General features: G+C 39.4%; 2 protein-coding genes across 10 annotated transcripts; one reads left to right on the top strand and one right to left on the bottom strand.

The window, feature by feature from the left end:
* Nucleotides 1-136519: 136519 nt before the first annotated feature.
* SATB1 (SATB homeobox 1) lies at nt 136520-237031 on the bottom strand. 9 transcript variants are annotated; one of them, XM_086674213.1, is made up of 13 exons: nt 236824-237031; nt 236311-236537; nt 212632-212866; nt 208756-208932; nt 207853-207979; nt 206963-207086; nt 187917-188028; nt 185176-185630; nt 177243-177455; nt 168553-168708; nt 140645-140848; nt 139955-140050; nt 136520-138264 (listed from the first exon to the last, which is right to left on the bottom strand). In XM_086674213.1, exons 3-13 carry the CDS (start codon nt 212840-212842, stop codon nt 137761-137763), a joined length of 2379 nt encoding a protein of 792 aa, XP_086530339.1. In that variant the 5' UTR covers nt 212843-212866; nt 236311-236537; nt 236824-237031; the 3' UTR covers nt 136520-137760. The 9 variants fall into 9 exon arrangements, with proteins under 9 accessions (XP_086530339.1, XP_086530336.1, XP_086530337.1 ...); XM_086674210.1 differs by lacking the exons at nt 236311-236537; nt 236824-237031 and adding exons at nt 215570-215669; nt 216335-216558; XM_086674211.1 differs by lacking the exon at nt 236311-236537.
* A 75-nt stretch (nt 237032-237106) lies between these two features.
* Nucleotides 237107-262307, top strand: LOC112850366 (uncharacterized). Its single transcript, XM_086676330.1, has 5 exons — nt 237107-237643; nt 255753-255815; nt 256736-256840; nt 256991-257064; nt 261645-262307. The coding sequence occupies exons 1-3, from the start codon at nt 237107-237109 to the stop codon at nt 256757-256759; spliced, it is 624 nt and encodes a 207-aa protein (XP_086532456.1). The 3' UTR covers nt 256760-256840; nt 256991-257064; nt 261645-262307.
* Nucleotides 262308-288358: the final 26051 nt, after the last annotated feature.

Here is a 288358-nt window from a genome sequence, read left to right as displayed (position 1 = left end):
TGTTATGTTGAATAAGCGTGTTGTGTTGGGTATAATCATTAAAGGTACTTTACCTTCTATCTACTGTTCCTTTAAATGTACTCTGTAGGGCCAGCTCTTGCCTCGCCCTTACGTGAAATCTAGGGCAAGTCCCATGACTCTTCTAGTCATCTTAGATAATCAAATGTCCTCTGGTCTCTCCAAGTCACAAAATACAGACTCAGGCTTGTAATTAATATCTCTGGTTCAGTATAACAATAATACTAATTTTAAAAACCAGGGTTGGAGGCAGAGGTGAGGGCTAAGAAGAAAGCAGCAGCCAATTTCTACCTTGACAAATACTGTTGTGATAATATAGTTTCTACATTCTTTGAGTTTGTCAAATTTAAAGCTGGATTCTTTTTTGATTGATGTTTTTTCGGGTTCTTTGGAGATGCCTTATTTTTCAGACACCTCTTGTGCCTTACCTCTTCTTGACTCAAGTCCTTTGTGTTTCGGTCACTGCTGTGGCAAGCTTGAAGTGCAGGGTTACCTGGCATCATCTCACCTCTGGCACATCATGCATCTCTTACTTTCTGCGCTGCAGATTTTCTGATGCTTCTGTGTAGGACACTTTGGGGAACCCACCTGAAATTCACACGCAAGTCTGAGGGAGTTTATCCCCAATGGATAAATGTTCTCTTTTCTGTGGACAATACTGAGGTACCTTCTAGCCCAGGAGGTCATGGTGGGCTTGTGTCCCAGTTGCTCACAGTCAAGCTCAATTATACACTTGCATAGGCTTTCCTCTTTAATCATTCTTTCTCATCCATTCCCAGTCCTTGTTTTCATTTGCTTGCCAAACTTAGCTACCTATATGCAAATCCTTCTCTCAGGCTCTGTTACTTGGGGTAAGCCATACAAAGCCACCTTATCACCAGGGAACTCCTATCCACAGTTCCCTTGACATGAGTAAATGCATACTCCACCTGATCTCTAACTACCTCCTAGGCTTCTTGGCATCCCATGGTATACTTTCAACCTGTTTCTGCTAAAATCTTTTTGCCCCTGTTGCAGAGTCTTCTTGGACAGTATCTAACATTACTCCTGTTTTATCTCTCTGTCTTAGCAAAAGAGCCCATTTCTGGTTCATAGAAAACTCACAAATTGTAAGTGACAAAAATCTAGACATGCAGGCTGATTCCAACACACTTGACCTTTTCATTCTACCACTAACAGGCCTTTCATCTATCAGACTTTTCAGGAGTGAGGAAGACACAAAGCTACTGTGATATCTAGGCTCAAAAGACACATATTTAGCTCTCCAAGTACTAAGTACTAAGTACCAAGTACTAAGACCCATCCCCTGCCCCCTCATGGCTTCCATTTTGAGGAGAGGGTGAAGTTCATAGTACACCAAGAGCTCTTTCCAAAATATTATTCTTTTCATCCAATCATTTTTTCCTAATATTCTCCACCCTTCTCAGGAAATAAAAGTGGTTAGTCGGCTAAGAATTAAAAAATTGGGGATCAAACACTACCTTTGCATGGATCTTACATGGATGTCTCACACTTTGATTTGGAATGTGATCTCTATTGCTTTGGGACTTTAGCTGAAAGTAGTTCCAGTTTAATATTATTAAGTATCCAAAGGATAGAAACTTTATGAGTGCTCTGGGTCTCCAAAATCTGATCACCGGATACAGAATTGTTTGACTGGAATTAACTTTGTGGTATATTTTGAGGAAGTATCGAGATGGACAGTTCCTCAGGTTTAAGATGTGTCAAGGAGATGACAAAACCTTAAAAGACCTCTCTCAATTTTAGGAAACAATTGATTGGCAAAAAGATACTGAATTAGTGATGTGTGGTGGCTCTCCTACCACTCAAGTCTTTGTCTAGTTCTTTGTTGACGATTAAAAATATAATCATTCCCACATGTAAGGCTGTTTTCACAAACTTGCTGTAACTCTTTCTGTATTTGGGGGCCTCAAAAGAGGGGGAAAATGATCAAACTGATGAAGAGAGAATGGGGAAATAAATGGAGTAATTATGAGCTTGGGTAACAAATACTACTTAGGCATATACCAATTATTTCTGCAAAATTCACAATTTATGGAAAGAAATCTCAGTGTTTACATATTGATCAGCTTTTATTCATACCAGAAGAGAATACTTTGTAATAAAGATTTCTCAGTGATTTGGAGGAAAGTGTATCCCACTAAAGTGTTAGATTACTGCTTCATCTCATCATCTCTTATTTTTACTATCACAACAAAAACAGCTTATGTGAGGAAAATATCGTACTGTGTAAATCTCTTCATGAATGAATGAGCCTAAAGAGGAGAGAGTTGTCCAGGTTCTGTTTACTATCTGGCTATTCATGTTAATGCATTGTCTGAAATGAAAGTATATTTGGGTAACTCTTGCATCAGAGCTTCTGACAAAAATTTATATGGTTTCACCACAATGAGTAGACTTCTCTTTGAATAATTATGCCCCAGGGGGTGGGGGCGGGAAGCATTTTTTACCTTATCAATGGTTTATGGAAGATTATCTTTGGCTCGCAGAATTAGGGAAGTGGGAAATCAACTTAGAGATCACCTCATTTATTCTCTTCTTATTGTGAATGAGAAAATCGAGGCCAGAAGGATTCAATGTGATGCATTGGGCCAATGGCAAAGGACCGTCTAGAAAGCAGGTCTTCTAATTGCAAGTCTAGCAACCTTTCCATTGCGTCTTTAGCATACTAACTAGTTCTTTCTACAAGCCTAAAACGGCATTACAACATTATTCTCTGAAATAGACTCATGCTGGTTAAAATACAGTGGAGTGTTCAAGTTACAAGTGAAATACAGGACTTTTTATTTCCAAAATGAAAAGGAGGTCAGCTTTCAGTTTTTATTTGATATTTGACTGAGAATTCTTTCCTTCATATTGTTAATTGCACCCAGATCAGGGCAGTGACGAACACAACCTGTGATGCTTATGAACAAGCCTTTGCCCTTTCTAGTTGTCCACGAGTATCACCACAAACTGGTGCTCGGGAATGTCCATGTAAACACCTGGGGTACTACTCTAGAAGAGAGTTCATTAATCTAACAACAGTGTAACTGAAAGAGCAATCTTTCGTCCTCACACCCTAGTTTCCAATTCTGGAGAAAATGAAAAAATGTATTTATTCTTATCGCTTTCCACTTAGGGTTATGTGGCCATCCTACCTAAAACTATGATTTTTACAATGTGCAGAAGAAATATCACTTCAGTGTTTGTATGTAGCTAAGAGGGGCCAAATAGCTTTGTTGTTTGTAAAGACCCTTAAACACGAGCAAGCCTATAGCCACGGTCTGGAAGTCAGAGAATGAATAAAGGGAAACCAATGATGTGACACACCACACAGGGAACCACTATTTCTGCTTGGACAAGAGGAAGATTGCATTGTATGTGGGAGAATTTTTCCTCTTGTGTAATTTAGGTGTAGACTGCACTGTTTCTGAGAATTACAGTTTTCTTTCAGGTGGTATATGTGTAAGGTGAGGAGGATTATTACCCTCCTGAATATTACAGGAGATGAATAAACATTGTCACCACACATGGACGAAGAGATCTTGAAGAGGGTTATTTTAAACTAAATAATTCAGAGTTTGGGGAAGTATAATTTGTGTGTTATAATATCCGCCACTCTTTCTTATGAGGAGAAGAATGCATACCACCTTCCCATGATATAACCAAGCCCAGTGGAAAAGATATGAAGTATTCCAGAAAGGGGGTAAAGAATTGCAACAGAAAGACATTAGAAGGTCTCTCTCTCTCTCTCTCTGTCTCTGTCTCTGTCTCTCTTTGAGATGAAGCAAATCTAGGAATTAAGGACTACCCTCAAGAAACCCCATGAGGGGTTTAAGCTTTTGTTATTTACCCTTAGGCCAGTGGTTCTTAACCAGGAGTGATTTTGCCCTTTAAGGACACTTAGCAACGTTTGGAGGCATTTTTTTTTTTTTTTAATTGTCACAACCTGGGGCGTGGTGCTGCTGGCATCTAGTGGGTAGAGACCAGGGATGTTTTAAGCATCCCTACAACGCTCAGGACAGTCCCTTACAACAAAGGATTGCCCAGCCCCAAATGTTAATAATGCCAAGAACGAGAAACCCTATCTTAGATTAACAATCGCCACATTATGCATCCTAATTTAAGTTCTTTTCCTTATGGTTTAATTCTCAGCCCATCTGTAGAGTGTGTTATGCACATATTGTCTTGTGTTTATAGTGCTATGGAAGATGGTCAGGAAGGGGTAGCATAGGGATATGTGGTCCTCTTTGTATCACACTCCTTGAGGCCTATGCACTGGTAAAAGTATCACATCTAGGAGGAAAATGTCCCCAGTTCCAAAGTCATCAGCTGCAGAGAGCTCAGCAGCCCATGGTGTTGTTTATTTCCCTGTTGTCTCTGAGCCCCCAAACTCCCCTTTTCTCTGTATTCTACTAGGAGTCTGTAAACTACATTTCCCAGACTCCCTTGCGAGTTAGATTTCTACGAGGTTTCTTCTGTTAACGAGAGGCACTGGCAGGAGATTGGGAGGATGGGGGAAGGACCTCCTGTTTCCAGCTCATGACACATTGCTCCAGCAGAGGACAGAAATTTCTCTGGTCTCTAGCTTTTTAAAACGCTCCTAGGCCAAGCCTGTGGCACTCCCTTGCGATAAGAACACCAGTTGTACCTCACCTTCCTCAGAGACCGGATTGTACTAGTCACGTGGTATCCCTTTACCTGAGGACTCCCAACATGGAGCGCTTCCTCTCAACTCCCAGCTTCTGGTGAGCACAAGTCTCCCCTTTGGTCTCCTCAACCCTAGGAATAGTAGCTGCTTTTGATAGTTACCATTCTTTTCAAGACTTCTTTTTGCTCTTTTAATCTTCAACACCTGTGTGACCAATCACTTGTATTAAATCCCCTCTGTTTCAATATGCTGCATGGCATCTACCTTCTGAATAAATCCTGACAGATATCCCTATGGTAGGGCTGAGAGTAGTGGGCAGAAGTTGACAGAGTAGAACAGAAGCCACCATGAGGTAGCATTCTTTTTGTCCAAACACACATCTGGTAACACCGGAATGTGGGGAGGCTAACACTAACATTGCATTAATGAAACACAGCAGTGTTTGTTCCCAATCTCTGTGGCACAGTGGAGGAACTCTGAGGTTAGTTGCCCTCTTGCATGGAATGATATCTATCTTACACTGAGATAATGGTGAGCAGGACAGTTCTCATTTTCTCAGCTCCCATCTGCTCTGGACTGGTAGCCATTCTAGCCCATGGCAAAGAAGCTTCCTAGTAAGAGGTAAAAGAAACAGAGAGCTCAGATTACTCTGGGAAGGTACACAGTGGAGACAACTGGCCCGGTGATCACTCCAGTGGGGGCTACCACAAATACTCCTCTCTGGATCCAGGGGCTTCAATTACTCATTCAGGCCACCAGGGTAACAAGCAAGTTTGCAACAGACAAGGGCAACAAAGTCATGAATGGTTCTAGCCAACCAATGACTATCAGATGTTAGTAACTGTATGACACATTCCAATTTCAGAGATGTTAAAATGTGAACAAATGTTTGTCATAGAAATGATTAAATATTGAAATCCGGAAACCAGAAAGATAAATGGTAACCAAGGAGGCTAATACAAATAGAGTGGATGTAAACAGAAAGGCAAATACACAACAACAAGGACAAATGCCTTGAAAATGGAGACAGCTTTCCATCGCAGAATTAGAATTTGATGAAAACTCAGTCCCACAGCAAGTTCCCCATGGAAGTCTCCAGATTCAATCAAATGTCAATACCTTGTCGGCCTGAGGTAAACTTATTTTTTAAACACGTTTGGACAGCATTCCTTTATGGGTTGTGTTTGGCCCACACTCCTACCATGGACAGAAGAAAAAAGAAAAATCAATGATTTATGTCCTAGAAAGTGCTTCTATTAGAGTACTTTGGTTTCCAACGATATCATATATTCTCCTTATATTCTGTCTGATGCTTAATATGTGTGTCTATAGTTTTGAGAACTAAGAAGTCATCCCTTTTACAGCTCAGTGGTTGAGTAGCACATGATATCAGGATTTCTCTTCTGTTCAAGAGTTGGCTGTGACATTAATTGGACACAGACATAGAGCATCATGAGTTATTATGGCACCACTGGATAGAGGAAGAAGTTAGAATATGGCTCAAGATCTGCATGACAAGGCAGGATAGTTAATATGTGACCCAGCTGCAGTGATGGACCTTGGAGAGTCAGGTGGGTCATTAAAGTCAGGTGTCCTTGGGTGTCAGTTGAGCGTCTCACACTTGATTTTGGCCCAGGTCATGATCCCAGGATTGCGGGATCAAGCCCTGCATTGGGCTCCACACTGGGTGTGGAGCCTGCTTAAGATTCTCTCTCTCTCTCTCTCTCTCTCTCTCTCTCTCTCTCTCCTGCCCCTCTCCCCTGCTCATGTGCTCTCTCTCCCCCTCTCTTCCTCTCTCTCTAAAAGGCAAACAAGAAAACAAAACAAAAACTTGTGTCCTGGACTTCAAAGAGCTTACCATCTCAGATGGGAGACTGAGAAGTGAACAAATCTGCTTTAAGCCATATGCTCACTGTTGGCCAGGAGTGTGCACACCAGGTTCCACGGGAGCATAGAAAAATGATATATTAAATGTTTCTGGAAAGCACGGTAAAAATTCAAAATGGATGTAATGCTTGGGTTGAGTCTTGAATGACTGTGGATTTCCCAAAAAAGACAAGGTCACGAAGGAGGGAGACTAAATTCTAAGAACAAAGCATGGCATGTGCAAAGACAGGGTAAGAGATAATGTGTGGGCATTCTGGACATTTCAGGAAGTTCAATGTGAATCTTAAGGAATAGCAATTTTATTCTGAAGATGATAGGATCTTAAGTAGGGAGTGATGTGATCAAATTTACATTTCAGCATAAACACTTTTAAAATTATGGACAAGGTGGAAACCCCAGTGAGAGGTTATACAACTAATTTAAGCAAGAAAAATGAAGGCCTGCACTAAACAAGGACGGAGGAAAGTTATTAACTCAAAAATAACAGGGGTGCCTGGGTGGCTCAGTCGGTTAAGCAACCAATTCTTGATTTCAGCTCAGGTCATGATCTCATGGTTCAAGGGATCCGGCTCTGCATTGAGCTCCGCACTCACAGCACGGACCCTGCTTGGGATTTTTCTCTCTCCCTTTCTGCCCCTGCCCCACTCATGCTTTTTCTCTCTCTCAAAATAAACATTTTTTAAAATGACAAAATATTAGAAAATGCAGGACTTGGTAACTGGCTAGAGGCAAGGCTTGGGGGAGTGGAGGGGGATTTTGTGGATGGCATTACTCGTACCTCCAATCAGAAATACAAGAGGATGGAGAAGAAATAAAATCATTGAAGTGCCTGTGGAAGACTTTCAACTAGCTGTTCTCTCTCAGCTAGAAGTATGGCTTTAGAGTGTAAGAGAAGGGCCAGGCTCTGAACATAGATTTGGGAGCAATCAGCATTCAGGTGTTAGTTGCAGCTTTGGGCATGGACGAGATTGTTTTACGATTAAAAAAAGAAGAGAAAAGGAAAAAGAGAGGCTTGTGAATGGAATGCTGGAGCATTTTGCCCTACCATTGGTGCAAAAGGAAAAAGAGAAAAATGGAAAACAGTTGGAAAAATAAAGGTCAAGGAGGCAGGGGGAGGACAGAAGAGAGGGGAGTCATAGAAACAAGATAGAAGAAAATTTTACAAAGGAAGTGGCCAACATTGCCACATATAGCAGAAAGTGAGGATGGGAGAACAAAGTGTGTTTATGTGATCTCACAATTGGGAGGCCATAGATCACCTTGGCATGGGTATTTTACTGAAGTTGTTATGGGTGAAAGTTGAGTAGGTTAAGAAACAAAAAGAAAATAGGAAAAGCTAGTGCAAACTAGTTCCATGACTGTGGAAGCAACAGTTTGACAGTGAAGGAAAAGAAAAATAAAGAGTAGTGGTTAGAGGTCAATGTGATATTGAGAAGAGACAGGAGAGACTTGAACATGCTTATATGTTGAGATGACAGAGCAAGTCAAGAGGGAGAATAATGGGCAGACAGTCTCTCCTTTGCTGTCCTGCCGGCCTCTCCCTTGCGGTGTATTCAATAGACTTTTATCTCCTTTAAAAGATGAAGAAGAAGAAGAAGGAGAAGGAGAAGGAGAAGGAGAAGGAGAAGAAGGAGAAGAATAATGGAGGGAGAAGGAAGGGGATGGAATGTCAGGCACACAGGGAGGTAGCTGTTGTTTTATTCTGACAGAAAGATGTTTTTTCTTCTGAAATAAGGGAAGAATAAGTTTGATAAATATGTATTCAACCAATAGACTATTGGTCCAAAAGGAGAAGGTATGACATGATGGCAGGGAATCCAAATGGCTGCCAACATTCATGATTATGGTGGGAAGTCTATAATTTTTTTTGAAAAAAATCTCTAACTAGGGCAGGCTTTTGAAATACTGGTTAAAAACAGTGGTTTTGGAGGGTGACAGACCAGTGAGTACAGATTCCGATACTTACTAGCTGAGTGACCTCAAATTATTTGAATCCTTTTCTAGACTTCAATTCCTTCATGGGTAAATCTGTGGTTATAATAGTATAAATGTTACACCATTTTGTGAAGAGTGAATGAAAAAAATGTTTGTAAACAGTCTGGCACTTCATAGGCATGCATATATAATTGGTCTCAAAAAAAAAAAAAAGTAAGAGCCAAGGTAGAAGTTCAGATATATGTATGGACGAGGCCAACTTGGAAACAGGAAAAAGAATCCATGGAATTTAGCAATAACCCAGGAGACCAGCTGGGATTGGCAGCAAATCGCTTCTGAGAGCCACGTGGGAGTCCATCAGTTGTCGCTGGCCCTCTGGATAACAGATCTGCACTGGCACCCAAAATCTAAGCCCCAACAGACTGCCGCAGCCTCTGTGACACACTCTGCAGATTTAGATGTTCCTGCCTTACTTCTGGGTAAAGAGGGCCTCTTAGGCACTAGAGCCTTCCAAATTCCAATTAAAGTGTCAAAGGGAACAAAGAACTGGGGAATCTTGCGTGAGTGTTGGACCCTCCATGCGGAAAAGACAAGTAAGTTTGGCAAATGGAATCCCATTTATGAGAGACACGACTCCTCATTTATTGAGAAAGTGAAATGGCCTTGAGGGGGAAAAAAGTGAAGATCCTGAAGGCATTTTAATAACACCTGAAAATATAGGTCTGTGGCGGGAAGACATGGCGGATCGTGGGGGCTAACAAGGAAATTTCCCTTGCAGGTCCTACAGAACCTGAGGGCTGTCACGGCTTGAGGCCAGGCACTTGTGACTCTACCCTGTGGCTAGCAGTTGGGTTATGGAGTGAGGGAGTCTCCATAAAGTCAGAAGGGTCTTTTTCAACCTGTTTTGGGATAACAAAAAGAACGAGGCTAGGTCATTCCAGATCAGGTCCCTGGGACAGCAGCTTTGCCAAACACAGAGAAAGCTATGACCTCACCTCAGGTAAAGTCAGGATAAATTCCTCGTCAGGATGTTTCATCGTTGAATGGGTAAATGCCATATACCATAAGATCTAAGAGAAGATTAGAACAAAAAACCAAGTAAAGTATAATGGGATCCTAAAGAAATCTATTCCCTCTGTTTTGCAGAGAAATAACAGGCCAGATAAAATAGTCATCATTCAAGGATGAATAAACAGGCAAAATAAAACCTCATTATGAAGCATATGAAAAATTCTGTAACTTTAAGAAATGAAAATACAGCACTCAAGAGGCAGAGGAAGAGCATACTTTTGAAAAAGATTTACTACAGGAAATGGGAATAAATTTTAAACAGCATATGCTTTGTAATCTAAATAACATTCAAGGACCCCATGAAGCAGAATATGAAAAATGAGAACAAAAACATATTGAGGTGTGTAGAAAACTGGGTAAGAAACTAGAATAGAGGGAAGGCAAGATGAAAGAAGAAAAAAATGTTGTAAAACTGAGTATGAAATATGAAAATTGAAAATACATTAGAAGCAATAAAGTACTTAATTGACTATGCTTATAATTAATCAGTAATATAAAGGACAAATTTGAAACGCTCTTCCAGAATTAAAAGAAAATGAAAATGAGATAAAAACACTGAGAAAGGAGATGAAAAATTCAGAGGGCAGTGAGTAGAAATCCACATGAAGAGAACTAGTATCCGCAAAGAGGGTGTTCGAACAAACAGACAAAAATCTCAATGATTCTAGAGTTTATAGAAAGTAACTCGTGAATTTAAGAAGTAAGTGTTCAGATTAAATGGACTCGATGAGGACTAGACAAAGTTTATATAAAGAGACCAATTCCTATGGAAATTTGGAATTCTAATTTTTCAAAAGAAAATCCTGGAAGATATGGGGGGAAAAAAAAACAAATAAAAGAAACAAATACAATAAACAAGTTAGCTACAAGGAGGAAAAAAATCAAGACCAGAAGTTAATGGCTCTTCAGAGCCCAATTCAGGGAGAAGACTAAGATCTAAGAATGCTAAATCTAGACATGTTATCATTCACATTTGAAGTTCAAAAATCTTTCTCTGATACCAAATGTCAAAAACTAAATCAATCAGGTTCTCTTCGTGGGGGAAAAAAAATCGCTTTCCAGACAAGCATGAAATGAGCTCAGTTTAAAAAAACCTCATGTACATGGAAGATGTACTTTATTAAAAAGATTGACAGCGAGTCCTGAAATATTTTAGTGAGGAATCAAGTATAAATTGGTACAAATACACTATAGCTACAACAGAGATCGCAAACTTCAATAACCCTTGAAAAACAAGATATAGTGTGTAAGTAGTCCCTCCTTATCTGCGGGGGGATACATTCCAAGATGCCTGAATGTCTGAAACGGCAGATAGTACCAAACCCTGTATGTTTTTTTTCCTATACATACACATCTATGATAAGTTTAATTTCTAAGTCGGGCACAGTAGGAGAGTAACAATAACTAATAATAAAATAGAATAATTATAACAATAGACTATAATGAAAGTTCTGTGACTGTGGTCTTTCTGTCTCTCTCAAAATATCTTATTCTCTTATACTTACCTTCTTTTTGCGATGATGTGAACTGATAAAATGTCTACACGATGAGATGAAATGAGGTGAATGGAGTAGGTATTTTGACATAGCATTAGGCTACTACTGACGTTCTGACGATTCATCAGAAAGAGGATTATCCCCTTCCAGACAATGGGTAACTGAAACCACAGGAAGTGAAACTACCAATGAGGGAGGACTATTGCAATACCATTTAGCAAATAAGAAGTTGGGTCTAAGTTTGCAGGCAGCGGAGGAGATGTAGAAAAAGGAAGAGTATGCTAGCATCTCTATTGTGCATAAGGGGAAAGTGGTAGACACTGATTTATTCCCCTTTGACATGTACAGAGAAATAGAGTTATTTTTAAAGGACAATCTTTAGCAAAGTTGAAAGTAGGATGGATGCTTTTACATTAGAAGAGAGAAAAGGGAAAAGAAAACATGTATGAGAGAGTCAAAGATAAATATCAAAGAAAGTAGCAAAGACACCAAAACAGTAAAATGTGTTGATTTGAGTAAGCACAGACATGTAATTTATGGCAAATATAAATTTAATATAGTAAATGGCAAAGATTAGGTCATGATCATCAAGAGTTGCCTACCAAGGGTACCTTAGAAAAACAACTCAGGAAAACTCCAAATGTAAGATTGTATTAAAATAATAAGAGGGGCGCCTGGGTGTCTCAGTTTGTTAAGTGTCCGACTTCGGCTCATGTCATGCTCCCACAGTTCATGGGTTCAAGCCCCACATCAGGCTCTGAGCTGTCAGCACAGCCTGCTTTGGATTCTGTGTCTCCTCTCTCTGCCTCTTCCTTCACTCATGCTCTGTCTCTGTCTCTCTCAAAAATAAACGTTAAAAAATTTTAAGGGCGCCTGGGTGGCACAGTCGATTAAGTGTCCAACTTCATCTCAGGTTATGATCTTGCGGTTCGTGAGTTCAAGCCCCACATCAGTCTCTGTGCTCACAGCTTGGAGCTTGGAGCCTGCTTTGGATTCTGTGTCTCCCTCTCTCTCTGCCCCTCCCATGCTCACTCTCTGTCTCCCAAAAATAAATAAAACATTAAAAAAAAATTTTTAAATAGTAAAATAAAATAATAAGAACTATTATCTCCACCAAATAATTAGAATTACCATCATATAATATGGAATAGATTTTTCAAGGAAAAAAATTGTTTCATAGACAATCTTTTTTTATTGTTGGTGAGATGATCCCAAATGAAATATATAAGAATTCAACGCTCATGTGCCAAAGAACAGAGTATGTAACAGGCATGAAGCAAACACTAGAACTAGCTAGAACTAGAAAGAGAAATTGACTAAAGTGGATGCATAGTAAGAAAACTAAGCTTTGTTAAAGCAGGCGATAAACAAGGAAATAGAGGATCTGATAATAAAGTCAATTAAGTTGATTTAAAAATACACATAAAAACTTAATAACTTCAAACCAATGGTATTCTCTTTTTTAAATATTTGAGAAACACTTAAAATTTCATATATACTGGGTCACAAAAAAAGCATCAGAATTTTCTAAAAAGAAGACTTATACGTGCATACTCTGGTCAAAATACAAAAAAAATGGTTGAACAACAATAATTTTTAAAAAGATTTGTCAAGCTTTAGATTGTGGCAAAACAAAGCAATATTCTTCTATGTAACTCTGGATCCAATAGGAGATTAAAAGTGTAATTACAAAATACTTAGAAAATCACAATTATAAGAATACTACATATTCAAACCAATGGTATTTAGTCAAAACCATAATTGGGCAAATTCACAAAACATACCTTTATTATTTTTAAATGATAAGAAAAAAACAAATGAATTGAACCATTAATTTGAGAAGCTAAGAGCAAAACAAAGCAAGCCTAAAGAAAAAAGGAGAATAAATTATTACAGATGAAGCCAGAAATTAAAATTTAGTAAACAAAAGGGAATAGAATAGATAAATAAATCTTAGAGTGGTTCTTCAGGAAAAAAGCAAGCAATAAATAGAACAAAAAGCATAAAATATACAAACCTCTCTTTATCCTAATCAAGGAAAAAGCAAGTGATGAGGAAAATTAAGGATAAGAAAAGAGGTGTCATCTTAGATACAAAAACATTTAAAAATCTTGATATAATGAATCATTCCCATTCACATCAAATATGAATATGAACTGTGAAAGATGCAGGAAACATTCTTAAGAAGGAATTAAAAAACAAATGTAAACATTTACCTGTTAGAAGATTTAAAGAAAAATTGTTTCAAAATTTTTCTCACTTTGTTCACTCTTTAAGCATACTAAAATATGTGGGAAAATATCCCAACTCATATATTGGCAAAACTCTAACACTAAAAACTTTCCAAACTAACACAAAAGAGAAAACAAAGTAATCTCACAAATATTTAGATTTAGATGCAAATCTAAAATGAGATACTAAATTTATCTACATGCTTGTGAAATAATGAAAAGAAACCACTAGTAGATTTTCTTTCAAGAATGCAAAGATAATTCAATATTATAAATTCATTAATATAATTTTTCACATTGATATGTCATAGAAGAAAAATGAAGTGATTATCCCCAAGTATGCCAAAAAGTAATTTGAAAAAATGCAACATCCATTTTTAGTAAAAGCACCTGATAACTAGGACCAGAATAGAAATGAAGTCTTCTTTTTTCAAGTCGGTACAGATTATTCATCTCAATACATGATGCCTAATAATAACCCCTAGGAACATTCACTTTAAAAGGAGAAAAAAATACAAAGATATTTTTGTATTAGAAATATTATTCATCACTGTTCTGCAATATCTAACCCATAAAATAAGATCAAGCGGAGGAAAAAAAAAAGTTTAGTTATTGAAGAGAAAGAGGAAAAATATTATTTACTGATGTTAAGATTGTCTTTCCAGAGGTATCAAAAACAGGAAGGAAACAGTTGAAAAATGAGTATCCTCCTTAAGCTGCTTTGTCTAAATGACCAGTCTCCAACCAAATATACAAAAATCAATTGGTTTTATACATACAAGTAATAATTAATTAGAAGATTTCATTTAAACATCCCACTCATAATAAAATGAATAAATTAGCTAGGAATATATTTAATAGGAAATGTTTAAGACGTACAGGAAGAAAACTACCAAGTTTATTACAAATGTAAAAGAAGAGTTGAATAAATGGGAAGAAACACTGTATTTTGCTCTAGTTTGTGTACTGGGAACTTGTAAAGCTGTCAGTTTTGAATGGGGCTCAGAGCAACATAATCTAGTTCCACTCATGGATGTAGATGCAAAAATCCTAAGCAGAACAGTATCAGATGAAGTCTAGCAGCATATTAAAAGAGTAACACTCTTCCAGAACAAATAAGGTTTATTCAAAGAATATAAAGATTGATCAATTTTAGGACAGAAAATTTGTCTATCTTGTTGTCATTTATATTCCTGGCATTCATCATAGTTCTTGGCATATAATAGGTGCTCAATAAATACGTTTTGATTGAGTGAATGAACATTAAGTAATTTTTTAATTTTGTTACATTAACAAATTAAAGGAGAAAATCCACATAATATCTTAATAGATGCCACCCAAATCTTGATAAAATTCAATACCCACTTTTCGTCCAACTCTGAGATAGAGTGAGCCCTTTTATCTTGGTAAAGTTTTCTACCAGAAACACACAGCAAGTGTTATACTTGGTAATGAAAGTCTAGATTCAGGAGCAAGAAAACTGTGCTTACTCTCACACTGATATGTCAAAACCTTACTGGAAGTCATAGTTAATGAATCAATGAAGAGAAAATTAAAAAAAAAAAAAAAACCTATGAATTTGGGCAAGCAAAGAGACAAAACGGTCATTATCTGCAGATAATGCAGATACCATCTTATGTGCGGAAACTAAAAGAGGGTTAAGTGACAACTGATAAGGGATTGATTCCAAGATCAACATACAGTCATCTGTGTCTTTTTCATGTCCCAGCAATAACCAAATAAAACTTTAATAATCGTCCCCATCACAATTGTAACAAATAATTAAATCTTTTTTTCAAAAAAATTTTTTTTAATGTTTATTTATTTTTGAGAGAGACAGAGCACAAGCAGGGAAAGGACACAGAGAGGGAGACACAGAATCCACAGCAAGATCCAGGCTCTGAGCTGTTATCACAGAGCCTGACTTGGGGCTCAAATTCATGAACCGTGAGATTGTGACCTGAGCCAAAGTCGGTTGCTCAATGGACTGAGCCACCCAGGTGCACCAGGAAACAATTAAATTCTTAGTAGTAAAACCAAGAGAAATATGCCAAGACCTAGATGAAAAAATATTTTAAAACTTATGGAAAACCTTAATAAATGAAAAGAAAACCATGTTCCTGGATTGTGAAGATATCACTTCTCTGTAATTTCTCTATAAATTCAATTAAGGCTTATTCAAAATTCCCATATGAATTTTTCTTGAAAGGAACTCAACAAGCCACTTCTAAACTTGGGAAGAAAAAATAAAAGCCAAGATATTTTAAAAAAGAGAGACAATCGGGGCACCTGGGTGGCTCAGTCAGTTAAGCGTGCAACTTTGGCTCAGGTCATGATCTCACAGTTCGTGAATTCGAACCCCACATCAGCCTCTGTGCTGACAGCTCAGAGCCTGGAGCCTGCTTTGAATTCTATGTTTCCTTCTCTCTCTGCCTCTCCCCTGCTCGTGCTCTGTGTCTCTCTCTCTCTCTGAAAAAAAAAATAAACATTTAAAAAAAAAAAAAAGAGGGACAATGAGGAGCATTGTCAGGAGCCCAATCAATCAATAGATCAAAAAAGAAAGGAAATCTATGTGCCCACCTCACCCCATTCACTAAGAGAACTTTCCATATGCATTAAAAAACTGTCGAGTTTTTTAAAAATTTAAAAATATAGAGGACAAAGATAATATTTTTATAACTTTGGCATGGAGGCCTTCGTAAGTAAGATATAAAATCCAAAAGACATGAAGTAACAGATGGACAGATTTGCCCACATCAAAATCAGCATTTTTTTGTCTGACAAAAAACAATATGAAGCTCTAAAGCAAGTTTAGACTCAAACTGTTTTTTCGCACCATATTTAATAGAGGATTCGTAATCTGACAAAAACAGGAGCACCTTTAAATAGTAAAGGAAAAGAAGCAAACAATTTTTTAAATGGGCAAAAGATAAGAGTAAAGAATTTACTGAAAAATAATTATAATCAGCCTTAAAGATGTTTAACTTCGTTATTAACTGGGGGCATGTGAATTAAAATGAGAGTTTTGCTCCTAGAACATTGACTCAAGTTGTCGGTGAGGATTAGGGAACAGGTGCTTTCACTTGATGTGTTGCTGGTGGGGGCATAAATCAGTGAAGACAGTTAAGCAGTATCAGAATTAAACATGAGATTCCCCCCAATTATACCTTTGGGCTTTCCATTAAAAGAAAATACATGCATACACTTATATATTGTTAATAATAGCCAAACAGTAGAAACATCATATGTATCGGACAACATGAATCATCTCTAGTACTGTATAATGTATGCGGGCAGAAGAAAGGAATACTATGTGGGCAGAAAAAAGGAATTATATTGACCTGTACATATGGACATATAAAGCAAGACATTGTTACATAAACATAAGCGCCATGAGCTTGAGGACTTTATTTTGTTCACCCTGTATCCTTATCACTTTAAACGATGCTTGGAATGTGGAAGGTTACCCGTTAAAAATCTCTTGAGTAAGTAAGTGTGAAAAAAAAGCAAATGCGTGAACATTTTACATATAGTGGTCCTATTGATGTTTAAAATTGAATATGTACTTATGTTTAAAAATATAGAAACGGGGCTTGAAATGAAGCAGCAAACTTATCTCTAGTGCTGGTTTGTAGGAATAGAGTACAGAAGTTGTTGGTGAAGGTGGGTATCTCATTTACCCTTTGCTGTGTAACGAACTGCTCCAATTCAAGGACATGAAACAGCCACCATTTTATTATTTTCTCTGATTCTGTGGATCATGAATTTAGACAGAGGACAACAGAGATAGCTTGTGTCTGAGCTAAGGTAGCTGAATCCTCAGCTGGGCAGACTCAGAGGGCTGAGGAGATTTCCGAAGGCTGGGGGTTGGATCATCTGGAGACTTCTTACTCATATATCATTGCCCAGGTTAGGATGGCTCAAAGCCTATTCAGCTGGGACTGTCAGCTGGAGCAGCCACATGTGACTTCTCCATGTGGTTAGATAGGGCTTCTTTGTCACATGGTGCCTTCGGGGTAGTTGGAGGCATTATGGTGGCTTAGAGCTCCAAGAGCAACTATTCCAACGAACAAAGTAGAAGGTGTACGACCCATTATGACTTAACCTTGGCAGGAACACAGCATTGCTTCCACTGTACTCTATTGGTTGCAGACTTCACAAGCCCACACAATTTCAAGGGGAGGGGATATAGACCCCACCTCTCAGTGGGAGGAATGGTAAAGAAATTGTGACTGCCCTTTAAAACCACCAGAGAAGGGAAATGCTTATTTCTTATTAATCTTTTTTAAAAATTCAGTCTTTTGAATTTGAGGATTATTCATGGCAGGAAAAGAGTCGTTAAAAACACAGACTCAGGAACCAGAAGACCCTAGTTAAAATCCTGGCTTTTCCATTTAATAGCTGATTGACCTTGGGCAAACATTTAGCCTCTCTGTGCCTATGTTATTTTACATGTAAAATTAGAGGTGATAACATCTATCTCACAGGACTATAGTGAAGATTTCATGCATTAAAATATTTAAAAGCCCATAGAACAAAGTCTGGCATGTAAGTATTAGTTGTAACACTTGCTTATATATAAAAATGAAAAAAAAAAAGAGAGCATGCATAAGAATTTGTCTTTTAAAAATAATAATAATAGGAGATAAGGCTTCATTTTAATTGAACCCTTAACCCTCAGGTGAACTTAAAATCTTTTATTATAGTTGCATAAGAAATCACTCGAAAACTAGTCTGAGTTTCCTCACAACATGGCCACCTTACCCTTCTTATACAAGAAGTCGGTGGTCCAAAGATGAGTGTCTCAAATGAATGAGGCGAATGCTGAATGCCTTCTCCTACGGCCTAACCTCTGAGGCCAACAGAGGCCCTTCTGCCATACACTACTGGTCCACAACTCCCTGAGCTTAGTTCAGATTCAAGGAGAACACTTATAGATCACCTGTTCGAGAAGAATACTTACAGGGGCACCTGGGTGGTTCAGTCGGTTAAGCGTCGGTCTCCCACTCGGGTCATGATTTTGCATTTCTTCAGTTCAAGCCCCGCATTGGGCTCTGTGCTGACAGCTCAGAGCCTGGAGCCTGCTTCAGATTCTCTCTCCCTCTCTCTCTGCCCCTCCCCCACTTGTGTTTTCTCTCTCTCTCTCTCTCTCTCTCTCTCAAAAATAAATAAATGAACTTTAAAAAAAGAAGAATACTTAACACATCACCTCTCATTAGGAGGAATGGCAAAAAGTGTGAAAATGTGTTTTAAAATCTCTGTACTCTCTCAGGATGGCATATTGGAATAGAAACAGGTTATTTATTCACTTGCTGTTTATGTTTGTTCACTTTAATAAATTAACACATGTGAGATGCATGGGATGTACCATATCGAATGTTGAGTGAGTTAACTTCATTGCTTTAGCTAGAAATAAAGGCATTCATTTATTAACAAAGGACTTGTTTATTAATAAAGGATTTTTTAAATTTTTTTTTCAACGTTTATTTATTTTTGGGACAGAGAGAGACAGAGCATGAACAGGGGAGGGGCAGAGAGAGAGGGAGACACAGAATCGGAAACAGGCTCCAGACTCTGAGCCATCAGCCCAGAGCCCGACGCGGGGCTCAAACTCACGGACCGCGAGATCGTGACCTGGCTGAAGTCGGACGCTTAACCGACTGCGCCACCCAGGCGCCCCAATAAAGGATTTTTTAGAATAATCATAGTGTTACCCTTTTCTATGGACATAATGGATAAATCTTGGGATGCTGTGCTATAGGTCAGGAAATTTCAAAGAATCAACCATAGGTCAATTTGTATGATGTATGAATATAGAGTGGTAATAAAATTCCTTGGTGTCCTTCACCTTCTTAGAAACTATAAAAAATGCATCTTTGCCCAAAGAATTTTCCATACTGTATATTCCCCACTGGGTAAATGTCTAGTTTCCTACTTTTTAGGGTGGTCTAGTTTCAAGCAAATAAAAATCTCTGCCAGATTTGAATATACACTTCCCCTTTCTCTTTCCAGTCACCTTGGCATTGTAGCACACTTCTAGAAAACTTAAGACTCCTATAGAAACCCTTCTCGGGATTCACCATACAGTTAGTTCTCTTTTCTCAAGCCTAGATGGTGAGCAAGGGCTCATAAAATGCATATCATATCCTTATATTATGTTTAAACATTTTTATTTCTCCAGAGAATTTAAAATACACAAACATGTGACTCTGTGAGGAAATGATCCAAAAAAGATTATAAATACAGCCATAAATGTCAAAGTTCCTAAAACATTTCACTGGCTCTATCTTCAGAAGAAAGTGTTTACACAGAGAGCACACGCCGGCATGTTTTATTATTGTTATTGTGGGCATTAAATGTTACAAATGCAATCTGTTTGACATACACATAAACGATGGTCTCCACAAACCTTTAAGAATCACCTCTAACACTGTGGAGCCCGTGAGCAGGAACAATTCCATAAAGCACGGGCAACAGGCTCTCCAGAGCAAGCAGGACATTGCCATCGCTAGGAGACAATTAGGAATTCCTCTTCAGCTTTTATCTTACTAAATGCTGAATTTAGAACCTTGTGTTGGGGCGCCTGGGTGGCGCAGTCGGTTAAGCGTCCGACTTCAGCCAGGTCACGATCTCGCGGTCCGTGAGTTCCAGCCCCGCGTCAGGCTCTGGGCTGATGGCTCGGAGCCTGGAGCCTGTTTCCGATTCTGTGTCTCCCTCTCTCTCTGCCCCTCCCCCGTTCATGCTCTGTCTCTCTCTGTCCCAAATAAATAAATAAACGTTGAAAAAAAAATTAAAAAAAAAAATAATACCTTGTGTGTTTCACTTGTAGAATTTCTGGTAAGTATTATATAGTAAGTGCTTAATCATCACTTGCTTTTCTGTTGGACACTTTCAAGATAATCAAGATTTTTTTTCCCTTTTCTTAAAAATAAAAAAAGAGGGACAGAAGAAGGAAGGAAGGAGGGGGGAGGGGAGGGGAAGACAGAGTAAGAAGGGAGGGAGGAAAGCAGAGAAAGGAAAGGAAGGAAAGCAGGTGGAAGAAAGAAGCAGATGCTTTCCAGTCCAGATTGGTGGGAGGTAGCTAGAGGGTGTCTTTCCTTGTGGGTTTCTCTTGCTCTTCAGTGGGTCAGCAGTAGGCTTTATGCGTTTTATCCGTCTGGCCTATGCTACTTTCTTTCCAAAGGGAACTGCCCCACTCAGCTCCTACTGCCTTCCTGTTTTGTACAACGAGAATCCCTCCCCTAACCTACACCCCAGCATCTCTAGAGCTGTGCTGTCCCATAGAAATAGATATATAATTTATTTTATTTTATTTTATTTTTTTGAGAGAGAGAGTGCTAGCAAGTGAGGGGCAGAGAGAGAGAGAGGGAGAGAGAGAATCCCAAGCAGGCTCCTCACTGTCGTCGAAAAGCCCAACACAGGGCTTAGTCTCATGGTTCCTGAGATCATGACCTGAACCAAAATCAGGAGTTGGACACTTAACTGTTTGCACCACCATGGCGCTCAAGCCATGTATATAATTTTAAGTTTTCTAGTAGCCACATTATGAAAAGTTAGAAGAAATAGGTGAAATTAATTTCAATAATATATTTTATTTAAAACAATATGTCCAAAATATTATTATATCAATAACAGATATTTCAATATATATTTCATCAACATAACATTTTTTTACCTTCTTTTTTTTTTAACACTGACTTTTTGAAACCCAATGTGTATTTTGCACTTAGAGCACATCCCAGTTAGAACCAGCCGCATTTCCATTATATCCAGTCCTCCATATTGCCCCCTAGTCATCCTTAAAATAAATCTCTCTTCACTTGAACCAGCTCGAGTTGGGCTCTGCTTCTTAAAACAAGCAAAGCTGAATACAACGGTAAGTAGAGGGTTTGGTCACAGTGTCTTATTTACTTATTCCCGTCTTATAAAGAATTATTGGTGTAGCACCAGACTCCTTTTATTCAGCTATGTGCCGTTGGAGGTGTTTGGGATTATTTGTGCTTTATGGGATGATAGGGCTTAACTTTACTTTTTATTTTTCCTATCATGTACCTCTTTCAATTTGATGTTACATTTTGTTTGCAAAAATACTGGTACAATGCAATTTTTCATCAGGCAATTCAGAGAGTTCCTCTTAACAATGCCCTTTGAGACTATTATGAAAGTTGTTAACATTAAATCGCCCTAGCGAGGTGCTGTCTTTGATACTGTATAATTTCATTAACTGAAATCCAAGTAAAGATCAAATTTTCCAATTCATCTAAGCCATTTATTAGCCCTAGCTTTCTTGGTGATTAACTTTGATGACAATAGCATCTCACACAATGTTCAAACATAAAACTCGGTTTCTTACATTACTGTGGGGTTATGTTTTGGTAAGCATTTTACTCGGATGCAATTTAAAACAACCACAAATTTATGAGTTAATGATCCAAGCCTCAGTTTACCTATTAATTAAAAGGAACTTGGTGTGTTTTTTTGTTGTTTGTTTTTTTAGAGAGAGACAGAGAGAGACAGAGAGAGAGAGAGAGAGAGAGTGTGTGTGTGTGTGTGTGCATGTACTAGTGGGTTGGGGTAGAAAGGGGGTTCATGAACTGAGCCAAAATCCAGAGTCCAATGCTTAACCTAATAAGCCACCCAGGTGCCCCTAAAAGGAAGTTTTTTGACTGTAAGATGTACTGGGAACAACAGATCTCAGTGATGCTTATACATGGTGCGTGAATGCGCTAGGATACAAATATTGTAATTGCTTTATAGAGTATTTATATGGGGCACCTGAGTGGCTCAGTCAGTTAAGCATCCAACTTCGGCTCAGGTCATGATCTTGTGGTTCATGAATTCAAGCCCCACATTGGGCTCTCTGCTGTCAGTGTGGAGCCTGCTTTGGATTCTCTGTCTGCCTCTCTCTCTGCCACTGCCCCACTCATTCTCTCTCTCTCTCTCTCTCTCTCTCTCTCTCTCTCTCTCTCAAAAGTAAAGAGACATTATGGGGCGCCTGGGTGGCGCAGTAGGTTAAGCATCCGACTTCAGCCAGGTCACGATCTCGCGGTCCGTGAGTTCGAGCCCTGCGTCGGGCTCTGGGCTGATGGCTCAGAGCCTGGAGCCTGTTTCCGATTCTGTGTCTCCCTCTCTCTCTCTGCCCCTCCCCTGTTCATGCTCTGTCTCTCTCTGTCCCAAAAATAAATAAACGTTGAAAAAAAAAATAAAAAAAAAAAAAAAAGTAAAGAGACATTAAAAAATTTTTAATAAAAAACTAAAAAGTATTCTAATGCCATTCATAACATTGAAGAGTAAAATAATTGCTTGGGAAGAATGAACACTTTGGTTATTTGTAAAATTTATTTTAATTGTAATTATTTCCTCACCTCTGACCTTTTATGTTCAGCAAGGTTGGAACTAGGACCTTTGGTGCACAATTTAAGGGATGCCCTGACACTCAGTAATCAAGATAAAAATATTTTAATGCAAAATTTTAAAAAATAAAAATTAATGCCAAAAATGTGTGATGAAAAGTCAGAATTTTAGATAAAGACAGGCTCAGAGATTGCACTGAGTAGAGAAACCTGCTCCCAGACCATTAGAGGATTTTGCTATCAAACCACATTGTTGTAATTTGCATAAAATTTCAGAGGCTTCCACCATACATAGAGCTCAATCAATTTTAAGCTCTCAAGCAATCTAATATCTTTTCTTACCTACTGTTGTTCTCCTCTCAATTTTCACACTTTGGGGTTCTCCCCAAATATTATATTAGGAAATTCAAATGTATTTCGCTCTTCAGATCAAAATTAAAGAAGTTCTCTGTTGGTGCTGCATGATTCTAAATAACTGTGAAACCTACTTTTAGGCAGAGTATAAATAACATGGTTGAGAATAGAAATCTATGAATAGTGCTTTGAGTGAAAGATCGGTGTAGCCAATTTCACTCCATTGAGGTAACACTAGACAAGATGAGCTTGTTTTATTTCATACAAAGGAATGACCAAATTAAGCACAAGAAAAAGTGAGATTTTCAATCATGATTTCTTTTTTCCAGTTTGAATTTTTACTCTTCTGTGCTGCTAGAAATAGAATTCTCAAGAGCCACCCTTTCTTTCTTTCATGGGTTATGGAAATACCAGTCTGTTCTAGACTTTATCATTGGCCTCCTGATGCCTTGGGGCTTTCATCACTGTTTTCGATGTTAAGGGCAAATGGGAAGAAGTAGTCTAGGGTCTAAAAGCTAAGTCAGGAGCACTTGTGTGGCTCAGTCGGCTAAGCGTCCAACTATTGATTTTGGCTCAGGTCGTGATCTCCCAGCTTGGCTCCTGATTTCGAGCCCTGAGTTAGGCTCTGTGCTGATAGCACAGAGTCTGCTCGGGATTCTCTCTCTCCCTCTTTCTCTCTCTCTGCCCTACCCCCACACATTCTCTCTCTTCCTCTCTCTCTCTCTCTCTCTCTCAAAATAAATAATAAACACTTTTTAAAGCAGATTCTGGAAAGGGCCCTGAAAATTCTGTATTTCTGACAAGTTCCCAGGGGATGTCAAAGTTGCCATTTCACGCACCAGACTTTGAGTAACAAGGATCTATGCTAATTGTGAATTTCTATTGTTTTTGAGACTGAGTGATTAAGAAATTACTGTACTTGGGAAAATAAATTCAGTTGCCTCTCTAGAATATAAGGTAGAAATTCTGTCTTGTTTGTTCTTATATCCCTAGTGCTTAGAACGTTATAGGGCATATTGAAGGTACTCAAATGTTGGTTGTGTCAAATGAGTGAATCAATGAAATTTGGGGTTAATTTTAGAACAGGGGTTCTTAAGGTTTTTTGGTGCCATGTTTCCTATCCCTTTGGCAATCTGGTAAGGACTATGGACCCCTTCTCAGGTTAATATTTTTATTAAAAATTTTTTTTAAACGTTTATTTTTGAGACAGAGAGAGACAGAGCATGAACGGGGGAGGGCCAGAGAGAGAGAGGGAGACACAGAATCGGAAACAGGCTCCAGGCTCTGAGCTGTCAGCACAGAGCCCAACGCGGGGCTTGAACTCACAAACCGCGAGATCATGACCTGAGCCGAAGTCGGATGCTTAACTGACTGAGCCACCCAGGTGCCCCTCAGGTTAATATTTTTAAATGCATAAAATAAAATGCACACAGATTACAAAGGAAACTAATTATATGGAATTATAGTTATCAAAATATATAAAAGTCATATGTGTGATGTAATAATATGTACTTTTAAAAGACAAAATCTAGCAGTAGATCTAATAATTACTATAATTTTGAAGAAGTGATGAGTATAAACAATGTTTTTAGATATCTGCAACAACTGTAATTTGATAGGAAAATATCTGTGACTTTGGGGTGTATGAAAAGACAGGTATTGCTAATATTACTGTAGGTTATTGCCTACATACATGATTTGAAGATATGCTCAATTCAATTGGAGGTAAGTAAAAATAATGTAATCGTTTTCACATTCAAGTTCACAGACATTCTGAATTCTATTCATGAACCTGTGAGGGTCTGTGAAACCCAGTTTAAGAATCTGTTTTTGGATAGTTCACAGGTTTATCTATTGACCTTTTCCAATGTTGGCTAAAAATTGCTTCATGAAGAGAAAAAAATAAACTGTGATACTTACGATCATTTCATTTTATCCAACAAAGTGTCTAGTGCCGGGTGTATTATTTCATTTTCTTAACACAGTAGTTCAACTTGCAGAAATCTGAAATAGCTTTTCCCAGTGATAATTTTCCTCCCTTTCATTCATGTCTACAGCAGTGACAAAAATATAATGGATACCTACATTCACTGAATAAACAACTCACAAATGCAACTTTGTAAAGTGCATTCCCATGAAACAGATCCATAAACCTGGTAAGCACACCAAGACCCTGTCAGGAATGTTTGAACTAAATCTTAATTTGTTATTCACGAACACTTCACATGGCCTTCTAAATGAATTATTTGCTGCCTCATTGACAAGAAATGTAACAGACTACACATTCGAGAGACAGAACAGGACTTGTGGGATTGTTTTATTGAACAATTTCACAGGTGTTAACAATAGAGGTGGGCTGAAAAGTTGCAATCGAAAGAAGGTAACTCTGAGCCTGGAGTTATTCAAACACCTGTTGGCAAGTCTTCCTCTTTCTCTACCTCCCTTCTTTTGTAATAATTTTTTAGGGCCACCTTGCTGGTCTTTTCCTTCTGAAATCAGACAGTGAAGAGAGGGGAGAGAAGGAAGAGAGAAAAGGCAGAAGGAGGGACAGAACGAATCTAGCACAGTGCTGACGACAGCCTAACTCCTAGAGCAGGGGTCTGCATCCAGAGCTGGATACAGGAGCACATGGGTGCTGTTTGACTCCTACGCCACGCATTAAAATTGAATTCGAATGGTCTTACACAGTAACGCGCAGGTAAATGGTTAATAACCAGCTCTCTGCGGGTGGGGGAGGGACGGAGGCCCTGATGGGTAGTGTTTGCCATCTCTGAGGGATAAATGGTTGAGTTCAAGTTACCAAGGCGAGGACACTGAAAGGGGATTTAGCAAGAGATGTACGTGTACCACCATACATCTGTCTGGGGTCCCTGCGGCCAACCAGCTCCAGTACAGCCCTTCCAGCAGGGCATGCCCTCTCCTGGGCTCCCATCATTTCATGGTGTCTTCACCTTGCTCACCTTCCCTTTTCCCACCTCCTCGGTCCCACCAGGCCCTGGAATCCATGACTTCTGACGGGAGCTTTTCCGGGCTCCTGACATTGGCCAGAAAGCCAGAGTGAGAAATGCGCTGGCTATTTTGAGGCGTGATCAGAGACTTGCGTTCATTGTGAAGCAAGCAGGGAATTTGGCAGAAAACAACCAGGAAGGAGCCTGGATGCAGCTGCTCTAGGAAGTGTGACTTGGGTGTCAGTTGATTGGCGGCTACCTGTCTCTGTCGTTCCATCTGTCAGAAACAGCTGGGAGGTCACAACTGAATGAAACATGGAAAATAATTTGAAAAAGTCACGGGGCCACACAGAAAAAAAAAAAGTAGTACTATTATTTCTTTCCCTTCAGCTTCCCCACTCTACTAAATGAGAGATTCTGCAAGGATTGGATACTATTTCTGTCTTTTCACACTTTTTCTCTTGCTAATTTTCAGTGGGCTTCTGAGATCTGATATAAACGTGCAGGCAATGTGGAAACTGATCAAGAGGCAGAGATTTCTATTAAAAATGATATGCATCTCTTTTACCACCCATGTTAATGTTGCGATTTTGGTGATGATCCATTTGCTGAAAAGGAAATAAAGACTTCAAGAACACATTACTTACAAAATCATATCATGTGTCTTTTGGCCTCACATGTAAATCGGAATATAAAACCTAGATCTACTGGTGGTAATGCTCAGAACAGAAGTAAAAGATTTTATTCAGAGTTCCGAAACCAGTAGATCATGATCCATCAGGAGATTGCAAAGCCCTATTGAGTTCCAAGCCAGTTCCCAAAGAACACCCCCACTTCCCTTCTCTGTTCGTGCCCAACATACACTTCCCTCCCCTTTATCAGAGGTGCTCTGCTGGGGAGGGAATAATGAAGCCAGCTGCTGTGCTTTTCTACAGCCGGGGAGAGTAACAGAGTGCTCCTAGCGGAAATTTGGGGACCCTCGCTTCATTCCGTGGCTGTCTCTAACTTCTTCACTGGGTCTTCATTCTACCTTCAGTAGTCACCCCTTGCCCTCCCTGCCACTGGAGGGATGATAGAAGTAAAGTAGCAAGCAGCAGGATTTGAATATTCATTGAAAGAGCACTTTTGCGGTACCTCAGGAAGATAAACAGTAAACCAGGTTTAAATACAGGAGCACCTCTAATCCTTGGGGGAAATGTTCCAAGACCCCCAGTGGATGCCTGAGACCATGGATAGTACCAAACGCTAGATATACTCTGTTTTTTCCTTTACACGCATACCCATACTACAGTGTAATTGATAAATCAAACACAGCAAGAGATTAACAACAACTAATAATAACATAAAATAATTACAATGTACATAACAAAAGTTAGATGAATGTGGTCTCTCTCTCTCTCTCTCTCTCTCTCTCTCTGTCTCAAAATATCTTACTGTATTGTACTCACCCTTCTTGTGATGATGTGAGATGATAAGATGCCTGCATGATGAGGTAACGTGAGGGGAATGATGTAGGCATTGTGACGTCAGAAGAGGATGTCAATCCACGGTTGACCGTGGGTAACTGAAATCGTGGAAAGCAAACCCATGGATGGGGAAACTACTGCAATGATAATAAGAATTCTAGAAGCTGTCTCCTACTACTTTGTGGCAGGTACATTATTTCATTTAATGCTTCCCTCAGATGTCCATGGCCTGCCTGTGGTCAAAAGGACAAGTCAGTCTGAAGAGGAGGGAAAGACACACTCATGAGCACTTGAATTAAAGAGCTACAGTGCTAACTGTAGTTACTGTCTTACTCTTTCCAGACATGGAACTAACTTCCATGCCTTGGATGCCCAGCCTGGCTAATTTCTACTCATCTTGTAAGACTCATCACAGACACTATATCTTTCAGGAAACTTCCCTGTTAGCTTCCCCACTGGCATTCCTATAGGTGGACTCCTCTGATCATTGCACTTGCCACGATATACTGTCTGTCTGTCCAACTGGACTAAATGCGTCTTGAGAAAAGAGCATGCAACTTGTTCTTCTCTGTGCCCCCAATCTTTTTTTTTTTTTTTTTTTGCCTTGTAAACAGTAAGCACTCAAAAGTGTTTTGTGAATGAATGAATGCTGAAGTGATAGTAATAATAAATGAAAAGAAACTGCAAGGAGGTTATAGCAGAGAGGAGTTTTGAGCAGAATTTCAAAGAAGGGAGTGTTGAGGGTAGGCAGATATGTTTCCACAAGGAAATAAGAAGTAAACAAGATAGATGTAGAGGGAAGTTTATCATTTTGTTTACCTAACATCTGAACTTCAGATAAACAGGAAATAAGGGAGGGCAACGGGTGGCAGTTAGTTTGAAGCCACTATGCAGAAGAATTTGGCCATGACAAGGACCCGTTTATGCTACAGCGAATGTGCATACGCCGGGCATCTTGAATGCTCAAATGCATGCAAGGTTGTCTTGCAAAGTCAAAACCTTCAAGAGCGTTATACGCACTCTGGAAAGGAACAGAGAAAACCTTGGCTTTGTCCGGGGCTGCCTCATTGGGTTGTACTTTTGACGGCAAAAATGAATGCGCTCGGGAAGTCCACATTACCCCTTTCAGCCCCTGGAAAATAAAATTCAGCGGCACATATTCACTGAATTATTAATGGCACCAGAAAATGTTCCCATTTTCAGTTTTTGTGATTAAACTTCATCTTTCATGAAAATCATATGTAGTTTCTTCATCAGCTGGTAGGCAGAACAGCTTGATACCTGAGAAAATCCCTTATGTCTTAGATTCTTTGTTCTCTCATTAAACACTTTTGAGAAGGATTACTCCATTTTCTCCTATGTGTGTGTGCGCACACACACACACGCACACGCACACACGCGTGCCCGCCCTCATGTCATTAATGGTGGATGTTTATCTTCTACAGTGAGCCTGCCGTGTATTTTTTAAAATCGTCACTTCATAGCTGTTGTTGCCAGGTTGATGAAGACACAGAACCATTTCTGGCATTGGGAACAGTTTACCAAAAACCTGTGCTGCTCTTTCAACCCTCTTCTCCCACTAAGAACGCCTGCCCCTTTCTAATTTATTATCTTAAGAAACTTGCTATTTTTCCCCCAAGGGGAGGGACAAAAACTCACGCTTCAAGATGTTACTTTGTTTACTCCAGTGAATTATTTAAGAGGATTCTTTAAGCCCTCACTACTCAACCTTTACAATTCCACACAGAAACAAAGATAATTTAGAAGGCTGAGAATCTTTATGCAAATCGAGATTTTCTGAGCTGGAAAGGGCACATCGCAGCCTCAGCCTGGTGAGGGTTGGACACCAGGGCACAATGGTGTTTGGTAGCTCATGATGAGGGGGATTTGGGCCACAAACGTGGAGCCATTTGTTGAACATGTAAGCAAATATTAATAATACAGCATTAATTTATTGCTTCTGCAGATTATTTCTAATACAGACTTGCTGACTTGTACATGTATAATACATAAACACATCCATAAAAGTTTAATGCCTGCAGAGTAGTACATTCACCCACAACACTGCCTGTTGACACGTTTTCACTCTTCTTAACACTGCTTCCGGGAGGAGTCAGCACAATGTCAAGGTGGCAGACTTAAGACTGACACCAGAGGAAGGGTCAGCAAATTAACTTTTCAAAACTTTGGGGTCAATGAGACATTTAGCAAAGAGTGCGGTGACCACGAATGTGGCTTCAGTTTATTTTGGAAGCTGGATCTTGAATTACCAACAGGAGCAGAGGAACCCGTCTACATCCCAAGGGCAAGTTGCACAGAGTTCAAAAAGCTACTAGGAAGGGTGCCCTAGATGTTTTGGCTGAAGACATTTTGCACCATTTGATAGAGTCTCATCAATCTTAAAACACTTCAGCCCAGGCATTCCTTTCAAAATTAACACTTAGAAACAAAGAATAGAAGAGAGGAATAGTGATAATTTGTTGCAAGACCTGAGTCCTAAAGTTTTGGGCACACATGACTCCTTTCCTCTCTCTCTGTCAGGGCAGCTGAGGCAACAGGCCTCCCTTCTTGGGAACTCAGATTTCCAAGTGTAAGTCCTCCAACCCTTATAGGAAAGATAGGACACAACAGAAAAGCATTGCAAACCATTTCTTCTTCACCCTTTACCGATTGGAAACTAGGCTCACCCATAGCTTGGATTATTTCTGAAGGCATTCAAATATACATTCTGCTTTTTCAGCTTCTGCATGTCTGGCACAGAAATGGAAATTGGGACCAGCCGGCTCCATCCGTCGTCCACCCCCAAACAGTGTCTGACATTTCTGTTCCTCTCTGGATAGTGGATGTTCAGTCATTTTGCAGCACTCAGCTCGAGTCGAATAACAACTCCATTATGGCCCTGTGGCCTTTTTCATAACATTTATTTTCAGGTCTGCCATGTGTTGGGCATCCATAACAGCCGGGCTGACTATCACTCTGTGGCTCCAAAGGCGTCGACAGTGAGAGTGGATCTGGACTCCTGCAAAGTGTGATGGAATTGGCTGGATTTCATGTGACGAGCTCAGATTATGGTCCTTTGTCCAGAGCAGGCACGAAAGGAACAGAAAGGCTTGATACGGGGCCTGCTTCCCAAGAACATAAAGGACCATTTATGGTGACGCTTTTAGATTAAAGCTCAACTTTTTTCTCAATCCTAGAGCTCTGTTAACTCGGGAGGCAGGTTGCTTTACTGGGAATTTTCTTGCAATTACCGTTTGTGAAGGAAGTTATTGCTCAAGTGAAGCTGGTTCCAGCTTGTGGCTGAAACTAACATTTGGATAGCACCTTAGCAGTTTATCTCTTTGAATCAGTTATAACCACATTCCCTTAGAATCAGGGCCTGGTATCTCTTCATGGAGATTGCAGAATCACCTACTTAGAGGTAGGTATGCATATATTACCTGCATCTATCAGTGATTGGCAAAGTAATAGATATTGCTTCTTCCCTTTTTGCTTTGTACTGTTTCCTTAATCACTGCACTTATAAAAAGCTTTTATCATATTGAAAGGCTATGTGAAAAACCCAAAAACATTGGCCCTGGCAAAAAAATTATTATAATTTGTCACTGTCCGAAACTACTTGTTTCAGTAGTTGAATAGCTAACAAGGAGAGCAGCCATCTTTAAATAAGCATGCTGTTAGATTGAGTCTATTGAGAGCAGTTGTCAGTCAGTATACAAACTTGCTGATCACTGATGGAGAGCTGATGTCCAGAAAGCTGTTGCATGATTTAAACTCACAGAAATACTTTGAGTTGGGCAGTTCTCCAGGATAACCAATCACCTACGTGACATCTCCATTTGGATGTCTAATAGGTCTCTCAAACGAGTCATGTCCACAGAGAATTCTTGATTTCCCTCAGCCCTCCAAAACTTATCCAGCCTTAGGCTTCTCCATATTTTCAATGGCACCATTTGGGTTGAGATGCTTAGGTTAAAAACTTGGGTATCATCCTTGATTCTCTTTTTATCACATACCCTATTAAAGAGAAAAGCGTAAGGTAATATCACCTCTCCCTTCAAAACTTCTCAACATATGGATTTATTTTGAGGAGTTTGTTCATGCAGTTGTAGGGGTTGACAAGTTTGAAATGTGTAGGGCAGGGCAGCAGGCTGTAAAGTGAGGCAGGATTTCTGTCACAGTCTTGAGGATGGATTTCTTTTTCTCAGGGTAACCTGAATATTCGCTCTTAAAGGCCTTCAGATGATTGAATGAATCTCACCTGCATTATCAAATTTAATCTCCTTTACTGAAAAGCAACAGGTTTTGAGGGTTAAAATTTAAAATACAAAATATCAATCTTCATATCAACATCTAGGCTGGTATTTGACCGAACAACTGGGCAACCATAGCATTTAACCATCATGGCACCCATCACTTTGTGGCATCATACAGACAGTGATCTACTTGTTTATAATAAATGTTCTTCCCTAAACTGCAAGGGCCATGACAATGAGGACCCTGTCTGTTTGTATTGACACCATCCTCCAGAGGCTAGAATAGCAACCGACATACGATAAATGCTAGATAAATTAATTGGGCTTCTTTCTCATCTTCCATGAAACCCAGAGAGTCACAGACAGTATTTTGACAGCACAACCATTCACCAAACAGGTATCAGATACTGAGAAGTAATTGAAGAAAGCTCTTCTGGAGTGCTAACATGTCCTCGCTCAGGTTGGAGGTAAGCAGGAGACTGGATCATTGACAGGAAAAGCTGACAACTGATGAGAAAGGGCTAGCCAATTTCAATCAACCAGTGTGTAATTTCAGCATCAGTTATTTAATTTGAATATGTGAGAAGAAAACTCATCATGGACAGTCTACATTATATATTTTAAAATAGTAAGTAAGTCCTATATTAAATTATCATTCAGAATAAAAATACAGCACCTCAAGATACTCACCCATCTAAATTATAAATTTATTTTAACTTTGAGTTTCGGGGGACTACATGGCTAGTTTTATAGTTTTGAGGAGACCTTTTAAGAATTTTATATATATCTTCATTAAAGGATTCTTCTTCTTAGTTAAGTTGATACAGTGGGAGGAGATAAAAGTGATAAACATCAAGGGGCTCTGGAGTTTAAGGCCAAGCACCTGGAAGAAAGTAGGACATAGAATGCTCTGGGGAAGGAGTCTGGTGGAGTTGAGCCAACACATTATTCAAGTTGCAATGTGTGTTTGCCAAAGCAAGATTAAGAAAGTCAGGCTTTCCAGACAGCAGAAAGACTTCAGCTTATTTGATCTTGGTAGTTATTAAAATATTTTGAAAAACTGGACCTTACAGCCCTTCCAGACTTTGGAATCTTAAAATGTGACTGATATGCTGGACCTGGGAAATACTGTGAATATTTTTTTTAAGTTAGTCATGTGAGATATATGGACTTCAATATCCCACCATATTTAACTTTACAGTCTTCAACCCTAACTGTTTAAAAAGATCTTTTTCACATTTCTCGTCTTGTGACAACTCTGCGAGGAAAGCGAGGTAACGTTATCATCCTTATTTCGCTGGAGTGGAAACTGAGGCTTTGGACATCTAATTTCTCGGTAGAGATCACACAGTTAGGAAGTGTGTCTTAGGGGGTGCCTGGGTGGCTCAGTCGGTTAAGTGTCTGACTTTGGCTCAGGTCATGATCTCGTAGTTTGTGAGTTCGAGCCCCGTGTATGGCTCTGGGCTGACAGCTCAGATTCTGTGTCTCCCTCTCTCTCTGCCTTCCCCTGCTCATGCTCTGTCCCTCTCTCAAAAATAAATAAACATTAGAAAAAGAAAGAAAGAAAAAATAAAAGAAAGTATTAAAAAAAAGAAGTGTGTCTTAGGAACATTTTAAACCCCATTATTCTGTCTCCTTCTTAGTGAAGGCTGAGATTATCAAGGTATAAACCTTTTGGTTCTTTAGAACTAAATGATTGATGAGATGCTCATTCTATTAACTGGGCTGCTTTTTTTTTTCTTTTCCAATGATGAATCCAAGAATTTTGTCGAGACACATGAGAGTCTCTTTGCCTCAGCCTTGTAACAATTTGGGAAATGTTTTATTCTAGCAGAATGTGTGGACTAGTCCTTGCCCTGTATTGAAGGACAACCGCTATTAACAATTAATTATCTTATGTAGTGTGACTGCCTTTCTGTTTCACATAGAATCATAAGGAAATATTTTTCCCCAAGAGGAGTAATTTCTCCAGTGATCAACATATTCTTTTCTGGTTTCTGGTTTGGATTTTAGTGTGTGCATTTTTTTTTTAATCAGGATTTTTGTTTTGTTTTATTTTTGGCCTATTCCTTACTTCAATTTTGTACAAGCCCTAGCACATTATTTTTACATCCACTGCTTCAAGAAATAAATTTACTCCATATCCATAACAGTTTTGCTGACTCTGTGAGGTTGCTTTTATCTTTTCCTGAGCTGTTTTTCTTGCTATGAAGAATACACTAAAAAAAGTAATATAGTATAAATTTGGACAAAATATTTGGTACAAGTTTTATTCAATACAAATTAAAACAACATCTGATTTGGTAAAAATTGAAACATATAATAATATGAAGCACTGGTGAAAGTGGAAGAAACAGGAAAATTCTATCCTGGTAGTGGACTATGCATGAGCCCAATGTTTTTGGAAAGAGTTTGGTAGCACTGATACCAAAGAATTTTTAAAACTTGCAAACTCTTTGACATTCCACTTCTATATTTAGGAATTTGTCCAAAATATTAAAGGATTTGTGTGAAAGCTTATTTCCGTGGCTTTCAATGAACATTGTTTTGAAGAGTAAAATTTGGAATAGCTTAGGTAGCCAATATTGAGATTGGTTAAATACGTTAAGTACATCTCAACTCCAAATTATTGTGCATCCATTTAGGAGAGCGGTTGAAAAAACAATATGCATGACATTGTAGAAAGACGTTCAAGATATATTTGAAAATCAAAAATCCAATTAAGGGGCGTCTGGGTGGCTTAGTCGACTTAATGTCCAATTTGGCTCAGGTCATGATCTCATGGTTCATGAGTTTGAGCCCCACATCGGGCTCTGTGATGACAGCTTAGATCCTGGAGCCTGTTTTGGATTCTGTGTCTCCCTCTCTCTCTGACCCCACACCTGCTCATGCTCTCTCTATCAAAAATAAATAAACATTAAAAAATAATAAATAAATAGGGGCGCCTGGGTGGCTCAGTCAGTTGAGCGTCCAACTTCGGTTCAGGTCATGATCTCACAGTTTGTGGGTTCGAGCCCTGCGTCAGGCTCTGTCCTGACAGCTCAGAGCCTGGAGCCTGCTTTGCATTCTGTGTCTCCCTCTCTCTCTGCTTCTCTCCTGCTCACGCTCTTTCTCTCAAAAATGAATAAAGATTTTAAATTTTTAATTAATTAATTAATTAATATCCAATTAAAAACAGTAGGATCTCACTTTTTAAAAAAGCATGTTTAGGGAAAAAAAGACTGGAAAATCACACACAAAAATGTTCATAGTTGTTGTCCTTGGGATATAAGTTTATGAATGATTTCTTTTTCTTATCTGTAGTTTCTACACTTTTTAAACTAAGTTTGTATTACTTTTATGAAGAGAAGAAGGCAGACATTATTAAAAATCACAAACACTTGATTTAGTAGGTCCCGATTGGCTATAAGTGATTGGTTCTGCATGATTTGATGTATTTTTTAAGGGGTCACTTTATCTTCCAGGACATCTCACAGAATGACTTAAAGGTAAAATTTTTTAAAACCATTAGATTTTTTTAAATGACATTTCATTTTGTTTAGTTGTTTTATTTAAACATAATTGACACATTACATTCTATTAGTTTCAGGTGTATAATATAAAGATTCAATATTTATATATATTATGAAATGATCACCTCACAAGGTCTAGGTAACATCCATCATCATAAATAACATTTTATAAAGCCCTAATGAACCACTTTCAAACACCTTATTTAAAATGTACCAGACTCGGGGCGCCTGGGTGGCGCAGTCGGTTAAGCGTCCGACTTCAGCCAGGTCACGATCTTGTGGTCCGTGAGTTCGAGCCCCGCGTCAGGCTCTGGGCTGATGGCTCAGAGCCTGGAGCCTGTTTCCGATTCTGTGTCTCCCTCTCTCTCTGCCCCTCCCCCGTTCATGCTCTGTCTCTCTCTGTCCCAAAAATAAAAAAAACATTGAAAAAAAAATAAAAAAATAAAAAAATAAAATAAAATGTACCAGACTCATTCTTTGCAGATAGCTGGAGAAGTGATCATCCTGTAAAAAAAAAAAAAAAAGACAACTGATTTTTTTTTTTCTATGTCTATTATAATAATAGCCTTGGTGCAGCAAATCCTACACCTAGCAAAGAAGAAACCTTTCTAGAGGCACTTGTCTGTAATCGTGAACTACTTAAGCCCAAATGGAGTACAATAGATTTGAACACATGTAATCAAGTAACTGCTTTAATCTTGTTGAATTTGAGGTGCCAAAGATACATGGTACAATCTTAGAATTATAAAAATCTGGGAATTTAGTATTGGGTAACACTGGTGGCACCTTTGCTCTCATTTTACAGATCAGAGAACAATGGCCCAGTAAGGCTAAGTGATGCATTCACAACTCAGACCCAATTAATGTCAAAACCAGGATGAGATTTCTATTCCTCTAGCTTTTAGCCCAATCCCTTTTCCAGAATCAGGGTCCAAGTACCATGACTGTGCCATAAAATACATGATGTTGAGCAAGTTATTTAACTTCCATAAGCCTGGATATTCTCATCTGTAAGGAGTGTACAATATTATCTACATGCAGAGTTGTGGAGGGAATAAAATAAGACAATTTAAACAAAAATTTAGTACCACGTCCAGAATACAGGAGGGGCTGATTACATTGTAGCCGTTATTAAGGCTAGTATCATTCCTCTAAGATCCACTTGAAAGTTGGATTTGGGGGTGCCTGGCTTGCTCAGTCGCTTAAGCATAAGCGTCGGACTTCAGCTCAGATCATGATCTTGAGGTTTGTGCGTTTAAGCCCCACGTCAGGCTCTGTACTGTCAGCACAGATCCTGCTTCAGATCCTATGTCTCCATCTCTGTGTCCCTCCCATGCTCATGTGTGTACTTTCTCTGTCTGTCTGTCTCTCTGTCTCTCAAAAATAAATAGGGATGTCTGGGTGGCTCAGTCAGTTAAGCATCCGACTCATGGTTTCCGCTCAGGTCATGATCTCACGGTTCCTGCGTTTGAGCCCCACATCAGACTCTGTGTTCACAGTTATGGAGCCTGCTTGGGATTTTCTCTCTTGCTGTTTCTATCTCTGCCCCTCCCCTGTGTGCTCTCTCTCTCTCAAAATAAATAAACAAAAAGAAAAGAAAAGAAAGAAACAAACAAACAATTTTTAAAAGTTGGATTTGTAAGGTGGGACTTGGAAGACAGATTAGAGCTTATTTGGAGAATTCTCTGCATAGTGATGACATCTGGAACCAGGAAAGTAGGTAAGATTGTTGACAGCATGGAGAGAAAAGGGAGAAGAAGTGAGGGTAGAACCCTGAGTCAAACCACCTTGAAAGTTTAGAAAATAGAAGAGGAACCCGTTAAAAAGACAGAAAAAGCAAGATGGTACAGCATCCTTGAAGCCATGTGAGCAGCAGCCATCGGGTTTATCATTTTCATAGGTAATGTTTGGGCAGATCATTTTTGTTGGCAGAGAAATAGAATCCAGATGCAAAAGAGAGAGTAGGTTATGTGTTGAGATGTCTCAAAGGACCAGAGAAAGTTGGTTATTTAAGACAGTGATAGGGTCAAGGAAAGAGTTTCTTTTTTAAAAAAAAAATATTTTTTAACGTTTATTTATTTTTGAGAGACAGAGCATGAGCGGGGGGAGGGGCAGAGAGAGGGGGAGACACAGAATCCGAAGCGGGCTCCAGGCTCCGAGCCTGACACGGGGCTCGAACCCACGAACCATGAGATCATGACCTGAGCCGAAGTCGGGCGCTCAACCAACTGGTGGACGCTCACCAAGCTGGATGCTCACCACCCAGGTGCCCCAAGATTTTCCTTTTTAAATGTATGGAAGATCCAAGCATGCATAGGAAGTAGCAAGAGTTCGGCCTAGCAGAAAGAGACATGGGAGATGAGATAAGTAATAGCTGAATAGGATCCAGTCATAGGTTAAAGTTGAATGAGTCTTGGCAGAAAAAGGAAATCTCTCTTCCTCTGAAATAAGGGCAAAGGGAAGCTGAGGGTAGAGTGACTTTGAGGTGAGGAGGAGAGAGACTATGCATTCTTATATTGTCTGCTCTCAGGTCTTCGGGGTGGACTAAGTCGTCAGGTGACCAAGGGGCTGGAGTGGGAGTACGAGAGAGACAGAAGGTTTGGAACAAAGCCCTGTGGGGAGTTGGCAGGGTCGATTCAAGAGAGATACGAACATGTTGGTGTAGGCTAACGGCCCACCTGCGGTCAAACAGCATGACCGTGTCAGCCCGGGACCAATATCTGGACCTCCTCAGCTGGGACAGATGGCAAGCGCTTCCAGGAAGAGGGTTTCGGAGCTAACGAGGGAGCAAGAAAGTCCAGGCCGAGGGGAGAGGTTCTGTCAGAACCATGGTGAGGGAGTGGGAGAATAAGAGCAAAAGCCTCGTGCTGGCAGGAGCTGGGGAGAAGGTGAGGTGTAGCCAGTGGGGCCGTTTCAAGCGGGGCCGTTTCAGGCCTGTGGCTCGGGTGAAGTGAGGCACAGACTGGAGTGGTTGGAACAGAGAGGTTAAGAAACTGAAAGCGGGTTTCATCTCCGTCCACCCCAGGTGAGGGAGGAGGATGGTGAGCGAGGGCACCCCTCTGCTCGAGGTAGGAATGGTGTGGAAGCAACTGGCTCAGGGCGTCCCATCCGCAACTTCGGCTCAGAGGCCCGCATGTCTGCCCCCTTCCCTGCTCGCACAGAGACTTTCGGGTGTCTCCTCCCAGGATTCTTGACAAGCTGGTCTTTTGAATTCTGGTCGTCCGATTCATCTCAAGAGACCCTGGGCCTCCGGGTCTCCCTGCAGGGGGAGAATGTGCCTACCTACATTTTCCCCGAAGTGCCTGTTTGTTCGCTACCCAGATTCCCAGTATCGTCAACCTCCCCCGTGGTGCCAGCCTGCGCTCTCATTTAGAGCGGAGTGTGATGCCGCTATCCATTTTGCAGTCTTTGTACACATCAAAACAAACAAACAGAGCCCCAAACACACCCCAGCAGGCTTATTGTCAGAGAATTAGCTCCCATGCTGGCACAGCCAGACGAATTCAGATAAGAATAGCTTAAAATAAATCCTCCCAGGCAAACTGGTCACAGGCCAGAGCTATGGGATCACTTCTGGCTACAACCACGTCGGGTACACATGTTCTGTTATCCTAAAAGATTTGATTTTATATTTTTCGAAGGAGCCAGAGATAACAGAGCAGCGAATTAAAATTGCCTTCTCCTCCCTGGAACCTGAGGTAGTTGAGGAGGTATTTGGTTGAGAAGTCAGACAGCATGATTGAACATTCAAGAGCACCTGTTTATGATTACTTTTCGCCTCCAGGTAAATAGGAATTTGATCTTCTGCTGCTGGAGGCTTCTCCTCCCCACAAACATTAACCACATGCATCAGTTGGAAGGCGCTCCACTCCTAGGTCAAGCCTGTGGTTCCCTCCTCTCTAACCTTGAGAGCCACCTATGAACACTCTTTGACACTTGGTACCACTTTAACAGAATAAACATCTTTGGGGACTACCTCACTAATTACGGACAGAAAAATAATTTTCATCTTCTAGTTAACTCGGGTGGATTTGAAGCGGGTGCCTAGATTATCCTTACCTACCTCTTCCTTCAGGGAAACCGGAGTCAAACATTGTAACCTTGCATATGCCAGTTTCAAATTATTATAACTATTATTAACACGTTCCCATGTCTGGCTGTGTGGATAGACGATGACCCAGCAAGGGAACAAGGTGTAGAGCCTGGAGTCAGATGAATGCTTTTCAGCTGGTGATGCAGAAAATATGCATGAACCTCGCTCGTGGCTGTTCTGTTTTCTTTCTGAGTGAATTTTTACAAGCTGCAAATCACCCTGATTGCCTAAAAAGTGAACGGGTTTATCATGGCAACAAGCTTTAATTTGTTGCATGGACGGATAAGCGAAACCATTTTTCTAAACCTACAGTTCTAAATCAAAAACTTTTGCTCTCGGGGCACCTGGGTGGCTCAGTCGGTTAAGTGTCTGACTCTTGATTTCAGCTCGGGTCACGATCTCACAGTTCGTGCACTGGGCTCTGCACTGCCCTGCCCCTCCCCTGCTCATGTTCGCTGTCTAAATAAATACATCAATAAACTTAAAAAACAACAACAACAACTTTTACTCTCCTCTGAGCACTTGCACTCCCCAATCTGGGAGGGCTCGCTCCATTCTGAAGTGAGCTATGAAGTTGAGTAGGAATTTGGCGTCATATAAAGGGGAGGTGTTAATCAAGGGCAAATGGATCTATGTTTATATCTCAGCGCAATCACCAAGTGGTCTTGAGCAAGTGACTTAGCCTCTAATGCTATAGTTTCCTCATTTATACGATTATCCTAACATTTTCCACTCTGCAGGGTTACTGTGAGTATTACATGACATAATGCATATAAAACAGTTAGTGCTACGGATGTTTGTTAGCAGGAAGAGGAATTAGTAACAGTCAACTCTGGGTCTGAGGCACGGTGCTAGATTGTTTGTACAAAGTAAGTCACTTCGTCCTCACAGCAAACCTGTGACATAGGACTATCATGAAGATCCACGTTATCCCATAGAAATACAAAGAGGTCAAAGAATAGAGGTATAAGAAGAAACCACCTGTACGGGAATAAAAAGTGTGTTGGGGGTGGTGATGGTTGCGGAAGCGAGCATTCGTTGAACGCTTAGTAAGTACCAGGTCTTCTGCCAGTTATTAAAATACGCATCACCTTGTTCATGCCTGACAATCACTGTAAGAGATAAGGTACAATCTTCAGCCCATTTTGTACTGGAGACAACAGAAGGGCAGAGGAGATTGAACACTCGCCCAAGGTCACATAACGGGTCCATGGCAGGCTGGGACTGAATTTAGCCCCCTGTGACTTCATAAACTGCTTTTAACTATTAGTCCAGTGATTCCCAGAGTTTGGTCCCCAGACGCAGCATCAGCATCACCTGAGAATTTACAACAAAGGCAAATTCTCAGGCACACCCAAGACCTACTGAATTAGAAACTCTAGGGGCAGAATCCAGTGGTGTATATTTTAGTATCTCCTAGGTGATTCTAACACAAGATCGAGTTTGAAAACCCTGCCCTAGACTGTATTGCCTATTTTTATGGAGACACTTTAGGCTTGTACTCTATAGAATGTATTTGATCTTTTCAGTTTGGCTTAGCCTTTGCATCTGGCTATCTCCAGAGCAAGAGCTCATCATTAAATTTCTTTTACCTTCCATTACCCCCTGCCCATGCTCCACCATCGCTATGCAGTGCCAGGGACAAAAAAAAAAAACCTTTTGGAATAATATGTGATCATGTGCATCGTAGAGCTGTTACTGTGTATGTTGTTGCATTGGAGGTGACCGGCAAGATGATACCTCACACCTTATTAGTTGTGTGTGGGCAACCAAGTTGACTTCTCTCTGCCTCCGTTTCTTCAGCTGTGCATTAGAGATGACCACTTCACCTATTTCAAGTGGATGAACTGAAGATTAAGTATGACAATCCATGTGTCAAGTATGAGCTCTGAGCTTAGCATCTTTACTCAATAAGCATTAGCCATTATTATCAGAAAAAAAAATCTTGCCTGAAAAGAATCAGGCATCATCCTGAAAGAATATATAGGGCAAATAAAAATTTATATCCTAATGTCTAGAGATAAGCTTATGGGAGAGGCAGTCAGTGTCAAAAGTACCTTGTCTCCCAGGTTCTGTCCATTTCAGGAAGTAACTAACTGATCTGAAGATAGTGATTTTTCTACTCTATGCTTTCAATAAAGGCCACGGACTCTGCTTAAAGAGGCTGTGAATTGTGGACTTTGCTCCTAGTCACTAATGAGTGAAATGGATACAAATCAAATATATTTTTTTCTTTAAATTTCACTGGGGCAAACTGCCTCTAAACAGCCCATTAGTTAAAACACTTGAATAGAAACAGATACGCAAGGATAATGGGGTTTGTTTCATCAGCCGTTCTCTGTACCCAACTGCTTCCCACTTCTATCTAAGGGCACGGAAAGCTGAATGTGCTCCTCCGTGGGAGCACTGCAAGAGTGCTAACTGCTGCAAGCCTTTGGAGGCATCACTTGACCTGGTGAAAAGGGAAGAACTTGCAGAAGGTGCTGATGGAAGGACCATGACAGCCTGAGAGGGAGGTGGCATCTTGTGCCCTCTTTATTCCCCCTAATTTTTTTTTTATTAGCCAGAAGATACACCCAAGGGTGTCTTTTCTAGGGCAATGCATACCCTACTCACAAACTGGGTGACGGATCCAACAGAATTTTATCATTTAACCGTTCTGGAAGCTAGAGGTCCGAGACGGAGGTGTTGGTGGGGGTCAGTTCCTTCCGGGACTGTGAGGGAGAATCTGTTCTAGGCCCCTCTCCCAGATTCTGGTGCTTTGCTGGCAATCGGTGGTGTCCCTTGGCTTCTGTAGCATCACCCTGATCTCTGCTTTCAGCCTCACATGGTGCTCTCCTGTGTGAGTCTGCGTCCAAAAGCCCCCTTTTATAAGGACTCCACTCACATTGGATAAGGGGCTCATCTTGCTCCAGTAGGACCTCGTCGTAACTAATTCTATCTGAAACAATCCTATTTCCAAATAAGGTCACATTCTGATATAGTGGGGGTTAAGACTTCAACATGCTAATTCTGAGGGGCCACAATTCAACTCATAACAGATGGTAAATGAAACTCTATCCACCAAACTGACAGTTCTGGCCCGTTGAAACAGGCTTAGAGCAGTGTTTAAACTGTAATGTGCACATGAATCACCTGGGAATCTTACTAAAATGCAGACTCTGATTTCACAGGTCTGGGGTAGGGGCCAAAATTCTGCGTTTCCAGCCCGCTCCTACTGATGCTGCTGCTGCTGCTACTTTGAGTAACAAGGTCCCAGAAGAAGCTTATGGTGGTGTATTCTCATTCCCAATCTCTCCCATCTATTATACCAGAGCTTACAGTCCTTCATCCCAAGGGCTCTCAGGTCACCACCTCCTTACCCGGAGTCATCTTATAGTTCAGGGCATAAAAGTGATTTGAACGACAAAATTCAGACGCGCTTAGCACCACTTAGGTCTGAACCAGTGGTGGCTAAATGTTGTCTGGTATACACATTCTTTTCTGAACTGTGACCACAGCACCTGGCTTGCCCATGTCGTCCTTAAACCTGTACTAGAACTGCATTCTAAACATGGCCAGTGTGGCTTCTGCGTGGTTTAATTTTCCTGGGATCCCACTAGATTATAGGACTCGTTGAGGGTGGGTTAAAGTTTCCTTGGAGTACTTTAATAAATGAATGCCTGGATGGGGGGTGGGAGAAACATATTTGCAGCATATAACAAGCCAAGTATTAGCGTGCAGAACTTATAAAGAAGCTCTACAAACCAAATAACTCAATACAAAAATGGCCAAAGATTACAGGGAGGGAATTCACCTCGGAGGAAACCTCAATAACCCATAAACCTATGAAAAAAATGCTTTATTTCCATTAGTCATTTCAGAAATTCAAATTAAAACATACTGGAATTAAAATTAAAAACTTAAAATTAAAAACAGACATTAAAACCAAATTATTTAGTGTTCTTTAGTGGGATGAATATTTAAAACACTAATTGACAGCAAGAGTGTGGAGAAATTGGTACTCTTGTTCATGGACAGAATTATAAATTGGAGGCAAATTTGGCATTACCGCTGCATCTTACACGTGTAATCCCTAAGTCTGTGGAGTTCTGCTTTTTGTATCTCTAAAGAAACACATGGATACGTAAGGAAGCATATTCAGGGGCAGTCATCGAAGTACTTATTCATTATTGACAGTAGCAAAATTTATTGACAATCTAAATGTACATGGGTAGGGAAACAACTGTAGTGTAGACATAATGCACAGCCATTAAATGAATAACAACAGACAACATTTCTTGGCTACATTACAGGTACCAGACTCTGTCCTTGGTGCTTTGCATGTATGAACTTTTTAATATGACGTAGGTACTATCTTGGTTCCATTTTAGTGATGCAGAAACTGAAGCACAGAAAAAGCTAATAATTTTTTCAAGGTGATTCAGCTGGGACAGAGATGAAATTTGAGTGCATGTAGTCTAGCTGCAGGGGATACGTTCTTAGCCAATTCAGGGGACCACAGGTAGAGCAATAGAATGGAGTGTTCTCTGTACCCTGACGTGGAAAGATTGTTAAGAAATATTATTATATAATATAAAATAAATGTGAATTTATAAATAATATAAGTAGTAAATGAATGAAAAGCGAGGTGCAAAATGAGTCCTCTGGTGTATGTAAAAAAAAAAAAAAAAAAAAAGTCAAACACTTTTATACTTGGAGCGCCTTGGGTGGCTCAGTTGGTTAAGTGTCCGACTTCGGCTCAGGTCATGATCTTGCCGTTCAAGCCCCGCATCAGGCTCTGTGCTGAGAGCTCAGAGCCTGGAGCCTGCTTCTGATTTGGTGTCTCCCTCTTTCTCTGCCCCTGCCCTGCTCACACTCTGTCTCTGTCTCTCTCTCAAAAATAAATAAACACTAAAAAAAACGTACATACTTTATGGGAACTTGTGTACGCATGTAAATGCAGTGAAAGTTCTGAAAGGTATCACAACAAACAATTATCTCTGAAAAGAGGGAAGGGGTGACTCTGGAAGTTACGGAGATGGTACAAAGGACATTTTTACTTTTATTGGCAATAATGTTTCTTTGAAGGATTACATATTAATTATCTTGCAATTAAAATTACTTAATTAAAACATTAATTGACGGGATCCGTTCTTAGTCCTGCGCTGACTTGGTTCCACCCTCCAAGCAGCGCAGAGATATCGCCACATTCCCTTTTGACCCAGATGGGCAAAGCCTTCTGTTTCTGTTCTGTCGGCACAGAGCCGGCCTCCAAGCACATTACCTCTCCTCTGCCGTCCTCCTCCTCATCACTATTTCTTTATCTTTCATTAAGATGTTATTTATTAGCCCTGTGGTGGTTGTTTATGGGTGTTGCTGTTATAATTGGGAAGGATATGAAAACTCTAGTTTGAGAGAGGCTGGAAATCTAATGGCTACAGCATGGTTTATACTGGTTGATGTCTGGGGAAAGGGGAGTATTTTGGTAGAGCTCTATGTTCTCAAAATTGTCTGTTCTTCACTAGGTCTGACACAAAATCCTCAATTTCCCTGATCAAAATAACTTTGTCTCCTCAGTATAGTTTATCGTAGTTTTTTTTTAATGTTTATTTATTTTGAGAGACAGAGAGCAAGCAAGTGGGAGAGGGGCAGAGAGTGAGGGAGAGAGAGAATCCTAAGCAGGCTCTGTGCTGTCAGCGGGGAGCCCAACACAGGGCTCAGTCTCACAACCCTGAGATCATAACCTGAGCCAAAATCAAGAGTCAGGTGCTTAACCAACTGAGCCACCCAGGAGCCCTAGTTTACCCTAGGTTATCACCTGGTCCTCCTATGCCTCCAGACCAAGCCACCCCTGTGATCAAACGAACATAGCCTTGCGAGAAGAAATGGAATTTATCATTGATTTTTATTTATTGACCAAGCAGATATTCTAGGTGATGCCTAGTGCATATAGATAGTGCATTTCAATTGCCAATTTTCATTTTTAGGCTGAAACCAGATGGCCAGTTCTACTGGTCACTGCGTCTAGCACATTCTGAGCCACTGGCCTGGAAACCAATACACTTGCAGCATAGTCCGGCTGTGTCCTCGCCTCGTCTGCACTTACATCCAAGGCACATGAAGAAACCACTCTCCCCACCAAAAACATACTCACCTTCCACAACTCAAATTTTAGAGATTCTTTTATGCTTGACCCCCCAAAATACATTGACAAGATATAGATTCTGTGTAACTCCCATACATAAAGGTGCGCTTCTTTATTCTGTACGTAACTGTAGTAAAATTTTAAAAAATGCACCTGCAAAAAAGTGTATTTAAACCCTTCTCCCACAAACATGGGACTGAGGTACAAAAGTGAAACAATAAAACTTCTAGAATAAAATATAGAAAATCTTTATGATCTTAGATTGGGCAAAGAATCCTTATCTACTATATAAAAGAATGATCCTTAAAAGGAAAAACTGGTAAGGTGGACTTTATCAAACTTAGAAACTTTTGTGCTTCAGAATATATCACCAATTTTTTTTTTTTTTTTTAAATAAGGAGGTATCACTAAGACAATGAAAAGACAAGCTATAGACTGGGAGACAATATTTGTACATCATATATTTAATAAAGAACTTTATTCAGAATATATAAAGAATTATGACAATTTAATAAGAAGAAGACAAACAACTCAATTAAAAAACAGGTAAAAGATTTGATAGACGTTTCACCAAAGAAGAAATTTGAATGGCAAATAAGCATATAAGTAAATATATGCTTATGATCATTACTCATTAGAGAAATGCAAATTAAAAACACAACGTGTAGAATGGCCCTATTATTAAAGAAGGCCAACTGGGGGCGCCTGGGTGGCGCAGTCGGTTAAGCGTCCGACTTCAGCCAGGTCACGATCTCGCGGTCCGTGAGTTCAAGCCCCGCGTCGGGCTCTGGGCTGATGGCTCAGAGCCTGGAGCCTGTTTCCGATTCTGTGTCTCCCTCTCTCTCTGCCCCTCCCCCGTTCATGCTCTGTCTCTCTCTGTCCCAAAAATAAATAAATGTTAAAAAAAAAAAAATTTAAAGAAGGCCAACTGTTGGGAAAGATATGTGTGGAGAAACTTCAAACTTCATGCATTGCTGGCGGATATGTAAACTGGTACAGCTATTCTCGAAGCAGTTTGACAGTTTCTGAAAAACTTAAACAATCTTTCCATACCTCTTGGCAATTATATTAAGAATCTACACAAGAGAAATGAAAACGTATGTCCACACAAAGATATGTGTGCAAATGTTTATAGTAGCATTATTCATAATAGCCAAAAACTGGAAACAACCTAAAAGTCCAACAACTGGTGACTTGATAACCAAATATGGGGTGTGTGATGTGTATGTATACACACACACACACACACACACATACAGTGGAATGTTATTTAGCAACAAAAAGAAATGAATTACCGATGTTTTCTGTAACATGGAAGGGCCTCAGAAAACACGCTAAGTGGAAGAAGCCAGATGTGAAATTCCATTTACATGAAATGTCTAGAAGAGGCCAATTGATACAGACAGAAAACAGACCAATGGTTGCCGAGGGCTGGGGGTGAGCACAAGGATTAACTGGAAACGGTCATGAGGAAACTTTTGGGGAGGATAGAAATGTTAAAAACCTAGAATGTGGGGGCGCTTGGCTGGCTCAGTCAGAAAAGCATGTGACTCCTGATCTTGGAGTCGTGAGTTCAAGACCCACAGTGGGCATAGAGATTACTTAAGAAAATTTTTTTTAAAACAACCACCTGGAATGTGGTGATGGTTGCAAAACTATAAATTTACTAAAAATCAATGAGTTGTATTCTTACAACTGGTGGATTTTCTGGCATGTAAATTACACTTCGATAAAGCTATTTAAAAATACAAAACTTAATAGCATATCCCTATGGGCCTGACCTAGACAGGGTCATTTGATCTATCACTCCAATACTAGCTTAGTTATTTGCCAGCCACATTAACCAGGACCTTTTGTCCCCAGAGGAGTTCATTACTCACATTAGGGATTGACCAGTACTCTGTATCATTTTAAAGACAGAGCACCAAAACAGTAAAGGGCAGAGCAGATAACAAAGCTGCCTACTCCATCATATGGTGTTTACAATTCCGAGAAAATTCAACTTGCAGGAAAAGTTGCTGCCAACGCATAGTTACTTAACGAGGTCTCGATAAGAGCTGCTGGCATTTTTGTAGACAAATACTCCCTTCTCACCCATGGCTGAAACTCTTCTTTCAGATTAACGTGGCCATTTTATATCCTCCAATCACTGAGGACAGAGGCCCAGCAAGCACACACGGAAAAGTCAGTGTGGAATTGAGATGGAGTCAGAAGTCACAGATTCAAACCCCAACTCCTACAACTCAATGAGGTAATACGTAACAGTGTTTGCGAATTTACAAAGCACTCTAGGCATACTGGCTAGTGTTATTATAATTCAATAACTTTACAGTGTTTAAAAGAATTTTTTAAATGATGGCTTATCTTAAAATCAGGAAGTCTTGGGGCGCCTGGGTGGCGCAGTCGGTTAAGCGTCCGACTTCAGCCAGGTCACGATCTCGCGGTCCGTGAGTTCGAGCCCCGCGTCAGGCTCTGGGCTGATGGCTCGGAGCCTGGAGCCTGTTTCCGATTCTGTGTCTCCCTCTCTCTCTGCCCCTCCCCCGTTCATGCTCTGTCTCTCTCTGTCCCAAAAAGAAATAAACGTTGAAAAAAAAAATTTTTTAAAAAAAATCAGGAAGTCTATGTTGAATTATTATCAACACAAATCCATATTTATATCATCTTGATTTGAACTCATCTCCTCTCCCAAACTTTTAACTTGCTCATTTGTTTAAGGACTTTTCTTGAGTCCCTAACGCTAAAATTCATCCCCAGATTTTGCCTATTCACCTTTTGATAGATTCCCCCCATTTCTCTCCATTTCAGTGGTAACTACTCCAGTGAAGGTCATCAGCTTCTGAGCTTGTGACAGAAACCTTTTGCTTTGTTTCTCCCTCCCTTTCAAGCTATCCACATGGCTGTCCGGAACCCATCACTTTTCCCATCTAAAACATGCAGTGGCTCCCTAGCTCTTCCAGTCTTATTATCTATCTGTTGATTCATTAGCTAGGCCACGAGTTTCATCTCAATCATCAGATCCCAATCTCACTTCTCCCAACATGAATCCCCTTCTGCAATCAAACCAGCCCCTTTCCTATCCAGTCAATCTTGCCCATCATGGTTTATGTCAGGAAGGCCCTCTTTTTACTCTTGAATATTTCCTCCAAGAGTCATCTGAAGACTCACTTTGTAAATCGTAAAGTAGAAAGGTGGCTCTCGGTCCCCATATGCTCCTCAATCTGTCCATTCTCTCAGATACCCCAATACCTCATGACTCTGAGTTTCTCACTGAGGCTTCCTCCAGGTAGGCTTCGAAGTTATTCCCTCTCTTGACCTGTCCGTCTACTGTTCCATTTCCTTGATGTTCAGATTTCAGGAGCTTTTTGGAGCTCAAATGACCCAATAAACTAATTCTTATTATAGAATAACTATATATACACTTTTGTACCCTGTCAGAAATGAATATCTCATTTGAAAAAGGGATAGTCTATGACACAATGCAATAGCCCAAGAATCACTGGTGACAGAGAATGTCATGCAAGTGGCAGGGAAACATGGCGGAAGGTGGGAAGGGTACACATGAACATCATCCCAATGCCCTTGACATCACTCTTCCTATTCTGCCTCTTAAAACACGGCCTGTCCCCACTGTGAGGTATGTCCCAACTTCTTCTTGGTATAGTGTTTCTGGAGACACACAGGTTTAGGAGTCGGAAAGACCTGGATCTGACCCCTCGCTCTGCTACTGACTAGCTGTGCAACTTTGGGCTAGTCATTTAACTGCTCTGGGCCTCAGTTTTCTCATCTGTCTATTAGGGACCATAACAACTAGCTTATGGAGTGGCTGTGAGGGTCAGGTGAAATAAGATATGCAAAATGCTTAGCAACAGTAAGTATAGTAAGAGGTGAACACAGAGGTAATATATCACCTCACAAAGTCTTGTTCTCAAATAATTCTATGAATTCCTATTGCATCTCTTCAGACCGTGCTCAAAGATAAGGATTTTGTCTTATTTTTCCTTCCTTTTTAAATTTTTTTTCAGAATTACGGTGGTTCCTTTAGGTATGTGTGTGTATTCATATATATTTATTATATATGTAAATATATAAATATAAAAAATATAAATATGAATATAAATATAAATATATATTTATTCTCATATCATTCCCTAAGGTTTTCCATGCGGCTTTTGTTATTTCTAAAATAAAGCACTAAAAAGAAATAACCTCAAGTTTACATTTAGTTGTAAAGTTGCACAAACCTATAGGAAGGCAAAGCTGAAGAAGTCATTTTGTCCACCCAATAGGTGTCATTGCCTTGCTTTTTGTTTTGTTTTGTTTTGTTTTTCAATCCCGGATACCTCTAGTAACATAATACATCAACATGCAGATTTTTTGATGAGGTCACAGGCTTCTCAATGCATTCTTTTTAATTAACTAATTAATTAATTAATTAAAAAAATTTTTTGAGAGAGAGAGAGAGAGAGAATGTGCCAACAGGGGAGGGGCAAGGGAGAGGGAGGTAGAGAATCTTAAGTGGGCTCCACACCCAGCTCAGCACAGAGCCTGATGCGGAGCTCGATCTAACCACCATGCGATCATGACCTGAGCCAAGATCAGGAGTCAGTCGCTTAACCACCTGAGCCACCCAGGCATCCTGCTTCTCAATGCATTCTTGTTTCAACCCAAATACTTTTTTTTTCTTTTCTTTTGAGGAAAAGTATTCAATGTTTTCAAATACCTGAATAATTTAGCTCCCAGTATTTCTTTGTCACAGATGCTGAATAGGTCTCATTTTCTAACCAATATATGATACAAGACTTAGGAATTAAAAAACAAATAACTGTTGGGGTGCTTGGATGGCTCAGTCGTTAAGCCTCTGACTTCGGCTCAGGTCATGATCTCATGGTTTGTGAGTTCAAGCCCTGCGTTGGATTCCGTGCTGACAGCTCAGAGCCTGAAGCCTGCTTTGGACCTGTGTCTCCTCTCTCTCTGCCCCTCTCCTGCTCTCTCTCTGTCTCTCTCTCTCTCATTCTCAAAAACAAATAAACAAAAAACATTCAAAAAACAAAACAAACAAAAAAACCCCACACATAATTATTTGCTAAGCAGCATATTCTATTTGCAGAGTAGTGTGGTAATTAAGAGCATCGTTTTAGTTTGGGCTTGAATCCCAGTTCTTACCCGCCTGGAAAGCTTTCTCCATTCTCAGCCTCAGTTTCCTCATCAGAAGAATGGACTGGAAACTGCAACCTAACCCGTACAGATAGAATGACGATAAGTAACAAATAGAGCGTGTTTGTACAATGTTTGGCACATAGGAAGCTCGCAGTTATTGCTCTATTTATGAAGCCATCGTTTCACCAGTCAGATATTACACGGGTATACCTCGTTCCACCGTGCTTCCCTTTACTGTGCTGCACAGACACCGCGTGATTTTACTAGTCAAAGGTCGGTCGCCACCCTGCACGGAGCGAATCTGTCAGCGCCATTTTTCCAACAACATTTGCTCACTTTGTGTCCCTGTGTCGCACTTTGGTAATGCTCTCAAATTTTCAAACTTGATCTTTCTTGTTAGATTTATCATGGTGACCTGTGATCAGTGATTAGGACTCACTGAGAGCTCAGACGATGGTTAGAATTTCACAGCATTGAAGTATTTTTTTTAATGAAGGTATGTACATTGCCTTAAAAGAAACTTTTTTAAGTTCACTTATTTCTTTTGAGAGAGACAGAGCGAGCTGGGCAGGGGCAAAGAGAGGGAGAGAAAGAACCGGAAGCAGGCTCCACACCGTCAGTGCAGAGCCCCATAAGGGGCTCGAACTCATGAACCGTGAGATCATGACCGAGCCAAAACTAAGAGTCAGACACTATTTAAAAAATTTTTTCTTGAAAATGAAAACCCGAGAGAGGGAAGATGGCGGCGTAGGAGGACGCTGGGCTCACCGCGCGTCCTGCTGATCACTTAGATTCCACCTACACCTGCCTAAATAACCCAGAAAACCACCAGAGGATTAGCAGAACGGAGTCGCCGGAGCCAAGCGCAGACGAGAGGCCCACGGAAGAGGGTAGGAAGGGCGGGGAGGCGGTGCGTGCTCCACGGACTGGCGGGAGGGAGCCGGGGCGGAGGGGCGGCTCGCCGGCCAAACAGAGCCCCCGAGTCTGGCTTGCAAAAAGCGGAGGGGCCTGACGGACTGTGTTCCGACAGCAAGCACGACTTAGCGTCTGGGAGGTCATAAGTGAACAGCTCTGCTCAGAAAGCGGGAAGGCTGGAGGACAAAGGGAAGGAGAGCTGCTGAGCCCCCGGACGACAGAGCTCAGTTTGGTGGGGAACAAAGGCGCTCGCCAGCGCCATCTCCCCCGCCCATCCCCCAGCCAAAATCCCAAAGAGAACCAGTTCCTGCCAGGGAACTTGCTCACTCCGCGCAAACACCCAACTCTGCGCTTCTGCGGAGCCAAACCTCCGGCAGCGGATCTGACTCCCTCCTGCTGCCACAGGGCCCCTCCTGAAGTGGATCACCTAAGGAGAAGCGAGCTAAGCCTGCCCCTCCTGCCCCTGTGCACCTTGCCTACCCACCCCGGCTAAGACCCCAGATCCCCAGCATCACAAGCCTGGCAGTGTGCAAGCGCCCAGACGGGCCACCCCACCCCACAGTGAATCCCGCCCCTAGGAGAGGGGAAGAGAAGGCACGCACCAGTCTGACTGTGGCCCCAGTGGTGGGCTGGGGGCAGACATCAGGTCTGACTGCGGCTCCGCCCACCAACTCCAGTTATACACCACAGCACAGGGGAAGTGCCCTGCAGGTCCTCACCACGCCAGGGACTATCCAAAATGACCAAGGGGAAGAATTCCCCTCAGAAGAATCTCCAGGAAATAACAACAGCTAATGAGCTGATCAAAAAGGATTTAAATAATATAACAGAAAGTGAATTTAGAATAATAGTCATAAAATTAATCGCTGGCTTGAAAACAGTATAGCTGACAGCAGAGAATCTCTTGCTACAGAGATCAAGGGACTAAGGAACAGTCACAAGGAGCTGAAAAACGCTTTAAACGAAATGCATAACAAAATGGAAACCACCACGGCTCGGATTGAAGAGGCAGAGGAGAGAATAGGTGAACTAGAAGATAAAGTTATGGAAAAAGAGGAAGCTGAGAAAAAGAGAGATAAAAAAATCCAGGAGTATGAGGGGAAAATTAGAGAACTAAGTGATACACTAAAAAGAAATAATCTACGCATAATTGGTATCCCAGAGGAGGAAGAGAGAGGGAAAGGTGCTGAAGGGGTACTTGAAGAAATAATAGCTGAGAACTTCCCTGAAGTGGGGAAGGAAAAAGGCATTGAAATCCAAGAGGCACAGAGAACTCCCTTCAGACGTAACTTGAATCGATCTTCTGCACGACATATCATAGTGAAACTGGCAAAATACAAGGATAAAGAGAAAATTCTGAAAGCAGCAAGGGGTAAACGTGCCCTCACATATAAAGGGAGACCTATAAGACTCGTGACTGATCTCTCTTTTGAAACTTGGCAGGCCAGAAAGATTTGGCACGAGATCTTCAGTGTGCTAGACAGAAAAAATATGCAGCCGAGAATCCTTTATCCAGCAAGTCTGTCATTTAGAATAGAAGGAGAGATAAAGGTCTTCCCAAACAAACAAAAACTGAAGGAATTTGTCACCACTAAACCAGCCCTACAAGAGATCCTAAGGGGGACCCTGTGAGACAAAGTACCAGAGACATCACTACAAGCATAAAACATACAGACATCACAATGACTCTAAACCCATATCTTTCTATAATAACACTGAATGTAAATGGATTAAATGCGCCAACCAAAAGACATAGGGTATCAGAATGGATAAAAAAACAAGACCCATCTATTTGCTGTCTACAAGAGACTCATTTTAGACCTGAGGACACCTTTAGATTGAGAGTGAGGGGATGGAGAACTATTTATCATGCTACTGGAAGCCAAAAGAAAGCTGGAGTAGCCATACTTATATCAGACAAACTGGACTTTAAATTAAAGGCTGTAACAAGAGATGAAGAAGGACATTATATAATAGTGACAGGGTCTATCCATCAGGAAGAGCTAACAATTATAAATGTCTATGCGCCGAATACTGGAGCGCCCAAATATATAAAACAATTACTCATAAACACAAGCAACCTTATTGATAAGAATGTGGTAATTGCAGGGGACTTTAACACCCCACTTACAGAAATGGATAGATCATCTAGACACACGGTCAATAAAGAAACAAGGGCCCTGAATGAGACATTGGATCAGATGGACTTGACAGATATATTTAGAACTCTGCATCCCAAAGCAACAGAATATACTTTCTTCTCGAGTGCACATGGAACATTCTCCAAGATAGATCATATACTGGGTCACAAAACAGCCCTTCATAAGTTTACAAGAATTGAAATCATACCATGCATACTTTCAGACCACAATGCTATGAAGCTTGAAATCAACCACAGAAAAAAGTCTGGAAAACCTCCAAAAGCATGGAGGTTAAAGAACACCCTACTAACGAATGAGTGGGTCAACCAGGCAATTAGAGAAGAAATTAAAAAATATATGGAAACAAACGAAAATGAAAATACAACAATCCAAACGCTTTGGGATGCAGCGAAGGCAGTCCTGAGAGGAAAATACATTGCAATCCAGGCCTATCTCAAGAAACAAGAAAAATCCCAAATACAAAATCTAACAGCACACCTAAAGGAAATAGAAGCAGAACAGCAAAGGCAGCCTAAACCCAGCAGAAGAAGAGAAATAATAAAGATCAGAGCAGAAATAAACAATATAGAATCTAAAAAAACTGTAGAGCAGATCAACGAAACCAAGAGTTGGTTTTTTGAAAAAATAAACAAAATTGACAAACCTCTAGCCAGGCTTCTCAAAAAGAAAAGGGAGATGACCCAAATAGATAAAATCATGAATGAAAATGGAATCATTACAACCAATCCCTCAGAGATACAAACAATTATCAGGGAATACTATGAAAAATTATATGCCAACAAATTGGACAACCTGGAAGAAATGGACAAATTCCTGAACACCCACACTCTTCCAAAACTCAATCAGGAGGAAATAGAAAGCTTGAACAGACCCATAACCAGCGAAGAAATTGAATCGGTTATCAAAAATCTCCCAACAAATAAGAGTCCAGGACCAGATGGCTTCCCAGGGGAGTTCTACCAGACGTTTAAAGCAGAGATAATACCTATCCTTCTCAAGCTATTCCAAGAAATAGAAAGGGAAGGAAAACTTCCAGACTCATTCTATGAAGCCAGTATTACTTTGATTCCTAAACCAGACAGAGACCCAGTAAAAAAAAAGAACTACAGGCCAATATCCCTGATGAATATGGATGCAAAAATTCTCAATAAGATACTAGCAAATCGAATTCAATGGCATATAAAAAGAATTATTCACCATGATCAAGTGGGATTCATTCCTGGGCTGCAGGGCTGGTTCAACATTCGCAAATCAATCAACGTGATACATCACATTAACAAAAAAAAAGAGAAAAACCATATGATCCTGTCAATCGATGCAGAAAAGGCCTTTGACAAAATCCAGCACCCTTTCTTAATAAAAACCCTTGAGAAAGTTGGGATAGAAGGAACATACTTAAAGATCATAAAAGCCATTTATGAAAAGCCCACAGCTAACATCATCCTCAATGGGGAAAAACTGAGAGCTTTTTCCCTGAGATCAGGAACACGACAGGGATGCCCACTCTCACCACTGTTGTTTAACATAGTGCTGGAAGTTCTAGCATCAGCAATCAGACAACAAAAGGAAATCAAAGGCATCAAAATTGGCAAAGATGAAGTCAAGCTTTCGCTTTTTGCAGATGACATGATATTATACATGGAAAATCCGATAGACTCCACCAAAAGTCTGCTAGAACTGATACCTGAATTCAGCAAAGTTGCAGGATACAAAATCAATGTACAGAAATCAGTTGCATTCTTATACACTAACAATGAAGCAACAGAAAGACAAATAAAGAAACTGATCCCATTCACAATTGCACCAAGAAGCATAAAATACCTAGGAATAAATCTAACCAAAGATGTAAAGGATCTGTATGCTGAAAACGATAGAAAGCTTATGAAGGTAATTGAAGAAGATTTAAAGAAATGGAAAGACATTCCCTGCTCATGGATTGGAAGAATAAATATTGTCAAAATGTCAATACTACCCGAAGCTATCTACACATTCAATGCAATCCCAATCAAAATTGCAGCAGCATTCTTCTCGAAACTAGAACAAGCAATCCTAAAATTCATATGGAACCACAAAAGGCCCCGAATAGCCAAAGTAATTTTGAAGAAGAAGACCAAAGCAGGAGGCATCACAATCCCAGACTTTAGCCTCTACTACAAAGCTGTCATCATCAAGACAGCATGGTATTGGCACCAAAACAGACACATAGACCAATGGAATAGAATAGAAACCCCAGAACTAGACCCACAAACGTATGGCCAACTCATCTTTGACAAAGCAGGAAAGAACATCCAATGGAAAAAAGACAGTCTCTTTAACAAATGGTGCTGGGAGAACTGGACAGCAACATGCAGAAGGTTGAAACTAGACCACTTTCTCACACCATTCACAAAAATAAACTCAAAATGGATAAAGGACCTGAATGTGAGACAGGAAACCATCAAAACCTTAGAGGAGAAAGCAGGAAAAGACCTCTCTGACCTCAGCTGTAGCAATCTCTTACTCGACACATCCCCAAAGGCAAGGGAATTAAAAGCAAAAGTGAATTACTGGGACCTTTGAAGATAAAAAGCTTCTGCACAGCAAAGGAAACAACCAACAAAACTAAAAGGCAACCAATGGAATGGGAAAAGATATTTGCAAATGACATATCGGACAAAGGGCTAGTATCCAAAATCTATAAAGAGCTCACCAAACTCCACACCCGAAAAGCAAATAACCCAGTGAAGAAATGGGCAGAAAACATGAATAGACACTTCTCTAAAGAAGACATCCGGATGGCCAACAGGCACATGAAAAGATGTTCAGCGTCGCTCCTTATCAGGGAAATACAAATCAAAACCACACTCAGGTATCACCTCACGCCAGTCAGAGTGGCCAAAATGAACAAATCAGGAGACTATAGATGCTGGAGAGGATGTGGAGAAACGGGAACCCTCTTGCACTGTTGGTGGGAATGCAAATTGGTGCAGCCGCTCTGGAAAGCAGTGTGGAGGTTCCTCAGAAAATTAAAAATAGACCTACCCTATGACCCAGCAATAGCACTGCTAGGAATTTATCCAAGGGACACAGGAGTACTGATGCATAGGGGCACTTGTACCCCAATGTTCATAGCAGCACTCTCAACAATAGCCAAATTATGGAAAGAGCCTAAATGTCCATCAACTGATGAATGGATAAAGAAATTGTGGTTTACATACACAATGGAATACTACGTGGCAATGAGAAAAAATGAAATATGGCCTTTTGTAGCAACGTGGATGGAACTGGAGAGTGTGATGCTAAGTGAAATAAGCCATACAGAGAAAGACAGATACCATATGGTTTCACTCTTATGTGGATCCTGAGAAACTTAACAGGAACCCATGGGGGAGGGGAAGGGAAAAAAAAAAAAAAAGAGGTTAGAGTGGGAGAGAGCCAAAGCATAAGAGACTGTTGAGAACTGAGAACAAACTAAGGGTTGATGGGGGGTGGGAGGGAGGAGAGGGTGGGTGATGGGTATTGAGGAGGGCACCTTTTGGGATGAGCACTGGGTGTTGTATGGAAACCAATTTGACAATAATTTTCATATAAATAAAAAAAAAAAGAAACATATACTGAAAAAAAATTTTTTTTTCTTAATGTTTATTTATTTTTGAGAGAGAGAGAGAGAGAGAGAGACAAAGCATGGGTGGGGGAGGGGCAGAGAGAGAGGGAGACACAGAATTCAAAGCAGGCTCCAGGCTTCCAGCTGCCAGCACAGAGTCCAATGTGGGGGCTCAAACCCAGGAACCGTGAGCTCATGACCTGAGCTGAAATAGGATGCTTAACCGACTGAGCCACCCAGGCGCCCCTAAGAGTCGGGCACTTAATCAACTGAGCCACCCAAGGTACATATGTTGTGTTTTAGACATAGTGCTATTGCATTCTCTATGGACTACAGTACGTGTAAACATTACTTCTATATGCACTGGGAAACCAAAAGTGGTTTGACTCACTTTATGGAAATGCTCACTTCATGTTCTAGTCTGGAACCAAACCCGCAGCATCTCCGAGGTATGCCTACACCAGATGCTTTCACACACATCCTCCTATGGACCTGGGACTTCTCAGATCCCAGAAGTCTGGGGCAAAGGACAGCTCACTACAACAGCCAGCATTTCTCTGGTTCCTCTTCCACTCATTCTGAGAAACTTTTCTTTTCCTATCACTATTCTTTGACATCGTGGTAAAGCACACATAACATTAAATTTATCATCTTAACCATTTTTAAGGGGATAGCTCAGTAATGTTAAGTACATTCACATTGTTGGACAACCAATCTCCAGAACGCTTTTCATCTTGCAAAACTGAAACTCGGTACTTGTCAAACATTTCCCCATTCTCCACCCCCTAGCCCCTGATAACCACTCTTCCACTTTCTGTCCCTAGGAATTCAACCATTCTAGGAACCTCATGTTAGTGGAACATACAGTAATTGTCTTTTTATGACTGGCTTCTTTCACTCAGCACAGTATCTTCAAGTTTCATCTATGTTGTAGCAAGTGTCAGAATTTCTTTGCTTTTCATAGTCGAATAATATTCCACTGTGTGTATATACCACATTTATTTACATTCATCCACTGATGAACACTTAGTGGTTTCTGTCTTTTGACTACTGTGATGCTATGAACAGAGGTGTACAAATATCTTTTCCAGATCCTGCTTCCTAGTCCTTGGGTATATACCCAAAAGTGTAATTGCGGGATAATTTTTTTCACTTGACTGGGGAACTGCCATACTGGTTTCCACAGTGTGAGCCACCGTTTTATGGCTTTCTCTCAAGTTCCAAGAATCTTCAGAGGCTGTGACACATGACTTTACAGCTGCCTCATTCTTTCCTGTCTTTTTCTGCCCACATAGCAGTATCGATTCGCCTCTAATAGTGGCCAAAGTTCCTCTGTCTCGCTGTTGATCTTGACATCTGCTGCAAGTGATATTCTGTGTTGTCAGTGCCTTGGTAATGTCTCTCGTTACGCCTAAAGCTGCCTTTAACAGTCAAGGTTTATTGAGGAACCACCATATGGCAGAGGCTGGGCTAAGCACTTTGCTGCATTATCTCATTTAACTCCCACAACAACCTTCTGGAATGGGCTTGAATGCTGGCCCCTTAGACCAATGTGGTTCTCAAACATGGCTGCACATTAGACTTGGCGAGGAGGGGCGGGGGCAGGGCACATGTTTAAAATACCCCAATGTCTGGGCCAGATCCAAGGCTAATTAAATCAGAACCTTCAGAGAATTTTTTTTGAGATTTTATTTATATTTTTAAGTAATCTCTACACTCAACATGAGACTCAAACTCACAACCCTGAGATCAAGTGTTGCATGCAACATCGACTGAGCCAGCCAGGTGCCCCACCTTTGGGAAGTCTATATAAAGCTCTCCAGCTCATTCCAACACGCAACCAACTTTGAAAACCAGAGACTTTAGACCCTAGCTGTTCAAAGTGTGGTCCAGCAGCATTGAACTCACTGGGAACTTGTCAGAAATGCAGACTCTTGGGGCGCCTGGGTGGCGCAGTCGGTTAAGCGTCCGACTTCAGCCAGGTCACGATCTCGCGGTCCGTGAGTTCGAGCCCCGCGTCGGGCTCTGGGCTGATGGCTCAGAGCCTGGAGCCTGTTTCCGATTCTGTGTCTCCCTCTCTCTCTGCCCCTCCCCCGTTCATGCTCTGTCTCTCTCTGTCCCAAAAAAAATAAACGTTGGAAAAAAATTAAAAAAAAAAAAGAAATGCAGACTCTTAAGCCACACCCCAAACCTGCTGAATCAGAACCCCCATTTTAATGAGAACCCCCTGGGATCTGCATGCACATTAAAGTTCGAGAAGCACTGCCTTAGCACACAGAACATTTAGACAAATAAATCCAATAGAGCAATAAAGTTTCCACCTGAGGTCTGTAAGTGCTTCCTGGTCATTAACTAATTTATCTTCCTAATGGGACACTAGACCTATTTTAGAGATGCATAAAGAAAGGCATATTTGCAATTTTTAATTATTTGATTATTTCTCATTGTTGAGCATTCTAATTGCCATGTTGAGGCATTATGACTCCTTAAATCAATCCCTCCCTTATAATCCTTACACTTGTTTCTAAAGTAAAAATCAAATGCAGTGAGCAACCAAATGAAGGCCTATCTCTATGCAGGAAAAAAATGCCTTTTTACCCTCAGAACGGGTTCTTGCCTATGTTTCTCGTTGCCTGTTCTGTGTCCCTGATAAACCCAGAAATGCTTCCATTCAGATTTTCTGCAAGCTTCTGCTTCCAGTACGACTTACAAGAGCCCCAGCTTCTCCCAAGAATTTAGCACATTGTGTGCACTTAGGTCCTATTTTCTTAGCGCTCTCCTAACCTTCCCAGCTTTATACTAAAACAACAAATTAGCACTCACCTTCGCCAAGCCCACAAATATTTGTACAATTAAGCAGCCAGCTTTGTAGTTAGTAAGGGAAGAGTGTTCTCTTGTATTTTGTGGCTCCAAGCAGCCGTTTTTCTTTTCTGGTTCAGCTAGATTAAGTCAGATTAGCAATATCAGATAAATAGGGCAACTGTCAAGGCACTCAGCAATAAATTGAAACATTCTATTTCAGGAATGTATAATTCAACAGCTTTGATATGTGGAAGTTCTCAAAAGCTCCTAGGGAGGAGGCCTGTAGAGAAATTCATCAGTATTCACCAGAACAAGAGATTTTACTGGATTTTAGAAAATTAACAATCAAGGAATATGCCTGGGACAAAACCCAAAGCCCTAGAGGGTAACTAAGGTGAATGCCTTCTGACCCCAAGCCCTATTAGAGCTCTTTATTTCCAGGGGTATTGTGAGCTAATCTTCTGTAAATGATCTATGCTGCACTCAGCTTTTGGTTTCTGGTTCCCGTGGCCAGAGTCACAATGCAAAAACAGGCCAGAGTTCAATGGAAGCCAGATCCCAGGCCTGGAGCAGATATGGCGCTTCAGCTTCCTATTCTTATTCTAAGAGTAACTGTTCCTTGGCCTCATTCTTTTTGGAGGGGTGGAGTGTATTAGCCTTAAGATAAATGTCTCTATCTTAAAACTGGGCTTTGTGAACAAAACCTCACCTCTTTTGAACAAAGAGTAAAAAGGGAAAGTGTGGGACAGAATAGAAATTTGAGTGGAGGGGGAAAGGAGCATATCACCGCACCCTTAGAGGTAAGACTATTTGAAACACAGGCCCCAAACCAAATGGCACACATAACTGTCTTCAGAGGATTCTGGTATCATCCTGGACTTGGGTGAGAGGCAATGATGCCCATGTAAGAAAACACGGACCAGAACAGAGGAAAATATTCCACCAAAGGTTGTGTGTGTTTGCTTTACTTGATTTTTAAAACCATTTTGTTAAGGAATGTTTGATATGTGGAAAGCTGAACATCTTTAACATATACAACCCAATGAGTTTGGGGATAAGTATACACCCGTGGAACCATCACCACCATCAAGGCCATAAGCATATTCATTCCCTCCCAACCTTTCCTCCCACCTCCATGATGATGATGATGACTGCAAATTTTTTGAACATATGGTAAGAGCACTTAAGATCTACCCTCTTAGCAAATTCTAAGTATATATTGTAGTATTGTTAACTGGGCACTATGCCGCAGAGTAGGTCTGCAGAACTTACTTCTCTTGTATAACTTAGGGTTGCTATGTTTTGATTAGAATTTGGAAATATGAATGCAGGTCAGCCAGGCCAGTCACCCTGAAAAGTCATTAGGCCTGCAAGCTTCGGAGCAAGGGGCTTATTCAATCAACTTAGACCACCCAGGATGAACCCAAGCAATGGTATTTTCTTTTAGTCCTCACCAACCTCCCAGACTCTCCCCACTCCCCCACCCCCACCAAAAAAAAAAAAAAAAAAGGAATGGAGGTTTCCTGCCCACAGTAAAAACATCCAGATTCCTCTAAGGACAGATGTTAGGAATCTGACTGGCATTCCCCAGGTCTCCTTTGCTTAGTGAAATCAGTCATAATTCATTAGCACCCTCTCTTCCTGGAGGAAAGGAGAATCATTACATTGGGAATTCCCAATTTCTTGAGAATTCCCAACAGTCTAGCAGAGGTTTCCATGCAAACAGTGCTTTTGGGTTTTGCTCAAAGCCACTAAATCTTTGCAGGATTTAAAAACAAGGGGAGTGGGGAGAGCAGAACAGGTCCCCCTGATGTATTTGGAATCAACCCTCCCTTCACCTCCAACAACTTGGCAACTGTTGATCAGCCATGCTGTGTATGTGATCGCTCTCCCCATAGTGAGCTCGTGTCTCAGGTGGTTGTTTGCCAATCTTCCAGGAAGCTCATCTATCTTTCGATACAAAAGAGCTTGGGAGTCCACACCACACATGACTCACTCAGAATGTCTAGCCTTTTCTGATCTCTAGCAGTGAACAGGACCTAAATGCCAGCTGGGACATCTCAGTGTGTATCCAATGTAGAGACCACAAAACCCAATGGCCCAGGCCACAGGTATGAATCCCCACCTGACCACAAACACTGCATCAGGAGTTCTCCAGGGCAGAGGATAATAGTATTAGCAAAAGAATGATAGCCAACATAGGAGTCCTTAGCATATGCCAGAATTATTACAAGTGCACTGCATTTATGAATTGCAAGCGCATTGTATGTTTAATACTCACAGCAATTAAGTGTTTATTATTATTTTCTTTTTAATATGGGGACTGGGGAAACTGAGGAACAAAGAAGTTAAACAACTAGCTCAAGTTCTCACAGACCAGGATTTAAAATTTTTTTTTTTTTTTTTTTTTTTTTCAACGTTTATTTATTTTTGGGACAGAGAGAGACAGAGCATGAACGGGGGAGGGGCAGAGAGAGAGGGAGACACAGAATCAGAAACAGGCTCCAGGCTCCGAGCCATCAGCCCAGAGCCCGACGCGGGGCTCAAACTCACGGACCGCGAGATCGTGACCTGGCTGAAGTCGGACGCTTAACCGACTGCGCCACCCAGGCGCCCCTCACAGACCAGGATTTAAACCCATGTAGTTTAGAACCAAACTCTGCCCTTTTAACCATTATGCAATTCTAAAGAGACCCAAACACCTATTATTTCATTTCATATGACGGAAGCAGTTAGCTCTAAGGCCACTGACTCTAAAAATGGAAATTCCCCACCTCTTCTAAGACCTTCAGCGAGTTCCTGGGAATGGGACAAAGCAGTAGTCTTTGAGTAGTCTCTCAGCTTGGATTCCTAATGAGTTGTTACAGTAGCCACCATATTGGATGTGTGTGCTAGAAGCCAAGTTCAATGCTTTAAAATCACAGATATATACTTTCAGAAGGGAATACGCCCCTCCGTAAGGGTCCTTACCCTTTATGAAAATTCTCTCTTATGTCATCAAAAGGGGATAGGAAAGTAGTTGATATCCCACTACCACGTGTTTTTTTTTTTTTTAATTTTTTTTAACGTTTACTTATTTTTGAGACAGAGAGAGACAGAGCATGAACAGGGGAGGGGCAGAGAGAGGGAGACACAGAATCTGATACAGGCTCCAGGCTCTGAGTGGTCAGCACAGAGCCCGACGCGGGGCTCAAACTCACAGACCATGAGATCATGACCTGAGCCGAAGTAGGACGCTTAACTGACCAAGCCACCCAGGCGCCCCCTACCGCGTGTTTTATATCACTAGAAAGGCCAATTTCAATGTAAAATAGTAGTTCTCTTCTAGTGGCATACTCTGGAGCTACTTGGCTGCTTCCTGCTTCCCACAACTCATAATAAAATTCCACAGTGGGGTTAAAGAATAGGAAAGATCAATATAACTGATAGACCTGAGAACAAAAAAGGTCACATTCCTTTTGTTTGTTTTAAATAAATCAAATTAAGTCCAGATCTAGCCACCACTCAACAAGATTGATGAGAAATCCAACATTGGTCAATTTTCAACTTCAAAGGCTCTTTTCTCCTACCTTCAATCACATAAAATCTTAGGGATTTACATAATCCAGAGTCATGGAGGAGAACCTAAGTTCTCAGGCCCCTGTGTCATTTTTTTGCTCTGGCCTGCATGGATTATTTGAAATGCCAGCCTTGGTGTCATTCCACTCTGTCCATACCAAGCTCAATGTCTGGAGCCTTTAAAGCCATGATGCCTGAAAGCCTAGTCTACACCAGCACCACACAGCCCAACCTCCCGTGTGAGTTCACATGGCCTGGACTGTTTGCAACACAATTCAACTCAATTCTGACACTAATTACCTGAAATCAGAGCAACCTCCTACAAGTTAAGGGCTTAGTCCCACAAGACTTTCCTCATTTCAGAAACCAGTTGCAAGTCCCAGGTTGTCACCTGTACTTTTTTTTTTACAGCTTATTTATTTATTTTTGACAGAAAAAGATCGAGCAAGCAGGGGAGGGGCAGAGAGAGGGAAAGAACGAGAATCCAAGCAGGCTCTGCACTTTCAGCACAGAACCCAATGTGGGGCTCAAACTCACAAACCGTGAGATCATGAAATGAGCTGCAGTCAAGAGTCAGATGCTTGGGGCGCCTGGGTGGCGCAGTCGGTTAAGCGTCCGACTTCAGCCAGGTCACGATCTCACGGTCCGTGAGTTCGAGCCCCGCGTCGGGCTCTGGGCTGATGGCTCAGAGCCTGGAGCCTGTTTCTGATTCTGTGTCTCCCTCTCTCTCTGCCCCTCCCCCATTCGTGCTCTGTCTCTCTCTGTCCCAAAAAATAAATAAAAAAACGTTGAAAAAAAAAAAAATTAAAAAAAAAAAAAAAAGAGTCAGATGCTTAACTGACTGAGCCACCCCATCACCAGCACTTCTTAAAATTTTTTTTTTAACGTTTATTTATTTTTGAGAGAGAGAGAGACAGAGCATGAACGGGGGAGGGTCAGAGAGAGGGAGACACAGAATCTGAAACAGGCTCCAGGTTCTGAGCTGTCAGCACAGAGCCCCACGCGGGGCTCGAACTCACGGACCGCGAGATCATGACCTGAGCTGAAGTCGGCCGCTTAACCGACTGAGCCACCCAGGCGCCCCGTCCAGCACTTCTAAACAACTGGCTATAAATTGGAGGTTCCCACGACCCCATCTTCAGGTTCTACGTTTTGCTAGAACAGTTCATAGAACCCAGGAAAATCACCTTACTTACCCTTACCGTTTTATTGTAAAACACAACTCAGGAACAACCAAATGGAAGGGATGCATAGGGCAGAGCATGGGGTAAGGGTGTGTGGGGAGCTTCCATGCTCTCTCTAGGTGTACCACCCTCCCAGTACCTCGATGTGTTCACCAACTCAGAAGTTTTCCAACCTCCGTTACTTAGGGGATTTTATGGAGGCTTCATTATGCAGGAATGATTGATTAAATCATTTTGCTGCTGGTAGTTAAGTCAACTTCAGCCACTGTCCTCCCCTCAAAGATCAGGGCTGGAGCTTAAAGCTCTAATCCCCCAATCGTGCCTTGGTCTTTCTGGTGACCAACTTCATCTTCAGCTAGCAATCATCTCATTAGCATAGAAAAGACTCTTATCACCCCAGAGATCCCAAGGGTTTTAGTGGCTGTGTGCCAGGAACTCAGGACAAAGACCAAATATACATCTTATTATATCACACATGGTAATCTGGTCTCTGTGCCTTTTAGTGCTCATCATTTTCTGTCTCCCACTCCCATTCTTCAGAATCATCGGCAATCAGGCTAATGTTCCTTCTGGAAGTGCACAGTTTCATCCCCCCTAACCCCCCCCCCCTTATGACAATATGGTGGACTACCTTTGTAGAGCTTCTCTTTATGTTATTGAGCAAACACTACATAGCACTTACTGTGGGTCTAACCTGTTCTAAGCATTCTCCATGTTTTAGCTCATTTAATCCCCCACAACAATCCAATGAAGAAAGTACTATAATTTTCTCCATTTGACAAATGAAAAAGATGGAATCACAGTGAGATTCAGTAACTTGCACCATGACAAAGAGTAGTGGAGCCAAGATTCAAATTCTCCACTTGCTTTGAAATATAAAACACTGTGATCGACTCCCTGCATCACCACCCACCTCAGCAAGAAGTCAGTCCTTTAGAAACATAGAGCTGTTGACTCTTGACTGATAGAAAGAAGAGAGATGCTGCATTTCTTCTCTGAAGAGTCTACAGCAGGTCAAAAAAAAAAAAAAAAAACTACTGCCATAAAATATAGAATTTTCAGAAAATCAATGGTTAGAGAAGCAAATATCCCTAAGGCTCAGAGTCAAGCAAGATCTCTGAGATAAATCACCAAGAGGATAAGGAAGAGCCAAAGCTGAGTTCAGTGGTTCAAGAAGAACAGTCCCACCAGCCTCCATTTTCTAGGCATGCCTAGGGCAGGCTTATACCTTGAGGAAAGAGCAACATGAATGACCACAGAGCACCAGGGGCCCTGCCAAATATTACCACACCTGAACATCGTCCTCCCTCACGTCCTAAAAGCAACATGGAGGTTTGAATAGCAATTCACACCGAGGGCAGCTATAACAACTATGGCAGGAAGCCGAAGCTCATTACGACGGGCCACACCATGGACTCCAGCACCTGTGATAGGAGACACAAAGGTAGAATCTGTTGGGGTTTCCTTTAACACCAGGCCACCAGCAGTAATGGTAGCTCATTACAGAGCTACCATTTTCCAGGAGTACTGTAGTCCTCCACCCTCAGGAGGGCATACCTCCCGAGTAGTAACTCCACTGCTGAGGTGGCGCAAACAGGACAGTTATTGACTGTTGTACACTTGGAGCGCCTGTTGTCACCCTTAGAGCTTCCTGAGCGTATCAATAATATGGTGCGTAGAGAGAGACTCAGCGATTAGAGAGCTCTGTAAGAGAGAGCAAAACTTTGAAATCCAGCAAGCTTGGGTTCAAATGCTGACTCTGCTATTCCTTTCAACTTCCTCTTGGGAAATTACGATACTTTTTTACTTCCATGTCTGATTTGTAACATGGGATCATGTGATCTATCCCTGTGACTGTTGCTTGTATTTAGTGAGATAATGTTTTCTAATTCAGTAATTCAATGTTTCATGCGTTAATACCTGACAAATGACAGACATATTAGGATTGGTATTTCTTAAATCTGCCTGACCTTCATTTCCTTATCCAAAAAATGGTGTTGCCTCACAAGGCTGTTGGGGAGAATAATTAATACAATTAATAATTCAAAGTGCCTTGGAGTGAAGGCACCCACGCTGTATAGATTCCTAAAAGCAAAACAAGCACAGCTCCTGCGCGTACCTGTCCTCCTCAAGTGCCCCATAGATTTTCTTCATGAGGTCTTGCTGTAGAATGATTCAATTTTCTCGTCTGGGTGGAACTTTTTGAAAGGAGAAATACAATGAAACCTTGTTATATTGCTTGTCTATTCCCACATTCAACATTTCCCTGCCTGTAATGTTCCCGGTTCCTTGAAAAATGGAAACAACATGGTTTTCTATGTGTCTTTCAGTCTTCAGAGAACTCTCCTGCCTGCCCCCGGCAGCGGAGGCCTCGGACATGTCTCTTTATGCCGTTGTTTAGTGACGTTTTGCGTGCTTTTTAACAGCATCAGCCTCTCCACCCGCATGGGTTCAGCTATCTTGGCAATGGCGGGGGTGTTTTTCATTGTTCTTGTGGAAGGCAGACATTTGGCTGCTTCCACTGCAGCTGCTCAACTTCAGCAAAGATAGAAATGTGAGGGTCTGAGACATCCTTTGAGCAGACTTCCTTCTTGTTACATTGAGGTTGGATCTTTGAGGATCGAGCATTATAATCACATTGTGGCTTTAATGTGATCATAAAGCAGTAATTCTGTTGTTGTTGTTGTTGTTGTTGTTGATGATGTTTAAACTGTATGTGTTTCTATGCGATTGTAATACTGCTGATTATTTATTTGACTGATGCCACTCAAATTTGACCTCTTAGAGTCTGCACCAATAAAGAGTTCAAACTGAAAGCAGAGGAACATTTAATTAGTCTTCACTTATAACAATCTGATGAGTTGGGTTAGCTTTAAAACAAAAAGGTTCAGTTGCCAACAAAGGATGCTAATTTTATACATTACATGTGGAGAAGGTCCAGAAATAACCTTCTTACAACATGTTACTTGGAAGCCAAGCATTTCAAGTCCACTAAATTAAAAGGTATAAGCATTCATGGTCAAATTTAGAAAGGTACTAAAACCTCATGAGCCTTTTTTGAAAGCCTATTTTGGAGCCAACTCTCCACTTGGTTTTTCCTTAAGTCCAAATACATAGGTTAAAAATTGTATTGTATCCAGTTTACATAAGCTTACTAAAGTTGGCCTGTCCTTCTTAGCTGTTTATGGGGATAATACTTTCCTTAAGGTTATCGTTTTTTGCTGCTCACTCATTCCATGGCATGTTATATTCCAAACTATTATGAGAACATACAGGATGGTGCTCCCTAGGGACCACTTGCCACTTGACTAAGATAGCCTTCACACTCTGAATCCTATACATAAAGGCCCTAACAGGCTGATTAATTTGAGGATATAATTTAGTGAGACAAGACCGAATATGATATGAACACAGAAACATAGAAACACACACATATTCTTAAGAAGAAAGAAATTGTATCAGCAAAGGAAGTTATGATACAAAAAAGAAAATCAAGGGGCGCCTGGGTGACTCAGTCGGTTGAGTGTCCGACTTCGGCTCAGGTCATGATCTCACGGTTCATGGGTTCAAGCCCCGCGTCGGGCTGTGTGCCGACAGCTAGAGCCTGGAGCCTGCTTTGGATTCTGTGTCTTCCTCTCTCTCTACCCCTCCCCCACTCATGCTCTGTTTCTGTCTCTCAAAAATAAACACTGAAAAAAAAATTTTTAAATCAATACTGAATAAAAATAATGATTTTATTGAGTTCTAAGCATTTAGCTAAGTGATATGCATATATCTTATTTCTTCCTCATAAAACTACCAATAAGCGACATTTTATTAACCCCATTTTATACATGAGCAAAGCAAAGCCCAAAGAGAATAAGCAACTTGACCAGCAGCACATAACAAGCAAGAATTCTGAAATCTGAACCCTGTTGCATAAAATGACACCAGCATGGATAGAGCACAGGTGGAAAGAATAGGATGACATGAGATATGGTGAAGTTTGAAGGCAAAGAATCACTGGGAAACTTCTCGCTTTGGTTAAACTTTTACCAAATTTAAACAATATAGGAGAGGCACCTGGGTGGGTGGCTCAGTTGGTTGAGCGTCCGACTTCGGCTCAGGTCATGATCTCACAGTTTGTGAGTTCAGGCCCCACGTTGGGCTCTGTGCTGACAGCTCGGAGCCTGCAGCCTGCTTTGAGTTCTGTGTCTCCCTCTCTCTCTGCCCCTCCCCTGCTCATACTCTGCCTCTCTCTGTCTCTCAAAAATAAATAAATGTTAAAAACAATTAAACAATATAGGAAAAATTTCATTCTTACACAAGAATGGCATGCAAATTGATGATAAATCCCATATTTTTATTAAATATGCATAGTAAAATTTCCAGAACAACCACTAAAAGAATAGAATTAGAGTGTTTAACTTCCAAACCAATAAAGAAGGAAATATTTAATAAGAAACAAAATAAAAAGCAAATGTTAAATCATCATTTCTTTAAAGGAAAGAAAGAACAAATAAGAATTTAAAAAGCACAGAAAAGAGGACGGTAGATACAAATTTAAACACATTAGTAATTACAATAAATGTATTTGGATAAAATTCTTCAGTTAAAAGAAAAAGATTTTCAGTTTGGAATTTAAAAATTCAGTATATGTTGCTTACAAAATAACACTCAAAATATAAGAATATGGAAAGGCTGAAAATAAAGAGATGGGAAAGCATATACCCAGAATATCAGCAAAAGGTGTAACTATAACAATAACAAACAAAACAGATGCTAAGACAAAAAACATTCCTAAGGGTACAGAGAGTGTATTCATTTTCTATTGCTATGCAACACATTGCCACAAACTCAGGCTTAAAAAAACACCAATTTATTATCTCATAGTTTCAGTGGGTCAGAAGTCTGGCACAGCATTGGTAGGCTCTGTGTTTAGGGTTTCATAAAGTTGATATCAAGGTATTAGCAAGTTGCATCTCCATCTACAGTCTTGACTAGGGAGAAAGTTCCTGCAGGCATCTTCTGATTGTTGGCAGAATTTATTTCCTTGTTTATTTCCTTGTTATTGAGATTTCTGTTGTTTTGCTGGCTGTTAAGCAGGGACCATTTTCAGCTCTTAGAGGTTGCTTTCAGGTCCTTGCCCTGGGGCCCCTTCTATCTCAGCAACAGAGAACTTCCCAACATCAAATCTCTCTCATGCTTTAAATCTCTCCAGCTTCTCCTTCAGCTCCCAGCCAGAGAAACTTCTGCTTTGAAAGATTAGGTTAGACCCACCCAGATTATCTCTCATGTCCCTTTCTTTTCTTTTTTTTTTTTTTTTTATTTATTTTTTTGGGACAGAGAGAGACAGAGCATGAATGGGGGAGGGGCAGAGAGAGAGGGAGACACAGAATCGGAAACAGGCTCCAGGCTCCGAGCCATCAGCCCAGAGCCCGACGCGGGGCCCGAACCCACGGACCGCGAGATCGTGACCTGGCTGAAGTCGGACGCGACTGCGCCACCCAGGCGCCCCTCATGTCCCTTTCTTAAAGTCAACTGTGTCATAACATAATCATGGGGTAACAGCCATCAAGTTCTCAGTCTTAGGAATTGTGCAGGGTGTGTACAACAAGGGGGCAGGACATCTTGGGGACATTTTAGAAATCTGCCTACCAAAAAGCCACTAGATGAGGGCTATGCCAGGGAAGTCCTACTCTTGGACTAAAGGTTCACTTTTCCAGGAAGATAAAAAAAAGTATAAATGTCTATGCATCACTAAATATCTCAAAATAATATTTGATAGAAATCAGGAAGGAAATTACATATCCATGATCATAGTGGTATGTTTCAATATACCTTTCCCAAATGGCCAAAAAATCAGTAAATCTAGACTATTTGAAAAACAACTAAGAAATATGTGATTCTAGACTTTTTAGAATATTGCAATCAAAGAAAATACATTCTTTTCAAGCAAACATAGAATCACTACATACTAGCAATAAATTTAAACCTTAGATAAAATGAGAGCATTTCTAGAAAAATGTAACTTACTCAACTTCCTCAAGACTTAGAAAGCCTGGATAACCCAATAACCTCTAAAGAAATTAATCAGTAGTTAAAATGTTTCTACAAGAAAATACCAGTCCCAGGTGGTTTTTAAGTGCATGTACAAACTTTCAAAAACAGTAATTCTGAATTTACCCCAAATTTTCCAAAATATAGGAGAAAAAGTGAATATTTTCCAATCTGACACATGGGTCTAGTAAAGATTTAATATCAGAGGTAGACAAAGGAGAACATGTCATTTTTATATGTGAACATAGATAAAAATTTTTAAACAATATATGGTCAAAATGATTCAAGAAACATATAAAAAGATAAGGGAGCACGTAGGTGGCTCAGTCAGTTAAGCCTCCAACTCCTGGTTTTGGCTCAGATCATGATCTTGCAGTTTATGAGATTGAGCCCCACATCTGCTGTCAGCACAGAACCTACTTGGGATTCTCTCTCTTTCTCTCTCTGCTCCTCTCCTGCTTGCTCTCTATTTCTCAAAATAAATAAATAAACACTCTTTTTTTACAAAAAGAAGCATATATAAAGATAAAACATCACAATCAGATTGAATTTATCACACCTCTATAAGGAGAGTGTAACATTAGAAAAATGTGTAAATATAAATTATGCCATTAAAAGCTTTATTTAAATGTATATATATGGTCTTCTTGATATATTCAAAACAGGCATCTGAAATTTCCACATTCAGAAATATTTAAATGTTCCCTTAGCAAAAAGGAATACAATTGTGCTTTAGTCTGATAAACACTGTCACTGAAAAGGTTAAGAAAATATATCTCCAATATATCTCTTGGTGAGAATGTGTCTCTAAAATGAGGAACAAGATAAGAATGCCTACAAACCACCAACTTTATTCAAGACTGAATTTGAATTCTTAGCCAGTGGAATAAAACATGAAAAAGGATTAAAAGATGTAAAGGCTGCTGAGAAAGAAACAAAATTCTCATTTGCAAAAAAGATGTGATTTTGGGGGTGCCTGAGTGGCTCAGTTGGTTAAGCATCCAATTCTTGATTTTTGGCTCAGGTCATGACCTCACAGTTCATGAGTTTGAGCCCTTCATCGGCTCTGCACTTACAGTGAGGAGCCTGCTTGGTATTCTCCATCTCCCTCTCTCTCTGCCTCTCCCCTACTGTGCTCACACATTCTCTAAATAAATAAATATATAAACATTAAAAAAATTTTTTAAAACACTACCAAAAGGAGGCACATGAAAACATTTACAATGTTTGTGCTAGGTGATAGTATTGGGTAGTTTTCTTTTAATATATTTACTCTCCTATATTTTCTAACGTTTCTGCAATGAATATATCTTTCATAGTGAGAAAGAAGAAAAATAGATGGTAACTGAAAAAACTCACTGAGAGAGCAGTGGGAACTGGCCTTGAGAAATCCTTCTAAGAATAGGGCATAAGTAAATAGAGATAAAGAGATGGGTACGGGGAGGCCGATTACACAGAGTCCAACTTGCCAAGGAAAAATCTGCTTGAAGTAGTCACTGTTTTCTCAGACATCTTACATTGTACCTGTGCCCACGTGTGGTGGTTTCCCAAGTACAGGCTCTTTATGTCTGCACTGTGTGGATTGAAAGTTTCCATGGAAATAGTCCTCTCTTTGTAAACAAAGTTTCTAAGGTAAATATATAGAGTTCTAGCCTTGGAATTATTAAGAGTGGAAAGAGAAATTTGAGGAACTTTAGAAACACAGAGAAGATAATCTCTGTAACTGAGTGTATACTGAAGCAGACAAAATTTAGAGCAGTCATGTGGGAGAACTTCCAGAAAATGAAAATTGTTAAACATTGGAACAGAGTAGTATTTGTATTTGGTGGGGAAAGGAAAACAAAGAACAAACTATTAAAAGAGTTTACAGGATCTCATTTCCAAGATATCCTTACAGCGTCGAATAAGTAATCAATATTTTGAAGGCATGGATGGAAGCTAAGTTTAGAGGATAAGACATGTCTGGTGATCTCTAGTCTTGGGATGGTTCTTGCTTATTTGTAGATTAAAAGAAGTAAGAAATAGCTTTATATATTACTATCAGGAGATCTTCAAGTTGTACTTGATGTAAAAAAAGCAAAGAGGATAAAGATATGTATATTAACCTACTGTTTATCTAAAGAGGGTAATACAGGTATATAAATATATATATGAGTATATAAGGGCAGCACATGCCTGGGAGATTTTATTTATTTAATAAACTTACATTTAACTAACATCTAATAAACATGCAACTAAAGGGTTAAACTGTGAACTTATGTAAGAAAATTTTTTTAAGTTTATTTATTTTGAGAGAGACAGGGAGAGAGGGAGAGAGAGTGTGAGCTGGGGAGGAGCAGAGAGAGAGGGAGAGAGAGAATCTCAAGCATGCTCTGCATTGTCAGCACAGAGCCCAACTCAGGCTCAAACTCACGAACCATGAGATCATGACCTGAGCTGAAGTCCAGAGTCAGACACTTAACCTATTGAGCCACCCAGGTACCCCTGGAATTTTATTTTTTAAGAAAATCTCTAACAACCTGTGGGAGTAGTAATTTTTATAAAGACCATTACCTATGGTTTACAGAAGGAAGGAAGGGATAGGGGACAGAGATAGATGCTAAACTTTATTGAATTTGCCCTATTTGTAGATTTGACTTTGGAACTGTGTAAATATTTTACATAATAATAAAATAAAAATAAATTTTATAAAGTATTTTTGTTTAAAAAAATGAGACAAAGAGACCTAATGTATAACCAGTTGCTAGCATAGCAGCAAAGTGAAACAATTCCAAGTGATCTACTAAAACACTGTAATTTGACAACTCTAAAAGGATATATTCTGTGTACAAAAAGAATTTAAAACAATTATCTATTTTTGGTAATCATATTATTGTTGGTAGTATAAGCACTGCTATTCTGATCTTGCTGTAAAATACTGTGGGATAAAGCAACTGAATAATTATGAAATATTCCAATTCCATCATTTCTGGCATTGTTGAGACCCAGGATTCTTAAATCAGATACATATTTGAGACTGAAGAGTTTAAGAAAAATTCTGTGGTCCCGAACTTGAATTGGAAGCATCTCTATGAACTAATGGCATGTGTATATCACCCAGTCCACTGAAAATATCTAGAAATGTTTCCCAACTCATTGTTACTGAGTTGGGAAATGTCCAGATTGTGGTATCCAAATGCCATTTCCCACCAAAGGAGCCTGGGAACCTTAAGAAACGGCTGATTTCAGCTCTGAATCAAAATAAGCCTAGCATGCCTTGTAGCAGATAACAACAACAAAAAACAAAAACAAAAACAAACTTATCAAAGATTACTAGCAACAACTCAAAAGTCTCCTATTCAGGAAAAATCTTCAAAATATATAAAATTTCAAATGTATAAAACATTTCAAATCTGTTTAAATCCATTTTACAATGATACTTTAAAAATAACATGGGCTGTGCTAGAAAACTAAAAACTGATAGATAAGAAGGGAAAATCAAATATTTTATCCTGCCTTTCCTATACAAACTGTACTACTGAGTAATCACTAATAAACCAGGGAAATCTTTCTCTTTGTCAACTCATCACAGCTAATACGTGAGGAAACTGTGAAAGTGCTAGAATCGCACTATTTTTCAAGGACCGAACTACTGAATCTTGATATTGATCATTAATGACTGTTGACATGACATAAACAGAAGCAACCAGACACTGCATGCCTCCTGCTAGAAGCAATACTGTCAATGAGACTGTCTTAGCAAAGAAATCAGACCCGAATTGGATTAAGTCTCTAATATACAAAGTATACATACATATATACATTAATATGCAAAAACAACAACAACAAAAACAACCCGCAGAGGACATAAGAACATGTTAAAAGACACCACAGGGATGCAATCTGCAAAATCCAGGCTGCAGGGATCTCTATACGACAAATAACCATGCAGGGAAGAAATGGAAAGAAAATAGCGATGTATGGATCATGTTTGAATTCTGACTCAAATAAATAACCTTTAACAAACCATCAGACCGTTGGAAACGTTAACAACTGACTGGATATTGAAAGATATTAAGAAACCATTGCAATATTTTTAAGAGAGATAATGATATTGTGATTATGTTTCAAAAAAATGTAACCTAATTCTCTATGAGGGGCAGTTAGATTTGAGCTGAGGAATGAAAGGATTTATGGAAAGTGCAAAGGAAAGATATGCTAAAGGAACCTTTTTTTTTTTTTTTTTAGGTTTGCAGGAAGATATCTATAGAATAACAACAGATGTCCTAGAAAGCATGCAAAGCCTCTTTCTGAAGAATCTAGGGCTATTCATAAACTGTTCAACTATTTTGTGTCATTAGCAGAGTCCCTCCAGTGAATTACAGCCTTCTATCCACTTTGGGACCATCCATTACAAGATGCAACCAGCAGCCAAGATACCGTTGGCTCATTTCACTAAGTGTTTTCATAAACAGATTTATAATGAGAGGGAAATGCATTTTTATCAATACTAAGCAGGGCTGCAGAGAACTTCCCCCAATTATTAGGGGGCTCCTATTAATCCAGGAGCGATTTGCAGAGCCTTGCAGATAGTTAAACAGCCCCCAACCCTGCTAGCTTTTTAAAATCTACTAAACAATGTGAAGCCACAGTTTCATTTTTTCTTTCTGGCTGGAGATGGTGGAAATGTTCATCACCCAGTGTGAAGTAATATGTGAAACAGGTGTTTTATTCCCTAGCAGGTAAAATGGGTTTGATTCCTGTGAGATGTAGACATTTCAAGGCTACCAGCAAGAGGTCCAGATGGTGTGTATTTTCATATCTAATATTATATAAAAGATTTCAAATGTATCCTGACTCTTAACAAAACCATAAATTTACAGCTTATTGCCATGCTGAACAGCTCTGGTAGCTACTAATTAGTATTACTGTTTTTGCTTTACTCTTCCAGGGATCACTAGCATATCTGAGCCTTTCATTTTTAGCTTCCGGTAAAAAAACAAAAAATTCCAGGGTAGGGGCCCATCTCACTTCAGGGCCAGCTGCACATAGAACAGTAGAACCTTAGGGGGTACGCAAATGTTTACAAAGCCACAGGGGAAATGAGGGTCAACCTTTTAAGGAAAAGCCCTTCCAACCTTGAGGGCAGAGGTCTTTGCCTAGTTGTTCCCAATTTGAACATGTAACTGTTTCAGAAATACTATTGAACATATTTTAAGAATAATGACACCAATAGCGAGCATCATTGCAAGTTTATTATGAGCCAGGTATTTTTTCGGATTATGCTACATGCACTCCTGTTCAATATTCTTAATCGCCCTTGGAGATAGCAGTCGTAGCTCTGTGTTACACAGGAGGCAACTGAGGCTCCGACAACTTTAGCAACTTGCTCAAGAGCCAACTCAGGTCTAACCAGTAGCTGAGCCCTCCCTCTTTTTTTTTTTTTTTAATGTTTATTTATTTTTGAGAAAGAAAGAGAGATACAGAGCGTGATGGGGGTGGAGGGGCAAAGGGAGAGGGAGACGCAGAATCCGAAGCAGGCTCCAGGCTCTGAGCTGTCAGCACAGAGCCCAACGCGGCACTCTAACCCACGAACCGTGAGATCATGACCTGAGCTGAAGTCAGACGCTCAACCGACTGAGCCACCCAGGTGTCCCGAGCCATCACTCTTAATAAGAACAGAATGCTTCCTCTTATCTATGTAGCATGGCAGTCCAGAAGGTACAGTGTCCATGGTGCACATAAAGAGACCCTTGGTGAGAGTTCTGTGGGATTTGTAGATAACACTATTATGAAGAAGGGAAGTCGAGTCAGCAAAGTAGTGGGTCAGGGTTGTTCCCATTCTAGAAGGCAATGATCTGGGTTGAGATGAAGGGTAATGGGGCAACCCATGGTTCCCAACAGCCATGGGCAACGTTTAACCTCCTGATCTAGCGCTCTCGCCTCTCATGCTGGTGTGCTAATCAGTGTATCACTCACAGCTCTGTGAAAGGAACACTTGGCTTCTTCTTAATATTTAATATGCTATACAGAGTGGGGAGCTAATAAGGGAAACTGTATAATCTCACATTGTTCATTTTATGAACAAGCTCTTGCTTTCTGTTGAAAAGAGTCAACAGGACTGATTTCTTCAATCCTGATGCCCCACGATTTAAGCTTCGCTGATACCAGCCAACACAAATATCCCAATCCTGCTTCATCCCCAAGAACATGAAGAGAAGAAAGTAATGTAGAAAGAATTCAGGCTGATATTCAGCTGCTTGGCTTGGCCATAAAATTGCTTCTGTGAGTTTAGTCTGTCCCTTCACCTCCGTGGGGCTCTGTGGGGCTCCGTGGGGCTCCGTGGACTCATCTCCAGAAGGCTTTTTGTGAAACAGGTCTAAGGATTCATGTGACTTTGAAAAATCAATAACTTAATGCCCATGCCTGTAGCTTCAAAGTGTGGGCTCATGAGAATAATAATACCATGATTGATGGGATAGAAACACTTTAAAACAGGGATTTTAAAATCCTTCTTGTGAAAATAAAAGCCCGGGTACGGTTTGCCCTAATCTTACCTACAAGGCCGACTCTGAAATGGAAAGTTAACATAAGAGAATGCTAAACAAATCTGACCACATTTCTGGGTGAGTTTTGTGGGATGAAGTGCACTATTTTAACTTCACGCTATTTAAACGTTAGAGGTAACAGAGACATTGGCATCTTAAATTTCTAGAAGAGCCAAGGGGCCATTGCATAAATAATTAAAGCCCCTCATTTTTAGCCTCTGCAGTAACTCTTGCAGACAAATATAACTTGGCTTTTACTTATCTTTTCAGTCTGGTAATTGTTTTTACAAGTGAGAAGGATCTTGACCAACAAGGGTCTAAATACATTTTCCACCTCCATGCTTCACTGAATTCTGAAGGAAAACGCATGTTCCCTTTCTGTCCAGATGTGCAGAAGTTACCTGTGAAAGGCAGGGATAAAAGTGAGTTGCCCTCCGTGAGAAGCAAGTGATCTCCCCAGATCTAATCCCAGCGTATGGCTCCAGATTCTGTTTCCATTTCTCAGTGATTATGAGTTTTGTGCCATATCTTCTCCCCCTTTATTCCTGCAATATTTGCATTTCATGTTCTTATTCTCTTAATGCCTGAGCAATTTGAAACTCTCATATATAGGCAATTCCCAGATCTCGTTCCTAAAGCATTGTGATTCCCTTTCAGCTTTTCAGAGGCACGTGTGCTGGGAAGGAACCGAGCCCTCCCTGTCAATCCAATTTGTGATAAGGATTTCCCCAGGTGCACCCATTCCATGGTTCCCGTGTTGCTTTGTGCCTGGTTGGCATCCTTTTGGGGAGCATTTGTATTGCTTTTTCATCTCCGAAAAGATACTCTAGTCACAAACCAGTCATCTGCCTGTTAAGCTGTATTTAGAACAAATCACTCTGAAGCAAAACAATGACAATGACAACAAAAGAGCTACACTTATTTTTTTCTAGACTTTTAACAAAATGTTTGATGTTGTGGAGATTTCCAAACAATTAATGTGAAATTGGGGACTGTTGTTCACATGATTTATTTACCATATATAGAGAACTCAGCTGGAACGCTGTTGCCATGCACAGTCCCAAAGAAATTTTCACGGAGAGTTGGAAAATCAGGGAACTCTCTCCTAGGAAGCTGTACATTTTTCAAAGGATATAAGTAAACAGGAATCACAGGGCTCGAGAGCCATGAGGTCCAGGGAAGTCCACCTCACCCACCAAAGGGGACATACTGCTTTGAGCATGTGATTTCATACTCAAAACTGATTGGTTGTTTCCAACACTCTCTCTTGCAGGCTGAGAACTAGCCTTTCGTGTCACAGATCAGGGGCCTTGTGCACGTGTGTGCACATACACAAAGCAAGGGAATGAGAGAATGTTGAGTAGTAAGCACATTTTATGAAAGTAAGACCCAGACCTCGAAAATCTCAAACTTTACTAACCCCAAATGAAATACTCACAAAGAATCCAACCGATTTCTCATGAGTAGTTTTTCAGACTCTCAGTACAGGCCGCGTGAGGTGGCCCAGGTTTCCATTCCACAGGGTAGTGCAAAACTTGGCCAGGAATAAAAAAAGAGCAGTGGTACCACCCAAAATAGTAAAAATGAAATAGAGAATGTGTGAAGTTAGATGCTTGATTTATGTGTGGAAACCAGCACCAAGAATATTGTTATGGGCCCGGCTCCTTGAGGCAAGGTTTGTTAGCAAAAACTGTCTCTAAATATTTATGCTCAGCTAAATAATTGCTAAATAATTCCAGTTCTCCGCTGGAAATCTGGGATCAGGATTAGCCTACATTGGTAGATCTGTGAGATTGTATACTGGTATTTCATCCAGCAGTACTCTTGCTCGGTGATACCTTTAACTTTCAGCATATAATTAATATCTTTTTATAAAAGGCTTTTTCATGGCCCCACATAGGAAGGCTTCCTTTGGAAATATTTCCCTAAAATAAACAAAGCGCTTAAAGTAGTCCGTCCCATAGCATTTGTTTTAGGGCTATTAAAGACATACAGAGTTTTGGATTCTTTCACTGTGTGCCTACAAGGATTCTTTCATTTGCTGAGCCTTGCATATGGAGCGGTGCATTGAAAGTGGGGAGGGCAATGGTTTCCTTCTTCATCTACCTTCCTGAGAATCAGCATATGTTTCTAACATTCTTTGGATGGCCCTGACTGGTGCTTAGTGAACCCGAGATTAAAAGCAGGACTCCAGTCTGCAGGGACTCTAGAAGAAAACATTTTGTATGGGCCAAGAGACAAAGAGGAAGCTGCAACCTTGTTGCAGGGTTTTGACCCAAGATAGAAATGGTCTGCATTTACAAAGAATTCGTTGAAATGAAATCCTATACTTACATGTCTCTCTCTGGACACCATAAACATGATTTAAAAAAAAAATACAAAGGAGGCCTACAGTCTAAAGAGGACTGTACCCTAAACAATTTCTGTGACCGGTTATTTCTCCTGTTTCTTGTTTTTGAGCTCCAGTCTCCTCATCTGTGCATGGGACATTGGAAAGACTAAGTCTTTCTTTCTGCTTAGTTCTGCCCTTCAGTAATTCATCTCTGACTTGAAAAATCATGCTGCAGAAACAAAGAAGAAGAAGAGAGGAAAAAGCTGATGAAAGCAACAATCTCATTTGGAGACTGGGAGGGGTTGATGTAAATCTTTTCTTGTTATGACGAATAGAAGAGAAACTTTGACCTTGGCCTTTGAGTTAACTATCCATCCCTTGAGAGGCCACATCATGAAATTTTGGTAAAGGGCAAGGGGACCGGGAGCCTCCCCGCTGACTTCATAACCCATCTCACCTGCTCGCTGTCTGGGTCAGTTACTCAACATCTCTGTGCCTCAGTTTCCTCATCTGTAGAAATGGAGATAATAAATAATGGAATCTGCCTCAGAGCTTCCTTTGAGGATTAAACAAAGTAACATAATGGAGCACAGTGCATGGGACTGAGTAAAAAACCCAATTAGTGTTATCTGTTGTTATTGTTCCCTGACTACAGCACTCTGAGCTACAGGGGGAAAAAATGTATTGATGTTACCAAAAGGCATTTTGAGGAAACGATAAAGAAAAATATTTAGCTAGAGCAAACGCATGTATATGGTTTCCTGTGCTGTTTTATTTTTTTTAAGAGACGAAGAAATAGAGAGGTTTTTCTCTTCCTACCAGACAAGAGATACAGAGATGAAGCTCTGCAATCTAAAACAGATCTATTTTGTCCACTAATGCAGAAATAACATCATGTGCATGTCGAAGGCTCTGGATCTGTTTAAATCAATTAAGATAAAGTTAATGTATTTTAATATCTGAGCTCTTTCCTTATCAAGATAACTCTGCGATGTTTTCTTCTCGGAGCCCAAGGTGATGAAAAATAGACTCATTTATTCTATTACGTCTTGTAACTGTGGCTTCATGAATTTTTTTGTGCGTTGTTTTGTTTTCATTGTAAAGCTACAGGAAGACTTTACGTGGCTCTAAAACTGCTGTCGGTTTTCATACCACAATACTCCAGGGCATTTGTCTCCTTCAGGCTGCTATTGTTTCCAATGTGGAGATAAATGTGCACTTGATAAAACTATTTTAGTGATGCTAATGTTAATACTTTGGCAGAATACTTTATCTGCTAGTAATAGCTTTAAAGAGTTTGTTGGGATTTTGTCCTCTCATACATTTTAATAGAATATTAAGTTTGTAATTAGCAAGAAAAATACAGTAGATTCACCTTCACTTCCCTCACATTCACATAACGATTACCAGTGGAATATTTGCTGCTTTGTACCCTTTGTAGGCCAATCAATATTTTGGTGAATGGAGAAGTCTGAAGCACGGAATCGTAGTGTAAACAAATGAGAAACATTAAAAGTATGCTAAATATGATAGCCAGTTGATTATGTAAATTTAAACAGTGTAGGGCAAAGGAATTGCGTATTAAATGAGTCTGTTTTTAGTTCACTCTGGCATTGTTTATTATACACCATAGCTGGATATTTCATAAATAGACTCCTTTTACAACCTGGAGGTTTGGGGAATTGCAGCTGATCACTGAAGTAATATACGGGCTTGGAGGCCATGATGGACAAAACTTGTCCTATGACCATTTTTATTATACATGGAACAGACCTGGGCTTCTGTGGGGACCAAGATGCTCTGATAGACAGCTCGTTCCAATAGAAGCACCTGTTACATCCGTCTGGGAAGTGGCTGGCTCTTAGCTACATCCTGTTAGTGGTCTTCGTAGAATCCACAACCTAAGATTTTTTCTGCTAAGAATTAAATGAATTTATTCCACACACAGTAGACTTAATTTGTCGACTATAGAAATATCTACAAGTTTACGACTCAAGAGAAATCTCTATAGAAGTGACAGAGTGGCCTGCGAAACATCTTACACCGACCCGTCAGATACTCAGTTGCCATCTTGGAAGAAGAGATCTGACCTCTCAAACGGGGTACAGTTTGAGAATTTGTATTAGAATCAGGATGACCAAAGAACAATAAATTGGCATTCCTATTTCTCAGAAGTCAAGAAGGATGACCTCCATCATCATCCGTTGGGAAAATCGATCTTCCAGGCTGATAAATCCTAATATGGAAGACTTCTCATTCTACCAATTCTGATGCTATTAGACCTGCATGTTCCACTTCTCAATTTTTCAGATTTCCTAATAACTCTGATTTGCATTTGGCATTCACTCCTCTGCTTCTTCACTACTTAGAGGTCATACCAAGGTCATCTGTTCATCTCAAGTTCTAGCTCCATGTAGCCCCTGTTCACATGAACACTCTTCCTTGCATCTTCTGTCCCTTCCCATCTGCCCCCCCCCCCCCAGCCTTCATCGATAAAAGGGCCTTCTCTTGTTCCAATGCTGCTCCTGTACACTTGCGTCTGTTTTCCCCTGCGTAACCACCGTGATCTTGAAAAAGTACTTCACAGTATCTACCTTTGTTTCCTCAGCCCACACGTTCTGATTTTGGTGTCAATCATTTCATGGAACCTGTAAAGGTGAAAGTCACCGGTGACATTTTCATGAGCAAATCCAGTGCCTTCTCTCAGCCTGGCTCTCCGTCTTTCTGTACCATGTTGCCTATGTCCCACTTCTCAGTGTGGGAATTCCTTCCTTGACATTCATGCTATTGTGTCCCTCTTGTTCTCCAATCCCTGATTTTAATCTCTGATTGCTGCTTTTGCATTTCCTTTGCTTGTCTTTTCAAAGGTACTACTCATGTCTATATGCTTTATATATACTATCCAGAAATTTAATGGGCTAAGGATGTGGTAATTGCCATTTTACACATGAAGAAGTGGAGGCTCAGGAATTTAAATAACTTGCTCAAAGTCACATTTCTCCTCACTGAGAGAGTGAGGTTTTGATGTCAGGTCTAACTTCATAAAAACTTCAGAGGACTCTGAAATGTTTTTTTTTTCTCAGAGCCCAAGGTGAGACAAAAGAGGCTTATTTATTCGATTGCATCTTATCACTGTGGCTTCAAGAAATTTTTTAACTAGTGAGGCTGTGAAGCCTCTAACAATATTACTGGAGCTCTTTCACCTTCCTAGCCAGCCATGTAACCTACAAATCCACCTGCCTCTGGTTCCACAGTCTCCGCTTTCCCTCCAAGTACAATACAAGAGGGGTTCCTTCCATTTATTCTCTGCATCCCTCTTATGTTGCTTTCGTAAGGTCTTCCCTCCTCTTTCCCATTTCCGTCACTGTTTCTCTGGCTGTTGCATCAGTGTGATAAGTGTGCAAATCTCCTCTGCTCCCTCCTATTCCTTGCAGCCTCTGAGAAGATTCTCAAGACTCAACTGTCTCCATTTCTTCACTTGTCATTTATGTTTCAACCTATTGTGTTCTGGCCTATGTCCCCACTACTCAATCGAAACTACTCTTGACAAGGTTTCCAAAGACCTCATGTGGATGGCTTCAGTGAGACCATCCTGTCCCCGTCCTACTCTCCAGCTCCTCAGTTTTCCAGCTGCTTGATCTGCTTCCATGCTGCCACACAGTCCTGGTTTTCCTTCCACCTCCGTAGCTGCTCCTTCTCGAGCCCCTCTGCTGGCTCCTCTGCCTCTGCCCCACTAGGAAATGTTGGAATGTTCCAGGGCGTGGTCCGTGGTCCTCTTTTATTTCCTCTCTATCTCCATTCATCATTGATGATTTCATCCAACCTTGTGGATTTAAATACCACTGATTTGATGATAATTTCAAGTTAACACATCTGACCTTAATTTTTCTACAGGCTCCAGGTTTATCTATCCGGTTACCTATTGTTCAACATTCTGATTCAGATCGTACTTGGCATTTTAAGTTTACCATAGCCAAATGTGAAATCAAGTTAATTTACCTCAAACTCCCAGTCTCAGTAATGGTACTCGCATCCCCTTTAGCTGCTCAGTGCAGAAGTTCAGGGGTCATCTTTGGCCCTTCCCTTTTCCTCATGTGCAACATCTAATCCATCAGCATTCTGCTCATTTCAAATTATGTTTTGCATCCATCCTAATTCCCAACTGCACGCCGCATTTCTAGTTCCACTTACCTTCATATCTTACCTTTGAACAGACACCTCACTCTTGCCCCATCCAGTCCGTTCTTCACGCAGAAGCCTGTATGTTAAAACATTAATCAAAACATGCCATTTCCTTTCAATCCTTTTAGTGATTTCCCATGAAACTTAGCATGAAACCCTACTTTTTCTCCAGGCTCCCTTCCCTCCTCTGTCCCAGGCCCCTTCCTCCGTCTCTCACGTCCTCCAGCCGTATTCGCCTCCTTTCTTTTCCTCATACACATCTCCTTCTTTCATGCCTCAGAGCCTTTGCACATGCTGATTCCTCTGCTTTGACAGCTTTTTGCAGAGTTGAATTCTTTAGGTTTTAGTTAAAATGCATTCTTGTCAGAGATGTCTATCCCGATCACCTTATAAAAAGTGGCCATCCCACTCTCCAAATGGTCTCTATCACATCCTCCTGTTTATTTCCTTGAGAGTTTTTTTATCACAGTCTAAAAATGTCTTCTTCATTTAATTATTTATTGTTCGTTCTCGGTCTCCATCCTCCAGAATGGCACTGTCTGAGAGAACTTTCTGCACTGTTGAAAATGTTCTCCCGTGCTATCCCATACAGCAGCTACTAGCCACATTTGATTATTGGTCACTTGAAATTTGACTAGTGGGACCGAGGAACTGAATTTTTTATTTTAATTAGTTTAAATTTAAATGTAAATAGCCACATGTGGCTACTGGCTACCATAATGAACAGCTCTCAAATGTATGTTCCACAAAAGCAGGGATCTTTGTTTAATTTGTTCATTGCTATACCCCACTGTTTACAAACGTGCCTGAAACACACGTGATGCTCGGTTTATGATAAATGAGTGAACGAGTGATTTCTAGTGGGGATGAAATTCTGGGAGAAAAAAGGATTGTTTCTAATTGTGGCATGCTTTGCAAGTAATACAATCCTCCTTCCAGAAATGTGTTTGGACTATATATACCTTTCCTGAGATCTTTAATTAGGATTCTAAGAGAAGAACCCAATATTGTAAATTAAATTTTTGACCATGTTCAAAACATGCTTGATTCTTTTGCTGTGTTTTGTTAACCAGTGATACAATTATGCTATCTATGGAGTTATCATACGTAATTAATGAATTAATCAATTTACTTAATTCACAGGCAGAAAGATATTCTGTTTTCTAGTGTTGTCTACTAATTATGCAGTAAATCAAGGCTTTGAAGAGTTTCAACAACCATTCATTTTTTATGAATTAATCTTTCTTTGGCTTTCTTCTCTAGGGGTGAACAAATAATGCAAACATAGACCGAAGGATACATGAAGTCTGAATGCTAAGAGCATGCAGAGATGTAGCTGAATATATAAAAAAAATATGGAATTAATTTTCAAGTGTTGTACTAATGTCACCGGGCACAGACAGGGTCAGTCTGTGCCAAGAGCAGGCAAGACCCCATGGTGCAAAGACAGACAAGTATTAAGGACTCGCTTTCTTAGAGGAAGATGCTAAATTAAACATATAATCAGTAAAAAAAAAATGAAGAAGAATGTACAAGCAATAAATATAATAAAAAACAGAATTCATGGCTAAAGTACAACTTGGCCAGCTTTAATATTAATATCTAGCTATGAATAGCTACCATAATTACTGCTGCTGCTATGCTACCATTTTTTGAGAGCCTACTGTGTGCAGGAACTATGCTAAATACTTCACATACACAGTTTTGTTTAACACCCTGATCAATTCTATACGGTGGACATTAATTTCTCCATTTTGTAGGGGAGAAAACAAATTCAATTTAGACCCATAGTTCATGAGTAGTGGAGCTACAATCTGTCCCCAGATAAATCTCATTAAAAAGCTTGAGCTTTTAAAAAGAAAAAAAAAATTCAAAATCTGGTATTCTCTATGGCATTCAAATACAGACACATGGGAGTTTCTAGGTGTGTGGAATATGATCCAGTTTGGGATATAACATTTTTATGGTGTTGTTTCTATTTTTCTGATCCAATTAACTGTTAACATTCAAGGCCTAAAGCAAAAGGAAAGCAGGTCATATAAATTAATAAAGCAAAGTTATGTGTGAGGCAATTTGAAGTGGTGGGACCTACAGCAAAACAAAAAACACATACCCACCCAGTGGCATTTTAAAAAAAAATTTAATGTTTATTTATTTTGAGAGATAGAGCATGAGCGGGGGTGGGGCAGAGAGGGAGACACAGAATGCGAAGCAGGCTCCAGGCTCCAAGCTGTCAGCACAGAGCCCGACGCGGGGCTCAAACTCACAGACTGTGAGATCATGACCTGAGCAGAAGTCAGACCTTAACTGACTGAGCCACCCAGGCACCCCCCATCCAGTGGCATTAAAGCTCATTTTAAGATGCTGTTATGGATTGAAATGTATCTCTCTAAAAAATGTATCTTGAAGTCCTAACTCCTAGTGCCTCAGAATGTGACTTTGTTCAGATTTAGGGACAGTGCATGTGTAATTAGTTAAGATGAGGTTAATGAGGGGAGAGAGAGTAGAGCAGGTCCCTAATTGAATATGGCTGGTGTACTTAGAAGAAACAGAGATAGGGACATAGGGAGAATGCCACGTGAAGATGGAAAATTGCATATATGCATCTACGAGAAACATCGAATATTACCAGCAAACCACCAGAAGCTAGAAAGAGGCAAGGATAGATTCCCTGCAAGTTTCAGCGTGAGTATGTCGGGGCTGACACCTTGATTTTGAACTTCTAGCCTCCAGAACTATGAGAAAACAAATCTTACCTCCCGTCAGCCAGTCTGTGGTGTTTTGTCACAGTAGCCCTAGGAAACTAATCCAGATGCACTGAAAGGGCCATCATCCATTGTTTAGATGAGCATATCAAATATAGTTGATTTGAAACAACTTAAACCCTTGACACAATGATCTACAGGGTAAATAGAGCCATTGATGATGAATAAATAACAGCAAACTAAGGCCTAACTCTGAATTTCTCTGATTTTATACAACTTACAGAGCACTGGGTATGTGCTATATAGTGCACTGAGTGCTTTGTAAGCACTAACTCATTTATTCCTCATAATAATCCTACTTATTAGGAACCATTACTACCATCTCCATGCGATTCAGGGGGAAATTTAGACACATAAGGTTAAGTGACACCCACGGTCACACAGTCAGTAAGTGGCAGAGAGGGGCCAAACCTAAGCCATCTGGTGCTGGAGTCCATGCCCTTGACCACTGTCCCATGCCAGGACACCTGAGCAGGGACATCATTCGTCATCAGTGCTCTGACTCCACCTTTAGTTTTAGTGACTGGTGCATGAATGTGACGCTTCCCCTCCATCCATCAAGTCTATCGCAGAGGCTCTGATTGCCATGCTCCCTTCGAGGATACTCAGTACCTTTTGATCTGCTTCTTTGATACGGAGAGGGAACAGCATTAGTTCAACTGGTCCCTTTCTGTAATAGCCCTGGCTTACTCAAAGATTGAAGGAAGGAATTCTAATGATTGCTAGCAACATCTATTCCAATCATATGTTAAAAATGTGGGGGATTAACTCTCAGATGTATTCGAGAGCTTATTGGATCTATCATGAGGCAGAGTGGAGCCAAACTCCCTCTAAATTTTCCCTTCTCCCAATACACATTTACCTTGATACATGTGTACAGAGATACCTTGTCTTCTGGGGATTCTGTCTTTCTTCCATGCTTGGGACCCTGAGTCTATAGCTAACTCAGGTCTGGGATCTGGTGAGGAGCTATGGGTCTCTAGGGAGATGGCTCAAGTCAAGCTTCTAGTCACCAGACCTAAAGTGATTTTGATTGTTTATTAAATAAATCAAGAAAGACGGGTGGTTGCTTATTAATTTTAATCCTTACAAGCCCACGTTTAATTAGGCACATCTGGGGATATCTGTGGGTCAGAGAAGCCTCAAAAATTCTGATTGCCTCACCAGCTTTGACGTCTGCATGCAGTCAGCGCCTGGTCTCCCCTGCTCACTAAAGTTAGAGGGAGTTTCTACCGTACTCCTTTTCATGAGTGTTGTCATTCTAGAGAGCAGAGCCAAGAAAGCTCTTTGTGCTCATGGCCTTGCTGAATTAGAGGATCCTCTGAACCCTCTAGAAAGGGGGGTGAGTGGACAAAAAGTACCTGGTAAAAACAAACCAGCATTTCAACCTCTCTGTCTTCAAATTCATTCCCCCACATTTGTGGTTCTCAAACTTGAACATGATTCAGAATCTCCTGGAAGACTTATTAAAGCACAGTTAGCTACGTTCCTCCCCTAGAGTTTTTGAAGCCCGAGACTCTGCATTTCTGACAAGTTTCCAAATGATGCTGATGGTCCAAGAACCACACTTTGAGAACCGCTGTTCTATATTAAGTCATAGGCTTTCTAGCCTTTCAATATAATTTACTGGGGAAAGTATTCGATCTACATTTGCATTAACCAACCTTGAGAGTTTTTAGAACCACGGCCAGCTGTCTGTGCTAACACATTGAAGGCAACATTCTGAAGGCACATTCATAGCAAAGAATTCAGACCAATCCATGTTTTTTGATCAAGTACCTTCAAATCCATCCCCATAAATCACACAAAGACTTTAATGGTCCATAATAGCAAGCTGTGCAACTCTTTTCTTTGCTCTGCCTCTGTATTTTTCACCCCAGTTCAGACTGAGATCAGATTCTGAATACTGGCCTGAAATAATTGTGGGAGTGGGTTGGGGGTAGAGTGGGGGCAGCTATTATTAGTTTCCTCTTTGCTTCAGCAAAAGAGGAAGTAAAGAAAATTTCGTGGGAGTTTTTCAGAGGGTGTTGGTGGGTTCAGAGTATTGCAAACACTCTGAATTCTCTGCAGGTATCACCATTCCTATTGTGGGGAGTCAGGCTACTACTTAACCTTCACATAAAAGCTTTATGTGACTGTGAATTCAACTGTCACAATCCAGCAACCTTGTGAATTTTACTCTGGTCTTTTTTTTTTTTTTTTTTTTTTTTTTTTTTTGGCAGCCTTAGCCCTTACTTAAAACAGGCAAGAGGGGTGCCTGGGTGGCTCACTTGGTTAAGCGACTGACTTCAGCTCAGGTCATGATCTCATGGTCTGTGGGTTCAAGCCCTGCATCAGGCTCTGTCTGACAGCTCAGAGCCTGGAGTCTGCTTCAGATTCTGTGTCTTCTCTCTCTGCTTATTCCCCACTCATGCTCTGTCTCTTTCTCAAAAATAAATAAACATTAAAAAAAAGAGGCAAGAGAATCTTTCATCATGGTCAGGACAATCTCTGAATTTCATCTGGGGCCTCAAGGCCAGAATATAAGTATTTCCATTTGCCATCCTCTTACCTTAAAGATAGCCACAGACAACTTCACTCCAGTCCCAGCATTCTTCATGCCTTTTAAGTTGTTCTATGGAATCGAAACACTTACCCTTGGTTTTTATTGTTAATGGGCATCCAGTGCCCAGTATTCAGAGGCTACTATGTAGTTACTTTGCCCTATTGTGTCTCAGTGTTTTTTGCCAAATTACGAATTCCAAACATTACACTTTTTCCTGATGGTGTTAGCTGTCCCCTACTCTGTGTTTCAAGTGTTGTATCAGAGTTCTTTGGTTGCAAACAAAAGATCCTAAGTAAGAAGAATGTATGGTCTAACTAAATGGATTTCAGGTAGCCCTTAGAACAGAAGGAAAAGCTCAAACTCAAGCTTAGAAAGTACTGGAACCAGAACAGCCCTGGAAAAGTAAGTAATAAAAATTTAACAGGCAGTCTCATTAGGGGTACATGGCCCAAACGAATAAGCTGCAACTAGTTTTGGTCTTTGAGGAATTGTTTTTGAGAGATTCAATATTCACATTCCAGGAGGAAGGAAACTCATGTCCCCTTAACTATGTGCCCACCCATTTTCCAGGAGATGTCATTTCACCTTGATGAACAGTCTCACCAATATTGTGTTCAGTTATGGAGGAAGCATTTGCCAAGGCAAATTTAGGATGTTTGTTCCCAGAAGAAAGAGGAAAAAATGCTGAGCAAGTAGCATGAAGTGTCCACCCCAATCACTGGTTGTATTAAATACCTCGCTCCTATACGTGAATGGGCTGTGTAAGTTGTAACAGTTGTACATGTATTCGGGGTCTTTATTTTACCCAAATGCTTGGCTTTTGGAGAGTCTAGTTTCTGCACTGTCTTTGTTCTATTCTGGCTACTGTGAGTGCAGAGTTATAGGTACTTTCTTAATAAATCACAGCATATTTTAGGGACAGCAAAATAAAGACGGACACAAGTGGGTTTTAATATCCAAGAGTGTAATAGTGTAAATCTCCCTTTAAACTTAAACCATATGGGTTTACAGAGCAGTTGAAAATAAGCCTGAAAAGCATTAATAGCCCTGACTAAATAGAAACAGACATCAACCTAAGCACACAAACAGTCAGAAAACCAATGGGATGATAGAGATGTACAACAAATACAATCAAAAAGACGCAATCAAATGTGGAATACAGCACAAAGGTAAAACCTTTACCTATTATTAATTATGACAGTAATTTCTATCTCATAACATCTCACATAGCAACTGTAACCAAGAACATCTGCATTTTAAACTGAAGGTGCCTCATACGCTACAGGGAGGCAGGATATAAGCACATCTAGGAGCTGAGGAAAATGGTTGCGCAACATCCAAGCTTTCATGCAAACCACCTCTTGCCTTAATGTGATGATGAACAGCATCTTCTCTATATACACAATGGTATGCAATTCCAAATAGATTCTGGACTAGAAGGGAAGGGTGATGTAAAGGTCCTAAGTTTCTTTAGTTACATATTCCATGTGTTCTATTTCAACAAATGCCATTTAAAAAATGATACCCTCTTTTCATAAGTACCATTCAACCAAAGTATAAACAACCATAAACACCTTTGTCTCGAAATAAGCAAAGACAGTCACAAAAGGCCAAGAATTCTTTGGTAAGCAGGATTTTATTGACAACCAAATCTCTCGTGATTTCTTTGATGTCTGTTCAATCAAATTTCTGCTTCCCAGGATTCCCTCATGTCCATTTACACAAAAAATCTGCAGGATCCCTGTACCTGCTTCTCAAGTGCTTAGCCCCATATCTAGGCTTGTGGTCTCCGTGTTCACTGGATAAGACATGGTTCTTGATCTTTGAAAAGCAAATATTGGGTTAGTCATATGAGAGCTCCTAGTGGTCGAGCTAATTTTCCCTGACAAACCATTAGTTGGTACTTAGCGTATCTGGGTCATAGCCAGCTTCTTGTAACAACTATTAATAAAATTCATCCTTTTTTTTAGGGTGTACTGTGGGCTCAACGCCTACTAACCATTTTATGTGTGTCACCTTGAGCTTCCCTTGCTCCAGTTCTATCTGGAAATACTAGCAGTGGACATATTTTGTTTTGATAATTCTTTGTATGAACCCCACCTTCCCGAAGTGTAAACAAACATCAGCTTCCTATAGATTCCTTGCACCTGGGGTAGAGATATGTCATAAATTCATCCTAACTGATCTATCCATGCAAGACTGCATTCAGAATTGAGTAATCTGAGGTCACAGGCTCGACATGGGGGGTGGGGGGAGCATTCATGTTACTGCCATGGTAGAAGCATGGGTGGTCGTGGTGAATTCAAGAGAGTCCCTGTCAACTTGGACTCAGGAAGCGTCTGTAGTGGTTGTGTCCCCTTTCATCCAGCATGTCCTCTTGGCTTTGGGCATTGTTTATTGTGCCCAAAACGTTATTTACTTCCTAAGTGAGCCGGTTAGTTCCTGAAACTATAGAGTTGAGTCTGTTACTCCATCATTCCCACGGATTATATGAGCTGCTTGATATCCTTTATTTTTTTTTTAATTTTTTTTTTCAATGTTTATTTATTTTTGGGACAGAGAGAGACAGAGCATGAACAGGGGAGGGGCAGAGAGAGAGGGAGACACAGAATTGGAAACAGGCTCCAGGCTCTGAGCCATCAGCCCAGAGCCCGACGCGGGGCTCGAACTCACGGACCGCGAGATCGTGACCTGGCTGAAGTCGGACGCTTAACCGACTGTGCCACCCAGGCGCCCCCTTGATATCCTTTAAAAAACCAGACTTCAAGTCATGACCTCATGGTTTGTGAGTTCGAGCCCCACATTGGGCTCACTGCTGTCAGCGCAGAGCCTCCTTCAGATCCTCCGTCTCTCTGCCCCTCCCCACTCTCTCTCCCTCTCAAAAATAAATAAAACACTTAAAAAATCCAATGTCACTTTAAAATATGAAACTAAGACCCATGAGCAATACAATACTGTTACTATTCTCTTTCTTTTAAGCAGGGAATAAATTGAAGCACATGGAAGTTAAGTAATTTGTCTAATACCACACAAAGAATAAGTGTGGGAGCTAGAATTGAAATTAGTGCCTTGATAGTATTTCATACCTTTAACTCTCTCCACGGATAGGCTATATTTTGAATTGTTAGTGATCATAGAGTTCGCGGGACATATTTGTGCCTGACCCTTTTCAGTGACAAGTTTTTAGACCATAAGAACATGGTATGCCGTGAAGGGAGAAAAGAAAAAAAAATGTCTTCGTGGTCCCAAGAGTTACACTGCAGATGCCAGGGAAGGAAGGGAAAACCCAAAATAGTCTGAGGATAGAAGAAGGAGAGTAGATTTGCAAAATCAAGTTTTACAGGTTACGCTCTTTTTATAGAGATTTCCATTTGAGGTGTATTCATTCTGGTCATGTTTTTTGCAAAGCATGGCCTGAAAATCAGGGAATACCATTGTAGGTGACAGCAACACTCCTTAAGTTATCGTATCTTCATCAAAGAGAAACAGGTCTATGTCCTCAGGTATTTGGCTCAGATATTAAAATTTTCAAAGTGTGCATTGTCTACTTTGTTTCCAACTTGCTAATGATATTGTCCCCCTCCACCACCATCACCACTATGGTGGCTTGTGTCCACGATTGGAGCACACAGCCCTATTTTCCAGGGTCGTGAGGGACTCTTCTGGCTTGCGTCATTAGTGAAGGCTTCTGAATCCCTTCTCGCTTGTCTTCCCCACATATTGTTTGGAATTGAAGTTCTATAACTCCCTAGAAATGTTTTGTTTAGTTAGAGTGGGAGAGAGCCAAAGCATAAGAGACTGTTAAAAACTGAGAACAAACTGAGGGTTGATGGGGGGTGGGAGGGAGGGGAGGGTGGGTGATGGGTATTGAGGAGGGCACCTTTTGGGATGAGCACTGGGTGTTGTATGGAAACCAATTTGACAATAAATTTCATATATTAAAAAAAAATGTTTTGTTTAATGTTACTTGATTTTGAATGTGGCTTGTTCTCAAGGATCAGTAGAATGAGTTTTGAGATGTCCATGTCCTATGAATAGGCAAACACTCTTGGTTTCTAAAAATTAGCAACTTTTGTTTGTGCTCTCAGTGAATCGCTTTGTGTTGAGAACCTTTTATTGCCTTTCCTTGTTCCTTTATTAATTAGATATTTAAATGGGTCTTTTAAAATGAAAAGTTCCCCTTATTACATTTAAATCATACTTTTATCATTATTATGTATGAATTATCCATCATTTTTAAACGTCAATTACTTTTTTCAGTGGAGACTCAGCACTGCATAAAGTGCCTGCAAAGAATATAGTCCAAGTTGGTAGACTTGGTCGACCTTTCTTAAGGCCTCTCTAAAGACCATAGGTTCAGAAACTTGAAAAATTCCCCAACTGATGACGACTAGGCTATGGTAACAATCAGGATATACTCAGAACAAGAGAACTCACTCCAGATCTTTCCATGAAGGGAAGTTTTATAATTAGAAAGACATGGTAAGAACAAAAAGGGAAAAAGGAGAAGGTGAGGAACCCCGATATTAACAATAGCAGAAAGTTGCTCTCATCCACAGCACTGGAAGACCAGACATAAGAGATGGTGTAACTAGAGCCCAGGTGCCCGGGCTTCCCTCCAGAGAGCTGGACCAGAGGGGACACGCAGCCATTGCTGGACACACAGCTCAAAGTAGGGAAATAAGAAGAAACCCGCTGGGTTTTCCCCTTCTTTCGTGTCCATTTTCCTGCCAGGACCTCCCAACTGATGGAGTCTAACTGAAAGCCAGTTGGCAAAGGAAACTGGGAAATACACATTTTGGCCCTTTGTGACACACAGCCTACAGGGATGGGTGGGAAACCCTCCGAAGAGCAAACAGCAACCTAAGGAAAAGTTCGGAACTAGAGCAGGATTACGTCTGAAACTGCTTCCACTTATTCTTCTTCTGCCTGTACGTTATTTAATGGAGCTTTCTAGAGGCAACAGTTCTGTGAGGGCTCTCATTGTACAAAAAGCTGTTCTGATAATACACACAAAACATTATGTCATCAGATTATAGTTATTTTTTAAATATTAGTTTATTTGCCTTGCCTTATGATGAGCTATTTATTTTTCTTTCTTCTATATATAGAACCCAAGATAGTATCAGTGCTAATGAAGTCTTATAATAACAATTATTATTAGCATGCTCTTATTCCATAAACTGGCAAGTTTCCGGTACGCCTCCAACTCCATTCCCATTATTATAATCATGTAATGTCTAGCAATAACATCACATTAAAATTTCAAAGAATTTTTCTCTGTTCCCTGACAAAATAAAACCTTTACTTGTTTTACAGATTATAATTCCTATTTTTAGTCATAAAAAGGGGCAGATATAAGGAATTTTCTGGTTGATAATGCAGGAGGGAGTAAAAAGAAAGTGTTGTGAAGGCTATTTCATGAAAGTGCTGAGTGATCATCAGTGACCAAGTTGTGCCAAAGGCAAATGGAAGACAGCGGTGGAGACCTAGTAGCGAAGGGCAGCAGGTGACAGGGAGCTTGCGGTGAAGACGAGGCAGAGGGCAATTAAGTTATTCCACATATATTTTAAAAGAACCCACCGCATGCCAACCACTATCTCAGCTGCTGGCCATAGAGAGAAAAACAAGAGAGAGACCTGCTATTTTTCTGTGGATCTTCTATTCTCATGAGGAAGAAGAAAAAAACAAAGCGAGTTTAAAATCTGGAATAATTTTAGGTAGTGGTGTTATAAAGAGACGATATTTGCCAAACGGGCACCTTTGAAGAGGATGGCCAGGAAATTCCTCCCCGAGATGGCTTTGCCACTGAGACCTGAGTGAGGACCTCAGGACAAAGCATCCCAGACAGGACATAATCCTAGAAACCGCAACAAACTTGGCATTTTTGGAGGAATCCAAAGGCGGCCACGTGGCTAGAACACAGTGAGGGAGGGAGAGAGGAAATGGGTTGGCTGCTGCAGCAGCTGCGTTTTATTAAACCCACAAATTAGGGTGGAACCATTATTCCAGGATGACTGTTAAACAGATAACACTGGGATTGTAAGGAAGGAATTCCGTTAATGCATGCCATGGTATTAGGTGCTTAAAGGACACCAAGATGAATATGGCACAGTTCCTACCTCTCAGGACACGCAGCTCAAGAGGGAGATGCCAGAATTAAAAAAAAAAAAAAAAAAAAAAAGACTCAGGACAAGAAACACACATACATAGTGCAATGGTTGTGTGGAAGGAAACCATTCAAACAAGGCAGTAAACTATTAAAGAAGACATTATTTTCGTAAAGAAGTTTAAGATAGATTGTGATGCTTCAAATGTAAAACAAAATAATTCAACTTTGAGCGCATGTGACGAGGGACCGTTTCATGTCTTCTGGTATCAAACCAGAATGTGGGTCATAAGGTTTCGGAGCTCGAAGGGATATTAGTTATCGCTAAGTTCAAACCCATCACTTTTCTAATGAGGAGTTACAAGAGGTGAAACTACTAGCTCAAGGTCAGTAAGCTGACACCTGCCCATGAATCTTTCTAAACATGTCTTGCTTCTGTTTTGCATATAATAATAACATGGTCATAGGTGTCAGCTTTAACCAATATGCCACTACACATTCTGAGACACAATTTAAAGGTATGGTTCGCCTCATGTCATTCATTCATTCATTCATTCACTTACTCATCAACAGATATTTATAGAAAATACGCCTTTCATATGCCATCGAACACCTACTTTATATGCGCCACTGAACATTTTATGGTAATCACTGCACTCTTACACAGTGAATCAAAAAGCCAAGTTTAAAACATACAGTTGTTATTTCTCCCTTAGCAGAATGTAATGGAAAGTACGAAGTCATTATAAGTAGAACCATAATTTTCCCAAAGCATGACAGTAATTCTGGGCTTCCTGTCTAAAAATAGGTTGGTCCACGCTAAATGGACCCCACTGCACTTCTTTAAATCACAATTACTAAGTAACCATCCACAAACAGCTGATGTTAGAATTACATGATCTAGATGAGCAAACTTCATACTAGGGCATTTAAAGATATGTCTGTGGGATGACTAATAGACTATATGGAGAGTGAAATGCTCAGCTGCTCAGAATTCTTAGCAGGTCTCTGAATTCTGTCTAAAAATATTGGCAGCAACATCTGCCCTCATTGTCAACGCATGCTGAGAAGGCTTTAATATTCACCCAGAACAGGTAGGCTCTTGGCTTTCAGGGTGGTTGAATAAAGATCCTCTACCCAGCAATCTGTGTAGACTGCATTTAAACATCCTTGGAGATACTGAAAACTGCTGGGAACTTAAATTTTAGTTTCAGGAGGATTGGTATTTGTTAAAGAAATCATTCATTTGGAGTCAACAGACAGGTTCTAACATCACCTGTGCAATGAACAAGTCCATGGCTTTGAATGTTCTCTTCTCCATCCCTGTATAACTCTTTACTATGCTCTCAGGGCAACGCATGGGTCGTTTATGGATGGTCTTCTGATCCCTGAACATATGATATATTGTCTAACCCCAGTGCCTTTGCTCAGGAATCCAACAGATTCCTCTGTTTGGCATCTCTATTTCTGTGCCTAAAACAAAGCAAAATAACACAAACTTCTGCTTATCCTGTAAGGCCTGACTTTCATCAGGAAAAATGACCACATCTTACCCAGTATTCTATAACTTTATTATGCACAAAGGCCTACTTTGTGCCATGTCCTTTATATGCATTTACCTAATTTAATTCGCACAACATTTTTCCTCATTTCTAAAGATGGGAAATGAGAACCAGTGTCAAGTTGCTAGCAGCTAGTACAGCTGAGATTCAAACCTATGAACATTTAGCTTATTTTCTAGCTATCTAGCCTCTACCTGCCAAGCATATCAGAACTAGTTTTATAAATCTCTACTTATTCTGCAGAATGTGACTCTTTGAATGGAAAGACCAAGAAAGTGGAGCTGGAGCTTGGGGAAAAAGATCAGTTCATCCTACAAACGTAAGGTGGTATTCCACCATGTTTGTGGCAAGACTGAAATCTGTTATAATAAAATCGTAATTGGGGCGCCTGGGTGGCTCAGTCGATTAAGCGCCCGACTTTGGCTCAGGTCATGATCTTGCTCTTTGTGAGTTTGAGCCCCGCATTGGGCTCTGCGCTGACAGCTCAGAGCCTGGGGCCTGCTTCGGATTCTGTGTCTCCTTCTCCCTCTGTCCTTCCCTGACTCGTGCTCTGTTTCTGTCTCTTAAAAATAAACATTAAAAAAATGTTTTTAATCATAATTGGGCAGGTTTGGAACTAGAAAGCACAATTTGTCATAGGCACACAAATTTTGATACTTCTCTTCCTTAGTTTTTCTATCTCCAGTCCCTAAGACACATGGTATTCCGCCTCTTTTTGCAACAGGTCTGTGAATGAGCCTCTCCAATTTTTCTAGAATGACTCATTTATCCAATTAATGCTTACTGAGCATCTATTGTGCTCAAGGCATTATAAAGAGTTCATAGAGGTATAAGGTTGAATCCGTGCCCTCAGTTCCACTCATAAGTGAGATAAGACATGTACACATGTAACTATAATTGAATTTTGTGTAACTATTCAATTTTAGGGGAAACACCACTTATCTTTTATTAATTCAGATTCACACTTTTAAGCCATCATCAGTTTGCGGTTCGTTTCCACTGTCACACCTGAGAGGAAGTCAATTGAAAGTGGAAGGAAGGGAGAGGTACAGACAAAGCACAGAAGGGATGCTAATGTATACGAACAAAAACAGAAGACATCGTGGTAGTTCTGAGTAATATCTCAAAAACTCATTTTCCCTTTTACTGCAAATGGCAAGTTCTAAGTCAGAATAGTTGTAGTCAAATGGTGCACCATCCAAAACATCGCCCCAAACGGTAACATTATAAATACATAATGCTCCCTCCTCCCACATACACAGATAACTATTTGAGGTCACCAGTATCTCACCAGTCTGGGAGATTTTTCTGTTCCTATAGCTCTTGGTCTCATTCCTTTAGGCAAATTAGCAGAGCTCCATCAAAATGCATCCTTAATTCATAAGCAGATAATACTTTGAGCTGGCAAGTCTCATAGCTGAATACAGCGCTGGCATCCGTTCCTTATCCAACACACCAGCAACTGCTCCATAGCCAAATCCCCTGTTAAGTCCTTCACCACACTGTTTATGTCTCCTGTAGGGCCCCCGGAATATATTTTGTGTATCGTCTTTGTCGGTCCAGAACTAGAAGCCCAACAGTACTGGTTAGGACAAATGTTAGTTTGCTAATGGGTTATTTCTTCTCATATTCTATATACTTATTTATCCCTTTCACCACATGTCCTACTATTACCATCTAGAGACATTTGGGAGTTAGTCTTCCTGTGTCACTTCTGCACCAATGATTACAGAGCACTAAGCTGAAAATTATACCTTTGTCCTTCTTAAAAACCAGAATTTGGAGGTAAAGAATTGGAATTTCATGAAGGCTGCTTTATGTTTCATCTTTTGGTTGTAAATGACATCATAGATTTGAAACCCTGAATTCATATGAAAATGATCCGCAGGACCATGAGGCCCTTGGGAGCAGAAACTGTGTTTATTCCCTGCACCCCACACAAAGTTTCCAAATGGGTGCTCAGTGCATTTGTGTTGAATCCAACTGAATAAAAAATTGTGGTTCATTTTGTTTATGCTGCAGATGGAAATCTGCTGGTAATGTCACCCAAGTTTAAAGGAAAGTCCTTGGGTTTTAAAGAACCTAGGTAGCAAGACAAACAGTATGTGGAATGGTCGGAAGAGTTTTGCTTTAAGTTCCGAAATCCGTGGGGGACTCCTTTAACCAACCTGTTCTGTTTTGCATCTATCTTTCCGCAGTGCTATGGGTTTTACCCAGTGCAAACATTTACCTGTCAAGTTGATGCTTGGATGAAAAGACAAGCGAACGTGCCCATATGTATGTATATTAAAAAAAAAAAAAAGCAGAAAAGGGTGCAACCTCTTTCACTCTTTTTAATTGTTTTAATTTTGAATTATTTTAGTCATCTTTACACCCAACGTGGGACTCAAACTACAACCTAGAGATCACAGGGTCACATGTTCTTTCGACTGAGCCAGCCAGGCACCCCTCTTTCACTCTTTATAATAGCAGAACATTTGACTTTTGCACCCTCTTTTCCATAGTCTCATGATTTAAATGCATCCTTAAAGCTAACCTGTCTTGTCAAGCATGTAATAACTGCAGGAAGGTACAGCGATTGTGGAGAGTGGAGAAGGGGTGATGTCCTGCTGTTCCTTGTTGTAGTCACTTTATCAGCCAGAGGAGTCAGTTTTCCCCGGTGGCTCCCTTCAGCTTGGTTGTCATTTTTCAGTGGTGAAAGCTACATCAACAGACAGCAGCCTCTTCAACGGAAGAAAGAGGATCTGCCACTTTAAATTTTCAGCAGGCAACTGGCATTTTATTATTTACGTATTTCATGTCATTATGTTGGATAATATAACAAATGATGCAATCAGATCCACGGGAAATTTAAAGTGGTGTGCACCTGTTCTCACCTGGGAGAGGAGCATAGCTCATGCACAACTTCCCCAGCTGAAACCCAGCAGTACACAAAGCCTTTGCACACAGCCGCGCTCCCAGACTGACAAATAGGCCAAGTTGGAGAACGCGAAACACATTCCTTTAGCCTTCTTTGATGGGCTTGACTTGGTTTGTTAAGAAAATGGCCTTTCCTCATATTGAAAAAAAAAATTCTTGCTGTTGTTGGCAAAGTCGGTTCCCCAAACTGCCACTGAGGCAAGACTATAAAAGCCAAGTAGAAGTCACAAGTGCTTTTCTGAGGTCATTGGCTGAATATGCCTGCCAGTCTTAGAAATGGACCCATTTATCAGTAATGCTGCTACTCCTATTTGAATTTGTATGCAGAGGACACATAATTGCATTTTCTGCCGCAAACAAGCCAGGAAAATACGTTTCTCAAAAGAAGAGAATCATGGGTCACGCGAAAGGACCAAGCTCCGCCCCTCACCCCTTTTTAACATCCTTGAGAAACTTGGAAATTATTCAAAGAAAAAAATGACTAAAATAAATAGTCAGTCTGGTGGATAACTGCCCTTTGAGTCGTGAGTCGTAGTGGGATAGTGTCAGGAGGGGTGGGGTACGGAAAAATGCTGAACACCCCAATTCATGGCCAGTCACTTGTCACCAGACCAGGTTCCTGAAAGAGGATAAACATTCAAGCAATACCTTTTTTTTTTTCTTGTAAGGCTTTTGTCTGAAATCCCAGTGGAGTCTCCTAGCTAGCTAAATATCTAATAGGGCTACTAGATAATATATAGGAACCCCAGTCAAATTTGAATTTCAGATAAACACGTAATCTTTTCGCATAAGTATGTCCCAAATATTGGACGCTGGAAATACAAACAACAAGAACATCCAATCTAGTGAGATCAGACATATAGACATATGATGATATATTAATCATATTAAGACAACATGCTATACAGCACACATTTAAAGTGTTTTGTTCATTCTATACTAAAATAACATATATAATATATTTATACTATACAGCAAGTCCCAAATATGGCATTAGACATATTTATACTGAAAAGTTATTTGTTGTATACGTGAAATTCAAGTTTAGCTGGGAATTGGGGTTTTATGTTTGGCTTATTAGTTTGGTTTGGTTTTTGCTAAATCTGTCAACCCTACCAAGAAGAAAAGGACACCCAGTGGCTGGACTACCTATAAGCCTAAGACAAGTGCCCTGCTTGGCCCCTGTCACCTGGATCCACACCCACATCCGTCACATACATCATTACTAGCCCACCTGTCAGCAAAAAACACCATAAGGAAGAAAGTCGAAGGAAGACGTGTCAACTCCTCTCAACCCAAGCTTCCCCAGGAAAATGCCTCTTCCCAAATGGGAGGCAGCCCAGATCCCTCCATTGCGTCAACCATGTATAAGAAGGACACTAGGAAGAGACAACATGCTTCAGGGTCTCTGAGTTTCAGTACCTTCAGTCTTTACCTCACAATCTCCACCACCAAGCACTGTGGTCCAACCAATGACCTTAGACATCTTGTGGACAGTTACCTACCTGAGCATCAGAGATGCTTCTGCCTCTCAGACTGTTTGTTTCTTCATGACCATATCTATAAAAATCTTCTTTCTTTTGATAACGCCTACTGTAAAGGACATTAGTGTTCATAGCTGTGACTTTCAACTTTTCCTATGTCAGAGTCATCTGGCGGGCTTGCTAAAACAAGGGTTGAATTTCTAATTCTGTAGATCTGGGGTGAAGCTTGAGGGTTTGCATTTGTAATATGAACCCACATCATGGTGATGCTGCTGGTCCAGGGTCTACCCTTTGAGAACAATTAGGCCACAGATTAGTCTTCCTTGTCATGGCCAGACGTTGTCTTCTCATGGTTATAAGATACTAGTATCCTATTAAAGTGGCCATTAGACACCTTTAAATCAATTCTAGAAGACACACACATGCGTGTGTGTGTGTGTACATGCACACGTTATAATATTTATACATCAATTACTTTGAAAGTCAATAAATACATATACAGTTAATGTTATATTAATTATAGAACACTGCATTACTTACATATCTGCTTTTAGTGAGACACAGAAATTTCTCTATATATCTGAGAATACATTTCCCTTCCCACCCACCCACCCACCAAACTACTATGTATATAATATTTATACTTAGAGAAGATAGTACTTTTGCAAATAAATCAACTCGAAGTTATAAACTGCTCATTTAAAAATGGTTTTTCTTGGGGCGCCTGGGTGGCGCAGTCGGTTAAGCGTCCGACTTCAGCCAGGTCACGATCTTGCGGTCTGTGAGTTCGAGCCCCGCGTCAGGCTCTGGGCTGATGGCTCGGAGCCTGGAGCCTGTTTCCGATTCTGTGTCTCCCTCTCTCTCTGCCCCTCCCCCGTTCATGCTCTGTCTCTCTCTGTCCCAAAAATTAAAAAAAAAAAAAAAAAGTTGAAAAAAAATGGTTTTTCTTATTTTAATAAGTAATATATATTTTAACAGAAAATTTAAAAATAAAGAAAACATCTTCAAAATAAAACATAGAAGTTACCTCTAATCCCACTACCTAGAAAACCTCCATGAACGTTGTGTATCTTTCCTGTAGTTTTTGTTTTCCTTTTTTTGCTGCATTATGAAATCAGGACCACATTGAACATACTGTTTTGTAATTTTTTTCACCAAATGATAAATTGTGGGCATTTCCCTATGCCACTAATATGCTTCGACGATATGATTTCTGATGACTACAAAGTGTTCTTTCCCGAAGATATGCCATCATTTGTTTTGTTTATCCCCTATTGTTGGGCATTTTATTTGCTAATAGAAATAATGCCAGAGGTGCCTGGGTGACTCAGTAGGTTAAGCATCTGACTCTTGATTTCAGCTCAGGTTATGATCTCACGGTTCATGGGTTCAGGCCCTGCATCAGCCTCTGCACTGACAGTATGGAACCTGCTTGGGATTCTCTCTCTCTCTCTCTCTCTCTCTCTGCCCCTCCTCCCACTCAAAATAAATAAATAGACTTTTTAAAAATTTTAATATAAAATGCCAAGAGAAATTTCCAGGTTAAAATGCTATCCTAGCTGGTCACTACAATCAAACTTCATCTCATTTTTTAACTAAAGTATCAGTGAAGACCAGAAAACAATTAAAACTCACAGTAAATCCTAACGCTTTGATTTATGAACAATTTAATGCTAGAATCTGGACGGACTGTTAACTAGAAGACAGAGAGAACTAAGCGAAAAATAAAGCTAGTTAAGTTTTATCTTATGAAATCCCTCTCCTTTACCCCTGTGAAACAGAAACCACGTGGTGGCAGGGAAAATGGGATACTATAGGATGTCCTATTGTCTATCCTCTGCTCAGAATTCAAGATCATCACCTAACAGATTAGAAGCTGTCCTTTGCACGACAGCTGGTATTTCTTAAGGATGGACTCTCTTCTTTCCAGTACCTCATATTCCACACTTCTACGAAACACCTCTACCCAGAATGCAACTGATTCCACAAATGGTGCACTGGTGGTAATGACCCCCATCTGAGGAAGTGGAGCCCCATGAAAACAAACAAACAAACAAACAAACAAACAAACAAACACCTTCTGTCAGTTAGGAACACAGGGTTAAACAGACTGCTAGGAAATGTGTATCAAAGAGTATCGTGTTCCAAGTATTCTGCCTGTTTACAGCCTCATAAAGCCAGACAGTAGCCATAGAAGATGCTATCTCAATAAAGCAGAACTGTAATAGATGAAAGCCTTCCAGAAGTAGGGATTGAACTCACCAACTTTCCTTCTAGTTGTCTTAATAAGTAAGGAATTATACCATGATACAGGTGGACAAAACCAACAGAAAGCAGCATATATTGTGTTTGTTGACATATGCCAAGCTCATAACAAAAGTGAATAGAAAGCACCAGGAAGCCCATGAGAAAATAATAAAAATATGAAAGATTCAGATAAGAAGTGTAACTATAAAAATTATCAACTGCCAATTCAGGGGAAAAAATGTCGTGAAACTTTTTGACATCTTCAATTGATACAAGGGAAAATTACTTTGATGAAAAGGAGCTGAACTGTGTACAATGAGAATAACCCAGGAAGAGAGCCAACAAGTTGTCGTGAAGGCAACAGTATGAGATAAAAATAGATGTAGATGAGATGTGGAAGGATTGCAGATAAACTAAAAACATAATATCAGAATTTAAAATGCCATTGGAGGTCAAAAAGAACATAATTGATGTAGAGCACAAACTTGGGATCCTTTACCAGATTGCAGGGGAAAAAAAACACAGCTATGAAAGTTACAAGAGAGCTGTAAGTACAGACAATAGAAAGCTGTAATATATACTATAGAATAATTGGATTCCTGAAGAAAAGCTAAAGCAATTACAACAGAAGAAAGTACCAAATATAGTTTTTTAAAAAAATTTACAAACTAAATAAAAATCAGCTAATAATTTGTAGGGGGGGAAATCAGTGAAATACTACCTATAACTGGAGTTACTCTGTGTAGATTTATTTTTTTATTTATGCCCTTAAATTTTTTTATAATCCTCCTTTGAGAGGTGGAGGCTCATTCCCATTCTCTTGAGTGTGGTCCAGATGTGGGGCCTTGCTTCTAACAAATAGAATAAAGTGGAAATGATAGTGTGTGACTTAGGGACTAAGACAGGCACTACAGTGTCCTGCTTGTCTTTCTCTCTGTATTTGCCTCCTTGTCTCTGTCTCTCTCTGTCTCTTTCTGTCTCTCTCTTTCTCCCATCACTTGCTTTGGGGAAAGTCAAATGCCATGCTGAACAGTGTGTGGAGGGATTCATGTGGTCAGGGACTGAGACTTCCTGGTGGCAACCAGGAAGGAACTGAAGTTTTCAGTCAATAGATGACAGCCATGACAGCTGTCATCGTGGCATTACATCCTTCAGCCCCAAGCAAGCCTTCAGATGACTATAGCCCCAGCTAACTCTGGACTTCGACCTCATCCGAGACCCTAAGCCAGAATTACCAGCTAAATCTCTACTGGATTCTGACTCTTAGAAATGATAACAAATGTTTGTTGTTTCAAGCCACAAAATTCTGAGGTAATTTTTTACCCATCTGTAAATAACTAATACATCCTGGCAGCGTTTTTAATTTTCAATTTTTTGTATGTTAATGCAAAGACTATTAAGTATAAATTATTTGAAAAATAGTTATGTGCTGATAATAAGCAATCACCTCTACCAAAAAATTACTTAAGAGAACAAAAATAGAAACAGCCTTCGACTTCTCTTCTACAATACCAAATGCTAGATATTAGTAAAGGAATCTCTATTGAATTTGGAGAAAATATTTTGACTCCATGATTGTTTATAGAGCTAAGACATTCTCAGATATTAGAGTTCTTAAAATATACCACCAAATGTTCTTGGGGGAAAAATGGCAATATTTTCCAAATAAGTTAGTAAAAAACCAAAAAGTTTAATAAAAGGAGAAAATGGCTACAAAAAGCAGTTAAGCACTGCTAATTAACTATTGATGAGTGTAAAACATTGCAATATTGTTGAAAACTAGTTATTAAATGATTATAATTATCAATTTCTTCAAAATTAAAGATACATAATTAAAAACCAAAAGTTGCTCTAATGATATAATATAATATAACATAATAAAATATAAATATGCATTTAAAACCCAGATTATATTAGAAAGATTGAGACATGAGGGATAAGGGAGAGAGTGCCCTGAACTCTTTTACTTCTAGGAGTGGGGGAAAACTTAAAAATTGTTTCACTAAGGTTGTTGAAAATTAGAGAAATACAGAGTAAAGATTTATTTTGAAGTTGTTAAATATAACCAATGACAGAATTAAAATCAGGACCTATCTTCACATACCTGAGAGATAATGAAATATGAAAACATAGTTTATATAACAAAAGTAAGAAAAAAGTGAAAAAATGTGAAAGCATAATGATTGTACAAAATACGTATTTTGTAGATATAAAAGTGAATGTTTAAGTTATCGCAAAAATATAATTAAGTGAAAATCCCACATTATAAACCAAGATATATACTAGGTCAAAAACAAAATCTGTTTACTGACAATGACATAACATCAAAAAAATGACACAAAATTATATGAGTAAACATTAAAGTAAAAATAGATTTAACAAATTTCAAAAGAAACAATATTGCAGGATTAACATTAGACAAAGTGGAATTCAGTGTAACAGACAAAGGAATTACCTGTCTTAAGGGGTCATTTCATATTAATAAAAGTATACTTGACAAACAAAGTATAAAAATCATAAACCTTCCTGTACCAATGAAAATTAGAACTACATATATAAAGCAGAAATTCTTATAAATAAGATGGAATTGTAGGCATGTTAAATATAAGTTTTTAAAGCTTTTTCCCTAAAGTTGATCAAAAAGAAGGGGAAAAAGAGTAAGAGAAAATACAGCATAATTTGAGATATCAAAATCATAAATCTCCCCAAAAGAATTAGCAGTTTTAGCTATTTTTTAAAAGTTAAACTTTTATATGAAAAAATAATAAAAAAATAAATTTACCAATTGGAAAGAAGTTTGGAACATATTTGACAAAAGGATAATATTCTACACTTAAAATTTTTTTAAAAAATGTAAATTGACAAGAATAGAAAAATAGGAAAAATCATGTACTGGTAATGACAAGCCCTCTTGGTGGGAATGCAGACTGGTGCAGCCACTCTGGAAAACAGTATGGAGGTTCCTCAAAATTTTATATATATATATATATATATATAGGTGTATATATATAGATATATAGATATATATATATATACACACACACACACATACATATATACATATATAGTATGTTATATATTATAATATGTAATATAAAATATTATATATATAGTCCAATATATAATATATATAATGGAATATTACTCAGCCATTAAAAAGAATGAAATTTTGTCATTTGCAATGATGTGAATGGAGCTAGAGTGTATGATGCTAAGTGAAATAAGTCAGAGAAAGACACGTTATGATTTCACTCATTGTGGATTTTAAGAAACAAAACAGACAAACATATGGGAAGGTGGAAAAAGAGAGAGAGAGAAACAAACCATAAGAGACTCTTAATGATAGGGAACAAACTTGAGGGTTGATGGAGGGAGGTGAATGGGGGATAGGCTAGATGGGTGATTGGTATTAAGGGGGGCACTGGTGATGAGCACTGGGTGTTGTTTATAAGTGATGAATCGCTGAATTCTACTCCTGAAACCAATATTGCACTGATGTTAACTAACTAGAACTTAAGTAAAAATTTAAAAAGGAAAAAAAGAAATTAAAATTATCAAGAAGTTCCCAAAAACACCTTTGTTAAAGAAAACAAAAGACTGTAAGTTCAGAGATTGAGCACGGAGAGGAGAAATTTCACTGCAAAATGTGAAATCCAGTTACAGAGTCTAGGCCCTGAGGAACATGGTCCAAGGTAGAAAAAATGAGATAGGTCTTCTAAAGCTAGAACAATGCACATGTCTGTGTCCCATATTAAGAAGCAAAGCCTCTGAATGTTGTTGATTAGCTGGTGATGAACTGGATTTATTGGTTAAATAAGCACAGGCTGGCTGGAGATGGTCTGCTGCACATGTGGGGGCCCAGCTTTGGGCTATGGCATCCAGCTGCCTCTGTGTCATACATGAGGTGACCAAATGGAAATTCTTACTTCCCAGCAGGTGAGGCGACTAGATCAGGGTTTGTCAATTTCATATTGCTTAATTTTTCTTTTTACAATAAGCATGAATTACTTTTATGATCAGGAAAGAGAATAATATATTTCCAATTTGAAAACGAAATGTAAATTTTGAATCAAATCGAAAGTTTAAATCATGAAGCAACTCACAATGCCCTTCAAGAAAGCACCATAACGTGAGAAAATACATTTTAAAAATTCTAAAATCATCACTCATATTTTCTAAATTGAGGGACAGGATTTAGGACTGAGAGTCATTTAAGGAAGAGACTGCAGTGCCTCATAGGAGCCCCTTTTTCATTACAGGTAGAATATTCCAAAGCTATTACAATAAAGCAAGAAGATCCATCGTATTTTGATAATTTCATTTTCTTCTGACAGGATGGACAGGTGCATTGATGAGGATTAAATTCCTGGGAGCTACTGACCTAGTTGAGACCTAATAGCCCCAAGTCAACATAACTGTGCAGGCGTACCAAAGAATAAGCTGATTCATCTAAAGAGCTTCTTTCTAAGGTACTTGTGAACTCATTAAAAAGCCAAAAACTTAGACCCTGAAACACATGTTCTAAAGGAATCCAGTATGGCCCCAAGCCAGCGAAACTGGTGCTCCATGAAAAATTTCAACAAATATAAAAGTATGTGTTGTACATTACATTATTGTATCAAGTCTGTTCTGCTTCCTTCACCCCTACCTCCTACCTCGGGAAGATTACACTCAGACCCTCATGTCTCTGGGGCCAAAAATCAGGTCAAGAGAGCTGCTCAGCACCCAAGGAGGACTTGTTCTGCCAGGTGTTTATAAGTGAGCAAGAAGGAAGATGGGAAGAAAGGATCTCTTAGAGGTCAAACCAAGAGTCGTGTAGAATAAGGGACTGGACAACTACTGCACAGGCAGAACCAGGACCTATTCAAGGAATGTTTTCCAATGTCATGGCCAGAGTCCTGGCTATGTGTGCCAGAGGGCTTTCAGCGTTGTTATGGGTCAGTGGCTTCGGTGGACTTCTGACTCATTCCCTTTCCAAAAGGGAGTGTAGGTTGTGGTTGTTCTGTCAGTGTTGCCTATATATAGTTCATACATCTCCAGATCAAAAGGACCCACATGTAGAACTGGTATGGAGCTTATCACAAGAATTCTGGTACTTTGCGCCTAGTGCTATAATTGGGGAACACTTTGTATTATCTCTTTTAGGGAGGGATGGAGTGTATTTTCAATGCAGAAGGGAAGGAGAAAATACTTGTGACAGAGACGCAGGACAGAGGTAAGATTATATTATTGTACAAAATATTTGCTATCCTTCCCTGTGGTTGAATCACACACTCATACTCCATGGAAGTCAGTTTTTGTCATGATATGTGAGCAGAGGACACGTGAATCTCTACTGAGCAGAACTTCTAGAATGGTTGGATGGTTCTGCCATGCTCTCATTTCTCCATACCACGAGCCATTGTCCTAAGTCTATTCCATCATCCCAGAGATGAGAGTGAGGAAACAGACCGGCAGGTAATTCATGATGAGCAATAAAACAATTTAAAAATAAATCTTTATCACTGTAAGGCATTAAGATTTTTGAGTCACTTGTTACCCCAACATATCAATCTAGGATGGCCGATACAGGATACTTATTAAGTGATTAAAGTGAATATTATTTGATGAAAGCTATTTCGGACCTCAGCAAATTCCCCTCTCTCCTGGGTTAAACATCTGCTTTGTCTTTTAAAATTCTTTCTTATTTAAAAGTTTCATATTTTAAATTCTTTCTTATTTCCCTTTCATTTTTAAATTTAAATTAATTTTTTAGGTGAAAAGGAAAAAGAAAAAGAAAAATTAATTTTTCTGAGTATACATTTGACCTCAATGCACAATTACAAATATATACTGTTGTCATCACCGTTTTCTAAATCTTTTTGTGATTGTATTTTTATTTCCCCTCTGGCACAAAAGTTGACTTCTTCAATTTTTTTGAGCTGCTGGGTCTTTGAATTTTAACTCGAAGTACTAATTTCTGTTCTCTCTGCATCGAAATTCAGAGCCCACATAAATTTAGCATTTTAATGTAGTGAAGACTTTTTTTGATACATAAATTTTATACATGTTCCATAGCTGTCTAAAACAGATGTGTTATCAGAAAGGTCTAAGGATTAATGCATATATATTACCTTTATTTAATTATGGAAACTATATTACTTAGATCCTATATATCATTATTTACTTTTTACTCATTTCCTTTGTTTAAGACTGGGTTAAGTAATTTGGTAAAATAGTGCTTTGTATATTATTTCTTGTATTTCCAAAAGTTTTATGCTACGTTTTGTTTTTCAATAATAACACTTCACACTAGTGATACCTCATATTTCATATTTATTGAGCACTGACAAAATACTAGACATCTTCGTTTTTTGCTTTCTGTTATTTTCTTTTGGATGTCTTTGTTTTCTGTGTTTTTCTATATGAGATAGATTTTCTTCTCTCTCTCTCTTTCTACTCTTTTAAGAAACTACTCATCCTGATTCTAATTCAAATGCTTTTTTCTTCTAAAATTTTTAAACAAAAATTTAATATTCATATTCAAAAACTTCTATGAACTCACCAGCGTCAAGAAAATCCAAGAAGAAACATGAGAGAGGGGACTCACAGCTATCAAGCTTTGTTATATTGAAATTATCATTTAGACACAGTAATAATGTTGACAAACAATAGCAGCACGCACAATTTACTGAGCACCTGTTAATATGCTAAGCACTTTACATAATTACATATTCTAATTATCACATTAATCCTATAGTGCAAATGCCATTATCTCCAGTTTCGGATGAGGAAACTGAAGCTCAAAAAAGTTAGGTAATGTTCTCCAATTCATACGCTCTCAAGTGGTCGAGTTAGGATTGTGCCCGTGTCTGTCTGATTCTTAGACAAGTGAGTTTAAGGCACTGAGCATCTATACAGAACACACTGAATGACCTTATTGGAGGAAAAGTTAAATAGCTTTGTCACTATTTGAGGTAGTGCATGATTGGTTTTTCTATCCAAGAAGCTTTTAGAAGAAATACAGGATTATAATTCATCTTTGTATACCTGGGTGTTTCATAAGAATTACAGACATTTGTGAATTAGAATGAGTAACATTTATAGTGCTCTCCTTCGTTTGCTAAATACAAACCTTAAACATTCTTTCCTGAATTCTTTATCCAGCATTTTACCACCTGGTGGAACCACCAGCTCCTGAGTGAATATTCCTAGTTTTCACACGTGTAAGAATACGTTAGAATGTTTGTGCCGTATTCTTGTTGCTCATCCCCCGCCCCACCTGCACACACTTATCTTCCAGAAATAAATCTGAATAAAAAAAGAGGGTTATTTCTTCCCTTTATTTATCTGGTAAGCTGTTTTAGTACAAAGGTCTCACTTCAAACACAATACCCAAAATAGAGTTCCTCCCAGCTTCCCCATCCACTAAACTGTGGCATTATATGTATGTGTGGTCTCTATCAACTTGACCTTCCTAGCAGGATAAACTAAATGTCATTCTTAAATTTGGGCTCTAAGGATATTAAATGTGAGTCTCGGCCTATCCAACATTTCAGAAGGAAAGAACATAAATCTTTCATGTTTTTTTCGTAACGCATGAGAAGAGGAAGGGAAATAAGTTTCGGTGTGGTTATATCAGGTGCAATTAGTTTGACTTTTCTAACAGAAACACCCCAAAGAACAGTGGCTTCAGTGGTATAGAAATTTACTTTTTTTAAACATATAATAGACAGAGCTCCCATAGCAGCTCTGCCTCATAAAATTGTCAGGGTTGTCTTCCAACCCTGGTTGAGAGGTCGTTCGGCCTTCCTCCCTAGGTATTGTCTTCATCAGCATGGCCCACGACCCACATTTATTTCAAGGGGGAAAGAGGAAAAAGAACGACATGTGTATTCCTCTCAAGTCTACAAGCTGAAGGCTGCCCAAGTCAGATCCGCTCACATCCCATTGGCCAGATTTAGCTGCAAGGAAGGCTGGGACTGTAGATTTTTATGAAAGCCATGTACCTCCAATGGTACGATGAAAAGTGCCTTAGCCTAAGATGAAAGGATTTCTGGAGACTGGTTGCACAGCAACATGAATGTACTTAACACCACTGAATGGTACATTTAACACTTAAAATGGTAAATTTTGTGTTATGTATATTTTGCCTCAATACTTTTTTTTTTATATAACAAAAGAAGAAATGCCTTAGCCTAGACGTTAAGAGAAATGAATTCTGGTTCCATCTATGCCATAATTAATTTTGTAATCTTGGGTGATTTTAGTTTTAGTGAACGTGACTTTACTCATCTATCTATGCAATGAAACCATTATAGGTTACCCTTTTGAGGTATAACTCACTTGACTCTACATTAGCTATTTATGTTAAGTAAAAGTGGATTTATTGGACATAAGTAGGAAACTGGAAAAATAAATAAGTAGGACATAAATAGGAAACTGAAAATCAGAGGGACTAGTAAACTGAGGAAAAGGACTACCACTAGGTCCATCCACCAGGCCCAGTCTTGTCTACACTGCCCTTGTGATGAGTTAACCCCAACTGCTCCCTGCCTTCTTGCTGTTTACATTAAAAATTGTTGAGTCATTGAAGACAGTGTCCCCACAGGCCCAGCCTAGATCTGCGCCTGCCCCAGGGCGGATAGAAGATGAACCTGAACCCTTTGGTTTCATTATGGAAAATAGATAAAACCTGGCATTAACACTACTCACAACAAAGGGCAGACACAAAGAGAATGGGACGCCTGAAAGTCCAGACAACAATACCCACCTTTTCCCTTTTCCTCGAAACTCTCTTCTTGGTCAACTTGCATCACAACACTTTCTCCTACTTTTCCTCCTGTTTCTGTAACATTCTTCATTCTCTCGGCTTTGCTTTCTCTCTGATTCTGAAATCTTACAGTTCTTCAAGAATGTTCTACAAGGGCCCCTCATCTTTTCTTTAGCAGTACACTCCGACACCCTTGCTCAACATTTCAGCTCCTGATTCTGCTGACGGTCCCCAGATGGCCGTCACAAGCCTGGGTTCTCTTGCAGTCCGGAAGCATGTATATAACCGTCTAGTAGATCTGTGACCTCTCAAACTTATGATGCCCAGAACCACATTCCTCAGATTTTCCTGAAATTATGCTTCTTTTTTGCTTACCTTTTTTACCTTGGCCAATGGCATTACGATCCACGTTGCCTGCAAGGTGAAAAGAAACCAAGCAAACGCACCAAACAGGAATTGCCTTGAACTTATCTATCTATCCACATCCATCCAACCACCATGTCTCTGAGATATTGTGCCTCTGAGATATTTCCTGAACCCTCACTTGGTCTTTATCCACATTGACAAAGCCCTTGTTTTTATAAAGGCTATTGGAGTTGGTACCTAAATCAAACCCAAGAAACTGACCACTATTGCAGCTTATAAAACAATATGCTTTGGAGATGCCATCACATATCAGTTTATATTCCTAATGAAAAGTAAAATTATTTATCATAACACACAGCCATGTTTTAACTTTTTGTGTATTTATTCTAGCATGGTAACTTCAAAAAAAACCAGAACGAAAGTCGTATTAGATGTCACTATTATGTTGATACATTGATTTAATATGTGAAATCAGTTTTGGATTATTACCATTTTTTAATCTTGGAAATACTCCAACTCGATGAATTTGGACTTCAGAACTTATTTGAAGGACTGCGTCATATGCGATTGTTTAACGGAACTTTTTGAAATAGAATTTGACCATCACCATTAAAGTATTCAGCTGACCACGGCTGCTCAAACATCAGTGTTTCCATTCTTTTATCGAATCCATGCTTCCAAACTGAAACCATCAAAGGTCAGATTTGCACCGAAGCCCCAAATCTGAAGGTATAGGTCTATAACTTGAATTCCGGCCACTTGGGACAAAATTTAAAGATACTGATGCATTTTTTTTTTTCTATACAAAATTAAGGAAGAAGTCATTTCTCAGTAGACATAGAGGAATCTATGTTGTCAACGGGAGATGCTTTCAACAAATATCCAAGAAACAGCTATTTCAATATAAATGCTCCAGATGGCTTCATCCCAGCCCTCCCACCCCTCCACACTCTCCTTCGTTACTTACGCAAGTCTTTTTATATATACTAATGTGCACATGTCTCCCTACAAGGGCTGATGCTTTTTAATAAGTGTAAAGGGGTATTTTTCTAACTTGACTTGGCAACTGATGAGAATAGCACGCACTCCCAACTGCCACCAGTATCAGGTGGCATTCACTGAGATTCATGGGGACTTTCATTTTGTGACTGGTTGAGAAGGGAAGATTTGGTTGAGATCAGAGTCCAGAAAATGCAGATAAACGAAGAGCACGAAGAGCCCTCTGGAAGAGGTAAGGAAGCGGCTATGACTTACCCAGTTCAGGGGCTCGGATTGGGTCTCTCTGGGGAAAGCCTGCAGGCTGCAACTTGACAGAAATAGTGTCATTAGGGACTTTGTGAAGCCCTGGGCAGAAGAAAGTCTGCTTCAGGTTCTGGGTGACAAAGTATGGCAATGGAGTGGGGGCAAGAGCCATTCTCCCTTTCTTTGCACAGGCTGCCATGACACAGCGAAGGCTGGTGTGTCCCCACCGAAGCCTGGGAACACAGAAGGCAGATTTTTCACAGTGAGCTCCACGGCCTGTGGCAGGAGTGAAACTTGCGAATGAATTTTTGAGACACACAGCTCCCTGCATGAAGCAGGTAGGAAGAGCAGAGGGCAGTCTTTGTCCATGGCACGTAGCTTGATTTTCAGCACATACATGGGTATCAAATTTAACAACCTGAGAGCAGCTGAAGCCAGCCGTAAATCACTGGTATCTGCCAGCTAAAGATCAGCCCCCTGGGGGTTCCAGAAATGCTCAGAGGACATTTTGAAAGTGCAAACGGGTTCCAGTCAGGGCAGACAAGGCAAGAACGAAAACTTTGGGTACTTGAAAATTCACTTGCCTATAAAACTGATGAGGTCTTCGTTGCATTAGCATTACCTAGAGATCAAGTTTAAGTGGAAAAAAAATATATACAGATTTACCTTGGGAATATCAACTGCCACCTGGAGGATGAGGAAAAGGGTGTTTTTGTTTTATTTGTTTCGTTTTTTTTTTTTTACAAGTAGAAATAACCCTAACCAATATCAGTTAGGAAGCCATGTTTTGAACTAAGACATTACTAATAGTGTAGCTCTTAGATAACATTAGTATGTGAGCTATAGTAGAAAGTTTGACACAGAGGGGTACCTGAGTGGCTCAGTTGGTTAAGCATCTGACTCTTGATTTTGGCTCAGGTCATGGTCTCACAGTTTGTGAGTTCGAGCCCCGTGTCAGCGCTCTGCTGGCAGCGTGGAGCCTGCTGAGGGTCCTCTCCCTCTCTCTCTCTGCCCCTCCCCCATGCATGCATGCATGCTCTCTCTCTCTCAAAAATAAGTAAACAGTTAAAAAAAAAGAAAGTTTAACAAAGAATTATATGTGATGCCTTTTATAATAGAGTGGGATTTAATCAACCAATTCTGGCAACCAGACCAGATATTTCATAGTTTCAGAATCAAAATTTTAAAGCACTATAGGACAAAGAAAAATTCATTCTTTCACTTAATAAGGTTCTTTTCCTGGAGAGTTATGGTTTATTGCAGAAAGTTTTAGTAGTTTTATTTTTAGGGCATTTAGAAGTAACCGCAAAAAAATGGAACATTTTCCTCAAAATTTTCCTAGTATACTTTCTCAATAATATTCTATTGTTTTCCCAGTGTACAGAGCTTATTAACAATTTGCACGAATGTACATTTATTTAGGTGCTGATTTTGCTAATATCCTCATCAGGGTTCCAAATCTCCAGGCATCACTCTTTCAATATGTATCTCAAATTCTGTCACGCAATCTTCTACACCTCATCTTTCTCGAAGATAAAAAGGAGAACTTCCATTTGCATCATTGATTCCACAGAAGGATCTCATGATATAGAATATATTCATGGAATTGTCAATTGCTGAGAATTTTTGGTGGCAGTGTGAGAATATTTCCAAAAGGATAAAGGAAATTTTGCTAGAAGTTCTGTGTCTGGAAACTTGGTTTATAAATTCTGTCACAAACTGTGTGATGATGAGTCTTAATGTCTCTGGGCCTCAGTTTTCTAAGAGAGAAATTGATATGAATAATGTTTTGTAAAGAGCAAATTACATGAAATACAAATCTTACGAGATTCTCCTTTTGAAAAGGGGCCTGCAGTCAAATAGGCCGTGTCAATGCCCGTTCCTCAAGTCTATATGAACATTATCACAAATCAACCCACTTATTTAATCATGGGATCCTTTCTTCAGGTTAATACCCAATAAAATCCAGATAAAACACTTTACCAAAGGCTAGATTAAACGATCCATATGTCTGTTTCCAACTAAAAAAAAAAATTCCTCAAGAATAATAGCTTTAGACCTTAGCAAAATTGCTGACAAATGACAAAATCATAAAACAAAATTAAAAGCAAGTGAAAACTTCAATAACGTAAGTGCATTTTTATTGTTTCGGACCAATAGTAAAAGAAAGGATGATGATGTTAGGCTTTTATTTTTCAAAGTAACTTTTTTGGGGGCACCTGGGTGACTCAGTAGGTTAAGCATCTGACTTCTGCTCAGGTCATGATCTCATGGTTTGTGGGTTCGAGACCCACATCGGGCTCTGCACTGACAGCTCAGAGCCTGGAGCCTATTTCAGACTCTGCGTCTCCCTCTCTATCTCTCTCTCTGCCCGCCCCCCTCCCCCACTTGTGTGTGCACAAACACTCTCTCTCTCTCTCTCCTCTCTCAAAAGTAAACAAATAAACTTAAGAAAACCTTTTTTTGTCCGGTATTATTTATACAATTAAAAACTTTTTGCACAGAAATGACGGTTTTCCCTCTGTGTCTAGCAAATATTGTCATTCTAGCAAATAATGTCATTCTGTTAATTTTTAGGCTGTTCTTTGACTACCGAACCTTTGGCTAGTCTTCAGTAGGGTGCAGCAAATGTAGGTAAATGGACATTTCAAACTTTCAGTGACTATTTCTTCAAGACAAAGCCATTAGCCTGTAGGAGCAGGAAGTCACCACACACACATATACTTATATATATCTTTTGCACTTGTACCAACTTCCTCGGGATGTTTGGCCAAACCATTCAACCACTATGTGGCTTTGTCCACTGAACTAGAAAAGAACACTGTTTGATCTCATCGTCATGACCCATAGTCATAATCTGTCCTGTCTGCCATGGCCAAACTGATGTATGCACCTACATGGATGTGCTGATGTAATCTTACTGGTTGCTCTCTGTTTAGTGAACTTTAGACTGAGAGGTAGGTTTTAGAGTGTGCCTTTAAATATAATTTGTTGAACAATGAGAAAAGCTTTGTTTTAGTTTAATTTCTATTTTCAGTATTGTTAAGAAATTGCTTCGATTTCAGTTTTGGCTGTTTAATGGGTTGTCTTTTGGAGGAGCCCTGATCTCTATGCTTAAGAAAAAGAATTTTTTTTTAAAGAGTTGGGGGAGGGTGCCTGGATGCCTCAGTCGGTTAAGCATCCAGCTTCTTGATTTCAGCTGAAGTCATGATCTCATGGTTGTGAGATCGAGCCCTGCATCAGGCTCTATGGACCTTGCTTAAGATTCTCTCTCTCTCTCTCTCTCTCTCTCTCTCTCTCTCTCTTTCTCACACACACACAGTTTGTGAGTTCAAGTCCCACAACAGGTGAGCACAAGTAAAACACGAGCCCTCCTTCTCCCTCCCTCTCTCTGCCCTTCACTCACTTGCACCCTCTGTCTTCCTCCCTCCCTCCCTCCCTCTCTCTCTCTCTCTCTCTATCTCTCTCTCTCTCTCACACACACACACACACACACACAAACACACACACATACTCTTCCCCTCCCCCTGCTTGTGCTCACTCTCTCTTTCTCTTTTTAGAGAAAATAAAGAAAAAAAATAGAGGAAGACTACTCTCCTTCTCTCTGAAGGAATAATTCATCCTTGGTCCAAATAAACCTCATGTTAAGATAGAAATTAGGTTTCAAACATTAGAATCATATAAAGCAAGAGCTAAAAAATCATACTTGTAGCCACAGTATCCGAGAAGAGAAATCCCGCCCCCCCCCCCCTCATTTTCTTCATCCTGGTGGTAAGCCCAGATCTGCTGTTACGAGGAAGTACTATCTTTCTTTTGTCTATTCTGTTAGAAAGGTACAAGCAGCATCGTCACAACCAGCAACACGTACCTTTACGTCTAAAACACTTGTCTTCCCCTACAGTCTCTGGACACGGAGCCTTGCCTTCTGCCAGCACGCCACTGCAGGGAGTCTGTCCACCACTCTTTATACTGAGATTGAGCTTGTTTCAGAAACGTGTACATTTCTGATGTATGCCTTCAGCCACTTGACTGCATGTTTTCATTACACGTGACTCCAGGTAGTTCCAGCATGCTATCAGATCATTTTTCATATTCTAGGATGCTGACCGGAGGATATTGATTTCCTTATTATCCCAAGATTAGTGGAACCACTTTTGGCTTGAGAAGTATTTGAGTTAGAAAAGAGGAGAGGAGAGGAGAGGAGAGGAGAGGAGAGGAGAGGGGAGGGGAGGGAAGAGAAAGGGGAAGGGGAAGGGGAAGGGGAAGGGAGAAGGAAGGATGATTCTAAGCCAGATGGCAGAAGATAATGAAGAAAAGTGTGGTAATGAGATATAATTTACATAAATTAAAATGCACCTATTTTAAGTGGAACAATTTCAATGAGTTTTGAAAAATGTATCAGTGTATCTACCACCACAATTGACAGAACACTTCCATCACCCCAAAAGATTCCTTTCTGCCCCATTATACTTCATTACTCCCAACCTGCTGTCTCAAGTAATCATTAATCTGCTTTCTGTCACTGTAGGTTGATTTTGCCTGTTGTCGAATTACGTATAAATGGAATCATTCAGTTTATAGTCTTTTATATCTGGCTTCTTGTCTTCAGTATGATGTTTTTGCAATTCATCCACACTGTAGTTATATACCCATAATTCATTTCTTTTTACTGCTGAGTAGTATTCCATAGCATGGATGTGCCACAATTCATTTTTCCATTCACCAGCTAATGGCCATTGAGGTTGTTTAAAGCTCAGGGCTACTATGAATAAAGCCATTATGACCATCTGTGTAAAGGCTTTGTGTGGACATACACTTTCATTTCTTAAATAATCTTTTTTTTTTTTTTTAGTTGCCAATTTTACGTTGCTTATTTATAGAGATCTAATTGATTTTTTTTTTGTTCATCTTGATTCCTGTGACCTTGCTAAACTCACTGTTTCTTGAAGTTTTTTATTAGATTCCTTAGAATTACATTTAAAAATATATATTATTAAAGCTATTATCTGCGAGTAGGGACAGTTTAATCTCTTTCTTCCAATTTTATGCCTTTTAAATTTCTTTTTCTTACCCTATTGCAAAGAATAGGTGTGATGAGAGTGGACCTCCTTGCCTTTTTCCTAATAATAAAGCATTCTGCCTTTCGACACTAAGTATGATGTTAGCTATAGATATTTTGTAGATGCCTTTTGCCAGGTTAAAGAATTACTTTCTGTTCCTAGTTTGCCAAGAATAGGATTTTTTAAAATGTTTTTCTGCACCCATATGATCACGTGGTTTGCCCCTTCAGACTGCTAATGGGGTGAATTGCACTGATTGATTGCCAAACATTGAAATAATTTGGCAATCTCTGGATAAACTCCACTTGTTTGTGATATATTGTTCTTTTGGCATATTTCTGGATTCAATTTGCTACTTTTTTTTGAGGATTTTTGTGTCTGTGTTCTTGGGAGATACTGGTCCGTAGCTTTAATATACCTTTGGTTTTGCATGAGCATAATGCTAGTCTCATAAATTGAGCTGAGAAGTATCTTCTTCTCTTCTATTTTGTGGAAGAGATTGTGTACATTTGGTAAGGTTAATTCTTTCTTAAATGTCTGGTATAATTAAACAGTGAAATCACCTGGGCCTGGAGATTTAAATTTAGAATTTTTTTTTAACTCTGATTTCAGCTTTTTAAAAAATAATTATAGGGCTTTTTAGGTTGTCTGTTTCATCTTGGGTGAGTTTTAGCTGTTTGTGAATTTTAAGGAATTTGTACATTTTATCATAGTTGTCGAATTTATGTGCACAGAGTTGTTTGTAGCTTTCCCTCATGATCTTTTTGCCTTCTGCTGTGTTTGTGGTGATATCATCACTTTCATTCCTAATATGAGTGATATGTGTCTCTTTCTTTCTTTGTCATTCTTGCTAGACTTATGGATATTTTTAAGGAATCAGCTTTTGGTTTTATTTATTTTCTCTTTTTGTTTGTTTGTTTACTTTCACTTGTTTGATTTTTGCTTCCTACCACTTTCTTCCTTCTGCTCAGTTGGGTTCATCTGATTCTTCTTTGTCTAGTTTCTATAGGTGGTAACTTAGGCTATTTCTCTGAGACCTTTATTTTCTAATATAAGCACTTACTGCTGTAAATTTCCCTCTAAGTACTGCTTCAGCTGCTCCTACAAATTTTAACATGCTGTACTTGTTCACTTCAAAGTAGTTTTTAATGTTTTTTGAGACTTCTTCATTGACCATGGATTATTTCAGAGTGTGTTGTTTAATTTGTAACTGTTTGGAAATTTTCCCATTATCTTTCTGTTACCAGTTTCTAGCTTAATTCCATTATCTCTGAAGATATACTTTGTATAACTTTGATTCTCTCCAGTTTAGTCCTCCTTAATTTTTGACTTGTCGTCTAATCAGCAATTTCCATTCCAGTGAAACAAATATTCTAAATGTGGATATGTATACTGGAATAGATTAAAATCAAGTTGCTATGAGGCCTAAGCACCATGGGTAAAGATGCTTTTCCAGCATGTTTGCAATAAAAGTAAACTTTTTTTTAAATTTATCTTCGATTGAAAAATTTGCAAGAGACATTTTAAATATTGGAAACCTATGTTGTTTGGAGAGTCATGTGGATGATGTACTTTTGTTTGTACATAGAATTCCCATCCGTCCCACCTCTACCCTACCCATTGTTGCCAGGAGGATAGGGAGTTTCGTGACAAGATCAGATTGTTAAAAAGAATTAAGCAACCCTGAAACTTTCTCTGGAATTTGAGTTTGAAGTGGGTGTCCTGGGAGAAATTTCACTCTATCTTATGGTAGTATTTTCCTCATTACAAGCTTTTCTACTCATGATTTATTTTTCATGAGTTGTAAGATGTGTTAGTACATTCACCATACTGTTCCAAAATCCCATGGTCTTTTGGAGGTGGTAATAGAACAGAATGAAAGATACAATGACATCTATGGGTGGGCTTTAATCTGCAAATCAGTAGACTATAGTATGGAGTTTTTAAGAGTGAAAACAACTGGGGCGCCTGGGTGGCTCAGTCTATCATCTGACTCTGATTTCCACTCGGGTCATGATCCCAGGGTCGTGGGATTGAGCCCCATCTCAGTGGAGTGTGGAGTAGCTTGGGATTCTCTCTGTCTCTCTCTGCCTCTCTCTCTCTCTCCTCTGCTTGCACACTCTCTCTCTGAAGTAAAATGATAATAATAATAATTTTAAAATGAATGAAAAGATCTTTATACCATGTGCCACACTTTCCCTGTTAACAGAATCTTACTTTAGACACTGGGGCATTCCAATCTTTAGTTCTTAAATTTCAATATGAATGCATCTCCTGATGTGTTGTTGATGTAAGAGTCTCCTTCAGAGATTTAGGAATTTGCATTTCTAAAAAGCACCCGTAGCCTTCCTCTCTGGACCACTCTATGAAAGCCATGGCTTTAATCAGTATGTGTGTCATTAATGCTCACAAGTAAGTAGTTATGTGAAATTTCTCCCATTGGCCGGTTCCACCCCACCCTTCACCCCCCACCCCCATCACATTTCTAGTAGTCCTGGGTTTTTCTGCTGTATTTGAAATTTTGCCAATAAAGGGACACTAAGAACAAGTACCACAGTGATGGAGATTTAACAAACCCAAGGCCAACTTGACACCAATGAGAGGTGGGAATCAGTGGATAAATACCTCAGTCTTTCCACCCCGAGGGGGGCAATTCTGAGCTTCATTCTTCCTGGTTCCTCTGAGTCTCTAATACATTACTGGCACCCAAATCTATGTCCTAGGGTTTGCTTTCATGGGAATCCAAAAGAAAAGAGGAGGAATTCAATACATATTTGTTGGGTAACTTTTTAAATGTAGTTGTATAAAAAGAACACACAGCAAATAGAACATTAAATAGAAAAAATGCACTAAGACACTGAAAACTTCTGGATAAACACCTTCCACATCATTTTCCACCTCTCTCGCACCTCTGATATTTAGACTCCTTTTCCTGGGTCAGTAAGCAAGACTGTCCATCTTGAGCCATGAAGCCATTTGTTAAAAAAGAAACCCCTGTGCAAAGAAACAGAGCATCTTCCTGGTCTCCTTCAGCAATATTTCATGGCTTCTCTCATCAGATAATTTGTTTTTAAATGTGTTGGCTGTGTTTTTAATGACTTTTCTTTTGTTCTGACCTCATTCAAGACAGGATTCAGGGTCACAGTTCTTTGAATGAGATTGCCCATTGGTTTTCTCTTCCTCCTGACTAAATAACTGTTTCTTCACACGTTTCCTTTTATTCAATTAGTAAGATGTAGTCTTCAATTAGTCAGCCATTATCACCACAATGTATAATAAACCACTCAAAAACTCAGTGGCATTTAACAATAAATATTTATTCTTATGGTCATGAGTCTGTAGTTTCACTGTGAAATCAGCTAATCTAGGGTTGGCTAGCTGGGCTCTGCTTCAGTCTGAGTGTTTGTCTGAGCTTGGTTCCTCATGGTGAGGTGGACCCAGATATGATCATGTTTGTTTATACTGGGCTTCCAGCCGAAGGGAAGTAGTTACTCAAGACGTGGAAGGCTTCTGCTTGCCTCAAGACAACTAACACATTGACCAAAGCAGGTCCATGGTCAAGCCCAAAATCAAGGGGTGGGAGAATGTACTTGGCCACAGCAAGGGTGTAAGATGCAAGTCGTATCCCATAAGAATCAGGAATTGTAACCAATAACTCAATCTCCCACAGAGTTCTGGCTGATTGGGATGATGAATGGTCTTGTTTGGTGGTTCTCAAATTGTGATCTAGAAACCTGTGTGAGTTCCTGAGATCCTTTAAGCAGTCTGCAAGGTTGAAACTATGTTCATAATAATAATAATAATGTGATATTATCTGACTAATTTACTCTTCTTTTCTCATGAATGTGTAGTGTAGTTTTTCAGAGTGTATGAGATATAATAACATGGCAACAGACTGACTGCAGAAGTAAATAATCCAGCTGTCTTCTGAGGAGGTAGATATTTTTTAATGTTTATTTTTGAGAGAGAGAGAGAGAGAGAGAGAGAGAGGGCACGAGTTGGGGAGAGGCAGAGAGAAAGGGAGACACAGAATCCAAAGCAGGCTCCAGGCTCTGAGCTGTCAGCACAGAGCCTGACTCAGGGCTCGAACTCACAAACCGCGAGATCATGACCTGAGCTGAAGTCAGACACTTAACCGACTGAGCCACCCCGGGCTGCCCTTATGAGGTAAATACTAAAGACATGTGCAAAATGTAAAACAATGCTACTATTTTCAATAATTACTTTCAAATATATGGTAATTTTAAAGAAAAAGATATCATTTACATTAACACGTAATGACTTTATAATTGACATTTTAATGAATTTATAAATAAATATGTTTAAATGTCTCAGCTATTTATTTAGTTAGTTTATTTTTAAAATATTCTTTAGAATTTTTTTAAAGTTTATTTATTTATTTTTGAGAGAGAGGGAAAGATTGAGAGAGCGCAGTGGGGTAGGGGCAGAGAAGAGGGAGAGAGCAAGCTGACAGCCCAAGCTGACAGCACAGAGCTCAATGCGGGGCTCAAACTCATGAACCATGAGATCATGACCTGAGCTGAAATCAAGAGTCGGATCCCGAACCAACGGAGCCACCCCGGGGCCCCTAAATGTCTCAGTTTTAATGCCAAATATAGTTAAATAGTAATAGATACAATCTATACAAACGAAAGCTGTATAGTGTATTTTCATTCTTTCCCCGCTTTTTTTATTGTGGTGAAAAACACGTCACCTAAAATTTACCATCTTAACCATTTTCAGTGTGAAGTCAGTAGTATATTTGCAATGTTGTGAAAAAGGTCTCCCAAACCCTTCACGTTGCAAGTCTCAAACTCTGTACCCGTTAAAAAACAACGCTCCTTTCCCCCTCTCCCCCAGCCCCTGGTAACCATCATTCTGTTTGATGTTTCTGTGAATTTGACTACTTTAAACACATCTTTTAAGTGGAATTACGCAGTGTTTTTCTTTTTATGACTGGTTTATTTCACCTAGCATAATGTTGTAACATCACATTACAGGATTTCCTTCTTTTTTAAAGACTGAATAATATTCCAGTGGTGTGTGTGTGTGTGTGTATCTATATATCTATATCACCTATATCATCTGTGTCATTTATATCATCTATATCTATATATCTGTATCTATACCTATATTATGTGAGATATATATATATATATATATATATATATATATATATATATATCCATTCATCCACCAATGGACATTTGCATTGCTTCCACCTCTTGGCTATTGTGAATAGTGTTGCTGTAAAGAGAGGTATGCAAACATCCTTTGACCCTGCTTTCAATTCTTTGGGATTTATACCCAGAAGCGGAACTGCTAGATTTTATGGTAGTGTGTTTTTTTTTTTTTTTAATTTATTTATTTATTTTGGGAGAGAGAGAGAGAGGGAGCGTGTGTACACAGGCGGGGGAGGGGCAAAGAGAAAGGAGAGGGAGAATCCCAAACAGTCTCTGTGCTGACAGTGGAGCTCAGTGTCATGAACCTGTGAAATCGTGACCTGAGCCAAAAACAAGAGTCAGACGCGTAGCCAACTGAGACTCGCAGGAAGCCCTAAATTGCATAGTGGTTCTATTTTTAACTCAATAATGTATTTTTAACTAAGTCGTTTTATTTTGAGATCATTGTAGATTCATATGCAGTGATAAGAAATAATACAGGGAGATCTATGCACTCTTTACCCAGTTTTCCCGATGGTAAAGTTATAGCACAATATCTCAGAGATGACATTGACGTTGATACAATGAAGGTACAGATCATTTCCATCAACACAAGGAGCCCTCATGATGCCCTTTTATAGTTACACTCACTTCCTTTCCATCTCCTCATTAACCTTTGCATTGACTGTTCTTTCTGTACTTGAAAAATATTGTGCCATTTTCTTTTGGTCTCCGTGGTTTCTGATGAGATATCTTCTGTTTTTCAAAATGTTTCCCCCTGTATGTCAGGCGTTATTTCTGTCTTGCTGTTTCTTTTTTTTTTTTTTTTTTTTTTAATTTTTTTTTTTCAACATTTATTTATTTTTGGACAGAGAGAGACAGAGCATGAACGGGGGAGGGGCAGAGAGAGAGGGAGACACAGAATCGGAAACAGGCTCCAGGCTCCGAGCCATCAGCCCAGAGCCTGACGCGGGGCTCGAACTCCCGGACCGCGAGATCGTGACCTGGCTGAAGTCGGACGCTTAACCGACTGCGCCACCCAGGCGCCCCCTGTCTTGCTGTTTCAAGATAATTTCTTTGATTTTAGTTTTCAGAAGTCTGATCACAGTGCGTCTTGGATTTCTTTGTGTCTCTCATATTTGGTGTTTGCTCAGCATATTGAATCTGTAGTTTATGTCTTTTGGAAGTATTTGGTCATTATTTCAATTACTTTTTCCTCCTTGCCTTCTTTCTCCTTCATTCAGTTTTTCTATTTCAGTTATTGTGCATCTCAGTTCTAACATTTCCACTTGGTTCTTCTTGATATCTTCTATACCTTTGGTGAAACTTTCTACTTCTTAAATTTGTTTCAAATATGTTTGTAATTGCTCACTAAAGCATTTTTATGACTGCTTTAAAATCTTTGTTGGATAATTCTTATATCTCTGTAGGCTTAGTGTTTGTATCTATCTATTGATTGTCCTTTTTATATCCTGTTTGAGATTTTTCTGGGTTTGGTATGATTAGTTTTTTTAACTGAAGTCTGGATAGTTTGCCGAATTTCTGGATCTTATTTAAATCCTCTGTGTTAGCTAACTTTTTTTTGGCGCTGATTTGGCAAGGGAAAAGGGGCTACCTCCTTACTATAATCAGGTTGAGGGTAGAAGTCCAGCTTCCCCACTGCCTTTCACTGAAATCTGGTGGGGTTCTCTTCATTATTGCTGGATGGGGACGGGGGTTCCAGTTCCCCACCAAAATTCCAGTGATATCTGCCTGGCTGGGAGAAGTAACAGTCCCTCACATAGCCTCCATTGATGCCATTTTTGGCATGGAGGGATGCTTTGTCACCCCTGGGCATTGACTATCCACTAGACTCCCTCTGACATCACCCCAGCAGTGAGGCTGGGGCACCTGGTTACAGTCTCTTGAGAGTGGAAGTCTAGACCCTCCACTCAACTTTGCCAGCCTGAGAGGGGTAGGGTACGGTAGGGTACAGTTTTTTGTTTTTGTTTTTTTTTTTTTTTTTTTATGTGGTGGAGTAGGACAGTTATTATCTAAAACTTTTCTGTTTACCAGGTTGTCCCCTTTCTTTTCCTTTGGCCAGAGAGAACAGGCTATCAGAGACTTCTTTTTAGCGTGTGTATTGGCATTTCTGGATTCCTGCCCTCTTCAGCTCCAAGACTGGGATATATGAGGCAAAAAGGGAACCCAGGGCATGTACCACTATGTTGTTCTTTGTGTCCTGAGATCCCTAGGTGGTCTGCCTTCTTGCCACCTTTTGGAGTCTTTTAGTGTTTGTTTTATGTATAACATCAGAGTTTTTATTGTACTCAGCAAGAGGAATAAGGAAAAGTATGCCTACCCAATATCCCGGAAGTGGAGAACTCAATAATTTTTACAAGGATAAAAAGTCCTGAGACCAAAAGGTTGGGCAACTGCTGATTACATTTAACAGTTCTCAGGTTTTGGATTTCGTGGATCTATAAAACAAAATAAAAAAGATTTTAAAAGGTAATCTTGATAAGGTTGCTTTCTATTCATTGTACCACACAAAATGGTAAAAAACAAATGGTCTTCTCATAATTTATCACCACCTTTTCACAAAAGAACTGCATTACCACCAAAAAGTAAGAAACCAAAAATCTCAGAAGTTGCAATCCTTCAAAACGTACAAATAGCACTTTACAAAAAATTTTACCTTCACAGTCTTTTTTATGTACCTCAACTCCCTCAAGTCCACTGGAAACTCAATTTTACATAAGCACCAATGGAGAGACAAGCATGTTGGAGCTCCTTCTCTGGTTTACCTCTCTGACAGTGGTGGTTTTAAACTCAAACTAGGTGGCCTATTGTAAGGAAACTATACAAATTGATTAAATGAAATTCTCTCTAGATTCATTTTGTGGGTTTGCAGAGAAAAGTACCTTTTTACGCTTGAACTAGAAAATCAAGCTGCTTGCTTCATGTAGGAAATTGCCACATATACCCATATATACCCAGATTCGGGGATAATTGTCCAAAATGGTACTGCAAATAGGTCCATGAGAAGGACTGTAATGGCCGAAGCTTCTTGTTATTTTGGGATAGATGTTTATTACAAGCTCTTGTTTCTTATGTTTTTCCTCATGTTTTTACCTAGCGGCTGTTGTAATAGGCGTAGTTTTAATAGCAAATAAATAAATAAAGTATTGGGTCCAATCCAGATAGAATTGGGCTCTGCAGTTGTTCTCTCCTACACACACTCACAGCATTACTCAGTTTCTGCAGGCTTCATGAGCCCAAGAATTAAGAGAGATTTGGACAAGGCCCTTTGCTCCTCCTGGGTTCTCCAGCGGTCAGTGGAATGTTCCTCCAGGACGTGGCACTCAACCATTGGGTCTACAGAAATAGGCTTTCTGAAATAGTGGAGGTTCTGTATATAAGAAGACATTATTTAAGTCCTTGTGGTCTTGGTTTGCTTTAACAGAACTCTCTTTAGATTGAATCATTCCCCAAAGGGCCATCAAGCCAAGTGTCAATTTAATCTCAAATCCTCAAAGGAAAAGCTTACAGTTGTCAATGGTGTGTCCTTCTCAAGTTGGAAATAAGACAGATCTAGCTTTCTGCTAGGCCAGGAAGCATTGATTGCAGGAGAGAGCAAATGCTCATACAGTCTAATCAATCTCACAGAGCAGATGGATGTGGCAATTAGTGCAAAGACAATTTTGCCAAGAATATTAACACTTCTTAAGTTTATCAAGAAAGGGTGAAGTTTCTAGTCAATAATTTTCTAAATTTATATAAGAGTTACTGGTGAACAACAGGGTGTGGGATGTCTAGTCTTATGCTTTTGCACAGGCCAACGAGGTAACTAGTAGAAACGAAAGAATTAGGTTCTTTGTACACATCCAGTGAGACTGTGGAGTTGAGAACAAATGAGTTCTATTTAATATATGCTCTAACTCTTGTAAAAAATACTGAAATGATTATTTTGTTTTGATACAAATTATTCAGAAAACTGCTTTAATTCTTTACCTTTCCAAATCTTGGCGCAGTTCAGTGATCTATAACAGAGGTTGACAAACATTTTCTATAAAGGGCCAGAGAGTAAATATTTTAGGCTTGATGGCCATATGGCCTCTTTCATAGCCATGCTAATTCTCCTGTTGTAGCACAAAAACAGCCACAGAGAATATAAATCAATGGGCATGGCTATGTTCCAATAAAACTTTATTTATAAAACAAGTGGCAATACAGATTTGGACCATGGACCATAGACTGCAGAAGTCTGATCCAGGGCTTTGATATGATCATTTGATGTCCTCTAATATTATAGATAGAATACTTTCTTTTTTCCAAAATCAGGGCACTTATTAGAAGCAGCAAACTTTAAAAAGGAGTGCTTCTAGAATCATTGAAAGAGGTCAGTTTCCATGTGGTTTCCAGAATTTCCTTTTTACTCATAATAGGGAAATATTCATGAGGTATGCTTCCCCTTTGAGTGATCTCACTTGCCATCCGAAGACTTCTTATATCCTCCCTAACATCTTTGTCCTTTTTTCCCTGAGTCCCTCTTCCTTCTTTTAGCTCTCTTCTCTTTTTTCCTTAGTTTCTTTTGCACAACCCTCCCCCTACTCCCTTTCCACATTTCAACTTCGTTTTAGTCAAATAGGATTTTGTAGCATTGCCTAACAACCTAACCAAGAATTGAGTGTTAAAACTATCAACGCTTAGTAAGGATAAAGCAGTGAGTGCCAAGGCAAAAACGATAGCTACTTTTTGAGAGGTGAAAGAGCTTTTGAGAGATATATTCACTAGGGCCAGTTACATAAATTCTCTGTGTTTCAGTTTAATTATCAATAATCTATTGATAATAATGTATCTACCTTATATGGTTGTTATACAGATTAAGTGAATTTGTATTGTAAAGGGTTTAGAACACTGCTAGCCTTTAAGTTCAGGAACAAGGCAAAGGTATCTTCTCTCCCCATTTTTATTCAACATTGTACTGGATGTTCTAGAAAAAGAGAAGAGAAGAGGAGAAGAGAACAGAATAGAAGAGAAGAGAAGAGAGTAGGTATTTAGATTGCAAAGAAGAAATAAAGCCATTTTTATTTTTAGATGACATGATAATCTGTGTAGAAAACATGATGGAATCTACGAAAAAGCTCCTAGAACTATTAAGTGAATGTAGGCTAGGTTGCAGGATAAAAGATCAGTATACAAAAAAAAATCAATTCTGTATCCATATTCTAGGAACAAACAATTAGAAATCAAAAATTCTAAAAATATATGTGATGGAATAAAAAATACGAAATGGTTTAGGGGTAAATCTGAAAAGATACGCTAGAACTGTATATTGCAAACCCTAAAACATTGCTGAGAGAAAGTAAAGAAGACCTAAATAAATGAAGACGTATATAGTGCTCAAGGATCTGAAGATTCAATATTGTTAAAAGGCTCTTTTGCAAAATTGTCTATGGAGTTAAAGCAATCTCAGTCAAAATTCAGCAGATGTGTTTTTTTCTTGTAGAAATTGACAAGCTGAATCTAGAATTCACAGGGAGATGAAAAGACCCAGAATCACCAAGACAATTTTTAAGAATAATAAAATTTGAAGACTCTAGATTACCTAGATCACTTGAATTTAAGACACGTAGAGCTAATTAGAACAGCATGGTCTTGGTGGAAAGGTTGATAAAAGTGAGAAAATAAATTTTTAAAAAGTCCAGAAGTGACACACACATGTATGGTCAATAGACTTTGGACAAAAGTGCAAGTGTAATTAGGTGGAAAAAGAATAAGCTTTTAAACAAATGGTACTGGAATAATTGGAAATGCTTATGGAAAAAAGAAAGAAAGAACAAATTTTGATCCACACCTTGATACCTTATACCGTATATAAAAATTAACTCAAAATAGATCATACTTAAAACTATGAATCTTCGAAAAGAAAAGAAAAAACTTTTGTGACCTTGGATTCCACAAATATAACACTAAAAGCAAGACTTTTAAAGGCAAAAACAAAATTGTTAAATTGGACTTCACCTAAAATCTTTCTGGTTTCAAAGGACACTATTAAGAGAATGAGAACATAAGCCATAGACTGAAATACTATTTGCAAATCACATATCTGACAAAGGACTTGTAACCAAAATATATAAAGGACTCTCAAAAGTCATTAATAAGAAAACAAACAACCAATAAAAAAAATTGGTAAAAGAACAAACCCTTCATAAAGAAGATACATGGATAGCAAATCACATGAAAAGATATTCAGTGGGAAATGCAATTTATTACAGAAATGCAAATTAAAATTGTGAGGTATCACTGCACACCTATTGGAATGTTTAAAATTAAAAAGTCTGACCATATCAAGTGTTGGGATCTTAATCGATGAAACAAATCGCACTATATCTCAATAATATACTCACTATATACTCAAAAATAAACAAACTGAACGTGGATCAATCTTAAAATAATTATGCTTAGCGAAAGAAGGTGGACAAAAGTGAGTGCCTTCTAAATTCTATGTATATAAAATCCTAGAATATGCAAACTAATTTATAATGACAGAAAGCGGATCCGTGCTTTCATGGGCATGGTGATTAATGAGGATGGGAAGGTGGGAGGGAGGAATTATTACAAAAAGGCACAAGGAAACTGCTGGGATAATGGACATGTTCGTTGTATTCCCAGTCGTGTGGGTGTATAAATATACACACATATCTGTATGTGTGTGCATATGTGTGTGTGAAAACTTACCAGTCTGTGTACTTTAAGTGTATGCAGTTTATTGTATGTCAAGTGTACCTCAAGAAAGCTGTTGCCTACTCTAATAAATTGTGTAGGATCTCATGATATGCATTTCTGTGTGTCAAATATTCTTGTCAATTTGTGTTATTTTCTATCCAAATTTTTATATGTTTTGTTTTATTTTTTCTTTTTTGTCCCATGATATTGCAGTACATATAGAAGGCTTGCTAATTCTTTTTGTAATAAGATGGGGTACAGAAAGACACACAAATACGAAAATGTCATATTTCAGCAGGACCATGAGATGCTATAGGCTAACAAAAGTCTCTTTACATGTGTCCTTTTATTTTTTTTCCTTCTTTTTTTTTTAAATGTTTATTTATTTTTGAGACAGAGAGAGACAGAGCATGAACGGGGGAGGAGCAGAGAGAGAGAGGGAGACACAGAATCCGAAGCAGGCCCCAGGCTCTGAGCTGTCAGCACAGAGCCCGACGCGGGGCTCAAATTCCCGGACCATGAGATCGTGACCTGAGCCAAAGTCGGACGCTTAACCGACTGAGCCACCCAGGGGCCCCTACATGTGTCCATTTAAAAAGCCCCACTAAAAGGATTGTCCATGGGATATGGGTCTCATTCCTTATTATGTGTCCAATATTTCTTCCAAATTATCTGATCTCATTCATTCACAAACCAAACATAGATTTCCATGTTAGGATTGGAGTCATACAAACACAGGATAGTGAATTTACTTGCTATCATACAGTTGATTATAACTATAGTTTAAACATTAGTTTAAACTATAGTTTAAACATATGAAAAACTGTAGCTAGATAGAAAGTTCTACTGATGTTCGATGTGGTGTTTCCTCTCTATATTACTATTTTTTTCTTAAGTGTTCAATAGAATAGCTTATTTTCAGAATCATCCTAACGCAGTCTGACATTTGAGGGGTTTGATTTTATTTGATGCATTTCTCTTTTTAAAAAATAGGATAGATGCCAGATGCCTCTATGAACTTACGTTTATAGCATAAGTCTACTGGACTCTACCAATTGGAATTAATTGTGAATTAATTTAATGTAGTTTGAGATGCAGGAATGATCGACTGCAATTAACTTTTTATTATGTTATTTCTGGTTCTTGAAACGGTAGCCCCCAATTTAGAGATTTTTTTTTCTCCCCAGGCTTAGATTTCTGTCCTTTTTAGTGTAGCCTTCATGGGCACCTTGCAAATAGGTTACCTCACTATTTTTCAGGTCTACTGTGGTAGCCACTTCTTCATTTCTCTGCTTCTCACCTGTGTCTGTCTATTTATTTGTGTATAAGATGTCAAAGGAAAATGAAAAGTAACACCTCAAAATACCACCTTGAAAAAGAAGATGCCAACAAATTCTTTTCTGCACCTGAAGCTTTTAATTCTTTAATCCACTATGGAATGTTGCTTAATTACATATTTTATTATGCATAACTGAAAATTATGTACTTTAGTTTCAACAATGATATGAAAGCACGTATTGTTTATAAATAAAGAGAGGCTGGTTTGTCCCTTTTTTTCTTATGTTACAAATATTTGTGGAATTCTCACAGGCTCTCTTTCTAAAATTGGCTTTTTGAGAATTCCCAGAGAGTTCCGAGGAAAACTTCATTTTTTTTTCTCCAGAAATCAGAAAATTCATTACTTTGTAAAAAGTGAGATGATGCCAGAACATCATAATGGGAAAAAGCCATTGAACAGTTTGAATATTTTTATCAAAATTTCATCTCTAATTTTAATGAGTTTCACAATGTCCTTATTGGGAAAATGTTACAGTGGTTGACCTGGGGATGAATCGTCAGGGGTCCATTACATTATTCTATTTTTTCGTGTATATTTTACATTCCTATAAGATGTATGTTTTTTTAGAAAAAAATATTTTCTGTATATGGCTCTTACACCAGGACAGCAGAGTTTGGAGGTTAACGTCTCACACATTTGATTTCAAATACTTAGTGATAGACTTTCTCATATTAACAAAATACATGCTACATTATATTTCTGAAATTTTTGAATTGCAACTAATGTTTCTACAGTTTCTGCGTTTGGAGAAGCTTTTATAAAGGAGAAAATAGAGATAGAAATGGCAAGGCTTGGGTTTGAAACCAACGTGGCCACTTAGGTGGACAAATGAGTTACCCTAGTTGAGTTTCCTCTCCCTGGTTTTTGAAGTGGGACTTTTCAGAGCCTGCCGGAAGTGTCTCAGAGTGGGATGGAGGTATGTTTGCGGCAGTACCTTATATAATGAAGCATTTTACAAATGTTGCTATTTTCATCTTAAGCATATCTGCGTGTGCGGTCAGTGAGGGGCCCTGGGAACACAGAAAGGCTTTGAAAGAGACCTGGTAACATTTGGAAAGTAAAATTGGAAACAAAGGCAGAGTAGGTGACACCTGTCTGGGCAGTGAGACGCTATCGGACAGCTTTGTGCTCTGGACAAATGCTCATTTTGCATCACACTGCCACAGACTCGATGAGTTAGCAGACATTAAATATTCGGACCTTCTCAACATCCTCATTTATAACAGGCACGGTTTGTTCTTTTGTGAGTGGAAAATCAGAGCAGCACACGGGACGTCGTTTCTTTTGGGGGCGTAAAGACACGAATTAGATCCTGTCACTGTAATGAAGACTTAACTACCATAGAGAGCAAATAATACCAGTGCAAGAAATTCAACTAATAGTACAGAAATAATGTTCAAGATTTAATTTAGTGCAAAATAGGTCACTTCAGAGTTTAGGTTTACTTTGCAAGGCAACAAGTATAAGGTACTCTTTTACTGTATTCCCTCATCAACCATTGCCAGAGACCGGGGGCCCAGGTCACGTGCTTTTGATCACAATAAGGCTATTAGCAGTTGAAAATAGTTGACAGAAGGTGACTTAATACACAACCTCGGTGTAAGGCAAGAAGCCATAATGGAATTTTAGTGGAATTATCTTGATAAAATTAAATTTGGAGATACATGATTCATATAAGTAGGGTAATGTAAGAAAGGCTTAATTAAAAATGTTGCTCGTCTTTTAAACATTAATTCCAAACTACTTTTATTTAACATTTGGTATTGTTAAACAGGTAATAGTATTCTGGACATACACCTTTCACCACATCTCTTTATTAAGGGTACTTTATATTTTATCAAAAATGTGCAGGTTAATAGATTGTAATTTAACCTCTGTTGCAAGACATGCAAGTATTTAGTATTTACATTGAAAGGATTGCCTTGGAAGAAACAGTGAATCCGTAATATGCCCCCTTTAAAAGTCCCAAATATTTACTTGCAAGATAAGCTCCAGTATCAGTATCTTCTGATATTTTAAATGTGATAAATGTTTCTGGACCTTCGTTGGTTTCCACGCTATCATGCAGATTTTTGGCTTGCTTTGGCAAGACAGTCCTATCTGGGGGGCTATATAATAGGGTATACACATTTTGCTCCTTTTGAAAATATCACCAGGCAGTTCAGAATACCTCATTTATTGATAATATTGTGACAATCAAGGACCTTAATATTAGCTGATGGTAACAATAGGGAAAAGGGCAGAATTTAATAGTGGGATGTATGGGATTGTCAGTTTTACTCAATGTTGAATCATTTTGAAAATGTTTTCTACTCAAGCTATATATTTTAGATAAGCACAGTTAGATATAGATATCACTACTTGGAAAAAAAAAAGAACACTTCTTTTAAGCTCAGAATTCCTTAGGACTAAATGTTAATCAAAACACATTTTATACATAATATGTACAGACTTTTTAACCAAGTGCCATACAACTAGGGCACAGATATTAGTTACCTTGGTTTTCAAAGGTTATGTGTCAACTCTGCATATTACGTGCCAAGGAGATACTGTCAACATTATTTTTTGCATAATGTGCAAGTATTATATGGCCACAGAGTGTAATACAAATTAGTGGCAAAGTGCTGAGGGAAGGAATCCATGACAGATTCAGATGCACAAGGTTGAATATTACCTGCAAACTACCTGACTCTGCTAAGGTCTTAACAGCACAAAGCGCTATGTCATGCCCAGCTTTTAAAAGTTTCTGAAATACTTGGACACAATGAAGCTTGTTCAAGGAGTTTTTACCATAGCCACCTGTAGTAAGAGGACTGGTATTAACAATAAAAAACATCAGGGGAGCAATGTGGAAGATCACCCAAACGAATCATTGTCAAATTGTGCCATCTTCCCTGGAAACAATTTTGCTCACTCCATCATGACCATCACTCTCTTTTAATATGTGCTTTTATTTTAATTTTTGGCTTAAAATATCATATTAGTACGATTATGCTGCTTAAGTTAAAGGGTCTGAGACTTTCATTAGTATTGTATTGATTTCTTACACACACTCATCAATTCTTTCAAAATGTGATTTCAAAAGAAATGAGGTTACTGTGAATGGCGAAATCGTATTTGCAACCCAATTTTTCGTTCTAAAGAAATTAAATTTCTGGCACCTTATATTCTGTTGGGCTGGTTAAAAAAATAAAAGTCTACTCTTTGCTCTACCTTTCTCCCCTAAACTCAGAGGAGAAAAAGCAGGAGAAAGGAATTTGTAAAAAACTTTATGGCACGCTCGTTTCTATGTATTCCTTTTTTAAATACATGAAATCTAGCTTCTATTTTATTAATTCAAATGTCGTTTGCTCAAGTGATTTTCTGAACTCTACGCAAGAAATGTTTAAAAGTTGTCTTCTCATTTAATAAAAAGAACTGAAAACTTTTTCAGTGCAATTTTAAGTTACAGCAAACCAGCTGCCTTCGTAGTTCAGCTGTGCTTCAAAAGTAAATAGTACTTTTACGGCTGAATTGGGAGTCTTCAATGATGCCATTTTAGTTCCTTAAGTAAAAGTTCAACATTAAAGCAGCCCAGTTGCGTACCACTGAGCTCATCAGGGCCTGGAAAAACGTTAGGCATGAAGAGATTGGACAATTTCAGAACCAACCATCAAGGAACCCAGACAGATACCCCTATTAACATCTAGGAAACCTTAAAAAGCAGCAGAAGATAAAGTGAATACAAACAAAATACTAACAACCAAAAACTGCAACGCTGGCCTCAATCCCTTCCACGACCGTGATTAGCACATCTCATTCTAGATCGTGGAGTTTACAGAGCTTTATGTTGCGAGAGTTCAGAAGACTGTGTTTAAGATCCAGGTGTGTTATTCTTATTTTCTTCATTTAGTTCCTATAGTTATGACATACACAACCAAATGAGCTCCGAGTTAACTCATATTCCACTTAGAACTTAAAAAAATACATTGCTTACTATGAGGTTTTTATACAGAAGGTCCATTTTTCCCCTACTTACTTTATGTTACTGGTAAAGGCCTTTAAAATATTTATACATTAGCTTAAAAAAAAGCGTTGCCATAATCAAATATTGTGAAATAAATGCAGATGAATTCATTCTAAGTGCATAACTCCTAGAGACTAGATTTATGTTTTCGTTGGCAGGTCTTTTGACCATCCTGCTCTGTTTGTTAGGCAAAATGTTAAGCAAAAACAGGCTATGGTCTTTGTTGTTAAACTTAAAAAAATGACCACGTTTGTGACTGAAATTTACAGTGTTTCAAGTGACTTTTCAGTTGCTCTTTATAAAATCGGTAAAATATCCTCAAGAAAGTATTAACATGCACCTAACTGAGAGGGCCATCTTTGACTCCTTCAAGTTACTTCACATAAGCAGACAAACCCTACCATGTCATACCATACAAACAATTTTAATTGTGTAGTTACAGTCAATAACCACTCCTAATCAGAACATTTCTGCATAAAGAAAATTGTGATACACTTATAAAAACAGCCAGCTGTAACAAAATAGCTGGTGTTTTCATAGCCATAAACTCATAAAAAAGAAATACACCTTTATACAGAAATTTTATACAGATGTAGCTTTAAAATTGATTGTAAACCAAAGGAAGACACATTGCAAACATCCATTATTTTCACATTAATTGCATAATTTTCTAAGGTGATCTATTAGTTTTATTTACCTAAGCTTATTTGCATGATAGTAAAAATTGCATACAACAATAAGAGTGAAGCTTATAGTATGAATTGCTTGGATAACATAGAGCACTTTTTATAGGCAACTGTGTAAAGCACATTTTCTCTATTTAAAACTTTTAAGACACTTTGTTTTACTGCCCATCAAAATACATTTATAAATAGAAAAGAATCAGTATGGTAACAAGAGAAGCAATATTACATTTAACGGAAACTTCCAAAAAATTAATTACAACATGATGCTGCAGGATCTACAAATAAATAATGAGGACTAAATTGTGTTTCACATTTTCTTTTCATTTTTTAAAAAATCATGTAACAATGAGAATGAAAAAAATTACAGTGAACTTTTATTTCCAAAATAAAAACAAATTTGAATTACGGCAGTGCCATATAATACAAGGCATTTGTTGGCATATGTCATCTTTAAACTGCATTCCACAGTCTATAGTTCTTTTGTAACATACAATAGAGTAACAAACTCTTTTTTTTTTCTTTTTTTAAAATAAGGGGCGAGTTTCCAAAGATCAGTGTGGAGTGTTACAGAAATAATTAAAGGAAGGAAATAATAATCACAGAAGTTATAATGCTTGTTTGAGGCTCCAGAATAATAATTTTTTTTTTTTTTAAAAAAAAAGATATCACTGGTATCATGCTTACGGGTATGCACCTCGATGCGTCCCGTGAACACAAATTTTAATTTTAAATACCAAACAATCCTCGATGCTTCACCTGGGGCTGCCAAGCAGTTTGTAAAACAGAGTAAAACATTTAGTGCAGTCTGTATTATCCTTTCTCAACTTTCCTGTTTGTGCAAGTTTCTGAAGATTCATTGGCCAAACCATGAACAACAAAGGTTTTCTGAGAGAATACAAGGTGGACTTCTCATGTCGTTAGTAAATACCAGTGGCACTGTTGAATGAAAATAATACTTTGATCTCAGTCTTTCAAGTCAGTGTTAATGTCTGTGTTTCCTTCCACCGACAGCTCTTCTTCTAGCTTCACCGAGAAAAGGGTGTTAGCATTTTTGTCTTGGGCACTCTCTTCCAAATCCTTAAGCAACTCCTCTTCCTTGTATTCGGCCACATCCACCTCTAAGCCGGAGTTGTCCTTCAGTTTGCCGTGGTGCTTGAGATAATACCGCTGGTTCTGAAAGAACTTGATGATGGTGTACTTGGGAAGGTCAAGTTGCGCGGACAGAGTCTGGATGGCCTCTTCGTCCGGGTACAGGCCCACGTCTTGGATGAAACTCTGGAGGATGCCCAGGGCTTCCACGGAAATTTTCGTCCGCGGCCGGGTCTTCTGCCGGTTCTCGTCCTCGGCCTCTGCGGGCGAGGCCACCGTGGGCTGCCGCGGGGGGAGCCGGGGCCCGGCCGGCTGCTGCGCCTGCGCCTGCGGGGGTGGCGGCGCCGGCTGCTGCTGCGCCTGCGCCTGGGGCTGCTGCTGCAAAGGAACAAGCGGACAGTCAGAGCTCTGCCTTCTCCCCAGGCGGGCGCGCGAAGCCATCTGGGAGGAAGCAGGTGGCTCGGAATCCCACCAGTAGCTTCTCCGAGGGGAACAAGATTCAGGACAAAATGGGAGGCCAGCTAGATGGCCCACGCCATCAGGGGAAGAAGTCAAAATGATAAAAACCGGGAGGGGAGGCATTACTAGGATTTTGGAGGCAGCCGCTGGGCTGCATTATCGGAGGTCAGTGGAGCCTCCCTGCCCTTCATTTTCTGTCTGGCTCACGGAAGTGAAAAGTCAGCGCGCTGAAAATATGAGCCATGAACTTCAGCAGAAGGATACGCATCAAAGACGAAGACAGCAAAGCAGATTATGATGTAAATAATGAACAAAGATTTAAAACGAAGATTGAGGAGTAAGGATTTCAAAGGCATTTTAGAAAGGAGAGCTACAGAGCCCTGGGGAAAGAAATGTGTGTTTTGCCTCATTTCATCCATGGCTAAAACATGGAGCAAGAACGGAAAGTCTTATTTAAATTCCAAATAAAATAGATAAACGTCTGCTCTTTTTCAGCTCTATCCCCTAAGACTCCGAGGATTTTTGAGATTCTCACTTTTGTGAGTTTCCTACCAGTCAGTTCCGATTTAATACACGCACAATTACTTACCAAATTGCACTAGGCTGACACTGCAAGTTTTTTTTTTTTTTTCCTATGGAAAAATAAAGGTTTGATCCACCATACAACGGCTAGCAAATTGTTTTGTCTATAGTAAACTGAGATGTGATTAGGATTTAAATTTAGTGTATACAGACACTTTTTCGTAATTAGTGTCTGTATATGTGCTGTAATTTCCATACACAATTATACATAACAAATGTGTGACACATGCACATACTGTATACTCTATATCCATAATTCTTATCATCAAAGCAAATCAACCTGAGTAAGCCGCGAAATATTAGAACGTTTATACCGTGCCTAAGCATTTCCTTTTATCCCCCTAAGAAACAATTTTATTAAAAACAATTTACATTTTCAAACAAGTACTATTTTTATTACTTAACATACACCTTTCTTTTTTTTTTTTGTTTGTTTTTGCTAAACAGTAAGTTTTTCAGGCTTTCATGATTATTTTAGTGCTTGATATCCTAAGGGATTCTCTTTTCCAATTTATCTTTAATACACACTCAAGGATTTTTTTTTCCTAGTGGATGGATAGCCCTATTATTGTTTTCGTTTGTGTGTGTGTGTGTGTGTGTGTGTGTGTGTCTGTGTGTGTACACACACACACATTTTCCACAGCAATACCAAGAAATAATGCAGGTGATTCAACAAAGACAGAATTTTAGGACTCTGCAAAGCAATGGCATTTTCTCTTATATGGGAAAGCTAAAAATATCCCCTTAGATTTAACAGAAATACATCATACAAATCAAGGCCATAAGGCACCAACAAACTACATGATCGTAGAGCCTCCCAATCTAAACTCACAGGGGCGTTCCCTCAGTGGATGAATGGAGACCAGTCCCATGACCAGCTCAGCACACGGCTGAATCTGGGGCACAGTGGTCTTTGGCTACCACCATGGTTAGTATGTCCTTTGCAAGTCTGAAAATCCAGACCAAGGGAGAGCAGGTCTTCACGCCACCCCCTCTCGCTGGCAGAGGTTAACTTGTGCCCGCTCACCTGAGGAGCAGCACCGAGCCATGGTGCAGGGGTCAGCAGGCCTGGTAAGAAAACGCCTCTAGACTCTCCTTTCCCAAGGGTGGTGGGAGAGGGGCTCTAAAGGAAAGACAAACAGACGTGACTCACCCCTAACCTGTGTTCTGTGAGGGTGTGGGGAGACAGCTACAAGGTGAAGGAAGGGCCAAGGAGTCAGAAGCAAGATTCCAATTGGGTTTCCCTCCCCTCCTCGTCCTGGACAGCACCCAAGGAGGTATAACATTGTGATTGCGCAGACCTCCTCTACAGAAACGACAGGAATCCCTTTCCTAAAGGGCAGTGTTGGTAGTCATTAGAAAAATAGTTTTTTGTTTTTTTTTTTTTAGATTCTGATTTTCAAAACACAAAAACAAAATTTGAGCTCTCACACACAAAACCACCCAATTCGAACACAAACACACTTGCCAAACAAGTGTTAAAAAGGGGGTTCCTGCCACTTTGTGGGTGGGGAGATGAGGGAAGAGGAACACAATACACATGTTGGAAAAAGTGTGTTAATTTCCCTTTACTCCCCTGAGCAAGATGGCAGCGTATTGTTATCTCTTGCTAAAGCCTCTGTTTAGACTGGCGGGAAGAAGAGAAACGCTAATTTCCCTGCTAAGTGTAAAGCTCTATTTACTTAGTGCTATATTGAATTGGCCAAGGTAAACGAACCTGAATCTGCTCTGCTGGAACATGGATAATGTGGGGCGGCCTGTCGCCATGGTGATGCACCGCGTTGCTCTCCTGTTCATAAATGGCATCACGTTCTGGCTGAGGAAGACTGAGGAACCTTCGGATCATGGAGAGGTTCTCCCACAGAGTCCTGTTTTCTGGAGAGGGATCTTCTTTCCAGCGTAACAGCTCACACAACCACCCCTTGGAGACAAGGGCATAATAGGTCAGTTCATGCCTGTGGGGGGGCTGGTATGTTCCATTAAGAGCTAAAAAGAAAAGACCCTGTGAAGTTAACTTTTTTCATAAGCTCAAAACACTCCAACCTGCTTAAAAACATTTTTTTTTTTAACCTGTTAAGAAAGAATAGCTGTAGGTGTCAGGGAGGCAGGCTCTGTTTCTAATAAATGTTCAGATTTGCATCTCAAAGGAGGGTCATATTTTTTAGATTCCAAGGGCAAGACACATTTACCACGGACTTTGCAATATGTGAAACATGAGAAGAGCCAAGTTGAGTGTGCTTCTAGTCGTGCCCAACTTTCTTGTCTGATGAGTGGCCGTCTGAGATCCTGAAGGTATTTAAGAGATAGGGCAGATTTTTGGAATAGTTTTTTTCTAAAAGGATTCCTCAAGTTTATACTTCTTGTATTAGGAAGGAAACTACGTGTAAATATTTGTGTGTGTGTGTGTGTGTGAGAGAGAGAGAGAGAGAGAGAGAGAGAGAGAGACAGAGACAGAGAGAGACAGAGAGAGAGAGAGAACAGACATGTGCAGTAGTGTGAGTGAGGACGTTGTCTAGTGTAAGCGTAATGCTCAGAATGGGCATTAGAAGAATTCTCCCAGAAACAACTTTCCAGAAAAACATCTTAGGGCCTGTTTTTTTCTGCCCACTGCAGTGTGCAACATATGATTCATCAGGCAAGAATTTTAACAGATTTCCTAGGCTGAGAGAAGGAAATGTCCAATGAATGCCCAAACCTGAACCTCTCTGATGCCTCCCCTAGGGTCCCATTTTTGATCCTCAGATTATCTGTCAAAAACCGAGTGGTCCAACAGAGGACCCTGTCTAACATCTTCTAATCACCATTCCAAACATTCTTCATTTTGGCTGCCATGATGCACACTAAGCAACGGGGTGGCGAGAGGGAGCATGTGTCCCACCCAAACCCCTTCACCAGCAAGGCAACCACCTGCAGCTGCCGTGCTGCCTGCTAACAGCTCAGAGCCACATCCTTCTCTGGGGCGATGTCTGGAGTCATCTCGCCTGGAGATGCCTGGACAGTTCCTCCACGTCCTCACTGACCCCCTCACCCTGGGGTGGCCAGTGACTGGCTGACCCAGTGGTACAACGTTCCTGTCCTCTTCCCCTCAAGGGACCACTCACTCAACCCTTCAATTTACTCAACAGAGATGGCCCTCCCCATTCTTCTTACTCCCTTCCCCCATCAATACAGACCACCTGAGACCATACCTCTTACCGGACCCCCACCTCTTCCCTATCCTCCCTCACTCCTTCCAGGTCTCTCATAAAAGCCTAGACACTTGATTCCTGTCTTAGGCTCTGCTTTAGGGACTTGACCGAAGATGAAGGGATTTCTTGGAAATGCCAACTAAATTAGTTCGATGGGAGTGGAAAAAGCACAATTTCTTTACCATCTGCATTTTAGAACCGGCCAACGAGAGGTTTTTTTTGGTGTACTGCTGCTGCTGTTGTACGGGGTGAGACCAGGGAATGGTATGACTTTTCTCCATTCGTCCCATACTGAACTACCGGAGAAAATTCCCCTTCCCCTTCTAACTGCAACATACAGCGAAAAGAAACAGGGCCCATTCTGCCCCAAATGGCCTGTTTGAGAGAATTTAAAAGAAAAGATGGAGAGCTGCTAACATTAGCTTCCCAAGACCCACCTACTAACCAGCCAAGGGTGAGTGACTGTTGCTAAACCTCATGAGATCTATTTTTTTCTAAGACATTTGTTTCTCTACTCAACAGGTCTCTTAATTAAACAAATATGTACAAGGAGATGGTCACACAATCATGCACTCATTCAGTGCCACTGAATGCATAATTCAAAGCTGAGAGAGCAGGCAGTAAACTGAAGGTTTACCGGCAAGAATATTAGTGAAAAAAAGTAATAATTGTGATGAGCATGTCACTGAATGTGCTTCTTTCCTAACCATGGCAATTCTATGTTTATTTCCAGAAAAATATGATGATGTGTCATATTTTCGCTCTATAGGAGTATAACATTAACTCTCAAACTGTATTTGAGTATTTGAGGTATTTGAGACCCACTTGCACATGTGCCCTGGAGATGTTTATTTAGCTCTTATTGGCAAATATTTGCTATCTGGATTGAGCCATGAAAATATTTTATATTTTCCTACATCTCAGCTATTTCTTTATACTTTACCTCTAAGTTGGATGCTGTGCAGGTTTCAGATATATATCTTCCCGTAGGCTTGAATATTAACTATGGTTAAGATGGCTTTCCTCCTCCATTCTTCAGCTATGGCAATTGACAGGCCCCCATGCCTACACGGAGCAAACTACTGCAGTTCTATTTATCTTTCAAGATGTTAGAGGGCTCATTAAAAACAGAACAGAAAAGTTGGTATTTTGGGGGTTTTGTACTTAGCTAGTATTGTATACTGGCCCACTAAGTGCTAAACATTGAGTAGCTAAGGTTTTGTTTTTTTTTTTAAGAAATAAATGCCTGTAACTAAAAATTGCTGAAAGTTAAATTAAGAATAATTCACGTAAGAAAAGCTTCTTGGAGAGAGCTGAAAAACTCCAATAATTTTTCCAATCCTTTAGAAAAACTTTTTAAAGTAACACAGAGATCAGTTAGCACTCGGATATATGAGAAAAAACATGTGGATCACAGATGTTCTTTGGAAAAGAAAATCATTAGTTCTTTTAAAATGGCTAATAATGATAGCTAATTCCTAAACAATCACACTCATGCTGGTTTAACAAATATTTCAGAAAAAGAGCCGTGACTCATTCAACAAATATTTTGCTCATATTGTCACTTCTGTGTCTCTATACTGATGAAATGGATCCTTATTTTTATTAATTGCCCATGACTACCATAACATTTCCAGTAGTTTGCTATTAACCTCTGCCCTTAAATAATACTTCTAATTCCTTATCTAAAAATAATTTGATGAATTATAAGTTTGAAGCTTGTCTCTGCTAGCCTTTCAAGAGACATGATGATTTTAAGAGACTGAAATCAGATGCTTCTTAGAAAAATATTTAACGGTGCAGCTGGGAACTGTTAGTTCTACAAGGGTATTCCAAAAAGAAAAAAAAAATTAAAAAGGGGGAGTGCTTTTCTTGACGTGTGTATCTCTTGAAAAATAACGGAAAACAGACATTTTGATATGCTAGTTCTTTGTCAGCAGAGACATTGGCTCATTCCCAATTTACACTGGCAAAAATACGATTAATTTATTCTAATACTATTTAAATACCTTGGAATATTCTGACTACCTCAAATCCTATCGACTGAGACTCTATTAATGATGACAATAATCTGATCTAGGTTTTTGCACAAAGTGACTAAAAAAGCCAAATGCTTCTAATTCCCCAATACCTTTTTCTAGGTCATTTTTCCATAAGTGATACTATTAGAGCCAACAAACTTGGTAAGACAAGCAACATGTCAGAATATTACAATATCTGACAAATAATGATGATTCCCCTAAGCACTGTATGGGTTTTTAAGTGATAAATGTACAGATCTGCTTGGTAGAGGAGAGGTAAGGAATGAAATGCAGGACTTTGCTGCAAAATGTGAACATAATTACATTTTTAAGAGAGGTCTCTGGTACTTGAAATATTCTAAGACCATAGGCAGGAGTAGTGAGCTACTCCCCAAATCAAATTAGATCACAACTGTTCCGTACAGTAGGAAAGACAGGAGCGTAACAGCCTTAAAATAATAAGACCAATCCACGCTCAGAAAACTAAAATGGTACAAGGAACAACCTAAACTTTAAGTGTAGTCAATTTGCCAAGCAACATTACACTGCATATAAAGAGGGCAAAATATAAACAGTAGCCACATGTAAATAAATTAGTAATACTTTCAGGATGTTACTACTTTTCAAACTGACGAAGTTTAATTTGACACCTTCTGTTCTAAACCCTTTGTTTCTATTCAAAATCACGCCTTGAGCTGTTGCTATCAATCACAGCGCTCCCCCATTACTTAAAAAAACTGGCTTGAACCCTGAATAAGCTGAAAATGCCATGCAGATGAATTCTGAGATAATATGTTCAAACCTGTTATATACAACACAAATCCTGTAAAGTTATGTATTGTAAACCTACATTTATTGAGAACTAAAAGTCTTAAATCCATCTGCCACAAAGGAAATACTGTTATGTACTTTATAGTAACCAAGAACCATCTGCAAATGTCTTGCTACCGTAAGCAAGAAAACGGTGCAGAAGATGCTAAACCTAAGACCGCATGAAATAAATAACATTCTTCGGACTAGTTTTGGTGAGGGATCTATTAAAAAAAAAAAAAAAAAAAAAAGTAAGATGGGGGGAGGGGCGGGGAAGGAAAAGAGAAAATGCAGAATGACTGCCAAACCAGTACTGAAAAAAAGCAAAACAAACTCAATGACAACACAATGGCAATTTATTATGGTCCATGAAACACATGACTGTATGCTCATTTTAAAGGAAAAATTAGCAGTTCTAAACTCAATATTCTAATGATGTGCTTTACTGACAGAATCTTGTTGTACCACATTTAAATAAAAATCCTGGCACCCTCATCTCTCAGCTGCTAATTTCCAACCAAACTCGATCCCTGATTTCCACTCCACTCTTTTTAGAACAATTAATTCAAGTCAATTCACTTCGAACATCTGAACGGAGAAGGGTACACAATGATTTTAATTGAGTCAGAAAAGTAACCTCCTTTCCTGAATGAATTTATTGTACCTATACAGTCTCACAAACATAAAAAGAGAACCCTTACAGGGCCTGTTCTGTGACAGAGCTTCAGTATTCTCTGAGGAAAAAAAAATCATTTAATACAATATAGAGATACGTATATGTTATTGTTATACGCATATACATTTTAAATCCTAGAGCTACAAGAAAAAAGAAGAAAGAAAAATGACAATTCTTGCTGCAACTAAGAAGGAAAAATACATTTTAAAAAACGGAATGGTAATGTGAGTTCTAAAAAGCGAAACATTTTATAGTCTGTGTTTATTCCCCCTCACCCTCATCTTTTATGTGTTATTTGCAGGAGTATTTTGTTCCAATCTCTGGGGCATATAGTATAATAATATATGATATTAAAAGAAATCAATCTAAATAGGGACGTATTTGATACAAACATTTTAGTGGAAAGCATGAATTACATTTTAGCAAGTGGTAGGAACAAGGATTAAGTACATAATCCATTAAATAGTACTTCCAACACAAAAAATTCAGTATTGTAGACTAAACTACACCAGGCATTTTGAATGAGTACATTTTCAACAACTAACTATAAAGCTAGCAATTTATCATTCAGCAAATAATTTTCTACTTTTAAAAGAATCCGTAAGTGTTACTTATGCTAATGAAGACAGTTTTTAATATGCCCACAAACATGCTAATAGAGGGCAATTTTTTTTTTTATTTACAAAGCTGTCGGCACTCAAGGGTAATTTCATATCAATGTTCTATAAGCTTGGGGGAAAATGGGTTCTAATTGTCAGAGTTGCACAATCTTTCACCTTTAGCACGAAGGTTTACAGATACCACAAAGACGCAACGCGACTGATGGCGGCGAAGCCATGCCTTTAACGTTCCAGAAGGGTTCCGTTTTCATACTTTTTATGCCTTTTACCACACTCTGCCTCAAATACAGTATTAACACATTATTACCTCTTTGGGGGCCCTACTGCAGACACAGGACCCAATGGAGGTAAAACCCCACTTCCAGATTGGAGGCCCGGATGCTTCACATACCAACTTCTACCCTTTTTCTTTCCCTCAGGAACAGTCGTAACACTTCAAACAGCGGGAAACAGAACAGTAGCAAAACAATATTGAAAGCATTTTAAATTATTTACTAGGTTAAGAGGGTGAAATGATACTTTAAATACATCAAATTTCATCGTCTAGGCCATTTTTTGGTGGCAAAGTGGTATTGATCTTTCCAAATGCTTAAAATTAACTGGTTTCCAGAAGGTCATTATTTGATTAAAGGCATTAAAGTTGAGGGCAAGAAGCAGGGTACTTTTTCTTCTTCCCCATTCAAATCATCATGTAATTTAATAAAAACCATCCCATCATGTCCTGTAATAAAAACACTTATCTTAAGATACTGTTCTTTACCTAACATATTAACCTTTAAATGTTATGAAGTTCTTTAGAAGAAAAACCTTTGCTAAAGCAGATAATTCTATAACATAATGAGAGGCCCCCACCATTAACATTAATAAAGATACATGTTCTCCTCTATGGAATTAGTAGGAAATACATTAATCTTTCTCCCCAGTTTAATAACATCTACTTTGTGTTCTGTGAAGAAAATCTCAGCAGGCGCTGAGTAACTTTTCCTGCTACGTTAACATTGGTCTTATTAAAGAAAACACGGGAAATAAGTTTGAACACAGACGTACCAATAAATTTTCATGCTAAAAGTAGCACATTACATCCACTGTATTTAAAGAGGGCTTTTAAAAAGAAACATATTTTAAATAGAATACCCGTGTGTATGTATTCCCCACATATATTTACTTTCAAGGTATGGATTCTGATACCTGTATTTGCTGAAAAGAAAAAAAAAATCATGATATTTTAAAACTATTACTAGTTTTATACTTCTAAACTGGCACTGTTGTAAACCCTCTCCAGGTTATTTAAGGGACTCAGTATCTCAGCCAAAAATCTGTGGGTTTCCGTACTGTGGAAACAGGACATACAGTGGCTACTGGTCAATTTCTCCTGAGTAAATTTTTGCCACTTTATCTTTAAAAGGTTAAACACATCCAAGCAGAGTTTCTGGAGATTTCTGAGTAGCAAAAAGAAATGCTCATACAATCTGAGGGAAAGCTCCCACTAAAATTTAGTGAATTTTGAATAATCAGAATCATTGGTAAATAATCTTCAGCATGCAATTTTGCTTAAAATTTAAGTTAAAAAATGAAAATAGCTTTTATGTTCCCCTCTTTTCTACCTTGTCAAAGCCACTGGCTTTATGGTACACGTAAATATAGTGTTTTTTTTTTTCTTTTGCTACAGATTGTTTGATCTGTAGTAAGATTACCAGATGACAGTTTGGCCAGAAGTAGATAAAAATGGTTCCCACTTTAAAAGGTTGTTAGACAAGGAGCTCTTACAGTTTAAAGAATATTTTCAGGAAGGAGAATCTGAGTAGGGAAAAAGGAGGGATGAGAGAAAAGCATGAAATTGTAGATAACATATTAAACTAGCTAGCAAGAAAATAATCTTGTATTTTGATTGAAACAGAGAACTTCCAAAGAAAGGCTGAATTTTCCTTTAAAAACATTAGATTTGGAACATATCTAACTTAAAGGTTTAATTTTTCTTATACTTCATGTACTAACCTGCTTTGAAGATCGTTTCTTCAAAGCTTAAGTGAAGCAAACAAAAATGTGGCTTACAACCCTGATTCCTGAATATGGACTCAAAAAGAATTTTTTTTGTTTTCTCTCCTCAATCTAAGATGTATTTTCGACACTACATAAATGTCAGTGATATGATTTGGCTCCTGTTTAACATTTATACACACTGTGCCTTAATATCGTACTTAAGTTTTTATTCTCCTCTCACTCTCCATAAATAGTGCCGTTAAAAAACAGAAAAGTCAGTACTCCCAAGGTCCATCAATGTCAGCCTTTCTTCTATCGTGCAGAATCCACGACTCCTTTCCACCTGTCGTCCACCACTGACTTGTCAGCCTGGGAGTCGTCTCCCTTGAAGTATGCTCTTAGGTACCAAGCATTCTTTTTAATTACTCCAAATGGACAATTATTTTGATTTCTGAACAAAAAAGCATTTAACTAATCATGCCTTTTCTTAACTCAGGGGAAACAGTGCACCGATGAGGACTAGAGCTATCATACGAAGTTGTGACACCTAAAGGAGCAAATAAATGTGATGTCTAGCTTAGCCTATGGAACTTCCTGCCAGATAAATACACAGGTTTAACTAAGCTCTCTTGAATCCCCTTAGCAATCTCTGAGATGCTCTTAGAAAAGAGATGCTGGGATGAAAATCATTGCTCTGGTCTTTCAAACTGCCCAAAGTTATCTTACTGCTCAAAATGCCCTTCAAAGGCTTCCCATCACAGAGAAAATGCTCACACTCCATGGGGCTGCCCTGAAGGCTACTCCCAATCCCATTCATGTCCTAATTCACTGGATTATTTATGAGCTGTTGCCCAGCACTTCCCCACTTTCTATTCTCCATCCTTTATACTGAAGGAAAGCCCTTTCTCCTTTTTTCTGCCCATCCAAACACTAACTCTCCTTCTAGTAATGCTCAAACACCTCAGTATATTGATAAAGGGTTATATCCCATGTAGGCATTTATGTATGTGAACTCGAGCAAATTACCTTTTTGAGCCTCAGCTCCTCCTCTACAAAGTGCAGACAATAGGAGTATTAATCTCACAGGACTGTGACTGGTACATATGAAATAGAACAGATTCAGCCCAGTGCCTGGTCCATGATAACTACAAAAAGGTCTGATGAACTTAAATTGAAAGCACTTGCCTTAAAAAGGCTCACAGTGTATTTGGGAAGCATTCAAAAATAACTGCCAGTACAAGGCAGTGAGTGATCAAGGTCAATGATGGACAGACATCAAGGGAGATCCAAGTGACAAGGAAGAAGAGACGCTCTGTGTGGTCCAGAAACTCTACACTGATGAAAAGTGATATTGGCTTGGCCTTGAAAAATAGATAAAATGGTGAGGATAATGAAAAAAAAGGAGGAAAATGAATTATCAATGCGCTGGGAAAAATAGGTAGAGATCAGTTGCTTGTATGTACCATTCTTTCGCTATAGCTCTTTCCCATACTGGACTTTCTTGAGAATACTCAAGTACTGTGACCTCACCTCCTTTACATGCTGTACTTCTAAGACCCATTTATTAAGAATGCCTGGGGTTTGGGGTGCCTGGGTGGCTCAGTCGGTTAAGTGTCTGACTCTTGATTTCGGCCCAGATCATGATCTCATGATTCATGAGATCAAGGCCCACGTTGGGCTCTGTGCTGACAGTGCGGAGCCTGCCTGGGATTCTTTCTCTCTCTTTCTCTCTGCCCCTCCCCTGCTTGCTCTTTCTCTATCTCTCAAAATAAATTGAAACAAAATTTTTAAAAATCATTAAAAAAAAAAAAAAGCAACAAAGTTAAAAAAAAAAAAGCAAGCCTGGGTTTGAATATGCATTCCTATTCTACTATTTACCAGCCCTGTATCTTTGGTCAAGTTATTCAACTTCTTTAGGCCTCAATTTTCTCCTCTGCAAATGGGGGTAATTTTACCACTACTCATAGGGTTGTGTGAGTTAAAAGAGACAATCCGTGCAAGGGGTTCGGCACACAGAAGCAGTATGATGAATGTCAGCTCTCACTATTTTTATTATTGTTGCCACTATCACAAAGATAATCCAAAGGAATTTGAGTATCTGGGGAGTTAATGAAAACAGCTCAGTTATCACATCCCAAACTGAACCCAATATCTTCCTCTTATAGACTACGTTCTCCTCATAGGTAGTTTAACTCAATAGCATCAACACCCACCTAGTCACCTGGGCTGAAAGGCTGTTATTTGAAGTATAAACTGGTATAATCTTGCTGATGGGCAACGTGGAAATGTTGAATGTAGAAATGTCTAGTAATCACCTTTAAAACACAAAAGCCTTTTTTTAATCCAATAATTCTACTTTTAAGAATTGGTTCTAAATAAATGATAAAGAGGGGTGCCTGGGTGGCTCAGTCAGTGAAGCGTCCGACTTTGGCTCAGGTCATGATCTCACGGTTTGTGGGTTCGAGCCCCATGTTGGGCTCCGTGCTCATAGCTCAGAACCTGGATCCTGCTTCAAATTCTGGGTCTCCTTCTCTCTCTACCTCTCCCCTGCTTGTGCTCTCTCTTTCTCAAAAATAAATAAACATTAAAAAAGTTTTTTTAATAAATAAATGATAAAGAGGTATACAAATATTTAACTATAATAACGTTCATGTTAGCATTATTTGTGATAGGAAACGTAGAATATAACTTAAATCTATCTTAGTAGGAAAGTAAAAGATATGTATAGCATATGAATAAAGATAAGACATATATATACATGTGCACATATACATGTATACGTATACATATGTGTGTATAAAGAACATAAATCAGGCTATCTTTAGTTAATTTGGGATTCTGAGTATTTCCTTACGTTCTTCTTTATGCTTGCATTTTTTTTTATAGTAGCTGTATGTTTTCAATAAAAAAACTTAGCAAACAGCTTCAATTAAAAATCTGATATTTCTTGTCTGCTTGCTTTATAAAGAGAACAATCATGATGAATTCCTGCCAATCCTACTCCTTCAGAACATTTCTTGAATTGGTTCCTTATTTTCCATTCCTACTGCTCTGGTTGAGGCCAGAGCATTTCTTCCACGAACTAACGCTGATGGGTTTCTTTAATTCAGCTCCCTGCCCCACCCCCCATCTCAGCTGAATTACATTTATCATAAACAAACGTCCACACAAATAGCCCTTTGAGTGACATAGTCTTCATTTTCCTTCATCCAAGGGGCCTGGACATGCCCTGGGGCTCACGCTTGAATGAGTGAGTGTAAAAATGCAGCAAAGGATTCCCTGTAACACTGCAGTGGCAGTAAGTTCGAGGGAGAGAGAGAGAGAGAGAGCTGTAAAAATTGCACAATCTGGACCATTTAGTTAGTGGCAAGAAACCGTATACCTCTCTGTAATTCCTGAGGGTATCATGTATTGTAGCAAAGTCCCAAAACTTGCATTCATCATGATGCTGCAGTTCAAAAAAACTAAGATGCAAACTGAGCTCATCTTACTAGCTTTAAGGAGGCAGGGTAGCACGATTAAAGGCTTCTGTCAAAAGCAAATACAACATCGGATTGTTTCAAGAAGCTGAATGGGAAACTTCACTTTTCCCCAAACCCCTCAACTCAAATAAATATGGACTCGTACACAGCAATGTTATGAAGCAAATGTCTCATCATGTGGTACCCTAAAGTCACCATTAAAGTTTTACAGGATGTATTTGTCTTTTCAAAACTATGAAGATCATGAAGAAAAGAATGTTGCTGAATATCCATATATGCTACGTGCAAAAAAAAGAAACCAAACCTGTAAAAAGTTGAGCTTATAAAACAAATAATTTTTCGGTGATGATCTACTTGATACAGGGATTTATCTGCTTACAAAAATAATTTGCTACAGGTTATTTTAAACAAATATTTCCTCCAATGCATTTTTAGTTGGTTTATATAAAACTTCTCAACACTGCAGACATCTCCTAGAATGAGCTATATGTCCCATTATGCATATTTAGGGGCTAGGAATTAAAAATTTAAATCTTCCCTCTATGATATCCTAGGAAAGATAACAAAGAATTTTTAAAACCAGAGGAAGGCAATTCGGGATTGTAAAAGTTATGGGACTCATATCCTAAGAGGAACAATCAAGCGGGCAGGGTCATTATGAGCTCCTGTTGCTTATGATTTTGCTGATAAAGTAACACCCATTTTGTGGCCAAAACCCACATCATTTTATCCATTATGCAAACCTACTAATCAGAGGTTGGCTTAATTGAGGGATTCAAATCTTGTGATTCCCAAGGACACATCAAAAAAAGAAGGCATAAATATTTCTAGAAGCATCACGTGGATCCCAGTGACAATGGCCGGGTTATAATTTTACCAATAAAAGGAGACAGGGGAGGCTGAGCTCTCTGCACAGGTCAACTGAGTCACTCCTCAGGACCACTGAAACTGTCTTATACCTGGGGAAGGCAGGCTCCGAGAGGGCCCAGGGGAGGGGGACAGGAGTGTGACCCTACTCTGTCTTTCGGAGCACAGAATCTCCCTCCTCCCACCAGAGCTCCTTTAGGAATGTGCTGGGTTTTGTGAGGGCAAAATTGAGAACGGATGAAATGTGCTTCTGAATCATTTTATTCTTCTACAAATAATCATTAAGTGCCATCTATGTGCCACCTACTGTGCAGGCTAAGAGGAGATGTGGGGACAGATATAATAGGGAGTCATTTCCGCCAGCACTTAGAGTCCAGTGAGGAAAGAACAGCTTACACTTCAGATGGAAGTTGATATTAAAGGTGAAGCCCCCTGGACGCAGTCTCCAGTCGAAGGGCAAAGGCCCTTTCTCACAAAGTCATCTGTATGTGGCATCAGCATGTTGGAGAAAAGGCTGCCAATAGGTTTCTGTTTTTGCTGTTGTTGTTTTAAATGTTATGGCAATGAATCTAACCCCTGCTTACATGCTCTGAAGTGAAGGACCCTTGAAAAATAAGCATAGTATAAAGTCATAAATAACAAAGGTTTCCCCTGCAAATTCAAGAATTCTTCAGCTAATGTACTAAAAAAATATGTAATTTTCCCCCTACATATAATTTATCTAATCATTGATCTCATTTCTTTTGTGCCATTGACCCTTCTGGCAAGCTGGTAAAGCCCACAGATGATGCCTTTCCAGAACAATGTTTTTATGTGCCTGAAATAAAATGCATAAGATTATGAAGAAAACCAATTATGCTGAAATACGGTTATCAAAAATTTGTGATACAGTGATATAAATGCTTCTTTATTAACACACTCAATAACAGTACCTAACAACAGATCTGATAACTACTGTGATTTTATAGTGGTGAGCAAAGATAATATTTTGAGATATCTGCAGCAACTTAATGTGATATGAAAATATTTGTGATTTTTACTGGTGACAAATTCATAGGTATTGTTAATACTACTATGATTTGTCGCCTATATTGATAATTGAATAAAATGTCAAACTTCAGTAAAATGTTAGTGAAAATAAAGATTTCTTTTTCTACCCAAGTTCATGGACCCCTGGGGGGAAGGTGGGCTACAGTTAAGAAGAACTCCCATCACCCCACGTGCGTGTGTGTGTATACACACATTTATACTCCAATACACACACACACACACACACACACTTCAAATATTTTTCTACAGCTATCTTCTATAAGCTCCTAGTAGTTTAGAAAATTTTGGTTATTTATGGATTCATGGAATAGATTTTATTTTATTTTATTTTTGCCACTAAAGGACCAAGCCTGTTAGAGACGGTTGGAGGAAAAGAGTTAATCACTAGTTCAGCACAATGGTTCCCAGACTATGTCCTCAGGAGCCCCAGGTTTCGATCAGGGCATCTCAACAGTGCCATGATCGATGAGAAGGCCCACCTCTGTCCAGTCCTCAAGTCAATCAAAATGGGGGAAGGCTTTTGATTTATTTATGTCAGGGCTGGATGAGATTTCATTCATAAAACAGTAGTTTTTCCAGTTTAAAAATCTCTGATTCACAATTACACTAGCACATATATACCTCACTCTTTCTTCCTGGTCCCGTTACAAACTTACAAAACGGTTCACAACCTCTGAACAAAGCAACCGTATTCTAATTTAGTTAACTTCCTACCAGCCGAGTAACTGCAAAGGTGGACAAGATGAGCAGAGTATCCTTTGAGAAATGTCCATCTGCCAAAAGAGGAACACTAATGGGGTTTTCTGAAGACACCTGGGTTTCCCAAACAGAAGGGGATAAGGCAGCAGGGCAGAGAGAGGATGGAGGCAGGGAAAGGAACAGAACGGTGACATGGGCGTCCTATGGGGCGCGGGGACCTATGAAAGGCTAGGAAACCAGGGAAATCAAAGCGCCAGGCAAGCAGCCCTTGCTCTCATCACCACTTTTCAAAGAGCAAACGGTTATAAAGTATTTGCCTTTGAGATCTGAGGAGAGGGCAAGAAGGAAGCTAGTCAAATAGAGGATTAAAGCAAGGAAAAAAGTGAATGGGAAAGACGGTAGGTGGGGGTGGGCTGGGGGTGGGACAGGGAGAAAATACCCGAGCACACATCCGTCTCCTCACTATATATGTAGCACAATGCTCAATGTATCCAGAAATACAACGCAACTTTCTGTCTAGAAATTAAGCTTGATGGATAAGGCTTTAGTCCTTATGGTTATCCAGGGTCCAAGTTATTTAGTCTCTTTAATCAAAATACTAAAATAAAATCATTACCCATTAGGCTATTACCCTTCCCCCAATCTCCAAACACACAAGCAAAAATTAATTGCAAGCCAGGAAGAAAGAAGGCAATTTAGACAGTAACAGCTTGGCATGGACTGAGCTGGATTTCCTAATAGCATTTGTCTGTTTGTGAATGTATATTTTATTTACAGCTTTCACTTCCTTGACCTTATTGAAAGTAATTTATTTTTAGCTAATCTACATTTCATTTAAACCACCAAATACTCCATCAATGAACCAGCCAAGTAGCACCCATAACAAGTAGCACTCGTGCTGGCACCATTAGTAAATGGGTAAACATTTAAAGGAGACATGTGGGAATGGGCACTCCTCAGCAGCTATTAAATGCTACAGGTACCAATTTATGAACTTGCAAATACGGGCTTCAAGCTATTCCTTCAACTGAGCTGTCATTCCCTGCCTCCTTTTTCTGGTGTACTTTCTCTTTCACTCATCTCTTCCAAACCTGGGATTTCTCATGGACCAAGAATAGTTTTTCCTCTTTAATGTGTTATCCTTCCCATGACTTGCACCAGTCCCCAAACAGTGAGATGTTAAAGGCAGAATTTCAGGCATCAGTTAAAAAAAAACCAAGCAAACAAACAAACAAAAAATGTGTTTAAGGAGGACACTCTTTAGCAACCTTCCAGTCACAGTGTTTTGGCAAACCACTGCCCTGCCACATGTTAAGCCAAGCTCGTTCCCCAACTGAACTGAGCTCATCTCATGTCCATATTGTACTGGTTCCTCTAGGTCCTTGATAATGAGACAGAGGTCTTTCAGGTAGGTAATAACCAGTCTCAGATGACTTTACGAGAGCCTCAGGTCATCTATTATCAACATGAAGTTTTCACACTGGATCTCAAACAATCAATCCCCCCCACTCTATCCCACCTATGAATGCTTTCTGGCTACAGGCCCCAAAATAGCACTTTGTCTGTCCCCCCACCAAACTAAGCCCTGTCAGTATTCAAAACCTTACCTCCTCTGTGACTCATTCCTAGACTAACACACCTGTCGGCAGTACCTTCAATCAAAATAGCATCCTCTTTCATACTTGTGCACCTGTTTCAGCAACAAACACACGGAAGTCGGAACTGCAAGGGACATTGGGTCAGACATAATCTGACCCAACCAATTTTACCTTCCTAAAGGGGAAGTTCAGAGCCTGAGAGGTTAAATGACTTGCCTGGGGCCACATGGCATGATAGCAGTGGGACTGCGATCACCACTCTTTGCAATCCTCAATGCTTTCTCTGAAAGATGAAGTTTACGTCCAAGTTGTTATATAAACCATCTGTGAGCTTGTAAATTAGTTACCATCGCCCTATCTCTATCTGCCATAGATATTCAGAAACATGCCCTCCCATTCCTGTCAGCTTGGAATAAAAAGATGAGCTTCACTGTAAATGATATCAGTGATTTCAACAATGAAAAATGCAAATAGAGGGTCCGAAAGAAAACAGCATATAGCCAATTCTACTTTCCTGTACGTTTTCAGGAGGATCCAACAGCAATGCAAAAGAACAGCTGCTCGGTGGCTGGGGAAAGTGGCCTGAGTTGGGCAAGATAAAGTTTTGTGAACTACTTTCTACTGAATCTTCAACCATGACTTGTTAACAGATACATGAAAACCGTTCTTTTATTAGAGAGGGTCGTGGGGCAGGGTCCACAAAGAAAACTGTAATCTTTTTTTGAACAACGGGATTTTTGTAATCTAATTAAATTGAATGAAAAGACATGCTCTTCTCTCATACTCAAAATACTCAACATTTTCAAACTCCATACATAAAACAGCATCCCTAAACAGTAACTCTTTTTTGTTCCCCCCTCTGCTTCCTGAGCCCTTTTGTATCAACAGGTGTGCTGGGAACAAAGAAATTCTAATACACAAAAACAAAAGTTTGCAAACATGGAAAACTAGTGGATGATTTTTCAGAATGTTAATGAAATCTTTCATTCGCTGTGGAACAAATCAAGTTTCCTTTACCTAGTGAGCGCTACTAATGACTGCAAAATGTGATTCAATTTGCATGCTGGCTTATCCCTAACATATCTTGAAGCAGCTGTGCAAAAACTTCAGAGCTATTAAAACCAGGGCAGTAGCAATGAAGTTATAAGGTGCAGGATTTTTTTTCTTACCTCCACTTCTCGTATTTCTTGGACTCATCCCCATACATCCTATGTTTAGTATTCTTGGGAACCCTGAAATACAAGTGACTGAAGCAGTGGTGGGTTGACTTTACTATTTAGTGACCAGCACCTTCAACTTTGTGTTCAGAAGGATTTTTGAGGTGATATCTGTATTCAACAGGACATACTGTTGTGACAGATTGCTTAGGTGAGGACCGAATCAAATCTTCGATATCTGCATCTTGCAAAATGACTACAAAGGCAGATGAAGACTGTGAAAAGAAACTGACCTAATAATTTGGTACCGACCATGTGAACTGCTGAGCATCTGAGATGGGAGATGGGTTCTAACTAAAAGGCAAATACTTTTTGTTTTCCCTTGGAGGTGATATTCAAGCCAGAATAAAGTATGAAGAGGCAGAAAATGTTAAAATTTCCAGTTGGAAGAGATCACGGAGCAAACCCAAAACACACAGAAAATAGCCAGAGTAAAAGGAAAGAAAGTTCTGGTCAAAAACTGCGAAGTTTTTTGTTTTGTTTTTTTTTTAATGTGAGAAAGTAACAAAGGAAGAGGGAAAATGAATAAAGTAAGGGAACAAGAATAAAAAGCCCACAGGTCTATGGGAAATGGCACTTCTTATCAGATAATAGGAATCACCACAGAATCCTAGGAAGCTTCCAAAAGTGAGGTTCATAACTGAAGTAGTAAAAGTAAAGATAAAAGAAAAGGAGTGTATTTTATTTGGCATTAAAAGACCTTTAACTAGGCTGTATCTATGGTTTTAAATGTTCTCTAAAGTGGATTGTGGTGAACCTTCTCCAGAGGTACGATTCTAAATCACTACTGATCCTATTTCTTTCTCCTCTCTTAATTTTAGTTTTCTCCTGGCTTATTTGCTTTCTTATGGCTCCAATACTTTAATTTTTTTATGGCTGGATTCTTCTGAGACTGGTGATAACTCTGGCCTTATATGGTTACCTACTGAGTCTGTACTTTATGCCAGGTTATCTCCAATTTTTCTACAGAAACAGAAATCACTGGTTTTCAACTCTACCTTTCGGACTGATTCTGCAGATCAACAGACATCTCTAAGAAATAAATTTTCTGACTGGCCCCATTTTGTGTTTGCATTGCCTGGGACATGACCATAAAGCCTAAACTAGCAACTTTTCATTTAAAAAAAAAAATAGGGAAACCGTCCTTTAAAAAGCTATATATATGCCCAACAGTAAATATGCTTTCAGAACTTATGTTCAAATAACAGGTTTAACCCTGAAAAAAAAAACCAAAACCAAAACCAAAACCAAAAACAAGGGAATAGACCAAAGGGATAATATCTCTTCCATCCAAAATAAACATTAGAGAAAATAATGGAAAGGCCAATGGAGAATCTTTTTCTCATTTCAGTTTTGGTGAAAGTGGAAAAACGGGATTTGAGGAAGACTGTGATAAAATAACCTGGAAAAAAACAGGCAACTTCTCCATTTTTATAGACACTTAACTTCTTTTCATTGCATTTTATTTTTATTTAAGCACATCTTCAACACGCACACATACATACCCCAACTCTTAAGAAAAAAAGGGACTGAAATTTTAGTTACACCACATGTGGTTTTCATTTGTGAAAAATGAACAAGCTGTTTGTGGTTAAACTGTCTAATCGCCTGTTATCAATCTAGCGCTGCATTCAAGATTTACAGGATACATCAGCTTCTGTGCCACATTAGCTGTAAGGGGGGGGGGGGGTGGGAGGAAGAAGGAGGAGGAGAGAGTTTATCCTGAGGAATAATATTTCCAATGCAGCCACACTCGCACTACATCTGGTTGTGCTGGTAGCGGCAGTTAAATTGAAATATTTCACAGCGTGTGTCAGAAACATGCAGAATGGTAATTATGACAGATCTGATTAAGCTGGAGTGCCACAAGCTCCCTGGCCAGTGCCGGTTGTGCAGGTGTGACCTTGTGCGTGCCTGCGTGTGTAAATAAAATTAATTACAAGCGAGAGGGTGAAGGCTTCAGTGACATCACAAAGCGGAGAAACTCCCAAGGGGGAGACCTAATGGAATATTTTCCCTCAGTCTAATAATACAGTTCATATTGACTTGAGGTAATTAGTGGGATCATTAAAGCAGTTTTCCCGGCGTATTTGGCTGCCTGATCAGATTAGTGAAAATGTTCTTCAGAACAAGCCCTGTGTGGTCTGCCAGAGAGGAGGAAATAAAAAGCAACAAAGCATATTTTGGAATGATAAGCAGTGCTGGACTTTTAGTCTAGCAAAAAATCTCTACTTCTCTCTGGAGCCTCCAGATCTAAGTGTCCTGTCCATTTTAATTCTTCTATTCGACTTGGGTATTCCTATACACATTCGGAACTATTTCTTTTCCTTCCCCTTTCTCTCCGTCAAATCAGACTGCTTTGTCACAAAGAGCCATCCCAACTCCCAACAAATCTCTTTTAAACAAGGCAATTTTAAAATTGGGAAAAGTATCTTAAATGACTGCTTTCCTGTTAACTGACAATATGGGGCAATCAGGAGAGTCAAAAATCCCGGGAAGCAATGCCACTTCAAATTCACCTGCTAAACAAAAGATGCCTCTCTTATGTCACACGGAACAGAGATTTACATGTTCATTCACATTTGGATCTCAAAATGGGTGTCGCGTAGGCCAAAGTTGGGGCAAACGCTCTTCCAGTTGAGCAGAATACAGAGCCCTCGTCAAGAAAAGGGCCATTTGTTTGAAAATACTCTATTGAGCATGCTCTACCTTGCCACTGGAATGTGCCAAGCGCTGTCACAGATGGCAGGCTCTGACAGTTCCCATCCGTAGCGCCGATACTCGACAGTTCAGCACAAGATCAGTGACATTCTGTCTCATTAGAACCACGCTAATTATCACAGCTAGTTTCAGGGGAAACCATGTGTTGCAATGGTCAATTTGAAGGAGTCTGTGCATCAACAAACTGGTAATAAGGATCAGACACCTTATTATATGACAGCATGCTGCCTATGATCTGATTTACGGAATCAGAGGCACTGAGGCGGCCGAGGAGGCTGGCAGTTTATGAAACAGTGTGTTTAAACCCAATTCCTGAAGCATACTGGTTGAAAAGGGAACTGTTAAAAAAAATACACAAAGGCAACTGGAGTTGTTGAAGCAAGCGATCAAAGGAGAATAGATTCTCTATTAACATACAACGGACGTAAATTAAGACTTAGAAAAAAGACCACTTCATCAATTTAACAACATGGCAACTCCCAAAGAGGATGGAACTTCTATTTTTACAAGGTATTTCGTGACAAACTACAACAGAATGGCTGTATTTCTACTAATGTCTAAAATATATACATTTATTTTTACATGAGTTGTCTATGACATTGTTGTGTTTTGTCATGCAAAAGAATTGCATGTGTAAAAGCTTAACAACTATACGTCTAAAAATGAATAATCTTAAAGGTTACTTTTTAAGGTACTGAAGTTATTATTCTGGCAGAACAGAAAAAAAAATCCATATTAGATTCGTATTACCAACCTATGTTCTTCAATCCTTCTCTTAGCACCTTTCATTGATGTGAAATTTTAATGGTGCAGTTTCTTCCAGAGCTATTTTTCTATTGTCATTTTGCATAAATGCATTTTCATAGTTCATTCATTTCACAGGGCCTTTATTTTCATTTCTCATATGAGGAAAAAAAGAAGATAAAGCTAAAATAAAACCTACCTTTACTACCCAAAACATAAAAGACAACTGTTGAGACTTCTGAGGAAACGCTTTGTCTTTCAACTTGGTAGTCTGTGAAAGGATTGTATCAGTGTTACAGTTATGTGCTAAGTGTCAGAGAATTACATGCAGCCTGAGGATTAAATGCTTTTAAGAGTTAAACCCCACTGGTTTGCTCTCTTCTCTGCTCCCGTTTTGTGGCTACCTGAGCTTGTCCTGAAGAACTCACTCTTGAAGGGTCAAAACCGAACGTATAATACAAGAGCTTCCAGAAAAAGGATCTTCCCCAGATACTCAGTCCACGCTTTTCAACTTACACTAACATTTAAGGACAAAAGGTGGCCTCAATTAAAACAGATTCTATAAATACATAATTGGTATACCTGTGCTTTAGAACGTGTATGCTGAACTACTTTAAAGTGACCCACTCTTGTGGTAACCTTCCTTGGACTTCCTCATATGGTGATCCTCTTTAAAGAGCTGGCCCGGTCTCTACAAATGGATTCCTTTCCAATATTGTCTACAATTTTCTTGCGACATTTTCGAAAGATGGAGAAAATAGGTTTAATGACTTATGACTATATTTATAACGGTTAACTTATTAAATGGGTCAATGAGGAAAATGTATTTACATGATTATAGTTAATTAATTTTAAATTTAAGGGAAAAGAGTCAACATTTTATTTATTTATCTATCTTAATTTATTCAGAGTGCATATGGGGGGGGGGGAGAAGAAAGAGAGAGAGAGACATCGAGAATATCTTAAGCAGGCCCCACACCCAGCACAGAGTCCAACGTGGGGCTCAATCGCACAACCCTAAGATCATGACTTAAGCCACAATCAAGAGTCAGACCCTTAACTGACTGATGCTCAACTTCACCCAGGCATCCCCAAAATGAACATTTTAAATGATTTGAAAGCGGCAGGAAGACAACTGAAAATCTGTCCAAGTTGTTTAAAATAGATAGCATCAAGTGTCTAGAAGGAAAAATACCCCTTTACATGATTTTGTAGCCAAAAATATATTGAGCAAGTGTTCTACTTAATTCTGGGTTTCCTCGATCGAATCCTAGATTTATAAAACCTAGATTTATAAAACATATGCTTGTCTTTATACTGTAGGGAGGCTGATATTCAGATCCACAAATTTAACTAGCTCTTAAAACACTGTGGGACAGGGGTGCCTGGGTGGCTCAGTCAGTTGAGCGTCCGACTTTAGCTCAGGTCATGATCTCGTGGCTCCGTGAGTTCGAGCCCCGCGACGGGCTCTGTGCTGACAGCTCGGAGCCTGGAGCCTGCTTCGGATTCTGTGTCTCCCTCTCACTCGCTCCTCACCCACTCACATTCTGTCTCTGTCTCTCTCAAAAATAAATAAACATTTAAAAAAATTAAAACAAAGGAAACAAAAAGCATCGTGAAACATACAATCATGTACCCTTTAAACTGTTGGAGCATGTCACTATTTGTGTATTTCAAACCGTTGATTTCTTGCAGTACCCAGTGGTCATATGCTTTGACCACTGGGTACTACAAGAAAAAACTGTGTGCACTGAAGAGCCTGATGGGAGATGGCCACCAGAACCAGAAAGAGAAAGCCTTTCTTTCTTTCTAAAGCTTACCATTGTACCATCTGGCAAAAGAGAACTATTTATAGGATTCAGTTCCATTATCATATAGCAGGCAATGAAATGTAGATATGGAACTGAGAGTCAATAAGCTGATAACTGGTACACTTGGAAAATACATATATGTGGAATGACTGAATCACATGTTACTACTGTATGTTTAACTGTATAAGAAACTGCTAGCTTTTCCAGAGTGGTTGTACCATTTACATTCCCATGGTCAGCAATGTATGAGTTTCTCAGATGTTCCACACCATCACTAACACTTGGTCTTTTCACTTTTAGTTATTGTAGTGAATTTGATATGGTGTATATTTTTGGCTTTAATTAACATTTTTCTGATGGCGAATGATGTGATAGCCTTTTTATTTTCCTTTTGGCCACTCGAATATCTTTTGTTGATAAGTGTCGAAATATTTTGCTCATTAAAACAAATTAGATTGTCTTTTTATAACTAAGTTAAAAAAATAAAAACAAAAACGTTGATTTCAATAGTCCTGTTTAGCAACCAACTAGAAATATAACAGGCCTACATTTTAGAAAACTAAATCCAATATGGATTCCCGGTATTTAGACATGAGAGGTTTTTAGGTGGTTATCAACACAGAACACCTTAAATGGGAGACAGATGGAACACCACATCCTTGTCATTCAAGAATGCAGTACGGGGGCCTCCCGCATGGGTGTTAATGGGCACATGGGCAGGTTGCTGAAGTGGCTACACTCAGGGTGGTCTTGCTTCTCTCCTTGCTCTCCCCTCAAAGTACTTCTCTGACCCTTTCTCTACCAGGGATGCTGATTCAGGGAAATTTGAGCCCTATCTCCCAGGATCACCTCTACCCAGTAAAAAATAATAAAAAAAAAAAAAATTAAAAAATAAAATAAAATAGAAAGCACTAGATGGAGAGTGTGTAAAGAGGCAGTTCTCTCCTCAGACCTTGGCTGAAGAAAACCTGATTTGCCTGAGAGGAGGGGCTATGAGGACAATATGTAAAGATCATCCCACAGACTCCCAGAAAAGGATGTGGCACCAGAAATAACAGAAACCGTGACTCTCAGATCTGCAGGGGCCTCCTTTGTGTCTTAAATAAGAGGCTACACAGGTGAAATCGTGTTGCAGCAAAGTCTGTTGCATGAACATTCCAAAAGAATGAATCAGCACTGAGCTTCAAAGTATAGTTTCCGTGAAGTATAATTTAATTCTGACAAAATAAAAGATGCCTTCACTAACATGCTGGAATACAGTATGCAATCATGGTTCTGTGGTTTTTTTCCCCCCGGATTTTGTCACTATGCATTCCTATCCCTGGCAATGAAAATTACATTTTTTTGCCCCATTTCTAGCCCCACTGATCCGTGGTATGTCTTCGTACTTGTATCTAAGACATTCTAATCACCATCTAAGAATTTCAAACCCAAAGGCCACAAAGATGCACGAAAGCTTCCTTCTTTCTTCCACTCCCCCCTCCCTTCGCTCCCCTCACTAAAGGCTTTGAACCTCGGTGACAAAAGTGTCGGAAAAGTGAATGGAAGAAAGCAAAAGGCTTTAAATTATTTGGTCTCTTCCACTGGTCGTGCTGTCTTTTGCAGAAGCAAAGAACCACTTTTTTTCTTTTTTTCTTCTTTGAGCACTAAAACCATACCTATCAACTAGCTGTTATCAGTAGCAGGCAAAGAGTCCTGTAACTGTACGGGACTGGTGGGTAGGGAGTGCCAAAAATTATACTCAGTCATGTTCAGTCAGATAGAATTTTCATCATCCCGTCGCTCTACCTAAAAGAAATACCCTGTTCAATAAAGCACCGGAGAGAAATCATTTTCTAAACAAAAGTGGCGATGCAGCACCGGCCCATAAAAGCCCTGTACTCCTGTATTACTGTATCTGGAAGCCCCACCTCTGCAGACACGAAAATCAATGTAACAATTCGATGTACAAGGCAAGGCCTATGGTGCCGCTAATGTCCCCTTGCTGGACATACACCTTAAGTCTCAGAGCTCTCAGGGGGTTTGCTGTGGAATAAAATTAGATTCCAACATCTGCCACCATTAAGGAAAAAATTCCATTTCCATCTCCCATATGAAAACACTATAACCAATGAACAGTAACTGAACCTTGCTACCGTAATGGTTATTACCCAAATCAACTATTTTTTTTTAAACAGTAAAATTAGCAAATTCTGCTCTCATAATTATTTGAATGTTATCAGACTAAATGTTTGATAAAATTCCAATATGATTCACTTGGAAAAACTGCTGCTTATTTGAATACCCAGAATATAAAGTGTATTCATTTGGAGCTATTCACATTATGTTTAAAGCATATCATCTTTTTAAAGTTTGCATTAGCCTGCTTTCCTACCCAAGCACAGAAAGTAGCCTACCTTCAGTTTTTACTTGCATATTTTATTCAGACATTTCTATTAGAGTTAAAAACAATCCCATTTCTATTACTCATCGAAAAGAAGAGATCATGTAATACATGTGAAATGGTGGAATCCACAGAGTTGGTTTCTTTTACTGAAAATACTTTGTGCATTAGTCAGTACATAGCCCAACTGTGATACGTGTGGTTTCGTAACATTCTGGGACCGTGGAAACTTTCAAATAATTACACTGCCTCCCAGCTACCTAAAGCTTTACCTTTTAGTTTAAAATGGAAAGTATTTCAGATACATACACAGATAATAAGAAGTCACTCTGTGTAGAGGTCTGAGCCCCTTGGGTAGCACATTATAAGACATTATCCATTTGTGCAGAGTGCTGTATAATTTAGAAGCTCTTCTGCATCTATTGTAGCGTGTGACCTTCTCCCATGTTAAAAGAATCTTGGGCTCAAAAAGGTTAAATAATTTTTCAATATTATAACACCAGTGATACAGACAGGACCATAGCCTACTTTGGGGATCCCCCCCATGGATCTCCCCCTAGCACAATGGGACATGAAAAAGCCTGGATTCCAAGGACCCTATTCTGGTAAGAACCCGTATTCCATGGAAACGTCAATGAAGAAAGGAAAGTTCTCACCGTTCCCTCGATCAAATTAGTCCAACACCCCTAATTCCTCTTTCCTGGAGCAGGGTATCACTTCAGGACTGAGGCTACCTAGAACCCCAAGGAAATTCTAAAATAGGAGGCCAGATGCAGAGAATCAAGAAATTAGGATTGGCTCTACTATTTATGAGTCCGGTGACTCTCGCGTATAAAATGAGGAAAACAAGCCCAGCTCAAAAGGTTACTCTGAGAATTAAATGTAGGTCATTCGTAACGCACAGTGGAGTCTAAGTACAAAGACGGTGCTGGAAGGTAAGCTAGCCCAGAGAACCAGAAGCAGATGGAGTGAGACGGGCTGAGATAAAAGACTTCTGTTCTTCCCTTTTTACACACACGTCATTTTCAGGGACCTCTGCCACACTCTGACAAGCCTTGACACATACATCCAAGAAGTAAATCGCTCTTTTAGAGGTTAAAATTTTGACCACGAGAAGGTCAATCTAGTTTGAAGATTTCAGCGGGGGGGGCGGGGTTATTTGCTGGTTTTTCCATTTCCTTCACAAAAATCATGGCAGAACAGAACTTAAATAGTGACTACTTCCCTTGTTAAGTCACACTTTTCCAAGTGGTATATATACACAGTTTTTGGACTGCTTATTTTTAAGGAATCGCAAATCTTTCTACATAGTTTCATAATGAGGGCAGTGCTAACACCTAAACTGACCAACAAAGAGAAAACTACAAAAATCCTCTGTTGGGAAGTTAGAGGAGAGTAGAAGTTAGGAAGAATAACTATCCGAGAGATTGAAAGTTAACACTATGCTGGACCCCACAGCCAACAACCGCCTCCCTGGATTCTTCCTTCTTCAGTAATGAGGGGATCAGGTTAAGGGGTTCTGGGAAACACACCGTCCTGGCAGAGGCCCAGAAGCTGTCAATCGACACTTGCTGAAAGAGACTCACGAGGAGCTTCTTAGGACAGGGGCAGAGAGCTGGGATGTTTAAAACACTCGCCAGAACAGCACTCACACGACGTTACCAACCAACTGCCGCCCCTGTCTAAAGAGTTCCCACATCAGTAACTCAGCCCAGTTGGGCAGATGTGGAGACATCATTTAAGAGAAAGAAAGGATGAAGGTAGCAAAGGGACTGCCAACCCCAAAGGAGCTCTGCGTTTCGGAAAGGAAATGGGAAGGGAGGAAATGCCACTGAATTCAAGGACAGATGACAAGCAAGGAAACGACAGTTATCAAAAAGTTCTAGTATTTTGTATGTTTTAAGGCTGACCCCATATATTACAATAATACACACCTAGTTTCGCTGTTTATCTATTTTGGGGAGTGGAGAAAGGGGCTCTATAGGGATCCAGTCTGTTGTTCTTGCTAATTTAATTGGACAGGTCAGAAAAGATGTAGGATCAGAAAGAAAGGCAAGATAATATACGTCTGAATACGAGACCCTCATCATAATTAGACTAAATAGCCCAAACAAGAACGTGCAGGGTGGGTGGGTAAGGGGTAAAGGGAGAACAGGACATTTCTCCTTAATGCATAGTCTTGGCATGTAAATGAAGACATCTGAAGAAGCACACAGGTTTGAAGCGGCTCTAACATTCTATCATAATTAGAAACATTTCAAGAGCCCTGTAATTTCCAATCAAAATTACAGTAATTTCCGATATACAAGCCATGATTCATGACAGAATTTTACATTCCATGAGAGATTACGGTGGCCTGATGTATGACACGCTGAGTACAGCACTAACATAAACAATTCAGTTTAATGTTTAAACAGCACTTGATGTTTAGAATCTCACAATAAAAGAAACATATTATTGTAGAAATTATCACTTTGACAGTGATTGAAGGGTAGGCAGGCATGTGGCCTATAAAGCTATAATTTTTACAGTCCACAGCTTGAGTTTAATCATTTTTATATAACATTTCCAAGATATCCCTTAAGTATTTCAACCAGTCTATAACTTAAATAAGAACAACCTTTTCTAAAGCAAAACTCCTATCAAGTACCACGATTAATGCTGATAGAGAAAAATTTTAGGAAGAGCTAAAAAAAAAAAAAAAAAAAAAAAAGCATGGTATAGTCAATCCAGTGCAAGTACTCTCAGAATTGTATATTTTTCATCAGAAGTTGACAGCAGCAAAGAAGGCCGTTTTACAAAGGAGAGTTCACTAATGATAGGGAAAACGTGTCTGTCTAAAATTGCAAGTTGTTAAAATCTCACCTGAGCCCTTGACTGCTTCTAAATCCCCACCTTGATCTTGTTACCAAATATTTTGTAAAGGAGAAGACAGTTCAGTATTCTTTTGGTCCTTTAAAAAGTATTTGTGGCTTTGAACAAAGGTTTAGAAGTAATTATAAGTTTGTTCCTATGGATGACCCTGCTTTTGATGGGCACAAATTATCAATATATGAAAATTATACTGATAAAGGACTGCCTTTTCTGTCCTTTGTTACGTATTCATCTTGTTTAGTGGGGACTTGTAACTTTTCCAATTCATTTCTATTCATTTCTAATTTACCAGACTTGGACAGTGTTTCTAGTTGCAATTCAGTCTGTACGTCTTACATATCATGTATCTATGGAAAAATGAGGGTCATTAATGTGCAAAGTTTTGTTTGGTGGGCGAGCTAGTTTGTTTTAGTGAGTGCACCTAATAGATGCAGATGGCTGAGTTGGAACAGAAGAAACTATTATGTTTGCAGTATCTTAGGATGGAGATCAAGGTCATCTAAGTAATAACGAAACAATAGTAATTCAAGTTACTTGCACCAGTACAATAGACCACATTGAGAAATTGCCTCTACATTACAATATCCTTCTGAAAACAACTATTAACTGACCCCAGAAAGTTACCGAGAAATCCTTGGTCTGGAGAGTAGGTGTTGGGAGGAAACAGAACCACTTATCTACTGCCTGAGTCTGAACAACATATTTTTTTCATCACAGAGCTCTGTCAATAATCCTGGAGACTCTGACCTCTCACGGATGCAATAGGGTCAGTACTGCGATAGGGTCAATTCAGTAGGGTCAATACTGAAAACAGACACCTCTCTGAAAGAAATTTTCACAGGCATCGCGGATCAACATTCTCAGTGCCTAACAGAGGCTCTTACCTGGCTTTTGGTTGCGGCAACCTTTGCAAACAGTGCTTGGGACACTTTAGCGCGCTTCATTTCCTGCTGAATCTCATCATAAATGGAAGCATTAATGTTCATGGTATTGTTCTCTGGTTTCCCATTCCTCTCAGTGGCAATCGTAGCTGTTTTCACCTACAAAACATTTTCAACATGACTGTCATTTTTCATTGGCCAAATTGTTTTGAAGCTTTTCAGGCTCGGCATCCAAACTGGACACTGTTGTTCCTTTTACGATCAAGGTGATCAACAGTGCAGTCATTCAACATTAGTTATTACCCCGAGATCAGATTGCTTAAGTTAAGAAAGTCACATTGTCACAGGTGATTGCATCGGTAATAAGACAGCAATTGCCAGCTGACAAACAGGAATTAGAGCATCATAAAGTAAGTTTTCTGGAAAACAGAATAGTTTCAAAGACTTGAAAACCCTAAACTAATTGTTTCCCAATTACTGTCCATTGCAATTCTAACAAAGGAAATTCACAGTTAAAATCATAATGCCCAGTGCTGTACCTTCACTGGGTGCCCGGTGCCTAATAGACAATTGCATCACTAATAGCTATCACATACTATGGCCTTTTTAATTTTAGACTCTTTTTTTTCAATGCCCGTTCCTCTTATGTTTCGTTTTTAAAATCTTCCATAACAAAGCCATTTGCAAAGCTGCATATTTAAATCTTCTATCCATCCATGAAACAGGTAGAGTGCCTTGTTTAATTATCATAAAGGCTGGTTGCATTTTACACGTGCGTGTCCGAGCTGTTCTGCATAATTATTTCATCCTTCTCCTGGCACCCCAGTATGTAACTATTTCCTTTTGACTTGTGGAACCAGACAATAAGAAAATGTTTCACAATATTTAACAGAACATTACTACAAGTTACACATATTATAGAATTGGTGACTTTATAAATACATTCAAAATAAATAATCTTGAGTGAAAAATTAGCATCAATGCCTTTGGTAATAACAATAAGCAGGTATCAGCAGGAAAATGACACAAAATTTGGGGGTAAAAATAAAATCTCAACCTCAAAATTTATTGATAACTATTATTAATTTTTAAAACTCCTAATTTAATTTTTATTATGCCGTCATGTGAATCAGCCTGGAAATTTTTACATATAAACGATGTCGTTGCTTTTTTACCAGGAAATGTAAATGTAAATGAAGTCACCACAGATGCAGGACCCTGCTTCTCCCAGCAAAATGACTCACTAAGGGCCACATTTCTTAGGATCCCTTCCAGAGCCCAGGTTTCCGTTATCATCTTGGACAATTCCTCACATATACAATGAGCAACAGAAAATGAAGTCCATTCCAGAATGAATGATTTTTTTTTTTTTTTTTTGGTCACGAAATGATACATCCTTTTAATCACGCTGCAAATCTTTCAGAATCGCCGTTAATATTTGGTTATCAAAAGATATGCAGAGGTTATCCTAAAGCAATTCAATCCTCTGCACTTGAGAGGAAATAGAAGTCTTTAAAACATGCCTCCTAACTTCTAGCCAGTTAGCAAAATAACACCCTTAACTTGCTTAACTTGAGGAGGCAGCGAGATTCTTCCACTTGGACACTACCCTTCTAGGCACTGAAAGGATGATGCTGTGAAATGGGTGGGCCACAGGCCCAAGTGAGGACACAGAGAGTAAGGCAGGGTAAGTCACCAACTGGTTAGACCTCATTTGCCACGACTAACCTATAAGCTGGAGATGGGAATGGCGAGCGTGGAAGCGTGATTTCCAGAATGCCCCTTCCAGCTCTATGGCTCCAGAATGCAAGGGCACTCTCGGAGGTATATTAACGACTGGAGGCCACTAAGAACATACACGGGGCTTTGAAGCAATAATCTGCTAAATACCACTTTAGGAGCCAGAAGAGTTAAAGCATTACCATAAATTGCCTACAAAGTTGCTTTGGTGAGATTCGCAACTTTGCTCTGGGGTGGTCTTGCTTTGAGGCAGAAGGATAGATTTGATCACCCCATGGGGTCTCTTTTAATACCTATTTTTCTCACTGCTTAAATGAAAGAGAAAAGAAAAGCCATTTCAATCGCTTTGAAAATTGAATGTTATGGAAATGGGGGCATGAAGTCCAGTACATTGGAAGAAAGTTCCTTGGTAGCAATCTGCTTAGCAATAGTTAAGGAAGCAGGCTTTGGAAACTTGTTTCAGTTTGTTTTTAAAATAATTGTCATTCTTTTGTAAAAACTATGTTTAAGAATTTATCTTTGAGGTGGGCTATAATCATTTGTTTCAACCCTGTGATCTGGTTTCTAAAAATTTCTTCTGTTTAATTTTTTTTAATAAAGCAATTTCAACTGGAACCAAAAAGCAAGAATTTCAAATCATTAAAAAAAAAAATCAAGTAACTGCTTCCTAGCAGGCAACACAATCAAAAGTGGAAAAGGCGTACAGACGAAACCCTTAAAACTGAAAAAAAAAAATTAGAGCAACAATTTTTTTTTAAATATAAAGAAACTCTATCACTCATTTAAAAAAATATTTAGAAAAGCTTTTCTTTATCATCTTGTTGGCTCAGATATGTATCTTATCATAGATAAGCTATTAGAATTCTGGAATCACATTTTTTCCTAAGCACAAGCTATTGCTTAAGGGGAACGGACTTGGACAGCTTTTCAAAAATATGAAAGCTGAATTTTTCCCCAGGTAAAAATGGAAACGAAAATCTTTTCTACCTCACTCTACTAAGTACTATTTTAGCTTAGTACAAAAAAAATCTTCGTTAATCCTGGTTTAGCTTTTAATATTATATCACACATTAAAATTCATAAAGTAGTTCATTCCAGGCAAAACAAACTACTCTTCAGCTCTTCTCCGCAAATAGCACAGGAGGTAAAATAAATGCAGTTGCTTTCCGAATAGCTTTTATCAAGGTAGGGTGTGCTATTCCCTCATTACCGCGGCGCCGGGGAAGCAGTTGAGAATCGGAGCTTCTACGATTATACCCTCCCAAGTGAGCTCAGGGTGCAAGCACGGGGGTCTGCTTTATATTTCACTAAAATCTGTGCAGGAGAACGCAAGTTTTCCAGGAAAACTCTATTTTGTTTCTCCATGGATCGCTGAATGCATCGAATCCTGCGGGCAAACGAACTCTGGGTACTATATACATGCCACCTACCTCATACATACTACTCAAAACGAACTCTACTGTGGTCCTGATCAGTGTATGTACGATTCGTTGATGGAGGAGGGACTGCCTGCAAGCACCTAGTGCACACGTGTGCGCGCGCGCACACACACACACACACACACACACAATTAAAGTTGGTCGTAGTTTTAACAGTAACTATGGTAATAACAAAGGCTGGCAGTTATTAGTTGTTTCTAATATGCTAGGCATCACGTTCAGGTACATTAGCTCTAACCTGCACAACAGGCCCGAGTACGTACTATTATTGCCCCAGTTGAAAATTGAGAAAACTCTCCTAAAACAAAGAAGTGATTTATTCATAAGGCAACATGAGCTCTAAACTCAAGTCTGTCTAATGCTAATGCTTATTTTAGAAACCACTGCACTATACTGAGGTCATGATGTTATACAAGAGTTCTTTATTTGGAAAAACTCTTACTTTTTAAAGATATGCTGGACCTGCTTTTTGGTGGCCTTTTGCTGAGTCAGGCTCATTAATGTCTAATTTTTAGCTAACGGCTTTATCTGCTTTAGTTATTACCCGGAGTAATCCAACCTGAATTTATTTGTCAAGGTATATAAACTACAGATGTTTTCCTGGAATTGTTATATAAGGAAAGTGCTGTTTTGAAGTACTTTTACCAGTGACAGAAAATGGTCCCCATTCTTAAATGTTTATATATTAACACCGTCTTGAATATCATGGTCCTATCTTTTCATGCTACTTTTCTTTCTGTTCTTTTTAGGAACAATATTAATTATTTTCCTAATCCGGACGTTATAAAGTCCTCTAGTTATTTTAAAAGATGACTGTTAATGGGAAGCATCTTATAAGCATATAAGATCTTAAAATCATGCTGCCCACGTGATTCATAACAAAACTTTTATCCAATGTTAACTGAGTGCCCATGGCTGAAGCCATGTTTCATTACATAATAGAAGACTTTGCTGTAAAGAGACGGAAGGGTGTAGCCACTATGTAAATTATACATTGCTAATAGGAACTTACGACATTTTCTAATGCCGTTATAAAATATCCCATCTTTCTTCAGGAGAAACTAAAGAATTACATAAAGAGATGTAAAAATATAAGAAAAATAATCGTGTAATTCATGTATAAGTTATAACTTGGTAATTAGAGGCTTTCAAATAGTCCTTATGGAAACAGAAACTGCTAACTCTAAAAGCCACACATATTGAAACACACAAATAAAATCAAATAAGCACACACCTAAACAGAAATCATCAACTTAAAACTGATCTGTTCCATGGAACAGACAAGTCCCAGAAAATAATCACTAATTATTATTAATCAAAGTCCTCTTACAAACTCATTTGTTAAATTTGCTAACCATAATCAGAAAAGAAACTTTAAGACCAGGGAGCTTTGGAGGGTTTGGGTTCCCCCAGACATTTTCATACGAACAAAGTTTGGAAAGGGCTACTCTCTCCAAAATTTCAGAAATGCCTAACTGTCTGAACTCTTCAAAAGCAGAGCATTTGCCAAACATTTAACATATTGTATCAGGAGAATGTTCTCACATGTGTTCCTCTTCCTAATCTAAAAATAAAACTTCCCATCCTCTATGACAAACAGAAAAAGTCCCCACATTTCATTTTCCCCTTCCTAAAATGTTTGCGTTTTGAAGAGGTGGCCTGAGGTGTGGAGAAAGAGCAAGAGACTTAATAGGGGTCGTGAAAATTGACAAAGTCTTAACTTTGTTTTTTTTTCCTCTTTCTCCTACCAAAAGGTTGGAATGAGGATTCAATGAACTAACGTGCATCAGGGTGCTAGAGAACTATGAAACCATTATCAAGTACAAAGTACTCTTATTTAATTGGAAAACGTAAGTTATGAAAATAGGCTTTCAGCAAGTAGGTTGGGCCCAGAGCCAACTGCCGCCGACAGAGGACAGAGCCCATGGCACAGTTGCCCCTACTGAGGCACAAGGGACAGGTCTGCACCAGGGGCATCTCACCTAGGCAGCAGCCAGCCAAGAGCTCTGGTGATATCTGAGGTTGGCCTAGATTTTCCCAGGGAAGTACTCCTTGGAATAAAACTTGGGGCCTGACTAAAACCAGGGAAGAGCCTTCTTAAAGATAATTTAGAATCCAAGTTACTCAATAGTTTAGGTCCTTAGTCTGGTATGACCTTGGGAAGATATCTCAATCATCCTCTGTATGGGGGCACCATGGTGGCTTAGTCAGTTAAGTGTCCGACTTTGGCTTAGGTCATGATCTCACGGTTCATGGGTTTGAGCCCCGTGTCTGGCTCTGGGCTGATAGCTCAGAGCCTTGGAGCTTGCTTCAGATTCTGTATCTCCCTCTCTCTCTTCCCCTCCCCTACTTGCGTGCTCTCTCTCTCTCTCTCTTAAAAATATAACCTCAATCATCTTCTGTATGACCTCAACTCTACAGGGAAGGAGCTGGAAGAGAATCCAGCTCTCTCAGGACTAAAGGTAGTCTGGTCTCCTGTGAGCCATAAGAGACCTCTGCCTTTGAAAAGCAGTACTTTAGAAAGAAATCAGGGTTCGGCTCCAAACCAAGCCAAAGACTTGTCTCAAAATATGTTTTGAATCTCTTCCTGTACGGTGAAATGAAATGGGATGATAGACTCCTCTTTGTCAAAAATATAAAATTAAAAAAGATAAAATTCTGCAGTTTGTTTCTGTATCTGTGGTTTTGTCCTTTTTTCCCCTTCCATTTCAATCACTTGTAATAAACATATTAAAACCTTAAGTATGGTGTATTGGTTCCATTTCAACTGTTGCAAAACTATACTAACTCCGCCGCTGGAGAACACATTTTTCCAAACCTTAAGTACTCATTTCACATTGATAATACTTTTAATACATTTAAGAGTTCTTAAAATTTAATTCAGAAAGTCATCGTTAAAGGGTAAAAGGTGGACAAAGTGGTTATGAGCTCTATTAAAATAATATTAAGTCATGCAAAGGGATTCTTAGGCAAGTTAAGATACTTGAAGATGTATATTATAGCAGTGAACTAAAATTACACACATCTGATAATCATTTCGGAATTTGGTTAGAGGGCTAGTAATTCTGCATTAACAGAAACTGTTTTCCTTTGAAAGAGTTTCACTAAGAGTCTGTGGTATCTACATACTTTACATACACGTTCATCGTTGGCTGGGTATCCCCGCTATGGGCTTGGTCTCAACCCCTTTTGAGAACAAACAAATAAAGCTAAGGGTGGCTCAACTAGTTAATCAATAATGCAGGCCAAAATAAATTATATTTTCTTCCCAACTTACCAGCAGACATAGTCTTTAGACGTATATATAAGAAAGCTACCCAAGAGTATCTTAATGGTATATGAAAAGAAATACCACTTAAGAATTAATGTGAATGTGGCTAAAGGAAAAACTTGATGAATAAGGATAGCAGAATCACATTAGAAAAAACAAAAGCATTAAAATCACAGATTTATTAGAAAACAAAACTGTCTTAAGGAACTACTAAGTCAAATATTTAGATTAAAAAAAAAAGAAAAAAGAAACAGCTTAATGCTGAAGTTCATACTGATCTTCAGTAAGCAATTCTTTTGTTAGTATTGCAGATTAAGTGATAAGTAAAATAACTCTTTGCCCAGAGGCCTTCTGTGACGATTATAGAAGCAAAGTTAACTAACGATGGTGCATTAACTCTAAACACCACAAACTAAGTGTTAAACCAAGTCCAAAGTACATTATTTTTTTGTTTAATCACTCTCTAAAAACCACACACACATATATATATACACACACATATACATATATATGTATGTATACACATATATACATATATATGTATGTATACACATATATACATAAAGAATTCTGCATTTTTTTTCTTAAAAATATTTTAAGGAAGGCTTTACAGATCAAATTCAGTAACTGTATGTGTAGACAGGTAGATATGTATACATGCAGATAAATATCATTATTCTCTGCTAGAGACCCATGACTTTCTTATTCACAATTACAGCAATGACTTCCTTACACTCTGTGCCTATAGACATCAAGACCGAATGATTTTTATTACATAAAATGGAGAAAACGAACTCTGGATGTTTCCACAAAAGATTCATTTCAGAACATTACAACCTACAGCTTAAGGACCTCAACAAGTGGCTGAATATTATGTCTATTCTTTACTGATGAAGTTATTATCTGTGGCAATTTCATTTTTAGTGTTGAATGAGCTTTTTCTATATTTCCATACTTGGAAAGGTGGGAATTTTTTTTTTTTACTATTGATGGAAAGAAATTAACATCAAAATACAATTTCATGATGACCTTATATGAATATTTTATGTTCCATATTCAGTTTTTAAAAATTTTTTTTTAATGTTTATTTATTCTTGAGAGACAGACAGAGACAGAGTGTGAGGGGGGAGGGTCAGAGAGAGAGGGAGACACAGAATCCGAAGCAGGCTCCAGGCTCTGAGCTGTCAGCACAGGGCTCGACGCGGGGCTCGAACTCACAAACTGTGAGATTGTGACCTGAGCTGAAGTCGGACGCTTAACCGACTGAGCCACCCAGGTGCCTCCCATATTCAGTTTTGATCCAGCTTTAGCTGACCTTATTTTTAAGAGTTGCACATGCTATAAATTAAATGTGTAAAAAATATACTTGCCTATTGATTTGAAGTCTAATCCATTTCAAACTTTTATCTACGAGTTTGTATTGCAAATCAACTTAACTTTAATTCTCATAATAATTACAAGGTTATCTTTAAAACTCTATTTAAAAACTATAAATATAGATACATGTACACAAAGTCAGGTCCCTATACAGGTCCCTACTTCCAACTGCATGGTGACTTTTGTCTTTTCTAAAAGTGAAAAAATTTAGAAAAACAGAGAATGTGCCCATTTCTGGGAATATGGATGGCGTTCCTTATCAGCACCATTTAAAGCTGCCTTCAAGGATTGTATTAAACTTAATTATGAAAGATTACGAACAAGATGATGTGTAATTGGTACCAGCTGCAGTTCGTATTGGAAAGCATAAATACAAATGGAATTATTTATTTATTTTTATTTATTCACTATTCAAACGGCAGTTCTAAAACTCAGAGGGATAAAATGGACTATTACTTTTTCTCGTATTGAGCTTAAAATATTTCTTTACTTAATAATAGTAGTAGAGACAAACATCCCATTTAAAGACTACTTTTCACCCCCAAAGAACCCCCAAAAGGAAGCAACAGAAAGCAATTTTCTTTCCTCTAATTAGTAGCTTATTGTTTTTATATCAGAATCACTGATTTGGGACCAAATTCTCCTCAAGCAACTCTATGAATTATTTAGAAAAATTGGTATCTATTCATCTATCTTTCCAATTTCTTGTTGAGATTCTTCCTCAGACATTAAAAAGAAGAGGAAAAAGAGAAGGAGGAGGAGGAAGGAGGAGGAAGGAGGAAGGAGGAAGGAGGAGGAGGAGGAGGAGGAGGAGGAGGAGAAGGAAGAAGAAAAAGAAGAAGGGCAAAGAGCACAGGAGACTTCACCTGGGGAGGGCGGCTGGGCGGTGTGCTTATCAGGGGGGCTGGACCCATAGCCGAGGCAGCATTCAAGCTCCTTTCCCTTTCATCCTGGTAAATTCGATCTCTTTCAGCTTCTGGTAACTGCAAGAAATTCTGCATAGCCCGAAGGTTTACCAGCAAAGACTGGGATGCAGTCTTGGGGTCCTCTTCCTTTCGGAGGATTTCTGAAAGCAAGCCCTGCAGGGAATGAAAGGCACAGGGTGAGCTTGCTCCTGAGCTCTGCCCAGCCAGCGGTGATCCTTCCCTCTCCTTCTCCACTCTGTTTAGAAAATGAACAGTCAGAAGCATCAATTCTACATAGAAATGTATTAGTTACATTTGAAGTGGTAAAGAGGAGAGAGCCTCAATTGTATTCTTAATTTTATTAAGCATCTGCTTTACGTGTAACACAAACTGAAGCTGCCTAATTGGTCTCCTTCCTTTGAGTAGCTTAACTTGCCATGAAATCTTTCACAGAGAGACGATCGAGCGAAGTTAAGAATAAATGAAATGCTCATAATACAACAGCATTGAACTGTATAGTTCTCAAGCTGCCTAGACAAAGGCAGTGGAAGGCTGACAGCCCAATACATAAAGATACAAAGCTACTACTAGAGAAGTAGAACTTTCAAAGAGAGTATCAGAAGATGAATTGTTAGAAAAAGAGTATTACTAAAGCATCATCTAAGATTTATGCTACGTTTTCACAGGCAGTACTTTAAGTTATCCCTTAATCTTCAATTAAGAGTCAATGACAAGTGATTCTTTGTATTTACCATTCAAGGAAAGTATACAGACTCTCTCGAAAAATTCTAAATACTGTCATGCTCTGGGTAACAGGTTGAAATTCTGACCTTCAGAAAACATTGATTAAATCTGAAACACGTAACCCCATATTTACATTGCAAAAATCCATCATAACATGCCCAGGAAAAGAACACTATCAAATTCTGTAGTTACTGAATTTCTTAAGGAATAGAAGTCTTTATTAGTAATAGAAGAAATTTACAAACCATTGTAAACTCCTTTAAGGTGTCCCTCTCCCTAAATACTAGAGCATGAATTGTCAACCAATTTTTTTTTTAATTTTTAGGAGAAGCTTTTCAACAATGAATGAGTTTCCTCATTTTTGTTTAAAGAATTATATGAAATAGAATGATTACAAAAATTTTCTGTCCATTTGATAAGGACTGAGCAGCCTTTAACCTGTTCTATCTTGTGCATGAAATAATGCCTGGAATACCAGGACACAGTTTGCCTTCAACGTTTAGCCAGAGTATCAGTTTATCACAGTACAGTTTGAAATAAAATGTTGCCAAGATCTCCATATAATCTGTAAATTTCACTTTCCAGCAGCCCTGCAGAAATGGTAAAAGAGTACATTCGGGAAAGGGGAGGCAAAGTTTCATATCAAAACGAGTGAGCCCAAAGACGATAACATTTGGGTGTTTTCATGGCTTCCTACAAATGCAAACCTAATTTTGTTCCTAATTCTTCGGGGATAAGGTACCACATTGTCCAAATAGAACACTTGGATGCAGAGAGTATAAAACCATGGTCCACTTTAAAAATGATTTGAACAGGCTGCTATTAAAAAGAGCCTCCAATAGGCTCGGGGGCTTACTGCTAAATTTTAGTCTCTCACTTGGTCTGGAAAGGGGAACCAAACTTTGTTTTACCGTAAGAAATGTGACTGAAGAATGAAGGGTGCATGTCCCTTCATTCATAATACTGACAAGTAATGCTGCAACTGTGTTTATACAGGAATAAAACATCCAGTCAATTTAACTAAAATTTAGTCAAACAGGCAGTCAATCATCCAGCTATTTAATTTGCACAAGGCCAACTAATTAGATTGACTGTTTTGGATGTGTCACACTGAAACCAAAAAATACAGGTCTCAAAAAATGCTTGAAAATAGGTGTGAAAAATAGTCCTGGGTCTCTACTTTTCCCCACCAACTGTTACGTATTAAAACAATGTGCCTGGCAAAGCAATATATGTGAACCACACAGAAATCAAGAGATAGAAAGGTACATTATAGACAAATACAGTGCTCTCACTTCCTTGAGCATAATAACCTAATATTCCTATTTGTCATCCCAGCACAATGCCTATCACATGAGTGTTTAATAAACATTTACTAAGTGGATTAATTACGTGTATTCAGACCACAAAAGGAAAAAATTGTAAATGAGTGATAGAAACTCAAGAACAAGATATGCTACTCATGGGCAAATTTTAGTGGCAATTACTAATTTAATCAAAGTAAGCCTTCAATGAAAAGTTACATGGCGCTACGTAAGATGTTCATCTACACTAACTGTTCAATAATTTAAAAAAACCAGATTAGGTCAAAAGGATCCTACAGATATTTAGGATGTTACTGTATTTGGGAACCTTGAAATTAGACATTTATAAATCTCAAGTAACAAAATATTGTATCATCTCTATTAAAAATGTTTTCTGAGATAGCAGACAACTATAGTGAGAAAAGCAAACACATGAAAAAATACATTAATATTCTCTATCAAGTCATGTTAACATGAAACTAAGTCAATCCTGCGTGCTTAAAGTAGAAGACAACATATCACTTGGGAGAGAATTTAAAATTTCCTCTTCCCATATTTTGATATTGGCATGACTTCCCAGTTGAACATATAAAGTATTTTAGGGGCAGAGCATTTATTTCCACTTAATTATTCCACTGCAGCAAGTACAGTTTTTCTGCTTGCACTATGCTAAGGTCTAAAGCAATATTTTGAATCTTGGAACACTCAAAGAGCTCTAAAGCAGTGAGTGTAGACACTGTCAGGTGTTGTAGAAACCTTTGGATTTTTTTTTTTTTTTTTTTTTTTTTTTGGCCCAGGCTTTCAATGAGGGGAGTGCCCCCTGGTGGAAATGCTTGAAAATATTGTTAGAAAATATTTTGATTAGAATGTGTTAATTACCAAAAAAAAAAAAAAAAAAAAAAAAAAATCATGTCACTTGAGAATAATTCTGTATGCAAAATGACTTTAGAATCTGAATATGAGAATGCATGTTCTGGTCCCGTTCAAGTTGTTATGTGAGTGGTTGCATTTACAGACTCAAGATGTACATGGCCCCTGTTTCCCATATCCCGTAGTCAAAAATATAGTCCAGACTTAGATCAAGGTCATTTGTAGCAATCCCCCATGGGGCAGAGTACGAGGGATCTATTACCAAAATTTTTTCTTCATGCTAAAAAAATAATATGTCAAGCTCTTCATGTACATTACCTGCTATCTTAGAGACTATACTAAAACACCAGGACTAAAACATGTACTGTGGATCATAGGTGCTCAATGAACTTACTGAACAAAGTCAAACAAAATCATCAGTCATTCTTGCCTCCGAAAAGAACTTGAGAATTTGTATGTTATGTAGTAAGTTACCAACAACTAATGAATATTAATTTTATTATATTAAATGAGAAGCTGCTTTTCATTGGGACTTTACATCATCAAATAATGCACTATGTGCTCTGTACATAAAAACAGAAAATTATTCTGCATTGTCATTGCACAGGGGTTAAGGGAGAATTCCAATTTTCTTCACTTAGTGAACTTAGTGATGAATTCCTAAACCCTTTTTACATTCCAAAAAGAGTTTACTAGTTATTACAAGTAAAATTCATTAGTAATTGTAAAAGAAAGAAAAAAACCTTCAATAAATATTATCAGTACTTCCAAAAGCTAATTATGAATTCTTTAAAACAGCAGATAAGCGAAAGAGACTGCCAATCTGAACAAAAGGCCTGTCTGGCCTCCCGTTTGTCTCCTCTTTGAACATAATCACTGATTCAAATAGATTTTATCAGCTTCATGGAACTTCAAAGCCCTCAGAAGGAAAACAGGATTTTATGAAACCTCCCTCCCTAAAAAGAAAATAAGTAGAATATTCTTCAAGACTACCTACCTCTGTTGTTTTGTGAATTTTTAATCACATGTCCAGGTGAAAGACTATTTTCAACTCCACCTACTACCTTGGACGCCTGCCAAGTAAGTTATAAGCAGACGCATTTATCTCTGTCGCTTGGGAGGCTAAACGAGAGCTGTCACGTTGGGGTAATAGCACCTTTTTACCTTTTATTCAATAGTGATATGGATAGTGGACTTTCCTTAAATTACACTGTGAAGAATTATAGGAACACAGTAGCAATTTCTGTTATACTTAAGCAGGCAAATTTCTCTCCACCACATAATTTACAGAACTCAAATTCAATAAAACATTACATGATGGTCCATTACTGTTATCAGTTTTGAATAATCCATCTTCATTCTTTATTTTACTGGAAAATAAAGTGTGCCAAAGGGGTGTGGGGAGAAAAAAGGAAAAAAAAAAAAAAAAAGCCACAGAATGGGATCAGAGTTAGATTCTGGATTTTTTTTTTTTTTTAATTTTTTAAAGGCACTAACGAACAAATATATTTGCTTCTATCACAATCCCTAAATAGCAATAATATAGGGAAGTGAACTGAAAAGTATAAATCTAGAATCTTCGACAATTATTTTTAGCCATAGGTTTCCACTAAGAAGACATCAAGTAGGTATAACTGAATGAATGACATATGCTAAAAGCTGGTACCTTTGGTAGCAATTAAAGCACATATACCCATCAATTTAGAAGGGGAAAAAGTCCTTAGAACAATTATATAAATTTCACCATAAATTTTCAGAAAAGGTAAACTTTTTTTTTTTAATAGTCACGTGTGAAAGTCTTAAGAGAGGGGTTTTAGGAGACCCAATTAGGATGACGAGAAAATTCTCCAGTGAAGAGTTAAAACATGAAATCCAGGATTTTAAAGTTGCACAGAACTGTCAATGACTAAAATACTCTCAACTCATAACAGCATTATCTATTATATTAATGTTTTAAAATACTCTTTATAGGGTACCAATTTCTTTATTCGATCATATCATATAACTTTGCCTTTGCATGTACATATTTTACGTTAATTTTTTAAAACTCGGAGTTGGAATTGCACATTGTAGTAAGTGCACGCAAATGTGTGATGTGCGATTTAACTCTGCAGAGCTCCTTGCCTATACATATGCATTAGCATGTGTATTTTCGTACGCCACACTCACACCATACACTCTCACTCTGCACCTGCTTTTATTGAAATGCATACACTTCGAAATAAACACACTACATGCATTCATATGAATGTATAATCATTAAAATAAATGCAGCTGTGTGTGTGTGCGTGCGCGCGTGTGTGGTTTTTAAGTATGACCACCAAAAACACACGCATGCTTGCATGTTCAAAAGCTCGTTCCCAAAAAGTGAACACTTAAATATACATAGAAAATTACTCTTATTGAAGTAAAACAGCTTCAAATATGGCCAATATCCACTTAGACTCAGGCGTACCAATTACCAATATACAGGTTTAAAACCAAATCTCTCTATCACCCGGGGCTCCAAATAATTTTTTATGGTAGTAACTTTTTCTAAATTAGCTATTATTACTAAAGAGAGCTTGGTACTGAGGCTGTCACTGTTTTCATTCCCCTACCAGCCTCAGAAAAATTAAGTCACTGTTTTTGGTGTTTTAACCACAGAGATAACTGTCTTTTTAAAGAGATTACTATGGTATAAAGAGAGAATTCTGCCTTCTTTCCAGCAACAAATCCTAGAGATATCCATGGAATTAGCCAATGTGGGAACCAAAGGCAGGACAAATGGTCAACCCTTCAGAGTAACGGCATGACATCATAACCCAAGAGAAGAAAAACCGTACAGATGGATAGTGACTTCACACATCCCTCAGCTAAACTCTCTTGTCACTTTTCACCATGTAAAATACTTTCCTTAGTGCTTTAAGACCTTGTCATTCTTCACCATATAAAATACATTCTTATTTCATTTCCTTGTTTCTTAAAGCAGATTCCTTAGTGCTTTAAGAAATAACAATTTGCTCAGTTTTTAAAACACTTCTTAGCAAATCTGTATTTCATTTGCGTTTATGTCAATGTTGTCTTTGTGGGCTTTCAATTAAATTGACAAACATTTTACTGATCATTTATGAAGACACCTATTTTTTGCCCAGTACTGAGAAATACTAGCAGTTACTGCTATTTACAAAAATAAAGAATGCTGCCAGACACAGGATAACTAGAAGACTGACTTTTGATTCATTCACTCATTTAATTTTTTAAATAATAACTTCCCAACTGATATAAATGTCATGAAATTTACCAGCCACTAATTAACATTTTTAAGTGGTAAAAATATAAAATTAGTTAAAATCATACTAACCTGAGAAATTACCCTCTGCAAGTACCCTTTAAAAAAGACAAATGATACACACACACACACACACACACACACACACACACACACACCAAAAAAACCCCCAAAACAAAAAAAAAAACAGATAAAGAAAATGAAAACAAACACTGAGTTAAAGGCTTTGTCAGGTCTCCTAACTTTCAATCCAGTTAAGGCAAGCCAAAAATAAGTCACTGCTGGGATTCTCCTAGGTAGGGAAACTCTGCCAGCAAGTAATTAATACTAGATTATTTTTATACCAGAATCTTATTCTTATAATCACGTAATAAACAAAATAACTTAAATATGAAAGGAAAGTATGAGTCAGTCCAAAAAAAAACCTGACAAAAGAAAAGAACCCTGGTAAAACAACGAAGTTGAAAGGACGTAATGTCCTCATTTCTAATCAAAGTTACATGTTCTTTTGTCTTTTTTTAGTGTGCCTGGGCCAAAAATAAACACCATATATACCATACTAATTTCCAAAAAAAAGAAAATTTTAAAAAACCCTCTCATTTACAATTTAATAGAATTGGTTTAGGACTTTTCATCTTCGGCCTTCTCATATCATACATCACTCTTTCTCCAGGTCCCTCTAAACATCCTCTGTGCTGATAATATCCTCACAGGTATTTGCCCAGGAGGACAAAGGTGTGAACACAGGGGTATATGCAGGTCTCAGTGAAAAGACAGCAAACTAAGGCCTTCAGGCCAAACCTCCCAGGGGGCCTGTTTTATAGGCAGTTTTACTGAAACACCACCACACCCGCATCCATTCACCTATTGTCCCTGGCTGTGACCATGCTACCCACACCCTGACAGGGCCCTGATGGCCCTCAAAGCCTGAAATATTTGCTTTCTGGACAATTACAGAAAGGTTTGCTGATCTCTGATCTAAAGAATGAAGTTTGAAGGAATACTAACAATAATGTAAAGAGGGAAGAGGACAAAGCTCAGAAACATTTTATGTTAATAAGCCACACACACACACACACACACACACACACACACACACACACACACACACACACACACACACACACACACACACACACCCCATATATTTTTCCCCCAAATGGCTGTTCAAATTAAATGGCAGAAATTGCTATGGAGTCTCACAATATGTTTTGTCTTGTTTTTTCTCCAGAAAGTTGTAGAGGAACTTAAACAGGGCATGTTTATATACTGATGCTTGATATGGGGATAACAGGGGGAAGATAGTAGGCTAGAAGCCTGGAGTCTTACCAATGGCCTTGACCAAGTCATGAAACTTTTCTCAACCTGCTACTACTAACAGTCTATGACCTCATTAGGTAAAAACATAGGTAATGCCAGTTTGAAATATATTCAGTATTGAATTTATTCTTTCAAAGCCCCTGAGTCAAGATCAATCTGTACGTAGCTCTTGGTAGAGGAGGTTTATGATAGGGAAAGGAGTGATAAGACTTAGGCACCATCAAGAACAGACAATATGATCACACAACAAGAACAATTGAAAAGAGTAAGCGTAGAGTAAAAAAATAAGAGCACAGAGCAAAAGAATAAGCATTAGCAAAAAATTGGGACCAAAGAAAGAAGAGAGAAAGAGAGAGAGAAGCATTCCAAAAAGAACAAAACTGACCTGAGTTCTGTTAAAAGCCACACGTGCAAATACTGCCTGGGAGATTCCTGCTCGTTTCAGTTCATCACGTACCCACTGGTAGATTTCGGAAGACACCTCTGTGTTGGTTGAAACCTGTTGCTCCAAAGGCTTATTCATAGATCTACTGACAGGGGGAGGGTGGTTCAAGTATTGTTGGTTTAAGGACTGCTGGGCTAAAAGTCTATTCACTGCATACTGCTGGTTCAGCAGCTGAGCCATCACCAGCTGCTGGTTGACCAATTGAGGACTGATGGGCGTTGACACAAGCCCAGGGTGCAGGTTCGGTAGAGGGGTCCGGACAGAGGGCTGGTTGCCATGGGAGAGCTGCGCGGGGGACGGAGGCTGCTCAGCTGTGTTCCCTGGGACAGGCTGCTGGCCAAAGTTGACGTGATTGGCACCTTGCTGGGATAGTTCAGAAAGACTATCCATTTCGACTAAAGTAGACAAAAGTAAAGCCATGTTAAGCCAATAGTAATGGGTATTGATAAGCATTTCTGATCATTTCTTAAATAGAGGCACAGGGCACGCTGAAAATCCAATTGAACTAAAGAAAATTTTAAGATGGAACCCAATGGCTATGGATTTACTTTCCGCTTCCGCACAATTCCACAAACTTTGAAAGGGGGACAATACAATACTTCAGATCTAATTTTATAATGTGGTTTAGATTTAAGGCATAAAATCAATTATTTTCAAATTCCAGGTGACTAGTTTTGGGGTCAAACTATTTTTCACTCTCACTTATTACCCCCAAGAAGGCTTATAAGGAATTTTTTTTTTTAAAACAGCTTCTAGAAGAACACCATGTGCTTAAGAGCAACTAGAAAGAGTTGGGCTAAGAAAATATATGCACTAAAGAAAAAAGAAATATCCAGGTATTTTCTCATGATAGATATTGACTGTTATTACTCGAAGCAAAAGTTTTGAAAGGAAAAAGAGGACATAAATGTTATCTGCATTCAATTTTTACCTAGCCATGGATTGTAAAGAAGGAATCAATATAATAAAGTGAGCACACTAATAATAACTGAGTGCATACTGAACACTGTGTTGAGTATCCTATATGGTTTGTTTCATTTAATCCTAACTATCACCGGTGGCAAGTATATCCACCGGAGAATGAAGCGACTGGTTTACTGTACTACAAGCCCGTATACCCAGTTTTGCTAAGAGCCAAATGTTTCTTGAAGAAGCTATGGCTATCAGCAATCTTTCACGAAGGGTCAGAGAATCATCCTGGTGCAACGGTGATACTGTCACGATTTTGCAATTTATTACCACCTATCAGGATGAATGCTTCTCCCTTGGCTAGGTCCCTAATGCGGACTGGCCGAGAGTCAGCTGTCAGTGTGTCCAATGCTTTGCTGTAGCAAGGAATAGACCGGTTTGATGCTCCTGACTGGAAAGGCTGAGCACGGCTGTTATATGTAAATAGGTGAGTCTTTTCCAAATAGCACACCATACCTCCCATGTATAGACTCTGGCTTGATTTCCATCGTCATTTCTCTTTTTATTAAATATTCAGGCTTTATATTTAGAGGAACTTATCATATTGCTACAATCACTGATATATGCAAAATATCACTAAGAATTGGGAAAGAAACCTTCCATTTCTACCAGTGATATCAGCCCAAGTGGGCCATTCACAGGGAATAGTAATTCAAGCAATTATTCCAAAAATGATGCATTGTCTTCATTACAGCTCTAAGCTATAAAAGGCAAAGAATCTGTTTTGGTAGATGGATGGCTTTGCTTCAAATATTAAAAGCTAAAACACACTCAAAATTCAGGTTCTCTTGTTTCTTAAAATCTTTAGGAAAAGTCATTATTGTTGTTGTTATTAAACGAACACAATGGAAGGAAAGAGACACAAGTTTAAAACAGGACATAATGCTATGCATATTAAACATCCTGTTCCTATATTATTTTAAAATGCATTATTTGGAAGGTACAAGTATGTGAAAGAAAACATTAATAGAAATTAAAACATGAACCTTAATCACAGTGTTTGCTTTGGCAACATTAGCAAACTCAAAAGGGAGAAACATCACCGTCTAAATGCTCAGGTACAGCACACAACTTGTATGTGTCGTCTCACACTGCCGATAATTTTTAATGCATTTCCTGCACAACACATATTGACCTGGAGTTGCACGCTAAGATGGGATGCTACACTGGAATTAAAAGTTGAGAAATGGTACAATGATGTGTCTGCTATCAGGGCGGTGAAGCTCACCGAAGTGCCCATCTAGAAGGGCTGGGGATCAGAGCTATAAAATTCACTTGATCTCAACTGTGGAAACTATAAATACAATTTAATTTCCTTAAAAATTGGGTGTAAAAATAGGCGCTTTCTCTTCCTCTCAAACAAAAACAAAACACATAAAAGCATGATTTATCTCTGAGCGAAATCACAGCTAATATTAGTTATTCAAGGCCTGGTTAGGTCTTCACTGAGATGTTAAGAAATGACAGCTTCCCTCCTCCCGCCTCGATTTCCTGCATGTCTGACAACCAAGTCAGTTTGGCTGATTTAAACACAAACATTTATTGAATTTAATTATCTCATTATACTCATACCCACTCCCCACCCTCAAAGAAACATTCTAAATTGATCTCTAATTGGGCAATCACAAGACCTGGCTTTAGATGTGACTTTGATAAACCCCCAAATGACACATAATGGCATGTAGTCACCACTGCAACAGTTTTTTGCTTACCCATCATATCTTTTGTCTTCTTGAAATGTTTGTACCACCTTCCAAATTCTTGACATTTTGCTGCTGAGACATTTGCATAGTAAGTGCTGTTCACAATGGAAGAAATCATACTCTGCATGAAGAGGGGGGAAAACATTTGTAATACATATCGGCACAAGATGGAACACAAAAATCATTTCAATTGTGTAAACGGCATTTTTTTTTAAATCAACTGAGTACCAATACATTTTTGTTTCATGCTTTGGCCTAAAGCCTCAACTTCTTAAAATTCATTAAGTAGCACATCGAACGCTTATTTAAGTAGAAAGCAACAGCCCCCTGAGACCAGTATAAAGCCATCAAACCAACAGACTTTGCTCTAGTACTCATGGAACCTCCATCACTGCCATCTATTCTTAGGCTGACAAACTTACACTCATCTCCATAAATCCCAATACGTGAAGATGACTTTATGACTGCAATTCGTAAGTAAACACTACTTTGAGGTTAAGTGACTACACATCGTTGCTGCTCAAAGTGTGGCCCAGGGACCAGCAATATTAGCATCACCTGGAAGTCTATTAGAAATGCATAATCTTGGGCCCTACCCCAGACACAGCCAATGAGCACTTGCAGTTTACCAAGATCCCCAAGGGATTTGAGTGTGCATAAAGTTTGGGAAATACTACTTGTACTTTCTACCATTATTTGGGTTTTAGCTGGAGGTGCATGAACTACGCTAACGTTCTTCAGAGGTGAACGGACCACACTGAGGGGAAAAAAATACACTATTCACGGGGCCCCTCTATTTAGAGAAAGAAACGTTCTACAATCTCATCGCTAGCTTCATCTACAGTAAAGCTGAATTTTGAATTCCAAACTAACCGTAAAATTTTAAAAGATACACATTTCATGCCTACTCAATTTCTCAAGGATACCACAGAAAAGAAAATGACCTATTTTGTCACTTGTCTTCACTCTGCTTTTAACAAAAACCCTGAAGACGGAATCAATGGTTTAACATGATAAAAATAAAGAGAGGAATGACCATGATTTTGAAGTTTTGGGTGTTCTTTTTTTTTTTTTTTTTTTAATTCATCTCCAAGAAACAAACGTGTTTTCTTCCCAGCAAATTTCGGTTATGGTAATTTCAGTACCTTAATTTGTTGTTCTTTTTAACCCTAATGCCCTTATTACCTAGTAGCAGCTCAATTAATTTCCAGCTGCATTTTAGGAATAATTAGACTTGTACCACCAATCCTTCCTCTACTCCTATGTGTAGAAACATGAGAACTTACATTTCAGACTTCAGTTGGTCTATGGTGAAATAGTTTACAGAAGGCAGCATTGTTTGGGAGGCAGGCAACAACCAGAAAAGCCAGTTTGGGGACAAAATATTTTTATATCATTATCTTCTTTAAGCTACTTCTAATTTAAAGTTTTTTTGGTGACTCTTGATTCTCCTGACATCCATACAGTGTTAATTTTGTAACATGCACAAGTTCCTGCAATATCTAACTCTTGGGGCTCTTTAAAGAACTTCCAGTGAAAAATAAGCCAGAGTTGTATTATTTGTGTAAAACACGGCTTTCGTAAGAGGCACCGTGATAGCTTTTTTTTTTTTTTTTTTGGACACTTTCTACTTTATAGTCATTTTTACATTTTATTTCTCTAAAAAGACATTCTTAATGTGCTCGTGATTCTCTGCCATTAATCCAGTAGCTTGCAATTCTACTAAGAGCCTCCCTCAGTCCAGAGTACAAAAAGATACTTAGCAAGGTTGCCAAAACCAGAGCCAGAAGATTACCTGATCCAGTTAACAATCCGTCAGCTTCAATCACACTTACTCTATTGTAATAATGGATCAATAAAGTCAGACACTAATAAAACTATTCAGATCGCTGATGGATAATGGTGATTCTGCAAATGGATGACAGTTGATGCTCTTCAACTTTGGTCCAATTTTTAAAAAATTATTACTCTTGTTCCTAGACATTCTGGCAGTTTCTTAAATGTCAATGTAATAGTACATACAAGTTGTAGATGTAGTTTATGCCTTAGTTTTCAGAAACGTATGGGAATATCTCAATTTCGCTGAGGTTTCTGACACTCAGTCTATTTCAGTTTGCCGACAGTTCTATACATGAAATTTGTTCTTTGCCGCACACCTACTATGTGTCTAGCTGATACTAGAGACACAAAGGCAGATAAGACACAGCCTCTGCCTAGAAGTTTACCATCTGTTAGGAAGACAGATACATAAACAGATTACTTTAATTTAATGTGATTTAGCAGACCAACAGTGGAAAGTATATGGGGGGACAAAAGGAAGAATACACGGTACGTGGTAAGACAACCCATCTGAAATATTTTTATAAAATTAGAGCCCATGTGTAATAGTGCTATGTAGTTCATTATTATCCATATGTGGAAAATAATATCCATATGTGCATGATCATCAAAGCTTCTTCCTGCCCTTGTTTAACCCCATTCGGTAGGCTCTGTCCTTAAGTGACTTTCTGGATGTTTTCTACTCTGTCAAGTGATGTGTGCTTAAAAAACTCTGATTAATGTAAATATTAGCCTAAGCAAGATGTAAATGAAAAGGCTAATCCACAGGTTATGACACATGTCAAAGCCACTTTTTAAATTCTTTCTGTGCTTTCAGGGGGCTGGGGAATATTCCATAATTCAGGTAACTTGAGGTGACCTCTATTTTTATTAGAACAATATGTAGTAATCTGTACAACTAAATTGCTCAAGTACCACTGCGTCAGGATTTTTTTTTTTTTCCATGTGGTAAAATCCCTATTGGGAGACTTAGCTGTGGCATCAGACCATGAATTTTGAGGGCAAGAAAGAGATTTCAGAATCTTGTGGGTCACATGGCATTTGAAAGATCATATTTAGGGGCACCTGGGTGGCTATCAGTTGGGCCATGTCATGATCTCAGCTCAGGTCATGATCTCACAGTTTGTGAATTTGAACCCTGCATCGGGCTCTGTGCTGACAGCTCAGAGCCTGGAACCTGCTTCAGATTCTGTGTCTCCTTCTCTCTCTCTCTGCCCCTTCCCTGCTCGCGCTCTGTCTCTCTCTCTCTCAAAAATAAGCATTAAAAAAAAAAGAAAGATTATATTCAGTACTGGTTCTTAAATTTAGAAAATCATAAAGAAACACCAATTATTTGGAGAACACATATAACAAAGCCAAGGTTGGTACTATCTGCCTAGGGGATGGGGATATGCAGGGGGTAGGCAGATCAAGATCCACATTTTGAAAGAGGCTTGGGATTCTTATGTTGATAAAAAAAAAAAAAAAGCCTTTGGTTTAAAAAGATTATACTAAGTTGTACTTTACGCAGCTCTGGGGCTCTATATTATTGTCCAGCCCCAAATGTCTGGCATATACTAAATACACACTAAATATTCATTTGATGAAAGAGAATAGCTAAATCTGCATTCAAGTCCAAAATGTGTCGCACAGAGGCAGTGTGACCTTGGTCACATTAACTGGCCACTCATTCTATCATAATCCCCCTTACTAGATGGGAATCACAGCAACACTCACTTCACAGGCTTGTTCTGAGAATCCATTCATTCAGGCATTTTTTTCCCATTCATTCAGCATGTTATCTACTGAACTCCTACTAGGTGCCAAGCACTAGGCAAGTTCCTAGAAAAATAATGACCCGAAGAGACATACTATCCACACTTACACAGACAATAAATAAGATAAATATGGTTCTCTTAGCACAGAGCCGGGAACAGACCAAGTATGGACTTCAAGATACGTTAATTACTATGACAACCCTCTGCCTCCTCCTCACTGGCTTTTATTATATGATCACATTTCAGATCAGTCCAAAGACTATGCTTTAAATAACAGAAGAGCATCAGATAAAATTTTCAAATGTTGTTATTTTATGTCAAATTTTCTTCCGAAGAACAGAGTAGACTAATTAAATTTATTAACTCGGGTCAAGGGATAACAAGAGAACACACCCCGGGAAAAAAAAGTATTTCCACCATTTGTTTCAATATTCCAATCTGGCAGTATCTTTGTGAAGCTGGCCTGTACCCAGAAGCAGGTATCAGGAAGACATCTACCGCTTCTCTGACTTGGATTTTCGAGCTGTGCCCTCTCTCCTCTCTAGCTAACAGCAGCTCATTCTTCAGGACACAGTTCAGGCACCCTTGCTTCTGCAAAGCCTTTCCTGACTTGGTGTAGATCCAGCACATGGCACCTTCCCACCATTCTTCCTGCTGCTGTCAGTCTTGGGGTTGCATGTCTGAAAGGCCTGGACTCACAACGGGGCTGGGCATATATTAGCTGATCAATCAAAGGATCAAAGATCACTGAATTAGCCGTTACTGGAAGCTACCAGAAACAATTTTTTTTTTTTTTTTTTGCTCCTAAGGGTCAAAGGTAATGGCAGCTTGTCCCATGAATCTTTTCAGATGCATCATTTTTAGCTGTCATGATAGGACTCATAGTTTAAAGAAACTTTGTTCATTAATTTGCAAGAGATCCCTTCCCAGGTTTTTCAAAATACATCCACACAGATGTCTCGGAAGTCGCAGTGCTTGGTGGTTATGTTATTCCAGTTCTCTCTCTCGGTGTCTATTTATACAAGCTCTCCAAAGCACTTTGAAAAAGGCACAAGTTGTATCGCAAGTTTTCCTACTCAGCGGCCGGTCTGTGTAGACCACCGATGGTCAGGGAATAAAACAATCAAGCGGACCAAACTCAGGCAGCTCAAATCTCAAGTTCAAATGCTACACAGTACACCAGCCAAGGAATAGGCCACAGCTTCCAGTGTTGGGAAACGCAATTTGAAAGTTGGCAGAAATTGGCTGTGGGTCTCATAACCCCAGTGTGACACAATATTCTCATCCTAGGAGCCAAGTTGTAAGCTTTTCTAAGATCCATAAAGCACATGTCTGCTCCCTATGAAGAGCTTCGGTTCTTTCTGAGAGTCTGCTGAAGTTCCGATCTGAAAGAATGCCATCTTCACAGAAACCCCAGTACTCTAGAATGATACCATCTGCCACAGGCTGAGCTTCCTTTTCAGCCAAATACATTATTTATAACCTTTCTAATTGTGAAAAGGTAAGGGTGGAATTTTTCTAAAGCCTGACTTAGATATAGTTAGAACATTCTAAACCTTTGCTCTCAAATACTGCAGGTATTTGTTTGAAAAACAAAAACAACAACAAAAAACCCCATAAGGAATTGCTTGAGGTCAAATCATTTTTCAACATATTATATATTCTTTCAACCCCCCCGCTAGAATATAACATACGCTGTAGGTATATATTTAGAACACATTTAGAAACTGAAAGAAGATGTTTTTATTTTTCTACTTGGTCATCCTGGTAGCCAATAAAGAGGTTTAGGGAGAGGTGAGGACTTCTGAAAAAAAAAAAAAAAGGTTTATCAACTGGGGAAAGGCAGTGATCTGATTACCCTTAAAATTGCTTTGTTGTGCCTTTAACAACAACAAAAAAACCCACCCCAAAACAATGCTAATCAGGTTATTCAATCATTTAAACCAAAACTGTTCATGCTTTTCTGCCAAATCAACCAACCACAGCAAAATCTGTTATCTCTGATTGCTCAGCTTCCAGTCAAAAAACAGTTAACCCCCACTATACCAAAAGTTTTCCAAAATACCCTCCAAGCTCCGAATACTCGTGAAGAATGAAGAGAAAGCCACGACATCTTTAAAGGGTAATTGAAGTGCTGTACCATATTTGCATATGACGATATACTCTAATAAACTAAACAGCCTGTCCCGGAAGCCAGAAGCTCCCTAGCATTTCATCTGATCTCCATACTGACTTTTTGTGCACTATTTTTTTTTTTTTTTTAAACAGGACTGTGATATCCTGATCAAAACTTACTAAAGACTTGCTGATGGTTTCACTGCGGTGGGAGGAGGTAGCAGGAGCATCTACAAAATGGTGGTTCACCCATGTTTAAAGCTTTCAGGCTCCATCAGCAGAGAGGGCAAAGGCTACAACATCTTATTTACACAATTATCTAAATACGATTAAACAGCTGATGGACAAATATTAAACTGGAAAATGTATAGTCATTTCAGCTTAATGTAATCCTCTTTCTGTAAACACCCAGGATGATTTTTTTCAACCAGAACAGTCCTGACATCTCATAAGCCTAAGGGTGAATAGCAAGAGATTGTTTTTGATAGTTATAAATATTCAAAAGACATGCAGACCATCTGCTTTCATAATACAGGTAAAGCAAGACTGAAATGGTGACTGCTGTATAAAAATGATTCTTTTAACAAAGTCTTCCTCTCCTCGAAAACTATAAAGACAGATGTCAAAAACTGTTTACACAGAGCAATCAGGAGCGTGCAAAATGTAATATTCCTTTTACACACAGTGCTTGCTAAAGAGATTTTTTTTTCTTTTTCTTCCCATCTGTGTGTTGCAACACATTTCTACAAGTTAAAAACATTTTTTTCAAACAGAGATCTCATGAATACCCAAAAACATGCTATCTGGTTTCTGAATGCTAATTAATTTCAACTAAGGAATCTGAATATCTTTTTCTGTAGGAAGGAATGTATGTTTTGAATTGGAATACTCTAGAGACAGCAAGGGAAATAATCTCACCCCAGTTTAATTCTGTAAGGCGATTTTCATGGTTCTACCTTGTCTGTAATATATATCTGCTATGTCCATGTTTTAAATGAAAGCACATTACTGCTAATGTCTTTGGCATAAAGTCTAAAATAATTGTTTTCTGAAATAAATGCCCGCGCATGTGAAATGTATATACAGAAACCTTTAACTTCTCAGTCGATGCAGAGTGATGCATAAAACCCTATAGTTAATTTTCAGGACTGGAACACTAATCTTGACAGTAACCTTTTTATGTATTGTATTAATGGCACAGAGGCATTAAGCACCTTTTTATAATTTTCAATAAAATGAGCATTTACTGAACAATCTGTCAAACTGCTGGCTCCCTATTCTTTTACATTTTTATTTTTTGAGAAGTGTAACTTCATACACTCTGACGCCCCTCCTCTTTCTCTGTGTCCTGTCTGCCTGTGGCCTGAATTTCACAGCAGTTTTTCATATGCATGTGAAAAACCCAAAGGTCAAACTTTAATTTTGGATCAAATGGAATCAACTCCATGTTCAAACACAATTTTAATGGAGATTCTCAGCAAATGGAATTTTCTTTTAATCCCAAAGGATATCAAATACTACAAACAAGCTCTAAAAGGCATCATATGAGATGGTGACATGGAACGAATTTGTTGAAAATTAACAGGTAGTCCCCCATCTGGTATTTGGGGGTGGGAAGGAAGGGAAATGGGCTTGAATTTATGAGAAGCAAATGGCAGGATTTCTAAGTGTAATACTCTGTTTGTGCATGTTAGCTTATGTTCCCCAAATCTTTCCCTCTGGATCCTCTATTGCTTTCTAAGCCATTCTCTTGGGAGATACAACTGGGGCATATTCGGAATCTCAATTTGTTGAGAGGAGACTAATCACTTATAAATTTTACTTAAACTCCAGTTGTCAGTTATGGCTCTTGCCATCGTGATCAATTCCAGTGCCTGAAAACGGCATCTTCACAGAAAGTTACCCTTGTGTCATGCTAAAAATGGAATCTCAGTACCAACCTCCAATACAAAAGGAAGCACAAAGAGAACACATCTAAATCTTTTTGAATTTTCTGGCGGTTCCTAAGGATGAAAACGTGACCATTCCAAAGCACAGAAATCATATTTAATTATTTAAATACCCAATTCATAATTTTTAAAGAAAATGTTGGCTCACAGTTCACATGGTTTTTCCACATAAAGTAATTTTACCTAAGGCCCGGATAATACCTTTGACCAGATTCTCTACTCTGTTGTTTTGTAGAAGTACCTATTCTAGAAATGTTTACCATCCTGAAACCTTCTTATTCAAACTAATTGAATATATTAGTAAAGAGCTTAAATTAGAAAATATTTGTTAAAGGTGTATTATGACTAAGGGTATGTAATATTTCAAATTAATTGCACAGCGGCTTACTTTGTTCATCTGCAACATGAAGGGGATTGAATTAGATAATCTCCAGGGTCCCTTCTAATGGCTTTCAGAGTCTATGAAATCTACATGTATTCCCAAACAGAGGTCCTGTAGGGTCTTCTTCAATGACTTAAGAAGATTTACCTGTAATACACATCAGCCATTCACAGGCATTCACTGCAAATGCCCCAACTACAGTGTTATTTTTAGGAAGGTTAAAGTCCCCTGGTTTCTTATTTATAATGTGATTATTAAAAATACACCCATCATTATACATTAAACATTATCCTACTCCAAAAAGAATTTTCACGAGCTTTTCATTAGATTAATCTAAATCCAATGACTTATTTTACAGCAAAAATCGTTTCCTAAGATTCTAAATTTTAAGCAGTCTGCACCAACTTGGCAATTTGAGGAATGCTTGCTTATTCTTTCTCTGATGGTCCTTGCATAGTTAAATCTCTCATCCTCTATGGAGATTACAACTTCTAGTATCTGTACTTAGACACAGCACAAGAAAAAGTAACACATTTGTGTTAAATGCCAGGGGTCCTAAATAAAGCATTCTGAAAAACTTTAAGCCACGGAGTAAAAGGACTGAAGTAGTTAGAATCCATTTTTTCAAAAGTAAATACAGTTGACCCTTGAACAACATAGGTTTGAACTGCATGGGTCCACTTATATGCAGACTTTTTTACAGTACAGTAATGCATTTTCTTTTCTTCATGATTTTCTTAACATTTTCTTTCCTCTAGCTTATTTTATTGTAAGAATATAGTAAATAATACATGTAACATACAAATATGTGTTAGTCAACTTATATGTTATCTGTAGGGCTTCTGGTCAACAGTAGGCTGTTAATAGTTAAGTTTCTAAGAAGTCAAAAGTTATACGTGGATTTTTGACTATGCAGGGGGTCAGTGTCCCCAACCCTGTGTTGTTCAAAGGTCAACTGTACTAGAATTAGGCTCTGTAACTCTTTACAGATTTTATATTCCTTCTCTGCATTCTTTCTTCATATGAACACTATTAAGATTTTTAAGCCAGACTGCCTAAAAACTTGGGGAGAAAAGACAGCCCAGAATTTAGCTTTTTTATGGAATGACAAAACTCTCTTTGGGAATCTCATGAAACCTGTGGAAGGTCTCTCCACATACACTCCCAAAAGTAACTTATAATTTCTGGGTCTGCACAAATCCTCAGAAGCCTATCACAGCGTTGATGGATCCCCTCATATCTGATCCAAGATTTCACAGGAGACTAAGAGCTAAATCATGTCCTTGATTTCTGTGTTTTTAAGTTACTGTTAGTTGTTAACCAAGACTTTCTATGTCTACTCAATAAAGATAAACCAATGTCACCTCTGGAATAGGTCACAGAGGAAAATAAAATTAATCTGGCTCGTCTTTATCAATATTATGAAAATGCTTCACAGTTTTGGAAACTGCCATATTCTGGTAATCACCTCTTTAGGAGTTATAGTGAAACAGTAAAAATGTTGCACAGGTTGGACATCGAGAGATAATGTGCCCCGTCCATCACTGGAGGTATGTGCTCCAGGCTGAGCTGGTGCTCATGCAGAAGGGTGGACAAGCCGGGTCCCTGGGGCCCATTCTGGAATGGCTGAACAGTTATCTACACTTGCAGCTCTCCCTAAATTCAGGTGATTCTGGGCCTTTATACAGTGGACTTTTACACATTATGTGTTTATAGCCCTATACAGAGTCTCCAATGCCAAACGTGGACTTTAGAACATCAACTGAGGAATGGACATTGTAAGCCCATATGGGGTGGTACTGACTGTTAGCATTTTTATGTTGGCAGCATCAGCATCTCTGAATATAAATCAATGGACTGTGCTATCGAAATTTTCCTTCTTTACATTATTTTGAAACACGAGAAATGGACAAATGGAACTAACAGTAAAAGAGCATGGATCTCAAATATAACACAATTGACCCAAAATGAAAAGTATTAGCCATGCTGAAATATATGTTTGATAGGGAAGAAAAATTTCAGACATGCATATAAATATATCGTTAAAAGGCTGTGCTTAACAGTGACATATAATTAGATCTTTTGCAGCATATTTTACATCTCTGGGTCCCTTGTATCTCCAAGGTCACTGTTCTGCTTACAAACATGTAAATTTGCACATATATTCAAGAACATTGTAACATAAGCAAAAATACAAGACAGCTTGGAGTATCAGTAGATTTCCTTACAGAAAAATTCAGAATTTGCTCTCAGTTAGATAAACTAAAAATTGAGAAGTGTAATAGGAGAAATATTTTGTACAGTAGGATATTATAGATCAGAGTATCTATAAACTACTACTAATAAAACTACTGACATAGTTTATTGGTTCATGAAATTAACACGGCAAAAAGCCTATGAGGCATCAGCTTCATAAATACTCCTGAGATCCTACTGTGTGCCAGGATTTACAACTGTGATGATGAATCAAACTTAGTCCCTTTGTGACAGTTAATCACAAGGTAAGGCGAGCCTAGTTAGTCTGCACATAATCTCAGAACAGCATGGAAAGTACTATGATGGGTGTGCAAAGGCAGGATGGAGCCCTGAGCGCAGGGAGTGGGAGTGAGGGGAGTTCACAAAAGGACACGAGACAGGCTCCCACCCACAGGACAGTCCCCTGAGGCATCTTTATGCTTTTTGGACACTGTCTAATCTAAGGTACCTTATTTGCTTAACTTGCAAATGGACTTATTTAAAGTGCAAGGTTTGAGCCTTTCCCCACTTCCATTTAAAAATACATGGGAAATTTATAATGATTCAAAGGATGATGCTAAAAGTGCCCCTCACAGGTGAGAATGGACTGTAACACAGTCCTCTGTTTTTTCCACATGTGAAAAGTTCTTGGTTGTTTCCATAAAAAGTCTGCATCAAAATCTTCTTTGGAGCAGCAGTTTCTTAGATGACTATACAGCATCCCCATGTGTAATTGCAACCTCTCAATCATCATGTTGTAGAAAAACAGCCAAAGTTATTGTACACTTTAGAACTGAGCAATGTTCCAAATGTTTAACAAGTAGTATTTCACGTAATTCTCATAACAATCCTGAAAAATTGGTGCTATTATCTTCCTACTTTATAGATGAGGAAATTGAGGCATGGAGAGTCACTTCCCAGAGCTGACAGAGCTAGTAATGACAGAGCTCACATTCTTGACTCCTAGGTAATGAATGGTACAAGCTCACTAATTAAAGTGATGGCAAAGAGCAATGACACACAAAGACTCCCATAAAAAGTGACAGAATGAAGTTGCTAAAGAAATATATCACACCAAGAAATAGTTCCATTAAGAAACAAAAAGAAAACGAAATGAGGCTCTGTCCTATGTTATCACAACCCAGGAGTTTCAACACATCTGGAAATTCTATTGTGTCGTTTCATAAAGTTAATACTTGGTTCAGGTAGCTCCACATTTTTTAACTGCCTGGGAATAAAGGCTGGATTGACAGTAGAAAGGGACAAGCCTAGGACAATCAGTGGTACCCAAGGATGAAGTGAAAATGTGATCTCAAAGGGTGCTAACAAAGCGTTAATCTTTTCTTAACTTTCAACCTATCATGTGGTTTGCACCTTTAACCCCTCTGAGGAAACTAAATTAGATTAGCATTTTTATGGGAAAATACTGCAATAAAGATAATATTTTTTTTAAAGAAGTAAAGAAAACGATGATGGCTAAAGAGGATAAAGTTTTAGAGTAAAAATAAAAGAAAAAAAAAAGACTACTGAAGGATGTCTGAAAGATGTCAGCTACCTTCAATGAAGAATTCTGCAACCTTATGAATTGTCCGTGATGAAACTCCAGCACCCCATAATAATACTGCATATTAGAACACAATACAATCTTACATTTCTGAAGCGCCCTTCATGCAAGCATCCCAGGGTGCTTTACAATCATTATGAGTTAAAATTAAAACTGAAGCACATACAATTCCTAATAGAATCGTTTTAAAAATGCTAAACAGAACAAATAACTTTTAAGTCTAGATTTAAAAGTCCCAACAGCCAGAGCGTTCCTTACTTCAATTGGCAATGAGCTGCAGAGCCGGGCTGAGGCTCTCTCCTGTTATGTTAAAGGCTCTCTTATGTTTTTTATACTCCGAACACGTTATGATCGAGCAGTTTCCAATGAAACAGGAAAAAAAAAAAAAATTGGGTGCGTGTATCTATTTGTTTTGATTATCCCGAATTTAAGGTCTTTTGTTTATTTGTTTACGAGTCTGGCCAAATCTGACACGAAATAAAGCAGGTTTAAAAAGCAAGTCCAGACAGAGCCCAACTTGAAATTTAAGTAGTAGTTGCAAAAAAAAGACACTCAAAAGCACTCGAAAACTAGCTCTGTTTTAGCAAGAAAATCAGATTTATTAGCATGATTCGGTTAACTTGAAAAAAAATTAGAAAATAGCATTTAATAGGCTTTTTCCAGGCCAGGTCTATACTCCTCAGCCTTGGCAGTATTTATTATTCTGCAAGTCAGAGAAAAAAAAAAATAGGGGAAATGCTCTCATGATATGGTAATTTTCCTTGCATTAGTGATTTTGAGGTCAAAGGAAACCTGTTCAGATCTAAAACAAAGCACAGGTAAAAATCTATTAAGTGAAAATGAAGTACTTACACATTGTTAAGCACTCTCTAAATTGGCATGGCTTAAACTCTTATGTTTTACTATTGTGAAAAGATAGCAGCTATAAAATATTTGAGATCAATCCATTTTAAGTTAGATGCTTTATTAAGTTTGGCTTTTTTGATTAATATATCTGAAAGGTTACAGAGAGCTAACATCAAGCTACAGTAAAATCCTTATGTATCTAAATCAGCTAAAAATGAGCCTGCTATATGAGACTTAGGAAAACTTGCAATTTGGAGCGCATTTTTATTCTTCTATTGTAAATTCTATACATTATAATATTAACACAGAGCAGATGACTAAGTTCAAAGAGAATGAAGAATAACTAGTTCCAATAGGAAGGCAGAAAAAAATAAGTAGCAATTCACACTACTACCCATATAAGACTGGTTTACCATTTCCTTTATGAATCTCATTGCTGAAAATGGTAGTAAAATCCAATCAGTATCAAGTACTTCAGTGCCTGGCAAAGCAGATGTTCATAACCTTGGATACCCACGGTCAGTAGGGTAAGGACTGGGAAAAGTCCTAGAATTTAAAAAAGTTTATGTATCCAATAATATTTATGTATTATATCAGGAACGGGCAAGTACAAAAACCTACAAGCACATCTCAAACAGGAAACGCTCTATTTTTAAATGGAGTTGGGCAGTTATATCCTCATCTATCATATCAGGCCAGTGGCTGAGGAAGGTCTGTACTTGCAAATAGACTCAAGAAATTAAAGTGCCCACTATTTCCAATGCAAATTCCTAACATTGTCTTGGGGTTCAAAATGAAGGCCTATTAGCTCAATTATACCTATTGATCCAGATGGATGTGACAGGATGGGGGGAGGAAGTGACTGCCATAGAGCTAGTAAACTCAAGCCTTTTGGAACCTCCAAAACACCCGTATCCCAGAAGTTAGTCCCTGTGCTCTAAACTACCCTCTCACTTCTAAACTAGGGGCATGAAACACTAATACTTTCAAAGCAAGTCAACGTGCATACAACAAAATCAAAACACATCTGCTAAACCAAAATTTCAGCAACGAGAATAAATGCGATTGGAAAACTGTAAGTAGTTACCAGTACTTCAGGGAAATGGAAGTATTTTACAAAACGCATCAAATTAATTTGAGAAAGCCTTAAAAAAAATCCTTCATCTATATATGACCAAGAAGGATATTTGGTTAAGCTCACAGGCTCTGGGTGTGAATTCTCTCTCCTCTGCTTTAGCAGCTATGTAACCATGAGACTCATTTAAACGCTGCCTCGGGTTCCTCCACTGTGAGTACAACACAAACTATACTCCACTCAGGGTGATGGACTTGCCCATCCTACATCAAAAGCACTAAATAAAAATTATTATTTCACTTATGAAGGTGTATCATCCTTATTACCACATAGAAAACAGGAAGCCTGTCACACAGCAGACTGCCAATACATAGTTTTGAATGAGTTAAGTATGTGAACGTGTGAATAAATTTCATAGGGTTAGACTCTCAGATGAAATACAATATATGAATATTGATGTTGGGTGCTGTCTAGAGAGTGATTTTTTTAAACTTTTTAAAGTGTTGGGGCGCCTGGGTGGTGCAGTCGGTTAAGCGTCCGACTTCAGCCAGGTCACGATCTCGCGGTCCGTGAGTTCGAGCCCCGCGTCGGGCTCTGGGCTGATGGCTCAGAGCCTGGAGCCTGTTTCCGATTCTGTGTCTCCCTCTCTCTCTGCCCCTCCCCCATTCATGCTCTGTCTCTCTCTGTCCCAAAAATAAATAAACGTTGAAAAAAAAAAATTAAAAAAAAAAAAACTTTTTAAAGTGTTTATTATTTTTGAGAGACAGAGAGAGAGAGAGACAGAGCGTGAGTGGAGGAGGGGGAGAGAAAGACACACACACAGAATCCGAAGCAGGATCCAGGCTGTCAGCACAGAGCCCGACACAGGACTCGAACTCACTGACCAGGAGACCATGACCTGAGCCGAAGTCAGACGCTTAACTGACTAAGCCACCCAGGTGCTCCCTCTATAGAGTGATTATTAATGCTTATTTACAAATTTTCAAAAGTGTCATTTCAGTCTAAAAATTATGAAACAATAATGTAAAGTGCAATTTAAAAAACACGTATTTATAGTATAACTGATACGGATTTTTAAGTTGTTGCTCTGGTGCTATGCATCATATAGACTGAAAATCAACGCAGCACAGAGGTCTATTAGATGCTTATGGCAGCGACTGTCAAATTTCATAGAATCAGCATGATCAAATGGTAAGCTTCAGAAGGGCAGGTTTACCTGTCCTACCAATACCTAACAGAAAGTCTGACATATATTAGATCTTAGATGCTCTCAGGAAAAGGAAAGATGATTTTATTCAATACAACTTCTAAATGAAACATTCTTAGGAGGGAGGGGAGGGTGGGTGATGGGTATTGAGGAGGGCACCTGTTGGAATGAGCGCTGGGTGTTGTCTGGAAACCAATTTGACAATAAATTTCATATAAAAAATAAATAAATGAAACATTCAAACTTAAATACATTTTATATATATTTTGCTACTTGAAAATAAAAATGATGCTTTTCACTTACTTCATGTAGGACTAGGGCCTGGAGCTACTGATCTCTAGGCGAGAAAGGAAATAGTAATCCAATCCCTTAACAATGTGAAAGTCGTGATGGGTTAGTGTGTGTGTGTGTGTGTGTGTGTGTGTGTGCGCGCGCGCGAGTGTGTGTGGTGGGGTAGGGGTGGTAAAAATGCACGTATCAGATTATAATTTCTCAGGAATATCTGATCTAAACATTTTTAGAAGAAAGACATCAGTTAGGCTGGGAGAAGTAATCATTGACCTTTTAACAAAATGAATGTATCCTTACACTGAATGTATATATGTTTATCCAGTGCTTAAGTTCAATTTCTAAAACTTCAGGGAAAACTAAAATGAAAATGAAATGTTTTATTGTAAATCAAATGTTTACTTCTTTTTAAGTTCCCATTTACCTCCCGAATCCATACACTCAACGTTCTTATGACCACAGGCTTTCTTGTCCCCAAGCCAGATTGATTCTCTCCTTCTTACTTGCAGTTCAGAATACAACGCCCACCTTAGCCAACCACATCCACTGAAAAAAGTAAAAGTAACAAGAAAGCGACCAAGAAAGCGATCGACTTCAGCTCCATAAGGAGCTTAGTGTTTGCATCTTAGCATGTTTTTACAAAAATAAACACGTGGTACCAAAACGTAATAGATGGATGTCAATCTATTTGGGCAGATTCATGATTTAGGAAAGCAGTCATAGAAATAAAGGCATAGTTATAAATCAAACCACATGCACCCTTATGGAATTTCTGCAGCTGGAGAAAACCTTGCAAATATTATCACACATTATTGCACAAAAACATTAAGTGTGCATTTTAAAATCAACACACTCTAAAATTTATCATTGGGAAGGATTTTTGGGTCAGACACTAACCAGTGTTTTGACTAACCTCTAGGCTCACTGGCTTCTTCATCTGTCCAAGGAAGAGTCTGGGTACAATAAAAACCTAGTTTGAATATTCCAAGGACATCTGTCTAGCAAGTGTGGGGCAATCCTCCTAAGAGCACTGGAGGCAAGGCTTCTCAGGCACCCCAAGCACATTCCTGCTGGATTCCCATTGGTTTTCCCTCCTGGACTCTACTCTGTAAAGGGAGTCAACCTAGGGTCGTCCATAGGCTGGACATTCTGCTAAGCATAATATTAAGGGGCCCTGTAGCTATACTTGCTATTGAGGTATTTTATCATAGTAAACAAAACTCTCAATGTACAGCAAAATGTGCATATTAGACTTTTATACTCAAAATTCTCAAGCAAGTAGATCAAAACTCCACAGGCGGGGGAGGGGGATAAACACCTCTTAACATGAGTGTTTCTTCACGTCAGGTTCCATTTTGTGTAAAACTGAGGCAATATTTACTTGCAAGGCATTTTTCACAATGCCATCTTCATCGCTGTATCTCAACCACAGGGGAGAGAAAGAGTTGTTTCGCCAAGCTCAGCATATATTTTGGGCTAAGGCCTTACAGAGCCTGGTTTTCTCTTCTTTAATAACTTATGACAGAAAAGAAAATAAAGAAGCAAAGGGAAACCAGTTCATTATTACAACGTTCCAAATTAAGTATTACGATCCATGGACTCATTCTAGAGAGAGAAATAACCCCCTCATTTAAAGAACAGGTCGCATTTTTTTCATATTAAGCATTAAATTGATCTCAAATATCTGTTGCCACTGGTAAACCACATGTAGTCTTTTCGAAAGATATTTTTAAAGAAAGGACAACTGTAATTACAACTGATGTTGAAGTTACAGCCTGGTTTCACCACTTCACGATTACAGCAGGGGCTCCTGCTTACACACAGCCACATGTTCTCCTAAACGTGTCTCCACAGAAGTTCACCAACGGAGGACTCCAAAACCAAGCCCCGAATTTCATTTGGTCATTCTGTTTAATGTTATAATTGTCTGTATTCAATTCATTTCCCATGATAACATTAAGTACGTTCACAATTATATTTACAGGCTATAGTGAGGTAGAGTTTACTGGCTGAATGTTGATGTCACTGAACAATCAGTTCTCACTGCTTATATCAATAAATACTGGTACTAGCATTCTCTTCTCCAGTTCACAGTAAATGCCTGAAATCGTTGCCTGAATTTCCTTCCAAAATCAATGGAACATTTAGCAACATACTGGGGCTATGTAGGTCTTAACTTTGATTTCTAAAAAAGTTTATTTCTAGGCCATTTCAAATTTTCAAATGCTAGTAACCAAGTGACATTATCTGGAGTTGTCTGCGAAACCCAAAGTCCCAGATGTAAGAGTCACCTGCTTCATTATATCATCCTATTGATTTAACTGTGTTTAATTAATTTAAATTACTTTTATTCAATGGTTATAAATTCACATCCTCCCTACTCCAAGGGTGAGCACATCCTCTCTACTCCAAGGGTGAGAGAGGGAAGATAGAAGGAAATAAGCTAAATGACAAAAAGAATTTGCCCTGAATTCCAAGAAACTGACACCTGCAATATGAAAATTTTTTTCACCTATGGCTACAGCTTACCTTATAATATAGGAAGCCATAATTAACTATAAATTTAATTCACTTGCTTCACTCCTATAATCGTTAACAAATATCAAAGTAAAGCCGATGGACTGTAATGCAGCAACCTGCATTACAGGGATACATGGGAGTTTCCATAAGACAGTAGCACAAAAGCCCGCAAGCTTCCTTCTGAAGGTACCAGTACCTTCACAAGCATCACACTGGAAGTATATTTTGAGAAAATCTCAAGAGCAGAAATGTTTATAGCAGAGTCATACGGTTCACATTCAAGTGACTGACAGACTAACACTCAGGATTACATTCTGAACCTGACATAAAAGAAAAACTTCAAAACGGGGTAAAAATCTCGTCGGATCGTACTTGAATCATACTAGATCACGGGATGACCTCACATCGGGTTTGACACCGGGGGATGGCATCTTGACACAATTAGGTAGCGACTACACAAGCAGCCCATGAAGAGCAGGTTCACAGCACCCTTTCTTACGTGAAATCAGCTAAGCGTGATCAAAAATGTTTGGTTTGAAATTTAGAAAAAGGGGCAGTCTCCATCTAGAGTTTTAGTTACGCTTCACCAAAATTCATTCTAAAATATCAAATACAATAATAAATCTTTGTCTCATTTCAAGAGTCTCTGATAACATGACAGGAATCTCAGAGGAAAAAAATAAAATTCCACCAAAGAACAAAGCAAAACAAGTAAACCAATGCCACAGAACTGGTGACAAAACCCCGAGCACCACTCAACCTTTAGTTACAGGGAAGAAACTTCTTATTTCTATGATTGTTTATACGAAGTGCTTTTTTTCCTCCTTTTTTTGTAACGGATAAAATATCTAGAAACTGTACTCTTTTTTTTTTTTATTGAGGTAGCATGGCGAAGTTTTCCATTAACACTTACACTGCCACTCGCGCTTACCAAAGGTTCCTGGAGGTTATACAACCTTTACTCTCTCTTACATAAGGACACTCAGGAGAATGCAGCTTCCATGCTCCGAGAACTCAGAAGAGGAATCTAAAAACAAGCTAAGGCAGTCTTCTGCTGAGCTGTTTCTCCTTTGCTCTTTTCCCCAAGGGAGGAAAAGCGTAACGGTGCTGTCCAGAATAAATCAGGCATATTGTTACAAGTCACCAGTGGTCAAGTCACCTTGCAATTTTGACAGACCTGCTTCAGATACCAGTTGCTTTCGACTATGGAGCCCCATCAAACCTGAAATCAGGGCTGCCCATGATGGCTTATTATTTATTACATGCTATGCTAAGTACCTGTGAAAGGGGGCACTCCTTGGCCAACGAACTCTGATTCATATCTTTCAGTAAGTCCTTCAGAGCATTCCTTACTGTGGTGTGCGACCATTGTTCGGGAGGCAAGTCTTCTAGTTTGGGGCAACTATTTGAGACATAGATTAGAAAGGGGATTATTACAAGATTGCATCCCGCTGCAGAACATTCCTTTAAGACAGACAGATTTCATTTTGCGCATCAAACAGATGCATCTGGAGATTGCTCTCGGTCTCCTGATTGTTCCGATTAGTTAATTACTTTATACAACACATCTGCTGTATCGATGCATGAATTATACATCAGCTGCCTGTGGTGGCTATTTTTTCACGTTACTTCTACCTTCCTGCTCTGATGCGCTTGGGAAGACAATTTAAGGTGTACTGCTTTCTCGCGAGCCATCGTGAAAAGCATTAACGTATTAACCGTTTTCCTTTCGTGACTCCGTTCATACGAATTAAAATGGTAAAAAAAAATATATAAATAAATGAGATCGCGGCAATAGTGAATAAGGCATTCTTTCACAAAATGTACACAGATGGCACTGTTCATGATATGCAAAAATATTTTTCTCTTAAGTAAACTTTATGTAAAATGCCTTCTTGTAATGCATCATTTAATTGACTAAATATAAAAAGTCTTGTCTTTTGATATCCTGCATAAAACCTACAAATTTGGGGGTGGGGGGGGGAGCGGGTTTTCAATATCCACTGAAGTTAGGAAAATAAAGCAGAAGGGGCAAAACAATGAAATCAATTTGGATTTACCTTTCTGAAACACCCAGTAAATGCACATCAAAGGCTGACCAGACACGCTTTATTTCCAAAGAGCAGGCACGGAAAACGTTCTGCCCTAGAACTGCTGTCCTGACTCACCTGTGTAACTGAATTTTCAATGTGACCACATGATACACGTCTTGAAGCATATCTGCTACCGTAGCATCAGGGGCGTCTGTCACATAAGATAGTGGCACTGGATTCCACTTTCCGACCTGGATTAGCCCTATTCCAGATAAAGAGAATACATCACTAAATATTGTACCCTTCAGATAATATTTCCAGCAGGAGGTTGTCGTTGTCCTTGTTTTTTACGCTGCCCCCACCACAAGCAATACTGTGATTTCTGTTTGAATGATTCCCTTCCCTCTAAGAGGCAGGTCAATGAAAATATTCACAGCTTAGCTTTCCAAATTGTAAAATTATGTAAATGACTGAAGGGTTGTTTATTATTTGGGAAATAAAAGCCCATCAATAAAACCTATGCACAGGCCACATTTTCCTAACTTACAGGAAGTTCTAATAAGACATAGCTGAACCAGTTCTAAATGGCTTTACGATTTAGATAAGATTCTCTATTGCAATGGGAATCAGCATTGAAAAATACTTTACAGCCCATAAAACCATCAGAAACAGAATAAAAGAAACAGAACTAGATATTCAGTCATAAATGCAAATTGACTCTCAACAGTCCATCTGCTCAAATACGCTCCTCACTTCCTTGTGGGTCCTCAGTGGAGCAGATTATTAAGGTCAATAAGCATACTAATGATTCAGCTGAAGTAATTTAAAAAAAAAAAATCTACCTCGACATTCCACACGCGCAAAATGTGTGTTAACTAAACCAAACTGAATTAAGCCAATTTTTTAAACCCACAGTCTATAAGGCACGAGTGCAACACACAGGCTACAGTTCTTTGGATAAAAATATTCAGTGCTTTCCCTGCAAAGTAAACAAAGGATGCCAAGCAATTTTTCCAACCCCACGGATGCATTATTTACCTTTGGCCTGGGCAGCAGAGCTATGCGAATAACCCAGAGACAGCAATGCCATTTCTATCAGCTGGTTGAAGAGCATATCCTTTCTCACCAACACAAATTCCGCATGCTCCTCCTTGCAGTCATATTCAATGGCATTTTCATAATGTTCCACCACGCAGAAAACTGGCAGCATGGTTCCTGTCAAAGAGACAGAGAAAGAGAGACGCAAACCGACAGCCTTCAGATACACAATCCGGGGGGAGGAAAAACTAAGCCATGAAAATAAATCTTCCCAACAGCGAGAGAAGGGGACACTGTGTTTCCCAGGCACACAGGGCACAGAAGTACAAGCACGCACACACAAACATGTACGTTCTTTCAGGTTTTAAAGTTGTAAGAGAAATATTTAACTAGAATGTGAACTTGGTCCTAAGGTAACCTGGGCTCTGTTTTCATCTCAACAGTGTATTTTCCAAAGTCAATTAACGCAGAATTACCTTTTTGATCAACTAATAATGCTGACGAGAGAGAAGTATCTTGTCTGATCTCCCAGAAGTGGTATACAGTGTGCAAATGTAACTCACTACACTGGTCTTCAAAGGAACCCACCTTCCCGCTTCCTACATGCTTTTGTTGATATTGAACTTGTCCTGCTTGTGCCCAGAGGATCTTTGCCTATAAAATTATTAGCATTTTTCTTCCTTTTTAAAGATCGTTACTTAACAGTTCCATATGAGAAACACAAAACTTAACCAAACTGATGTTCAAAATATGTGATTTCAATATGTGCATAATGCAAATAATTAAGATTTATCTTTATGGCTACTCATTTAATCTACCTTACTAAAAAGACATCACAGTGACCACCTGCCCTTAAAATAAACAATCTTTGTGACAGGTTAGGAGACAGAGAAAAGGAAACTGGCCTCGTAATAACAGATTCGGATAAAGGAATCTGCACAGATCTGATGTGTTCTCTATTTACTTTAATCCATGTAATAACTCAGTAGCCAGACTATTATTAATAAGCACAGGCCACACCACTGTTGGGAAAGAGGCTTCTAGAAACTGAAATCACGGAATGCTGTAGTCCTCAAGGTGTTTATGCAGCGCACTGTCAGACTTCCAGTGATATACGGAAAAGGGTTAAAAGCAGATGCGTCTGAACTGTACTGTGGCAAACTGCCAGGAGGGTATCATCTTTAGCATAAATGATGACAAGGGTTACTTTAACAGGGCACCCAGGATCCCCAATTAGTCCTATAACGTTAATGCCTCTATAAGCTCTGCCCTCTGGACTCCCAGAATCAATCCTCCCAACTTCTGGAGATTTCTAGCACACACCAACCAGAGCTAAAAATCAGGATATCCTACTGACACCAGCGATGCCCTTCCAACACGCTCTGTTTTCTTGTTTATGCTGAACAAAAGCTGGCAGTAAAACAGCTACATTTGTCTACATGTGCATCTTCACCAAAGCCTTAGCGAACTGTTCACTAGAGATTCTAGCTCTGACAAATAAACCCCTTTAGGTTTACTTAGGAAAGCTCACAAACTCATTCGGAGGTACCCAACAGGCTAGGCATGAAAAACAAGCCACAGAGCTTGCCAATATTCTTGTCATTCATTCATCTGTTTTATACCAGAGAGAGAACCTGTCAGGGATCAGAAGAAGACTTGGGAAGACCACAGCAAAAATAGCAACATGCAAACTGGTGATTTCTTCCTTGGCTTGAAGGTACTTTGGCAAAATTTCCTACACAAATAAACAAAAACATCCAACCTCTTTTTCTTAAGTAGTGCTTTCTCATCTCAGCCACAATTTTTATCTAGCACCTGTCAAACAGAAACCATGCACATGAAAAATAAGATGAAAAAACAACAACAACAACACATCATCACCACCAAAAAGCTTTAGTAATTTTGTTGTTTGAAGCTGAGAACCTTCTACAATTAAACTGGATTTTAAAAATATGTCACTGTGAAAGCAGTGTTTTAAAAAAAAAATTGAGCAGGAAGTGAAATTACTGTACTTTGGTTTCTCCTCCCCCTGTTCTGATGGCTTCAAAGAGTTGGGTTAGTGCAACAAAAACACACGCATTGATTTTTCCTCTTATAGAATGATACAGACGTGTTCTATACTCTATGCTCCTTAGACCTATGAAAGCAACTGTCGCTTTTGCAAACTGTTGAAACATACTGGATTTACTCTGGATTTTATTTCGAGATACCCTATAGATAATTAAGGTGACTACTGATAAGGGGCAACAGAATCACTTAATTACAAATCTAGCTGCTAAACCTCCCAGCCAACTTGTCACCGTCGCCTTACTGATACTGGGAGTAACGCTGAACAGGAGCCTTCTCTGAACTGTCTGATTATTAGTGCTAGTGTTTGGCGAGACTTCCAACTACAGCAACTTCGTAACCTTCCAGCATTAAAAGGGGAGTGCACTGGTCACTGCTGAATGCTAAAAATACCACATGATTTAAACCTGGAGGCAGTCTTAGAAGCTTTTGCTGAAGGTTTATGAGCCTGTGTAAACAGCACGTCTGCCATAAGGAGCAGTGAAGTCTGTAGAATCCTTGTCTAAAACTGTCCTGGCATTAAAGTTTGCTGTGCAAATATCACATAATACCAGAGACAGCTGAAATCTCCTATTTAGGAATTTATGGAACTTATATGTTTGCAGGCGTCAGAAAGTCTTTTTTATAGAGCCCCAGTGCTTCACAGTACAATATTAATGCACTCAGTTTGAAAAGCCGTAATAAATTATATTTTTAATGCTCTTACCCTGGCTTTCTTAAGATGCATACATTCTTGGCAAACAATCAATAAATAGGGTAATCATGAGTAGAGGCCAAAGAATTTGCTGAAGTGCTGTTTTTCCATTTTTAATAGATAAAGATCTAACAATACGGACTGCTGTGTCTGTTCATTTCAGGATCAATATATTCTTTGTTTTCGCCAAACCAAGAAAAAAATAAATGATTGTATGATAAATGTTATGCATCAAACACAATGAAATTCCTCTGCCTTCTAACTTTACCTACTTAATATTCTTGGTTGCTAAAAGATGGCATTTTTATCCTTGGCTTATTAGCAAATGTAAGGAGAATCTGACTCCTATGCACAGTTGTTCAGAGACGAAATAAAGACCATTATGAGGCACACACGTTCTACCCATAGAGGCACTGATCTACACAAGTAGCGGTGCTGAACACAAAGTTGTTAAACTTCATCAATTTAATACAAAATTGGTAGAAAGGAGTCACACAGTTACACGCTTCTCCCGATAAACTTGCCTAAGTCTGCCCTTCCTTCATCAAAAATACTCAACTGCAGCAGAAATAAAGACCTAGAATCATCAGGTTTTTCACTGCTAAATAATAAATCTGCTCTTAAGAAAGCAAACCACAAAAAAGGGTATCGCAAAACTTTTCCATCGAATCACGTAAGGTTCCCATTGTCTCTGAAAACGACTGACAGCTAGCAACCCTCTGAAAAAGCTAGAGCAGTACTCAATCTAAGTGTCTTATTCTCAATCAGGGTTAGTTTAAGCAACAGCCACCTACATATTCTCTACTACCACAACACCTTATCCACGGAAGCCTTGTGTCAGGAAGGCCATTATATGTAACTCAGTCCTTATCATCCCAAACAGTCAAAGACTGCAGTCTACATAGGAGACTCAGGTACTGCACTCAAGCACAGAGCCTATACTTTCCAAACATGACGGACGCTGCAGCCTGGAATGCAACTCATTTCACATCAGAAAGAGAATCAAGGAAAAGGACATACAGAGACACGTTCTGCCTCTCCCACCCCCACACAAAGTGGCCTTGAGTAGACACAAGGGCTTGCAGCTCTCCAGGATTGGGCTCCCAAGTATTTACCTTTCCTAAGGTTGGTTTTCATCAGATGGCCCGAGTGTTTTAAAGGCACTCCCTGCATTTTTGCACCTGTGCTCCCAAGCCTTCCTCTTCCTAGCGGGCTCCCGTTCTGCTCCAGGCGGGCAATCTTGGCTGGTGGACCCTTCGGATCACTCACATTGTTAGACATTTCTGAATGTTCTTTCCCCTGAGTTGCCTCGTTCAAATGATCCATACTCAGTTACCCTCTAAAGATCACCTGCCAGAATTTAAAAAGAAGACATGTTATAATTGGGTGGGGGTCTCTCCCTAGCTCTTCCTCTCTCTTCCTCTCTCTCTCTCTCTCTCTCTCTATACGATACACCAAGTAAATGTTTTGTCCCTATTTCTCTCCACAAATATAACATACTTGTAAAATTGCTTAACTAGGTACATAATATAATGCAGATGTTAATTCTATTTCTAGATCACAGTATTACATTTCCATTCAAGTTAACAAAATAATTTGTGGAGACTGTAGCAACACACATTAGAATAAAAACACAATTTGTCACCTACCAACAAAACTAAGTTGGAGGAAATGGGCTTACTTGTAGAACAAGAATTACCACCAGTGTAGTTAAAAAGAAAATAACATATTTATGTACTCTCAATTTTTAAAAATTAGAAACTCATTACAGAACACAATAGCAACACTTTAATCAAGAATGGGAAGATTGTCACAGTCCAAAATATTAATTAGACCTGATGTGTATGTTTATATTTTTACATAGTTTAATTTTTATGAGGAAAAATAAATATATATATGCCACCTTAAAAAGAAGGTACTAAATATCTGCTTTTTAAACTCTTCATTGGCTTTACAGGTTGATTCACAGAAAAAGTTTTCAAGTTTTCCATTTTCAGGACTTACATGAGCTGTTAAAGACGTAGGCAAGTCTTGGCTCAAACATGTGATTGGATCCCTTCACCCTTAAGAAAATGGAAGGTGGAGGCTTTCTTCAAATATTTCAGGTACTGAAGCATTACAACTTATGTGTTTTAGTGTCAATATTTAGGCGTCCCTCAGTAATAGAATGCTGCTAACAAGCTCACCAGAAAAAAACTTGAAAATACTTTGTGTATACACATTAGATTGAAGTGCTAAACTCACTTTAAAAAAAAATCTTGATGATTTTGGTAAAACACAGTCACTACCATTTAGTATGCAGTGAAGTCAACATCTTAATTGACTTTAGGAAAAGTGTAACAGATCATTGTTTTCAGTTATATTGTACATTGGACATCAATTTTCATAGTTTCTAATAAAGCAATTAGTATGACCTCAAACTCCCTTCTAAAATACACTTTTAACTGGAACTGATAAGAACAGATTTAGTAGAATTATTTTATAAACTTTCATGGGACTTGAGGTGTGGAGCACACGAATACTAAGGGGTTGGGGATCATATTTAGGAAAGCCAAAGAGACTGTAATAATTACCACTTTCTTCCAGCTGTCTGGTAATTCAACATATCTTGTACTTTAAAAAAAAAAAAAATTATTGCACCAAAGAAGCTATTGAGATCTGTGTTTGTTGAAAGCCAGCTTGTATCAGCATGGCCTTTCTGTAAACATTTTTTGCCTGTTTAACCATAGATTACTTTGTTCATTATAATCAAGAAAAGAGGTGAATTGGGGTGGGAGGGGGGAAGTAACAATGGTAATCTGCAGGTTTAAAAGTAAAAGTAACCTTAAGAATACCAATTGAGGAACTATAAAGTTTGAGAAATAATGGCTATTTATCCTTGTACTCTAGGGTGGCACGCTGAGAACTAAAGGTTTACCCTTGATCGAGGTCCCATCTGTTTTTGGTTATGAGGTTCATTAACAATAAATGTGCCTCTTTTAACCACTTTTTATCAAGATTACTCTTCTCCATTATATTAGACTACTACCGTCTAAAGCCAAAATTAGAGAGCGATGATTATTAACTTATTCAAAACACTGTTTATAATGTTTCGTGTGGATTATAATACAGAGCTGCTTTTTCTGAAATTGGTTGCCTTACCCTAGAGCAGATGATGAATTTTAAAACATATGATTTGAAAAGAAAATACTTAACCCGTGGGGCAATTTGAGAAAAAAAGGTGGGGGTGGGGGGAAGTAGACAACAGCATCAAAGTTAATGCTACAAAACATATTAAGTAGTCATGAGGCTTAACAGCATTATAAGCTGTACAGCAAATGAAAGTGATAGATTATAATTTAGTTAATGTATTGACAATCAAAACATCATACAGGTCATGCAAAATTATCCTTCCAATACCCACCTATAAGAGTCTATTAAACACTCAGTCATCTTGTAAAAAGCTTTACATTATAAAGCAAAATTACATGCACATAAAACACCCAATTTACTCATTTAAACTCTATGCCCAAGGCTAAAGTTCACCAAACCTCAGTTTGGTCTTGCAAAGAGCGGCCTTCAGGGGCCTGCTGGACTGACAGCACGGGAACTAACTAAGGTCTCAACAGATGCCAGGCTTAAGAGTTTTCTTTTGAGTTACACATTTTAAAACGCATTTTAGTGTAAAGTCTGGTTGGCACACAGAATGCAGGTTACTTTCTCGAAATCCCGTTTCCCTCTCTCTAAAACAAGTCTATATGTGATCATTACTGAATTAAACCGAAAAATTAAACCGAAAAAAAGAAAAGCACAAAATTCTGGTTTCCAGAACCTATTTTTTGCAACGTGGGATCTTTTTCAACCAGTTCCTTGCTGGATCACCTCACTTGCCCCCACAGAACCCCATAATCACATTTTAAGAGATTGTGCCCTTATCCATTCCATATGGCCGGCACGATCCAGGCCAAGCTTTCACTGTGACCTTTTAAAGAGACAAAGAAGCAAAGTACTATCTAGAAACAGAAACACTGCAGTTTTACTGAGTGAAATTAGCAAAACCGACCTGAAACTCACCACTTCAAAACTTGACAGCATATAAATAACAAAAACAAAGGAGATTTCCTTTGCAGCCCGGGTTCTTGAAGAGAAGTTCAAGACTGATGTTTTCTATGTCCTTTTTTTTTTTTAATTAAAAAAAAAAAAAGCAGCAGACCTGAAGGCGACTTCCCCTGAAATTGTATTATTTTCTCTTCCCCTACCCCCGCCCCCCTAAGCGGGGGAAGGGCAGAAATAAACGTCTAGAAGAGTAGCCATGGGAGAGGGGGGTTAAAAAAAAAAAAATCACAATTCGAAAAACAACATATATGGTTTGTAAAATGTCTAACCTCGGAGAACGGGGTTTTGGATGGGGGAGGAGGGGAGAGTGGGAAGTAGGGAGGAGGGAGAAGATAAAATTGATCTGACAAGTGATTCGTTGGGGGGAAAATCGTAAAAACAAAGCAAAACCCGTTATGAGCCGTGCACTGTGGTGGTGCTGGGGAGGCGAGGTGGTGACTGAGGATTCTCTTAAAAAGGAAAGAAAAAAAAAAAAAAAAAAACCCACTGCGGACAAGGTCTCCAAAAAGGAAAAAAAAAAAAAAAGGTCCCCTCGCTCCCCTCCCTCCCTCCCTCCCGCTCGCTCTGGTTCTTGGGTGTGAGGACAGAAAGTCTACTTCTGGCTGTCACTTGCAGTATTATTTTCCAATAACCCCGGAGAACGCGGGGAGGGGAAGGCCACCTCGCCTCCCTTCCAACGGCCCCCACCCCCTCCCCAACAATTTCGACTGGTTATTAACAAACCTTAAACTTTCTTCCCACAGCCTCGCACCCCCAAGGAGGGCATCTACCGGGGAACAGCGAGGGTGGGGGGCAGAAGGTCGCGGAAAGAGCCCCGGAAAGGCACTGAAATGCCACTTTTGACTCGGCCCTCGCTGATAGCAGCCCCGAGGACCCTCTCCCAGCCCATTGACGCGGGGCTGCGAGCGCCTGGGGAGCCGAGTGAGTAGAGAGAGAGAGAGAGAGAGAGAGAGAGAGAGAGAGAGAGAGAGGGAGAGAAAGAGGGTCTGGGGGGAGGGGGAGGGAATCTGAAGGCACCCCCCCAGCCACTTCCACCGCCTCGGCAGCGACGAACTCCCCGCCCCCTCCCCCCAAAAAGTCGCCGAGCTCTCACTCAGCCCGAGTCCGAGGTAAACAACGAGCACCACAATGGCACTGGGACTTAGGGGGGAAAAGAAGCCCAGAAACCCCAACAAAACTGATGAGGAGTTTCCCGAAATGCAAGAGGAGGGGTGGGAAGCGTCCCTTGGAGTCGCCCCGGCTTCAGGCTCGGTCCCCGGGCCGGGCTAGAGGGCGGCTGTTGCTGTTGTTGTGACGAGGCCGGTTGTTGCTGGGTGGCACAGGGAGAGGTGTGTGTGTGTGTGTGTTTGTGTGTGTGTGTGTGTGCGTGCGTGTGAGCGCGAGTCCCCGGACGGGGCTGCTGCTCTCTCTCTCGCTCGCTCGCTCTCGCTCGCTCGCTCTCCCCCGCGCTGCCGTCTCTGCCCCCATTAAATTATTAGTTGACTCATCCCGGCCGCTGTCGCCGCCGCCGCCGTGCCCAGCTCGGCTCCGCGCGTCCGCCCGGGCTGCAGCCCTCTACGCCGCTGCTCCTGCCGCCGCTGCTGCTGCCGCTGCTGCCGCCGCCGCCGCTGTGGCTGCCGCTTCTTCCTCCTCCTCATTTTAATACAAAATCACCCCGCTCGCAGCCCCAGCCCCGAGCACGCAGCCTCCTCCCGGCCGCCCGCCGCCGCCCCGAGCCCTTCCCCAGCGGGGCCGGCTCATCCGCCGCGTCCGGGGAGCGGGAGCGAGCGAGAAAGTGGCGGCGGCGGCGGCGGAGGGGGGAGGGAGAGGAGGAGGAAGGGGGTGCGGAGCGGAGGAGGAAGGCGGCGGGGGGGGGGGCAGGGTGCAAGGAGAAGGCGGAAAAGGGATGGGGATTAAAACCCGGGCTGGAGGGCCGGGATTGGGGGAGGGGGCGGGGGCGGCGAGTTAAAAAGCAGAAAGACAAGTAACTAGTGAATGAGTGAGGGAAGGGGTGGGGGGGTGGGGGAGCGCACGATTTCCGGCCCAGGGCGCGCAAGAATTTGTAATGAGCTTGATTAGAGTGAGGCGGCCCGACATTTATTACACACAATACCCAGAATAACAGGGCGCCGCGCGAGGGCTAGCGCCGGCCGCCGCCAGGCGCGCCGGGGAGGGCGCGGAGGGGAGGGGAGAGGGGGCTTCCCTGGCAGCGGCCGCCTCGGCGGGGAGGGGAGCGCGCGGCGCGCGGGCGGCAGGGGCAGGTGTGCGAGAGTGAGCGGGGCGGGAGGAGGGGCACGACTGGCGGGGGGCGGCGGGGGGTGGGGGGGGAGAAAGTGCGGGGGAGGAGGGGGCGAGGGCCAGGGCGGGGGGTGGGGGGGGGAGGGCGACGGGGGAAACTAACCAACCACCCACGCGCGCAAAAGCCTCAGAAGGGAGTAGGTCGGGAGCGTCGCGGGCGGGCACCCGGGGGACAGGCGAGGCGGGGAGGGCGCAAAGGCCCCGCGGGAGAGGGGCTCGGGCGTACAGGTGACGGGCACGGAGTACAGAGGTAGGGGGACTTCAGAAGTGGCTGAAGGGGACAGACAATTGGAGGTAGATCTCTGCGGAGAAGCGCGGAGGGTGCAGAAACGTTTGCACAGGAATAAAGGCCGGGAGCCTTGAAAAGAAAGCTCTCGCGAATATTTATCCTCAAAGGAGGATGAATCCCAAACTATTGAGAGCCAACATTAAAAAAAAAAAAAAAAAAAAGATGAGCAAGAGCGTTCTGTATCTAGTCAGGGGTAGGTTCAAAACTCCCCTCACTTCTGAGCCATAAAACACGTTGGAGGAAGAAATACGTGGCCCATAGAGGCTGAGCCACAATTTGGGTCACTTGAAAGAGATCTGACTTGTTATCACAAAGGAGAAGATGCCACCGTTCTTAAATTAATTCACGACGAGTAAAAGAAAAGTTTGGATGGGTAAATACATCTGTCGTAGCAATAAATACTTGTGTAATCTAGGGTAAATTACCCGGTTAGATTAATGGTCATTAGCACAGAAGTATGATCCTCTTATTTAGATAATCTATTAAATATAGTTCCTATAAAAATGAAGAACATTACCATCTCATTCAAAACAAAGATGCAGCGTTTATCGCTTGGGTTTCAATACTAACATCTTAGAACCCTGAAGGCAGTTAATCATTAAACAAAACCAAAAATGTTGTAAGAATTATTTTTCAGAGTACACTAGTAGGGAAAAGAGAAAAATCGGTCAGATAAACATTTTGTTACACATAAAAAAAGCAACAAGTTAGCACAAGTACTGAGATAAGAGGGAAATATGCAAATTAAGCTCTTTAAAGCTACCAATACACTCTTAGAGACACTGTTTACATTAGAAATCTAAGAAAAGCAGAAGGTAAAGCAGAAGATAAAGTATAGGAAATAATGGCCTCCTGGGGAGAACAAGTTTAGGAGAAACACAATGAAAATATATCACTCTAATGGCACCCAAGTTTCACCCACAAACCGGAAAGGTTAGTCAAAATCGAGGAAGGCAACCGTGAATCTTGGCACATATAAACCCAAGCCTTGAGCAAAAGGAAGAACGTGTAATAATAAAACACAAAACACAACACTGAAAGCAAGAAAATAAATATAAGGCAATCTTTACCAAAAAAGCCCACATGATGTCACATTTTTAAAAGCTGAAAGGTGGGGAAATATGGAGGAGGATTTTGTAATTGAAGTATAAGAAATACAATCAATAAGGAAAAATACAAACGTGGCAAAAATGTAGCACTGGTGTCTGAGTTGGTATTGTGGGTGGAAGAGCTTAAGCTTATTTCAGAAAGGTATTAAAAAGAAAAACACAGATAACCGGTTATCATCAATTATCTCTATGACAATGATTTTTGCAATGGTAGGTTAAATTAGGAATTTCCAAGATGTAGATTTTAATAGTTGCTTCAAACTGGTGATGCCTGACATGTTTCCCTGAAACCTGCTTGGATTTCAGCAGGAACAGTGCATTCTAGTATCACGCTGTGCAAACTTCCAGGGGAGCAAAATTTTAAAAAATAGAAAAATTATAATGGACTACAAAACAAAATTTATCCATGCAACTTCACCTCAAGTTAAATATTTTTAGAAAAAAAAAAAGAAAAAAGGGAATGAAAGTTGTTGGAATACAAAATTTGAGCAGAGAAAAGACTAAAAAAGGGTTACTGAAAACATTAGGACACAATGGAATAAAATACTGTAAATATGTTTATCCTATCGTTTACACAAATAAATAAGACAAAAAGATCCTGATTGCCTTAGTCTCCTAATGATTTGGCCAATACTAATGTAATGTGGGAATTAAAATAGCGGTCTTTAAATCTGAATGGCACCTTTTAACTAGGAATTACAAGCTAATTCTTAAACACAACCTAAGTGTGTAATAAGGATAGACAGGGCCTTGGAAAATGATAAAATAAATGAGGATAGTGACATCTAACAATGACTTCATTACAAAGAATACCGATATAGTATCATTATGTATATATTAATGACATATGTATATAGTCATTTTCCCTCAAGTACATTCTTTATTTCAGAACTGTATAAGAAATGACATAAGTAAAATGACACACAAAAGCTTATACCCTCCAATGGTATATAGTACGTTAATGAGCTTACTTACTATATATTCTCTCCCTCTTTAGAATACTCATTATAACCACTGAGCGTTGGCCAGTGTAAACCCAGGTTGAAATAAAGAAGAAAAAAATATAATTAGGAAAATACCACCTTCCTAGGCGTAGGTGAGGATAAACAATTATGGTGGAGGGGGGGAAAAACATCAATTTATTCCATACAGGCATCTAATATTTGTCAATAAAGATGCAAGTATTGCAAAAAAAAAAAAGTTAAAGTAAACTTTATAAATTAAGCTCTCAAAATATAAAACCTCAGGAACATGAAAGATCACAAGTCAAATACATGAACTATTATTTAACACGTGGATATATGGTTAAAACACATTGCATCTTTTTTTTTATCACATGAGAAGGCATTCAAACTGGCTACACAAAGGTAGCAAAGATACAATATTGTAAAAGACAAGATTTTTTTTTAAAAAAACTTAATAATGAAAGGACTAGTGCATATTTCAGATGGCACCATATTAAGATAAATATGCAGGCAGATATCCGAAAGCATTAAAACACATTCAGAGTTCTGAATAGCACATACATTTGTAATAAACAGAGAAAGCATTTAGAATCTGAACGCTTTTAAGATATGGCAACTCCACCAGTGACTGTTAGCAAAGCAGTGCTTACCCACCATAGCACTTTCTAAGGACATGTTTTGTTTTGTTTTTTCATCTTTTTAAATTCAAACACAGTTGGCTATCTCTCTACACTCTTCGAGCAGCACAATTTACGTAGCATATTGCTCTTTTTATCGTGTCAACTCTTTGTTTTTTGGCTTTAGCTGCAGGTGGTGTTTTCCATATATGAATTTCTGGGAATATGGTCTGTGTTGGCCATATAAGGATGTCTATTGGAGCCATATGTTTTGCTGTCATGTGTCTCATTTTGTCTGTCTGAAATGTCAGGACTGATTTCCACATCGTTTCTTGAATGGACCAAATACAAATTTGTAAGAGCAGAGAGGAAAAAGCTGGGGCTGGAACTCACACAACTTTGTCAAAACATATATTGGAGAGGAAATGCAATATCCTGTAAACATTTGCACCCTTCTTCTCACATCTTATCTGTGACTGACATCATCACAACTGCACAATTTAGGAGAGAATCTACTTGGTCAAGTTCAGAAGTTTGCAGTATGCGGATGCATGCAGCTCAATCAAACAGACCTCACATCTTTGGAGGTCATGGTATGACACATGTTAGCTGCCCTACTCTGAGCCTGGGGTCCAGCCTTGAACTTGGGGAAGGGGAGGTCACGCTCTTCTTGCTTGGTGAATAAATGGAACTCCGACTGAGCTTTCTCACTAGTCTCACAAGAAGGTATGGCCTCCATTCCTCAAAGCTTCTTGCATTGCTCCTTTCTGAAAGTCATTGCAGTCTTAATCAATTAACAATTATTCACTTAATGAATGTTTTGCATACCAGACTGTAAGCCTTATGAGAGCAGAGACGGTCTTGCCCATTGCCATATTACCAGGAATTCATACACTGTCCTTGGAGTATTTACATTATGAATAAATAATTGACAGCAAAAAGCTCAGTGTCACCTGCCACCAGCCTCCCCTGCTAAATGCAATGACAGTTCCTTTTAGAGTTCGCAGAAGTGAGGAGGAGGGAACTGTGGAGAAAGTGGCTACAACATTTATATTTGAATTCACTGAAATTAAATAAAATTTACAATTGAGATCCTCAGTCACGATTCAAATGTTCAATAGCCTCACGTGGCTAGTGGCCATTGTGCTGGGCAATGTAGTTTACAGAAGACTTCCACCCCTGCAGAAAGTTCTCTTGGACAGCACTTATCTAGAGAACTTCTATAAAAGACAGTGAAGTAAATCCAGGACCTAGCCAGGAAGAGTCTTAGAGGTGCTGAATGGCTTTCAGACATTCTAATGAGGTCCAAATTGAAATCATTTTCCATTTTAGAATTAGCCCATAGATCTATAAAGTTGCATGGAAATGAGGCTTGTGTGCCGCTGCACACAAATTTAAGACAACTTTCTAGGCATGTCTGTATCTGAAAGGGTCCTGTAGTACATTTGGAATAATATGCATTTACCCCAAATGCTGCTTTCCATGAACATTTAAATAGCTCACAGGTGAAGTTAAAAACCACAGAGTCATTTCCCACCCTCATTCCCACCCCAGAATTAAATAAGCATAGTTGCCATTAGAAATGGCTCTTTTGGAAGCTTTAAAGTAGATACCTACTCAAACTGGGAGGGCTTCCAGATACCAAACAAATAATGGTGTACTGCAGGAAACAATAGCAAAAGGCTTGACTATGTTTCAGGAGAGATAAAAGAGAAATGATAATGAACTCTAAACATGGGGCTTAAGGTTTTTGTTTTTGTTTTTTCCCTAATAAGTGAGGTTTCGGTTATAGCCAGACTGATAGTGATCAAAAGTTATTTCCTGATTACCTTGGGGCAGATGTAAATACCCACTGGTAGCTTGGGATATGGTCTTAATAGACAAGGGTCATTATTAAGACTGAGCAAAGAAAAGGCAATGCTTAAGCCAGTTTGGGGAGTGCTGGATAAGGGAAATGAACAGCCATTGTAGATGGCTTCTAGAGCTTGACAGGATATCTGGGCCTTTTACCCAGAAATACTACCTTTCTTAACAAGAACTGATCGAACAAAAATTTTTTAAAGCTACCTTTCCTTTCATAGATGCCGGTATGGATCATAACCTTGACAAGGCTCCACGGTAATAATTCCATCAAGATTGGTATCTCTATCTAGACTCACATCCAAAATTGAGTAGGGAGAGGGATTCTTGTCATTGCTGTTGAGTCCTCCAGTGTTGATATCACCACCAAAGTACTTACAGTTTCAGGTTACCTCATTCTCCCATTGCTTCTGGAGTGCCCTTCCTCCCCCTTCTCACCTGGGGACCTCCCTTCTGCCAGCTTGATGGCATCGCTTCTGTCTGAAGCCTCTTTCCAGCTGTTAGTTTTTTCCTTTGATGTTCCGGCACACTACCTGTCCTTCAGTGCAACATTCTGTTTCTACCTGTCTGCTCCTCCGAACTGCAAGTCGTTAAGCATTCTGAGGGTCTACTTGGGTCTGTATTCCTGGAGTCTCTCACAGTGTCATCACAGGAAAAGGAATCCAAGAACTGTTCTTATGAGACAGTACTCAGAAGAATCTTAGGAAGATTCTTGCAAACTCAGGAGGTAAAGCCAGGTGCCAGTATCAGAAGTTAGCTCAGTGGCTTCCCAAATTTGCTGCACATTAACATGACCTAAGGAGCTCCTTCAACAATCCAGATGGCCAGGCTGCACCCCACTGCAAAAAAAAAATCAGAATGGCTGAGAGTGGGAGCCAGGCATTTGGTTGTTTAGAGCTCCTCAAGGTGATTCCCGTGGATAGCCAGCTTTGGCATTCGCTGGATAAGGTAATGTTTTGGAGATAGGAAGTCAAATAAACCTGCTAGGACATCTTCAAAGTGAAGTTTTCAACCCAATCCTCAGGTCACTTGGAAAAGTCAAGGCTGTTCTAGGAGCCAGCACTTGCCCCCCAATTTAGGGAATGTATGTGCAGGCAAGCTACTTGTTTCAAACAAAAAAAGGTGGGCGCAAGCTGTTAGACCACTGATGTGGGTGAAATAGTCATGGTGATTGAGGAACCAGGATGAATTAGCATTTGGGCACTTGCCTGAGATTTACTGAGGTGCCAGAAATCCTGTGCAGGTATATGATTTATCATTATGGACATAAGTGACTAACCACAAAATTACACGTGGAAGTTAAACTCGAAAACCAGTCTATTATTTACTGGAGCCAGAACCATCCCAGTTTCCTCTAAGTCCTTTTCAACATAGATGAGCATGAATTTTTCTCCCTGAAAACTTCAACCTGGAGTGGGTTTCCCCTTGAACAGCTGAAAACTGTTCTGCTTGCTTCCAGACTAAGTCCTGCACTTAAGCAGAACCGAAGGATTCGCGTTGTCCCTGCCAAGGAGCTAGTTAGTGGCGGGGCGTCACAGCCCCTGCAGTACCCTCGGGAAGTTCAAGGGATTTTAATCCCAGTGAAGTCAAACAGCAACCGTTCCCAACCAACCTTCAGCCAAGACATATCAACCAAATCTTCTTAGTGATGTGAATGTTATTGCTCGAGTTTCCTGGTTTAATTGGAGGGAGGAACGGTTTGAGGTTACAATGGACCTGAATCGTTGTCCAGATTGTTTCTGGGAGTATCAGCCAAAGGCAACATCTGATACTGTCCTGCCATTCCCACTGCCACAGGGCACTGGAGAGGGGCTGTCCATCAGGAAAGAAAACCAGGAACAACTGCATCACACCTGGACAATGACTAAATACCGCTATAACGCTTGAAATTTGTTGCAGCAGCAAAGGCGAAGTTTAATAGAAAAACTAAAGTGCATTATATTTGGGATGAGGGAGAAGATTTGGAAGCAGACTGTGGTGATGGTTGCACAGCAGTGTGGATGTAATTAATGCCACTGAATTGTACACTTAACGACTGTCAAGATGGAATATTTGTGTTATATATCTTTTACTCCAACAAAATAAAAACAAAAAACTAAAGGAAAACATATATTCCTGAAATTGGCAGATATGTATTATCATCAAAGTATCATGCCAAGCAGAAAACCAATGAGCTACAACCTATCGAACAGACCTCCCCTCACCGCCAACCTTCCACTGCTTTGTCCTTACCCGCCAACAGCCACAGTCCAGTCTATGCTCGATAATTAATTCATATGATGAATACCTGACCCAAGGATAATTAACATGGATTGGTAATTAGAGACCAAGATCCCACCCGAAGTAGGTAATTTGATGGTCCTCTGATGCAAGAAAATGGTTCTCTTTTCAGATTTTATTCTATACGATGGCACGTTAGCAACAGCAGAGAAAGAAACATAGACAAAACCAAACAAGTAAGAGTACTGTAAGTCCAAAAACTCTTTTTGGATGTTTTCAAATGAATAAAAATGAACTATACTCATGAAATAGTAGCTGCTCCCAATTAAAGAGCACTTAAGAGTGTTGAACACTTGCATGCACAGTCACACATGTATGGCAACAGTATAAATGCAGTCAATGTAATAATTTGTAAACTGTCTCTGTATAAAGACTTTAGATTCTATTTCTTTTTCAATAAAAGAAAAGAACCTTTGGTTATAAAGAGCCCAGAAGGCTTTCAAATTTAATTCTATCAGTCACTTTTTAGTGATACTAATTAGGATTAAAGTATTGACCTCTGCATGCAATAATGCATAATATCATCTTTTTCTCTAAAATACTGTCCTATATTCTGTTTCCTATCATCTGTTCTGATTTTATATTAGGGATTTTTATATTAATGATGGGATTTTTAATGTATTAGAAATTCATGTAAAACTTAGGTCTTACTGAAGTTCATACCTACACATAGGTATTTTTCTGATGGATGCATGACTAGGGAAATATGAATACACAGTGAAGCCAAATTAAAATGACATGTTTATTATGTATAAAATCATAAATAAAATACTTAAAAATAGTTGCACAGTACAGCTATTGCGAGGGCACATCCAGTTACCTATTTTGTAGTTGCCTCTTGCTTAACTCGTGTGTTGATTGTGGAATTTAATTCATTAGATAACTAAATGGACTATAAATATACATGCAAATTTCCAGCTGATACGAAGCAAAAAGTTGATAAATAATGCTACAGCATAACTTTAAACACAGAACTAGTGAGCCTGGAGGCTATTTTTTAATCATTTATTTTTATTTATCCTGTAAAGACTATTTTCATTTGTGTTTTATATACATACACACACACACACACACACACACACACACACACACACACCCTTGGGAGACAAACAAACAGCATACTTATGAAAAATTTTGATGGGGACCAGCTTGTAACTGTTTTGAGACTGCACTGCTTTAAAAATGGACAATACCCACTATTCTGTTATTTCTACCACTGGAAAAAAAACACATATTCAAATTATATTTAATGAAGATTAAACTTATCTCTCCATGGAAGTAACAAGGCTCTCAAAAATAACTTCTGAGTTCACTTTGCACAAAGGGGTTTTGTCACTAAGCATTTACAATACTGCAAGCAAATGAAAAGGCATCTTCGCGGCCGGCACATGCCACAGTTTAGGATATAAACCAAATCTTGGGACATTCTCAGTAGATTTGGGAAATCCAATTGTTTGGCCAACATCCAAGTATGAATACACGTATCTGATATACATAGATCGTAACATCATACATGTTCACAGATAACATTTGTTCACCATAGGACACTATGTAATTTAACACAACTACCACACTTTTCATCAGAAAATGTTTAAAACCCAGAGATAGTGTAACTCCTACAAAAGAGGAAAAATGACATAGCGGGAAGAATAGCAGAGAAAAGGTAAGGAACCGAGATTTGGGTCTCACTTTTTCCTTTACTAGCCCGCTGAGCGACCCTTCCTCAGTCAAGCAGAATCGGGTTCTGCATCTATAAAGTGATAGAAAAGAATCTGATCATCTTTTAGACCACATAAAAAATTCTCTGCCCTCAAATGTAACTAAAAAAAAAAAAAAAAAAAAAAACCAAGTTCACTTTAAAGAGAACATAAAGATATAAGGAAATTTATCACACCCTACATTAGATGTTTATCTCTATGTAAGAGACAGGTGTCAAACAAACAAATAAGAAAAAAAACCCACTAAGGCAAAGAGAAACTTTAACTCACCAGATTCCATCTGTTACATTTGAATTCATGCATAATTGATTATCCATGACTGGTAAGTTCTTTTCTCACTAGCCGACCACAGTTTTCTAAACATTAGGTATTAAATCACTACTAAAGTAGACTACATTTTAGAAACAGCAAGGGCAGAATAAGAATATTTTAAATGAAAAATTACATGCCGGTTAATAATAATACAGCTGACCTATGTTTAAGGGAGAGAAATTTTAATCATGTGCATATTAAATATTAATAGCCTATTCTGTTATTGTTATAATAAGGTTAAGTAGGCTTCTCCATGCTTAAGGAAAGAGGGAGAAGTAGGAATGCATAATGGTGCAAAAAGATACAGAGACGGGAGACAGACAGAAGGAAAATGTGTCAACAATAAACAAGAGGAAATGAGAAAGAAGGAAAAGATGAAGGTGGAAACTAATCTCTATGTGTCATTATGACTGCCAGAGTACTGGCAAAGAAGCAGCATCCTTTTATTTCAATTTTAATCATTTCTGAATTTTAATACCCGGCTCCTTTTGTAATTCTCCTGGCATTCCCCATATGCCTCCATCCCAGCCAAAACACCAGTGTAAATTAAATGGCAGGCAACCACACCACTGATGTAGCCTCCCCAAAGAACCTACCAGGTGACCAAAAGCAAAAAAGTAAGGTATGTCTACCTCACTTCCCTGAGGACCTCTAGCCAATTAACTGGCTGAATGTTCTCTACTTTCTTTGATTTTGAAAAGAAGGACAGTAGTTAGGTAATCTACAGATAGAGAATCATTAAAAAAAATAAAGCAAGCCAGTAGTAATACAATAATCAGTGACCATCAGGGCCTGGAAAAATGAGTTTGCTCTCACTGGCACTAAGGAGCATCACATGATTATTTAATTACAGCTCTAATTTTTGTCTCGTGGATGGCAACATATCAACAATTAATAGGGCAAATAGAGGAGACTGTTTTTAAAGAGACAGAATGTGCATGATAATGTAATAGGTCACACAGCAGTGCACCGCTTGAGGAATACTTCCTTTTGTGGAACTAAAGAGGACTGGCTTGCAAACAGCTCCATACACGTTTCAAAAAGAAAATAAATTTAAAAAGCAGGAGTCTTTTTTTAGATAACTCTCAAAGAACTTTTCAGAACGTTTTAGATGCGGCTAACGCAATCCTAGTGCAACTCTAGCATGAATTCTAAGGAATGGAGTGAAATCTTTGTTAAAATAAGTACCCTAAATCTTAAAATATTTTTAAACAGTATATATAGCTACAGTGAAAATTTTCTTTTCATGCAATAATTATGACAGATATTTACTCAATGGGATCCAGGAAAAAAAAAATCGTTTTAGTAAAGAACAGGTACAGGTCAATCAGTCGTGGGCCAGCAGTCTGTAGTATTTTTGGTTACACTATATCACAAAGACCATTACACAGGTGACCTGCCTGCACCCAGGTCTGTGTTGACTTCAGTACAGTTCGTTACTACACCAAACACCAAAGGACCATGGACCTACACTGGGATTTGTCACCTAATCCTGAAGGTCAGAGGATGAGGGTAAAATAGACCCGGCTGCTATTGTCAAACAATGACAGCACATAGTTAAAGAAGAAACACATTCAATTATCCAGAAAACTGGGACATGTGGAGATTAAGTGTTCAGATAACCCCAGCAAAAACAGAAAATTAGAGGAAAAAAGTCTCTTTTCCCATTAAATCATTATCGGCCCAAGCCAAATTCACCATTTGATTATTAGTTTAGCAAATCTTTAATGAGCGCTCACTACAAAAGACAAAGGATGCTATGAAGTTTCTCCTGTTTTATAGAACACAGACATGTATCTTACACTGAATTTCTTTTTTGTGGTCTTTTAATGCCTTGTAGAAATAAATAACAGCAGCACCTAAAAATCCATAAAGTGAGAATATTAGTGTACTTTGAAATGTTACATATTACAAGGTTACAAGGTCTGCATACCCAAATTAACCAGGGAATTCAAACAGTTAACCAACTTGGTAGCATCGTCTAAGTAAAGCTAAGTCCAGCTTTAAATTCTAGTGCGGTCACCTTTGTTGTGCCATGCCAGAAGCCAAAGGAAAACCCAGGGCTGACGTCTGCAACATGAAATAGGCTTAGACGTATCTCTGTGATCAATTGCTCCAATGTATCTTAAATATCAGGTTATAGAGAATCGTAAGCAAACATAACTTGGCTAAAGAAACAGTGACTAAAATCATTCTACAAAAGGAAGTATGAAGAGGTGCTAAATCAACTCCAGAAGCTTTTAATGGCTTTGGTTGGCCAAAGTCACCAGAGTACAAGAAAATGTAGGCGTCTCAAAATACAATGTGGGAAATATAAAGCTGCAGAAGGACAACAAATTCTAATGCCACTGGCAAAAGTGACCAAGTCAGTAACAATTTCAAAGAAAGGAGGAAAGACAAAAAAAAAAGAAAAAAAAAAAAAAGAAGAAAATTTTATATCCTGTGAAAAGTTTTAAAATTAAGTGTGGTGGAAAACAATTTGATGATTCTGGATGAAAAATCTGACTCCATACGTTCTAAAGGAATATTGTTAAAGGAGTCTAGCAAGCAGCAACTTGCATGCAAGAGTGTACATCATTCTTTTTTAACGTGACTGTTAATATACAGTTAACATGTCTCAGAAAAGGCTGTAATTAACTGTCTACTGCTCTAATAACACTAATAAGCATACAGTATTATTAACATACAATGACTCCATACAAAGTAAGACTGTCATTTTTTTTAACTTTTAAGATAACGTTCTAAATTGTTTTTGAGTCCTCTTAAACCACGCCAAAGAGAGCCCACCTTTAAGATTTTTCTTAGATAACAGCTATTAAAACGTTGTTCTTTCCTTTCACAGTCTGGAGAAATCTGTCTAACATGAAGCAGGACATCCAGGCATCATCTCAGTTGGTGGAAAGACAGTGGGAAAACACCTGGTTTATTTTCTCAATTCTATATATTCTGCTAAAATTGAACACTGTAAGCGTTTTAATTTAGTTCTTCATTCACTGATAAAATGTGTTTATCAGTGAATGGGGCAAGGTTTGCTATTTCAAGAATCCCATAGTCCTGTTGTTAATCCCCAGTGATTTCCATCGTCTGGTTCACTGGAACAGGAAAACTCAATTGCATTCAACATCAAACAGCTAATTATGGATACGCTCTATTCAAGACTATCTCCATTTCAAAAGATATCTGCATATACTAGATTCTATTTTATTTACAATAATTATCACAATAAAATATTTATACCATAAAACCGCTTTTACCTTAAAGTCCTTATCGTTACAAACATTAAAAGGCCAAATTGTCATTTATATGCTCTTAACGGCATATCAGAAACCATTGAGTAAGACTAGAAAGGAACCTCCAGCAATCAACTCCACTGTATGCCTGGCTTCCTGGAAAATAGCATGTAAAGAATTCCCTCTCACACAGATTACTACCTTTTCTTTAAATATCTCAAGGAAAGAAGGTCTATACTAATGTCTCCTGGGAGCCTCCTACCATATTTCACCACCCAAAGAAGAATGCCCATTGAAGAATTTTTGTTGGTATCTGGTCCCAAATCATCTCTAGCTGAGAAAAAGCAACATCCCAACACAGAGATCTCCCCCGAACACTACCTGCCCCCGTCTCCCCCTGTGGCTGTAGCCCTGATTCTCCATATGGAACTGATAGGAACTTTTTTGGCACTTACCCTCCAAATATCAGAGGCTGCTCTCCAAATCTAGCCCTATGGGAGAGCTCGCAAAAAGTAGTCTTTGATGAGGTGACAATGACGAAGTTCTCTCTGGCACTGCTAGCAGGGCAGAAGCATCCCCAAATGAGGTGTTACCAGTTGCCTGTGAAGCAGCTGGACCATGACTGCAGTTCTGAGGGTGCGTCACAAATCAGGTCATAGCTCTGGGTAGAGTCCACCCACTTCACCCAGCACAACGCCCTCCACTTCCTGCACACCTAGGGGGAGGAAGGGGTGCAGAGGAGGGGGGCCGATGCAGGTCCACAGACATTCTAGTAAAGGCACGACCAGGTGCAGCCTGACATCTCCTTCTGTGAGTGTTTTCAGCTTCATTTGGGGAGCCTGCACCCCAAGGTCCTCAAAAATTTGTGCAACAATGAGCGGGCTCTAAAATGAGTGATGAGTGTAATAAAATATTGCACAGTTAAACGTTTTATCCAGCAAGATCTTTCCTCCACTGGAAACTGAACCAACTCTTAATTTTTGATTACAAGATACTTCACTACCAAATGTCAAATAACTGGACTGAATAAATTTCAGCAGAATCTAGGGACATAAATGCTAGGGTACCAGTTAACTAATTTTCATCTCTCATAACTAAACTAGATCATCACATAAACTGAATTACATCCTTGAAAGTCCACTGAAAGAGGTGATTAGAATTTCTATTATGAACCTTCAGACAGCAACAACTGTGGCAGTGAGGCAGAGTAACTTAAAAGAATAAAAATAGGCCAGTATGCTGGAGAAATGCTCTGCTACTAAATCTCACCCTGAATATATATACACACAATCTGTATCTATTTACTCTGAAATGAAATATCTGATCTTAAAAAAGACTTTAAAAAAATAAACAGCAAAAGGTACTGTTGGCGTAAGTTCAAAAGTACTAAATAATGTGTGTTAATGTGTTGATCACACTCTATGAAGACATCAAGTTTAAATAGACTTAACCATTGAGAATAGCACTTAGGAATGAGATATAAATTACCATAGTAGACACTTTTTCTTTGGTATAGTGAAGAAGAAGAACCTTGTGTAACAGATTTGATTTATATGCTGTATTAAGACCACATTCTGCTCTGATGTCAATGGAATATATGATTAGAGATTGACAACCGTGTGTAGATGATGGTGTAAGAGCTACTTATAGAACACAAGTGAAAATAAGCATTTTCACAAGTTAATCATAAGTTTGGGAATTCAGCTTTCACAGTATATTGAGCAGTATTTCCAGGAGTCTTGAAAGAGAAGGGGCTTTTAACTTAAAAAGAAGACAACAAGTGCATTTAGTATCAGAACCAAGTTGAAATCTCTCTTAAATGTGGCAGATTAGCAAGAAGACAAAGGGGGCAAGCCTATTTTCAGAGGAAAGCCAACAGTATCAGTCAGTCGATCAATCAGTGAGCCCCACTTTGTCCTCACGTTGGCAGATCTCCATTAACAACTGAACCATTTCATCTAAGACTTGGGAGGTACCACACTTGATCAAAGTTATTCTCTAAGTAATCAGATAGTTTAAGTAATCTCGTTGGAACTTTGCAGAAAGTTAGTGTCACAAACACACACTTCAATGCGTTTGGATGCGTTGGTCCTGAGGTTGCCCTAAGATGACTATTTTAAGTGGCATGCAGAGTCTTTTGGGGTTTTGATGTTACATTTGAGGTATGTAAAGCAAAAGTGCATAGAGTGCCTTTCAACCGGTTCCCACACGACAGAAATAAGAAGATATTACTCTGCTTTAAAGTTTTGCCACTGGTAAATGATTAAGAAAAACTCCTCTCGACCCCTACCCCCAACCAGGAAGAGCCTGAAGCCCTGGATTATAGTACAGGTAGATATTAAAATGGAGACAGAGCCGTTATTTAGTGGTGACAGGAATATAAATACGTGCGCTAACCTATAAACTGGTATTTACTTCAGGAAGGTAAGTAATATTTTTCCTCTGATTGCTGAGCTGTCAGTTTAATGCAGCGTAAATAAACAGTAGGTGCCTGCTAGCTCGAAGTAGGAAGTGTTCATTCCACACGAGGAACAGATTACTGAAGCCTGATGCTCATGATGCTGAAACATAACTTTCATTTTACCAGAAAATACACCCTACCGTGGATGATTTTTCGTGCCTGATCTATTAATTAACTTAACTCTGTTCTGTCAAAATGTAAACCAATTTGTTAAAATCACCCCAGAGTTCTGGAGTTTGAAAACCAAATCAATTTGAAAAGCAAGAGTAATGACCATTCTGTAATCTGATCACAAATGCTAAGAATGAATACTTAAAATAATAAGCATAAACTATACAAAGCTAAGACAAAGAACATATTTAAATATAGAACTTAATAATCTGCGATGCTCAATTTACTCAAAGATCTTACTCGTTTGCTAATTAAAAACAACTAGCACCTTTAATATTTCACAACCTTGTGCTACTTGGGTCTGTTCAATATGTATGCTTATTCTGCTCTCTGAAATATCTCAGAGTAACCACTCATAAAAATCAAATCACACTCCTTAATTCTAATAGAAATATCACTGAGCTCTCCTGAGAGACGTGGCAAGTTTGAAGATCAAATGATGATACCCTTCCTAACAGCATTCATGTAAAATGTGGATTTCTTCCCATTTTCATTATACCACAAAGCTAGGACGGTCTATGGCAACTAATTCTCTCCTTATACACAAGTGTTGAGTAAAATATTTCGTGGCATTATTTAAAATGGGAACTCATCTAAAAAAGGACAGAAGGCAATTCGGGGAGGTTTCTATTTAAAATATGGACAAATTCTGATAATTAAACAGTGGATTGTAAAGGAAAAAGAGGGGCTAAAAAATAATGTTTTTGCACTCAACTACAACATGTCTTGACATAGTCTGAAGACTGATTCAGTCGTATGCATTTATTTTATATACTTCATCAATCCCAAGTACTCATATAAGAGTCATCCAAGACAACACGTTTTGGAAGAAATGATTTGTTTGTGTAAGGGGCACATCTACGTATGGCCCTCTTGGAAATTTACAGAGCAGAAAAAAAGCCACTAGAGTGCTTTATAGAGTCCCTGCTGTATATCCATGTTGTGTTTAGCTTAATAGTGTTTGTAACCAAAAGATTTTTATAATTATGAGGAACAGGTGCCTGTCACCTGACCTTTTAGGCCTAATTTACAATCCACAACCTGTCACATGAGAAAAATAATTGAAAGTCTCCTTCAGATACTTCAGTCTTTGCTAATTTAATGTAGTCTTTCTTAACCATCACTCAGCATACCATAGCTGATTCAATCACAGGTTCACATAGCTGGCAACGGACTGCTCTGCAAAAATAAACCAATACTCATTTTGTTGTTGTTCTTGTTTAAGATGCTGAGAGACAAAAGAGCGACTTTTGTAGATTATCAACTGAAGAATATATTAATTTACTACCACAACTAAACAAAAGGCATTCCTTTTGAATACTTTTACATACAAAGAACTATTATTTATTACATATTTCAGCTTGTGGGAAAATGAGGAATGCATTGATTCTGGAAATAACTATTCAGACTTTTGTGGAAGTTCTTTAGGTCTTCTCTCTCTATCTCTTTTTTTCCCCCTTCTCCCCCTTGATCCCCCCACCTCCTACCCCACACACATTTTAAGGCACTAGTGCTCTAGGAGGGAAATCCCTATCTGTTCTTTTTTCATCCATCATTTGTATTCATTATTCAGAAAGGAATACAAAATTGAGCAGTGATTTTTGTTTCTCTTGTATAATCTTGTTACATGTAGCCATACTTAAATTTAACAATGCTTTGTATTTTATAGCTACTGTTTACGTATTATGCATTACATGTGACTGAACAACCCTACATTTAAAATATTGTTTCCATTAGAAAAAATATGAAGTAATAAGTGTCAAATGGAGATGAAGAATAAACATGCTTGGTATATTTATAAAATGCATAGTCACTTAAAACGTGCACAAATAGGATACATATAAATTGCAACTGTTACATTTTACATAGTGTACACATGGTCTAAAGTATATTTAATAATGTGCCTAGCCAAGTTAATTAAAGTATTTATGTCTGGTGACTGTGTTAAACACTTGGAGAGGTAGTGAAAGATGCAGCCAGTTACTTCTGCTAACTAAAGTTGAAATTATGCACTTATTATAACCTTTTCTAACAATGTGAGAAAAACAGAGTAAATATATTAAATTTGTTTCACAACAGATGCTTAGGTTGTTAATATTTAAGATGCCTATTCATGCTATTCCTGTCTGCACATTTGTCAAAAATGTAAGCTTGAATGCTAATGTTTGCCAGCAGACTGGAGCAGCCAGTATATGAATGTACTACTGTTCTACTAAAATAATATGCAATAGAAATAAAGGACTGCTGCTAAATCATAGCATTAGTCCCACACAGCAGATTAAAGGGTTTTAGAGCTAACACCTCAACCTTGGCTTTCTCCAGTCTTAAAGTACGGTTTTGGTTGTTGTTGTTGTTGGCTTTTGCAGCTACGTTTTACTATAGAATCAATCTTACATTCCTGACGTCTCAGAAAAATCCACTTTAGATAGGGTGTAAATTTCAATAAAGTTTCAACGGCATGACTTACTCGTCGGTAGCACAGACACTGGAGATTTCAGGGACTGCTTGGGACAAAACCTGACACCTACCAGTCGCCTTTCACTAATTTCTTACACCTCCTCTGTCCTGTTAGAAAAGTCAGGTCCCCTGGCCTCCAAGGATGCAAGCAGGGAACCCCAGCCAGTCCGGGTAGAAAGGTTCTCTCTTGAGAATAGGACGTCTTTCTGCTTTCCCTGTCTCTTTTACAACCCATGTAGAGTCCAAGTCTTACAATATTTGCCTGGAAATCTGTAATGCCGCGGAGAAAGTTCGCCGAGGAAGGGCGCAGAGGTCAAAGTTGCCAAGCAGGGCACTTTGAGAGGCGATCCTGTGGTTGACACTAGTAAGTGAAATTTGCAACGCCCCAGTGGAGGTCCGGGCCAAGACCTCCAGCAAGAGCCCTAAGCCCCTTTCCGTCTTCTGGGGTCATCCCAAGAGTCCTGCTCAGTGCATTTCCCCCGTATGCGCGTGTCACTCCCCGAACCTGACACCTGCCTGCTTTGTCCCTCTGATCTTGGTTGCCCAGACCCACGCTCCGCCGCCCCGCAGTGAAGCGCTCGGAAAAGGCCGCCACGCTCGGGTCGGGACCGACGGAGGGAGACAAGGTGCGGATCTCGAGGCCGCACCTGTGATGTCTCGGTTCTGCTAAGAGGGCAGCACCGCTTCCCGCCTCCAGCCCTCCTCCAAACCTACATTCACTCCAGGAGTCCCTTCAGCACCGACCTCACGACCGCCAGCGAGGGCTCGCGATGCGGAGAGTCGCGGCTTTCAAAATCCCGGCTCCAACTTCAGCGCCCCGGCGCTCGAGTGTTCCCGGGATGGAGAAGTTGCCACTAACTTCCTAGGCCCCTCTCCGCCGCCGCTCCCACCCGGTCGCGCGGGCGGGGGGCGGAGGAAGGAGGAGATGGACCGGGGAAGGATGCTGAGCTTACGTGCGACCCGGCGGGGAACGTTTCTACTCCCCCAGTCTACTCCGCCGGGCACCTTTATGCCAGCCCCGCTTCAGGGCGCACAGAGAGAGGTTTGCTTTCCCTTTTCCCGTTTGCTTCCTTCGGTCTTTGCGGCTCCCCTTTTCTCTTCCAAGAGGGGTCACACTGATGACCTGAAGGAGTTTGTTCAGCCAGGATTTGTTGGGCAGGTGTGTTAGTGTGCCCACACCCTGAGAGAGAATGAATGGCATCTCCAAGTCCCCCATCCCGGGTGCTCTCCCACGCTCTACCCGCCCACCCCTCCGGGGTCCGACTGCTCACGAGGGAAGGGGCTCCGGGGACCCCTGCCTCCGGAGGTCCACAAGAGGGGAGCCGCGCCGCGCCGCGCCGCCCCAGGAAGGGGCGCCGTGGGTGGGTGCTACGGAGAAGTTTGGATCGATTCCGAAAAAAGGGAGACAGACATGAAAGAGCAAGAATGCGGGGGGGGGGAAAGAGAGGCAAAGGAGCAGAACTCACTCAGGCATGGGCGCTGGGGGCGGCGGTGGCTGTCGAGTGCGGGCCCGCGACCAGGAACAGCTCCCCGGGCGGGCGCGCCGGCGTCGGACTTCCGAGGCGGCGGCTTCTGCCTCTGGTGCCGCCGCCGCCGCCGGAGCTGCGGCTGCCGCGGAAGTTAATTGCAACTTGACTTCAAGTTGTCTTCTTTCCCCATCCGAAGTGGGCGTTTAAAGGGGAGAGCGAGGCGAGGAGCGAGCTAGCGAGCGCGCGGGGCCGAGGGAAGGAAGGGGGGGGGAGGGAGGGGATGTTAACGGGGGAGGAGGGGGAGGGGGCGGCGGCGGGGGCGGGAGGGGGAAGGGGCCGGCGGGAGCTGCTCTCCGCTCGGCGGTCGCCGCGCCCGCAGTCTGGAGGCGCACCGGAGCGGCCGGGGCGCCCCCCGCGGGAGCCCAGAGCCCCCCGGGGCGCGCATCCAGCCGCGGCTCCTTCGGCCGGGCACGCCGCGCCCGGGGGTTCCGCGGACCCCGCGTCGCCGCCGCTCCCGAGCTTGTGCGACGCGGGCTGGTCGGCGGGGCGGCGAGGGCCCGGCCCGCCTCCCCAGCGCCCGCCCCGGCTTCTCCCCCTGGCGGTGGAGCCTCAGCGGCCGCCGGCTACACTGAGCGCGCCGGAGCCCGAGCCGAGCCGAGCCCGAGCCGCCGCCGCCGCCGCCACTGCCGCGCGCCGCTCCCAGGCTCCCTCCCAGCGCGCCGGCCGGGGTGTGGGGGGCGGCGGGCCGGAGGGACGAGGGCGGGCGAGAGGCGCGCGCTGGGATTGGCGCCGAAGACCGGACCCTCAGCCGCTAGGGGTAAGTGTGGGCGCCTGGGAGTGCGCTTAGGGGTGCGCGGCGCGGTTCTCGACGCCAGCCAACCCTGCCCCCTCACCTCTCCCGGGCCCCCACCACGCGCACCCCTCCTCTTGCCGCCTGCGGCTTCCTCTTGTTGTTCGTTGTTTGGCTGGGCTTTTTTTTTTTTGGGGGGGGGAGAAGCGGGTGATTGTAGTGTGTGTGCCAGCGGAGGAGGAAGTCAGGTGAGAGGCCCCGACGCACCCCCCCCCCCACCCAGCCCGCATGGGGTGTATCGCTCTCCACTAGAGGCATGTGGGCCAATTTTTTTTCTCTTATCAATGTTCGGCCGAGAAGATCTTTCCTAGGGGGCCTCCTTTTCTCACAGCCTGCTCTGTCCCTCTCCCTCCACCCTACCTTCGCCCCTTTCAGCACCCCATCCAAGAGCGATGCCCCCAACAGAGGAGCACGTGGCGGCGGGAGAAGGAGGGGGCAGTCTTGCAGACCCCCACGCTGCGCCCCTGCCTGTGTGTTTAATATGTATTCTCCCGTCGGCAGCTGCACTTCTTTGCAAGCCACTGAGAAGAGACCCCTAAATTGAGGTCCAGTTAATCCAAAAAGCTGGAAGCAAAGGGGGCAGGTGATGAGAATTTCATGACAGGGGGCTGGCTGACGAGAGGGCCAAGGGAACCTTCCCAAAAGGCGAATGAAACTCCAAAAACCTCTCCAAGAGCAGAGTGACTAGGAGGTTTGGGACCCCAGGCTAAGGAGAAAGGAGAACTCCACCAACTTTGCCCCTCTCCTCCTGCCACCCTCCACCCCCACCCCCACCCCCACTCCCACCCAGTTGCAAGGAAGCTAACAGGTCTTTTGTGTTGTACCTTCTTTGGGAAATTTGCATTGAGTATGACAACAGAAAATTACTACTGTTTACTCAAAGTTAAGGGGTTTGCAGAAAGGAAAAAACAGTCTACTTTTTTTTCTCCGTGTGTGTAGTTGTTAGGTTCAAACCTTGAACTGCAAAACGTCAGTTTGTAACAATAAGGACTGTGGAGCCGCCTCAGTGTATTTTTAGAAGCTGCACTTTTCTGAGTTCCTTTCACACAAGGCTTGCTCTCTCATTAAGTCCCCATACATAATTGTATTTAGAGAGAAGGAGAGTATGGAAGCCGGAGGGAGATTGCTAAAATCTCCATCCCGCCAGCGCGGAGCACTGTTTGCAGTGAAGTTCCTGGAAAGTGACTGTGGGCTGAGAATTCAGTTTTTCCTAAAAGCTCTGTTAGGTCCTCTTCTGTCAGATGTCTATGAATAAAGCACGCTGGGAAAATCCTCCTATCCGTGCAGTCTTATTTTATCTTTTACACAGTGGTTGATTCTACTTTCAAGTTCTGGTAACAGCACATCAACTGTGCTGTATTTCCGTGTGGTTTTTTCTAAATAAAGGAGGGTAGTGCTTGTGTTCACACTGCTTTCTGATATGCCAGTTTTTTTCCTATCAAGTGAGTATTGGATTCACTGGAATGTCCGTCTTTTTCAGTTGACTGTCATTTTACGCAGAGACAACAATTCCAAAGACATTAGAATATTAAAAGTTTATGCATTAGTGTTATTTTGGAGAACTAGCCCCTCGTTTCTAAGACACAAGTGCCCACCTCAACTCCTAGTTCTGAAAAGCAAAGCAAAAAGGTACAAATGCCATGGGCAAAAACAAAACACAAGTTTTCCTTCCTGGACCACTTTGTGTATCCATAGGACCCAAGAGGCACCGACTCCTCCTGCCTTAATTTACCAAAATGCTGAATTGCCTAACTAGTACCAGTATCTCCATCTGGTAATGACATCAGGTTTGGAATGGAAGAATTCTCAGTCTTTAATTACTGCTTATTAGCAATTTCTTATAGCAGGCAGCTGATTCTCCAATTCTGAAAGGCTGAAATGAAGCTTACAGAAATTGAAATACCAAAAAAAAAAAAAAAAAGATTTTTTTTTCTCTCTTACATACTCATTTATTCCGCAGGGTCATCAACTAAGTCCGCCGAATTTAGGGTGTGATATGCTCCCTTGCATTAAACCATGGGAACATTTTGCCTCAACCTTATAAATTTGCTTTTCTTCCCCTAAATCGTCTTGAACAGAGAGCTCACAGGCTCTATTATAAAACAGAATTATATAATGATGGGTATAGTACATTAAGTAACATAACTTGATAAACTCTTTTGTAAACCTTGCCCCCTGGCACATAGTAGGAATACATTAAATACTGAATTAAGATGTTAATGGTACTAGGGTAAGGCTTTTTTTTTTTTTTTCCAGAGGAGAAAGGTATTTTGCCTGAAAGTTATTAGGGTAATACATTTCTGCTCCTAGATTTTTTTTTTTAACAAGTCCAAATCTAATTTAAATGGTTGAAAGACGACCAAATCTGAAACATATCAAATGGTTAATAATACTAGCTAGTGTCAAAAGCTGATTATTTTCCTAGGAGAATAGACAACAAATATTGCTTATCAAATAGTGTGAGACAGATACAAAGGAGGGATAAAACAGTATCGCCCTGCAAGGAATTTGGTGGCCAGATGACATCAAAATGTGAAAACACAACTCAGTGGATCAGTGAATGGATGGAATCAAAGGAATATTTGAGAGAATAGATTTTTTTTTTCTTTTTTAGACCAGAGAAAATAGACATCCTTCAGTTCCAAGTTGAAATGTATTCTTGGAGTTACTTTGCCCGCCAAACCTTCAGGGGCTATCAGTGCAAACACCCTGAATAAAGGGGAATTCACCACTTACCTACCCAAAGGTGGGGATTTTATCTCCAGAGTAGTTACCACAGTGTATATTGTGTGTATAAATGAGGAATATCCTAAGTAGTTCATTCCATCTTTGTACAATTTTTTACATTTTCTAAAAAATTGAACAAAATTGATGCAGACTTTCTTAAAACTTTCAACCCTAAAACTCCTAAATCCTATAGACCCTAAAACTTCCAGACGTTAGTCTAAGTTCCATTTGCAGCAAAACAGAGCAAATCTATTACATTAGGATAGGCTATCTTATGGCAGAATAACAAACAATTGCAATGTTTAGTGACCTACAATGGCAGAAGTTGTTTTCTTGGTCATGCTGAGTTCATTGTAAGTCAGCCACTTCCACGTCTCCTTACTCAGGGTCCCAGGCTGACAGAGGAGTTGCCATCTTGAATGTTTCATGTTGCTATGGCAAAAATAAAGGTCATTTAAATGCTATGGCCGGAAGTGACACATGTCATTTGGGCTCACAACTGACTGGCAATAATAATTGGATGGCTCCATAGAATCATCACAATGAGGCCAGATAGTACAGCCTACCTTGTGCCCCAAAGTAGAGAGCTGTGGTGCACAGGTTTAAGGACTAACATACTCTTAAGGACCCTTGTGCACTGTTATCCTTTAGCTAAGTGATCCCACCCTGCTCCTTTGTGGCCCAGATGTTCCATTCTCCAGGGTACATACTGCAGGAAAGGCCACCACGTTACAGGGGAGACATGCTGTGACTTCTTTCACTGCCTTTTCTCTTTGAATACAAGACTCCAGTCCCACCCCTCCCCCACAGATTGCAATGCCCTATCAATTTTAAGTCCGTCTTTATATATTCCCTAATATTGTATATATTTTATTTTTTCAAGACTTGTTTTCCGAGAAAGGGTACGATGAACAGAACTTTTGAGAAGTGTTATCTGGGGGAAAAAATGTTATCTGAAGATGTCATGATCATTATCAAATTTTGAAATTTTGTCTTCAGTAGCTACTTCCCTTATTTTAACCATCAGAATGTTGCAACACAAATAAAACCGTCTTTTGGAAGTATTCATTCATTCATTTACTTATCCATCTTTTTATTGATTCGATAAATACTCATTTATTGATGCCAAACACTCTATTAAGGACCGGGTATGTGGAGATGATTGGGAGTTCTTCTTTTCAAGAAACACATTTTCCAATTGGACAGACAGAAGGAAAAGTCGTTGCAATGCTAGTAGAGGCACAAAGTATTATGGGAACACTTGCGAAGAAGCAAAGAACTCTCTGGCAAGATTAAGGAAAGTTCTGTAGAGGAGTTGAACTAAGTCCTGAGGGTAAGTGAGCCTTCTCTAGTCGGGAAAGGAAGATAGAGGATATTTTAAGCAGAGAGAGCAATATGAGTGAAGGCACTGAGGATGACAAAGCTTGTTGTTTAGGAAACTACCCAGGAACTCAGTGTGGCTGGAACAGGAGGTCTTTGTGAAGGATGAAATCAAGCAACTACAAATTGTAAAGAATCTTGCAGACATGCTGTAGAATTTAGACATTAGCCCATCTATCAGGGATTGCAAACCCTTCTGTCTACTCTGGGCCGAGCATGGGTACAAGTGAGCTAAGCAGACCAAGTTGAGACCGTAAGCCATGGTGGAGACTGGCAATCTGGAGAATATGGGACTGTCCAAATGGGATAGTCAGGGCCAATGATGCCCAATGTCAGATCTTCTAGTTGTTAAAGAGAAGCTGCTAATTTGGATTTATATGAAAAATTGAAATATTAAATGTTGAGAACTTAACCACATTTTAAAGTACACATGTGGGGAGAAAACGTGTACAGACCAAAATCAGCTTAAAGACCACCAGTCAGATGTCTCCTACCATATGAGATAGGGAGCCATTAAAGGTTGTAAGGATGGGAGTAACACCATCGGACCTCTTTAGAAAGTTTACTGTGGTGGCAAAGTGGACAGGAAAATTCTGGAGCCTGGTAGGCTGTACTTGATATTCCATAATGTCATTTGAGGGGTGATGCAAAGCCTTTTATAACACTGCCCTTTTTTAGTACACAACTTCCCATGCATATAGGGGCAACTGACAAATATTTGAAAAGCTGATGAATGGAAGAGAAAAAAGCTAAAGTTTTAGAAGGAGGGCACATTTTTAGAGGGTTCCTTATACCATATGCTTCCTTTGTTAGACCGTTATTTTGTCAAGAGCACAATGATCTTATATTGATCATATGTAATTTTTCTGTATCTGTCTGTGATAAACGTTATTGGTTTTTAAAAATGCATAAATCATTTAGAGTAGGACATAAAGATCACAGCATCAGAATGTCTATTATCTAGGACTGATCTTACTGATCCTACCACCTTGTAAAGGAACTCCAGCTGAACACACGTCTGTTGTAGCAGGTCCTAAAAGTCTGTACTCCCAGGCTCTGCAAAACTCCACCAGACCCATGTGTATAGCTTATGCAGGTTTTTGGTGGAGGCCAAACTCTTTATTACTACCCATCAGAGTATATTATAGTTCAATCCATCCCAGAGCCAGGTGCCTAAGACTGTCTTGATTATGTTTAATTTTTCAATTAAAAAAAAAATTGAATCCACTAAACACTGTTCCCAGCTTCTTTCTTGCTTTGAAACCATACTTTCCTGCCACTCTGCAGTCACCAATCCCCGCACTCTCTCATAAACTCCCATTAAATGTTAGAAACACTAGGTACTCTTCCTAAGGTATGCTGACTGGTTGTAGGTTATGTGTGTTCCCATGGGCACATCCATATTCTGAAAGGCACTCAGTTCATTGGACAATCAAGTCTTTAAAGTCTTAGCAGTTTGGCTCTACAAATTGTCATTTTTAATTGAACTTTCTTGAGGTATGATTTAGGGACAATAAACTCTACCCATGTTATGTGTTCCATGAGTTTTGAATCCAAAGAAGCAACATGAGCAAATTATAATATTTTAAGTGAACTTCAGAGGAAAAATATACATACAGACTATATATAAATGGATATAGATAGATATAGAGAGATACATAGATAGATGATGATAGATCAATAAGTCGCTAGATAGATAGGCAAAGTTAGCCTTACAATCCAAGCACCTGGACTGTAATTCTGGTTCAACTAGTTACTGCTTGCATATGCTTGGCCAAGTCTCTTAGCATTCTGCCTCTATTTCCTCATCCATGTGATGGGGATTATAATTGTACTCCCCTCCTAGAATTAGCAAATACCAGTGCATCAACACAGCTAGTAGTCAATAGAGACTAACCCTGTTTTCTTTTGTTAATGTTGTTATTGGCATTATTATTCTAATAGAGAGGAAATCCAGGGACTTAAACAAGAAAACGAATTGACTGGAATGTAAGTGGGGTAGAAAGAAGCAAGTACCTCCTGGGTGGCTTGCTGGTATGCTAAGGGGACTCAAAGCCAGAGAATAATTAATGGTCTCTATTTCTGGAATATTTTTTTACTGAAGGATTTTGGAAGAAATAATCTTTCTATTAAAACAGCTACACATACGGTGGAATGCTTTCTCTCTTCTGTAACTTTTGTGGAAATGTTTGCAAAGTACAGAACATATTCACTAGTAACATCTTTAAAAATTTTTTTTAATGTTTTATTTATTTTTGAGAGAGAGAGCAAGCAGGTGAGGGAGAGAGAGAGAGAGGGAGACACAGAACTCAAAATGGGATCCAGGCTCCATGCTGTCAGCACAGAGCCTGATGGGGGGCTTGAACTTACAAACTGTGAGATCATGACCTGAGCCAAAGTCAGACACTTAACCAACCAACTGAGCCACCCAGGTGCCCCTCTAGTAACATTTAACTTGAATTGTTAAAGCACCTCCTGCTTTTATATGCTATGAATGCTGCCCAAATGTAGAATCTTTGCCATTAGTAAATGTTTACATTTTAGATGAAAAATGTATTGGAAAAAAGTATTAGAGTATGACCATGGGGAAATCAAGTCACCAGGAAGGAAAGAGGAGAACTGGACTCTAGTTCTGATTCCATATCTCACCCACTAGTTTGTTGATGACAACAAACATCAGGGTGGGGATCTTTGTTCTCTTCACTCTTAATTCCCACATACCAGTTGATCTCAAACTTTAGCGTGTATAGGAATTAAATGCAATGGTTATTTAAATGCATATACCTTGGCTCCGTGCTCATTAATTCTGATTTGGTAGAAATAAGTGGGGATCCAGAAATCCAAGTAATAAATGAAGGTTTTGTTTCACTTTTTATCCTCCCCCCCCCACACCACACACACACACACACACACACACACACACACACACACACACACACACACACACACTGGAAAATGCAGTGTAAAGAGTATTTTAGGCATAATGATATCAACCTGCTTAAATAATGTCACCAACTATCTCTTGTTTCTCCTTTCTTCTGTGTCAACTTCTGTTTTACCTTCATTCTTAATCTAGTTTTCCCTTTACTATAATAAGCTAGTCCCTCCAAGCTTCCATTGTTCTGACATAGAAACTCCAACCAAAGAGCACTCCTCTTCCTCAGTTTCTAGCAAAAGAACTAGACCTGACTGTGACTGGATCAGCTTGTACCATGTACTCATAGCTGCATTTATCACCCTGGTCCGGGGCTGTGTTTCTTTAACGTGCCAGCTTTGGGTCAGATGCGCACCTTGGATTAGGAGTGCAGCCACCCTACCCAAACTGTGTCGCCTGGGAGCGGGGAGGTACTGTTCTCCAAGATAAGTTAGGGGTAATTTTTCCAGAAATAGGGAAGGCTTATTGGCCAAATCTATAGATTTTCATCCACTACTGTACATTTTTTTTAGAAGTACTCAGATGAGAATGAGCCAACTGCCGTGGCAAAAGTATAACTAGTGTGCCAAGTTATTGAAGCTTTCAGCCTCAAAGGTGACCCACCAGGGCCTGGGAAGGGCTTAGGATGCCCAGAGTTCCTGAGCCAGTTGCTTCATACATTTACCCCAGAGGTTTTGGCAAATATTAAACATTTTCTGTATGCACTGTGAAGATGATTTGTATACAGGTCATCTGTGAGTTGCACGTCGGGAATCAATGGATTTTAAGATTGTGTTTTGAGGTCATCTCAAACATGCAATAATATTATTTCTTTTGGATCTAAATGAGACAACTTGGAAGTTGGTTTATGCAATCAAAAGGACAGTAAACATTCCAGGTATAGTATACAGAAGGGGGACAAACACATAGGACCAGCAGTTGAATCCTGCTTTGGCTTGGTTATCAGTTTTGTTTTATTTAGTATTCTTGGACATACATAGTTTGTTCCATCTAAGAGATACGGTCCTAGCCTAGATCTCAGCATGCCTAGCTCCTTATAATGTTTGGAACATAAGTGGATGCACATTATACAGACAATGGAAAAGGGTAAGCTGACAACAGCATGGAACAGAAAACTGACTCGACTATTAGTCATGAGATAAATTTTAGGTATATTAACCTGAAAGTTTATGGAAGAAGTGAATTCTGATGAATGAATTATTAACTCATTCTTCTGTTAAGTGTAGAAGTTACTAATATTTTCTTAACCTCGTTAATAAGGTCAATAAAATAAAATAAGTTTTTTTTATTTTAAAAAAATTTTTTAACATTTATTTATTCTTGAGACAGAGAGAGACAGAGCATGAATGGGGGAGGGTCAGAGAGAGGGAGACACAGAATCCGAAACAGGCTCCAGGCTCCGAGCTGTCAGCACAGAGCCTGACACGGGGCTCGAACTCACAGACCGCGAGATCATGACCTGAGCCAAAGTCGGCCGCCCAACTGACTGAGCCACCCAGGTGCCCCAAAAAATAAAATAAGTTTGCATCAGCATTTTAGTATTGAGTCATTGGTTTCAGATGGCTTCAGATGGCCCCAGTTTGTGTGTGTGTGTGTGTGTGTGTGTGTGTGTGTGTGTGTGTGTGTGTGTGTGGTGTTGGGGGGGAGGATAAAAAGTGAAACAAAACCTTCATTTATACTTGGATTTCTGGATCCCCACTTTCACCTCCACCAAAGCAACCCCACACACAAAATAAAGTATTTTCAACAAATGATGCTAGAATAACTAGATATCCATGCAGACAAAAGCAAACAAACAAAAACCAAAACAAACAAACAGAACATTTTGACCTCTGCCTCACACCATATACAAAAGTTCATTGACAGTGGATTATAGATCTAAATGTAGAAGTTAAAACCATAAAGCTTTTCGAGGAAAACATAACTTGGAGATGCAAAAAAATTTCTTAGATAAGCCATAACAGCAGTAAACAATAAAAGAAAGAGTAGCTAAGTTACATGTTAAAATTAAGAACTTCTCACCTGAAGGAAAGCAGGGAGATGAGTAAAGCCTAAAGATCCATGATTAAACCAATCATTACCACCAGTGATATTTTCTCCCCTGTGCGTTAGTTCAAGTTGACCTGTAAGTGATGGAAACTGACTCTGTGAACTTGAGCAAAAAGGGAAATGCCTACCGGGGCTTTTTGTGGAATCCGAAGTCAAGGGTACAGTGGGGTGTCAGGAATAGCGGTATTGAAGTGCTTCAGGGAACCCAGTCAGTCTTCTCTCTGTCCATATTTCTTCTCTGTCTTTCTCATGGCAACACAGCACCCTCCTTTCCTCAGTTCCATAGCAGATCATGGTTGCCAGTTGTTCCTGAGCTGTAGGTGTTGCAGTCAAGCCACCCAGAAAAAGGCCCATCTTTCTGTCTCTCACAGTTCTTAGGGATGGGTCTGATTGGCTCACTTGGATCCAGTGACCACCCTTAGTCTAATAAACTGTGACCCAGAGGCAGGGTGATATTTAAGAAGCATAGCAACTCCTTTTATCCATGGGAATATAGGTTGAAAAGAAGAAGCATTCCAGTTGATAGTCTCTCTACATTTCCTCTTTACTTGACAAAAGACAGAGTTGATGGAAGTGTGTACTTGGTTAGTTTTTAATGGCCACTAGTTTTGGTGTATTGATACACTATCCCTTTGAGGATCTAATATCAGCATCTCTGCATCTCTGCCAGTTGACTGATATATATTAAGGACCATAAACAAAATTAGTTCATTTTTAAAATGGTCACATTTATTTGTAAATTATTAGCCAAGATCTATTCAAATGCAGACATGCTTTGTTCTAGTCTGGATATACAATAAAATTAATTTAAATAACTTTAATCAGCTTCAAAAACAGCAAATTCCAAGACAATTAGGTTAACTTTAAGAACTCATATTTATTGAGTTAACAGATGGTAAATTAAAAAACAATGAAGCTAATTTTTAAAATCATTCATTGAATTAAAAAAACAGACATTTAACAAAACTGTTTTTAAGCTGTTTTTTCATCCCAATATGCATATTTTAAGATTCCAATTTGGGGAACTTCTGGGAAGACACCAAATGAGTTGCAGTATGTGAACATTCTTCCAGTGAATTACTTTTTCAAAGGATTTAGAACCACCTGAAAAAGAATTTTATGAATCACCAATAAAGATACAAGAAATAAGTGTATTCTAGAGATTGGAAGGAATGAAGAGTCTACTTCATCAATTCCAATTTACTCTCTAACATGCTGCTCCTATGGCCTTCTATGTTGCTGGCCCTGACACACTTTGAGAGTTTCCTGTGCTAGCAGAGTGAAAGTTATTCCTAGCCAGAATTGCATTTCTGCATTTTAATGGTCAAGCGCAAGCGGAAGACTTCCCTTTGATGGCTTCTTGGGCCTTGTGTACCAAGGACCTGAAATATATTGTAAATGCTAGAAGCTGACTCTGCAAGCTTACAAGAAAAGGGGACTTTTGTGGGAGCCCACTGATGATGTGGGATCTTCTCCCCTTGGGCTCCCACTTTGCTGGGTCTCCTTGCAGTTTTTGGAAATAGAGCAATGAACGTATCCCAACACATGAATTTTACCAGAAATTGGTCGTTTCCATATGCAAGTTCAATCATTTCTCCCACTTCCTGTGATTTTATAGATAGAATTGGAGATACTATTATGGCTACATTAAGATACGTCACTTGCGTTGTACTTGCTATGATTAGTTTTAACATGATGGCGTATTGAAAACTATAGTTATGGGGCGCCTGGGTGGCTCAGTCGGTTAAGCGGCCGACTTCGGCTCAGGTCGTGATCTCGCGGTCGGTGAGTTCGAGCCCCGCATCGGGCTCTGTGCTGACAGCTCGGAGCCTGGAGCCTGTTTCAGATACTGTGTCTCCCTCTCTCTCTGACCCTCCCCTGTTCATGCTCTGTCTCTCTCTGTCTCAAAAATAAATAAACGTTAAAAAAAATTTTTTTTAAATAAAAAAATAAAAAAAAGAAAACTATAGTTATATATGTAGAAATGCAGTTACTACATAAAAACATTTGAAATAGATTTGTTTAATGGCTGCTTGATCAATTGGCGTTATAGTTTTTTCTTTACCTTGGAGAGTTGCAAACTATAATTTATTTTAAGGTCCTAGTAACCCATTGTCTAAGATCTGGTTTTACTTTATGTCTTAAATCTTACGTTACTTGGTCAGTAATGTTGATAATCATATTTACTGGTTTTGGTAGACCAATTTATTAGTTACAATTTGAGTTTCAGACACTTAGAAACATAAAAACACATTTATTATTGAAATTATGGTAGTAAAAATTATCTTATTGCATAAATATCTTCTTGCATTTGAAACTACTTAGCCCCATCCCCTTTTTGCCTAGAAATAATTGTTTTTATAATAACCTTCTGATAATATGAGGCTTTTTAGGAATGTAATTATAACAATATAGTGGGATGGACTATATTGTTTTTAATTAAACAAGAACAGGTAAAAATAAGAATAAATTGTGACTAGATGAAAAATTCAGGAAGTGAAATTTCAATTTGCAGAAATAGAAATTAGGGATATAGAAGAAAAACTTCATAACTGGTCTAAACATCCAAAGGAAATGAAAAAAAGTTAAAAGGGTAAGAGGAAATTGGATAGACACATTTTGGAGATTTAACTTAGAATGTAAGCTCCTTGAGAGCAATAAACATCTTATTATTGTAACACTCCCCCTAACAGAGGGCTTAACACACAGTATATGCTGTTAGTATTAGACAAACATTTCTTATACTTAAGAATAAAATAATGGGTGTTCCTCCGAAAACAGAGCATGTGGATCAGAAGTAAAAATCAAAGTTTGTAACTTTTCCTGTATAAAAACTGCAGTAAGATTGTAAGACTTATTTTGAGCAAAACTAACCAGTAGAGATAAATGCCTAGTCACAGGCTGGTAAGTTTTTAAATTTCTAGAACGAACAAAAAAATTCCTGCAAGTGTCTAAGAAAACAGATACTCTTGTAGTTTGTCTTCATACTTCTTTTACAGAACTGGAGCTTTTTTAAGACCAAAGGTAAATTTTTACATATTCCTAAGTAAAACAAGTTTGATTCTTTAAGTTTTATGCCTACCCAATTATTGGCTCATACGTAAAAGCAACAGAAGAAAATTTTTAACTTGGGAAGGTGCTAGAAAGTATAACAACAAAGGGTACTTAACTGCAAAAGTTGCAGAGATATCATCCAGATCACTCAGTGGTCAGATATATAAAAAATCAAGAATGGGAAATTTCAGGAAAAAGTTCAGCCTTAACTAAGCATTGAAGGTCAAGGCAAAGTAATAAATGAATAATATATAGTGAAAATTGAAATGAATTAAGAATTGATGTTGATCACTACATGTTTTTCTTTACTAAGGGAGCAATGTTTTCAATAAAATAATCCTAAAAGGTTTTTTAAATTTTTAAATGAAGAGCCTGTAATGAATAACCACCATGTGGAAAAAGAAGGTGGAGAAAACAAAAGCATTAGAAGTTGCTGCTTTAGTTTTATTTATTTATTTATTTATTTATTTATTTACTTACTTACTTACTTACTTATTTTAAAGTTTATTTATTTTTGAGCAGAGAGAGACAGAGCATGAACGTGGGAGGGTCAGAGAGAGGGAGACACAGAATCTGAAACAGGCTCCAGGCTTTGAGCTGTCAGCACAGAGCCCGACGCGGGGCTCGAACTCGCAGACCGCGAGATCATGACCTGAGCCGAAGTCGGCCGCTTAACCGACTGAGCCACCCAGGCTCCCCTAGTTTTAAATCTTTAGATAAGAATGCATTTAGGATAGTCATGAGCAATTTCAAATTGATACTAGTTGAGTGGGAAGAAAAATATCTATTTTATAAATAATTGTAGAAGATAAAAATAAACAAAACAGTCCAAAAGACAAAATGGAAAGGAAACAATAAGGAATTATTGAAAAGAAGAAAATATAAAATAAGTGCAGTCAAGCTCAAAAATTATGACAAGTATAAATGTCTTAAATTTCTCTATTCAAATGGGAAGATCTTCACATTAAATTAAAATGAAAGTCGTATGATTTGGTGGTGCTTAATAGAGTCATACTTAAAGATAAATGACATGGAAATACTTTTTAAAAGGGCAAAGATTTTGCAGCCTAACATGCTCACATCTAAATCAGATAAAGCAATAGCAGAATTACAAAAGGGACTATTTTATAATAATTATCAATACAACATTAGTAACGGAATAATGACACTGAAAAATAATGCATTAAATAACTTAAAACAATTTAACGTGCTTTTTATTTAAAAAACTTTTTTAATGTTTATTTATTTTTGAGAGAGAAAGGGAGAGAGAGGGACAGAGCACAGCAGGGGAGGGGCAGAGAGAGAGGGAGACACAGAATCCTAAGCAGGCTCTAGGCTCTGAGCCCTCAGCACACAGCCCCAGTCGGGGCTCTAACCCAGGAACCGTGAGATCATGACCTGAGCTGAAGTCAGACGCTTAACCGACTGGGCCACTCAGGCACCCTTTGGCATGCTTTTTATGATGCAGCAAAACAGTGAAAATAATGTATATCCAAGCAGCAGTGCAAAAGTTTACAAAATTAGAAACTTAAACTAATGAAATATTTCACATCGGTAGATTAAATAAGAAGTAAATGATTATTATGATAGATTGCGTTTTAAACACAGTGTTGGATAAAATTTAACACTTGTTCCTGATAAAATGATAAAAAGAAAAAAAACTGTATTTTAACATGATAATAAATTTGTTTAACCAATAGTCAAAATTAATGTAAAAATACTAGAAATATACATCTTTAAAAACAGAGGTGGGGTAGAAGTTGGTATAGTGGTTCTGCCATAATAATTGTTATTAAACATTATTTTAAAGCCCTTATCAATATAATAAAACATACTAAAGGAAAAAGAGGTATAAGGAGTGAAAAAATATACATTATCATTATGACGGGAAAAATATTTTAATAGCTTGAAAACCCAAAGAAGTGAACAAAAATGTGTATAGACCTAATTAATTAGTGAAATCTTGGAAGACATATGACTCTTCACATAAACCAATAGTATTTCTAAATATTAGCAATCGTTAGCTTAAACATAAACTTCTAAAAGATTTATTTTACAAGATATGTAAAACTCTGAGTTTAAACAGAACTATGTTACCTACCTAGATAAAACTGTTTGAGAGCTATAAAAATATTAAGTTAATCAAAATATTGGTTTCTGATTTTGAAAAGGTAACATTTTTAAATTGTTAATTATTTCCAAAGTATAGATTTAATGGGGAACCTAATAATCATGTCTCTTTTGTTTTTCACATTTTGAGGTAATGGTGAGAGGAAATTGATTTTCACATAAATCTGGAAAAGAAAGTAGGCAAGAATAGTAGAAATCATTTCTGAGAAAGAAAAATAATGAGGGCAGACTAGTCTTATCAAATATTAAAATATATTATAAAGTTATAATAACTAAAATCATGTGATACTGGCACCAAAATAGATTAATTAGGAAAAGTAAGTGGTTAACAATTATATAATAACAAAATATTTGATAATGTTAGAACACAAACCAATGGAAAGGGAAAATATTTTACAGTGTGTGGACTGATTAACTGTTTGAAAAAAAAAACAAATTATATACTCATGATACACAAAATAGCAACACTTAAACCATAGGAAATCTAAAGGGACTTGGTTTTAAAGATTTAGAATACTGTAACAAATTGCAAAGTGAAAAATAAAATAGATTTGATTTATATAAAGATAGCAACAAAACAAACAGTAGGCTAGGTACAATTATTTGAACATAACAAAAGGGAAGGGTTAATTATCATATTATTAACAGAAGCTCATACAAACTCCACCGCTAAAAACTAATACATGAGATAAAATAGAATCCTATTTAGCCAATATATGAGATAAGACTAAAATCACATTTCACAAAAGATGAACTATAACACATTTGCAAACATAAAAACATTCAGCCTTACTAATAATCAATTGAATATATACTAAAACAAAAATCAGCTGTATTTAGGCTTAATCAATTATTTTAACTTTAATGTCAAGGATTTACATTCCCAGCTGATACAGATTATTTTCATTTAGATAAACTTACCCTCTGGAGAAAGTGGGAAACCTGGATAAAATCTAGCAAATATTTGTTTAAAAGCATCCTAGAGCTTTAAGGTGGAGAGGATTGGAGAAGCCAAAAACCCAGAGAGTAGGCAATCCAAGAGAGATCTCACTTACACAACTACCTGTTAGAAGGTAAAACACCACTTGACAAAGATATCACCCAGAGGCTCAAATTATCTGAACAATTTTTCATACACAATGTCTGGAAATAAAATTACCAGTCATACCTGTAGACCAGATAATAGACTTTAAAATATCTGTAATTAATAAATTAACAAAATTAGATGAGCAGATAGGGAATTTCTGCATATTATTGGTAACTATATAAAAACCAAATGGAAATTCTGGAACTAAGAAGTAAACTGACAGAAATTAAAAATTCAATGGATGGGTTTAAGAACAGATTAGAAACAGCTGAAGAACAGATTGATGAACTGGAAGGCAAAGCAATAGAAAATTTAATGTTAGTACCCAGAGTTAGCAAGGTACAGTGGAAAATGGTTTCTTCTTACATAACTGGTGGTATGTAAATCTATGTAATACTTTTTGGAAATGCTTTGGTGATGTAAATCAGATATTAGAACAAAAAAGAGGGGCACCTCGGTGGCTCAGTCTGGGGCTGAGACTTCAGCTCAGGTCATGAGCTCACAGTTCATGACTTTGAGCCCCACATTTGGCTCCCAGCTGTCAGTCTGTCAGCACAGAGCCCACTCTGGACTCACTGCCCCCTTCTTTCTGCCCCTCCCCGACTTGTGCTCTCCCAAAAATAAATAAATATTTTTTTAAAAATAAAAAAATGTGTATGTTTTGACCCAGTAATCTTATGTCTAGGAATATCTATTACGGAAATAATTTTTTTTTAATTTTTTAAATTAAAAAAAATTGTTTTTACATTTATTTATTTTTGAGAGACAGACAGAGAGAGAGAGAGATAGAGTACAAGTGGGGCAGGGGCAGAGAGAGAAGGAGACACAGAATCCGAAGGAGGCTCCAGGCTCTGAGCTATCAGCACAGAGCCTGACGCGGGGCTTAAACCCACAAACCACGAGATGGTGACCTGAGCTGAAGTCGGATGCTCAACCGACTGAGCCACCCAGGCGCCCCTACAGAAATAATTTTTTTACTGTGAATTGTTTTATGTATAAAGATGTTCACTACAGAATTACTCATTATACTAACTACAGTGTGCAATGTTTTAAGTGCTTTACTTCAATTTATGCAGTTAATCCTCACAAAAAACCCAAGGAGGTAGAGGTTGTTACCACTAATATCCTCATTTTATAGATGAGAACAATAAAACCTTGAGAGGTCAAGTAGCTTGCTCGAGATTATGGAACTAGTGAGTAGAGAAACAAATGTTTGAACCAGGCTGCCTGCCTCCACAGCTTGCACTTGAACCTGCCCTGGGCTTTTGGAAGCAACCTAGATAGCTAAGAACTGGAGACTTGCCAAATAAGTGATACCCCCAGTCTATGTAATATTATGTGGGTATTAAAAATGAGCATCACCAACACTTTTAGCAACATGGGAAATAATTCTGATATAATACGAAGAGGGAAAAAAATCAAAATCCTAGAATTACACCAAATAAAAAATATACGTACAAATATGATGGGAAGCAAATATCCCCAAAGGCTAGTAACAATTATGTGAGGTTAGTAGCACTAGTTTTCCATTTCTCTTCTTCCATTCTTCATTTTCTCAAAATTTTAATGATGTGTTTCATATATATATATATATATTATGCTTCATATAGAAAATACCATTACCTATATGTAAAAAGTAGTAGTTTATTGGGTAAGAACCTGGGTTCTGGAACCAGACTGCCTATGTCACCACTTACTAGGTATGTGACCTTGGGCAGGTTGTTGAACTTTTGTTTCTTAGTTTCTAAGTTTATCCTATAAAATGAGGATAATTTTAGTATGTATCTGATAGGGTAATTGTAAGGATTAAATGTGCCTAAAATGTATTTAGAACAGTGTCTGAAACTGAAGTATGTAAGCATGATCTAGTGTTGTTATTCTGCAAACAGGCCTCATTGTTTTAGACCCTGAGTGACCAGACAAAATGACAATTCCCCCCTGCCAGTCCTTTGCTAGGCACATACATTAGCAACAATTTTGTTTCTATATATATATATCTTTGTCCTTACTATGAATTCCCCAATGCAGAGATGTCTAGGAACCAAGAACCGTTGGCTAAGGAGACACTTCCGAACCCTTTCCAAGAAGCAGTGATAATCAAATGTCTGATGTGTTTTTTATGTTAGAGAAGTTCAGCCTCCTTGCCTGTGTCACATCTCTGAGACCTGTACAAGAGTGATTGAAGCTACCCCTTGAAGCCAATATTACATGAACATTATCAGCAGTGAATTAGAGAAAATATTTATCTATTTCCCCAATTTTACCCTTCTCTGAATGAATGACTTTCTACCGGCTCCATGATCTGACAGTCCAAGTAACAACAGAAAACTGTTTAAGAAATAGGACACTTGTTGTAACTTGATTTTTCTGAATTGAACACCCCAGGGGGACTGAAAATGTGCTTCAAAACTTTTTTCCACTTGGCCGATCCAAAAAGTTTGGAAAATGTTTATAGAATTTCCTCATTCCTTAAAACAGTTTCATTGAAATTGTAAAAGAAAAAAAAAAAAAAGATCTGTTAGATGCCAGGATTTACTGTTAGCTGTCTTAATGGCTAATGAAATGATAAGACCTTGCAATAACCCCTGCCAATTAAAAATTAACAGGTGCGTGCCAGGTAGAATATTGTATTACCTGTAAGAGAAAAGGATGCAGATGGGTATTTCACACATTTGTGAGAATGATCACCTTTGACGTGTGTCTCTGGTTTTCAGGACATTGCACGTGTCTCCTCTTGTAAGACTTTGGCTGCAGAACCCAAGTGTGAACCCTGCTCGGTGAGTTAGCTGTTTCCTGAGTGTTGTCTGTCTCTTCCTTGCCTCTGTCAAGACCCTGTGATGTTCACTGTCAGTGTCCTTTGCTTAAACTTTCTAAAAATTCTCAGCTGTCTTTTATGGTAAATGTCTAACAAATTGCTCTAATCGAGTCTGAGTTTTACAGTGTTGCTAAAGAGCTTGCACACAAACCCCCACTTTGTTCCAGGGTTTACCCCAAACCTTTCCCACTCTTTCCTAATAGTCATGTTCTAACACAAGACTACTCGTTAAGACATTCACTGTCTAAATCACAGGTCAACATTTCACAGTTAGTGATGACTGGTCCCATGAAGGATGAGAAGAGCATGGTAATAGTGAAATTCCTTTCCCCTTTTACGAAAATAAATCACGAGATTCAACCAGCAAATGGTGAATCAATGGCAAGTCAATAATAAGGTGAGAGATTATGTTACTGAAAAATGACCTCAAGATGAATTTCTTATGTAGATAAATGCTGGACAATTTCTTATTGTCATAGTGTTATTGGAGGTTATTTCAAGTGTTCATATTGCCACATGAGGTAACGGAATTGAGATGGGCCCCCTCTCTAACATGCCATCTGTGTCTGAATCTGCAAAAATTTCTAAACAGTTCTGGTCTTCAGTATCTCCACTTGAAAATGGGAGTGGTAGTATTAATCTGTTAGGTTATGAAGGCAAAATGTTATAACACGAAACACCTGACAACCAGCAATCACTTCACGGACACTAGTCCTCCCTACCACTGTGTATTTAGATAGAAAATAAATACATAACACAGAACTCTGCTTTCATCTTCAAATATATTATTCTTCATTGATTATTTTATGAATATAATCATTGATTCAGAAAATAAATGGAATTTTTATCCCTCCAACCTTCATTCTTTTATTCATTTCTCAGAGCTTTAATGAGCATCTACTATAAGCTAAGAAGTGCTGTGGGAGACAAAAAGGAGAGTGAAGTACCCATTGTATTCTCATGGAGATTGGAGTCTAGAAAGAGGTTGTATGTATGTATGTATGTATGTATATTAAATGCCATTAGAGAAACAAAGTATTATCTTCGTTTATTAGAAGGAGAAAGCATTTTATCTAGGGTTTCAATTTCTTTATCTGTGAAATGTGTAAAATAATCTCTGCCCTGCTGGTCTTTTAGGGGTCTGGAGATCAAAGGGGAGCCTGCATGTGGGATCTCTTTGGAAACCCTGAAGCACTCTGTGAATGAAAAGGGTAAATTTTTCCTCTCTTCCCTTGTACCATAAACTCCATGAGAATGTTTGACAGGGCCTGTTATGTTGGTCTTTAAAATTTTTTGAAGTATATATATAAAAAAATCACACTGTAAACCTTAAATATTTACCATTTTTATTTGCCAAGTAAACATCAGTAAAGAGGGCTAAGTTTTTTTTTAAATTTTTTTAACATTTATTTATTTTTGAGACAGAGAGAGACAGAGCATGAAGAGGGGAGGGGCAGAGAGAGAGGGAGACACAGAATCGGAAACAGGCTCCAGGCTCTGAGCTGTCAGCACAGAGCCTGATGTGGGGCTCGAACTCAGGGACCGTGAGATCATGACCTGAGCTGAAGTCGGACGCTTAATCGACTGAGCTACCCAGGCGCCCCAAGAGGGCTAAGTTTTGATGAAACAATGAACCACTGATGGAATGAAAGAATCCGTGAATGTTATGCACTGAAGGTCTGTGCCCCCCCCCCCCCAACCTCATATGTTGAAATCCCAACCCCCAATGTGATAGTGTGAGAGGTGGGGCCTTTGGGAGGCAATTAGGTTTATATGAGGTCATGAGGGTGGAGCTCGAGTTAGTGCCTTTACAAGAAGGGGAGATACCAGCATTTCCTCTCCACCACATGATGACACAGTGAGAAGGCAGCCATCTTCAAGCCAAGAAGAGAGCCCCCACCAAGAACTGAATGTACTTGTGCCTTGATCTTGGACCTCCCAGCCTCCAGAGCTGTGAAAAAATAAACATCTGCTGTTTAAGCCGCCCAGCCTATGGTATTCTGTCATAGCAGCCTGAGCCGACTATGACAATAAGTGAGAAAATAAATGAATAAGTTAATGAAGGAAACAAAACAAAGATGCAGAGTAGGAAAACCTACAAAATGAACGAGGAATAAAGGGTTGTCTTTGAAAATATGTAGTATAGCTGAGTGTTAGGAGTATGACCCATAGCTAGATGGAAGGATGGATGGACGCAGTGTTCTCAGAGTGTGGTCCGTGGACCAGCGGCATGAGTATTGTGTGGGAACTCATTAGAAATGCAAGTTCCTGGTCCACCAGCCAGTCCTGCTGAGTCTGAAAGTCAGAGGTAGGGCCAGCAGTCTGTGTTTTAGCAATCCCTGTAGATCATTCTGATACAAAGTAAAGTTTTGAGAACCATTACTTTTGTACTAACATGGGGACTTTGGAAATTATTCTGCTGTGAGTACATTCAGTGTTAATGAAGGTTTTTAGCTGTGGATGGATATAATCAGACCTGTATTTCTAGGATGATGAGTCTTGGAGCTTTGCCTAAAAGAATTTATGGCTTCAACGTGGAAAGGACCATTGGAGATACTGGAAAACACATTGTATTTGCCAAGCCCCAGAGTGACAGATTTTGGTTTTTCCTATTTCCTGATAATATGCACATCATCAGCTAAGAGGCAGAGCAGAGCAGGCGCTGCCCCCAGGCACTGGAGAAACCTGCTTGGTCTGCAGAGACCCCAGCGGGATGAGAATGTTGAGCTGTCAAATATATCAAATACCAGTCCTCACTGATCTTGGAGAGCCCTCTTAGTCCTGACCAGCTGTGGGGAAACATCAAGTGGAACCTTCCAGACCAAGATAAATGGGCAGCTCTTCCTAAGACTGGCCTAGGTAGCTGCCCTGGCTGAAAATGCAGCTCCGTATTTAGGGCTGGTGGAGACAGGTCTGCCAAAGGGGAGGGCAGTGTGGAGGAAAAACGGAAGAGCCTCAAGGGGAAACAGTTACCTTAAGAAAGAGTCTAGGAGCCCAAGATACAAGCGTGGGGTGGGGAAGCAGCGGGGAGAAGAAGGATGAGGGCTTCTCAGAGAAGGACTGCTCAGATGCCCAATCATCTGGGTTTGCCCAAGGCACAGGGTGTTCAGGACAATCCCTGTCAAACCAGGGCAGCTGGTCACCCTACAACTGTGTTCCCTCACCTGTGTTGAAGACCATGTGACAGCAGAAAAGTCACCGCTCTAGACCTTGTTTCTCAAAATAGTGTCCACAGACTGGCAGCATCAGTATCACCTGGGAGCTTGTTAGAAATGTACCTTCTCAGGCCCACACTAAGGCTGCAGGATCATACCTGCCGGAGAGGAAGAACCCCAGGTGATCTGCAGGCACATGAGTTGAGAAAGACTGCTTTAGAAGATCCTGTGCGCCCTGGGGAAGAAAAGGTAGCCCTGGTAGGGAGCAGAGAGAATTTCTAGGCTGTGATCTGGCAAATGTCCAGTTCGGCCAGATTCTATACTGAAACTGTATCAACCGGACCTGGCAAGGAGCAGAAGCATTGAGAAGGTTACACAGTAAGGAGTACCAGGAATTGAGAGCAGAGAGGTAAAAGGACAGATGACACAAACTAGCCAAGAGGGGCCTCCTGAACTATTAATAGTAGTAGCTGTAGGAATGTAGGAAAGCCAGAAATCCAGCTATTATGTGGCGAGAGTAAAGCTGGAGAAATACTCTTCTGTACCTGTTACCGTGACCCTGTTTCGGTAAAAACAAAAACAAAAACAAAAACAAAAAACAAAAACAAGCTGATGTGGGCTGGGAAATGTGAAATGCGGAGTCACAGCATTGTGGGTAGGCTTGCAGAGGAAGAAAAAAGGATCACCCACTAAAAGTCTCAGCATTAGCATCTTGGCCTTCACTCACTTGCATATTGCTCAGATATGCAAAGCAAGTTCAGTTTTCTCCCTTTTTCTCTACCTGGTCTGATCTTCATGGGCTCCAGCTCTGCATTCTAGCAGGAATAATTTGCACTTAATTAATAGTGTTTCATTTTCTTCCCGCTTGAACATAATTCTTTGACTTTAAACATTCTAACCAGGGGTTCTTAAACTCAAACACGCTGCAGAATCACCTAGAGGGCATGTTAAAACACAGATTGCTGGGCCCACCCCCAGGGTTTCTGATTCAGTACATCTGGTAGAAACTTAGAATTTGCATTTCTAAGGAGTTCCCAGTCGATGCTGATATAACTGGTCGGAGGAACACGCTTTACAACCTCTGATTCAAAGTATTCGGCATTTTATTCCCTCCCAAAGGTGATGGTTTCAAAGGTCTTAGATTAAAATGCTTCTCAGATTGGTTGATCTTCTGTTCTATCTTGGATCCAGAACCCGGTCTTCCTGTGTATGGCCGGTATGCAGTGGCACAAGCATGCTTGCATTGCTGGTTCAACACATCTGAAATGGTCTGTATCTTGTTCCACAAGACAAGTCCTTTGGTCACATGCTAGGATGTCCTGGCAAGGTCAATCTGTGATACAAATCTCTAAGAAGCAGCTCTCACTTGTATTTATCTTGCTTCAGACCAGTAGTAGTTTGTCGACTGGCACTGGCCCATGGACCACATTTTGAGTAATGCTGTTTAGATGACTCAGTCTTTCTCAGATTCTTCACTTCCTTCTTCCTCCTCTTTCCCAAGATAGCATTTGGGTATGCAAGGGGGGGGGGGTGTCTTATTTTATCCTTGTGACAGCCTCGTATCATGCACCATCCTGTAGATACTCAGTGATCCTCCCTGTTGAGGGGCTGGATTCATTCTTTCCCTGGAATGGGGACCACCGAAATGCAAGTAGGTCCCATCTGATCTTTTGGAATGATGTGTGCCGGTCCTCACGACTGCTGCCATAGCCCTGAACACATCCCTTAGTACCCAAGGTCTATCTTCACGGCCTCTGTCCCTGCTCCTAGACCGCCACTAGTCTACCAGTAGTCTCCATGGGAGAGTAAGAAGCTCCAGACACTCCTGTTTCCCACATAAAGGCCATCAGGAGGCAGGAATGCCTTCCGAGTCCCGTGTATCCATCCATCTGCTGCCGTCTCTGTACCGTTGCTTCTGAGCCCCTTGGGATCTGGTGTTGAGCCAAATAGCCAGAGACCGCTAGAGGCAGTGTAGTGCTGGAAGGAGCTTGTAGCCCAGCCAGTTGTTAATTTTTCAGGAATTTGGCCTTCCAGCTGTCCAGCGTGGCCATTATTAAAAGTTAAACATACATACATTTAACATACATTTAAACAAGTTATATTAAAAGCAAAGGTAGCCAATACACAAAATCATCACCTCCTATTTATTTTACTGCGCTGGACTGTTAATCTATGTTTAGCATATGTGTGTGATAGAAATACTGTATAATCGTGTACTGCCACACAGGTCTTCTAAGCCCTGTTCGGTGATACCGTGTTGAGAGCTTCCAATCAGCCAAGGTAGGAGTATTTACGCTGTAGAAATGAGCAAACATTATAAATCAGGGTTCCACTCTCTCTCATCTCCACCTCCCCAAGGCCAGTTGTTAAACATTTACCAACACACCATTGCTTAGAGCCTAAATCTGGGAGTGAGCCACTAATCCACTGGCCTCTAGTCACCCTTTACTTACATAGATGTTACAAAGCTGCTCTTCCCCTAAAGATTAGCTCCTGAAAGGTATCTGTGAAAGAGATATTGAATACTAGAACCTTGATATCATCTTATCTACTTACCCTACTTTTATCTCGCTTTTCTCTCTACCATCTCTTGGGACCAGAAGAATTGATCTTCTGGTTTTTTATTTCCTCCACAGCTTATCCTCGTACATTAAGGGTGAACATTCATGGCCTAACTTTACTCTCTGACATTCTTTCCCAAAACGTATAAATTTATTCTAATCATGAGAAAACATGAGACCAAATTGAGGGGCATTCTACAAAACTTCTTCTTAGTTCCCTTCAAAACTGTAAGATCGTGAAAGACAAGAAAAGACCAAGAAACAATCATAGCTTGGAGAAGGAGACTTGTGTACTAGATTCATTGTGGTATCATAGATTGGACCCTGGAAAAGAAAGAAAATTGGTAGAAAAACTGAGGAGATCCAAATAAGGTCTGAGTATTGTACCAATGTTGATTTCCTAATTTCAATCATTGTTTCATTGTTATGTAAAATGTTAACATCATATGAAGCTGGATGAAGGGTATATGAGAACTCTATATTATATGTGCAGCTCTTCTGTAAATATACAGTTATTTCTAAATAAAACTAATGATGGGAAAAATTCATGACCTAGGTAATAGATATCTTTTCTATCCTATGGAAAAAAACCTACTATGTGCATCCACCTGCTTTGTGATATGCAAAAGGGGGGGAAATGGGGATGGTATAAAATCTTTTTCTAGATAAAGATAAAAAGCTTTACTTTCAAGTGTTTTTTCTTTTGCAGAATAAAAAAAATTATTTTGGATGTTGTAAGCTGAGCATTAACTGTTTCTTTCCCTTTCTTTGTAATCTTGCTGTAATAAAACTAAGTTTGTAAGCAGTATCTTCAGATGATGGAGAAGACATAGAAAGTAGATTAATATAAATTCAAGATATAACCTTTATTTTGTGTTGATCTGAAAATGCGCCACTGTTCACACAGCTACATTTCTTTCTAAGTGGAAGGAGAGCCAGGAAGAAAAATCCCTGAGCAAAGAAGAGGAAATGTGCTCTAAGGCAATGCTTCTCCAATTTTAATTTGCATTTGCTTCATCTGGGGACCTTGTTAAAATGCAGATTCCTTTTCAATAGGTTTGGGGTGGGGATCCCAAATTAGTCTGATTTTCCAGTAAGTTCCCAGATAATGCCAGCCTGCTGGCCTCTGAGTAGCAAGAGTCAAGGGTCCTTTCTGAGGAATTTCCTCTTCCTTGGCACAGTAGGCATAAGGCAAGTGCTTACCAGCCAGAGGCTTAAAGACACATAAGAAATGCACAGTAAGACCAGAAATAAAGCAGTTAAAACAAAGAAGACGCACATTAATCAAAGTATGACATTATTGCACATACTGAGATGGGGTGAAAGCAGGACTATTCAGGAGGTCACTGGACATGTAAAGCTGTTTTTGAAGTTTAATTTGAAGCCCCAACTAAGAAGCATTGTATGTAGTCATTCCCTTTCACTACACAGGAAAAATGCAACATTTTCTATGAAAGAGGAACTACAGCTTTCAGAATTACTGAATTGTACAGTGCCAATGTACATGAATCTCTTCCCTCCTCCAACGTTTCCAATGATGATAGTTCCTGGAAAATAGTATATCGTTTTTTCAAGCATATGCTAAGTCTACAAAAAAAATTCTCCCGAAAGTTCTCTTCAAGCTAGGAAAACGGGTAATTGGCCTGTATCAATGGGACAACTCATGCCAGTCAAAACACCATTACAAGAGAATAAAGTGTGAGGCCTGTGCATCGGCATGTTTTCACCCCCACCTCATGAGGAGCTTCCAACGTGTCACATGCACTTTCACTGTCTTTTTCAGCATTTAAACTGAGATGTTTTTCTGGAAGCCTTGCTCAGTGGACCTATGGGCCCTCTGGTATTCTTAGACACGATTTATAAATGTTGTGATGAACTTGACCAAAGTAGATCTGGCTTTGCTAATCACTTATTAGTTCTTTGACCCACTATTTCTTTGTTTAAGAAGCAATGTTGCTTGTCTTACGGATACATATTATCCAATTTGCAGAAAATATAAATAATATTGCAAATAGCAAATGAGATCCAGCGTGCAGCTTCCTGCATCCCGGTGGGCACAGTCCTATTTAGTAATAGCTTTCCCTTTCACTGTTGCCACTGGCAGACAGACTGCTTATGCGATCTTTGGCTTCCTTAATGTCTCTTCAGGGATCAATAGAGTGTTTCTTTTTTCCTAGATGCCAACTTCATCGTCTTTATACTTTAAGAATACAGTATCAGTTTAAGAATACTTCAGGAATACAGTATTAGTCTAAAGACCGTTCAATTGAAAGCAACCTTGCAGAGATGTAGTCACCCATGATTGATGTTAGGCGCGAAAAATGTAGGTTTGTTTTCCCCTCTGCCTCTCAGATCTTTGAAAGAGAAAGGGGACTGGTTTTTCAAAACTGTGCCGTTGTTGGAAAGTAACCATCGCCTACCTTGTGCTATCTGATCGTATCCGTAGATACAGGAACGTGTGTGTAGCAGCCACTTCTCTCAATACTTTTGTTCATTTTTCTCTTGAAGTAAATATTAATAATTGGAAATTAGAGAATTGCTATTTTAATGTTTCAAGTGAAATAAATCTGATATGTGAATTAGCAACAAAGACTTATGTCTCAAACAGGAAATAACAATTCATGAAACCAAATTTAAAGTTCAAGCAGAGCTTTCACGCTGATGGATTCGTATTTTCCTTTTTCTTGGCCCTGTGGGTCTGTTTTTAATTTTAATTTTTTTATTTGTTACTTTTATCATTTTGAAACATATCCTTGTCTCAAACTCTTTGTGCAAATGGTGAGCGTATAAAGAAGTACAAATAAATAACTACGGACCACATTTCTACTGTGAAATTTTTTATTTTAAATGTGACAACTATCCCTCAATTATCTGTGCACATTCAACTGTTGGCTGAGCCAGATTCTTGGGTATAAGAAAAATTGGTGAATCTGAAATAAAAGTGCAAAATATCTTTCATGCAAATAATACTAATAATACCCAAGAAAGCAAGAAAGCTTACTTAAAAAAGTAATTGTTCTTGACAGGAGATTTATAAATAGGAGCCTAATTAATAAATTTCACTATTGTTCTCCTTAGCTGCAGCCATGCCCCCTTGGACTTCTTTATTTCAGATGACCTTGTACTTTCTTTGCAACTCACACTAAATAATGTGTGTTGTTTTGCATTTTTTATATCAGAAAGCAAAATATTAAAAAATTAATCAATGTTGCAGAGAAAAGGGCACTCCCATAATAGAAAAAAGAAATACAGCCTTATTTCATCATCTTCTTAAAGACTCTCTAAAAGTGAGCGTAGTTCCTTTAAAAATATGACATGATATATTGTTTCAAAGTTGCTTTAACTATCCATCACTGATTTAGATGGTCATTTGACACAACTTTGGCCCATGGCCATGTAAAAAACAAAACCAAAAACCTTAAACTGTGTGTAGTCATTCATACAGAGGCATTCACTTTTAGAAATTTCTGCTAACCAGGGCACCTGGGTGGCTCAGTCTCTGTTAAGCCTTTGACTCTGGATCTCAGGGTCGTGAGTTCAAGCCCTGTGTTGGGCTCCACACTGGGCATGAAGCCAACTTAGAAGAAGAAGAAGAAGAAGAAGAAGAAGAAGAAGAAGAAGAAGAAGAAGAAGAAGAAGAAGAAGAAGAAGAAGAAATTTATGCTAAGGAAATATGGGTGTGTTCACAGGTATTATGAACACAGTGTTCACCATGGCATGGCATATATTGGGGGACAATTGGAAATGCTCTAGTGTCCAAACATAAAGACTAGTATAATAAATTATTATACAGCCAACCTATAGAATTCCGTTCATCATCACAAAGAAATAATGCAGCACATATTTAATGATGAGAGACACATGAAGTATTAGGTGAGAAAAGGAAGTTAGAAAACAATTTGTATGAAATGATCATATACACACAACCTCCATACATATGTACATATGTGTGCTATACAGTAAAATGTTAACAGGTCAATTATATCTCAATAAAGCTGGGAAAAAATGTTAACCATATCTTTCTGGGTGTTGGGATTATGGAAATTGTTCATGTGTGTTTATATTTTCTGTTTTTTTTCAACATGTATGTATGGTTTTTAATAAGAAAAACAATGATATTTAACCTTTAAAAATAAGTGAATTCCATTAATACTCTCCTACTTGTCCTTTGAAAATCTGATAGCTTTATATGTTAATCATTCTGTAACGGGTAATTGATTTTAAAAATGGAAACACATCAGATAGTTGTTTTAAAACGAACCAAGAAAGGGTCATGTAAAATATTGTAGTGACTTACTTTATTAGTAGATAAATATCCTGATGAACTATTTCCTGGTGAGAAGTAGGAATTGCTCAGGCCCAGGTGACATTTTCCTGGAATATCATCGAAGCTGCAAGCGATTTGCATAGCTATTCTAACCTTGTAGCTTAAGGAGTAGTTTTTAACGTTCCTGCATAGATAAGATAGCTCCTGGAATCTTCCCAGTGCCCAACTATTTCTTTGATGACTCAGTATAGTAGCTGATTCGTTGATATGCATGTTAAACTGACAAATATTTATTAAATGTCTATTAAGTATTTAAATGTTCCTGACGACTGAGCATACCAGCCCTGACCTAAAGGAGCTTCAGTATTGTTGGGAAATAAATAATATGAAACAAATATAAACGTTTTTTAAAAAATAAAAACACGGGGCGCCTGGGTGGCGCAGTCGGTTAAGCGTCCGACTTCAGCCAGGTCACGATCTCGCGGTCCGTGAGTTCGAGCCCCGCGTCGGGCTCTGGGCTGATGGCTCAGAGCCTGGAGCCTGTTTCCGATTCTGTGTCTCCCTCTCTCTCTGCCCCTCCCCCGTTCATGCTCTGTCTCTCTCTGTCCCAAAAATAAATAAACGTTGAAAAAAAAATTAAAAATAAAATAAAATAAATAAAAACACTAAGTTAACTGAGGAGATAACCAGAGTATTTATAAAAAGCAAATGATAAATATAGGAGGAAAGTTTGGGAAAAGGTTCCAGGAAAAGTGATTTGCCCTGACTTTGGAAAGATGAGTGGGATTTGGGCCTGAGGAAGAAAGGAAAAGACATTTTAGTTATAGAGATGAAGGTCCCAAGTCCACAGGGCTGAATTTGTTAGTTGTGGGATTGCTTACTGCAGTTTGGCCAGAGTTAGGGATTTGGTTACCACAGGGCAACAGAACGACAAGGATATCTGGCTGGGGGGAGGTGAGATGGCAGAGAACAGGTAGCATGCTATATGCAGGACCCCAAAGTTAAAGCTGAGGGGTGTATTTTCTTGCTACTCGGACTCCATGCTCTGAGTTCCTCCCACTTCTCTGACTGTCCTTGGTGGGGTCCCAGCCCCCTCTCTACTCAACCTTTGAATCTTGGGCTTCTCCACGATCCTTCTGCTTCTTTTCTGACCCTGTGCTTTTCCTGGATGAGAGTAGAGCCTTTGAAACTATCCGCTCCTGTGGTTTAAAACATCTACATAGGTCCTTGAGAAATGGTTGTTTCTTGGGGCAGGGATAATACAAGCTGAGCCTGGAGGGTCTTACAGTCCCAAAAAGTAAGGTGGGACTAGGGACGGAGGCAAGTCGAGAAGACACAGGAGGCAATCTGAAAGAGCTCTCAGTGACCAAAACTGAAACTGTTTCAGCCACAAAATAAAATATTGGTTATGGAAGTAGAATAAGATAAATACTCAGAAGTCCCTATGGATATATATATATATATATATATATATATATATATATATATATATATAAGTTTATTTTATTTTGAGAGAGAAAGAGAGAGAGCATGCACGCAAGTGGGGTATGGCCAGAGAAAGAGAGATTGAGAATCCCAGGCAGACTCTACATTGTCCGTGCAGGCCTGATGCAGGGCTTGAACTCCTGAACCCAGGCGCCCCAGAAGTCTGTACCGATATAAATAAACTATTAAATAAATAATGGGGCAAGGACAATTCCTCCTTACAGAAGAATTCCAATTAATAAATGTAAAAGGAAAGAAAGAAACAGTAAGTCCTCATTAGAACGCTCGTAAACATTGCTGTAGGAAGGATCTACCTATGAATGCTAACATCAGTGGGCAAAAGTTCAAGGGGAAAATAGATATTTGCATAGCCTCAAAGTATTCTTTCCAAAATATTTATTATTCACAAAGGGAAAAAGAGTAAATTTACAGTCATTAAAAGCATAGGAGATCCCACCTTAACCAAGTGATCAAGGTTAACAGTGCTGGTAAAAGAATACACACCCTGATCTGATGTGCTGAAAAGGGCACCTCACCTTTGTGATATCATTCCCATGAATACATAACTTCAGTTTGATCACGAGCAACCGCAGGAAAACATGAGGGACATTTTACAAAATACCTGACCAGTACTCATTGAGAGTGTCAAGGTCACAGAAGACAGCGATAAACTGAGGAACTGTCGATTGGAGAAAACTAAGACACAAAAACTAAATACACTGTGAAACCCTGGATTGGATTGGACGTTGGAACAGAAAGAGGACATTGGTGGGGCGCCTGGGTGGCTCAGTTGGTTGAGCATCCAACTTCAGCTCAGGTCATGATCTCCTGGTTCATGGGTTCCAGCCCCACGTCGGGCCCTGTGCTGACAGCTCAGAGCCTGGAGCCTGCTTCAGATTCTGTGTCTCCCTCTCTCTGCCCCTCCCCCACTTGCACTCTGCCTCTGTTGAATATTTTAATAGACCTTAAAAAAGATTTTTTTTTAGAAAAAGGACATTGGTTAAAAAAAAAAAAAACCGGGGGCGCCTGGGTGGCGCAGTCGGTTAAGCGTCCGACTTCAGCCAGGTCACGATCTCGCGGTCTGTGAGTTCGAGCCCCGCGTCAGGCTCTGGGCTGATGGCTCAGAGCCTGGCGCCTGTTTCCAATTCTGTGTCTCCCTCTCTCTCTGCCCCTCCCCCGTTCATGCTCTGTCTCTCTCTGTCTCAAAAATAAATAAACATTAGGGGCGCCTGGGTGGCTCGGTCGGTTAAGCGTCCGACTTCGGCTCAGGCCATGATCTCACGGTCCGTGAGTTCCAGCCCCGCGTCGGGCTCTGTGCTGACCGCTCAGAGCCTGGAGCCTGTTTCAGATTCTGTGTCTCCCTCTCTCTGTGACCCTCCCCCGTTCGTGCTCTGTCTCTCTCTGTCTCAAAAATAAATAAACGTTAAAAAAAATTTTTTTTAAATAAATAAATAAACATTAAAAAAATTTAAATATTTAACAAAATGAAAAGATACCAAATGATATTAAAATACTATGGTTAGGGGCGCCTGGGTGGCGCAGTCGGTTAAGCGTCCGACTTCAGCCAGGTCGCGATCTCGCGGTCCGTGAGTTCGAGCCCCGCGTCGGGCTCTGGGCTGATGGCTCAGAGCCTGGAGCCTGTTTCCGATTCTGTGTCTCCCTCTCTCTCTGCCCCTCGCCCGTTCATGCTCTGTCTCTCTCTGTCCCAAAAATAAATAAACGTTGAAAAAAAAAATTTAAAAAAAAAAAAATAAAATACTATGGTTATAGGGGCGCCTGGGTGGCGCAGTCGGTTAAGCGTCCGACTTCAGCCAGGTCACGATCTCGCGGTCCGTGAGTTCGAGCCCCGCGTCTGGCTCTGGGCTGATGGCTCGGAGCCTGGAGCCTGCTTCCGATTCTGTGTCTCCCTCTCTCTCTGCCCCTCCCCTGTTCATGCTCTGTCTCTCTCTGTCCCAAAAATAAATAAACGTTGAAAAAAAAATAAAAAAAAAACAAAAAAAACCCAAAAATCAATTATTTCTCTTTACTAATGCTAATTTACTAATGCTAATTCTATTGTTTCTCATGATTATTTGTCTAAAAAAAATTAAAAAAAAACAAAAAAAAAACAAAAATCAATTATTTCTCTTTACTAATGCTAATTTACTAATGCTAATTCTATTGTTTCTCATGATTATTTGTTTGTCTAGGCGGTTTATAATTTTGATAGTAAACTAATATTCAGTTTATCTGAATACCTGAGAGACCCTTGCGCTCTGGATTATGAAAGCATCCCTATAAAGTGGAAGCTTTTTGTAAGCTTTTTTGTTTGTTAAAATAAGCTTTTTAAAACTAAAGGAATAGGGGCGCCTGGGTGGCGCAGTCGGTTAAGCGTCCGACTTCAGCCAGGTCACGATCTCGCGGTCCGTGAGTTCGAGCCCCGCGTCAGGCTCTGGGCTGATGGCTTAGAGCCTGGAGCCTGTTTCCGATTCTGTGTCTCCCTCTCTCTCTGCCCCTCCCCCGTTCATGCTCTGTCTCTCTCTGTCCCAAAAATAAATAAACGTTAAAAAAAAAAAACTGGTGAATTCTGAATAAAGTCTGTAATTTAGTTACGGTATTTGTGCCATAAGAAATGTTAATTTCTTACTTTTGATCATTGTACCATGGTTATATAAGATGCTAAAGTTAGGGGTAGCGTTTTTGAAGGGTGTGTGGCAACTTTGTATTATCTTTGCAAGTCTTCTGTCAATATGATGTTAACATAATATAAATAAATAATATTTATTTCTAAATAAAAAGTTTAAAAACAAACAAAATACCCATATACAGAGAACTCCCAATCCTCTGTGTCTCTGGAGGGATCTTTCTTTTTTAGCATCTTTACACTTTTCCCATCCACCTTTAAAATCTTCATCCTCCAGGGGCGCCTGGGTGGCGCAGTCGGTTGAGCGTCCGACTTCAGCCAGGTCACGATCTCGCGGTCCGTGAGTTCGAGCCCCGCGTCTGGCTCTGGGCTGATGGCTCAGAGCCTGGAGCCTGTTTCCGATTCTGTGTCTCCCTCTCTCTCTGCACCTCGCCCGTTCATGCTCTGTCTCTCTCTGTCCCAAAAATAAATAAACGTTGAAAAAAAAAAATTAAAAAAAAAAAAAAAAAAAAAAAAAAAATCTTCATCCTCGGGGCGCCTGGGTGGCTCAGTCGGTTAAGCATCCGACTTCAACTCAGGTCACGATCTCGTGGTCCGTGAGTTGGAGCCCCGCGTCGGGCTCTGGGCTGACAGCTCAGAGCCTGGAGCCTGCTTCCCATTCTGTGTCTCCCTCTCTCTCTGCCCCTCCCCCGTTCATGCTCTGTCTATGTCTGTCTCTCTCTGTCTCAAAAATAAATAAATGTTAAAAAATTAATAAAAAAAATAAAATCTTCATCCTCTTAGTCCTTATATGTTTTATTTCCTCCTCTTAGAAATAAAGACCACTGGGCCTTCACAAGAATTTGTCACATTGAAATGCATTGTAAGGCTCTCTTTGTCCTCCAAGTACAGAAATGATGGATAAAATATAATCATTTTTAATGAAATACATAGGTTGGGGTGCCTGAATGGCTCAGTTGGTTAAGCATCTGACTCTTGATTTTGGCTCAGGTCATGGTCTCACAGTTCGTGAGTTTGAGCCCTACATCAGGCTCTGTGTTATCAGCGCAGAGCCTGCTTGGGATTCTCTCCTTCCTCTCTCTCTGCCCTCCCCCGTCACACATATGCTGTCTCTCTCAAAATAAATAAGTTAGCTTAAAAAAAAAAAATAAATGAAATACATAGTAAAATCAAATGGATAGAACAAAGCAATGATCCATAGACATGAGACCCACGGACCTAAGGCAGGGGGCTGAAGTTGTAATGCCATTGCTGGGACAGGAAGTGAAGGGTCAGGCCTGTGTCAGCTAAGAAGCTAGAGGGACTGGAAAACATCAACCACTGGCCTGGAGAGGTGTCCAGGAAGTGTGCCTTATGCCAGGGACCATAAGTAAGAAAATCATCACTCATAAGATACCAAACCCAAGCCTACACTCTCTGTGCTTGTGGAATTCAAATTTATACTACCTATGTGGTACAGAAGCCAAGAAATCAATGTAAAAACTGTTACGGAATGGGTAAAACCCCTATGGGCTTAGCAGGGGTAAAGCCACTTTATAGGGATGCTTTCATAATCCAGAGCGCAAGGGTCTCTCAGGTATTCAGATAAACTGAATATTAGTTTACTATCAAAATTATAAACCGCCTAGACAAACAAATAATCATGAGAAACAATAGAATTAGCACCCTAAACCCTAGAGAAAATAAAACAATCTCTAGCATAAAGTATGTTTAATTTGCTTAAAGAGAAAAAGAAGATACTGTAACTAAAGAAGAAGTCAATATGAAACTAAAAAGAGAAGATTTTAAAAATGGACTTCTAGAAATAACACACTGATATTACACCTCAATGGAAGTATTACACAGTAGATTAGACACCATTGATAACGAGAATTAGATACTAGAAAACAGATCTAAGGGAATTCAGAATAAAGATCAAAGAAGTACAGAGAAGAAAAGTTTAGAAGAGAGTTTGAATTGTGAAGGCTGGAAGAAGAAGGTTCCATTTTTTTTTTTTTTTTTCTAACAGCAGTTCTACAAGAACAGACTAGGGGGAAGAAACAATGCCTACATTTTATTTATTCAACTTTAAGGCCAAGTGTATATATCCAACAGATACTCCACAGTTGGTCGATAATAAGGACTTTCTGCTCTATTCAGTGTAGACCCATCACTCATTAACTAACGTATCGCACTCAACTCATCTCTCTTGGATTATGCTATTGCTGACTGGATAGAGCGTCTTTAAAAAGTATCTCAGTGATTGTCTCTCTTTCTTAAACTTCTGTATCACTGGATCTGAACCACCCAGCTAAGTACTTAATTATGTTCTGCACTACTGGTTGAGAAGCGATGACAGCTAACCCCATCCTGCCCGTTGCCTGTTTTGGCGTGGTCTGCAAGCTAAGAGTGGTATTAATATTTCTACATGGTTGGAAAAAATCAAATGATGAATATTTCATGGCATGGAAAAATTACATGAAATTTAAATGTGTCCAGTGAAGTTGTTTTGAAACACAGTCATGCCCCTGCATTCATGTATTGTCTGTTGCCGCTTTCATGCTACCAGGGCAGAGCTGGGTAGTTTCAGCAAAGAATACATGGCCCACGGTGACTAAAATATTAACTTTCTGGCCCTTTAAAACAGATGAAGTTTGCCAATCTCTGTTCTCCACTCTTTGCTAATTCTGTCACACATACGAATCTTGCCTTTCAAATTTGCTTGAAAACTACTTGAAGTCAGGAACATTGTCATATGTTTCTTTTGTCTCCCCAACACCTGACTCCATCTAGGACAGTTATGGATTTTCTTTAGCAAATTTTGGCATGTCAAATACAAGATTTTAAGAAATGAACCTGACTTCATAATGCGGGATAGATTAGGAAAAAAAAGGAGAAATGATAATAGCTTATATGCAGTAATTTAGGCTTAAAAGCAGTTGTTATCCTATTTTGGGGCTGTGATCTTACATGACCTGGTTAAGTGCACAGTTATGGGATAGGGCAGTAGAGGCAGCGATCTGGAATGAAATTCTGATAGTTAGGTGGCACGGGCAAGGAGGGAAAAGATGGGAGGAGTTTCGGTCTGGCAGACAGAACACGGTTTACAGAGGGTTCAGCCTCACACAACCCAGAAAGCATTAGGCGATACAGATCAGGGAGCACCAAAGAGTAAAGCCGGGGGTAGGGACAGAGCCACAAGGCACCTAGAAGCTTCTGGGGCAAGCAGGTAGGGCACAGTTACCAGGAAAGTTGGCCGGCTGGACTGCATTCTGCCTGAGATTAGGGAATAGAGACATTAGCCAAGCTGCAGCTCAAGGGAAGAGAGCAGAGAATCAACTATGGTGCAAATCTGAATGAGTCTCATAGGTACAAGAGTCTCGAGAGCAAGCTTCTAGCTGAACTAGGGGTAGAGATACTTAAATGCCAAGTCCTGGAGTATTAAGTTGGATCCTACCTAATGTCGGATTTGGTTCTGGAGACTAGGGTGGGGCATGCCACACAATAAATACCACGGCTCCCAATATATGGCGGCATCCACCTTCGTGCCTGAATTACCGCACCATGAGCAATAATGAAAGTGCTGCAAATGTGGCAAACTATGCTAGGTAAGGCAGGGCCTCTGACACCCGGTACACCACCAATGGCAGTGGAAGGAAAGATTTGACTGTGAGAGATACTGGAAACAAAAAATGGATCTGTCACATTCCTCCAAGAGATCAAGAAGAGAATCGATCGCAACGACAACATATGACACAATGGAGGTCACGTGGCGCAGCAGACACCGTCAGCGCTCTGCCCACATCCCCTTGGCATTCACCTCTACGTGCAAAAGGCTTCTACTGTGAACACCTGCACCTCTCTGCAAGAAGCTTTGTTCTGGTGGTAAGCAAGCTCAGTCATGAGCACAGCTGTCAACGGCCCCAGAAACAGCCATTAACCAATGATGGCCCGTGAGATGGATACACTCCCCAGCTTCTTTGCCCCTCACATAGAATAACTCTGAAGCACGTTTGACATCTGTGTCCCATACAGTAGCCACTAGCTACTTGGGGCCATTGAGCATCCAGAATGTGGCTAGTGAGACCGAGGAACTAAATTTTAAATTGCATTTAATTTTAATTAATTTAAGTTAAAATGATTCTCCTCACTTATTGGAACACTTTCAATTATATCTGGAAAAGCATGGCCATTTGAATGTATTTCTCCAGATATAATTTTGCAAAATCTAACTGCACATCAAGATGAAAATTTAATGTCCAAGTCAAGTTGTCCTATAAGCATAAAATTGACTTCAAAGGCTTATTCAAAGAGTTTTAGCATCTCATTAATAATTTTTACGTGTTGAAATATGATATTTCATTGGATTTCAGCCATTGAATTTAACGGGTTAAAGAATTATTAAAATTAATTTCACTTGTGTCTTTTTACCTTTTTAAGGGCAGCTACTAGAATATTTAAAACTACTGTTTCCATTGGACAGTGCTGGTCTACATGTCCTCCCTGGGTTCCAGAGTGGGATGGAGCTCCTGTCGCTCACAGTGGTAACTGGCTTGATAACACACCCACTATTGGCTTCCTTTCCTGTCTCATTCTTCTGCTTCTCTACTAAGTATCCTAGGAATTCCCAGGGTGCTTAGAATCCTTGTCTCAGGGGCTGTCTCTTGAGAACCCAAACTAAAATAGCATTAAGACCAAGAAATAATTTTAGAGATGAACTATTCTAACCTCTTAAATACACAGATTGTTGTTGTTGTTTTTTTTAAATGAGGTTCGGAGAGGTTCAATGACTTAGCCAAGGACTCTCAACTATCTAGCTGCAAACTCAGAATTCTATTTCAGAGCTCGTGATTCCAAACCCCTTTATTTTCTCATCACATTACATTGCCTTTTAAAGATTATTGGCAATTTTTGCAAAAGTGATTTCGAAAGAGAAATGGAGCATTTAGGACTCGTGCGATGGAATCACAGTAAGCGATTTATGTATGTTTTCTGCGTGCACATTAAACCCGCTCAGGTGGTCTTCCCTTGCTCCTGTTGAGAAACTTGGAGAGGCTCCTTGACTCTTCTGCTCTTTCTCATACAACTGAAAGTCTTCTGGTTACAATCTCATCTGAGAAATTAGTGTATCCAGTCCTGATAGGAATCCAACTTGATTTAAAGTTAACTCTTTCTTCCGCTACTCCTCGTCCTCCAGCTTGCTCACGACTTTATCACCAGGGGCCGGAACAGAGAAGCAGTACCATGTTAAGATGCTGATGCCCTCTCTATGCCTGGCAGACATTTACAAGTGACACTTTCCCTCATAGACACTTTGGTCGGTTCTTTAGAGCTTCCTCTGCTTGTCCTCTCTGACTGAAACTCCCTTGATGTGGTAGTGTCTCCTTTGGCTGCCACCCTCACCCCCCGCCCCAACCCAGTGCTTAATTACCTCAACCGTCTGCTTCACACAGACTCTCTCTGTGGTCCTTGTGGGAAGAAGTTTTAATTACTGGAGCCTGACTCACCTACTCTGGGATTTGTGCACCTTGTACCTCTTGTCAGTGGGAAGCGCAATCGCCTCCCAGACCAGCAATGCCCGTTCTGTTCCCACTGTGCTGCCCAAGCCCCTTTAGCTTTCCCAGACAGGAGTCAAGGAAGGTGCTCTGTGTCCTCCGACTGCAAGGAACACATGTCAAGCAGTAGCTTAGAAGGTCTCATTGAAGCCCCTCGGATTAGGTTTGGGAAAGGAGGTAGGAGTGGTTAACATAAATCGCTTACTGTGTCCTCTTGTGAGCTGGACCCAGGAGCAGTTCCCTTTCCAGTTATCCCCGTCACAGATTCTGCTTCCAGATCCCAAACCTGAACCTTTTATAACTTTTGGCGTGGGTGAGGGGTTCCAGGAAATCTGCAAGTAGTTTTCAGCACCCCTCTTTTGTAAATTTCCATATGGTCTAGCACCTCTTTTGTCTGATGGCGTTACTCTAATGTGGTGACTCAACTGAAACTACCACCTTAATATTTTGATAGAGCTGATACATTACAAAACGTTGTACTGGGAAGAAATGAAATCGACATGGCTACCGTGGACCTTTTATAACTGGAACATGGCAATGAAAGAAGGAAATAGGCCAGCGGATAGGTAATTAGTAGATATGGCAAAAGGATAGTTTTAGGGTTTGTAATTATTTTTAAAATAAGAGATAGAGGCCTTTCAGTATTTGAAAAGATCCTGGGTGAAATTACAGACAAAAATAGTGTTTTACTGTGGTACCTTGTTGTTTTTTCTTTTTTGACTTCAACTGTGTGCTTTTTAATGAAATAAATAAGTATTAGATGTCTTAAGAGTTGTGTGATCTCCTTTGATAACTGCTGAGACACCAGAGGTTTCAATTGTTGTTGATCCTCTTTGATCTCCCTCAACTACTCTTTTTTTCAGCATTGTAGCATTTTTACAATTTTCATAAGAGAACGAACAATAAAAGTTCACACTGTCACTATAATTAATTTGAAGAATATGGTTGTGTCTACACAATAAAATCACTTGCAACCATCATCTCCATCTTCTTTCCGTAGATTATTTTATTTGCATGCATACAGCACAACTATAGCAAGAACAAGCAAATATATATTCTTTTCTTCCCAAAAGACCCTTTCACAGTCTCAAAGGTTCGCACTGAAGCATTTCAAACAGCATTCCTGTTTGAAAACTTATACTGTCTTTTATAGGAATAACAGAATGTTTAGTAACCAAGCTCCAACCATACCAAACTCTGAATTTCTTGTTTGAAAATAGAAACACACAGTGCCCAAGTTGGCATTACTTAATGGGTCCTTTCCAGTGCTGTTCAGAAAACAAAACAGCTGGGCTTTGTTTAGATGGATAATTCATCAAGGATTTCCACTAATAATCGTGTCCAGTGAGTTCAGTGGGAGCATACTCAACTTTGATGCCGTATCGATATAGAATAAGCCATGACTGTTTTCTGCATTTTTTAGCTTTCAGTCAGTATCAGCCTTGTTTTAAAATGAACAAAGAAGAAAAGAAAGGGGAAAGATGTAATGTTAATAGGTTTCCTTTTGTGATCTCTCAGGGAGAGGTCTTTTTTAAATAAGGGGCTTGAACTTGACCTTCTTCGATGGCACAAAGGTCCAATGCACAATTTTTAAACTTATATTTAAATTTTAATAATTTTACATCGAAGGACGTTGGAACCAGACTCTCAAACCTAATCCTTAATCTTTTAGTGTAACTGACTGGCAAAGAAGAAAAGCTTAGGGAAAAAGTCTGCAAAAAGTACATAAATATTGCCCTGATTTCTGTATCCCGCAGAATCAAACTGTATTCAGGTCAGTATTACAATGTGTTCAAGTTTGAAAATGCCATTTAATATAGAATTAGAGTGAAAAAATATTCTAATTTCATGATAAATCTAGTTGTTTTTTTTTTAAATCATATTCCCAGTGTTGGAAAAATGGTACAAAAAGCGGCACTGTCACATGCTCTTGGTGAGATGGTAAATTTTAAAAATCTTTCTCGAAGGCAGTTTGGACATTTCTATTGAATGCCTCAGAATTCTGCATAAAACCTTTAAACAAGCATTTTTACTTTGGGGGATTCATGCTAAGAAAATAGTCATAGATGTTTGCAAAATTATAGCTACAAGATTTTTATGGAAGTGTTTTTAGTAGAAACAAGAACTGAATAAAACATAAATATTTAACAACGAGGTTTTATTTAGCCACTAAAATGATACTAGAGAAATATTTAATGCTATGGAAAAGGTAGAAAAGGCTGATCAAAAACAGTATGCGCAATGTGATTCCCTTCTGTTAAAGAAAAGATATTTGCATCAAAAAATATTGTATGAAAACAAATAGAAGTGTTAACAGCAGTATCTTTGTATGATGGAGTTATGCACACCATTTTTTTCCAACATGGAAATAGCTTTTTTAAAAAATATTTTCAAAATTAAAATGCATGCTAGGTGTAGCAAACCCAAACCATAGGAAAGTAAAATAAAAACAAAAAATGATAAGCCCTCCTCCCTATAATTGGATTTGGCAGAATGCACACACACACACACACACACACACACACACACTTCTATCTCTTGGTTTCCATATTCAATATTCAACATATTCAACGGTACATCTTGGGGAGTTTTACAGTTTTGCATATTGACCTACCTCATTCTTTTAAATTGCTGCATAGTGTTCCATAATAGAAATATGTAATAATCTTCCTTATCAATAACTCTCCACCAGGCCATTCTGTTCCAACAGCCAGATCTCTAGATTATTGGCATAAACTCTTCACTTCTCACCTTTTCCAGATTAAATAGTTATTATGTCATTGGACTCTCTTTTTTTGCCTCTATCTTCGAAACAACTCTCCATGGCTGATAGCCAAGCAGACAAACTGTGTTGAAGAAAACCTGTATGTGGAATTTAACAAAAAGAAAGAAAGAAAGAAAGAAAGAAAGAAAGAAAGAAAGAAAGGAAGGAAGAAAAAAGAAGAGACAAACAAAAAAAAGAAAACAGACTCTTAAATACAGAGGTGGTTATCAGAGAAGGGGGAGGGGGAGGGTGAAATAGGTGAATGGAATTAAGAAGGGCACCCAGTGGGGGGCGCCTAGGTGGCTCAGTTGGTTGAGCACGTGACTCTTGATTTTAGTTCTGATCATGATCCCAGGGTCCTGGGATCTGGCTCTGAGCTGAGCAGGAGCCTGCTTGGGATTCTCTCTCTTTCTCTCTGCCATTCTCCCCAACTAATGCACACACATGCACTCTCTCTCTCGAAAATAAATAAAAATTAAAAAAAAATTTTTTTTAAAGAGAGAACACTTACCATGATGAGCACTGAGCATTGTATAAAATTGTTGAATCATTATATTGTACACTTGAAACTAATATAACACTGTATGTTAATTATACTTCAGTAAAAATAAAATTAATTAAATAAATGTAAATGGAAAAAAAGAAAGAAAGAAAACGTCGCCAAAGGCGGCAGTAGACGCTCAACACTACCCAGCAATCCTAATTATTTCTCTGGTTAAATCGCCCTCCCACTGTCTGCCGCAGTTATTTCCAACTGCCTCCATTCCGTTCGGATGGCAGGCTCCCCTAGACTTCTCCAGCTTTCCTCTCAGAGGTGGGTGGTGCTTCTTAACATAGAGAAAATTGAAGTGTCAACCTTCCTATACCAATTTACAAACCTTCTCAAATGCCTGTCTTTCCTCCCCATCCTCTTTCTAGCCACACTGGTGGAAGTTTATTTGCTTTCTTGATTTCGTTGAGCAAATTGTAGAAGTAAGATTGCTTCAATGGTTGTCCAGTATATACATACGTTTCTCAGTCTTGATATCATGGCCATTTTACTTGATTTGTGGAGTGAATTGGTGCACGTTCTTTTGTTTGTGTTAACTTTCTCTAATTGCTAAAAGGACTTAAATAAGAGAAATGCTCTGTTCCTCGAGGGTTTGATGGTATTTTGGCACAGGTCTTTCACAGTGGTAAGGGTGATGGTGTGTGTGTGTGTTTGTAACTCTGACAAGCCCTCAGTTTTGCCTACAACTATTGCTCTCTCCCAGTTCTTTTGCCCACCTCCTGAGCTGGTGTTGCTGATTTTTATCTTCTCAGAAAACATCTTCTTGACCTAGATCAGAGATTCTTTTTTTTTTTTTAATTTTTTTTCAACGTTTATTTATTTTTGGGACAGAGAGAGACAGAGCATGAACGGGGGAGGGGCAGAGAGAGAGGGAGACACAGAATCGGAAACAGGCTCCAGGCTCTTAGCCATCAGCCCAGAGCCCGACGCGGGGCTCGAACTCACGGACCGCGAGATCGTGACCTGGCTGAAGTCGGACGCTCAACCGACTGCGCCACCCAGGCGCCCCTAGAGATTCTTTACTTTCAAAAAATTGGGGGGCGCCTAGGTGGCTCAGTCGGTTGAGTGTCCGAGTTGAGCTCAGGTCATGACCTCCCGGGTTGGGGTGGTGGGTTCGCGCCCCCCCCTGCCCCTCCCCCACTGGCACTCTGTCTCTCATTCTCAAAAATAAACATAAAAAAAAGAAAAAAATTAAAAAAAATTGTAATGCCATGGACCCCTTTGGCAGTTGATGAAGTCTGTGGACCACTTTTTAGAATCACTTTCTAAAACGTCCTCCCTAGAATGTGACTCTTATTGTGACTGGAACAACGTGATTTTCTGTGCCTTCCTACAAATAATGTGTGTGTGTGTGTAGATTGTGGGTGGTTTTTTTCCCCCCAGTTATGTTTATGGTGTTCTCACAATGTTTTTCTCGATATGCTCAGTATTTTCGTTGAACGCAAATGCACAAAACCTGCTCGTGTAATATACTACGTGTGCTTGCCTTTACCTCCTAACTCAGTGTTACAAAATGGGAATCAAAGAGGAAACCAAGTCAAGAAAAGAACCTCTGCTGCTCAGAACTTGCAGCACTCATGGCCCGTATCACTGCACCATCTGTGAATGCTAATAAGTTACTTGAAATAATATTTCAAACAGTTATCTCAATCATGTGATTTGTTTGAACTTGCCTGGCTTATACTTGTAGTTCGCTCAGTTATCTGTAGTTACGGAACACCATACTGCCTTAGGGAGAGTTAAACATTCTCATCCCAACTGTCCAGTTTTACAAAACTTTAGCAAGTAAGGGAAAAAGCTCATCTCTTTCACTCAGAGGCAAATCGGACCAACAGAGAGTAAGATGGATGGCAGAGGCACCAATGGTGGCAGAGAATGTGGATAACCGGGCACGTTTATCTGAGGGGGCGATAAGCTCCCGTGCCGAAACGTCTGTAGACGGGAACTTGGAGAGTATGTATCATCTACAGGCCGATCTAATAACTATGACAAATGATATTTTCACATACCTATACCAACTGAAAACTGAGATACACATTTCTGTGATTGATACTGATGAAAGTTCACAGTGTTGGTAATTCTACCATGTTTCTTGCTTAGATTTATAATTGACGCTTATGCTAAATTTCAGTTAGGGGTTAGTGGGAATAAATATATAATTTATTTGGGCCATCCAAGATTATAGACTCACTGGAATTTAGACTCTAGAGTTCTGGAATCTTAATTTACGAAACTATTGGTAAAGTACTGGTAAAACTATTGTTGTTATTTTATTTAGGAATTTAGGAATTTCTAGGACATAAGAATTCCAGAATTTTCATAAATGTCTTAGACACTTAATAATGATCATTTAAATCAAGAGTTTAACTGCTTTCTTTTTGGCTACTTTTGTCTTTATTGTATGCTTTTCCCTTGATAATATCTATCTATCTATCTATCTATCTATCTATCTATCTATCTATCATCTATTGCTTTATTTAAGTACTGCATCAAGTACTCCATGTAGAAAAATTTGTGGATTATGAGCTGCCTGAGTCTTGCTATGTATGCCCACAAATGTTTTTCTTTCACTTGATTGATAATTTTGCTGTATGTAGAATTTTAGCTTCAAAATAATTTAATCTCAGAATCCAGGAGGAAAATTTTTCATGGTCTTCTAGCATCCAGACATGTCAAGGATACGTCTGCATTCTCATTCTCATTTTATCTCCATTCCTTTGAAGCTGAAGGAAACTAGCTTCGTATTTCTGTGATTTTAGTTTTTATGATATTTCTCTTCATCTTTGAAGGTGAATTTTTACTCCATTGAGAACCTGGCAACTTGGCAATTGACAGCTTAAAAAAATTTTTTTTAATGTTTGTTTATTATTTTTGAGAGAATGAGAGACAGAGCATGAGTGGGGAAGGGTTAGAGAGAGAAGGAAACACAGAGTCCGAAGAGGGCTCCAGGCTCCAAGCTGACAGCACAGAGCCCAACATGGGGCTCGAACTCACGAACCGTGAGATCATGACCTGAGCCGAAGTCAGACACTTCACCGACTAAGTCATCCGGGCGCTGCTTGATAGCTTTTTTAAATGAAAGATTTCCATTTTTTTTTCCCAGCTCAGGGGAATTCTTCTATTAATTTTAGGTTATTCCAACATTGCATCTTCCTCATTCCTTACTGGAATTCCTGTTAAATAGAAATTGAAACTTCTGAATTTATTCTTTATTTTTCCTAATGACTTCCTCATACTTTCTGCATCTTTATCCTTTCAACGTGTTATGAGATAATTGCTTTGTTTGATCTTCCAGGTCACTAATTTGCTCACCAGTTGTGTCCATGCTAAATAACTGGAAACCATGAAACCTAAAAAATTGGAAATTATGAAAATTTATAAGAGCATTCTTTTTTTTTTTTTTTTTTTAATTTTTTTTTTCAACGTTTATTTATTTTTGGGACAGAGAGAGACAGAGCATGAGCGGGGGAGGGGCAGAGAGAGAGGGAGACACAGAATCGGAAACAGGCTCCAGGCTCTGAGCCATCAGCCCAGAGCCCGACGTGGGGCTCGAACTCACGGACCGCGAGATCGTGACCTGGCTGAAGTCGGACGCTTAACCGACTGCGCCACCCAGGCGCCCCAAGAGCTTTCTTTTTTAACATCGGGTCACAGATTCACCAGCCCTATTGGATTTTATATGCCAACATTTATATCTTCCTCAAATTCCTGACTGAGCTCATTTACCGTTTGCATTCTTCCTGTGCTTCCAGCACTGCCATGGATGTATTTTACTTTTATTTTATTTTTTTCTCTGTGATTTGGAATGGGAAGGAAGCTAAGTTTTCATCAGCCATCTTAAATCTGAAATCTGTTTATTGGTTCTAGTATGTGTCAAGTTTCACGTTAGTCACTGGGTGGGTTAAACAGACACGTAGAGATCCCAATCAGGCAGAACATCATGAACATCTCAAACAGCAAGGAAGTTCCTCTGAAGCACACAGGAGAAGGTGGGAGACAGTGGAGAGAGTAGTCTGAACAACAAGTTGTGGCCACATTGTTAAGGCGCTTTTCTGTATGCATTCATTCGGAAGGAGTCTGGATTTTGTTTTATATGCACTAAGGAGCTAACAAGGGATTAAAAGATTTCAGGAAGAGGGGCACCTGGGTGGCTCAGCTGGTTAAGCATCCGACTTCGGCTCAGGTCACGATCTTGCAGTCTGTGAGTTCGATCCCCACGTTGGGCTCCGTGCTGACAGCTCAGAGCCTGGAGCCTGCTTTGGATTCTGTGTCTCCCTCTCTCTCTGCCCCTCCCCAGCTTGCTCTCTGTCTCTCTCTCTCTCAAAAAGTAAATAAAAAATAATGAAAAAAATTATAAAAAGTTTTCAGGAAGATAATTTTGTCTATCCTGTGGAGGATGGAGAGGAAAGAGGCAGGACTGAAAGGGAAAGCCATGTAGGAGGCAATTGCTATAGTCCAGAAGGATCATTATCACCTGACCTAATACCTTCCATGCACTTTTATTAAAAAATGGCATGAAATCTTACGTAGAGAGCTACAGGAATTAACCAACAACCACAAGGGTTACTTCTTTGTATTTTATTTTTTGTTGCTTTTTTCTTATCTGCACTGTAGTCAAAAAGAGAACTGTCAGTATATTTCTATAACTTTACTGTTACATGTCATATGGATTCAGATCACATATTTCATGCATAATGGATACATCATGGGGCTGCTAGAAGCTGAAGCTGTATCAGGATTGTGTGGATAATTTGAATATTGGTGGCAGGGAATCACGATCAATTCCACATTGTGAACCCAGGTAGCTAGATGTGCTATCGAGAGGGTGAGACAATTCATCCCTAAACTCCAAGGTAGAGTCCCAAATATGTGACGGGTAGTTAAAGAGGACAATGTTCCCTGAAGAGCAAGGGCATTTCTAGTTCAAGCATAACCCCATTACTGTAGTATTAGAATTTACAAACAGGGTCACGCTTCTCTGAGTAGAAAGGTAGACACTGGGAAAATTTAATGAAAGTGTAGTAATAAAAGTGATGAAAGTATTTGCTCCACTTGTAGTCCTGTATCTGACAAAGCACTGAGGTCATCCTGGCAAGACAGATGTGGAGCAGGTGCTGAAATTTAAATGGATGAGAAAAGTGGTCTAGATGCAGATCAGTAATGGAGGTGGATGAAGTCATCAAAGAAATGGGTGTATAACAATGTATTACAAAAATGCCTTTCCATTGTCTCTTTCAAATGTTCCTAATGTCAAATGTAAGGCAGGGTTTTCAGAACCAAAATCTTGGCTGTAAAGTAAATCCAGGTTTGTTTTTGTTTTTTTTTTTTCAGGCTGATGTCTTTCGTTAAAACAATTCTTCTAAAAGTGAGTTTCCCCACGTGCATATCGCAGTCTGTAAACTGTCAAACGAAAGTGTTTCCACAGCGTAATGTACCGAAGTAGGCATATCTCTATTAACAAAAATATATTTGAAAACAATATTCTAAATATTGTAGTACAATTTAAAAATTGCTTGAAATTTGCACCATGAATTGATACCAGATAATGCTGACACTCAACTTGATCTATTGGTAAAATGAGTTTTGCTAAAATATGTTTTTGACTTTTTCAGATAGTATGTATACAAATTCACCGTAAGTCACTGAGTGTGAACTGTGTGCCCACCTTGTACCAGCTACCACGCAGCAAATCAGATAAAATACCCCTCTCTCGAGGAGTTTAGGTTCATTCTCAGGTAGGGAGACAAATGATAAGCAATAAGCATTGTAGAGAAGTTAAATAGGAAGAAGTGTTATGAAAAAGGTAGAAAACAAACAAACAAACGAAAACAAAAACCAGCCAAAGTCAAGGGGTTCAGGAGTACGGGTGGGATATTTCAATATTAAATAGATCTTCGGGGTGGGCCCCACCAAGCAAGAAACGCCTGAGTGAAGACACAAAGAAGGCAATACAGTCAAATAGGAATATGAATTATTGCCTTACGTACTCCACAAAGAGAAATTTGTTTTCATGCAGAAATTAGGATTTATCTTCTCCTTAAATTAACAAATCATTTTGATTTGTCAAAATCCCAAATACACATTAACTCCAGCACATTCCCTCAAATATACTGAAGTTCCTTTCACATTAATGTCTAACTACTTCTTTTGAAATAATTTCAACATATTACTATGCATAGTAAAACCAGCATTTGTCTATGCCTCTCAGAATTTAAGATGTAGGTATTCCACTTAAAAAAAAATCTTATATATATCAACCCACCAGGTACCGTGCCTCTGAAATGTTTAAATACGTCTGCAGCCACATCTGGAGCTGGACTATATCTGAAATTGTAGAGGTTCATGATTTCTTTTAAAAAAAAAAAAATTTTTTTAGCGTTTATTTATTTTTGAGGCAGAGAGAGACAAAGCATGAACGGGGGAGGGTCAGAGAGAGGGAGACACAGAATCTGAAACAGGCTCCAGGCTCTGAGCTGTTAACACAGAGCCCGACGCGGGGGCTCGAACTCACGGACCGCGAGATCATGACCTGGGCCGAAGTCGGCCGCTTAACCGACTGAGCCACCCAGGCGACCCAAGGTTCATGATTTCTAAGAATGAGTAACGTGACATAGGGATTTTGAGTGGCTATAGGACTCAAAATATTTGAAGTCTTTTAATTTCTTAAATTTCAATAATTTTTTCATTTGAAATATGCAACATGTGTTCCCTTTTCACGTGTGCTCATCTTCTACCTGAACAATATTTGTTTGCTGAGGATATACACGCCTCTGCAATGACAGCTTTATAGGCAGACAGCAGGTTCAGTCTGATTGCACTGAATAAGGTGCGGTGATTTGCACTCACTCTTTCATGAGATATTAATTTTGGAGGTTATTGGAATAAACCCTATGCATTATACAGGTTTCTCACTTTTATTTAAAGATGTCTTCTTCTATGACTTTCTGATTATTGTCCGACCGTGCTACATACCAAACTACCTCTTCTTTATTTAGTGATTATTTTAAGGAGCTGTGACCGTCGTGTGCCAACTTTTTAATTTCACTGATTAAGAGAAAAAAAAAAAACACCTCGTTTTCTTAACCACAGTTTAGTTGGCCTTGCCTAGCTCAGCTTGCAGTGGGGGCACAAAGAATACGAAACTAGTAAGCAATTTGTACTTTTTTAAAAAAAGTTTTGAACATTAAAAATAAATGTAAAATTGTCCCCAAATAAGCAATACTCATTAAATGACGAAGTTGTATTTTATTTTTTATTTATGTATTTGTGTTCTCAGAGAGAGAGAGAGAGTGAGAAAGAGAGGGCACAAGGGGGCTCGAGGGGCAGAGAGAGGGAGGGAGAGAGAGCAAGAGGGAGAGAGAGAGAAGCAGGGCTCACCTGAAATGGGGCTCAAACTCGGGAACCATGAGAACATGACCTGAGCCAAAGTCAGATGCTTAACGACTGAGCCACCCAGGTGCCCCAAAGAAGATGTTGTATTTTAAATAAATAATTCACTGGAGAGCCTGGGTGGCTTAGTCAATTAAGTGTTCAACTCTTGATTTTGGCTCAGGTCACGATCTCATGGTTCTTGAGATCTAAAGCCCACACTGGGCTCCACGCTCAGTGTTTGGGACTCTCTTCTCTCTCCTCTCTCTCTGAGGTACACTCTCTCTCTCTCTCTCTCTCTCTCTCTCAAAATAAACTTACAAAATAATTCAAGGGAAAGAAATATTTTATGTCTTTTCTTTGAAAATCAAGTACTTATTTGTGTTCTTCTGTTTGGTTAGGAGAATGTGTACACTTACCTGAAAGAATAGTACTAGATTGTTCCTGTTAATAAACCCAAAGGAAATAGAAACATCAGTGTTTGCTCAGCTCTGTTCAGCTCTTTGCTATGTGCTACGCGGAGCAAAGGTGCCAGAAAACTTCCTTGCCTGTGAGTGTGTGTGTGTGTGTGTGTGTGTGTGTGTGTGTGTGTTTCAGTGGAAGGGGGGAAAATAAATTCCAACCATACTGTAACTTTGTAGCACCTGAACATAGTATGTCATACTACTCTTTCTCTTTTCCTTACATGTTGCTGTACATGTTTGCTGCTGTGGGTATGTGATTTCTTATGTTAGCTTTTCTTGATGTGGTTACACATCTTGCAGTGAATGACCTCCTGGGTTTTTGTATACATGCAACCAACACTCATGTTATGCTTCGCGAAGATGTAATAATTTTCAATGTTTACAATCCAGTTATTATGCTGTTACTTTTTTAACCCCTACTGTTTGCTCAAGTCCAGAAATAGAAACAAATAAGAGGAGTCTTTTGATCTGGTTGAACTCATAGGTTATTGGTGGAGGCGAAGGGGCTGCAGACATTAGAGTCATGGTGCACTGATAGACGGAAGCCCCAGTTACTATGAGACCAAGTAGTTCAAGAAGGAAAAGTGGTCGGGATAGGGAATCTCAAGGAAAACCCAGTGGAGGAGGTAGAGTCTGAGCTGAGTCTCAGGGGAAAAAAGCAGGATTTAGTTAAGTGAAGAAGGTGTAAGGGAGGCATTTCAGACAGAGAGAACAAAGTCTACAAAGCAAGGATGCAAGAAAGAACATTTGAAACACTTGTCCTTGTTAAATGCAATGACATTTCCACTCACAAAAACATAAGCAAAATTGAGATGCCAAGTTCAGATGATTGATATCCCATTTCACATCTGAATTATTGCGAAATCCTTAAATACAAAATGTGTACTCCCTTGCCATTTTTGAAAAGCAGAATGTTTGAATATTTTCCCTTTTGCCAAAAGTAAACTCTTCTTCATAGTGAGCTAAAGGTTTCCTTGATTTTCCTAAATATACTCTATTAGAAAAAAATACAGATTTTCCGTGGTCAGTAAATCACATGAGCAATTTTATACATTTCTTTGGAATTAACAATACACGATGGGGGAAAATTCTGCTTTGGTCTGGAGCCATCTTCCTGAGTCTGCCAGCAAATTTGAGACCCTCCGGCCTTGACATCTGAGATAAAGCTGCCAACCGCATCAGAAACTCAGCAGTACAGGATGTTCTCTCTCTCTCTCTCTCTCTCTCTCTCTCTTTCTCTCTCTCCCACTCTCTCTCCTTCTCTCTCTCAAAAGTAAATAAACATTCTTTTAAAAAGAAAATAACATTTAGATATTTGCATTTGGTATACTCAGTCCAGAGCCTGTGAACTCATTCTTCTGGGTCCAGGTAACTGTCACTCAAGGTATGATCTTAGACTATCAAGGTCAAAATCACTTGGAATATTTCCAAAGAGTAGAAATTTCTGCATTTCGCTCAGGGTCTGTTGAATCAGGATCTGAATACGGGCCCATATGGCATCTTATCTGCAAGCCCCCACATGATTTCTGATGCCCTCTGGAATTTGCGAACCACTGGTGTACATCTTGCATATCCACTTCGGTCCAGGGTTAAACTTTTAAGGCCAAAAGTAAGTGAAAACCAGGAGTGTATGTTTGATTTGATCCACTGAGCTTAAGAAAATTATTTCCATAGTTTTCCATAGTTCAGAATTGTAGTCCTTCTTGATTTCAAGGTTCCTTCTCACCATTATGG

Source organism: Puma concolor, chromosome C2, assembly GCF_028749965.1.
Source record: "Puma concolor isolate L17-30 chromosome C2, mPumCon1.1.hap2, whole genome shotgun sequence".
Taxonomy (NCBI): domain Eukaryota; kingdom Metazoa; phylum Chordata; class Mammalia; order Carnivora; family Felidae; genus Puma; species Puma concolor.
The sequence above is the reverse complement of the archived record's forward strand: the minus strand, read 5'-3'. Positions and strand labels throughout refer to the sequence as shown.

Excerpts from the sequence above, each read along its gene's own strand:
- LOC112850366 (XM_086676330.1), top strand. The coding sequence starts at position 237,107 with ATGTTAACGGGGGAGGAGGGGGAGGGGGCGGCGGCGGGGGCGGGAGGG. Across the intron at positions 237,644-255,752 it reads CGGACCCTCAGCCGCTAGGG|GACATTGCACGTGTCTCCTC; the intron begins GTAAGTGTGGGC and ends TCTGGTTTTCAG. Across the intron at positions 255,816-256,735 it reads CCAAGTGTGAACCCTGCTCG|AGCTTTAATGAGCATCTACT; the intron begins GTGAGTTAGCTG and ends TTCATTTCTCAG.
- SATB1 (XM_086674213.1), bottom strand. The coding sequence starts at position 212,842 with ATGGATCATTTGAACGAGGCAACTCAGGGGAAAGAACATTCAGAAATG. Across the intron at positions 207,980-208,755 it reads CTCTGCTGCCCAGGCCAAAG|GGCTAATCCAGGTCGGAAAG; the intron begins GTAAATAATGCA and ends TATCTGGAATAG. Across the intron at positions 168,709-177,242 it reads CGCCCAGCCGCCCTCCCCAG|GTGAAAACAGCTACGATTGC; the intron begins GTGAAGTCTCCT and ends AATGTTTTGTAG.